We start from the raw sequence: 264,104 nt of genomic DNA on the forward strand, positions 1-264,104 counted from the left end.
TTGGGCAAATCAGTTAAGTTGTCCTTGGTCCTCAAGCTGTAACCTCCACTGAGAGCAGGGGTGTTAAATCTTTGACTCTACTCACCACTAACTCTCAAAACTCTTTACAGAGGTCTTCAGGATCATTCATTTCACTTTAAAAGAGGGGGAAACTGAGGCATGGTAGTAACATACCCACAGATATGCAACAGTAAGGAAAGGAGCACTGATCTCAGTTAGTCTTCAGCACACTGCGCAAGACCTGCTCAAGAAGATGAGCTCAGAGCGCCAGGTATTAATTCAGCCCTGCTGACTTTTCTGTTCTTATTCCTCTGCCCTCCTTGAATCCCTCAGCCAAGCCCTTATTACTCCTCCCTCAGCTCCCTCTTAGCCTGGAGCAGGTCAGAAAGAAAAAAGATGTATTCTTTTGCGTGGGAAAAAAGACGAGGAAAAAAATGAGGTCTTACTGAGTTTGGAACTGTTCAACTTCTCCTTATTTATTTGAAATGATTTTTTTCATCTGTTTCCAGTTTCTGAGGAAGTCAGCCCTCATGAGAATACCCTCAAGTGAATCAGCACAGGATGAAGTGTCACCCCCAGGACTGGGGTGGATACAAAAGGGTCCAACTCTCTGCACAGGGCAAGGCAGAGAGCTCAGGCTATCGAGAGGGGTAAAGGAGGAGCTGTGGTGTTAGAGACCAGCCAGCTTCCACCAGACCACCTAAAAGTTACAGAGCGATAGGAGATGGGTAACACCCTACACTGATTTGTCAAAACTGAACCATTCTAATTTCTTTTTAATGGAATAATAATAAGTCTTGTGGGTAAAGAAGCACAAATATTAATCAATCCTGACTTTCAGAGATGTCCGTCACTGTCCCATTGGTGTTGTCATAGACAAGCTATGGAAACACAAACAGGTAGAGCTGTGATGAGGCAGAAGAGGCTGGAAAAAGCAGACTCCAGGAGTCATTTCCAATGGCTTGCTGACAAATCGAAAGGCAGTATCTGCAGATGGCAGTCCTGCTCTGCTACCGTTGGAGATTTCCAGTACAGAAGGGGATAAAGAAGGGACAAATATGCTTACTACAATCTGCAGATACTGCTAGGCTGGGAAGAGCTGTGAGCGTGTTGTGGGACAGAAACAATTCAAAATAGTTGTGACAAACTACTGGAAGACTTAAACAATGTAATTCAATAAAGGACAAGTAAACAATGTCTGAATTTCATTGGGGATAATTCACTGGCATGAAGGCAAACTGGAGAGCCATGGGCCAGGCAGCAGAGCTGAAGCAGGTAGGATCATGAGTCAGGGAGGTTAGACAGCTGCTGTAAAGCCAAGAGGCAGACACTGTCCAGGGCTGCAGAAACCCCTGTGCTGCCCAGAAGACACAGTTAGAAAGTCTTCCTCTTTACCCAGCTCTGCCGGAGTCTTGTGTCCAGTTCTGAAACCACAGCTCAGAAATATGTGGATGAACTGCAGACAAAAATGATCAGAGGTATAGAAAATTCAGTGTGCTAGGAAAGGATGAAACAGGAGCTGTTCAGCTTAGAAAAAAGGGAGGGGAAGCACTTAATGCTCTGCAAATAAAAGGCTACTACAGAAAAGAAGTTATCGGTTCTTCTGTGGTGATCTGGGCAAGAAGCAATGGGCTTGGACTGCAGTAGAGGAAATTCAGAAACTATTCTTAATATTTCACCAAGGAAAATGGACAGAGAAGAACTGGAATTGCTCATGCACAAGAGATCTGGATTCTCCAGCCATAAAAATCTTCCAAGCACAGTTCAGAAAAGCATCTGTCAGGGGCACAGCAAGGTGAGTCAATCCTGCCTTTAACCAGGAAGACAGGCATAGACTCATGGCCTTTCCAACCTAATTTTCTGCAACTCCTGTGACTTCTATTGTTAGTACTTGCCTCACTAAAATGGAACAGTTTCTCATCTTCCTTGAACGTATTTTTGCCAAAGACAGAGCAAAGAAAAAAGGCATTTTAATTGGAATCTTCTCCATTCACCTCCCATCTACCTCCCACAAAACAGAAAAACAGTCAAGTCATCTCTTCCTAACCACATTCTCCCATGAGGTTTTTGCAGAGAGGAAAAAACCCAAATCCATTAAAAAGCAATATTGCTTTTTTTATTGAAATGAAAATAACTAAAAAGTTCTTTTCCCCACTGAAAAATAAAGAGGTGAAGGGAGGAGCAGCAGACAGGCTTTATGGAGGCATTTATCTCTGAATTCATCAAGATAGAGGTGATGCTAACTCTGGGTAAGGACGTGGTCCTGTGTGCTTAACAACCCAGAGCAACACTGCAAATTGGTGAAGGCTTTGAAGTATAGCAGACTCCTGTAACCAGCAGAAACTCTGGTGTGGATGTGGGGGTGGATTTAGGTAAGCAGAAAGTAGTTTCCTTCTCAGGTAAATTCAGCTCAGGTATTTCTGAAGGCTGCAAAATTGGCTTCAGGAAAATCTCATGAGTAGCAGCTTCAAATGGATTATTCAAACATTTTACATTTATACTACAGTTTGCGACAAGCAAGGGTTTTTAATAATGTATTTCTTTATTCCAAGAAGAGACTTGCCAAATTCAAATTGGGGGCCAGATTTTCCTAAAGGAAGCCGAGAGCTGAGGCTTTTCTTTGGGACCACACTGAATTAATTCTGAAATCTAATCATGCAAACTCTTCGCAGACATTGACTTCGTGTCTCCATTCTGCAGCTGGTGAAGAAGAATGATCTTAAACTTTTATATACGCACATACACACAAAACAGTTGTGCATTTGTTTCTAGCTGATTCCACACAAAATCCTTTTTGGAAATATTGATCTGAGAATTCTGGCAAGAACCAAAAACACTAAATGGGGCAAACTGAACTATAACAGAAAAAAATAGGAATAGGGCTGGAACCAAAGCCACATGAAAGTTTGTCTGCCATAACTCTTCTAGACTGCTCCCAACAAAATTCATGAGTCTGGAGGATATTGAAAACTCACATGCAAGCACAGTCCACAGTCATCGATCACATTACTTTCTGGGCTAGGCAGAGACTTGGGCTGAAACGCTTTTCTCCTCCCAATCATGTTTTGGATGACTGATGAAGCTATCAGACTTCACCTGGTCTTCTCACTGCTTGGCAAAGCCCAGAAAACAGCTCCAGCTATCAGGGAAGTCAACCACAAAATAGAATCTGCCTTTGTGCAGACAAATCTGAGGATTTTGCATCACACCTCACTCACCAAGTCCCTCTTTCAAGAGGTTATTGGTACAAGGGATAAATAGGCCTTTACACTGGTGCTTTATGAGACACATGCACACGTAGCCCTTACTAGTGCAGTCAGGATCTCACAGCACCTCAGAGAGCAGAACTGAGGAGAACTCCAAAGACCAGAGCACACTAATTACTGCTCTGTTTCCCCCTCATTATTTTCTAATAAAGACCACAGGAAAAAAAGTGCTGCCACTTAAGAAATAAGTTATTAAGAGCCAAGACCCCAAGAAATGCATTTGCAGGTTCTCCTGAGGACTCTGCTATTGTAGCTGTTCAAGATGAATGACATCCTGCAGAAAGAGACGAGAGTCCTCAAGACAGCACTAGAGTAGCTTTATTCAAGAGAATTGAATAATCTGTCTGACACAGTAAATTTTGTAACTACCTGATGGATCAGAAGGAAGGAGTCTGAAATATTACAGGAGAAAGAGAGAGGCAGCAGCTGACTTACAGCTGGCCAATGTGCATCTTCTCAGGCAATGTTTATTCTGTTTGCAACTGTCTCAAAAGGTTTTCAATCCAACTTTTTATCCTTTTCATTAGACACGTTCCCAGCTGGAGCAAAATGAATTATCCTTAGCTATCAAAGTGAAAATTAAAAAGCACCAGCAAGACTTGCCTAACATCTTAACGTGTTCCACATCTCTTCCAAACCCATATTATCATCCTGAACAGAACAGCATATCAATCCTTCTACATTCTTTTCAGTGCTCCAAGAAGTAGCCTTTTTGTTTACTTCTCATAGCTGTGACGTTGCATGCTTGCAATCTACCAGAAAGATCTTAAATAAAACAGGAAAAAGCTTTTGACTCTTTTTCCCCATACTCATCTATCACAAAAACAGCATCCAAAAAATCCTACAAAGTCACCGTATTCACATGCCCTCAGACTGGTCTGAATACCAGTTACCCAAAGCTCCATTTTCTGAAGATGGCACCGATTTCAGTAAACCCGTTCCCACAAGTTATGGACAAGCCAGTAAGTTTATTTGAATGGCAGTTCCGCATACTCATATCTTCATCCTGAGACAGCTGTCAAAGATAGTTGAAATGGTTCCAGTCTAAATAGATTAGGTTTCTTCAGTCCTGCAAAGAGACAGCTAAGGAAAGTATAAAAATATCCATAAAATCAGGAGTGGCGTGGAGAAAGGGAACAGGTACAGACTGCATATGCACTCTCTCCAAACCAGAACTAAGGGCTATCAGATGAAACCATAAAAACAGGTTCAAAATAATCTAAAGGAGGTGGTTCTTCATAAATGTGTACGGCAGCCAAGGAAATTCTTGTTCTGGGTGTTGTGGATGACAGAAGTTGAGACAGGCTAGGAACTGGAAAATTTCACTGAAGAAAAATGTACAAAGACAGACACTGCCTTTGTTTTATGAAAGCCCTGCACCACAAACTGCTGGAAGCAAGAATATTTGGAAAGCTACCACTATGCTTGCCTGTATGCTGCTGTAAATGAGACACTGGGCTAGATCCAGCGTATTTATTCTTCTAAGATTTTTTTGGACAAGACAAAAGATTGCTGGGAGGAAAAACAAGGTCAGGAAATAAAGTTAACTGAATGCTTTCAGTATTCTGATAAAATGGAAGAGAAAGAAGTACTACTGTTCCAAAAACTTCAATTGAAAGCAGTGTTTACAATGTCCTTCCCAAAATGTAGTCATACTTCTTGTTCCAGTAGTTACTTTGGTGTTATGCCATGTACTCCTCATTACACTTTTGAGTGATGCTTGCTCTGAAGTGTTATTATGCCATACAGTACGTGCATGTTCTTTATGTGTGTCCTCAAACAAATCTGCTGGCTTGAGCAACAGAACACATTTCTGCTCCTTTTAACTCCTGCTTGCCCTGAAAAATTAAGAACTTTGCCCTCTCCTGTGTGTCACCAAGAAAACTGATTGCAAAGACTCAATCAAGTATCTGAGGAAAGCCTTCCTGAAGGCATCGGTGGTTGCATGAGGAGTTTGTACTCAGCTTGCAAGAATTTTCTTGGTAAAGATAAGTCAAGGGAAGGAGGAGACCCAGAACGGCTCTCAAAGCCCTGATACCTCTTCAGGATAACAAGCTAACACATAGCTTGTAAGGAAACATATTTCTAGTTAAAAGATCAGGAATCACTAAGAGCTTGTTTGTGCATGGAAAGCTCTTACTAATTTAAAAGCACAGCAATCAAAGGAATATACATTCAGACTTACAATGGCATGTACAAACCCTATTGAAACTGAAGTGCGCCTGCTGCTATTGTTGCTACAACAACTGGTCTCTGTGGGATGAGCAGGAACTACCACCTTTCCATCCCTCACCGTTCAGCACTGGCGAATTACTCATTGTCTCTTTTGCACAAAGAGTGAGCTATTCACAGGACAGTCAAAACAAAGGGAAATAAAACACATCTGACTTTTGGGAACAAAACTTAGGAGAAATATCTCTCAATTTCATATGGAGGAAAGGATCAGTTACGTTTGGAGCTGTCTCTTGGCAACAAGTCAGAATTCTGGCCCACTATTTCTCCAAGGTATGGGAAGATGGAAAAGGTGAAATAATCCACATGACTTCAAACAATAATAATTTTCTATAAATGCAATGGGATTTGGAGGGCTTAACCCAAATCTAAGGTGGCCACATTTCTGCAACGTAAATGACACTCACAACCCTGTAAAAACTCTCTCAACTCTTCATCTTCTGATTTACAAATTTATTCCTAGGAAAACACTTCAGTCATCACTAAGCTGTGATTGCCTCTTGGGTGTCAGGCAGCACTTGTTTAACTGCTTAGTGCTTGAAGATGCAACAAGAAGAGACACAGCCAAGAGAATTATACCTGGGCAAAACAGCCCAAATCCTCAGGGGTACTTTGGCTCTAACTCTCACTGACACCCATGACAGTTTGGCCCTAAATAACTGCAGGGAGCTGTGACAATGCAGTTAATCCAGACAGAGTTTGGTCAGCATATGGCAGTAAATGCTCTGTCCTCACCAGGAGTGACGGTCTGTAATGGGAAGTTGAGACACACTCAGTTTTACCCCTCCTGCCAATGACAGCCTCCAGACAGAGCTATCGAGACCACCATAACACAGTTACTAGTCTCATCGCTCCTTTGCTGGGTGGATTATAATGCAGAAGGCTACCCAATGTCCATAGCAAGTCTAAGTGTTTAGCATTTACATGTCTGTATCAGCACGCTCCAGATTTGAGTAATTCACAGCAAGCTGCCAGCCCACAGAGTACTGTGCTTCTGCAAGTCTGAAAAATTCAACTAACAGAACAAAGTTTATAGACTGACATTATGGGAAGCAAATTATCAGGATTACTATGGTAACAATGTGGAGTGAATGATGACTTCAAGGCCATGACAACATATGCATTTTATAGGAACAGCTAATTGTCTGACTCTGCTCACTGACACCACAACATATTTTTCACTAAATACCTTGGTATTTGAATTTTGCTGCCTCCAGCTACTATTAACATATTTTGCATTCATGCTTTGTATAAATCCCCAGTAACGTTTCTAGTTAAAGTTCCCAAACATACATTCAATTTATGTTTAATGAGACAGTGTGAGTTAAGTAAATGAGTGCTAATTAATTAAAACATATGTATAGTGGGCTGTGAGGATTAATTAGTTAATGTTTGCAGAGAGCTTTGAAAAATGTAAAGAACCATATAAACATGAATGGTGTTCTGGGAAAAAGAAGGAGAGTGAGGAGATGAAGAGATACAGTACATTATATCTAACCTTTAATGAACACCTGTTTAATATCACGCATGGTTTGTCATACAGTGTTAACTGCAACAAGAAAGCAACTGTACATTAGTTAAAATCTGGTTTATCAGCTGTTACTCTTCTGTTAAATGTAAATGGGCCAAATTCTCTAGTTCTGTCTCTATTGGGACACTGTCATGTAACATGACTAGCCAAAGTTATCCAGAGTTACTGGATAAGCACCAAGAGGTGACAGCATGAGCCAAGTGGAGGAACAGTGTTTGAAGAGCCCCCAGCGCTGGCTTGCTGAGTCCCAGTGGTCTCCAGCTGGATGCAGAAGCCAAACTTTTTTAATGCTCCCACCCATTTCAAGCAGCTCCATCCCCAGCTTCAGCACCCAGTGTCTCACAGCCAGAGCTGCTGAGTCCTCAAGGGCTGTGTGGACAAGGACAAGCCCACGCTGGCACAGCCTGGCCAGGGCCAGTAGCACGCACAGCTTGACACAGGCTGAGTATTCACCAGAGTCTCCCATGGGGTTCGTAGTCACCACAAGTGTCACTGCTGCCATAGCTGGGGGCTGGCAGTACCTGAACATGGCTGAGAGGGTGACTGCATGGTTCGCCTGCCCTGGGAGAGGGATGTCTGTGTGCATGGGGACATCTAGCAAAGCAGCCACTGTATAAAGGGCCTTAGCAGCTCTGTGCCTCTGCTCCTCTCTCCTATCATTTCTGTAGGGGACAGGGGTATTTCTCTCTGCTCAGCTCTGTGGTGGAGCTTTACCAGTTTCCTTCAAACAGAAAAATTTCATTAACTGATGTTCTAGCTTTGTTAATGTATAGAGGAAGAAAAAACAATAATAATAAAAAAATCAGACTGGAAGAAGCTACTTGGGTTACCGAGTCCTGCCTGCTGCACTCAGACAGCAACACAGCAGATGTTTAACCCAGGGCACCTGCAGAGCACCTACTGCAGCCCAGGCCACTTCCCTCCTCCTGTGGGGAACTGCAGTTTGCCACGCAGCGGTTCTCTCAGGCAGCTGCACACCAGAAACATTTGACTACTCACAAGACCTCAGCTTGTCCCCACCTGACAAGGGTACCCAACTCTTACATGCCCAGTCCCAGTACTCCCAGAGCTAATCAACTTTTCCTACCACTTATGTTCTCTGTTTGCTTTGAGCAAAGATCAGCATGGCCTGAAGAATAAATTCACACACGGACTTGAGGGCAAAGGCCAGCAGAAGAACAGCATAACTTCCAACCTCAGGGCAGCAGCACTGGAGGAGGTGAGATGTCTCAGATGCTTTAAGACACAGGTAGCTTTGGTCTGGGATTTGTCTTCTGAACACATCACTGCATGAAAACAGAGAGACACATAGGCATCGAGCCCTCTCTTGTGGCTCCCATTTCCCATGGCATCCAGCAAGTCCCTGAGCTCAGCATGGAGACTGTCAGCTCCTCTCTGGCCTCGGGGTAGAAATCTCCAACACACACACACACATCTTGTTGCTGCAACCCATAAACACAGCTTCCCTCTCCTCCCTCCTTCTCTTAATTATTTCAATTCTTCTTGGGCCCTGTCTGTGTACTTGGAGACCTGCCTGGCAGTGTGAAAGAACAACAAGAGCACTAAGAGCTTTCTAGCACAGTCTGACACTGGCAATGAGAAGCCAGCTTGGTCGGTGCTAACTCCATTGCTCCCTGGGCTGCCTGCTGTGACAGCTAACCCCCCGCAGCCTGGGAAACCACCATCCACACAACCCCACGGCTGAGAGCACTGCTCTGCAGGCAGCATCTCAGGGGAGTGCTGGACCCTTGAGCCAGACACAGCCAAAGGTACCCCACGTGCTTTCACTAGCCTCCTTAACACTCAAGGGATAACTAGGGAGTATTTGTGGGCAGGCAGCCAGGAAGATTTCAGTGTGTTTCTTTGATTCTGCCAAGGTAGTTTGTTTTATACAGAGCTGGAGAGAAGGGGCAGAACAAAATAAGCCACCCAGGGAAGACTTCTTTAGACAGTATCATTGATGTAGGCTGCATATTAGCAGAGCTTTCCAGGACAACATACTGGTAAACCTTATGCTCCTGCAAAACAGCCCTAGAAATAAATTTGGCTATCTGCAAACGTAGAGTGAGACAGCCTGCCTGACCTCAGGGTGAATCTTTCAGCCAAAAAGGGATAAGGAATGTGCTTCCACCTTCACCTCCTGAAGACCTAATAAATAGGCCGAAGCAAATGAGCCTACATGTGATAGGCTGCACACCACCTTGGCTGTGCTGTGTCCTCAGCAGAGCCAAGGACTGAATGTGCAGGAGACAAAAGTTCTTCCCACCTCCATGTGAGGCACTGAATAAGGGGGAAAAACAGCACAGCATCCACGAGAGCTCCTGCCGTGGTGGGTGCTGCTGGGGCTTGGGTGGCACTCCTGGTGCCATGGGAGGTTTAGGGACATTCTAGGCTGACCAACAAGGGGTTGTATCTGGATCCTGCCCTACATCCTTAGGACACAGTACCAGCTGCTAGGATGTTCCCATTCTCATTACGTTCTGGTGAGAAATATGGCCAAGGAGTAACAACACGCCTTTGCAAAATGAGATGTGAAGGGACTGTCAGTAGGTACGAGTCCAAGCAGAGAAGTGCTGGGATTTTGTTCGTGACAATAAGGTCTGCTGCCCTTGTGCCCAGGGCTGGATGAGAGGACACAGATGACTGAGTGGACCCTAGCCTCATCTGAGCCCCAAAACTCTCCCAAGTCCCCTTCAAACAGCTCCTAAAACTGCAGCTGAATGCCAGAACTGGGGGGAGGCACCACATCAGTGAAACATTTAAGGCTGTATTCAGGGAGCTTTCTTGTGGGTTTCCTAGAGCCTGGTGGGTGGAGGGGTGGAGGATACCCATGCTGGTGTCCCGTGTCCTCACTCACTGGCTGTGCTGGGTGTTGTGCAGTACCAGTGTTGCAGTGCCACCGGGCAGCCCAGCATCCCACCAGCCCTCTGCTACCCCTTCCTCTCCTGCCTGACGCTCAGCCAGCCTGTGTCAGTCCCCAACAGAAAGTGACTGAAAACCCATCTGATAACCTGTGCTCTGAGCCACCAGAGCAGTCATCACCCACTCCATTTTCAGCCAGTTTCCTGACAGAGATGAAGGGTTATCAGTGACAGGGCCAATGCCAGGTATGGATGGGTTTCCGTGGCTGCCAGTAGCTTGGACAGAGATATCTGTCCCAGCAGTCAGTGGCTGCAGCCTGCACGTGTTCCCTGCACGGTGAGCTCCATGACCAGCACCCAAAATCCTGAACCAAAGACAATCATGTACCTATTTACCCCCAAAGTCAGTGGGAACCTCCCAGCTCTAACCCCCATAAGAGGGGACAGTCTATTTAAACAGGCTCTGGGCTGCTGGGATCCACCTTGAAAGCCCAGATACAAAGTAACACATCCCTGAAAGGATTTGGTTAATTATAAACTCCAACTTATCACAGCCCTGTGGCTGAAGACCGCTTGCATTTAAATCCCATTTCCATAGCTGCTACCTGGCTGCTGCAGAGAAAGGCAGCTTATTGCAGTCCTCTTAGGGAGAGGTCCTGGCTGCTGCCCCAGGCACAGCTCCCCGCAGGTTAGGAGGTGCTTCTGCACTTTGTCTGGATACTGTTCTGCAGCAGTGCCAAGAAAGAGGAAAGCCCTTGGGTGGCAGGGGCAGAGAAAGCAGAAAGCCCAATAGCCAGATGCAAGGATGCATGCAGAGCAAACCAGCACAGGACAGCTCAGTTTCCAGAAGTGTCTGCCACTGGGCTTCATTATCCCCCAAAGGGGACAGTGACCTGCTTGCACAATGTTTCTGTTAGCCCAACAGCCACACTGCTAACCTGCAGGGCTATCTGGGCAGCCTTCCCTGAGAAAAACCTCAGCTGCTCACATGCCTCTGAGCAGCTGCTGCCAGCATGCATGGTGTGCTGCTCGGAGGAGAAGCACCTCTCCTTTCAGGAAAATAATCTTCATTTGTACAATATATTTAGCAAGGTCCCGTTGGTAAGGAATACTTGATGATTTATTCAGCAGTGCCTTTCTCCTTGAAGGACATAACCCATTCCCTTAGGAGACCTACAAAAATCACATTAACACTAACATGTTCTTTGATGATTAGAGACTTTCCCTGGCAACACTCCATCAGTGCAGGCTGGCAAAATATATTACCATAATTGGAGATAGACTTTTCCCCCTTTTGCATTACAAAGTAATCCAGCCAAAGGGCTCCAAGTGGATTCTTTCACATATGGTGCCATGGTATCAATTAAAACTATCTCCTTTGAGATGATGGAAGGAGCATGTTTTCAGGAATTTTCCCATAATGGCAATTGTGTGCTCGTGGTTTCGTCTAACACAAAGTAAGAACTGGATCCCCCATCTGTTGCTCAGCAGTTGATGCAACTTTTAGCTGAGTGTTTTGTATTAATGATGGTCACCATTAATAAAACAGTTTGTAGATTAGGAATTTATCCCACCTTTTATGCTTAATAGGCAGCTCTTACTAATCTCCTCTATCGTACTTCCTGTCCTAAGCTCTCAAAGCACTTTTCCTTCCTATCTAGATCTCACTGCCAGGCCATAACCTACCATAGACAACTGCCTTAGTTCCTAATTGGGGAAAAATGGAGACATGGCAGGGCACCAGCTGGTTCAGCTATTGCAAGAAATCACAACTATCAGACTTACTGAGAGAGACCACAGCAACTATTAGAGTAGCTGTTGCATCAAACATCAGTCAAACTTCTTCATTCTTCAGTCGATAAGTACAGTCAAGACCTCTAACATTTGCTAGAAGTATTGCTTAAGTTTGCAAGTACCAACACCCACTTGGGGAAGCCAACCTGGCCATACTTCTCTGTAACTAAGGCTCAAACAAACACTTCCCCAGGAAAAGATAAGAGGCTTTAGGAATTGATACCTGCCAAGACCTGTTCCATATTCCCAGTCTGGCTCCTGAGAAAATTCAAGCAGCTTCTAGCCTCAAAGTTAACTCTTGAAGCAATCACTGGTGAAAAGACAAAACCTTGATCTCTCCTCAGAAGTTGGACTCGAAGTCTAATAAAGGGTCCTGAAGAAACACGAAGCATAAATTATTTCTGTTAAAAGTACAGGATTAAAGTTATGTTAATAGAAGTCATTTGGCCATCTGAGCAGTCTCCTAGCAATTGCATAAATTACTGACTGAACAAGGAGTTTCAACCAGAACATCATTTCATGGCCAGACCCTTACTGATTTCCAGGCAAGCAATAACAAGCACTCCAGAGGGAGCTGCTCTATCCTCAGATGAATGGAATTAATAAGTCACAGAAAGCTGTTTAATAAACAAATTCCCCCTTTTTGTCTTGTGAACTGTACAGGAACAGAGTATGTGAACACAGAAGCCTTTGCTATTTCTGTGTATTTCCCAGATCATTTCCTCATCAAGCCCTTGCCCTTCACTTTAAGCCCATCACTTCTGAGCCCCAAGCTGCTTTGATCTGCAGCGCAGACCCCATGGCACTGCTGCCATTTCCTGAGAGGGCTTGTTGTCACCTCTATAAAACCATACGCTCCAGTCAAATGCAGTTAGTTTTTCCACTAGTCTCTGCCTCCAGAGGCAGAGTTTTGGTTCAAATCTGTTATTCCCCTCTAAGACTCAGCCATTTGTAGCTCATAAATTGCAGCTTAGCAGATAGATTGAGATGTTTTAAGTTTATCTTCCCACACAAGTAACAGCAAATTGTAGCATGAGCCTTGTGTGCAATTTTGCTCAAGTGCCCTGAGGCTGGGAAGCTGCTCAGGGCAGCTGTTTGGCTGGAGATGCACACTTCCCCTGTCACCATCTTCCCAACACAAAGCTCTCCTCCCTCTGAAGTGGCTCTGGGAAAGGTGATTGATACACTGCAGGCAGAAGCTTTATAAAAGGTCCAAACTGAAAACCCATGCAGTGAGCTAAAACTGCTTGTTTTAGCAGAACTTTTTATTGGGTTGGAAAAAAGGTCATTCAACTTCTTTTAATTGTACCTGATTTATATATGGCTCTGTACATTCCTAGGGAACAGCAACAGTCCTGCTGAATCACCATGAGAAAAAGCCTGTATCCAGGCAGATCTGGGTTTGCAGAAGGAAGATTTCAAATTCTTTAGGACTAGAAGGACTGGAAAGAAAATCTAACTGTGCACATGCACAGCATTTAACACAGGAGAGCTGGGTCCTCCAGCTACTATTGCAGTGAAGTTTAGCACCACCAGCAGAAATGTCTATGGGAAACTTCTTTTCCTGAGGCATTTCCATGTGCAACTGTGGCTGTAATCACATCCAGTTTATCTACACTGTGCCCAAAGTAATCTCAGCTCCAGCCATCTCTCCACAACCTAAGGCACAGAGATATCAGTGTCTGGCTCCAGCAAAAGCTAATCTAGATTTTCACCATGCATAAACCAAAGACTTGTGGCAAATACTCTCTTTAGGACTGTGACGGCATCAGGCTGGAAAGAGCATCTCTGTCCCACCTAAACCCTCAGTCTGTGTCTGGGTGTCACAGGGTGATGAGTCTCAGAGGACAGCCTGGCCGACCTGCAAAGCCATGGGAATACCCCAGGTCTCCTTATGACCCACCCCCACACAGAGCTGGGGTTTGTGTTTTTGGCAGCACATGGCAATTCCCCTGTGCAACACCCCAGCAGGCAATGGTGAGGATTTTGGTCTGATATTTGCTAAGCCTCATCTTCCCCTGCATGGAGAAACTGCAACAGCCTGGCAGCCTGGCCCCTTTCTGCCATTGGATTTTGCCTAGTGGGGAAGCAGGCAGGGCTGTGGACTGGCCAGGACCCCTCGTCTCACATTTCTATGGCATGTTTTATACCTGCAGCACTGATGGGTGCAGATCCTCGGCACCTCCCTTTGGAAACTGGTTACCCAAATCTTCCTGGCTTTCCAGTTCGTTTGAAAATCTGAAGCTTATTAAAGAAACAAGCAGGGACGGGGGACCGGGATGCTGTTCTATCAAGCCTCATCTCTGAGGAGCAAGCCTATCGCCAGTGCTGCTTCCACGCAGCTCCAGTTCCAGCTTGACCTCTATTTACCCACTGCTCTCCACAACCCACAGAGACATCAAGTGGCCAAATAGTCTAATTGCATATATACAGAGTGCAGCGTTTGCTGAGGAAGGTTTGAGAGGACAGTGGGGCATCTCAGCTTAAGCAAAGTTCAGCCATTCACAGCCCAGCAAGAAGTTTTCTCTCCGTGTCTTTACTGAATGTTATTTCATTTTATTCTTCCTTTCCCTCTTTTGATTATAAGCCTAGCAAAAACAAGACAAAAAATACAAAAAGAAAAGAAACTAGATGATCCCTGAAGACTGAATGGTTTGTACATACCCCGTCACTCCACACAGATACTGCCCCTGGAGAGGAGTGTGTGACAAAGCCCCTCAACACCACAATCTGCTAAAGGAGACCCAGGCACTAGAGCCTGTGTTCAGGCAAGAGAGACCTCAAAGTAAAAGTTGCACAACCTGTTTATTTATTTCCTTGATTTTGCCCTTTCTGTCCTTCTCCCTGTATAAAGTAAATCAGCATATTTTTTTTCCTCCCCTGAATCCCTGCTGTAAGGTTATCAGCTACACAAAGCAGAATGGAAGAGAGCCTGGAAAAGCTGAAAATCATTTGCTATTTTCAGTACCATGGGGAGAAGTCTTTCTCTTAAAGAGCTGAAAAAAACATTTCAAAGCTAATCTTAGCCCAAAGCTCCCATCAGTTGCTCCTTCTTCCCCCACCTTCCCCTCTGATAATGGGGGACTGTGGCTGGGGAGCTCAGCAGCAAGCTCAGGAGCCCTAGAGCTGCTGGTAGGTACCTTCCCCAGCTGATAATGCTGTCAGGAGACTGGCAGTACCTTATGGGAATCAACTTACTAAATCTTGTATTAAATAAGTTGATTCAGAGGGAGTTTCTCTCACACCAGAAGCTAAGAAGGTGAGGAATTATGAGACAATTGTTGTGTGCAGGTGTAAGAGGTGAAGGACAGTTACAGCTTTTGCAAGCCAGACTTACACGTTTCCTGTGATTCAACTGTTAAACACTGCAATCCCAAACCTCACTGCTCCCTGCAGTGCTATTCCAGAAGAGACCTTTGCTTCCCCACTTCCAAGCACTTCCCATCATGGTCTGCACAAGAGCAGAGAGCGTGCCCAGAGGTCAACAGGTAGGCGTGAAGACAAGACCCCATGCCTCCAGGTCTGCAGTATCCCCAGGTATCATCTTAATTAGACACATGATCAGCCCCTCCTGCTTGGAGCAAATAACTCTCTTCAAGTTTTCCATTCCCTAGAAGGAACAAGAAGGAAGAGTCCTGGGACAGAGACTATGGGCACCGGAATGGAGAGGCCAGGCTGAAGGCATGAAGAAATCTTGCCCCAGCCACAGAGTAGAGTACAGGCTGGGCACCAGGAGACACCAAGCACATGGCTAATTCAGCTCTCAGTCACCCTGCTCTAAGTTTGCCACTACAAAAGGAAAGCACATGTGATGGGATACAGACAGGGATTGTTACAGAGAACCTGTATTAAACCTGCCAAGAGACCAACGTTTCACATTGAGGTTCAGGCACCCACTTGAACCAGCAGCCCTTGCACTCCTGAACCATTGGATCATGCCAAATTTCCTCCTGACACCCAACTTCTCCTCTTCTCCTTCTCCCAGCATCCCACTGCTGCCTGTGGAGGTTCAATACCCAACTCAAATTCAGCATGCTTCATTCAGCACCTTGGGAGATCAGCTGCCTGGTTCCTGGGGAGAATCAAATATGAGTTGCTTCCTAAGCAGCAGAACATGCAAAGCCCATTTTCCTTCAGCAACCACCAGTGTGGATTCTCTAGTGGCTAATTAGTTGAGCACCCACTGCAATACCTAGGATGCCTCTGGCCAATTTCACTGAAACTCACCTGTAGGTTCAAAGGTTAGAGAAGCACTGATAAGAGTTTCAGCTCAAACCACAGGAAGCTGGGCAAGGAAAAAGGTATATCCCAAAAGAATTTCCACCCAGAAGATTTTTCCCAGCTCAAATCAACACTTCCTCAGTAGCTAGACAGTAACTGTGTATTAGAGAGAGCAAAGCTTGTTTTACTACACTTCAGAAGTCCTCTCTGGGGAGAGCTGAGCTCCCCAGGGCTCTGAGCAATGCCCTTTCATACACATTTGAAAATAACATCAAGATAAACTCTTCCAGCTAGCTTTGTCTTTCCAATGCAGGTTTAAAAGCTATGCAGACTACACAGCATTGACACTGCTGCAGTTACAGCTGCATGACGAAATTCCACTTTTTAAATCCAAAGTTTGTTTGCTGTTACCCTTGGTCCACCACAGGAACCAGGAGTGCAGCTAGGATAGACGTCACCCATGGTTGTTCCCTTTCTGACAGCAGCACCTCTCTGAAACTGCCTTCCTCATATCAGCTTTAAGTCAGGACAAAAAAACACATATAGCTGCTCTAGCTCTGTGAATATCAAAGAGACAGCTCTATTAAACTCAAAGGACAATTGTCCTCTCTGTATTTCAGATTGGACTAAAACTGTGCTACAGGGGACAATTAATCTTCAAAATCAATTTTTGTCAGGAGGCTAAATTTCAATTGTCTCAGGAATGGTGGTGCTGGGCTGGTAATTACTGTCTGATGAGGCAACCTCTGAATTCACTGCCCAAGAGAACACTTTTTATTAATAACTTTTGTCACAAACCCCAGGTCCTTTTTTGACTTTGACAAAACGTGTTGCCTTATTTACTGTGTTAAAAACCTCAAGCTGTCAGGAGTCAGATGATTTGCTTCGGGTTTTAGTTGCATTGTGAGACAGGGAATAGATACTCCCTTTTCTCCAGGAAGGCAAAGCAAAAATCCCAGTTTGTTCTAGAAGAAACACAATAAAAATGCTAATTTGCTTTCCTCTGCATTTGTGTCCTTTTTCCCTACGCCCCACTCCACAATAGTCCTGACTCCCCTATGTCTCCCTCCAATTATTTTCCACACAGTTGCTTGTTGTCTGGCTGCTGCATACACCTTAGCCATTTGGCTCCCAGGCTTGCTGCTTGCCATCAGCCGGAGGGACACAGCACCCAGAAGAGCCTTGGAAGCCACAGAAACACCAACTCCATCCACCTACTCAAGGTGAGGCTGCCCCAGGACTGTGCACCCTGCAAGTGCCAAGCTTGGCTCGCTACAGCAAGAATATTTCAGGGTTTAATCCAATGACAGCGTCAACTGCCTAAGTCACGGCAGAAGCAGGACTGATCCAGGGCTCCCCTCTTTCTGAGGGACACCCACAGCTCCCCCTTGCGCGGTTCACTTAGCCATGGGAGCTCAGTTCATCACAGAGCAGCAGAGCTTGAGCACCAGGGCCTGGAGAGCACAGTCTTATCAGACTAAACTTGTGTAGCCAGCACACTCTCCTGGCACAGTGGAGACATGGCTTTGTACCTCAGTGAGCAGACGGAGTAAAACCCAGGCTTTCAACTTGCTAACCACCTACATTTTGGATGCAGAAAACTGATACGCTAGTGCAGTGGATGCTGCCTGGACGGTATCTAAGTCTCCTCAAGACATGAAAGCAGATGTCAGCCTGAGCCAGGCACATCCCTCCACACATCGCATTTCCTGGTGAACATCCCAAAGTGTGTCAATATACTGATCTTCTAAATCATAATTCCAAAATACCAGATTTCCCCAGGAGCGGTCTAGGTGCTGGCAAGGCATTTCATATTCCTTGCTGGGCACCAGGCCCCTCCGCTGCAGAGCTCAAGTACTTTGCTGGTACCCTCAACCCTGCCAATACTGTACTGGGAGTTTGCATTGAACTGGAAGATGGACCCAGCTCTCCTGACTCCTGGTCTTGCATTTTCTGCCACAACTGTCCCTCGCAGTGGAGGAATCCCCAGCATTTCAGGAAATCAGGCTCTGCAGGAGCTACTTTTTACTAGCAAAGGGATTTTACTGAATTGAATCGCCTTTAAGTCCCTGCATGCTCTTTATTTTCCAGCTTACCCAGCTAAAGCTCATTTGATTTTAAAGATAATCCAATAAGCATCAATTGATAAAATTAACTTTGCAAGGATTGGATTTCCCTAGTGCATGAGACAGTGAGATTAAGGGACAGGCCAAAAGGGAAACAGAGCTGACATTTCTGTTTGTTACAAAAATGCATTTCTGTTAAATCCTGGGCATTTTCCTTTGTACAAATGAAGGTTCAAAGAACTCCTGCTCTGCAAAAGGCCAGGCCGACACTGTATGTAGGTGACTAGATCCCTCCCAGGCATTGAAACAGGTACTGCCCAGGTCTTGGAAAATAAGCTTTGTCCAGGCTGGTCCTACAGGCCGTGAGAAGCAGGAATGCTGCTGCAAGAGTGTTACAAGCAACACAGACATGCCAGGTCCCAGTTCGCTATTGCATGCTCTGCTGCCCCCAGGTTCACTCTGAGCCCTGTCCAGTCTACACAGGCTGGAGCTTCTCCATCATGGAAGCACATAGTGATTTTCCTGGGGAATGAAACGAATAGAAGGAAGACTCCAGAAGAGAAAGAAATATGCACCACATGCTTGGAAGCAAGGACAGCAGTGTCTAAAAGACCTATTGCAGTATTCCTTTGCATCCTGTAATGTTTGTATTAATATTTGCATTAGCTGGTCACAGCTGGAGGAATTCATTGTGTTACTGAAGACCAAATTAAGCTTGCTAAAAGCCCTGAAAACTAAAAAGTTTGGTAAAAGCTCTCTGCTGTCTAAATATTCTGTTGAGTGGTTAGCACCAAATTAAGCTTTTTCAGTCTTAACCACAGAATCATTCTCTTACCACAGGCCAGTATCCTTGTGAGACAGCTTATGCGTACGTGGCTAGAGGCAAAACACATCACAAGGACTCTCCTGAGCTGCAGGTGTATTTGCTGAACAGGTTTCCTTCCTAGCACTGTTATGGGAGTGATCCGTTTAGTGACCTCAATTAATTACATTCTCAAGCACAAAACATACTTTGACACCTCGATTCATATATCATGAAAACACCACGTATATCAAGGAAAAAAAAAGGAAAGATACTCTTTGTTACAAGGAAATGCCACTAACCAACAGGCTGGGGTTGCTGTAAGACATGCTTCAGCCCATGAAAAATTAAAGGCAACATAGACCTCTAATGCATCATGTATCAGGAGAACCATTAAGTAATCAGTCAGCATTCAGTTTTATAGGGCATTTTGGGCATAATTCAATTTCCATTCATTTTAGATCATTTCCTTAATGAAGTAATGCACTGGACATAAATATTTCAATGCAACTCTCTAATGCCCTTTAAGTAGCAAGCAGCCTTCAGTAACCCAGAACCCAATGAAGCTGTAAAGGATAAATACCGCAAAAAGGAAGAAGGACCAAATACAAGAATAGTGATGTGCTTAAGTCCATGGGATTTAGGCAAATAGATACAGCTGTGCTTCTGAAGCCATAAAAAAAATTAAAAGAGACAAGAACAGCAGAAAAAGCTGGTATTAGTAAGGTGCTATTCCTCTAGCTAGACTGCCTCTCCCTTACATCCTTACATGTGCACTTCAGCAGCTTGGGGTAAGGATTTTTTTTTCTGTTTCAGGTTTGTATAGCAGCAACATAGTGGGATGTGGTTAACTCCTGCAATGGAAGTTCCTAATATTCTGCACGGCAGTAATGCTTTTTCTGCCTTCATGCACAGCAAAAAGGGGAATGGTTTCGCAGGAAGGTTTCCTTAAGTGCTTTTTCCCCTCTTTCACAGCACTAAGTGGTAGTTTTGCTACAGAACATCTCTCTTCCACAGGTCATGGTGGCTCGATATGAGGTTTAAAATAGTTACTGGCAGTTTACTACAGCAGCTTGGCTGTGGAGCCTGGGGCAGTGCTCAGTACCAGCCCATACCACAGAAGCCACCCATGCCAGTTCCCTTTGGAGGGGAGGCTGCAAGGCCAAGCTTTCAGACAGATTGCTTGACACACGGGTATCCAGTATAGCTTCCTAAAAGCGCTACACATCAAAAAGTCACTGCAAGCTTCTTTGCAAAGCAGCAGCCACAGTGTCCTGATTTCAGCTGGGATAGAGTTAATTTTCATTAATTAATGAAATTTTTGCCAACCGATACCCAGTCAGTTCCTGAGCAGCCCCTCCTGGCCAACTCCCCCCCAGTTTATATACTGGGCATGACATCATATGGTACGGAATATTCCTTTGGCCAGTTTGGGTCAGCTGTCCTGGCTGTGTCCCCTCCCAACTTCTTGTGTCCCTCCAGCCTTCTTGCTGACTGGGCATGAGAAGCTGAAAAATCCTTGACTTTTAGTATAAACACTGTTTAGCAACAACTAAAAACATCCGCGTGTTATCAACATTATTCTTATACTAAATCCAAAACATAACACTATACCAGCTACTAGGAAGAAAATTAACTCTGTCCCAGCTGAAAACAGGACACACAGGTTTCACTGGGACTGTGCTCACACCACAATAAGAAGAGATTCTCTAAAACACAACAAAGCACTGCAAACCAGAGAAAACCATTTACTCCCTTTGAACCAGAGGCTGAAGTACTTCACACCGGATAGCTAAAACAAACATGGTGGGGGGTAAGGTAAGGAGTTAATTTTAGCACATGAGTGTTAATTTTTAATACTCTAAGGAGAAAAAAGTAAACAAAAATACTTACAACAAAAGCAGAGAAAAGTTTAAATCTGTCAGCAGGATGAGAAAAAGCATCTTTCCAAGTGTGAAAGGACCTGTTCCCAGAAGAGCAAACTGGGAAAGGCTGGCTATAAAAGGGAGGAGCCACTTGCTTCAGGGCATTAAGAGCTTATAAGAGAAGGTGGTGGAGCTGTGGGTGGGTGGTTATGTTATTTGTCAAGAAGTAGGACTCCCTGCTCTTTGGGGTGTTTTGGCTTTATTGAATGCTTTAAAACTTGTCTGGCTTTTTTTGTTTGTTTGTTTTTTAAAATGTCCTTGTAGCTGGTGTGTTGTTTTATTCCTAGTGAACAGCATTCCTGTGGCTGCTACCCAAATTTGGAGGCGATGGCAGTAAGCAGCACTAGTCACAGCTCATCACCCAGCAAGCTTGTCCTGGGGCTGAGGTAAGAGTCCAGGGAAAAATAGTGACCCTGTTCTTATCTGGCTTACACTGTGTACTGACAAAGGGCTAAATTAATATTATCTCCACTGTTTCAATTCTGCTATTTCCTAAATTTTTGAGTGTTTGTCTTTGCCACATAATTGACATTATTTAAATCCATGGTTTGGCACAAATTTCTATAATGACATGAATAAAAGATGTGCAATGCTGTCAATAAGAAAATTGCCTGACTATTACCCTGCAAGCGATCAATAGTTTAGGTGCCCATGGTTATTACCAACCATACTGCCAAATGATGGGGGGGGGGAAGAGGCCTCCAACGACCACTGGCCAACCACCTGGAGAAGGAATCCTCTCTGCTATCAGTTCCCAGCTGCAGTGTGCTGAAAGGAGCAAGGCAAGGTTACAGCTCTCAAACTGTGAGAATCTGTCTGTAACTGATGTGATACAGCTATATTGTGAATAACTGACCCCATCTAGTTGTGTAAAGTGATGCTCAATCCATCAGGTGTTTTCACTTCTGGAGGGCTTCAAATGGCTTCATCCAACACAGCCCACTTGCACTTTTTCACCCCGAGGGCTTTGCAGGACTGAAGCGCCATCAATACATCTGTCTCAGATTTGATTCCTCCATCGGCACACCTCGCGGGTAGGATTAGAGACTGCGTTTGCCTGTTGCTCCTGTGGCCTGATCAGTCCATGCAGGAGGCACATCTGCGAGAGGGGAAGCCAACAGCTTCGCTGCTCTCTGCTGTGGGGTGTCAGCACCCCAAACCCAGCTCCCTTGGTGCAGTTACACGTGTCCGTCTTGAGATGCAGCTGTAGGTCTGCCACCGAGCAGCCGGACAGCCTTTTTCTTTTCTGTGATCCGGCCACTAGAGAGAGCCATGGTATAAAATGTGCTGCTCTGGAGCATCCCTGGGCCCCGGACACAACACTCAAAACTGTCATTGGGGCAAAAACCCCTCACTTAAAAGGAAAATAAAGCATTTTTCCATCTTCATTGTTTTTTTCAAGATTATTATAATTTATCTTTATTAATCCAAGTTTATTTTCAAGCCTTTGCTTTTAATTTGCTCTTCATTTCTCAAGGGAGAGCTGGGTTAGGAGGAAAAAGGGTAGGCAAACTGACAAGTATTTTTCCCATCCCTGTTAAGAATATTTGGGGGAAAAGATTTCTCACCAGAAAGGATTGGATTGCACACCATGGCTGGCACCAAAACTGAGTTAAGTCCACTCATGCGAGGAACGTGATGAAACTTGATAATACACCCAGTAAATGTGGGGTAGAGGTATCAAAACACTTCCATGGGAGCTGGGGGCCCTTTTTCATAGTGCAGAGGTATTGGCGTTAGCTGCGATGGAGTTTTATCTGAAAGTAAAAACCGTTTAGCGCAACACGATATTTGAACATATTTGCCTTGCTGACAGGCTGGGTTGCATTGCTCCAGCCCTGAGCCATGCTCACGCAGCTGAACTGCTTTGGGGACTGATTCAAAATCTGCACACAGCGATGCTTTGCACACATTAAGGTCATAGGGTGATCAGCGCTAACTTCAGCCTTTGTGCTGTCTGGTACCCAGGTGTCCTTGTTTCGGCTGGGACAGAGTTAACTTTCTTTTTAGTAGCTGGTACAGTGCTGTGTTTTGGATTTAGTGTGAGAATGATGTTGATAACATGCTGATGTTTTAGTTGTTGCTAAGTAGCGTGTATCTTAAGCCAAGGACTTTTCAGTTTCCCATGCTCTGCCAGCAAGCAGGTGTGCAAGAAGCTGGGAGGGAGCAGAGCCGGGGCAGCTGACCTGAACTAGCCAAAGGGGTATTCCATACCATGGAACGTCATGCCCAGTATATAAACAGGGGGGAGTTGGCTGGGAGGCGCAGATCGCGGCTTGGGAACTAACTGGGCATTGGTCGGCGGGTGGTGAGCAATTGCATTGTGCATCACTGTTTTTTTTTCTCCTCCCCCCCCTCCTTTTTTTTGTTATATTTCTTTTCATTACTATTATTATAATATTTCATTATTACTATTGTTAGTATTATATTTTACTTTAGTTATTAAACTGTTCTTATCTCAACCCACAAGTTTTACTACTTTTTTTTTTCCTTTCCTCCTCCTCACCCCACTGGGAGGGGGAAATGGCTGCGTGGTGCTTAGTTGCTGACTGGGGTCAAACCACGACATCAGGGAATAAGATTTAAGGAATAAGCCCCCTCCAATGCTCCCCTTCTTGCCCGGGTTTATGCTGCCTTCATAAATATCCCAGTAACCAACTAAAAAGGTGATCATTTGTATTTAAATTATTTGTTGTTTTATTTCTGCAAGAACTTCCAATCCTCTGATTTTTAGGTTTAGTAGCTCATTTTGACTGTTTTCTGTTCAAAATTCAGGTGGGTTGGACTGGGTCACAGGGTTTGGTAGCCCAGATGGTGAAATCTTCCCTTGTTCCTGGGGATTTTATCTCATTCTCTCCCAGCGAATACGTGCTCTATTTGCACACCTCCAATTCAGCAAATTGGAAGACTATTTAGCGAAAACAAGAAGTTTTCAGCTGAGCAGAAAGTGACTTCCAAATTACAGTGACTGGTCCTGGGGTCCTGTCAAGCAGCACATCCTGATTTCAAGCAATCTTTCTAAAACCAGCTAGCAGTGTCTGTCCCACAGAGAAGAAAAGCCATCCCTTCTTGGCCCACTTGCTTCTGACGGGAGCTGTTGCTGTCAGCCAGGACCCATGAGGGCACTGGTCTCTTCCCAGCTAAAAGTGTAGAAGACCAAGAACAGCAGGGCTAGGAGGGATCTGCTTTGGTCGGCTGTTTCAGCATCCTTAGGGATGAGGCAATCTGGCATTAATTTGCACCTCCTGGCATCAGTAGAGATGGCTTAGGTTCCCAGAGGAGTAAGCACCAGTAGGACCTGGTCTGCTGCTGCTGTTGGGACATCACAGTTCTCCCTGGCAAACAGAGACCTGCCCATCCCAGTTGCATGTACTGCTGCTCTTGGTCCCTTGTACCCCATGGGGATGTCAACAGGACACAGCTGCTGTCAGATCTGCAGTCATGGCCTTACTTGGAGCAGCTGTGGGTCCTCTCTGCCTCAGGTGCTGCAATGATGCATCCCCTTCTCCTGTGGGATGCTCTGCACTGACTCTCCCAGGCTCCTTGTGGCAACAGGGGCAGTCCTGTCTGTGCACAGGACTAATTTCCTACAGTTGAGGACTTTTCCAGTAGGATGAGCTGGCTGGATTTGCTAGCAGACTAGAAAATTCACTGAGAAGCCCTTGTTCCTGATGCCTCCCTTTGCCTTTGGAGAGGAGACTGCAAGCAATCTCTTCCTCCAGGCCTGCCTGCATGCTTTATGGTAGGGATGTTCCTGGACATTAACATGCACCCTCAGACTGGCCTTCAGTGGTTCATCAGTTGTGAGTAATGAACAAGTAAATAAAAAACGTAAGTGAAGTGCTCAAGTGGGGTTTGCGTGTCCCTTGACAGGCTGAGCACAACTTCTCAAGACAGTGTGCGGTGTGGCAGCTGGCAGCCAGTGCCAGTGGTGGGAATAAACCTTGTGTAGCCAGACATCTCATCCTCTCCCCAAACACCACCTTCCCCTGGTAAACCTCCAACTGTTCTATCAGTAACTGTTAAAACTACAAATCGGCTCTTTTCCAGCCTCGCTGGGACAAAGCTCACCCTCCCCAAGTACCCTCTGGTGACATGCACATGCATGGCTATGTCATCGCCCTCAGGACACTGCCTGTACCTGGGGAAGATGGCAGCAGTGTGGAGCACACTGTGGGTAACTGCCCATCCCAGCTCCATGCTCAGCCCAGGGAAGGCGATGCTGGTGTGCTTCTGCACTGCCCAGCTGGGCATAAACCCTATTAGTGAGACACGCACATGTTCCTCTGGCTCAATTAGGTGCTGCCTATGTCAACCATGTTTTAATAAAAATGAGACACCATCCAAACCTAAAATAGCCAGGAAAAAAATTGTCCTGTGACATGACATTATGCTGTTTATACATGAACAGAAATCATGTGGTGGTCCGGGAACCCCAGCACCAGCTAGGGGTTAGCTGTGTCTGTGTTTGAAGCCTGGCCTCAAAAGGCCATGTGGTGAGTCACCAAGGTGGAGTTAGGATGTCCATTTTGGGGGAAAAGGGCAGGACAGGGGAGCTATTACTAAGGCAAAAGCAGTGCCGGGGAAAGGAGACTGTGAAAACTGAGGTGTCAGTGCTCAGAGCTGCTGCTCACCATCAACAACATGAAACAGGAGCAGGTTTTGGCACAGCCACTTGGGTGCTTGTCTTGGGCTCTCTGGGGTCGGAGAAGCACAGACATTCAACAAATTCCCAGCTGCCAGACTCAAGTTCTGTACTTGTTTTAAACTTGGTTTGCAGTCTGATCCTAGGTCTCATTTACTAAATCTCTGTTTTGCCATTAACTGTGTCAGGAATTCTGGCCAGGGTGAAGCAGGATAAAACTGATGGACTCCTCAGGGTGCTGTTCAAGGATCACTGTCTCTGAAAGAACAAATCATGGTGACGGACGTGTCTACCTCTGACCTGAGATAACTGATTGGTGCCAGGAGCTCACTTGTTTGCTAGCAGGATGGTGCAAAGAATTAGGACGTAGGGGCTGGTTTTGCTCAATATTGAGAAGAAATAGTTTCAGGCATAAGCCAGGGTTTCACATGGCAGAGGGGATGTTCTCCACCTCCAGGCAAGCTGTAACCCACCAGGTCTCTGGGAAACAAATTGAGAATGGTACATACATACCACGTGTACTACACCAAGCCATTTGTATCTCAGATACCCCAGCTTGTTTAGGCTTTGGGTTGCCCTGCAGCCATGGTTTGCCTTGTGAACAAGAGGAGCATCAGTTCCAGATGAGTCACCCACCAGCATCTGCTCCCAATGCAAAGCATGAGCCAGCACACAACAGCTCAGTTTAGCCCTGGATGTCCACCTGGACATGAAAAGCCATTGACCTGCTGTGTGTAAGCACCCCCAGCTCTGCAGTTCCTTCCACAGGCAACCTGTAAGCAGGGCTCAGGCCTCCCAAGCCATGAGCAGCACGCACCGAAGTCTTTGTGGGCAAGAGCCCCCAGTTACACAGCACGGACCTGGGCGGAAGATGAGCATGTAGGCATGTGCACAGGTGGGACATGGCAGCTGCCACCTGCAATTCCTACCTTGCAGTGCAGGATGGAGCTGCCAAGGGGGCAGAGTTAGGCTCCTGGGTACCCAGCAAGTGACTTTAAGCAGTCTCCGCTGGCTTACCTTCTCTCCCAGGTGGAAGACACCTGGGGAACCTCGATCCATCACCAATGGCACAATGGCTCGCCATCCACATCCATACAGTTTGAAAGCTGCATGTGACTTGGAAACCCAGAGATCAGCAATTCCTCCGATACAGCAAAAAGAGAAGAAAAAAAAAGGTCCCCAAGGGCTCTTCAGTGTTCCTTTTGTGGTTCCCACATACAGTCCTCTGTGTGCACATCCCTGCAGCAGGTGAAAGATGCTACTCAGCGCTCCAGCTGGCCTTCCTCCCACCACAGCCTAATGCTTCAACAAGTGCCAAGGCTGGCATGAAAGAAGCCTTTCAAAGAAAACAGACCAACCCAGTCACTTCAGACAAGAGGCTGCAGTAAGTTGTAAGTTGGCAGAGCTCTTGGCACTTCCGAGTGCCCTGTTTTTATAACCAGGCTCTTCCACTGCTAGCCATGTCCTAGTATTTTTAATTTTCTAACTGTTTTGCTGGTCCCTACCTCCACTCACTGCTAATACCTAAGGAACTCTGAGATGGAGTTAGCAGGAAGTAGAGATGATGTAAAGGCATTTGAAAGCACTGGGGTAGTGCTGTGAGACAGCCCCTAATCAAGCCCAAAACTGAACTCAGTTGGAGTCAGAGCACTCACTCCTGCACAGACCCAAGCCCCTGGGGAAGGAAAGCCCCTGGCCCATGGAGGGACAGCCTGGTGCACCCTGCAGTGAGGTGTGAAAGGGCTCTCTGCTCCCCTGTGCAATGGTTATACTTGGCAAGCAGAGGGAAATGGAGAAATAAACATTTAAGAAAGGTTTACAGTTTGGACTCAGGAGCCAGAGTTTATATTTAGTAACCTCCCCTTTATTTTAGCATGTTCAGTCACAAACCAAATTCGTGACATGGAAATGGCTTTCTGTCCGCTCATGTTTGAGCTGCATGTGGCTGCATCCTCAGCTGATGCCTTTCAAGGCATCAGTCAGTCACAGGGCATTTGCCACGTTTCCTTCTTGCCTTCCGTCCCACCACTGTAGGTGTGAGCTGTTCTTGGGAAGCTTGAAGCTGGCTTTCTGCAAACTAAAAAGCTATGATAACAAAAAAGAAAAAGAAGTATCCTACCCTTGCAAATAATTACACTGCTTTATTTTTCAGTATCACAGTCTCAGGAAATGAAACAGTCCAGATCCTTTCCAAGATATTACACAGCCTTTTTTCCATCTGTCTGGCCACAAAAATAATCAAATTAAATATGCATTTGTTGTTTTGCTACATCTATTACATTGGAAGAACATAATTATTGGTAGAAGCAGCTGAGCTCCAGGAACCAAGGGTGGAACGAAGTGTTGTTTTCTCCTGCTCTTGTGTAACCCACTTCAGTGTTTCCAGAAAAGCACACAGAAGGACAGAAGGATGTGGCGGATAACAAAATACAGCGGTTTATTGAACGAAATGGGGCAAGGCAATGTTCCCGTTACATTCAATGAGAATTCAGGAGTATGAAGCAAAACATGCTATACACACATGGACATGATACTTTGGTTAAATGTCATTCAGAAGTTCTATGCCAAACCTGGTAAAATTATAGAGTGAACAGTCAAAAATAAGAAAAAAAATAGGCTTGCATAGACGGATTATTGTCAGTGCGCAATTTATATTTAAGGATTAGCTGTTGCAACACAGGGTACACTTGCAGCTCTGAGGAATTTAAGTCTTCTGACTAATCCATCTCCTCGCATGGCTAATATTTAGATTCAACAGGCTGAAAGTTTACCCTGAAGAGCTAAATGAGACAACTGCAGTTATTTCTCTGAGGGAATTAACTATATTGCAGTGCACAGATGCAGCTGGAGACACACCGTGGAGTCTACTTAGAATGAACACTGATACAGTGGAACTTGTTTACTGTGAAGTAGAAAGTACTCGTTTTTTTGTGCCACTGTCCTCTCTGGGACTCTCCTGGCAGAGCCCAAACTGCACAGCTAAGCCTTGCCCTGTGCTACTCACAGGGAGGAGGCGGCTGATGATATCTCCAGCCCAGAAGCTGAGGGCAGTGCAGCTTCTCAACACAAAACCTGTGTCCTGCAGCCTGTCCTGGGTGTAACAGTCCAAGTGGCACTTGTTTGCAGCACAGCCAGAGCCTCCACAGCAGTATCACACAGCCAGAAATGTGCTACGGCACATGTTTTAAAAAGAGTACAGTAAACTGGGATCTCTGTAGGTTTATGCCTGTCCTCTGCAACAAAAAAGACAAGCTACCTGTGGTATACTTCACGCGAGGGATGCCGCTGTGCCTCAGTGCTATATCCCACACCCACCTCCCAAAGCTACTGCGAAACTAAGCACTGAACGTCTTGAGAGAGTGGGGCAAAACCAACTGTCCATCGGCTGGGGACAGATATAGGGCAGAGTAAACCTCAAAGTCACCCCCAGATGGGAATTCCTGCTGCAGCACCCTCCCTGGCATCACTGCCAGGAGCAGGACAGCAGAGAGCTCAGTTGCCCGTCAGTCCATGCTATAAGCTATGCTTCGTTTCCTATTGCATCTAACATAGCCTTGCAGTGCCAGTGCTGCCGTGAGGAACAGCAGCAGCAATCTGCTCAGGGTGACAGACACCCAGGAAATCATTCTGTGTAAGAAGCAATGAGTTTCATGGACTGGCTGTGCTAGATTACAAGAGTGTAAACTAAGTAGGGGAATCCTCACACTGTCTCCAAGTGCTCCCCTTCATATATAAATTAGCAATCCACAGTTAGTTTGCATACAGGTTAACATGAATTAAAACAAAAACCTTGATAATAAAAATATATATAATATACACATTGATCAATAGCAATAAACTGAATGAAAACACTAGAATGTAACAGTGGCTGTGATTTGGCACAAAATAAAAATGCACAAAGGTCTAGCACTGTAAAAATAAAAATCCATTTTTTTCTTCCCTAAGAGAATGTTATTAATCCTGATTCAAATCCTGACAGGTGGGAATGCAGAGATATAAAAATACTGTACATACAAGATCCCTTTTACAGAGTGAAGCAGACTGCAGCATTTGTAACTTCTATCCTTCCACCCCAAGAGGAGAAATTCAATGATGAGACTTCATCTATCCCCTAACAGCTGATATTTTCCTACTCCACTAAGTTCAAAACCATGAAGTTCTTTAAAAAACAGATGAGATTAAGCTGTTGGATCTATCCACGTGATGACAACTGCTTCTCGCCGCAGGAAGCTGTACAGTCCACGTTAAGACAGTGTTTCATAGCAAGGTGACTCAGATCAGCCTGCTGAAGACATCGAGTATCCCTGCATGTAAGGCACGATCACTCTGGTTCGCCCGACCTCTCTTCTGCAGACCATTGTGCTTCGGACGGAGGCACGGAGGTGGCGAGAGCTCTTGCTGGTGAGATGTGCCTATTATGGAGATTAGGAAGCGCCAGGATTTCACGGTGATGAATTTTCCACATGGTGCCTGTTGCCTTGTTAATGCAGAGTCAGAAAGGGATGCAAGACCTGAATGACCTGGGCAGGGGTCCCAGCAAGGGCTCCAACATGCTACTAAATCCAGAGCAAAACCATAGGCAAAGCTACTAAAACTTGGCGAGACAAAACAAGGAGAAAATAGTTACTTAAACATTTTTCTGTCATAGAAAGGAAATATTGCTCTGATTGTTTCTTTTTAAAAGATCAACTTTCTTATGCCTCTTTCCAGGGACACAGGTGCAAGGTGCTGATTTTGTATCTTGCCTACACAAGCTGCATCTTCGTGACTCTAAGGAGCATCGTGGCTGCTGAGCCCCAAGATAAGTTGGCTCCTTGTTCATCCATAATCTTAACTCAACTCTTGTTGACTTCAATGGGACCATGGAATCTCCTTCCAAAAGTGGTTACTAAACATGCAAGTCCAGTTGCAACCTTTGCCTCAGGAAGTCTCTAACCTGCATGACTGCATGAGGCCCACAAGGTATGTTAGATGAACAATTGCTCTGTTTATACCCCATTTACTACATGCTTTCCTCAGCTACCATTCCTACCATTTCTCTCTCTCGATAAGTGTCAGCCCCTTCTAACAAAAACCTTAGGGCCCCCCTTTTCACAAGGGCTATGGAAAAATAAAACAGGAGAAACACTTATAAGGGACAGCAAATGAATAAAGGTAGGGAGTAGGAATAAAAAGGTAAGGACTAAGGGAGGATATAGAGCAAAGCAGCCCATAAAACACTCAGTACTCCCTGAAGGCATCCAAGGAAGCAGCAGATGCTCCTGGGAACCTTCCCTTGGGCTCTTGTCTCTTGGTGCCATGGCTGGAAAGCTTGGCTGGCCCAAGGAGGCCATTAAGGAGATCCTACAGCTCCACAGAGTAGGCACCGAGGTGTTCTTCAGACTTTACCCAGCTTCCAAATAAAATCAACCAGAGTTCTCTCTCATATCATTTCCACTCACTCCCACTGAAGTCAACAACTTGGATACTCCCAAGCATCCCTCCTGAATTAATAGGTTCTTCAAATGTCAGCGGGCTCAGGGCCTTCATGACTTTTCTGATTAGGGTAAGACAGAAGTTACATCAGCCAACTGCAGTGCAAGAAAGCCCGTCACAGCCAGCTACGGAGGCCCAGGGAGGGCTGAATTCCTAGTTGGCGATTTCCCCTTGCCTTTTGCAGAGGGTCACCATTTTTCCCCACGCAGAGCAAGTACAAAGCACAACCACTTTCTGATTTGGCAGGAGTTTTCCCCATCCAGTTTTCACAAGTGCACCAGATGATACAAGCAGCAGGGCCTGGACTGGGGTGTTTGTAGAGAGTATTAAGTTCATAAAACCCCACCAGGCATCCATTTCACAACAATAAACACTCTGATGGCAATGGAGGGGAAAAACCCACAGAAAAGAAAAATAATGGCATTTTCAGCAGTAGAAATTTTGACTGTTACATGAAATACAAAAATAAATTTTTACAAAATAAAATCTTTGCAGATGAGGTTGCCACATTGGCCCAAGTTATCAAATAAAAAAGAAAAAAACAGGGTCTATGTTGTTCTTTTTCCAGATCCTTTAAAACAACGTTAACACTTCTGAATGGACAGAGATGGAACAAGAAGAGGGAACAAGGCAAGGACAATAAAATCTAGCCACTGGCTGGGATATTTCCTGAGAAGAAGCAGCAAGCAAGCAAGACCTTGCAAGTCACTTAAGGGTTCATGCAGGTGAGGAAGCTCACAATCTGGAAGCAAGGGTACGCAGCTAGCAGGATGCTGGCAACGCACAAAGTCCTACGTTACAAGATTTTTGGCTAGCGTATGCCTGGAGCAGAGGTCTATCGGGGTTACCTGGTTCTTCACAGGTAGTGAACTGCTGCTACCAGGCCAGTGGGGGTAGGAGATGGAAGTTTCTTGAGTTGTTGGTCAAAGCAAGGCATGGGCTTGTGCTGTGGTATTAAACTTGCCCCTGCAACTTATGTGAAAAAGGAGTTGCTATCTTCCTAGTGATTTGCCTCGGTAACCATCCTGACCAAGGACAACGGCCAAGGTTAAAGCCTTAAAGCTGCCTTGGGGCTTGAATTGTGCACTAGTGAAAGAGCAGAGCGCCATGATCTCTTCCGATTTCTTATCGGTAGTCCACGCCAGCACGTGCTCTCCACAAAGCTCTACAGAGCTGTCAAGACTCCTTTCCCAGGCAGATCGGTGGTGAGGGCAAGTACAGTCACAGCTCTGCCTCCCTCCTCCGCAAAGCCAGCAGCAGAATTGCAGCTGCCAGCAGCAGACAAAGAGCGTGGTGGGACAGACTCAGTGCTGGGCATTAAGGAAGCTGGGCTGCAGGGGCAAGGCAGCCAGGCTTGCTGCCATGAATTGGACTGGCAAATGAATAACTACATTGTACTAGCTGAATAGACTCCAAGCCAGCATCCAGATGCTCAGCTTTGTAGTTTAAAAATGCACCTGGAAAAGTGGCAAAAAAAAAAGATTATTAAAAAGACAAAAGAATTGAAATGAGAGGATGTCAAGGGGAAAGGCTACTTGTTTGTGCAAGAGAAGCACGATTTTCAAAGAGTGGAGGGAAAATGAGCCATCCAAAGGAAAAAAAAAATAAAAAACACACCTGCATGGGCAAATCTATACAGACAACTTAAACTTGCAGACCCTGCTATATCCTAGAGAGCAATAGTTTTATCCTGACTGGAGTCTGCCCAGGGTGCTGGATGGAGCAGTGTAGAGGGGAAGCAGTCAGCACAGACATTGTGTGGACTGTTCGGCACTCTGTGTCTAGCTCAAAGTTGCCTGTAACTGTAGATTTTGGATTCAAAGCTCAATGCCCATATAGCCCTCCTTCAGCCCCATGTTTCCAAGACATATGCAGGTTCAGACACAAGTTACTGTACTCAAGTGCATCAGCAACTGAGCTAGGAGTTACAGTAGTTCCTACTTGGCTTCAGTGAAATTCCTTGGCTTCCAGCACACTGAAGCTCAAAGCAGGTGACCACAGAGGTCCCTTCAGGCATTTAAATCTGTTTGTATGATTCTGCCCAATCCACAACTCACAGCTTCATCAACTCCCTGGCATGTCTTAAAAGTCATGCACACAAGGTCTAATTTCAGTTGAAATTGTCTTTCCTTTTAACTGTTCTATCCTACATCCTGGAGCTAAATGCCTGGTTACACACTCTACCCAGATTCCTGGAAACCCTAGAAAGAAATACAGCAGTGCAGAAATTTTGTTCTATAGGCAATTTCTCTCTCACCAGTCCCAGGTTCTGGCTTTTGCTGGTGTACATTATGAAGATGCTCTCTCTTTCCTGCAAGCTAGTATGACTGTCAGGTTGGCTCAGCTGTCTTACCCAGCACAGGAAGAAACGTGTTTCCTCTTATAACTCTCTTTGCTAAGTCATCCTAATGGAAAGGACTTGTACTTCTAACGTTCTGCTGCATTGCCATAACCCAACTCATTTCTTGGATTCTCCTCCCTGTTGTACATGCATCTGTATTTGTCAAAGCTCCAGCCAAAGCTTAAAAATAAAAAGAAAAAGAAAGCTTCAAAAGAATGTAAGAGGGAGCTGTTAAGTCAGCTAGTTGATTCACACAGCTCAGTGGCGGCTAGATTATACTGCACTGCTTAAGTGATCACATATGAGTAAGAAATTGAAATGAACAATGTTCCTTATTAATATGATGACACTTAAAAAGAGGAGATCCTGGGAGTGGAGGGTGGACATCCCATTGGGTAAGGAATTGAAAGTTGCCTGGCAATTCCAGTAATGTTTGCTACAGAATAGTCGGTACCAAAGCAAAGGCAGCACAGTTTACTGCTTCCTACGGGAACCTGGAAAGCCAAACAGAAAGAAAAAAAAAAATCTATAAGGATAGATCCTGGTGAAGAAACTACTACCCGCAGTCATCTTTTACTTGTCCTACCCTCTTCGATGTCTGTGTGACTTCCAGGGTACTGGTAAAGTCAAATAACAAAATAAGAACCGTATGTTACATTACTCAAGCAAAAGGAAGGATAGGTCCACAGATAGGCAGGCATTCGCATTTCTTCTAGGCTGTGAATGGCACTGCATCCACATTGCACAGTCTCACTAAAGAAAACGGAATGAACACTGGGCTTACAGACTCTATGAAGTGCCACCAACTTTCCAGCTTGTTTGATGAAGACAAAATGCAAAAGTTTCCCAAACTTCAAATTTTGAGAAGTAAACTGTCCACATTTAAGCCACAATCAGTGAAGCTGGAAGAAATCTGAGTGACTGAGTCGAACTCTGGCTTCCCCTTCTCCTCCCCAGGGACTCTACAGGTAACTCAGACAATTGGCATTCAGATTTAAAAAACTGGGGGGGGGGGGGGGGGGGGGGGGGGCGGGGCGGTGACCCTAACCACACTGCTCTTGTGCCAACTGATTTCAGGAAACAAGCCAACAAAGCAGTGCTGAGATGCTATAGGAACAAAACAAGCCTGTTCTCAGGACAAGCTTCAGTCTGATCATCCCATCCACCCACGAGACAGGTGATACTGCAAGGTTTTGTCTTGTATTGGATTGTTTGATACTAGTGAGTCACCTAAAGTCCATCATGTCATTGTCTTCATGTTATTTCTCCTTCATTTGCTGCCTGAATTTACAGTCATTCATCAGTAAGAGATCACGGAAGACAAGCAGAGAGCAGTTTGACAAACTCAAGGCAAACCAATTCAGCTTCTCAGTCTCCCAGTCTGCAACGTGCTCAGCAAGTACAACTTGAACAGTGATTAGCATCACCTGCCTGCTGGGGTAATAATATCCATTCCTTCTCTCTATTAGCATCCCTCTTTCAAAGGTCCTGTCCTTCAGGCTGGTTATTTGAGGAAAACAGCCCACAATAACCCAACTGCTGGGGCAGCCATGGGCTTGATCCTACCTTTAGGAGAGTGCTCAGGTTTGGGGATCTGGCGTAACGGGCTGGGCTGGCTTGTGTAATACCGGGCGTGTTCAAAGTCATCAAGAAGAGGCTGTGACCTGCCAAGCGCAGGGGGCGGGGGGGAAAAAGTGTTGGGAGAAAACCTGAGAGGTGTAACAGCATGGCAAAAGCAACATCTCGGCTGCCTGGTCTGTCCCTGTCAGTTCGATGCAAACTGTGTCTGGCTGAGACTTTCCACCTGCAGACCAGCTCCTCTGTGCACAGCCTGTTACTGTTTCTGCGGTGAGAAACGCACAGTATTCACTACGTCTCATGGACCGCTTTAATTTAATAATGGTTTCAAGTTGTCAGGAAACAAAGAATTTCCATTATGAAGTTTGACGCAAACCTCACTCAAAAGGAGAGAAACATTTCAAAGCATTCAATGCTTGCCCAGTTTTAAGCCCAGAGTATTTTAATAAGATCTCTCAGTCTCCACCTGCACGCCTTGTTTGTTGTTTCTTTTGCAATTCAACAAGAATTTCTAGGCTTATATCAGAATTGGAAATCAAAGCCACCAGGGTCATGTTCAGGGTTCAGTCCCCCATCAGGAGCACCAGGCCAGAGTACTGAGTGATTCAGAAGGGCTACAGCACGTTCCCATCAGCTCTGGGATGAGGTACCCCAAAGCACAACATACTTGCTTGCAGTGGGGTGTCCACACATGGCAGCGGGAACAGTGTACAGGGCTTAACTGGGGAGCAGGGACCCAAGGGATCAGCTGTGCAAATGCATCGTGATTACTCCTTCCTGCCCAGAGACGACATTTGGTTTCACATCCCCAGAAGCTCTTTAACCCTCTCAATGTTTCTCTGCCATTTAACAAATGTCACTGCACAAGCTCATCAATCTCCGTCAGCGCCAGGCAGGGAGACCAATATGGACAAATGCCATGAGCACAGCGAGTGACGCATGTCACCGAACACCTCACAGGCTCTGCACCCTCCATCTCTTTTCAGTGCTAAAACCTCTGCTTGCTACCAAGCCCCTTGTGGGTGGGTCAGGCTGGTCACCCCACAACTTCTCCCTAGGACTCAGCTTCCGAGCAGCTTCCCAACTGCATTTCCCCATTTTCACCAGCCAGTTCAAGCTCACCTTGAAGACCTGTCACCTTTGTGTCGCTGAGTTTCAGGCCCTTCTTTTGACCTTGAGCGCGTGGACTCACTTGCATCATGCTGATGGGAAGAAGAAGGGAAAGCAGCTTATCTGTGTGCCTTGCAAGACACCAGCCAGTGCATTGAGGCTGCCACAGCTCCATGCAGTCCTTTCGTGCTCAGTTTACACACACAACTAACTACAGCCAGACCTGTACAAATGGCAGCATCAGGACCACTTTCCAGCAAATGAAACTCAGCCTTGCCGAGCCAAACTCAGTTTTTCCTCTACATATGAGGCAGTGCTGGGGGACCCGTCTCCAACTGGCCCAAGACTAACACAACACCCCCTTTACCACCTTACCACTACAGACCATGAAATCTGTTTCCTATCACCTTCCACATCGGCTAGCCAAGCCTCTGTAGTATTACTTATACAAAAACGTAGGCTTGATACACTCAATACTTTCATTATAGAGCCAATTTTATTATGAAGCAGAGTGACAACTGGAGCAGCTGTGTTGTCCTTATACCTGTGGTGCACAAACAGAACCAACTACTGCTTTTATTGCTACAGTCAGGATTTCAGCAGAAGGAAGGTCCTGCACCAGGAGAACTGACAGGGTGCTGTGGCATCCAGTGCCAACCTCCAAGGCCAGAGCCCAAGGCTTACCTTGCTTGAGGCCGAAGCCAAAGAGCATCTAACCAAGGAGGTGGCTCCAAAAGGCTTGGGAAGCAGCTGAATAGCAGGCAGCAAGACCCTTTGGGTGCAAGAGTCTGCATCACTCCTCTTGCTCTCGCCACACACCCTCACCTCCCTCTGGAAATAGGAATAACATCGTAGCACTTCATTTGTGGCACCTCCTGAAGCTTGACATACCTTCCAGTCTTGATCATGCCTCCTCTTTTCAAAGGAAGGCTTTTCTCTCTCCTTCCCTTTCCTGAAAGCCTTTTTCTCCTCGGCCATCAAGAGTCGGGCAATTTCCTAGGAGGGAAAATACAGAGAGTGTGTCAGACAGTTTTACTGCTCTTGTGGGTTTGAGTTATTTAAACCCTTTCCTATGGACAGCTGCTGAATGGGAAGGGTGCAAAGCCGGGATTTCACTCATCTGTGATCAGAAATCAAGTGACAGAGCAGAATTAAGACTGACTACATGCAGCATGCCCAGTGGATCTCTGATTTGCCGGAACTGCATTTGCAGAGCCTTTCTGCCCTTTATCCCTTTTCCTTCAATGGGAGGACTCATCTCGCAGCATCTCTGATAATCTCCCTTGGGGCTCAGTTACAAGAGATGCTCTTACACAGTCATAAACTTCCTTCCTCTGCCACGGTTGCAACAGGCAGCACAATGCCTTGCTTAGCCAGTATGAGCATATACATGAAAACCAGCTACAAGCAAACCCCACTGGAGCCCTGAGCTTCCCCTACAAGGAAGGAAACAAACAACTAGAGGGTCAGAGGGGACAAGTGGGGTTTAGCAGTTTCCACAAGTAAAGGAATACCACAAGCATTTGACTTCTTGCTCACCTCATCTTGGGCTACTTGAGCTGCCTTCTGATCTGCCTCATTAGCCTGGGGGGGGGGGGGGGGGGGGCGGGGAAGGGAAGAAAAAACAGAGACAAAAGAGTAACACCTCTGAATTATTCATACCCATTAACCTACTGGGCAAGGCAAGTAGGTGCCCATACAAATACGCTACCATTCCCTCCAAATATACTTAGCTACCTCAATACTTACCTCACAACCCAACACCAAACTGTCATTTCAGCTTTCCAGCTGAGTTTTGCCCTCATCTATCTGCCAGGCCACACTACAAAGCATTGCCCACCCTGCTGCCCTCTCTCTCAAAGATGGGCACTGGCCTGTCTCACTTCTGGGCTGACCACACTGACTACAGGCCATCTTCACCTGCCTGAAAATGTTCACATAATATCACTCTGCTTCGATCATTTGATTTTGGGGTGTTCATTTCAGAAAACAGGGCTCTACTGGCTGGACACCAGCTGTCACTCCATATATGTGTGTATGGGAGACAAACATAATTACCAGAATGCACAACAGCAAGACCTTAGGTCTTAAAGTCACTATCATATATAAAAGGTTTACAAATTAAAGTTGTCATCACTGGCTACCTTAGTTCCTTCGAGTTGACTAATGCATCCTCTCTACTTACCAGGAGCTCCTCTTCCTGCAGCTTCCGAGCAATCTCTGCGTCAGACAACTCCTGTTCCCTTCGGGGTGTGTCATACATGGCTTGCTTCGTCCCCCTCAATTTAGTGCCTACAGAATTGTGAGAGAAAACAATCAACTCAACCATCTTCCAAATGCTTTGGTAAGGAAATCCTCAGTATCTCCTCAGCCACCTGTGAAAGTCCCACTCAAGGGAACCAGAGACCAGAACAGCATACCTGCCAGACAGCTAGTTTGAGAGTACCTTTAGCTGAGGTGCAGCACGCACCTTAGGGACGTTTCTCTATGCATATAGAAATATCTGATACACTATCCCTTAAATGACAAATGCAACTACATGGCAGAAGAGGCCATGTCCCTTGAGGCAGTCTTTGCTGACACAGTGATGCTAGCAAAGGAATTGTAACTTTTCACACTCTGCATTGATACAGATACACTGGCAAAACTGGGCAGCAGAGAGCAGCCCAACATCTGTTACGAGCTCAGCAGAGTCTGTGAACACACCGCTGGAGCACCACGGGCTGCAAAAGTTGCCTGGGACACACTCACATGAGGTTTCAGACAATTTATTCCTTGGGCTGACCCATGAATTTTACAATTCACAATGAGAAAACAGCCAAGTAAACATTTTTGAAGTTCATATGAGGTTCAGTTCTTCCTTTGAGTACAGAGTTTTATTTGTTTATTTTAAAGTTAAACCATCTCCAAGTAATTTAAAATGTTGCATTTTGAGAGTCTCTCCATAGTCCACTTGCACCAGGCCATCAAAGGAGTCTCATTGTATCCCTGTTATAAAATGCATGACTTCACTCACATACAATGAATGCCTTCTCCTTCCATCTGCAGTCTGAACTGTATTGTTCAGACATCTCAGACATGTAAATGAGCTTTCTGCTTTATGTCCAAAGTATACAAACACTCCAGATGTCTGTCTCTCTTCCACCTCAAACCCAGAAAGTTTCACTCAAAACTTTCATGCCTCCAGCTACACCATTTACACATTTATTATAAATACCTGTTACATCTTCCTGGGCCACCTATCAGTTTCCTTCCATCTCATAAGACCAAGGGAAAAACATGAAGTAACCAACTGACCTTGAAAAACTTCCTCTGCATCTACCAACAAACTACCAAGCATCCCGAAGACTTCTAACTGCAGAGGGCCAGAGACCTCATGCATCAACCCAGAACAAAACCATGGAATAGGAAACCACCTCTTCTACAGGTATTAAAGGAGGCGTGTGGGGTTTTCTGCTTTTTGTTTTGTCTGAATCAACTGATCAATGATCTTAAGCAGTTAACACCCCTCTTACAAACCATCTTAGCATAAGAAGAAAACTTCAGCTCTGGCATGTTATGGTTAAGCGTATGACCTGACCCTTCCCAGCACACTTTGATCAATCCAAGCTGTGAAGAGCTGTAATCTCTGGCCAGCACCGAAACTCTGGCAAAAAGCACCAGCTTGGTCAGAGTTAAATTATTCAGAGTGCTTCCAAGGTCAAGGTAAACACAGTTTTACCATGCTGGAATGAACAACAGCATGGCCAACAGGCTCCTGTACAGCATTAGCTCTATAAAGAATAAAAGTAAATTTCCAGGAATTGTTTGCTGGCCAGCCCGAGGCTGAGCTTTCTTCACACACTGATCAGTGCCAGGCTCCATTTCCTCAGAAGACAACAATAAACATTACTTCCACATCACTTCTGCCCACACTCAGGGAAGCATGAAGCCCACCATGACCATGGCCCACAGGAAGAGGATGTGAGCTTCTGGCTATTTTGACTCAATGTGATGGGATATTGAGTCACTTGGGCCCACGTTGTATCAGGGCAAATCACGACCTACTGATTATATATAAAGACCTGATTGACACCCTCTACTTCCCCAAAGAAAACTTTTGCATGGTGAAGATGAAGAATAATTCTCCCAGCATCCCAGAGACAGACATGCATTATCATCCCCACCTTATCCACGTGAAGACCAGTCAGATGGCTTAAAGCACACGTTTCCGACACAGATCCAAGTCTCTAAACTCCTACTTTCACTAAGAGACAGGTCACCCCTACCCTCAGTGTGGTTTTAAAAGCAGAAAGATGGATCTGGATCTTTAAAGCCTGCCAGTCCCCAAGTATTACTGAACAACAAGAACTACACAGGTACATGTTTCCCAGAAAAACCCACTTGTACAGAATTTGATAAGAACCTCATCTTACAAATAGAGCCCAGTCAGACACCTAGTGCCACTACCGAACCTTGCCCGCTGAATTGATTATGTTGCCAGCTGAGTTTTCAATAAGAAGTGGATGGAAATTGCCGGCTTGTTAGTGCTTAAGCAAACTGACCTCACTTACAGCCCTGCATCCCAAATCAACAAAATACAAGTGTAATCATAACATTTGGGGTTTTGTTAGTTTTTTTTTTTCTCCTGTGCAAGAAGACCACAACACACAATCTATCATGAAAACAAAAGCTGGTTGTCGGTTGTTTGTTTTTTGTGTTTGTTTTTTTTCTTAAATGCAGGATACCAAGGGCACCATTTCCGACAATACTTTCTTACTCATCCTCTCTGATACCATGGAACATGTCAGGAAATAAACAGAGCAAGAACATTAATGGATAAGAAGAATCTCACTAAGTAAGGGAGAAACCTGGGCAGGATTCACCATGTACACGTTGCAGGTAGGTATTGGAGATAAGCATCTCCAAAGGAAACAACACTGATTTCAGACACCAGGATGGGGCGCACAAAGGTCCATCCCCACACATATGTACACTTTCCCCATCACTTGGTTACCTGAGTCTCGCTGGCAGTCTCCAACCTTCCCCTGGGTCACAGCGTGTGGGGAGGGGGAATGTCTCCTGTGTCCCACCCTTTTGCAGTCTCTCTCCTCACCCCTCCTATGATCATCTCTAGATTCAGCATCATGGAGCTTCTCGTCATGCACCATCCTGTGTGACAAGTGGCCCTGATGACGAGATTTGTGTTTTTCAGGGTGCATCAGCTGGCTGCCGCCCCGATGCCAGGTCTCCTGCTCAGCCTCCAGTTCCATCTCAAGAAGAGGAAGGTGCTTTTCTCTGTCTTGCCTTATTGGCTTTCTGCTGCGCTGTGCCTGGTCTGCGAGTCCATGCTCTGACTCCAGGTCAAGACTGGGAGGTCTCCAAGGCTTCTCCCTGCCGGCTGCTCTCCTCTCCCACAGCTCCCAGCTATTGCTGCGGTCATAGGCGCCATGCTCAGCCTCTCTTTCCAGGTGAAGGCTGGGATGTCTCCTGGACCTTCCCTGGCTGGCTGATTTCCACTCCTGCCAATGGCCATTGCTGGCCTCACTCGGCTGAGGAGACCTCCGACGAACCTCCAAGGTGGAATGCTTGTGTTCGGAGGCACCGTCCGACAAAGGCGAGGGTGCTTCTCGGTGCTCTCTCTGCCGGTGCGTGCGCCTGTCACCACTGCGTGCCCTGCGAGGCTCAGAAGCCTGCTCTCTGGGGTCACCCCAGGGGTGCTCTGAGCAACGGGGGGACAAACAACGAGCAGGTTAGTGGTGCGGGGTTAATGGTGGTTCAGCAAGGCCAGACTCACAGCATGCAGATGAGGGAGCTTGATGCAAGGAGAAGCTGGAAGTGCAGGCAAAGCATGATGGCGTCAGGAAGAAGAATAACGGGGATGTAATGCTTGCAGGATATAACGGGGGACAGAGTGAAATGGCAGCCTGGCTAGCAGCAGGGCAGCACAAGAGGCAACGGGGCTGGAGCAGAAAGCACAGGTCCAGCCCTAAAGTGTGTCCAAGTACCTCCTAAGACAAGGACAAGCCAATATGGAGATGAAGGACTTTTAATGATGCCATTGGGGCTGAAAAACAGCCAGCAGAGCAGCTCATCTCCTGGTGACATGTCACTGCTGCAGGATACTGAAACCACCAGAGAAAGGCTTGCAATGGAGGGCACAAGATGCAGGCGAGGCTGGGAGGCAACGGGGCGGGGGCGTAAGGCCAGGAGGGGCCAAGCAGAGGGTCAGGTTGGATCCTGGTTTGTGAGCACTGGTGCCTTGCCCTGGCTTCAGGCACAAGGTTTTTCACCAGAAAAAACAGCCTCAGCTAACAGCGGGGAAGACCCACATAAAGCAGAAGGAAAAAAGACACGTGGGATGGGATTTGGGTTTTTTTTTTTTTTTTAAATGCAAGAATGAGGTGATGGATAGCTGCAGCATCCAAATATCTTCCACCACAGACTGTCACGTATCTCTTGCAGACCCAGAAGTTTCAGGGCCCGCACTTAATCATTGCCTAAATAAAAGTGTAGGCTCTGACTGCAGAGAGGGCTATGGAAATTTAACGGCAGGATAAGACTTCACAAAACCCAGGCTCCTGACCTCAGCAATGTAGCTGGAAAAGCCACATACTAGGCAGCTTGGCAGGGTTGTTTCCTCCGTGCTTTCCAGAAAGCAGGTGGAAATTTTCTTTGCTTTTAGTTTCAGTAATAAACCTGACACAGCTACGAGGATGCAGCAGTCTGCCTGTATACAATCTGATCGATTTATATTCCAATCGACCTATTTACTAAGAAAAATCCTTGCACTGAGTGAACTATTATCTCTCTACAGCAGCTTTTCAGAATGAAGGTGTATTTCTGAAGAAAAAAATTGCCTTGAAGCAGAGGCTGATTTGAAACAGAACTATACACAAAAAAACCCCCACCAAAAACCAGCAGCGCAAGACCTTCCTTCTCCACTGCTGAGAGTTTTTTTTAATAGTAGCTAAAATTATTTAAAATAGATTTCACTGCACATGAACTGCATTCTGTTTTAATAAATAGTTCTGCCTTCCTTACAATCATCTAGATTTTGGGGGGGGAGGGGGACAGGCAGGGGGACCACACCAAAATGGAACGTTCCCTTCAAGTCGTTCTATTCAGAAAAAACTTTTTCTTCAGAGCCAGCAAAAATACAGCTTACAGAAAATCCACCTTGAAAACAAATCTGTGTGACTTTTATCCAGAACAGGTATATTTTTAAAAATCCAAGAACTGTAAGAGTAACCACAGCAGTTCCTGTTAACTGGTTGGTTTTTCTGTTCAGTTTTAGATCATTCACAGGTTTTACAGAAAAAAAAGTATCCAATAAAACAATCTAAGTGACTTACTGAACAACAGAGACCAGAGCCTGAAAGCAAGAGTCAGTTTTTTAACAATACTAACAACGGTCTAAGAATTAATTCAATTTTGTCGTTAAGGAAAGTTCAGTAAATACAGCAGCAGAGAGCAGGAGATCACGAAAGAGCAAAGCGTGGCCGCGCTGGGAAAGGATTGCTGCAGGTAACGCAACCATGCCAGACAGCCCGAGCAGAAGATTTGCTTTTGAGGTATCTCAGGGCGATTAACTCCTCAGCAGGCACCGGTTCCTGCGGCACCTTCTGTAGGGGCTATGTAAACATTCTTTAAGTCCTGGTGTTACTCTCTCAAGCAGCAAGCCACTGAGCAAATACAGAAGTGTTTTTCATGGCACAGACACTTCTGGGAGGAACTCTGCCTTTTTTCACGTTTATTTTTCCACTTTTTAAGAGCTCAGATTGCTTTGGAGCAATAGCCCTAATCCACATTCCTCCTGGATGTGGACAAATTTTTATTCAGTCTCAAGACAGACTAAAACCAAAACAAGGGCTTTTTTTTGTTTAAGTTCACAAGCAATGAGGACAATACAAACCGAGGATGCTGAAGTCTAATCAAATGGTGCCCGAGTATTTAAGAGGTTCCAGATCAATGGACTAGATGATCCAGGCATCAAAATCCACTCCAGTCCTTTCTAGTTTTTAAGCAGTGTGGATCAAGAACAGCACTACTATGAATGGTGAGGCAAAACACCTTCTACCTCACCTCCAAGACCACAAATTATTGCAGGAAGAAAAATTAGACCCACAAGATATCCTGCTCTCCAAATCCACACCACAGTCTCAGTTTAGAGTCACAGGCTTTTGTCAGCCGATTTGTTATAAAAATCCATCCTGTCCTACCATCTCTTCATGGCAACTCTATTACCTATATTCTATTTTTTCAGGGACTTGTCCAACTTAATTCTGAAAAACTGAAGTGTGGGTTGGCCATAAGACTCCAAGATCAAAGTGTTTCCCAGCTCTGTACACGTAGCAGGACTTGTGGTCATGAAGTTTCCACTTGGTTACTGTTTTGCATTTTGTGCTTTGTGTTTCCTTGGCCATCCTTGAACTTCTTCCCAATTGCAACTAAAATACTTTGTGTAAGTTCAAATAAAAGACATTTAAAATCGCCAATGGCATTGATGTTAAAATGAGAAATAAGAGGTTTGATCTTCGTCTTCACAATCTGTTAAACAAAAGCAGCCCATCTCTTCACCACCACATTTTTTTTTTTTTTGAAGAAAGAACACAAGAACCACCACCAGTGCACAGCAAAGCCACCCCCAGATTGCTCCATAATTAAACACACCCTGATTCTCTCCTCCCAATTTAAAGAAGGTCTGTATTCAATCATGAAAGCCGACCAAGAGAAAGCAATACAGCACTGTGGGTCATATCTTTTCCACAACATACAGTCCCAGATGATAATGAGAGCAGAGACATTCTGTGGAGATGACCTTGTTATTCAGTAAGTCATTCAAAGCGGTTGTGCTAATTTTAATGCTTGGATACATACCTGCAAGGAGTTATTTTTGAAAGGCTGTTCCATGCAGCATTTATTCCTTTATGCACGTAGCCGTGCCAGCATCGCAGACGAGCACATGGAACTGTTTCTCTTCGAATGCAAGCATGGAATTGCATCTGCATTTCTCCCCCGCACGCTTGCAGTGTTACACAGAACTCACTATGGCTTATCAGTACCATCAGCTACTGTCTTTCCCCACAAGCCCTTTTAAAACATGCATGCATGGGCGTGCTTGCACATACACACACCACACACCCTATCCCTGTCCTTCAGGCCATCACCTAGGCCATCAAAAATTATAAAATTGTCGTTTGTTTTTTTTTTTTCAAAATATTTCCTGATTCTAGAATGAAGTCTGATCCTGACCCTGGAAACTGATGCAATGCTACAGTGCTGAATGCAGGACTGTAGGATAAGGGAATTCTCCTAAATGGAGTTGCCAGATCACCAGGTTCACCTATACTGCCATGATCTTGATCCTTTCTCTAGCAGAAACGTACCTCCATTTTCTGCATAATAGCTATCTTCATAGACTGTGTGTCCCTGGGATTCTGGGTGGTGCTTCTTGCGCTTTTTTTCTTCCTGCAGTTCTTTCTGTTGTAGGAGACGGGCAATGTCCTGCAGAGATGGAAGAAAACAGACATTACTTTTCCCCCCTAAAAAATATCTCCAGATTCTTTTATTCAAATTCTTTATTCAATTATGAAAATCTTGATAGTTTAATTTTTCAGACACGGCCACAACAGGGTTACTCTCAAATTCAACCCCTGGGCTGGACAGGGCTTCCAACTTCGTGGCTGACACAAGGGACCATCTCACCAACCAGTATCCAACCTCACCCAGACCCACCGCTAAACTTCCAACCCAATGGCAGACTTGCAGGTTCTTGTTCCACCTGCACACAAGCCTGCAAAGCCCTAATGGCCAAAGCATGGCAGAAGCGACTGCATGTGCAATCTTGGGCTTTCAGCAAGGATTTGGAAGTCACACAAGCGCACAGCCACTCACACGAGTGGGCTGGACCTCCCCCCTAGTCTCCACCACGGAAAGCAAAACACAGAGGTAAAGACTGTCTCCAGCTGAAGGCACTTCTGACTGGAAGAAGTTCCCGAGCAAGTCATGAACTCGTTTCAAACTAGCTGTAATTTACAGGGACTTATTGTGGTTTGAACCCAGCCAGCAAGTAAGCACCACGCAGCCGCTCCCTGCTCCCAGTGGGATGGGAAGGAGAATCGGGGGGGGGGGGAAAAGTAAAACTCGTGGGTTGAGGTAATAACAGTTTAATAACTAAAGTAAAATACTAACAATAATAAAAATATAATAATTGTAATGAAAAGGAATATAACAAAAGAAAGAGAGAGAAATAAAACCCAAGAAAAGACAAGTGATGCACAATGCAATCGCTCACCACCTGCTGACCGATGCCCAGGCAGCAATCTGCCCCTCCTGGCCAACTCCCCCCAGTTTATATACTGAGCATTATGTTCTACAGTATGGAATATCCCTTTGACTAGTTCGGGTCAGCTGCCCTGGCTGTGCCCCCTCCCAGCTTCTTGCACACCTGCTTGCTGGCAGAGCATGGGAAACTGAAAAATCCTTGGCTTAGGATAAGCGCTACTTAGCAACAACTAAAACATCAGCATGTTATCAACATTATTGTCACACTAAATCCAAAACACGCTGTACCAGCTACTAAGAAGAAAATTAACTCTATCCTGGCTGAAACCAGGACAGGACTGTAGGACGTCAGGCAGGGAAATGCATCAATTTGACAGGCAGAGGCTGAAGGAAAAGAAAAATCGAAAGGGACATTAGGAAGAGAGGACTAGGCACAAGGCAGGAGCGCTGCAGGGACTGCAGCTGTTTATCTTCTGTCACAATTTTGGTAGATATGCCATGAAAGAGAACAGCACTCCATTTTCCTAATTGGTTTTCCTTCGAGATGACTAATGGATCAACAAGGCCTAGCAACAACAAACAGCTCCCTGGGGCTTGCTCATTTGAGGCCCAGAAGCTTGCGAGTCAGTGGAGCTAGTCTGAAGCTAGGAAGAGAAGCTGGAAGATACCAGCAGGGCATGCTAGCCCTTTGGATGCTATTCATTTAAGCCTCCCTAATCCTCAGAACCTTTACAGAGCCACACATGTAAAGCGTACATTGCGGGCAGGAAAGGCATCACTGAAATGCAAACTAAAAGCCAACACCCTCCAGAGCAAAGCCAGCACTGGAGGACATTGGATGGGTGTTCAAGTACAAACCATTATTTCAGGATTCAGATCAGATCTGCTCAGTAACCAGCTCTGTGGAGGACCTGGGGATGTACCAGGCTCTTTACAAAATAAATAAATAAATAAATAAATAAAAATTCCTTCCCCTGACAAGGTTAACCTTTTCTAGCAAGAACAGTACGTCTATAAATATATGGGCTTAAGCACATTATCTCCAGGACTGAGACAGCTCAGGACTTGCAAATCCACACAACTATTTCTTACAAACTGGACTTGTAAGCAGGCAGGCTTAGCGCTTCATTTAAAATCCCTGTGCACCAGACTGGATCTGCCTCATGCAAAGCACTGACATAACAATGCCAGCCAGTACTGATATCAGAGAGCTATCACATACACCAGGCAGCTACTACACCCTTACATGTGACAAACACAAGATTAGCCCAGCATGTGGCCAGTACCAGTGTAATACAGAATGTCCTGCAGGGTACGTGCATAGATGCTGTGCCGAGGGCTACAGAAGGGGCTCTGATGTTTGTCACTCTGCCAGCTGACAAACCTCTGGGGCACTGCGCAGCCTCACTCACGTTGCTCAGGCTCTGCCTTAGCACAGGAGCCCACCCAAAACAAATAACGCTGCGAGGAACCCTGGAAGGAAAGCAGGATCAATTCAAGCTCTCCAGAAGTCCTGTTGCAAGGATGGGCGGTAGTCCCACACCCTGGTACCCAGCTGCAGCCTAACTCAGTCCACAGTTACATTCTAGCCACACTTAGGAACTTCCCATGTACCAGCAGGAAGAGAAAGAATATTTATGACTTCTTCTCATTGCTTTGAGCCACGTTCATTTGAAGGTTGCTCCCAACAGCACAAGATGGTCAGCATACTGGTTTGACAGGTTGCAGGGACCTGCTGTCAGACTGCTGACATCCCAGCAGCTCTATGTAAAACAGGAGGAAAGGTGCAATTCCCACAGCCAACATAAGTAGTATTGCATCCTCTTCGCCTTCCCAATAAAAAATGAGATAGATGGTCACATTTACAGCACAAATCCTTCAGCCAGAGTGTTGCTCCCACCCTTGTTGCTACAACCTCCTCTTGGAAGCCCTTCCATGTCTGCCTGGGCAGCCTTTCAGCACTTGCTTGGACTTAATGGTGTAAGAAGGAAATGAGGACTTGCACGAGCTAACTGATGCATCTGTCAGGTAAGGACACATTCTTATTTCAGGCTCTTCCAGGAAACACAGCCTTGTCTTCAAGCTCTTCCTATGGAGAAAATGCCACCAGGTGCCTTTTGAGCATCTTAAGACTACTCTGACTTCTCAGGAAGCTATCTATAATCAAAAATGGGGCCACACTCCAGGCTCACACAGGTGTTTCTCCACTCTGTGGCTTTCTTGAATACCCAAGCTGACAAGCTGACACAATAAAGTGATCAACAAGCCAAATCCTTTGAATACCATGGACAAACCACACTGCCCACTCTCAAGCAACAGCAGCAGAGCAATATTCTGAAATCACAAAAGGAATCTCCTAGCAAGAAACTGCAACAGAGTGTTCAGTCTGTGAAAGACTAAATTGAAGGTGAAGGAAGGTAATGGAGAAGCCAGAGATGGATGGCTGGGCTGAGGGTCCTACTGAAGTCTTTGCAGCAAAGACCAAGAAATCATGACCCAGGATTCTCCCAAAAGTAGTACCTGTCTTCTTGTACTTGAGAAAGAAAGCAGATCTCCAACTGCATAAGCAATGACACTTTCCTACACCAGGGCAATGAACACCTCAACAAGACCCGACCTATTACTTGCCCTCTTCGTTAGCAAGGCCACTGGCATCAACAATCCTTGTGACCCTTGAGCATGAGGACTATGACTATATCTTATTCCTGTAACAGGACTCCCCGAAATCTCTGTGCATACCAAGATCTGTGAGGACCAGGACTGACACCATGCAAGCCAACTCCTGCGGCTAGTGACCGAGAAATGCCTGCACTGAAAGGGCTGCTACAAATAGCCCTGCCATCCCTGCAGCTTTAAAGGTTACCTCATCTTTTTCCTCTTGCCTGCGGCGCTGCTCTGCTTCAAATACCAGCTTCACTTGGATTTCCTGAGCGATCTCGCAGTCCTGTCGTTCTCTAGAAGGCAAGGAGACAAGGATTATAGGCAGCTAGTCACAGGCATCAGTCACCCTGGAAAAAGGGATAAAAAAGCTAAAGAACCATCTGATTTACACGGAAGAATTATTACTCAGTATTAGCGCAGAGTCTATGAATCCTCATCAGGGACCAGGACTCCCTGTACTTACTGCTGGCCAAGTTTAGAAAACAGGCCAAGTTTAGAAAACAGGTACCAAAACATTCACAATCAGAGTATAAAGCAAGAGAAAACAGATTCATAGGCAGTTTGCTACGAAAGGAGGTAGGTACCATAGGATAGTGCAGGCCAAGGTAGCGCACAGGAGTCTCTGCAGACAGTCTAATTCTGCTGAGGAGGTTTTGTACACATGGTGCCAAAGGAGAGGTTTAGGGGTGAGGTTAATGCAGGCATTTCTGGGAAGTGGTTTTCACATGAAAGCCAAGAAGGAGAAAGTGCAGAAGTGCTGATAGCAAAATGCGGTACGTAGGCCAAGCAGAGGCTGGGGGTGGCAGTTCAGTAATGAATGAGAAATGCTGCTGAGATGGGATGAGACACAAAAGCAGAACCAGCGCCAAGAGGCAAAAGAGCAATATGCGTCAAAACGAGGGGTGAGGGAGCAATCATCCATTGCGGATGCAGGAGCAACACCATATTGCATTAACTGCAGACAGAAAGAGAGATATCAGAGTAATTGAGACATGAAATGAGAGTTTTGTCTGTGTGAATAGACCAGGAAGGCCGTATTTCAGGGACGTCATACAGAAAGCACCTGCAAGAACTGTGCCATACTCAGCCACGGGCTCTGATGCCTGGCAAACAGGCTGGAACGATGGCCAGGGGTTCCTTAGGGCAACCCAGAAAAGGGCTGGGGGATTTGAGAAGAAGGATTAAGAGCTCTCTCTTCAGCACTGTTGAAATTGAGCCAAAGACTAGCTCTAAACAGGTCAGAAAAATCAATCTAAGCTATCTCTGCAATTGAAACTACTGAAAGGCGAGACATAGAAGGAGATGAGAATGGGAACAGCAACAGGCAGAGCTTGCTTTATTAGAATACAATCTTTTGAAGAATATGCTGGCAATGATCAGATAGGTGATGGGAGGACTACCAAGAGTGTAGTCAAGCAAATATTTCAAGAGAAGCAGGTTCAGCTATGTCAAAGTTGGGCCCTGTGGGCTGGAGCAACTAGTTCTAGGCTTGAGCAAGGATCAGGGCATAAGTGACCTAGCAAACTTGGAGGCAAGGGACAGGAAGGGAGTCTAGGATGTGAGCGGAGGAAATTAAAGTAGTATTTGTAGACAAGCACTTTTGGTAGCAAAACAGAGAGAAGTGGCATGGCTGAAGCAGTCAGTGGCACCACAGAGCCTGCTTTTATAGAAAGTGAAGAAGAATGAGAAAAGCAGAAAGAGTGCATATGTGGCTTAGGGTGGGGAGGAAGGACACTGCAACAAGAAGAGGGTTTAGAGGACAAATGCCACCAAGAAACAACTGATCTGTCATAGGGAAGGAAAAGGACCACGCAGCAGGAGGGAAAAGAAGCTTCTTTATTTCTGGCAACTGCTCCTTGGAAGCAGACCTGCAATTGGGTACTGCATGTTATTTATATCCCCTTCCCCAAACACATATGAACCCCAAGTCAGTGTTACAACATGACATTTCCTTCCCTTTCCCAGACCACCACACTCGCGAACACTTGTACGTGTCCATAAACGGGCCCACACCTAGAGACACCCTGGAAGGCACTCATGAATTTCAGTGTTTGTAGAGCTGGAGTTATCAATAGGTCAAACATCTTCAGACATCAGTTTCTTTCATCCAGGCAATAAAACTGGCATTTTGAGTGTGTGCCTTTCACTTGACTCTTGGACGAGACCTGTTCAAAGGCACACGAGCTCACACGGCAGCAAGTCTAGTTCTTGAACCTGCCATATAAAAAGGGACCTTGGCAAACCTGGCACCAGCAGGGAACCACAGTCCCCAGCAAAACAATAGCTGAATATGCAAATCCTGGGCAGCAGGCTGTCAGCGGGCCTAAGACAGTGGATCCCTTATGACCCCAGTCTCAGAGGACATGAATCCAGGTAGAAAATAAGTTAGAAAGGTCAGACATATCAAGGCATTGCACGTCTCCAGTTCCCCTGGCACCTGTGAACAGAGCTAAGGTGCCAGGTTCATCAGCACCAACTGACTTGCTAAATGCTTAAAATACATCTTACTGCAGACAAACAGGAGACAGAAACAGCTAATCGTCTTTCAGAGCCGAGGCAACAAGGTCATTGCCTCTCCATTCGCAGCAAAGAACACTAGAAGTAATGCAAAAGCAGAAGCGTTTTCTTGTTCCTGGTGACACGCATCTTGGAATACACTGTATCAATCTCCAGGAACCACTGAACAGCAACAGAGGATTAGATTTTGAGTTTTATTGCTCAGCGGTAATTAAATACTGAGACTTGATTAGTTAATCAACATAAGCTAGTGTTTCAACTTGACTGAGCATAAGAAAATAGGTTAAAGAACTTTGACAGTTCTTTTTGTCCTTCAGTTTCTTTAGTGAGTTCAAATGCCCATCAGTCCCCAGAAATCAGCCAGAGCAACATAAATGTCACCATCCCTGAACATCACACCTATGTATCCTTCGCTCCTGGGTAGCCACGAGTGTTAAGAGTGTCACAGAAACTCTACATTAGTTTAGGAAAAAAAGAGAAAAAAAAAAAAGTCAGTGTGATCAGAAAGCTCCCATTCACGTTGGCTGTAGCAAGTAATCGTTGCCAGATGAGGAGAAAAAAAAAATAAAAGGGTTTAAGGGAACTATTCAAAGGAACTGTTCACATTAGCGTAACAGAACCATCACAGCACTGGGAGCAAAACAAGGAAAGAGCATATTTTCACGGTATTTCTGACAGTTATTTTAGCAACCTTGCTACTATGCTTGGCAGTGTGCAGGCTGCTCAGCTAGATGCGAGAGATGCTTTTAAACAAGCATGAAAATAAGGTTTGATGCTTCCCTGAGCTCTGAAAAAGAAAAGAACAGTTACTTCTATTCTCTCATTTATCTTCACAAAGTCTTTCTGAGAGAATCTAAGATTTGAAAGACAGAAGAAAGCCCATAAATTTGAAGAGCTGTTTTATGTTCCCTGTTTCTAAAGATCACCTAGTTCTGCCCCTTTACTCCTCCCATCACCTTGCAGTGTCAAAGTGTCCTAGATGATACAGAAAGCAACAGCAGCGAGGATCATTTTGTTGCCAGAACACACTGATCTTAAACAAGGAGACAGTGGGAACGTACAAAGAATTAAGGAAGAAAAAGATCCAATTACAAAAGGATGCCTCCAACTTTTTTTACTATTCTTGCAGAAGAGCTCATGCTTTCAGGAGCAGAACAGCTGCTGACACAACATTTTGCATCAGCAGTTCTGCCTGTAACTTGGCTCACAAAGTTCGTAAATCCCATTTTACATAGTCCTACAACAAGAAAATTGTTTGCAGTTCCCAGCAAGTAACAAAAAGGAATCATCTCTGCCATACAAAATTAATTTTTATGTTGTCATTTACATGCTCACATCTCTAATTGGTAATGAAGACAAAACTACTGAAAGAAAGCACAGACTTGAGAGACACATGTATCCACCCAGTGCTGCCTGAGTATGCTGGGAACATTGAAAACAGTGGCTGATTTGTCACGCCTCAGCTTCAAATCTTCTATGAGCAGCTCCTTTGAAGCCAGTCCTATATCTCACACATCTGCAATACAGAGCTCTTCTACTCCATCACTGTCTCTGCCAGATGAGCCACCCAGCATCTGTGAGCCACCACCAACTGTACCTGGTGGGTGGCATCACACAGCACAACACAAACCGGGAGGCAGCACAGCCACTGGGAGATGCATCCTGCCTTGCAGACCCTGCATTTGCAGGGAGCTCCATCCTGCCATCTCTCATCATTGGGATCTGACTGAGCCCTGTCACACGACCCATTTGTTACATCTCATGCATTGCAAGAGACCGGTGGGTGCGGGCGGGGAACAAAAGAAAAAAAAAAAAAACAACCAAAGACAACAAAAAAGAAAAGCACCAATGTCAACTCTGGATTGGAAAGAACAGTTTGTTTTTCCCTGCACTGCCATGTTTAATTTCTACACCAGCTCCACGGCCTAAGAGCCATGGCACACAGAAAGCCAAATCACAGGCCACAGGGTTAGATCTGGCGTGTGGGTCCTGAGCAAATGTGCAGAGCAAACTGGATCGCTCCTTAAACATCCTCCCACAGCTGCTGCAGAAGTCAGTGACTGCGAGAGAAGGCCTGTCCCCCAACACCCATCTCCACCAATTGCCCCTGGGGCAGCAGCTCCTCTTCCCAGGTCACTTCACACTGGAGTATCTGCAAGTGCAAGCAGGGGCTTTCAGCTGTTCAGTGCAGCAGGACACTAAAAAGCACTGAGCCCAGCTCCTCAAAAGCACTCATCAGGCACAATGCAAACATGTCAATATCTGCAATTTCCACAAGAGAGAGAATTCACTGTAACACTGTGTATTTCTGTGGTGCGGTTTCTTCTTTCTCAGACTTTAGTCAGGGACAAGGTCAACACAAGTGGCCAAGTTACCCCACTTTGCCAGCAGGCAGCAGAACAGGAAGGCTCCTTCCCATGGTCAGGCAACAGAATCTAAGCCAGGACGGGGCCCCAGGACCACTTACTCCCACCCTGTTCTCTTTACTCTGTGCCAGAGCCTAGTATCAATACTTTCACGGCAACAGATAGCCAAAGGAAAAAGGAAACAAAAGCAAAAGGCTGATCAACCTGAACCCCACGTACTGTCAATCAACTCAAAGCAGCTGATTTCAGCGCTCTGACCAAATGGGACTAGCATTTCAACAGCTCCATCCAAACTCACAAGTCTTTTCGGTGTTTTTGGATTTGAGCACGTGCTTTCAGATCCTCCTCTTCTTGCAGTTGCTTGGCCACCTGCAAGTCATGCTGCACCAGACGATTACGTTGAACATTTGTTGCCAAGTGATGCTCAACTGGAAATAAACACAGATAAGAACCCCCAAATCAGCCTGCAGAACTTCACAGTGTGAACAAGACAAAGCAAGTGGGAGGGAGATTCCAGGCCAGAAAGGAAGACAGTTCTTGGCAGGGAAACATCATGTAATATGTCTAAAGGTGGGGAAGTCCTGAACTGAAATTACGCTAGCAGCTTCAGATTGCCTCGTTTCAGCACTGAGGGGGCTGTGTATGTGTGTGTTACCAAAACAAGATCTGCATATCTTAATCACATCCAAGTTTATAGAGAATGCTTTTTAGGCTTTGGATTTCATTTTCTGGCCATGGGAAATTACCCTAGATTAATAAAGTGGGTCTGGAAGGGACCACCAGAGGCCAGTGAGGATGAGCTGTACCTAAACCACTTCTTATGGATGCTTCCCTAATTTGTTCTCAAGAACCTCTAGAGGAGGAAACTCCTCTCTCTCTCTCAACGTAATCGGTTCCATAATCTCACTACCTTTATATTTAGCAACAGAGCAACTGAGTACTACAGTGAGTCCTTCACCATACATGGATACTGTCTGCAAGAAAAGACTGCTACGTGAGCTGCAGCTGACAGCCATCTTTAATTCAGTGGTCTCAGGTTCCAGCAGCAAAGGCACAGCTTCAGTGCAAGCTGCACGCTTGGCGGAGTAGCTGGAACGGTATTAGCACCTAGTACTGGTAGATACCAATGGTCTTGGCACCCAGCAAAGCAGATTAGAGGCCGCCATGCCTGAAACTGCAATGCAAACATACCTGAACTAACAGATGAGCATGTAAAAGAAAAAAAAAATTCACCAGTCACTTTGAAGTTCCTGGCTGTACTTTTTTTCTCCTTTTTAAACCCTTGTAGTGTACAGCTGCCCTACCTCAAAATGTCTTAAAAGGAAGCCTCCTTTCAAAAGGCAGGCACTAGCAATTCTGAAATAAGTAAATAAACAGACCTCTCCTGGTTGCACCTCAGGTCAGCCTATAAAACTTGAAGCTTCCAAAATTGCTAGTCATTTCTAAAAACCTTGCACAGCAACAAAACCTCAAGTGCACTCATACATGCAATTTTATCATAAATGGCATCAACAAACTCAACTCCAAAGGAAAGCGCAAAATTGAAACATGAAATGCAACTATCTCTAGGGTACAATGTGAGCTGGGGCAGAACGCAGAGTAGCGTTACAGGACAGTGAAGACAGTACTAATAATCTGTATTCCATTAAAAAGAATAAAAAAAGAAATAAAAGCAGGGAGGATTTTTCTTAGCAAAACCAAACAAAGCCAGATACCCATTGGGACAAATTTGCTTCAGTTTGTTGCAAAGATCATCGTTACTTACTCTCTTGCTCCTGTAAGTTATGGGCCAAGGTATGATCTTCCAGAACAGCAAAGTCTCGACACACTGGACAGGGAAACAAAGCCAAGAGAATTAGCATCAGGAACAACAACAACAAAAAAACCAAAACAACAACAACAAAAAAGCATCAAAAGAGCTATGGGGATCGGGGAAGCATACATACACAGAGACTTCTAACATACCTTCTACCAGCCAAGGTCTGGACTTGTGTTTTTTTCCCTCTCCTGCACTTGTGGCTATTTTTGCACGCACTTACTTCTTTGTCCCTGTTTGCATAAAAAGCCTTCTCCACTCTCCCCTCCACTTCTTTAGTTTAAGACCAGAATTGCCCATGCCACCACTGGATCAGACCTCATGTACAAAACCCTGTGTTCCACCCAGATTTATACCAATGCCCATGCTGACTGTGTTCAACTAAAAACAAGGGCAAGTGTTTGTGCTTACTATGACTTTCTTTGCCAGGTTAAAGAGTCTGAGAATAGTATTTTCTCCACACAAAGGCACATGCACACTGGCACCTCTGCAGAGCTGAGCAGACTGAGCTCCATGGCTCTTGCTGCAAGGCATTTCTACCAGCTCAGGCATCATTTTACAGTTGTCTCTTGTAAGCTTCATTGACTTTTTCAAGTCCAGATGCTGGATTTGTACCTAGAACCCAGATATGGGATCAACCACAGTTTTACTGGCAGGGATAAGCACAGCTTCTTAAAAAAGATGCTGAAAACAACCCAGAGACAAGCTAAATGGGAAGGGGACGAGCTCCCTTTGGCACCAGTCTGAAAGCAGCAGATTTTTGCCAATGCCTATCACTTTCACACTTGAACTTTCAAAGGAACACTCTACCCACACTGTAGAAAAACACCAGTGTTTATTTTTAACTTGCTATGATAGGCAGTAGGGCAACAAAACACAAGTCACATACATATTGGGACAGGGACACACACACAGAGCATTCGGTTCAGCCTTTTGCTGCTAGATGCACATCAGCTTCTCAGTGAACCAAGGACAAACTGTGACCTGTGCCCCCAAACTGCAGGATGCGGCCTCGCTCCGCACATCTGCCATACATGGGGTTCCCGTCTGCTTCAAGGGGAGTTTAAGGCAGGGGCACTGAAACATTTACACCGGAGAGGCCTGCCACTCGTTTTTCCCTCAATGTAACAAGCTAAGCAGCTTAGCAGGACCCAAAAGGGGAATATCTCCCATTTGAAACATAAGGCACAATCCAAAGAACTACAGGGTGCTTCCGAAGCTGCAGAGGGAGGTACAAACCACTGCCGCTGCGCTCCACAGGCGAAACCTCTGGGGAAGACCAAGGTTTCTCTTTAGCAGAGCACAGTGACAGCCTAGAAGAGAAAGTGAAAATAACCCCAAAACCCCCAGAACGTACCAAAACTATAAGGGGAATTTATGAGGAACCCATTTATGAAAGGGTTCAGAGTCAGAGAAGATAAAACATTTCCATCACCGTAAAGGGTAGAAAATACAAGGAAATGAGAAGGTAGCTGCATCTTCCGGAGCCACAGTCTCACAAGCCTTCCCTCTTCTCACACTGATGCACATGCTGCACTGGAGAAGCATCGAGATGCTCCTCTGCACCCAGGTATCTCCACAAAATATCTAGAAAAGTTTCGAGCTGTGTGTACTAAGACGTCAGATAAATGCTTTATCCTTTATCGTATTCAACAGAATTTTTGGTTGAGTCTTTCTGCATTGGAGGGTGTTTTACAGATGACAAAAGCTCCTAACAGCTAGAGCAGCGCTTCAGGGCAGGAGAGTGACAAGCAGCAGGGTGGAGATGAGGACAAAGATTACGGTTATACGATCCCATAGTGACTCACTTTAAGCATGTACAATTCTGAATGGTGCAATTAAGGTTTTGTTGTTGCCTTTTTTTAATTGCAACTTCTTTTAAAAAAGGAAAGAGGATGCAAAACACCAAATAGCACTGAAACACTTCCAGTGGGCATTTGTGTATAAATAAAGAAACGCTGCCTTCAGCCACAGATCTGGAAAAGCCACAGCTGAGTTGCAAGCAGCAGTGCTGTTCACAAGTGACATACCTAGGGTGCTTGGTGGTCATGAACATATGTTTTTATGGGATAGGGCAAGAGGATCTTGCCCATAGAGACTTTATTTCTGTGGTCCCTAATACTACTTCAGCTTCATAGCGTGATTGTGGAACAACCGCCTTCTGCTTACAACATGCATCATCTGGCCTCCTGGAAGGGTACACGCAACTCAGAGGTTTGAGCCCTACTATCAGTTCAGAGCTAAGCAAAGACACCTCAATACAGAGCCACAAAACAGTCTGCCCAAATCCAGGGCTGTGCTTTTACCACCACATATTCAAGAAGCAGCACTTGCTCCTGACAGTTAAAAAAAAAAAAAGGGGGGGGCGGGGAGGGAAGTGTTATTTTTAACTGCAATAGGTCTCTGAGCAAGTCCACTGCACAGCTGCCTGAACAGCTGCACTAGCAAGACAAGGCGCGCAGCACAGGAGCAAGGACAAACATTTCAGAGCTGCGTATTTTTTGCATAAAGACTGCTGCTGTAAGAAATGCTTATGAAACTGCATCCCAGCCTTCCTAACTCCTTTCTGCACAGGCTCATACACTGCTCTGATCCTCATGGTATTCGAGCTCTGCCTTGTCGGTCATGGTGCTGGCAGACCTTTGCTCCATCCTCCCCAGAGAGGCACAGGTGCAGAGGAGGACTTTAGGTTTTTTACTCCATTCTACCCACACCCAGACACACTTCTCTGTTTGGGAAAAAAAACATGTTGACAGAAACATGCTTGGCATACAGGCAAGAAAGTGGGAGGGCCGTGGTAGAACACTGCTGCTCTTCTCTTGACAGTCTTGCACCAACCCCAAAAAAGTCTCATCTCCTCCAGCGAGCTTCGTTCCTACACTACAGCAATGACTGTTTAACCCTTTTAAGATTGATGGGCCATTAAAAACTTTCTAAAGAAAGCATGGCCTCAAAAAGGCCAAGTGCATATACTGTTGTGTTGTACAGATGGACCTGCTTCTTCTAGCTGCTCCTCCAGAGAGCTGTTGGAAGTAGTCTTTGGGTCTCCAAAATCAAACAAACAAGCATAAACAAAGAAAACAAAACAAACTCCTCTGGTCCTCACTTCCCACAGGCCACAGCTGAAAGCTGCTGGATGCCAGAGACATAAAGCAGGGACTCCTGTCTGGTTGTTTTGGCTCTTCAGGACAGGTCTGTGCCACTTGGAGCTCAGTGCCTGGGCCAGGAAGCACACACAGCCCGGGGTACCACCACATGCACTTCCCAGCTCACAACCCGAAGCAGTCTAGCTCAGATCCAGTGCCACCCCTAACACGGCCATGCAGCACCCAGACCTGAGGTTGTGCCCAGCCACCGCCTGCCCTGTCTCTGCACACAGGGACAAAGCAAGTGGGGACAACGCCCTGGGACGAGCCACTGAGTTGCAGGGCCTAGACATGAATACAGGGGCTGGGTCTTACAACAGTGATGATTAATAACCATCCAGCTTCCCTCTCTCTGTACTGGATCTTGATGGGATAATGATATGCACACTGGAAGCTCCCAAGTGTCTGGGCTCCACGGTGCCCCCATCTCACAGAGGACACAGCACAGAGCAGGCTGGTGGGCCAGCAGCAAGCCTTGGGTTTGCTCACACGTTTGGATTCATTTGTGCACTGCTGAAGAAGCCGCCTGGCTGCGTATACACTCCTGTTAAGCTGCTCTTACAAACCCACGGACGGATGGCTTGAGCATACAGCCCTCGCTTTGTGCTGCTGAAGCTGCTGGCAGGGCAGACGGCACAAGAAGACCTTTCGTCACTGTCAGAAACTTGGCTGGGCTGGCCACCTCCAACTCATCTGAGCACATTATTCCCAAGTCCCATCAGCCTGAGAACAACATGCAAAGGAAGATGAGAACATCCCATTACGAACACAATGAAGCACTGTCAGCCAGCCAGGTGGCAAGAGATGGGGACACCTGCAACTCCCTTGCAAGTCTGGGGGCGATGGCAAGTGCAGAGCACTCCCTCAAGACAAGACCCAGTGCCCATGGCACTGTGTCAAGCATGACCGCAGCTGCAAGTGAGGCCAAGGAAACCAACCCTCCGTCCTTGAAGACATGTATCCAACGAGGCAACTATGCAATAACTGGAGATGTGGACCAGCCAGGCATGGTCTGAAACGAAGCTTCATCGGCGCTAGTCCTCATCCCCTGCCCAGTCTCAGCGTGGCCCCAGCACACTCATTACTAGGTATTACATGCACTGGGTTTGTGCTGAGAAACAGGATGGCCCCAATGACAACGCAGGGACTCACAATTCCTCCTCTCCAAGAGGCTTTGTATTTAAGGGGAAAGAAATGTATTTCCTTATTCCCTAGCTGTATGCCTAAAAAAATGAAAGGTAAGATTAATGTTACATTCACTGCTGTGAATTAACTTGACTTCCCATCCCTGGGCCCTGGCTTCGAGCCATCAGACAGTCAAACAAACAGCAGGGGTGCAATCAGAGCAGCTACAATTGGCAAGTCCAGTGAAGCGTGAAACATTAACACCAGGTTTACCATAGTCTGATTAAGCCAATCTGCCTTGGCACAGCAGGGAGCAGGCCTGGGATATGCGCTTCTGGCACAGCTGTCAATGAAAGAAATGCCAGCCCAGGAATCCCAGCCGCTGCCACAGCCAGCAGAGGTGCCAGCAGAGGAGGATGAGGGCAGAAGCATGGCTGGAAGCATCATCCTCTGCAGCAGTGGTGGGCTGCAAAATCTATGCAACGGCACGAAAGAGGGAGCTCACTTGCTTGAGGGATCCTGAAGAGCCTCTCTACAAGTTCCAAGCACAGGTCTTCTCCACTGGTAGGAGTTCACCTCAAAAATAGGCCTTTCTAAGCATCGCTGAAGCAGTGCATCTGAGGCTCCTGCAGCACGGTTGCAAGCCTTGCCTTTATGGCTGACATAAGAATGTTTCCAGGTACAACTTGGCAAAATTTCACAAAATAACCTTTTCCTTTTTATATTCTGCCGCTTGCCTCACTAGCTTTCTCCACCTTTACCTCAGCTCCATAGCTCAGCATTTCTAACACCAAACTGCTTCAAAGAGAGTGGGGTAACCACAACAGAGGAGCAAAGACAGCCTTAGATGTTGCTAGCGATATTTAGGTGTGCAACAAAGAAGTAGGTAACATCCAGGAACAGGCGGTGTGAATGTGCGCTGTCTCTACAAGAGGTCAAACCCCACTGGCTTCTCCAGCAAGGCTTGGAGCAAAACATACACACCACACCCCCCGCCTGAAGTCTTAGACTGTGTTTTGACATCCGCTGAAGGGCCCAAGGGCCCCCTTGGTTCATGTGGCCCATATGACATGCTCTGGGACACTAGCCAATTCAATGACCCAGGGACCACACAAGCACGCTCCAAGCATTTCCTTTTGTGTCTTAAAAAACATCTCTTGCTCCCCACCCCCTCCACTCGCAACATTTTCCCGTCAGCATCATGTGCTGGATAATTCACAAAATAAACTAGAAGGTGTGAGTCATGCTTAGTTTAGAGCATCTGCAGTTTTTGCATCGTGAACTGAAGGACAGGAGGGAGAGGAAAGACAAAAGTGACACAGGAAAAAACAGTTTCATCAGCTAAAAATCACTTTTTAGGGCCTACAGAGCTGACAAATTAAGTGGCAAGCAGCAAGTGCAGCCTGTCTCAGTGCAGCAGTCTCAGGAACATGCTGAGTTATGAAGATCCCTGCAGATTAGAAAGCAAGCTGGGACCTCATAGAGACTCTTACCAGCAGGGACTGGCCAGGCCATTCCAAGCAAGGTAAGCCCTCCAAAATCTGCAGATCGTTTCCTTAAAACAAAGCCAATGTGACCAAGCAGCCACCTAACTGGAGATGAGGGGCTACCCAGAGTGCAGTTTCCAGAGGAAACATGCAACTGGGACGTTTCCTTCTCACCCGCAGCAGCAAAGCTGCTCTGCGAGATACATGGCCTGACCTCAGCATTTCTCATTTCTGTTCTGCCTCTCCCATTGCACCAGGAGATTCCTGAGCTCAATGGAGGCTGGCCAGGACACGTCTCGGCTGCTGCAGCTGCAGTTACACAGACGGCATTCCTAGGACCTTGTTCACCAGGCACCATCAGTGCCAAGGACATCAGAAAACTCGCGCAGGAGAAGGTGGCTCCCAGGCAGAGGGCAGGGCTGGGCAGCCTGGGGAAGGGAACGATTTCTGCTTCTCAGCCACAGCACCAGACCATCTCACGTAGCCAGGAGCTACGAGGCAGCACAAGGAGACTGGGCAGCCCCATGGGGAACTAAACCGAGGGGTCTCGGCCTAATTCTTAAAAGCGTAAACGTGCAAAGTAAAAAAATATTGCCACTGAACCACGTTTTTTTTTATTGGCAGTCTTGGCCTGGAAGCTAAGAACAGCTTGGGATTTGGGAAGGAGGTTATTCTCTCTGCTCTAAGCTAATGCCTTGAGGTCAAGGCCAGAGAGGTTTGTGCTCCGCCTGCACCGTTCTCCAACAATAAGCTCTCACCTGCCCAAACAATGCTTTAAAAAGGAAGACTATATATATTTTGGAACCAAATCCTGAGAACGTGAGTCTATTTTTTAACCTGCCTTGAAATAGAAATCAGCAGCATTCACAAAATGCCTTCTCTGAGGCTACTAATTTGGCATTCTTACTTCTGCAGACCTGCCTGCAAACTGTACTGTAAAGCAGTCTCAAGCTGAGAGAGCATCTGCTGAACACCCCAAAGCAGAAGGTGATGTGCTTGTGCAGTATAAACAGGGAGCTGGAGATACACAAGATCGCAAAAAACCAGCACCACAAGGGAGCTCGAAAGGTCATCCTAGAGCATGCCCCAGCCACAAAATTTGATAAAATTTATCATTCTGCCTTTATTACAGAAGGCTGCCATCTTTTTCATCATTGGATAATTGCAGCCTACATCACTTCATCTGCAATCTTTCTAAATAAGAGCAACTCTTCTTATCCCCCAAGCTTAAAACACAACCCATAGGTCAAGAATGTTACAAACCATGTCTTTGACTTCCAGAAGAAAACATTGAGTCGAAGCACTTCAAGCTTGGACATACAGACATACTTGAAAATGGCGTTGAACCTTAAGGAGTACTGGCACCCATGCTTTGAAAATTCAGCCTTTTCAGCCAGGTCCAACTGGGTCCCCAGATACAAAGTACTCCAAGTCACAAGAACTTTCCAAAACCCCTCAGTCCTACAGCCAACATTTCTGCTACAGCTGCTGCCTCCTATTTCAGAAATGTCTCTGCATTGAGGGGCTTAATACATACAGTATTTTGCCACTTTAAAGCAGAGAGCAGATATGTAAGCCATGATATGTTAATGTTTGCATGCCATTACCTGCCAGGCTCAGAACACTATTATCTCCGTAGCTCTTTCTTGAGTGCCCCAGCGTCCACCAGCCTGTACAGGACTGCCTAGACCCAAAAGGTCACTGGTGAGCTCAGCCATCACGCTGTGGACGCATCAGTAACATTCAGGTGGATGGGTATAAAAACCTCAAGGTAGATATATTGGCCAGGGATGGCTTGGCTAGTTTGACACCACAGCCAAGTAGTAGACCCCAGGCAGCCAAACACCCACTTCACTGACAATATTTGAGGCATAACTGGGTCTCTGTGTGGAGGAAGTTAATCTTAATCATCGATGAGAACAAAAGTTGCTTCTCTAGTCGTCCTCTCCAGCATCTGACACAGCTTCAGTTGACTCAGCTAATACCACATGTGCAAAATTAACAATCAACAATAAAGACAGGGAGTTTTCCTAGCAGTCAACCTTCACCACTGCCTCCCAACCATGGATCACAAACCAAGCAGCACTGCCTCCAACAGCTGTGTTTTACCCTCACTTTGCCCAAGGGCAAACCACCACACGTGTCAGTGGAGAGCGGGGCAGGAGTTACCTTCACTAGGAGAGGTCAAAATCTCTGGCTCACACAGATGTCCACATGAGCACTACTGTAGCTGTAAAATATGCCTTCAGCAGTGTCCCATGGATCATATGACACTGTCCCTTTCTGGAGGCTTTTTTGTCTCTTTTGCAGACAGGATGTCATGGCAGTTTTAGTTTTAAGCCCAACACCACTCATTTAAACTGGTGTAAGGGAGGGGGGAAAAGAAAAACAGTCTCCTTTCATGCACAACTCAAAACAGCCACCCACTCAGAAAACTGCTCAGGCATGGAGCTTGCACCTCAAGAGATTTGCACTATATACGCTCCCTTCCCCCAGACCTGTCTCAGCGGTAATCACCATATTTTGCTTTGATCTGTTTATTTCAGTTTTTATTTCAGCATTTTAGGCAATTTTATACTATACAAAACTCTTGGAAGGACACACTGAATTTCCCAGATAGGCAAAACTTCTGTTCTCTGCTAAATGCAAGCCTAAATCCCTTGTTCAGTTCAGTAGTTTCTCTGCACAGAGCTGGCAGGTCTACTTTGTGGTTCAGGGTGCCTCTCAGGAACCATGGCACCCTGGACCTCAGATGCTTCACTAGCACTTCTAAGCCCTCAGTTTTAGGCTGTGGTGAATAAGCTCACGGAGCAGCTCCAGAAAGGCAGGCAGGCAGCTGGAAGCAGAGATAATTCAAAGTGTCAGCTCTCCCGGGCTTCTCTTCCAGCTTAATCCTAAAAGATAATGTAGCAAAATACAAGGGACACAGGATTCAGAAAGGGAGCTCTCAATGCCCCTCTGGTCCAAGTTCATGCACTGACTCAGTCCGGTGACTGTTGACACAAGGCTGACTTCTGAAAGCCGGACGCCCATGCAGAAGGTGCCAAGTGCCAAAAAAAAGGTTCTAGTTCCTCTCAAAACCCCACGGTGTGGTTTTACACCACAGCGACCCACAGTTATTTGGAGGAACAAGCACCTTTGGAGAGAACAAGCAGAAGAAAGACTCCCTCAGAGATGCCACTTGCTTTTCAGCCTTTGGGTGACTAGAGCCAAGCCTGAGACTGCTCCAAGGCTTGTAGCTAAACGGGAGCTGCAGCTGGAAGGGTGGACCGCAGTGTCAGTGCACATGCGAACAAGCCAGGTTTTATTCATCCAGATCAGATACCAAGAGAAGCAAAGCTCCAGCAGGATGGGCCTTAGGGCAGCCTCCCAGACTTGCTGGAAACCTGGACAGCTGCTGCATTTGAAGCTGGAGGTGTCTGAACTGATCTTGCCATCGGCCAATTCTTGCACAGATTCCTATCAGCTTCCTTTTTCCTAGAAAGGTGGCTGCTAGGACTCCTGTCTGCCACCCATTCAGCTGCTGCCAGCACTGCAAATCTGCTCCACAAGAACAACCTTCCTCTACCTAACCAACCGAGGATGCTCTGCTTTGTTTCAAAACCCCTTTTCTTTGCTCCACCAGCTCCTCATGGGTACTCTCTCCTCTCCCCCCTTGCTTCCCACGTTTCAGTTCTCCAGGTTTATTAGTCAGCTCTGGAGAACACAAAGTACCAAAGCTGGCCTCAGATCAGTCAAACCTTCACATCCATTTACAAAAGTCACAAATCAGTAAAGTTGCAGCACTAACATAACACGTCCCCCTTCCTGTCACAGCCTTGTGTTGGCACACTGCCCTTAGAGCGACTACAGATTTAAAACAGTGGCATAAGAGGGTAAGAATAAGTTCGTGGCCTCTGGGGCCAGATGGGCAGGGAGGCAGACCTCCCAGCATCAACCTGGAGCAAACCACTTTGTGGCATCTGTGCCTACAGCTCACGTGCATTGCAACGCACGAGGAAGAAGCGGGCTGGCAGCCTTTTAAATGCTTCTTCTCTGAGAGCACAAAATGAGCTCCAAGTCAGTCGGAAGTAAAATTTTTGCTTTGGGAGCTAAAACACCTTTAGGTGATATTGTATACTCACAGCTTCTTAAAAAAAAAATAAAAGGACAATTAAAATCAAGACCTATCAAGTTCACCTGTTACGTGGCCAGAGCTCATGCTCTGGGCAATGCCAACTGCCTGGAGTACCATGTAACCGAGTACTGTAACCAGAGCTGGAGGCAAACCTACCTTTTCCACCTTGTATCAGGGATGTGAGGAACGCAGGCAGGGCTGGGCAGCCCTAGCCAAGGACCCAGTCCCTCCAGCGCTGCAAATAAGGTCAGGAGAGCCCAGCCTCTTCCTAACACCAACTTCCTTCGGAAACCTGGCGCCGACCGAATCGCCTGCAGGAGAGCGCAGCCCTGTGAACAGCAGTGCTCTCTGCGTGCCACGAAAACAGCCAACACCCTTGTGGCTTGGAAAACTCCCAGGTCTTTCTCTGCTGTCCTCCACCTCTTCACCCCAGCCCCCAGCAGCACTGCCAAAGGCTCCAGGAGGCGCTGGTGAATTTAGGACCTAAATCCTCCCCATCCCACCAGCCAGCACCCCAATAACAAAACTTCAGAACAGAGGGAGAAAACATTTCTTCCCACCAGAATCCCACAAGTAATGTTTGCCATATCCATAACAGACATGTATGGTAAGTTCAGGTGCTTTCGCAGTGCAAAGCCGATCTGCCATACAGAGGGGGAGAAGCTTTCCACCCACACCGGGGAAGGCTGCCCCGAGCCAGGCCAGCACTTCCCCAGCCCACATGCCAGGTCGGTGGTGACAGTCCCTCTGTGAGGAACATTCCCTGCTGGGGCACGCTCCAGCCTCTTGTCCTGTCTGGCTGTAAAGAGCCAAAGCTATACGCACTGTGTCTTTTGGAGAGGTTTCTGCAGGGGGGAAAAAAAAAAAACAAACAACCCCAACAAAATCAAAACCACCTCCTGCTGCCAGGAAATATTCCCATTTGCATAAACTTCCTTCCTCCCTTTTGTCCCATTACATCTCAGGTCAGCCCTGTCAGTGTCCTTAAGGTATGCCTGTCTCTCAGTGCCTTCAAATATTTGCTTATTTATGTCCTCTTCCCCTTTGTCATCACTTACCGAACACCACGTATTGAGCCCACAAAACATTTCCTCTTAAGCCGATGCCTCCAGCAACTGAGTCCTGGTTCAGCAGGAGGGCTGGGAAAAGAACGAACCATACCCATATGCACACAGGAACTCAAAGTTTTACCGCACACAGCTTCTTACACCTCCTTTGAAAAGAGAAGTGAAGAAGAGTGACTCACTTGCAAACCCACTTCGACTTTCTGTCCTGAACAGCACTCACCGCAGGCAGGGCTGTCAAGAGTGCACAGACCAAACCCCCACCAACCCAGACCTGAGTCAAACAGATCTCACTTTTTTTATTTGGCTGACACAGCATCGTGGCGGTGGCACAGTGGGTTGGCATGCAGTTAAAATAATAATCAGTTGAGCTTCTGGAGCCTGACACAAAATCCTTGGGCAGGGGCAGAAGGGCTGTGCCAGGCTTCTGAGCAGGCTTTCATCCACACCTGCCTCCCCAGGGAAAAGTAACACTTCTGGCAAGCTTAATTCACAAGGTGCCCGAGGTTACAGGGTAGATTTTATGAGCACCCAGGCCTAACTGGTCTCCTTTGCTCAATGCAAGGTTCACGACAGCCCTGCCTTGCATCTCTTACGCACACAGTGTGATGCTGCACTCTCCTGCTCTCTTTCCAGCCCTGCTAAAAGTCTCTCCCAGCTGCCACACAGTGCCAAGACCATATAGCACTCACTCAATGAGCTGTGTGGTATCTTTTCATGTACTGAGAAAGAACAGTGGGAAGGCTCCAATTTCTATTTTTAAAAAGGAAGTACAAATGAAGTGTCAAGGGACTTCCACAAGGTCCCATCATGTGTCCCGTGGAAAAGCCAGTGCTGTAACGTTAACACAGAGCATCCCTGACACACAGCAGCCTCCGAGGAGACGGCAGCCCTGCTTTCCCGGTGGAAATGCCCAGCAAATGCCCTTTGCTCCCTGCAATGCAAGCCACCAGTAGCAGAATGGCAAATATCTTCATCACCTTTTCAGAGAAAGACAGAAGGACAAGCCAGCAGCAAGTGCCATGCCAGAAACTGGACCTAAGCTTCTCAAGTTTTAAGGCAGTTTTACCAACAGACCAGTCTCCTTTCTCAGTCCTTCAGCCTTCAAACCAGCACTATGCAGAGGAGCAGCAGCAAGCGAGCGGGAAGCCAGCCAGCTGGGGACACTCTGGGAAGCGGACGAGGAAGCAGGGAGGGAACATGTCACTTCATCCTATAAATCACTACATTCATGTGAACTGGATGTCTCTGAGCAAGAAAAAGAAAGCTTATTCCAGCAAAACAGAGAAGTTTCACACAGCCGCAAGGCACGTCCCATTGCTTCTCCAAGCAGGGTTTTCCTTGTGCCCAGAGAGCGTACAACTGGCCTCTCCTGCTCCTTGCAGCAGCCGTCTCCAGCTCCCGCCTGGCATGTGTGCACCCTCTGATGTTGCTCATGGCCATAGGAAAGTAAAGATTAAACAGAGGCCTGTGGTCACAGCAAACACAATGCCGTCTGCAACACACCGCTCAGCTGGGATCATCACTCAGAGAGCAGCAATGGGTGATGGCCAATGTCCTAGCATCACAAATGGGGGAAGGCCCTCCCCCACCTCCTTGCATCCCCAGGAATCAGGGCAAAACAGACTGTGCCCCCTCTTATCCCAGTCCAAAAATTTGCCAGTAACTAAGGAAACATCTCTGCAGAAGGCATCAACGCGAGTCTTGAAGCTCCTCTCTGACAAAGACTGCTTTTTGAGCAATCTTTTTGCCTCGGTACAACCTCCACGGCAGCTCACAGAGGACAAGTGCTAAGGATTTAAGGGATGGGAGGAGGCAGACCTGCTCGCTCAGTTGCGTTTTGGAGCCAAGAGCATGAAATATGCTAATCCTGCCCATCTCCTCCGCCAAGTGCTGCAGACCCGGAACAACTGAATGCATAATAAAACTTTCACCCAGCTTTAACCAAAAGTGAAATGAGTACCACAGCCTCAGCTACTGAATTCATGCATGCTGGAAAAACAGACCTCCTATTACTCAGAAGAGCTGGACATGAACCAGTGACCTAGAAAGAAAAGCCTGTGTCTATGTCCCATCACTCTCCACCTCCTCCTTGCCCTCGAGCCATCCAGCTTGCCTGAATTTTTCCGAGCCCTTCTCCAAGGAAGTCACAAAGCAGAAAACCATGACACTGCACATCATGCTGCAAGGAAAAATCTCAGCTGGAGCCAAAGGGCATGGGGCAGGTGGCTTCACAGTGACCCGGCTGACCCTCAGCTGCTCTCAAAATTGTTGCCCTGATTATACTAACCCAGTTAAAGGCCAACCCCTCCTTCACATGAGTACAGCTGACATCTCATCCCTCAACACCAGCCCCCTGAAAAATCCCAAAGCAGAATCCCTCCTCACCGGACACCATGCCAGCCATCAACACTTTCTGAACGCACTTCCACCTTTGACAGACATCAAGTTTTTCTTGTCCACTGTCATGTTGCTGAGCACACACAGGTACCAAAAGCCCCGATATAAGCCAGTAACATCAGTTTGTTCCATGGGAGCCTGAGACACTGCACCTCAGAGCTGACCCGCTTCCCTGGTCACTTGGAAAGTCAGCAGCCAGGAGGTTTTTATTGCAGGAGGTTCAGCGAAGGTCACATTAAGCTGCAGAGGTCAGAGGGAAGGTGCTGTGGTTGGGAGGAAGAGGAAGACTGACGCTTACAGCAAACTTTTATTCAATTCATGTTAAGGCAAAAGAGAGCCAGCCAGGCTGCCTGCCCCAGAGAATGCCTTGCCAAGACAGAAAATAAAGATTCAAGCCCTTCCTGTTTCCCCAAGGCCACAGTCAGAGGTGTATCTTTTACTACCACATTTGGGAAATTCGCCTCTCTGGCAGCAGACTACAACTAGCAGCATTTGAACGTACAGCTCAGGAGCTTCAGAAAGTCAAATTAGACACTTAATGAAGAGTAGAAACCATAGTGCGAGCATTGTTGCCACGTCTCTCCGAGCATGGGTGGCACAAGCCTTTGTCAAGGCTGGAGCTCAAGAGACAGCAGCATGGCAGGGTTGGTTCTAATGACTGGCACAGACGTACTGCCCTTATACTTATTTATAGTACTACTAAAAATAAAATTAAATAAAAACACTTAAGCCACTGCAATTTTCCACAGTTCCAAATAGCTGTACACTGCTGGGGCAGAGTTCAGGGTCCCTCTCTTCCTCCTTCTCCCCGCCCCCCCTCAATTTTCTCTTCTCACAGAGGATTCAAACTGGAAAGAAGATCAGGAGCCCCCAGCAAGGAAGCCTGTACCTGGGTTTTACCTGCTGCCACTAACAACTGATGGCTCTCACAGACTGCACTGGACGAGGGACTGAGCCTCAGTCTTAGCAGACAGGCATCGCCTTCGCAAAGCTGTTGCCACAGACCTCAGCCCTTTGGCAAAGGCAGCAACAGCAGACGGGACCACAGGCACATCCTCCAGAGAGGGGCAAGGTCTGCACAGCTCCAAAATACCTCCCCAGGAACACCCCCCGTGCAGCTCGGCCTGCCTGCAGAGGCAGAGATGCCTCCCAAGTCCAAGAGGCAATACACAGCGCTCTGAGATGGCATGGAGAGCTGCACTGAAAAGCTCATTTAAAACAAGCAGCCAAAGAGAGGGTGTAGCCCTTCCCAATTTTAGCTGCTAGTAATGCATCAGATCACAAGAGATAGGAGACAAACAGTTAGAGATCAAGCAGAGCACAAGCCAGTTTCCTTTATTTGCTTTATAAGTAACTAATTAAAATAGTATTTCCAGGATGCTTTTATCCCCAAAAAGCTCACAAATGAGACCTCTAGTAAAAAAGATCTACACAAACAGAGCTGAGCAATCCCCTGGGGTGGGTCAAAAGAGCACACAGCAAAAGCTACTTTGTGAAAAGAGAAAATGTCAGAGACACTTGAAAGGCGAACAGAAATACAGGCAGAGAAACACAGCCCACAGATTGCAACTAACACCAAAACCTTCAGCAAATAACTTACAAGAGCTTTACTGACCACAGTGGTCAGAACATCCACTTTACTGTCCATGGAAAAATGGCTGTGTAGCACCAGGCTGCAGCACTAAGGTCTGGTTTATACTAGAAAAAGAGTGTTTTGAGGGTGTATTTTACACCAGTAAACCCCTGCCCACAAAATAAACTGGACTGGCTGAAGCAGTTTTTACCGGCAAAATGTCATCTATATCAGGCCTTCAGCTAATACAAATGCTTTTAAAGATAAAAAAGAAAGTAAACACAAGAAGCAAGGCTTCCTGCAGCACTTAGCTAGTTATCAGATTTTCACTGCGATCATTGCACAGAAATGACGTCGCTTGTAGAAGAGTTTTTGAGACCACACCACAGGAGGAGGATGACACTGTCTCGCAGCAGTCCCAGCTACCTGCAGCCAGGGAGAATCTGGACACACCACCTCCCCTCCAGAATGAGGGCTGGTGAAGAACAAAGTACTCAAACCAAAACAATGTTCATTGTTAATGAACAACTAAGCTGACCTTTGCCCGAAATAAAGAAAGAGAATGTTTTTCCAGAAGGATCAACAGTGATTTCTGTATCAGGAACAATAAATAGTTCCCTAGGTATGGAAGGCGATGCATTTCTTTCCTTGGTTGGCATTAACATCGAGCATGAAAAGATCTAATCCAAAGCATAGCTCGGTTTCAACACTTTCCACAATAAAAACAAATGATGCCACTAAACTAAAAGCGTGAAACATGCCTGAGGCTTTGCAGAACATGGCTCAGGCCTCATCTATTTTGCACGCTGGAGCTGCTCTGGGACACTATTTTAATCCAACTGCTATCAGGTAACAACAGATCATCGTATCAGGACACTCTTGAAACTTAATCCATGCTAACCATAGGTGCAAATTTACCAAGGACTGGTTGAGCTACATTGCAACGCCGTAAACATACTTTCATTCAGCATGTAAGCAACCTTAATTCAGTCCAGTTAGTTCACTTCAAAAATGAATCAAACTAAATCAAATCAAGACTGTCTACACATGGATTTAATTCACTTTAATCAACCCACTGGAACGGTTAATTGGATTAATTTTCTTGAGTAACCATGTGTGGACAGACTCTGAGGATGAGATCTTGGCCACAGTAAAATGACCAATAACAATTCTGCTAATGACTTAACAGGACCAACACTAACCCCTAAAACTTCAGCACATGGATATTAATTTTCTTCCAGTAGCAATAAGAAGTGAAGCATTAAAGGATGACAAGAGGTCAGAAGGAACCTCCAGCTCCCTGCACAGACATACGCCTTCTACTTTTGACTAGCTGAATCATCAAATTCACACTTGCTATTTTGTAAGAATTGAAATTTAAAAAAAGAAAAAGAAATGGCCAGGGGCAAGGAAAACAAGTTTAAGGAATTTTGGTTGTATTTAGACAGGCATGCAGTGCTCTCCATTACTACAGTGTAAATCTAAAATAACCTGATTTTGACAGAGCTTCTATAGGTTTGTATCACTGTCAGAAAGAACGGACTCTGCCTCGTACAAAGCTTTTTAAACCCAAAGCAGCTCCAGGGCACCTTTAATGAAGCTTAAAGGCGCACATGTGAAGCAGCTACTCTGCTAACAGGGAAGCTGAGGCCAATCTGGCCCAACTGAAGGTGAATCTGTGTCCTGAGCACAGGCTAAACCAGCAGCCACACGCAGCCGCTGCAGCTGGACACCCAGAAAGCGAGTGGGGGCCCCTTACAGCCCACCCTTCCCCTGCCCTCTTGGGGTGCACAGGGATTTTGCAGGAGGAGGCTGCTTGGTGCTCCAAAGGTCAACGCAGGACAAAGTCTTCACAAAAACCCCGTAGGCTCAAGTATTTTTAACGGGGACCTCAACATCGCCAGTCCCCCTCAAATCACCAAATTTGTGGATAGCCACAGTTCTACTCCCGTTTTTCAATGCCGCGAGCGGAGCCTCCAAACCCAGCCAAGCCGTAAGTGCGAGGAGCATATTTGCACGTCAATATGTTGGAGCCGAAGGGTCTCCCGGCTATTTCACAGCAAGGCTCGTCTCCCGTGGGAGCGCACTCCGGCCACGCTCGCAGCCCTGCCCCGGCCCCGCTGGCCGGGCGGGGAGCGGAGCAGAAGCGCCGGCGGCGGCCTCGGCCCCGGCGCAGACAAAGGGCTGGCCCCCTCCCCCAGCGCCGCTCCTCGCCTTCTCCCGGGGAGAAGCGGCACTTCCCCGCCGGCCCCCCGCCCCGGGGAGGGGAGCCGTGAGCCGGGCTAGCGGGGCGGCCGCGGCTCTCCGTCAAGCTAACGCTGCTTCTTCCCCGCTGGCCCCGCCGGCCCTCCGCCTTCCCTTCCCTCCCTCCGACCCCCACAACCGCTGAAGATAACGCACGGGAAAGCAGGACGGCTCCCGCAAACCCCGAAGGGCCCCACGCAGCCCGCCCGCCCCGCGCGTCCGTGGCGCGGCCGGGCCACGGAGCCCCCCCCCCCCCGCTGACCCGGCTCCACGGGGAGCGCCGCGAACCGCCCCCACGGCCGGAAAATTTAAAATAATACTATTTCTTTCAAAAAAATACTTCCTCCCCTTCCTTCCCCCAATTCCCCCCAAACCGCCCCGTCCCGTCCAGCTCCCCCCGCCGGGGCCGGACTCCGCGCCCCCCCCACACACACAGCCGGTCTGCTTCCCCCCCACCCCCCCGGGGTGACCCCTACCTTCTTTCACTCCGGGCAGCTTGGAGTGGTCGATGCCGATCCCGGCCATGGCGGGGTGGGCTCGCCGGCCCGGGGCCGGCAGGGGTCGGCCCTCGGCCCCCGGGTGAGGGCAGAGCCGCGGCGGCGCCGCCCGCGCCCCGCGCTACAAAGTTGCCAGCGGATGGAGACGGTGCGCCCGGCCGTACGGCGCGGGAGAGGGGACAGAAAGCGCCGGGGCGGGGCGGGGCTGCGGCTCGCCGCCCCTCTCTCCCCCCCGGGGAGGTGGGCGGGGGGGGGCCGGGGTTTTTTCCCCCCCTCCCCTTCCCTAGCGGTGTTGAAGCAAGGCGCTCAGCGGGACGGGCCGCCTCCGAGCGCGTTGATTTATAGTTAATTTTACTTTTCTTTTTTTTTTTTTTTTTTTTTGGCGAGGGGCTGTTGATGCCCTCCTACCGCCGGAGCGGCTTTTCAAACCTCTCGGACAGCTCGGGTGCCCCCGCGCTTTCCCGTGCCGGATCCGGGTGCCTCTGCCCCTGCTGCCCCGTCCCGAGCCATCCGACCCCAGCACCTCCATGTGTCCCGCCGGCCTGGGAAATGAAAACATGCCCAGGTCGAGCCCCAAACGCGTCAACTGCTCAGCGGCTGCCACAGCCACTGCACGGTGCGCCTCGCCCTTCATGGAGGGGAAGTAAGGGGGATGTGATGAGTTTGTCTGTTGGGACGGGCACATCTCGAGGAGGGCTGTGCAGACAAGAGATTTCTGGCCAAGGAGCAGCCTGAGAGGCCTTTGAACCCCTGTGCCACTCTGCCACCTACCAGTTAGAGCCAGCCTTCAGCAGAGATGGGGAGGACTTAACCGCTGCGGTCCACCTTTGTTTTCCAGCAGCAAAGAAACGGCATGAGATGATGTCCTCTGGGCAAAGGGGAGGAGATAAGAGGAAAAGGACTTGGGGTTTAGGGATGTCTGAGATTCTCTGGGCTGTGCTCAGCACAACCAATCACTCATGTTGACTGTTTAGTGTTTTGATCATAAATAAGCATGTATCTCAGGGGTATGCAAGGATCAGATGAAGTCAATATTACCACATTTTAAATGAGTGTCCTCCAGCTTGTATTCTAATGTCCCATAGCCCCTGTGCCATTGGCGAGTATGGGGATGCAGGGGCGAGAGGGGGGCTGAGCCCATCTCCTGCTCCCCCTCTCCAGCAGGCTCCAGGGAGCTCTGTGCCCTGGGCGACTGGGATGGGAGCTGAGAGGGAGACATAGTGGGATGTCAGATCTCAGAAAAAACAGCAAAGAGAATAATATCTCAATTTTATTAAAAAGTAAAAACATTGAAGATACTGACTACAAAAAAAGAATCCATTTCCAGAGGGTTAGCCTTGTGCTACTCCAGAATTTTCCAGTCCTGTGTTCTGAAACTCAGGAACTGTCTGTCCTTAATTCTGCCCTTTCGAATGACGCTTCATCATCCCCAAAGCAGGTATGCATAGACTTTGTCTTTAATCCGACTGCCTTTACCTTTCCATCAACTTCCAACCACTCAGCCTTCTCCACAGAAAAAGTCACTGAATTGTCTATAGTTATGATTCCTTCTCACTTACATGCACCTAGCACACCTCTCCTGTGTGCTGACATATGCTGAGAGCTGATGAGCTTTCTGCCTAGCAGGCCATTGTACCCGTTTACTGAGAGGTGAGTGGTGCACAGGATGACCCCTGCTACACAGGTACTCCATATGATCATACAGATGGGGATTAGTCACAGGGTCCTGTCCCTCCAAGGGGCAGCTCACACAGATTATCTCCTGTCATAGTCCCAGCTCTGCCCAGCTCCTCCCTCTAATCCCCCTGCCATTCACACAACAGGAGTCCAGATACAACTGGACTGCCTGCAAATAATCCCCGTGGTTACAGCCAGCTCCATGCTAAGGAAGGGTCTAAAAGTCCATTTCTAGTTTCTCCTAAATTTGAGGTTTTCTGAACTCAGTATATTCCTCTGGACATCCTTCACCTTTTACTAATCAAGCTTTTTGATCGCTGAATAAGCATTTATTATTGGACAAAAGTGAGGACAAAAGAAGAAGCCAAGCAACCAGGAATATACAGAAGTGGCACAGAACGTACTGATCTGACACAGGTCACAGCTTTCCAAAACTGGAATATGGTTTTCTCCTGTCCTTCTCTCAGTATAAGGTATTCAACTCAAAGCAGCAGAAGCTGAAAGCCTGAAGCATTCACATTTACACAGCAGCTTTAATGCAACAGAGCCACCTTTATGACCCTACGTTTATGAACGCAATTTTTAAGCTGTCCATCCCAGTGATTGTGCGTTTTACTCCATGCACACAGCTCTTTGCTCTAGTCTTCAGTAATGAATTTGTGTCATATTAAGTTGTCTGGCTAGGGCCAAAACCAGCAACATAAATTAGTCATAATCTGCACTGCACTCAAGAGATACCATGTTGGACTGATGTGACTTCGGCTGCTGTTAAGAGAGAGCTGTGTTCCTGGCTATGTGTAGCTTCGCTAAAGCAAGATCTGGTACCTGATGCTCAGGGTCACAGCAGAGCAGTTCCTGAGGTTCCTGCGTTCAGGTTTCCACTACACAAATTACACAGCTCCTCGTGCCTTCCTGTGGCTCCCTTAATCAAGCATATTTATTTGTTCTTGCAAGATCTGCTGAAATGAAGCTCAGTGATACCAGTTGGATGGTTAGCTCTGCTAGGACCCAAGGAAAGTACAAGGAGACAACATAAGTGACATTATTTTCTTGGTGCTGGAAATGAGGGGAACATCTCTAGCTGTCAGAGCACAGAAAGGCTGGAACAGGCACCTGGAAGGGGTAACACAAGCAAAACCAGTGAACAGCACTTGTCAACACTGTTCCCTAAGGCAGAGTCCTACACACCAAAGTATTTTCTTTGCATTCTTGATATTGGACTTCCCTCTCATCCTAGCTTGATTTTTGAGATGTATTCAGATGAAATCTCTGAGATTGGAAGATGGCATGAATCACTTGAAGATTACAGAAGGTTTCAAAGACAGCTACAAAACCCAAAAATGACCACAGGGGAACTGAGGATGAGAGGGAATTAAACAGGATCCAGGGAATGAGTTACTGATGTAATGCTAGCACTGCAGCAGCATCACATCTTATGTTCCCAAAGGGCTCCTCATTGTGGTGGATCTCAAATCATCCTCCCAACTCTCACTTGTGTCTAAAAGCTGCTGCTTCCAGGCAAAAAGCATGTTTGCTAGACCAACATCAGCTTTTCCTGTACAGCATCTAGCTTGACAAATGGTATATGTTGCAGTGGGTAGATGAATCCCAATAAAGCTGGGAAGACTAACCACTTTCTTTTATTTAAGACAATAAGACGATGACACTTCAGTCTTTTATAAAAACAGATACTTAATCTCACAAGAGCTTCTGTTGGAAGACAAGCCCATCTCATTTCCCAGGACAAAAGCAACCAGGAAGCTGATGCAGAATTTGAGCTGAAGTGCACGGCACACACCTTTAACTCTTCTCTCACAGAATAACTTCACTCAGGAGGGAATTTGCAGGGCTCTAGTCCAACCCCCTGGCTCAAAGCAGGACTGGCTTCAAAATCTGATGAGGTTGCTCAGTGCCTTGTCCAGGTGAGTTTTGAAAATCCCCAAGGCTAGAGATCACACGACCTCTCTGAGCTCCTCTTCCATTCTTTGCTCATTGTGATTTTTCTCATTATATCCAGGTGGACTTCTCCTTGCTGCAACCTGTGACCCTGGACCCTTGTCTTTGCGCTGTGTGCCTTGTTTGGCTCTGTGCTTTCCAGCAGCTACTCTCCATGGCAGACCCCATGTACCAGGCACACCATGGTCAGGGAGGAGTGTGCTCCAGCAGACAGCTGTGGGCAGGGGCTCAGAGATGGCACTGCAGCTGGGACTGTGCCATCACACAAGTCTTAAACCCTAGGCAGCTCCAGGACTGGGCGCTTACCCTACCTGCACCCAGGCATCTGATCCTGCCCCCAAACACATCACTCCTGGAGTCTACCCAGATTGTCATAGTGGTGCATCACACAACATTTTCCCAGCTCTCACAGCACTGAAAACACTCCTGAAGGGATGTGGAAAGCAGAGGCTGGAACTGTTAAAAACAGATAAAAGCAACGCGATCTGGACTAGCCCTCAGAAAAGCCACAGTGAGCTTTTAGTGGCAGGAGCTGCCGGGCAGAGCATTGGGACCAGGAGCTAGGAATGCCTTACGCGGCTAAGCTCTTTCTGCAGGCAGGGAGAGACAATTTTGTGCTTGCTTCTTAAATAAACTGGGCACCTCTCCAAGTGTCCTGCTGTCATTTTGGGTCAACAGGATAACAACAACTGTGAAATAAATTAGGCCTCATCAAGATGTTCACTTTCAACAGAACAGTCTTTGTTAAAGTTTCCTTAATGATGGCAAGGCTAACTGCCAACTGATGAGGCTGCTGTGGGAACAGACACAGAGGATAACGATCCTACAGGCAGGAATGTGTGCATCAGTTAATGGTCAATGGAAAAAAATGGTTCTAGGTGTCTCATGATAGCAGGTGCTGCACAAACCCATGTCCAAAACCTGTGCGTCAGTGGTGACTGATGCCAGGGGACTGACCTTCCTTCTCACCTGAGCTGGGGACACATGCTTTTGTTTTTCTCCTCTTTGACCCACTTCAGTCATTAACCTCCCTGCATTTCTAAGCTAAGACACTTCAAGAGAGGTTTGAAGTCCTGTGCCAGAAGGGGCTGACGAGAGGAAGCAAACATTACAGCATTGGCAAGGAGCACCAAGCAGCAGGTGTGTAGCTGAACGGTGCCTGTGGGAATTCAGGCTCCCTGAAGAACAAGGAGAGCAGGAGCCTGCAAGGATTAAGGTATTATAAAGCACACCAGGGGTAATGAATGGGGTGATAGCAAAGAATGAACAAAGAGGAAACTAAACTTGTGCTGACATGTAACATAATGAGGGGCACTAGGAAAATCATGAGCCGTGCATTACAGCACAAGGGCTTTTGTTGACTTTCAAGTTGGAGAGAGAACCCATATAATCTGAAGTCAGGTATGATGCTGCTCACAGCTCAGTTACATGCACAGATCAGATGTTTGTACAGGCTACCGTGAAAACTGCAAGGTGCAAATTAGCTCTGCATCTCTGCCCATAATTTTACATATACATTTGCAAGGGTTGTAGTTTTGGTGATTTTTTTTTTTTCCAAGTGAAACAGTGTTAAGTTTCACATCAGCAAAAGAGACCAAATGCCTTCCAAAAAAATCTCCTTTACCAATGAAAGTGAGAAGTAATACTAAAAGTGGTACATTTGCTACTTTCTTCCCTCATTCACTGTGCATCTTTCCTTAGTCTTACGGGTCAGAAGAACAGAACCCACCAGAACATTATGTTATTCACTTAGTGCTCCACAGGGAACTGCCTGCAAGCCCACACAATGGAGGCATAAGAAGCCTAATAAATGTGGAAGGTAGTGGTGAAGCACCTTGGCTAGTTCTCAGCTATTCACAGTCACTACTGCCTGGATGAAACTTCAACACACTGATGTTGTTAGAGGGCGTTTGGTGGGGGCTGAAGTCAGTGCAGTTCTTGCCTAGCAGCAAGTTTGCTATATTCCACTCTGAAAAATTTCTAGATCTACCTAAAAATCACCTCTTTTTATTTCCACCTCCCCATCCTTTTCTGGATTAAAAAAAAAAAAGTAAAAGTCCTGTGTTATCACTTCTGCCATCCTTGTTTCCCAAGCTGCAGGGTGGCAAGCAGGCCAAAAGGTGAGGGATGGATATGTCCTACAGTCTCAGTTGGATCCCTCATTTCAAGTCATGATTTTGTATATGCAAGTTTACATCCACAAAGTATTGGCATTCACTCAACAAAACACTATTTTGCATGTGCAGAAGCTATCATGGAGTCTCAGCAGCCCTGGGTGCAAATGAAAAGCTAGGCAAGAAGACAGGCTCTCCGAAATGCGAGGATTAGGGTTGTCTGCACAAGTTTCCTCAAAACAGATCTGTGTACCCTCTAAGCCCTCCCTTGGGTGACATGTAGTGAGAGTTTTCCAGAAAATAGGTAACATTTCTTAATAAACCAAAAGGCTAGATGATGAGAACTGAGAGGAGGAAGAGCAAGAAAGGGGAACGACAATGTGAAAGTTGGCACTGTTAGCAGACAGGGTTGACCTCCACAACCTTAAAGTGCCTCAACCAGCATTTTTAGCAGGAAATCACCCAGCCTTGTCTATATGACCTTGTTATCCAAAGTAGTACATGTACAAACTACATTCAATTTAGACTTACTGAGGGTGGCTGATTGAAATAGAGGGAAGCATGCAAAATTCAGGGGAAACATTCAGAGACAGATTGATGCACACACTCATTCCCATACGATGGTTGCTGACCACACCAAAGGATCCTTGCAGAGGTCCTTGATGCAGGTAGCATTGAGCATATTCAGCCCAACATCTGCAAGAAGAAAAATCAAGAGGCAGCTCATTCCTCTGCGGTCACACTGGGAGCTGCCAAGTCCACATCAGCCTGTACAGCAGCCAGTGAATTTTACCAGCTGGTGGCTGCAGCATGGTCTGGAGGACACAGTGCCTCACCAACAGCAGCCTTGGAACTGCTGAGGGACTAGGGCTTTCTGAATGTATAACTCCATGCAGGCAGGCTATCCCAGAACCAACCCAGCTACTCTGCCAATTTCACCCAGAAGCCAGGCTAGTTAGTCCATCCCAAGTCCCACACTAAGATGCACATATGGCTTTTCGGTGGCCAAGCTAGGGTCTCCACCTCATTGGTGAGATGCATCAGCTCCCTGGGGACAAGCTCAGGCAGCCTAGCAGAGCCTGCTGCTACTCAGTAGAGGTAACACATCTCATGCTTGGTTCCCCTTACTTGCCCCTCCATCCAGATAGTGGCAAGCTGCATCAGAAACCACATGCCAGACCACTACTTTGGGTCCTCCTGGCTTTGTGTGCTTACAGGATAAGTGATAAAGACCACTGATATCCATCTTCTAGAAAGAATAAATGAGCTGAGGTCTGCCACTGTTGGCAGGGTGATGGGCTTGTAATCGCATTTGTGGAGGGCAAGTCCTGGCCCTAGAATTACCTCTTGCTGGCCATGTACTGCTTTGTTACCTCAGTTGCCATTTCCACAAGTGGCTGTTCTCTAATGTCTTATAAATGATGGAGATGGAAGAGGTTCTCCAGAAAACCAGGCAGGCTCCTGCTCCGAATCACTCTCAGCCTTCCGACTTCCACTGCCTTTACTGGGGGACTAGCTTTGTAGGTGACACTACTCTTGCAAAGACACCTCACAGCATCACTTACGCAGCACTCTGTCTCTGCCAAGTTCAGGGGTACTGCTCACACTTATCATCCAGGATGGACTCAGGGCTTGCAGAAGGTGAGTCAGAACAGAGGGGGATCAAGCTCAGGGTAAATCTGATTGGGTATAACCAGGTCATTCCACATCATGCCTCTTCAGGACACTGTCCTGGCACAGGGGTCAGATTAGTCCCTACACATCCACACCAATATTTACCATTCAGGAGCATCACTGGAAATTACTTTGAGACCAGCAGGTCACAGCACATTTCAAAGCAGAAAAGGTTTCTATATTGCCTTCATCTCCTCACCAGGAACCTCAGCCAAGTAACCCCAGTCAGGAGGGATGGGAGACTGAGTCTGGAGGAGGTGCTCCAGCTCAGGATTAAGAGGCAGAGGTGAGAATGGTACCACAACTGCCTCTGCTCCCTGCTTTCTTTCCATGGGCTGCCTCCTCCCACATCCAATGCTTTCACATTCCTGCATTACTCTTTCAGCCCCTCACTCCAGGAGGATACTTTGGAGCCAGCTTGTTCTCTGAGAAGTTGAATGGTTTTCTGACAGCCCCCAGCGTGGATGTGAAAGCCAGGCAGGTAGCCCAGCTGCACTTCTTGCCCTCTGCTGCCTTAACCACGAGGAATTGCTTCTCTTTAGTACAATGCCCATCTGATAGGAGCTGGTGGTGCTTCCCTCTGTGTGCTCCCTTGGTTGCTTGCAGTGAGGTGGCAACTTGAGCTTCTTTGCACTCTGCCTTGGACCTTTCCCTTTTCTTTCTCTAAGCAAGGATACTGTTAAACCATAGCATCTAATTTTATGGCAGTAACAGGCCAAGCAACAGCTGAGTCCCAAAGACAAGCACATAGAAGGGGGAGCAAATTGCATGAGTCAGACTAAAAGCTTCATAAATATTGACTGGTTTTAACAGTCCCCTAAGGAACAGAGAATCTCATTTTATAACTACATCTCCCTCCCCATTATGCACTCCCTCCTCTCAGGGAGCTGCAAGGGGGGCTGCTCTCCTGGCTTACGTGCACAATATTTGAATTCCTTTCTGCAGTCAAGCTGCTCTGTCAGGGACTTTGCACCACACATCAGCAGAGTATCTGAGCGCCTTCCAGTGGTGCTTTAAATAACAGGACTGGCGTGGGGTTTGTTCTCTCAAGTTCACCCCAGGATAGGAGTGACACAAGCAGAGAATAAATCAGATATTAAATGTGTCAAGGATGAAGAGGACAGGGTAGTTTTCAGTACCTTCTACTCCGATTCCTACCAGGTGAAGCACAGTTGGAGACAGAGGAGCAGATAGATGCAACAGGAACGTATACAGAAGAGACAAATGGTGTCTACACTGGTGATACAGGCAAGAAAGGCAGACACTATGGAGGAGAGAAAGGACTTGGCTACAGAAGATGGAAACAGTTTGTTGGGCATCTGAATAGACAGAGGTGATAGAAGCACAGGGTGGGACAGGGAGGTACACTAAGTCACTGCCCAGGATGGGGAGCAAGATGACTTCTGCCTTTCTGACATTGTGTATGAAGCTCACTTCACCCCTGCTGTGAGGGCACCTCCCCTTTCTTGCCTGCTAAAAGCTCACCAACTTCTCCCTGCTTTGTTGGGGCTGTCAAGCCCCCACCCTGCCTTTCCCTCTACAAGGCATGTTCCCTCCTAATTTCCAAATTTTTACGTCATTCCCCACCCTCATCTTATTCTTAGAAACACTCTAGGCAAGAAAACAGTGATATACATGAGTCTCCCCGTGTGTACAGCACAATATAAAAATCCTGTCTCTACCAGCTGAGACTACCTGGTTGCAGCCAAGTCCCATCCTTGGTGCAGAGGTTGCAGGACAGTTCATATGCCCTTTCTCCTAACCTTAAGTAAAGCCTCTTCCCTGACAGGTCCTCTCACAGCAGGTTGCTTCCTTTGGGACCAAGCAAACAATGGTTAAGCGGAGACCATAAGACCATGGCAAAGCCCATGGATGCTGTTGAGGCTCACCTGAAATACATGATGCATGTGATGTCTTCATGTGTTCTCAGGAAGCCCTGGAAAAGAAAAGAATATCCTCTCTCTCTCCAAACCCCAAATGCACAGCATACAAAGTGGTCTGGAAACCTGCCACTCCAAGCTGGCTCTGGAAAGTAGCCCTTTCATGTTCTCCTGCTTTCAGCAGCTCAGCACTGCCTCCTGCATCTTATAAGTCACTCAAAACCCACACTGAATTCCCCTTGTCTGAGGCTTACTCTGAAACAGTAAGGGTTACTGCTTTGGGGTTAAACTAAGGTTAGGTTATTTGGGGACTACATCTCTTCTAGAGGCAGTCCTAGCTTCATTAGAGCTAACAGCAAAGCCCAAAGTGACTTCAGAGAAACTGGGATTTTATATAACATACCTGAAAGCCTTCACAGCTCCAAGATCTACTAGTCTACCTGGCAGAGAAAAGGAGTCTATGCACAGAAAGAAGCTGAACATTTTGAGGAAGATAACGTCAGAGAGCAGCAAGGGCCAGCCACTCCCTTGGCAACAGGGAGCCAAGCGCATTGATGCTGCCAGCAGGACAGAGACCCATCCCAAGTTGTGCAAGCAGGGCAGGCCCAGAGACAGCAGCCAGATTCAGTCAAGAGTCCCAGTGGTCAGGGAAGCCCATGGTGATGAGGCAGATCCAGGGTCAAGCTGGAAGTCAATCCACTAGTCAGAATCAGGCCTGATGATAGCAACCAGGGTCAAACACAGCCCAGCGAACACCAGACAGGTCCACACTGATGGAACACATCTGAGGTCAAGCAGGGAAGTCAGCCTGCAGGTCTGGGTCCAGATCAGTAAGGGGCCAAAAGCAAGCAAAGACAGAGCTGAGCTACAGACCAGCATTCCTCCAACACAGGTTATGCAAAAACAAAAGGAACCCAGGGCTGAGCTTAAATGGGGCTCCTCAGCCTATGGGCAGAGAGGGTGGTGGAGGCCCCAGCTGAGGCTGCTCAGGACTGTTAACACCCTCAGAGCCCTGGCACAGCTGGTGCAGCTGAGTGTAGTGGCATCTGCTTGGGCCAAGTCTTCTCCATTCCTGCCCTCTGGACTGGTTGGCTTTGTCCACCCTTGTCAATTTTCCAGTTTGATTATGTTTGATTACCTGAAGTCTGCATAGCTTTATGAAAAGAGAAACTTCTACATGAAGAGGCTTAGACAGACTAGGACCATGGGAGGTAGAGATGGAGCTCGCATCTTCATGTTCTCACTATCTTTGAGCTCTAGACACAAGTGCTCAGTGGATGATGTAGAAGACATTATCACTGAGTGAAGTAATAGGGAGAATATGGAGACTATGTTGTTTTCCTATTGAGAATAAAATACGTAAGAACAATAAAATGTAGTAGTACTTCCAGCACCTGGACAAATGGGCTAAAAGCAAAGGAATTTTCCAGGTGAGAGTCTTACAGAAGCCCAACACTGCAAATCAATCATCTCATAACTGCAACAAATGCAAAAAGTCCACTAGCGTCTGGCAGCAGCTGTCAGGCATCTATCCACCCACCCACACGCTGAGAGCATCCACCCCTCACGGCATCCAGTAATCTCCCTTCTAGTGTGTAAATGTAGAATGGCAGTCCCTCGCCTTCACCAGGACCCTCACTTGAAAGGACTGGCACACTCTATACGTGAGTTGCTTTGGGGGCTGAGCAGTTGCAGTGATCCAGAACTGAAGTTTCTCTGCAGTGAAAGAGGAAATCCCAGGGAATAGCTCATCTTCCTGAAAAAGCCTGCCAATAGCCCATGATACCTTATAGCAAAGAGCAGGAAAAAACAGTCAGAGATCTGTGGATTCTGCATAAACTTAGATGAGATGGGGAAACCCACCTTCTATATCAAGGCAAAGCCAATTTCACAGCAGATCTCAAGACAGACTGGTAGAGACCTGGTAAGCCATTTAATACCAAGTAAAAATGGACCTGACCTTCCCTTAAGAATATAGGTTTGAGTCAGAACTACTGTTGTCCACCCTGGACTCCTGTGCAAGGTGGTGCTCATCAAGTTATGGCCTCTGCTTCGTGGGGGCTGCTCACTTCCAACCAGTTTGAAACAGGCAGCTTAGGGAGACAGAGGCGGATGGAAAAGTGTTCCCAGTAGGACATAGGTGTCCTTCAGTCCAAACAGAACTTTGTGAAGAAGGAATACTTCAACTGGTTGATCACTGGTTCACAAGACTGAGGGAAAAGACAAGTTTTGTTTATTTGTACATATTATATCTGCAGGGAAAATTTGGGAATATTTCCTCAGTAGAGAAGTATTCCTTAATGGAAGCATCACATTCATTTTCATAGGCAATTCTTGCAAAAAATCTGAGCCTCTCCCCCTCCATTTTTTAGTAAACAGTAAATATTAAAAGGGATATTAAAAGGTTAGTCATTCTATAACTATCCAAGGTGCACAGCAAGTTGTAGGGAGAGCTGGGGACCAGAAGCCAAAAGTCCAAAGATGGAAATGATAATGTCTTTTAGTTAAGATGAAGTGCAGGTACCATCAGATGAAGCTATGTTGGGTAATCTGGCATGATGTGGTGTCAAAAAAGCACACTGAGTCACTAGGAGTGTATGTACAAGTCAGAGCTTGCCCAAAGTGTAGTACAGATGACTCAGTTCTGCAGAAGAAGCAGAAGTGAAGAACAAAGTTTAGTGCTGTTAACTATTACAATATTTTTCTTGTTAAGGTTGTAACAGAAAACTAGTAGCAGGTCCCTGATCAATAGTAATGGACAGGCAACAAATAGAAGCCAAACCAGGATGTAGTCATGACCGGAGAAGACATGGAATATGTGCGATGTGCCTCAATACTTTGCTCTAAACTAATAAAATACGGCTGTGCAGCCAGAACCAGCATCTGACCTTCCACTTCTTTTTTTCCCCAAGAAAAAACTGAAGACAGTTGCCCATCCTTGATGTATTCCATATCTGCTGCCAAATCTGCACTCCCCCACTCAGACATAATCCCAAAATAGGGTGTGATGCCTTTCCCATTGACAAAGCTGTAAGTCACAGTGAGTGAGACACACTCAACATCCTCCAATCAGTTAAATGAAAAGAGCTCTCCCCCTCTGTTTCCCACCACTTCAGCACTCATTATATCTCACATTAATTAATATAGGCACTAGGAGGTGAGATGATAAATTACAAAAACCCATTAACCTGATTCTGTCCAAACTGGTGACGTACGGCAACTTGTACATTAGACAAATCTTCCTTGCTAACGTGGGAGTCCTCATGTCTGAACTCCATTAAAGCAGCAGCCCCCCAAAAATATTTTAATGTATGTACGTATGGAATGTATATCAACGTGCGTGGATAGCGCATGCCTGTGGGAACATCAGAATTCATTAGATCAGTCTGATATGAGATATATTGAACAGGTTCCATCTGACATCTGTTACTGGGTTGTTCTGTCCACTCCCAAAGGAGTGAATCATATTGACAGGTTGAATTATATCTCAAGAGATATTTTTCTCCCCTCCTCCAAAGGCCATTTGCAATCACAGCACATCCACTGCCTCTTAAAAGTGAGCTCATCTGGCACTGGGTTGCATTGAAGTCCTCCACCGTGCCTGAAGGAAGAATGCTTTTGGGTGGTGGGAACGTGGAGAAGATGTGGTCTGTCCAGCTGTTCCTTGGAGTGCTAACCATCTTGACCATGACTCTGTACGTCCCATTTACACATGGAGAGCCTTTTTTACTACAAGGTAAGCTGGAATACAGACTAGATGACACAGGTAGGTGGTTATCTTTTTGCTTTGCTTTGCTGCTTGTCATGGCCAATGCAACACTCGCTTATCTGTGAACGAAAATAAAATGAACCTTGAGCTATACTAAACAATCAATTAACATGGGTGCTACCCAGAAACTTGTTGATATTAGCATGAGCTAAAGCTGTCCTTCTGGTCTGCAGCTGGTCGTATGACACATTCTGCTAATCAGTAAAAATATCAGATTTGGTGAAATCTGGTAAGGGTAGCTCTTTCTCTCCCAAAAGAAAATTTCCAAAGAAAAACATTAAAATATCAGAGATTAGCAATTCCAGTATGTACCATATGAGATTTGACAGCTCATAAATGTCAGTAGTAGGGTGCTGCTGAACTTTTTTTATTCACAAAACTTCTTTTTATATGTTCTTCTCCCATAATTTAAATTAATCTTAGCTTGAACTTATTCTGCAGGGAAATGTCAATCATTAATCTTCTTTCTTAAAGAGACTTGGCAGTGGAAAAAAAAAAGAGCAGCTAAATATAGACTTGAAAATAACATTGCTTTTCAAATTATTTTTCCTCTTATATCACCTATTTATTTTTGTAATGACAACCAAAACATTCCTGAGGCCACTCTGTCTAAATACTGCTTCTATTTAGTTTTTACTAGAGTGTTTATAGGGTTTTTTTCTGTAGCAAATCCCCCAAATGACTAAAAGTAGCTATTTTAAAATCATAACTGTCTTTCAGACTTAGGAATGAGGTTTATAGCACTCCACACTAACTGCAAGTTTTACGCAGCATGTAGCTCTGCTAACTCCCTCGGGTTTATTTCTAGAGATCACAATCAGGACCAGCGGCTTCAGCCACAGCGTGAGGCAGGGTTGAGTCTGGCCAAATACTTGGAGCATCACTTTGGCCAGGGCTTCTCTGCTTCTGCAGATTTATGTGGCTTTAGCTAATGGAGCTGATTCCCACATACTCTTGAGCATCCTTAAGGCTCATCTGGTACAATGTTTTGTCTCGTGTATCAAAAATAATTGCATTCATCCCATCACAGCTATGTACGGGTGATGGCTATATGAGACCATTTTCTCCTTTCTCACCTCCCTGAAGGGAGTGAGCGGAAGTCCTAAAGATCCCGGAAGAAGAGAAAATAAACCTTTCTGCATAATTTCTTAGTATTTCCCATGGATTCTGTAGGCATATTCTAGGGCTTTGTAGGGTCTGGGTGTGGGGCAGGGGTTTTTAGACCAAGGATTTTGGGGAATGGCCATTCTCCCTGTAAAGTCTGGCTCCCATTCTATCATTCTCAAAAATTAATGCAACATTCAAGTTTCAGATGATTCTGGAAATCTGTTCAGCAGAGCTGGGAGGGTCTCAGAGCCTTCAGGGCTCTGATTAGTCCCATCTCCTGTGTCCGCTGGTTTCTTCTGAACCCTTGCCCTTCACAACCATTCATTTGAGGGCATAGCCACAACCACTAAAGCAAAACCACTGAGAAAGCTCCTTAAAGGGGCCTCATAGAGAGGTCCAAATTGCTTTAGGACAGCAGCTTGGGGAGGTTTTTCCTGGAAAACAGAAAAATCCTGCGTGGCCTACAGCTACTGTAAGAGGCTTCCTTGGGGATAAAGAGGCTTGCTTTAAACTCCTCCACCCTTTGGCTCTGTTCAGGAAGAATCCTTTAATACCACTGGCAATCAGATAGAGCAGCCCCAAGGCTGAGTGAGCGCAAGAATAGACTGCGGGGTTGCAGGGCTTTTCAGCTGTGGTACCCACACGTCAGCCCTCATGAGGAGCAAGTTCCCACCTCTATTGGCCCTGCGAAGGTGGATGATGTGAGTGGGGGGAACACCTGCCGTTTTGAGAAGAGAGGATCTTGTGGGTTGCTGTCTGGCTTTGCAGAGGCATCTGCTACATCCGCCTTGCAGAAGAGGTCGGGACTGTCTAAATCAATGTGATGTCTCCGGCTCTCTGCAGCCAGCCATGCTGATGAGGCTGCAGTGAGACTGGCCAGCAGCCCGGAGCTGGCAGGGAGGGCTCCCCCATCCTCCACCCTTTCACTGCACAGCCCTCACTGCCTGAACATTTTATTCTGTGCTCACACATCTTCCTCTTCCCCCGAGCTCCTTCCACCCTGATGAAGTGCTGACAGGAGACATTTTTCTTCCACTTCTTAGCCTTCTTAATTTTTGTTTTAATTTTGGGGGCTGGAGGGTCCATCCTTTTTGTCATTAGAGATGGAGAAAGGTATGTTTTATGTGCTGCAGAGAACCGAGCGCTTCCGGAGAGAGAAGACACAAATCATGAGGACACACTGCTGACTCTGCTTCTTAATAAGAAACTTGCATGGCGGAGACCAGAAAATATTGGTAAGTGAAGGGGATGGGAGATCTCAGCTTCTTGAACCTATGTTTGCATGAATGCAAGGAACCTGCTCCTCAGGTTCCTCAGAAATACCAACTGCTCAGAAAGTAGAAGCACCCAGTATGGTGCCTACATGTAATTAATGTCAGATGTTCTCCGTCACGGGGCTCCTGGACCTGCTTTTGCAATGTGATGTAAAGCTGCCCAAAACCACGCACCCTAGATCCTCAGACACTCAACACTGAGCTGGCAAGGGAGCATGTGTGTGTACAGAAGTAATAACAAGAAGAGATGCTGCTGAGTCCCTGTGCCCTGCTGTCCCTGAGACGTTGTGTACTATGCCTGGGGTATGAGCCAGCCTTGGGAGTCACCTCTCCACCCACACCCCATACAGCCTCATGTGCTTTTGAGAGACAGCTCAGTGTCTTGCTGGCATGCTAAAACCAGCAGCATCTCGTGAGTGCATGGGGCAGTGGGGCAGCGTCAAGATTTTGCAGAAAGCATATGGCTGAGATCCCTTGGGGTCAGGTGTAGGTTGGGACAAGGGTAGCTCCTGTCCGAGCCTAAGCCCCTGCTACTGCTGGAAGAGGTTGAGACAACGGGCCCTTCCCACGCAGTGGAGAGGCCAAAGGTGGGCCACGTGGAGGCTTGTCTTGTCTGTGCTCTGTGAACAGACATCAAATTTAAAGCCATCTGCGTGTGGCTAAACTCACACCCACTGAAGAGAAACTTGGGCTTTCCATGACACTACGCACAGCGATCACAAGCACCATATGGATTACAGGGGTCAGCTATTCCCACGGCCACCACAGCCAGGGGAGGGTTTGGGCTCAAAGTGTTGGTCTCAGAGCAGGAAGCCGCCCTTCCCTGTGAAAACAGCTGAGAACGGGGCCCAGCAAAAATTTTGTTATGAAAATCCATTCATCAAAATCACTCAGTGCTCTTCCCCATCCCCTTGTTAATGCAGTGAGGCAGTGGTTAAACAATCCTGGGACAAATAAATAAACACAAATAAATCAAGTCCTTATACTAACAATGGCATTCTTCTTGCAAAGGGGATGCATTCAAGAAATAACATTTTTATGATTGGTTTATGGATTATTGCACTTATTACTCCTAGAGGAAAGGCTGCATTTTATGCCAGACAATTGAATATAATGAATCTCTGAGCACAGCCCAGACAGAGGATTTACAGCAGGCAGTTTCTCAAGGCTTCATCCATAAATTAACTTCCTTCCCCCTGCCTGAGATAATCTGTTCCAAATTTCGACCGCTGTTCATTTTCTATTCATAGCAGTCATTGGCCAAGCTTATGGTTTGCGGAAAGTCGAGCCAAAATAGGCACTTGGAACTCTGAAAGAGGTAAAAATGTGTAGAATAATAATAATAATAATAATAATAATAATAATCTCTTAAGTGGCACTTTTGACTTGCAGATATGCAGGCCTGGCTGTCTCTACCTTATGGATATGTAAAGACACACTTAAGAGGAATCTGCCTGAGGTCATTGCTGGCAGTGCCAGGAACAGAGCCCCCACCTCCTGACTCCCAGCTCATCCCCATCCCCAGACTGTCTCTCAAACTGAGCCCTGATGTAATGGATTTGCTTAGGAACCACTGCTTTTTCTGTTGGATGAATATCTGTCAGAAAATATTCAGGACTTTTCAACTGAATTGTTTCCTTCGTGAAGAAGAAACTGAGAAGGCAGTCAGCTCTTTCTTGGCACCATCCTGCTCAGTTTCAAACATTTTAAAAAAAAGCTTAAGTCTGGCGATGTGTCTGTGTGCTGAAGTCTTATCTGAAATGAGGAGGAATTATCCTAAATCCCCTTGGAGATGCAGACCAACGCCTGCTGCCATGTTAGGAGCACACAAAGGAGGCAGCTCCAGGGCTGGTTTTTGGCTTCCTTGTGGGGCCCAGCAGAGACATTCTTTAGCTCTTTCCTTGCTCTTCTGCTTATTTTAGTGCATTTTTTCCCAAACTGGCACTTAAAACCAGCTGATCACTTTGCGTTCCCCTCCCAGGAGAACTGCTGTGGTCCCGTCACTCAGCTTTGACAGAGCTCATTTTGTCGTGGTGCTTTCCATTGTTTCAGCTATCTTATTAAAAAAATTAACTGTTTTTGACATGAGTGTGAGTCTGGAATAAGGTACCTCAGTCCTCAAGAGGAGTGAGACTGAAATCCCCCATCCCTTCCTGCAGCTTTCCCTATTGCTAGTCCAGGCCCTTTCGAATTCAGCTGGAGGTTTTAGATCCCGTTCATAGGCACCTAATTCTCCCTTTGTCCTGGATGGGATATGTCAGGGCAGTTCATTCATCCATCTGCATAGTTTTTTGACAGTCTAGTACAGTACTGCTCAGCCTTGAGATCTCTAAGTCTGATCTATGAAGCTGGTCCCCAGGTCCCTGTGCTCCCCTAACATTTAGAAGTGTGGAATCCATGCACTCACTGCTATGTTACTTTTCCTGTTGCTCCACTCTGCCAACCCTGATGTTTGCTGACTTATAAAGCAATAAGTTATGCTAGGCTAAATCTGTGTCTTCTGACTTCTGCCTGCATGGGTGATGTGAGGGTAAACAAGTCTTAAAGGAAGCAATGGGAGTTCATATAAAAGGCCAGGGACAGAAAAGCCAGTATTAAAGATTTGCTGTTATCAGGATAAAAATTAAAAAGCAGCAAAGAGGTTCACCTGAGCTGGTATCACACAGTATGTGACCTTGTTGGGCCAATTCCCCTAGAGCCTGGTGAACGATAAAGAAGCCTCCCTCGTAATGGAGAACTAGGGTTAAGTCCCATAGAGTTCAGCAGAGAAAGCCTGTTTTTCTGTCTCTGTTTCTGCTACCATAGATTTGGAGATCACTAACAGGAATTAAATGATAAGTAGGTCTTTTCTTGTCAACCCTTGAAGAGGTTAAATGAAGAAACTTTTTGATTTGAGCTTTGGGAAGCAATGCAGATACTGATGTTACTCTCTCCTTTCTTGCAGACTGGGAGCTGGCAAAGAAATTTGAAGAGCTTGAACAGGTGAGAGGAGCAAATGCACAGACACATATATGCATACTATTGTATGAACAGCTGAACAATTGTGCATACTGTCTTTATGCCCTATTCCTCTATCTTTGCATCCTGCTACTCTTCACTCTGCTGCTACCATGTAAGCATATATCGCACAAAGAGGAAAGCAGAACCTGGGCTAAATAGCTGCACAAGCTGGAAAAGACAAAACGAGAACAAGGCTATAGACTAGTGCAATAAAAGCTGAGGCAGCTCTTGCCTCTGCCACCAGTGAAAGGCCAGCAAAGGCCAAGCCAGGAAAAAAATAAATGCCAAAGGAAATCTCCATGGAAGAAAAGGGAGGAAGAAGAGGAGGTCATGCTGCCTTCCTAGGCATTTGTATCAGCTGGCTGCATTAGATAACGAGTTGAAGTTAGAGGGATAGCCACTGCACACCTCATCCAGAATGATTTTTGTCTCGGCTCTTTACTAGTAAGGGAGGCCCTACCCAGGGTCAGAGCCCTGCTGTGCAGAGCAGAGTGCACGCACACACACACAGACAGCAAGAGGAAGCCTCATCCTACACCCAGGAACAGGGAAAGGTGTGCAGCAACCTTGACATGGCTCCCACTGTGCCCCAAACCCCGCAAGCAATGGAAGCCCTTTTTCCTCTTTCTCAGGCCAGGTCCAGCGGTTCGTGTGGATCCTGGAGGTCCTGCTGGGTACCACTTGGCACTTTTCACTTCAGACTGAAAAATCACAGTGCAGCATGCCAGATGGGAGGCTGCCAGCTCCTATCCTAGCCCCTCGCTCCAGTGCTGAGGGACACTAAGCTCTGGCTTCCTGAGAGCAACACTGTCAGAGCAGAAGGCTAGATGATGGCCGTAGATGTTCCCAGTCTACTAGAAAAGAGTAGCTACAGATGGAGGAGAAATACCGTGGACTTTCCACATCATAACCAAGGGATGTTAGCAAGAACTGGGGGGAAGGGAAGGGAGGGACAACCCAGAGCAATGGAGAAGCGATGCTCTCTGCTGCAGTGGGTGGATGCCTGGAGACCTCCTGCCCCAGCACTGACTTGAATCTTAGTGGTGCAATATCCTTCTACACAGCCTCCTGTCCACAGGGGTTTGCACCCTGGGGTGGGATGGAAGAGCAGAGGGTGCCTACACTGCTGCCACCAAACAAGCAGCTTAATGGAGGAGGACATGAGGAGGTGTGAGTGCTCTGAAGGCAAACCCTTCTGGAACGGTCTTGCTCCAGAGAAGACCCTGTCCTCCTCAGTGATGCTGTCAGCCAGGCTGCCTGTACTTCCTGCCTCTAAGCCACCCTGTGCTTGCCAGCACGCTGTGGAGCTCCTCGTGATGGGGCATTTGTTTACTGCTGTGTTTGTTTTTAAACAGCTGGAGAAGTTGAAGGATCAGCTCTCAACTGAGGAAGGGTCAGAGGTGGCCTATGCCTTGGAAAGTCTCTCAGCATCCCAGCCCAAAAAACGCGGTAGGTCTTGGGTTAGAGCCCTGCAGCTATCCTGTCCAGCTCCAGGGCTTCCTTTCTGCAACAAAGACAGCGACAGTAAACATGCCCCAAATATGCTGAAAAACAGGTTGGCAGCTTTTCTAGCGGTTCTGGCCCTCTCTTGTTAATGGCTGGCTGGTTTAGCAGCTGGTGAGAAGGACTGTGTACCCAACCCCGCCTGCTGTCAGGGCAGATACACCAGGTCTGCACACCCAGGACCTCACTGGAGGTAGTCAGTGTTGCATCCCTCTTTTCACAGAGGAACATGGGGTTATATGAGCAATGAGTGCCTGTCCTGGAGGGGGCGAGTTCTGTACAAACACATCCCTGCAGTGCACCCATCACTTTGCTCTGGACACAAAGCTAGTGCTGAAGGCATAATGAGGCATGTGGACTGCATGCATTCCCCTCTGCCAAGGTCACTGCCTCCCTACAGAGAAAAAAGGAGCACTTGTTTGTGCTGTTGAACAGCAGCTAAAAAGGATGTGGAAATCAACCAGGAATGCAGGGAACTAAGATCTGGTAGGTCTCCCAGTTGGCCTCCAAGCTTTGCCTAGTCTGTATCTACTGACTTAAGAGCATATTGCACCAGTGCTCCTGCAAGGCTGGCCCTGACAAGTACATGGACAATGCCATTCACACTGGCTTCCAGTGGATTCCTCCACAAAGCAGTGGCAGCTGTAAACCAGAAGTCACTGATGACAGATCTGGCCTAAAAACAAAAGAGCTAGTTCTGCCTTACCCCACATGCTCTGTGCACGTGCAAGCTGACAACCTGCCAGACAGCCAAGAGAAAATCCTGTCGTGCAAGGCTTGCTTAAGTGCTTAAGTGATCCTTAGACAATCTGCAATTTATAAGCAACCCTGGAGGCTGTCATTAATTTGGCTAATCTAATTCATGCCCCCACCAGTCTGGAAGGTTCAAATGTAGATAAAACTACTTCCCTTGGCAGGTTTAAATCAGATTCTGCTAGAAATTAAAGCAGAGAATCTTTGCCTTCATCTAAAGTCCTTCCAGTCTGGGAGGAGCTCATGTCTCAGCATGAGCACTGCTGATTCAGTAGAAGCTTTCTCCCAAGATCCTGCTTTCAAAAACCAGGTAGAAATCTCTTCTCATACTTGACAATAGGAGACCCACACAGGATTCAAAGAACAGGGCATGCTGGTGATACAGCTATTTTTTCGAACACCAAAATGTGCATCCTTCCCTAATCTAGTCTTCTTAGAAGATCCCACAGAGATCAATGTTGTCTGGAGGACGGTTAGCAGCAGAGTGATAGAGTGCCTGGGTTTTAAAAAAAAAACTGTAAGGACCAGATCCGGTCTCTCCAAGTCAGTATCCTGCTCTTCCAGTCAGCTACAGGTGAAAAACCCTGCACACACCTCTAAGGCAGCAAAACTGCTGGCCAGTAGACAGGAAAGAAAAAGCTGATTCCTGATATTGCTGAAGTAGAGCAGAAGGAAAAGCAAACCCTTATAAATCTAGCAACACGGAAACAACTTTTAGACCTCTTATTTACACTATAAGCAGCTAAAAGAAACACGTTCTAAAAGTGAAGTCAAAGCTGGTTATTGAGATGTGCCCAGAAACCATGATGCTGGGCTTCACACCCCAACTCTCTCAAGACATGGGGCTTCTGAAATCCACTCCAGGGCTAGAGCGGGAAGCTGGAAAAAGCCCCTTGGATGCTAACATCTTTCTCTTGTATCCCTTCCCAGCCTGCTTTTGGAAATACTGCATCTGAAGGCTTGCCAGGACTGGAGCATGAAGATGAGCCCTTCCCCAAACTGCCTTGCTGGGTATAAATGTGTTAAGAGTTTGTTCTGTTCTCTCATCATGCTGCTACTCTGGATGCCACCTGCCATGACTGCGCCACAGCCAAGTCTAACAGGGACTGTGACAGGAGCTCGTAGCCCACTACCACTCTCCACTGTTCTTTCCTTCCAGGTTTAATCTACCGCGATCTTCTACTTGGAAGATGCTTCCCAACTTTCCTTGCTGTCCTGTGTGTGCCATTCAGTCTGCTGCCACTGTACACTCTTCCCATTCTCACCAGTTCCCCTGAGCTTGGGCCTCTGCCCACATCTGCAGACGTTGCTCACAGTGGTGTCTGGGTTTTCCGTCACCTCCTACGAGCAGGTCTGTGATGACCTAACACCCGCTGTTGGGACAGGAAGGCAGACTGGGTGTAATGTGAAGGGCCCAGGGCTGCCTGCCTCGGCTTGCTGAGCCAGAGCAGCTCCTCATCATGTCCTGTCAGCATACACAGTAGGTTTGGGGGAGGACAGGCACAGAAGTCTGGATCCTTTGGATATCATTCCAATAAAGATTTTCTGTTGCACAGAAGCACGTGCTGTTTTCTTTCTCACCCCCTGCAGAGGCCCAAGGGGCAGCACATTTCCCTTGATGTAGGCTCTTGTTACCTTAATGGTTCATGTGAAGTTTACAATGGAAAAAAGGCTCCCATTAAACACCTAGGTATAGCAACACTGGCCCGTTTTAACGTGCCTGAGGAAGAGGCCCTTCCTTTTGACCAGAATCAGGAATGAGAGTTGGGTCTTCCTCATGGATATATGTGGGCTGCTGTCCTCATAGGACTGGACCAGACCCACTGATTTCTACCTACTCACCCCAAAGAGATGTTCTGAGAAGAGATTTTTGCCTCATCTGGCTGGTCAGTGCAGATGCTAGCTGGCTTTTTCTACTGCAAAATTAAGTCTGCCGCTGTCCAAAAGGAAGAGATCACAATCCATCAGTGGTTCCTACATATATTCATCTTAAGTCACGTTATCCACGTTTCTTTGCAAAAACAAAGGACCATGTTCCCAAAGGTGTAAATTCAGAATAAATCCTGATGTTAACTTTGAGGTTTCCAATAGTGTAAACGAGAGCAGAACCTGGTAGCCACTGTGAATGTGTGGACTGATTTTGACTAGAATTGAACTGTCTCTCCAGCCCTGTTGAGCCATGCTATTTAACTGTTGCTTGCATACTACATATTCTTCAAAACTTTACCTCTCCCAAAGCTGTAATTACCGTGCTACATTCATTGCCTTGGGCCCTGGCAAGCAGCGCACGCTTACCACAGCAGTACCTTGTATGTACTTCGTTAACAGGAGATCTATTCATCCTATTACAGGCCAAAGCTGGCATCTATGGAATAAAACCAGCTTGATTATATCAGTGAGGTCTAACGACATGCAAAATACAGTTTGCTGTTAACATTAATTCTTTGTTATTTCCTTGGTAGTGATTCAGAACACATTTCCCATTTTCTGTTGCTTTTGTGCAAGTGAAAATGTATGTGGGAACATCCTTTCACATATCCTCGCAACAGCACCAAATCTAGGAAAAAAATATAGCCTATTGCCAAGAGAAGGGTCTCTCTTTCTTTAAGAGTTTGGTGCTCCAGCTGAAAGGGAGGTGTATTACAAGAGCTGCACTGAGTGCCCCAAGATGGTGTTCAGCTCAGATGCTTTCAGCTTGCAGGAAATCCCAGTGCAATGAAAGGCTGGAGCAGCAGGCTCCATCTGTTACCTGCTAGCTATAGCCATGCCTTCCTGACCCGGTGTGACAACTCATCAGCAAGTCAGGAAAAGGAATACAGTGTCTGTGGCTATTTAACAGCTTGCTCTGATCCTAGACACAGGAATTCCCTGGAGTGCAATGCACCATGCTGCTTAGCAGTGATTTTTAGCCCACATGGTGCGCTACATCCTATCAGTGCAGTTATTTAAGTGCTCATGGTACCCAAACTACCCCATTATTTCCACACAGGCACTATATGCTGCTGTGTCAGCTGCTTCTGCTGGAGTGATGAATAAGTGTTGAATGCAATTAATTTACTAATTCAAAGCAAAGGCAGTGATGCTCTCCCTAGGCTCACCCTCAACATGTCACTGTGGGGGTCCTGTCCTTTCTCCTAAACATGCAGAACAGAAACTCAACTCTTCCTTAGGTGCCACCTCCACATCGTGGTTGCTCACACCTTACCCATGCTTGGGCAGTCACTCTTGCTAAAGTTAATGACCCACAGGCAATAATTAAAGGGATTTCCCTTAGACATTCTAGTAGACCATGTTGATTTATTAGCAGAAAATCCTCACAGGCATCTGAATGGATTTGCAAACAGGCAGCACAGGGCAAATCTAGCGTGCAACGGATGCTGCAGTATATCCTCATTTCACATTTGTTGACCTCCATGCTATGCACAATGACTGAAGCTATCCCATATTGTCTACGAAAACAAATTGCGGTGTTCAGCCTTTCAGACATCATCATATTTTAAACAGCACCTGCCAATTTATGGATTTTAAAGAGTGCTTTTTGAGCCACAGGAGGTCTCAGTGTGCTCTGTGGTGGATGGGGCAGAGGAACAGAAAGGCTGTTGCTTTCTCCCAAGTAATCCACGCAGTGAGGTGGGAGCCAAGAGCAGGACTGAAGCTTCCATCTCCCAGTTCCAAGTAACACCACCACAGATACCTCTGTCCTGCTTTGCTTTCACATCACCCTTCAGACGGAGGGCATTTCTGCACACAATTTACAGGCTTTAAAACCTCTCTTTATTTGGAAGCCCAGGCTAATACCTGCCAACTGCTAAATACTTTTATGATCCAGCAGTGTCTTTGCAAAGCTGCTGTGTTAGCATTGGATTCCTCTGATCTGAGTCTTACAAAATATGTCACGCAATGACTCTGTCCATGCTGCTTTTGACAAGACAGCTGTATGAATGGTTAGGTCATCACTTCTATAATCTGCCAGTGCCCCATACATATGGCTACCTTGCAAGCAGATTATCTGCAGACTGTCTGGATGAGCTCAGTGCAAGAAGATAACTGTTTACTAAACCGCAGGGTGGGCTCAGGATAGGTGGTGGCAGTGCACTGCAGAGGACAGCATCTGGGCTTGTCTGGGACAGCATTTGCAGACTTCCTTCTAGCACGGACAGAAAATCTTGTCTCGAGTCAGCCAATCTACACGCACCCACTCAATCCAGCTCTCAGAGCCTTCACTTGCAAGCTTAAAGGCAGAAAATGAGCAGTGGGACCGGGGGAAAAGCAGGGAGCAAAAACCCAAGATGACCACATATGGCCTTACAACCCTTCTTTCTTTCTATGACTTTCAAGAGCTTGGTCTGGAAAGCATCTGTGGTGCTTCACCTCACACACAAGTACTGACAACTCAGCCACCGAAGGAGGAATGACCACCTAACTCGGCTAGAGAGTGCTCTGCTTGATGGGAACGGTGGGGGCACCTCTTGATGTGGTTCCCTCGTTCGTGCAGCTGCTCTCAGCAGCATTAGCCTATGTTGCAGATGTCAAGAAAAGCAAAGTTCCTTGCAAACTTTCTGTGGCTGGGCCAGTCCTGATCTCAGGGCAGGGCTGTAAGCAAGAAGGAAAATGGGAAAGGCCCCTGCTATGGCTGAGCACTGCCCCCTCTCAGACATGGATTGGATGCTACCTGCCCTTCTGAGTAGGAGCCTCATCTCCCACCATGGCGTGAACCAGGGAATTTGCCCCAAAGTCCCAATCCTCACAATAGCTTTAACTTCAAAGACTCATTGACTTCCCAACTCCTTTCCTGTAGCTGACTGAGAAGCTGACTGTATTTTTCCCCATTTTGCTAGATGATGGCCAGGTGCTTTGTGCCTCATATAAGATTAGGAAATTAACACGTAATTCCTGTCTCCAGCCTTACTCTCTGCCTAACACAGGGTGTTTGGCAAGAATAATTTTTTTTCTTAGTCCTGCATAATCCCTTTCTCAATGGATCTTCTTTTGCAATGCTAAGGATGATTTATACCCAAGAACAGCAATCCAAGGAATTTAGCTGACATGGACCAAAGTCCAAGAAGGAGTATGTGAGGTTTAGAAAACATCAGCTAGGAATCTGAGCATTGAGATGTCAGCAAACAGCTCTTTTCAACTATATTTTATAACCTGGAAAGAAGTGAAAAGCATGAAACAGGATTTAAGATAACCTGTTTTACTCTGAAATGAAGTGGAGAGGACATGTTTATGTTTTACCAGAGTGAGAAATACTTGCACTTTTAGAGTTCGATATCTGATTATGCCCCGTGCACACGTCAAGAGGCTAAAATAAAGCATATGATGCAGATGGCCTGGGAAGTAGATGACTTCATATTTGGACGCTATCCTATATTATGCATAGGAAGGAGTGAAATGTATTCATCAGCTTAGAGGAGGAAACTAGGAGTCACACCACATTTCAGGATCTGCCATACGATGAAAACATGTCTAAATATGGTGCAGAGATAAGAGAAAGACTACTAAAAACATCAAGACAAATACTAAGGTATTGTCACAGTTCTTATTAAGACTAGCTCCTAGTGAAATCAGTAGACATCTTCTCCCAAACAGCAGTTCAAATAAATTCTAGATTTGTCCCATAACTGTTAAATCCTCCCTTCATCTACCAAACAAACACCCTCTTGAAAGAAATGTGCAAAGCAAACTGTCTGCTTTTCATGGACTGCTGTTGGCATCTCTGGAAGTTTTATTTTCAGTCCAAAAAATCTAACAGTCCTTGCTAGGATAATGAGCTTCTGCAAGTTTAACAATTAAATGCCATGCAATTAAACTATATACATATCTTCTGTTCCCTCCTATCAGTGACACTGTGCACAACTGTGAGAGCATTCTGACCTGATGGATTAAATTTGTTATTATATGTAAATGCAACATTTGTAAAATGCAATGTGAAACAGATTTTGCAGGAGGTCAGTTCCTTGAGTGTTGTATCATTAATCAATGACAAAACTGCATCTGATGCATCTTCCGTATTTTTGTAATATTTCCAATACAGCATCAATCATTCAGAACAGAAGGACCTGTAGGCAGAAAAGCAGTAAACATTACATTTTCCAATATCAGAAATGCAAGGTGCGGACAAACACACTGTAAGGTGGTCTACAGGAGATGAAAATATTAGGCATACTTGTTTTCTCGTAGGGGGGTACTAAGTTGTAATTTAGGGCATTCAAGCTAAATTGACAGTCACAATCCACGTTATAAGAAGCCATCATTCCCCAAGCCGCTCTTTCCAAGCCTACTGGCATGACTTGAGCTCCTCCATGTAACTGAGAAGAGGTGGGGTTCTCCGAGCCTGCCCACACCCGGAGTACTTTGGCTTACTTGCAGGAACTGCTAACCCTTGGTGTTGCTGAGACGGCTCACTCCGATCCGGTCAAGAGGAAGTCCAAACCGTCTCTTAGGCAGCTCAACCACTTTCCTGCATGGGGAAAAAAAGCAAAGAAGGAGGGAAAGAATTGGGGAAAGACATCATAGGCGTAATCAAAATATTACTACATCTTTGATTCCTCCATTCACCCCACTAACAACTTACTGTTCAGACAGAACAGCTGTGCAGGAGCAGCCAAAGATGTGAGTGTTTAAAAATAAGATGCTTCACTTGTCTTACAAAAGAATAGGCAGGAGTTGCACCTGTTTTACAGACTGGCTGATGTTGATCCGCTAGCCCTGTTTTTATTTGGCAGCAAACGAATGACTTCACAGGTTAACTGCTATTCATAAAAGAAAGGAGATACACTGCATGTATAAAAGGTAATTGTTTCATGCATAGTATCATATACTTCAGGTGACCCATTAGCCTGGATCTTTGAAATCTCCAGGGCCAACTGGGGCTAAGATAAGCAAGGAGGTAGAAAGTATTGCACAGTAACAGAGGGGACAAGTCAGAGGGGCCCTAGCAGGATTTTTCTATGGGGTCTCCTGTAATGCACTGTTCTCAAAATTGTATAGTTGCAACCCTTTGATGAGATTGAAAATGGCAGTTTTTTGGTTTTGTTTTTTTCCTGCATATGGTACATTTCCTGATGATTTGATGAATGAGGGCATGAGGAAAGTGTGAAAGAAGTTCTATGCAGGAATATTTTATTATGGTTTTTTTAATATAAAAAAGTTTTCCTATTGTCTTGGTTTCGGCTGGTATAGTGTTATGTTTTGGATTTAGTATGAGCATAATGTTGATAACACACTGACGTTTTTAGTTGTTTCTAAATAGCGTTTATACCAAGTCAAGGATTTTTCAGCTTCTCATACCCAGCCAGCAAGAAGGCTGGAGGGGCACAAGAAGATGGGAGGGGACACAGCCAGGACAGCTGACCCAAACTGGCCAAAGGAATATTCCATACCATATGACATCATGCCCAGTATATAAACTGGGGGGAGTTGGCCAGGAGGGGGGAATCGCTGCTCGGGAACTAATTGGGCATCGGTCGGTGAGTGGTGAGCAATTGCATTGTGCATCACTTGTTTTGTATATTCTAACTCTTTTAGTATTATTATTGTCATTTTATTATTATTATTATTTTCTTCCTTTCTGTCCTATTAAACTGCCGTTATCTCAACCCACGAGTTTTTTTTTTTTTTGATTCTCTCCCCCATCCCACTGTGTGGGGCAAGTGAGCGAGCAGTTGCGTGGTGCTTAGTTGCCAGCTGGGGTTAAACCATCTTAATTCAGCATTTTTGAGCATTTTTTCCACCAGCAGAAGTTTCATTTTAATTAATTGTGGAAATGGTGAGATTTTCTGCAGCTGAGAATAACCTCAACTTTTGCCCTTGGAAATACTTGCCCGTGAAATGCAGGTCCAAGAGAAGCCCTGGAAGATGAACTCTTTTCTCTATCCGTCCTTGTCAAGGAACAGAAATAAAAAGAAATTTTGTTCTGTAAGTTGGCAAATGCAAAGTAACCAGCAGGAGAGCATGCTATGGTGCACTCGAGTCTAACTACGTGCTAGCACTGCCACGCTCACACAGCCTGTGGCTTTGGGGGTTCTGCACACCCTGCCCAGGACTATCTGTCTCATCTGAGCAGTCTCCTTTCCTCACACTTCTTGGGCATGGGCTGAAGCCCAAAGGCATCATTCCAGCATCAGCAGCCCATTTCACACTGCCTCTTTTCTAGCTACTTTTCAGACGAGGTCAAGAAACGGGAATTGACAGTGCATCACGTGTGTAGGGAGCACCACATCAGTCACACTGGAGCGGCTACAGAACATGGCAAATGAAGGGGAGCTGTTCGTACAGCCCTCACTGTCCCTTCCTCAAACACCTGCCTACCCAGCGCTGTTGCACTAAGCCACAGGGAAAGCAAGCCAAGGGCTGATCCTCAGTGTGTTGCCTCAAGGGCAGCGCACTTTTCCCCCCCGGTGTAGGCACAAGCTGGTGGGGGGCAGGTGGGAGACTTGGGCTGCTGGAGTCATGCTGAGCCTGACTTGATAAAAAGGGGAATTAATTTCCCAGATTGGATTATGGGGAGGGGAGTTCTGCGTCATGAGTTGTAACACCGTCATGCTCTGTAGTTAAACAGAGAAGGAAATTGTAAAGCGATGCCCACGGGAAAGGCTGAGCAGGCAGGCAGGCAGGGCGGCAGGCAGGCAGGCAGGGCGGCAGGCAGGCAGGCAGGCAGGCAGCGCAGCGGAGCTTCCCCTCTTGTGGCCATCCCGAGCCACAACAGGACAGCCACCGCTCCCTCCCCAGCCTCCCGCACCGTTTCCCTCTTCCAGACCAGACTGTGCCCATTTCAGCACTTACTAGGGACGATGTGATGTTTTCTATTTAAAGTGGCCTTTCCTAAAATTCCCGGAGTCTCTTTTTCTCCGTCTGTCTGTGGATCTTTCTACCTCTTCTGAAGACTCATGTCTTCTTGCATGCTTTTCCCATGCTTTCAAAGCTTTAGAAATTGATGTTGATGAGCAAGATTAGGATCTGGGCCCTCCTGTAACTGGTGGGTGCCACAACAATCTGTTAAGTGGACTTACATTTGATCTGCTCTTTTCCAAAAGTTTCTGTTGTGTTGCCAGGCACTACACACATTGTATTAATTCAGGGGGCTGAATCTATTTAACAGCTTTCACACTTTGGAAGTCATTATCTGGTCTCTAAAGGCAACCATCTCAGCTGGTACAGGAATGGGCTGTTATCTACTGTGTGCACAACAGTGATGGGGTGCTCAGCCCTCTGTTTTACTCCTCTAAGTGCAGCAGCCTCTGCCTGTTTCCACCTAAAGGTACAGCCTTACTACTGTTTCGTAGCACTCATCTGATCTGCAGTCTATGCTCACAGTAGTATCTGACTACCGATGCAATGATCAAGGCAGCTTAGATGGTTCTAATAAATGAGTCAATCCCAAACTTAAAAGCTAATCAGCTCCCCCAAAGTGATAATCTCAACGCAAAACTGCAAACTGTGCTGATGATGCTGGGAAAGGAGGAATTTTGTGCAGTGTGTCACTCATTTGCATGAGCTCATTATTCAGAGACAAGCTGTTAGAAAACTTGAACAATTTTCACCACAATTTCCCTTTTTTGTGTTTTTTTTTTCCTTGTACTGCACGTAGAATGAAACAAGATTTCCACCCAAAAAGCATGAGACAAATTGGGAGTACCATGTACCTTTGCAAAAAAGGCACTGCGGTTTCAAAAATGACTTCGTATTTCTTCCCCTGGAAAGGGAAAACATGCTAAAAAGCAAACAAAGAATGAGCTGATTTTGATCTCTTGAAAAGATATACAGAACAGAACGGTTCTACTCAAGGTTTTAAGAATTTCGTATTTTATCACTTTTGGCTGCAGTCAAAAAGTCCTAGTAGTGGACTGGGTGGATAAATGGAAAAACAAGAAATATTGCAAAACTCTTTAAAAAAAATACTTGTGATGTTGACTGGCTCTTGTGAATACTTTCCACTTCCAGATTAAGCTTTAAGCATGTTATTAAATACTTTGTGGCATTGGGGATTCCATCCAAAAGAAGACAGTTACCAGAAGGGAACAAGACAGTTAAGCTCACTCAGATATAGCTAACAGCCCCTTGAGCTTTGCCCCAAACTCACTGGCTCTCCCTAGCCATATCAAGCATCATTGCTTCGCCCTGTTATAAGCACACTTATCTTCAAACATGTAGTGTGAAGGTATTGCTGTACTGCTGTATTGATTAAACCCTGGCTTACCATAAGTTGATTGAGGTCTTGAAGCTCATTCTACTAACTGTCTGCCCATTTTCACAATGTGTTCTTCAGCTTGCTATTCAAGATGTGCACACCACCATACCTTCTTTTCACCCCAGCCTTGGGAACACCTAGCCCTGCCCCTCTGTGCTTTAGAACCTCAGGCATATTTTTGCTTTAAATAATCTCATGATCAGAAAGGTAGTTTTAAACTGAATGTTAGTTCACATCAGTGGAAAGAAGTGTACTAAAAAAATGCATATGCTTGAATGTTCTTTGTTAGCTGTATGGCACTGTAGGGATAAATGAACTAGTGCATGTATTATTCATCGCAGCTGAAGGATTACATACCATGCAACCAGAATGGCTTCTGAAGAGATTCTGGTACTCTGATCAGAGGCACCTCACAACTGACCAGTAAAACTGCTGGTGGCTAAAGCTAATCCATCTGTACCCAGGACACCTACCAAAAGCCTTCTTCCAACTTTATCACTGGCAGGAGCATCTATGAATTTACCTCTGTTTGCCTTTAGCATCCACAGAGGTTGAAGAAATTCTGTCAATTGGGGAGCCAAATCCTGGGAAACTTCTTTTCTTCTTGGTCTCTGTCACCTCATTCTCCAGAGACACCAGCTCATCAAGAAGGAACAGTTTGGCTGCCAGGTTGGTGGCTGACTTCTCGTCGCTGGCAATGGGATGTGCTCCCATGCCCAGAGCAGCAGAAGGCTCCAAAGACTGCAAAAGAAAGTGGGGATGTTTGCTTGCTGCTCAAGTTCCAGAAAAACCATTTCAACAAGTGTCACAGCAGCAGTCCTACAAATACATAATCACTAGGATACTGAACCTGGGACAATGTTTTACAACAAAGTTCCTTCTCTGAAACGTGGCCATTTTCCACCCACAAGAGTTTGCCATAAAAGGTCGTGATTTTTTTTTATAGAATTGAACTCACCTTCATTATTATTGCAAGAATTATCAAAATTTATTACTTCACAAAGCCTGCTTTTGTAGGCCAGCCCACTATCCCTATCTTAGCAGTGTGATTAGTATCACTTATAGCATGAGCCGAGTAATTTAATCCTTTTTAAAAATGCAATCACCATTACCAGACTCCAATATCCATCCTGATATTTTTCAGGAAACTGATTTTCATTTTTTAAATGAATGCTAATAAACAGTAATGAAAACTTATACAGAATTTTCCATCCAAAGCTAACAAATTAATTAATTGTTATGCAAAAAATATCCCAAGATAAACTTGCTCAGCACTGATATTCAAAGAATTTATGCAGTAACACTATGTGGGGACGAGGAAAGGAAAGAACAGTATGTTGAATCAACACAGCATTTTGAACCTTAGTTATGACATTAGTCTTAACACCTTTTCAAAACCAAACTACTTTGCTATCCAGAATAGCTGAGAATATTGGTGTCTATCAAGAGAGAAATGAAACAAATCAAAGTGAAACAGTTGCTTTGCAAATAACAGAAAAATATAGGGCACCTGCTGCTTATGAAAGCAGGTGTTAAGCTGAAAACATTCTCTTTTCAGATTAAATGTTTGCCTTCTTGCTTCACTTGATCTTCACAGAATTAGATAAGAATTTCTAACCAAAACTTTTATTATATGCCTTGAAGCAAGTTTTCCTCTATCTTTAGAAGCACACCACTATCTTTCTTACTCATACACAATGGGTTTAGTACAAATGTAAAGGAAGCCATCACATGGATGACGTAATATGCTTGTCTCTACTGTGGTCCACACCATAGTTGTGGTGGTGATGTTTCCCACTACTGATGGGTAGCATAACTGGTGATGGAGAGTATAAAACTGTGGTCTTTATATAAGGGGGAGCACAGGACCACAATGATCACACAAATGATGTAGCACTCTTAATACTTTTGTAAAGGATCTCATATTGTCCTCTGATGTTACTTCTTATAAGGCTCAAGTGCACTGAGCAATCCTTTCTGTTCCCTTTCAGGGTTATAAAACTTTCCTAGAGGTTTGCAACAAAATCATGCCTTTAAAAAAGACTGAACTCTCCCTTCTTCTTAATGGGGATAAATATCTACAATAATGCTTGAAACCAGAAGGTCAAAAATAGCCTCTGCTCTTAAGTACTTTGTGCAGTCCCACTTACTTTGTCTTGAAAAGGATATAATAGAATTGTAAGACGTAAAAAGACAGCTGAAATGATAGTCAGAAGTAGACAACAGTTTTCCAATGGTGAACCACTGAACAAAATACAACTTCACAGATAAGCAGAGGTAACTGTGGGGTACAGGAGGTACAGTGGAAGGTTTACAAACTTATGAACAGCAAAGAGGTGAATAAAGACTAGTAATTTTTTCCTCAAGAAAAAGAGCTCCTCAGTCCACCCAGTGAAGTCACCAGATGGTAGATTTAAAATAAATATAAGGAGCTACGTTTTAAACACAACACATAGATGAAGTGGAATACATTGCCAAAGGACGTTGCGGATACCAAGATTTTAAACTGTTTCAAAGACAAATTCAGGCCTATCAGCAGCTAAAACACGCCCTGGTGCAGTGCAAGTGTCTGGTTCAGAAAGTCTCTGAAGATGTTCTGTTCTTACATTCTTTTCACAAAAAACTGTCATTGATACAGATAGGATACCAGGTCTCTGTGGCATCAGAACAGCAGCTGCTGCAGCACTGATGTGGGGAGTTGTTCCCCCAAGCCCTATTTTCTATAACAAATATTATTTTGTATAATCAGGGTATGCTCATTTGAAGACAGAGAGCAAGGTAGAAGAATCCATCAGTATTCTTCAGTATGCATCTAACTTCTAAGCTGATCTTAAAAACCTATGTAAAGACCCTACAGCCGAACAGTGCTACTTTGATTAAACTTTTAGATCCTTGATTTTTTTTATGGCTTGAAACCGTTACACAAATACCTTTCCTGCCAAATCTGGTTTATGTCAAGATGACATAAAAAAAAGAGAATGCAGTAGAAGTATTTTCAGGTGCAACCTCTGCATACCATCCTGGATGAAACATGAGACAATTCTCCCATTCATCTGCTGCTTTCCTTCACAAGCTTAGGCAAGTTACTCCGCTCCTTCCCTCTCCTGGTCTATTCTGTCTCCTTTAATTTGTAACTTTTGTGCAGGTGGTCTTCTCTCAGGGATCTGCTTATGGCTTCTGAAAGCTGCGCACTTCTCATGCTGTTATTTGTCTTTAAGAAGAATGAAACTTTCCCTTCAGTGTTAGAGGAGTCTGCTTTCCCCCCTGCCATCACCTCCTTCCCTCTTCAGGAAGTTCTCTATCCAAAGTCACCGGACAATGTTTTAACACACAGAAAATTGCATGGTGTTTCAGGAGAGGTTGCGTGAATCTGGGTGAGACTTCATTCTGTCTGTCCTCCCAGAGCCATACAATTTGCATCCCTCTTTTCACTAGGCTCCTCCTTTGCCCTTGCAGAGTCAATACTGATTGTTCACCTTCCAACACTGTTTGGATACCATGGTGTCTTCCACACTCTGTGACCAAGAACAACCCAAGGAAGAGCAGGGTTACGTGGCAACCACCAGAAACGTTCACCTACCTCTGGAGCTGCCTCCGCAAGGAGCACTGAGCTCGAGTGCCACTGCAGCAGGGTAATCACAAGGGCCAAATGCACCACAACAACCTGGAACTGCAGCATCTGCAAAGGAGAACAATCTGTTAATGACTTCACAGCTGCGTTCCCAGAGGAACCTTGCTCCAAAGGTCTTAAAGAAGTGACAGCAAAGGGAGATTCTGTTCCCATGGCTGTTAATATGTTTTATCTTACAGAGTCACTGCATAAAACCCAGTGACCAGATAGTGCCAGCTGAATGCTCTTCACCATTGGGTGCAGAATTAGCTCCCTCCTCTTTGCTCCTTGACAGCCCTGAAATCTTTTAATTCCTTTCTGCACAATGGCCCAGTCCTTGCAGTGGCAGCAGCAGTGAATGCAAACTTGTGTTAAAACCAGATGAACTAGACACTCACTTGTAAGCAGGGAGACTTTGGCTCATAGCCACCCAGGCTGACCCTGACCTCCCCACATGCTGGATAGGTGCTTAAAGCTGTTACAGAAATCACATAGCTCTCCAGCAGCATTTTGAAAGCAAGGCTGCATTTCACCAGTCCTCAACATGCGTTAATGGTAGCCACAACTTCCAGGATCTTCTTGGGATCCTAGAATAAAGTTAACCAGCTCCCACACCTAGGAAAAGCTTACATGGGAATACATTGCTCAGACTGGTGGTGTTCTGACTTCGTGCCACAGCTGCAGAACTGCAGATGCCTGCAGAGCCTTTAAATAATGCAGGGCAGGTCAAGTTTTGGGAGGCTCGGGATCAGGAAGCTGCTTGCTGCAGGGGTTATGTTTGGCCATGGGTTTAGGCTACAATGTTTAAGCCCTTGTTTGGATCTAGCTCTTAAAACCTGACGTGCCTCCAACTCACCCAGGTGGGAATATTTCAGCTGATGTTAGTAAGAACTAGGCTGGGGTCTCTAGTGCCAAAGGTATCAGCTAATTTGCTGATTACTTTGTCTCCAGGTCCTGCCCCAGAGTATAATTCAAGCCTGATTCTGCCATTCTTTGCTGACACTCTGCTTGGAAAAAGCAGAAATAGAAAGGATGTATAAATACATTTCTATGATGTACGATAGTTGTTTTATCCTCTGTGTAGAAAATTTCCCATTAGATTAGGCAGAAAACACATGGTAAAAAACATTTGGCTTTGTACTTTTCCCCCACACTACAAAGGAGAAAAGCCACAAAAGTGGAGTCCAGTTTTAAAAAGTAAAGATATAACGTTTGTAGTGTTGTTTCTTGAAACTCTGTTTCTTGCTTGGCTTTTTCAATACATTTTACATGTGCTTCAGTTATTTGGTTACCCCATTATATATATATTTTTTTTTTTTTTTTAATATATTGTCCATGAGCGATGAGTAGTGAGGAAGAAAACTGCTGGTTATTCTGTAGGGGTGACACAGACTTAGTTCACTGGAATCAAAGGACAAAGTCAAAGCAGTAAGCCAGGTAGTACCACTGTCTCTCAGTCCGATGGCAACAGCCATTAAAGTCAGACAAGGGTCTGTCTGGGTGTTTTTGAAGCTGTAACCCTCTACAATGTATATTTTTGTATGTGGGTGTGCATTGAAATTTGAAGTAGTAGTCTACTACCTTCACAGGTAACCACATCCTGATTATTTGGATACAGAGACATAAAAATAAATGGCAAGGTTAAAAACACATGTTTATTATGGTTTAAGGTCTGTGCTGGTATTCATTCAACCCCAAGACCAAAGACCTAAAAATAGCAACTGGTACACTAATCAAAATAAACATTAAGGCACCTGCAACACAAAAGACATTTGATTAACTGGTCAGAACTCGACGCCAGTGAAATTAAAAGCAGAGGAAATTGTATGACTTAAAGCTTGGCTCTAGTTCCCATGGAAATGAGTAGCTAAGGAGCAATGTCACTGGTTTAAAAGGGAGCAAAACTTAAGTCCAGCAAGATCCTGTTGCGCTGATTTTCATGTGGTGATGGGACCAAGGCTGGAGAAAGAGGCAGGGTTGTTCTAGCAGAGCAGTTTAGCTCTAGAAAAGCATTTGCAAAACAAAGGGTGCAATGACGACTGTGTAAACATAATTAAAATCACACTGTCTTCTGCCAGTCTGGGACTTAGCTTTCCACCTTCAGCCATGTCGTAAAATCTTAGTTGTTAAAAGCAGTTGTTGCTTTTTCTCCTTGAGCTCATCTGTTGCAATTGGGTAAGCAGAGCCCTCCTGCCAAAAGGGGCTTTCCCAGCCATGCGCTGGTTATTGCTTCACCCCATCCACATTTTACCTTGACCCATTCCAAGAAAGACCTAAAGTGAGGCTTGACAGTATTTGTTACTGAGGGAGAATAAGCAAAGCTCTGACAACCACACAGGCCTTTGCAAGACACACCCTCACCACTTTTTCTGGATTCCACCCTTCTTCTGGAAAACTCTTCACCACCTATTTCAGAGAGATAGGTCAAAGGATTGGGGTGTAATTCCATGTCTTTAGTATCTCAGGGTCTGGTGTTAGCTGACATAAAATACGGTTTACCCTTCACTAAATGTAATTGCAAGTCTGAAATTCAGATGTATTTATGTGTTTTAGTGATATTTTAGCTTGAAATGTGTCAAAACTAAAATTCCTCATAGAATTATGTATCTTTGTTGCAGGTCCAGTTAAAATAAAATTAAAGATAACAGAGAGAACATTATTTTACCTTATCAAAGCAGGATAAACATTCAAAACTTTTTCTTAGGAATCTGTGCAGAGCCATTTTCCAAGAAAAGATCACAAGAAAGCAAAATTCTTTACCAAACAGAAACTGTTAAGTCTCCAACATCAAACCAAAGGACTTAAAAGATGTTTTTCTTTTAAAGAAAAAAAACAAAAAACAAAATGACATCCTGAAGATAAGTGGGCTGAACAAACCCCAGACAGCATGCAATTCATCACCAAGCTCCAAACCCATTGCCTGTCAAAAATGGTAACAGCTGTCATTGTTCTTACCATTTGAACTATCATATTTCACATTACTGTGGAGATTACTCCACAAGTATAAATCGCAAGAGCTTTATTTTTCTTGCTGGCCTGTTAGCAAGAGAACTGAGGCAAGACATCACGCCTTGCACTGTAATCTTTCATTGCGGCTGCCACTATATATTGATGACTATGCTCTGCTTGTTGTTGCAACACCAACACGGGACATGCCCAAGCTCACCTGCAAATAAGGACCTTGCTCTTGCAATGAGCACGTTGTGGCTGAGCCCAGAAGCCCTTGAGGTTTTGTGGTGTATGCTCCCAAGCTGACCTGATGCAGAGCCAAGGCATGACTGTGCCATAGGCACTAGGAAGCTCCTGGCAGTGCCTATTAGGACTCCAGTCCTTCTGCTATACAAGCACTGGGATGGTACTGGTGAGCCTCCATCACCTGTTAGCCATGAAGATCTCTCATATCATGCAGATTCCAACCAGCTGGGGGAAATCACAGCTGTGTCTGCAAGCCAGTGACTGAGGTATTTTGTTTCTGCTCCAGTGCCACAAAATAAAATATTAACTGCTGCTACCTATCTTAATCAAAGGTACTATTGAGTCCTAACATTGGCCTCACTAGCCTCGGATTAGACACCTGATGGGAATCTACCTTGGCTAAAAAAATTGTGCTGGATGAGTATCTTACCAAAAGAACAACTTATAAATGGCTTGTATGAAGTTCTGAGAATGTCTGCTCCTGCTGAAACAAATTTGCCCTACTTTTAAAAGTTGTAGGATGGATCCTCTGAGCATATTCATTACTACAAAGCCAAAAATATGCCCATACCAGCAGTCCTAGTGATTTCAGAAACTCCTAAGGGACTGTGTATATATCAAGTGTAATTTTCTAGTCATGTAAATATCAAAGGGAGAAAAATCTAAACAAATCCCACCCTCAGAAAAAAAAGCAGAGTCCAAAAATAGGTTAGAGTGGTGTTTTTGTTCTCATCCCACAGATGAGATATGGAGCACTTCTTACATACTGCTCTCTAAAAAGATACTGAAGTAAGACATTGAAGCATGGGACTTTGTGGCAAAATGAGATGCAAGCAGTCAGTGGCAGGCACTTTATGTTATTAATAATGTGTTTCCTGGAGTAGGTGTAGATTTTTAAACAATGCCATCTATTTTATTAGATATATGGTACAGACACTGTCAACTTCTACAATGGACATTTCCCTGTATTTTCAGTTTCCCGACTATGTAGATAAATAGATGCAGGTAGGTTTCATCTGATGTAACCAGAGAGAACTTACAATTCATGAACTTGTGCAAGAGGCGTATGACTAGTGATTTTGAGATAATGCCTAGGTATTTCTGTGTCCCAAATGAAACATTTCGTCAGACAGTATTTCAAGGCCAAGGATGTTCCACTTTCTGAAAATGAAGTTCCTTAAAGGTTTCTCAAGAAGGCACTTCAGATTAGTCATTGCTTTTCAAAGTCTTCATTTCAATAATTGCATTCACTGTAACAATATGATTTCCAGTGTTTGGCCCTGATGTGTTTTCATATCACCATGATAGTCATTTTTGCCTGTATTTTACTGAAGTATCTATTGTAAATGCTGACTTAGCTATTGATAGCTGTGCTTTTGGTAGATGCAGATGCGGTCAGAGGATGCTCAAGTATACAACTGTTCCTACCATCTGTACTCAGATAAAACAGATTCAGTGATGGCTTAGTCCCTGCAGGGCTTGACTAGACTCTGCACTGACCCTGCCCACGGAAGACGCAATGTTTGTGGAGGCAGCACACGAATCACACGGCTCATATGAAGAAAGGCTGAAAATGTGGCCCTGTAGTTCCCATGCAGAATTCGGAAAGTGTACAAATGAACGCAGCCTTGCTGGGGTACATTTGCTTAACAGACACAATCATAATTCACAAAAAAATTAACTGACAAAGGTGGACAAACACTTGTGGAAGACCAGTCAGTCATGGTCCTCATCTCTTCATTTGAATAAAGAGCATGAAACCAAATGGCCATGCAGAACAAATGAGGACACTTTTCCTTAGAATGGGAAGGAGACAAGTTGGACATCTTGCAAAACTGACTACGCTGTGTAATAAATCCATTTTCAGTAACAGATTTTAGAAATTAAAAACCCCAAACTCACATCAATACCATAAAAGTAGGAGACCATGAAGCAGGAGGCACAAACAGAAGTGATAAAACCCATCTAGAAGCCTAGGGACTATGAAATAAGAAGGATGCTATGAAGTGTAAGAAAATATCTCTTAATGGGAAGAACCTATTTGCACCCTTCCTAAGTAAGATAATTGAGCGAGCTGCAGTATTCCTGGTATGCACAATGGAAAACAAAACATTATTAGACTATTCTTCATTGCCAACGAACTCTCAACCCTACACTATTTATATATGTACTGACTGAACATGCCAACTTTTCTTAATGTTTCTAACAACTTTACATTTAGCTTTCTTCCTTCATCTTTAGCATGAGAACTAAAAACTGTTCATTGTTAGAGTGCCATCTTCAGCATTTAAAGTAAAAACAATAAACCTTTCTATCAATGAAAATCAAGAAATATATTGTTTTTCTATATTAGAAAAATCATCTCCTTTCCTAACAACATTGGAGTGATAAGTGGAAGTTCTTCATACCTGATATGAAGAGTATATTAGCAGAATACGTTATCAATATAAAAACAGATCATTTAAAGTCTAGTAAAAATATCCTTCAAGATATGCCTTCAAAATAAGCTCTTAAGAGACAAGAATGGCATTGGAATTTGTTAACGAGACTCAAACACTGGTGCTGATTTACTGGATAAACACTTAAATGTTCTGATCAAGGATATTACTTGAAGAAGAAAAGTCTTGGTGAAGATACATTGCAAATGGAAATTAGAGAGTAATCTGTTTCTCTGGGTTGACTAAGAAGAAAAGGAAAGCTGCAATCATTTGCAATCTTTGTCAGGGTCAATCAAGAGAGCTCTTACAACTGTTGTATGGTTCAAATTTTTTAATTTGCTGTTTAAGAAGCCCGGAGAGGCACACTGGTCATTCATTCAAAGAGTGAAAACAAAGCCCTAATCTGCTGAAATCAATGTGGCAGGTATTTATAAATACTGAAGAACACTTGGTCCAGCCAGATATATTTTGCAGTTTTCCCATCATTTACACCATAGATTTACTAGGTTTGTTTGGGTTTGTTGGGGGTTTTTTGCCTGTTATTTCTCATGATATTCAAGTATTTTACAAGAAAAGTAGGTTGAGTTGCATTTTGAATACAGGTGAGCAGAGACGGATAAATGTAATAATTTGCCCCAGGCTTCCTGAGTGAATCGGTGGGCAGGGGCACAAAACGTTGCTGCAGCTCTTCAGCTTTCAGCTCTGCACTCCCCATGAGAGGACGGTCATTCCAAATTGAAAAGCCAAGTAAGGAAAGCTAAAGGCACTGTGTGCTTGTGCTTCAAAAATTAGTGGATTCTGAACTTTACTGTAGCCTCTGGACATCTAAACCAAAGGTTATTCACATGTATTTACTTGTACAACTCCAGTCTGGGAGGCAAAAAGAAACAGTGAAATAGTTTTGAACTCAGAATGGAGAAATTACAATGACTATCACTGAATCGCAGTCTGCCTTCATTTACAGTGGTACAAAGCTGAAGTAGTCCGATCACTGGATAATGATAATTACTCTGTTAGTGCAGGAATGTTTTTGCAGGGTTATTCTATTATTGCAGGAATGTGGCAGAATCTGGATCAACATTTATCTAATATGGGATATAATAAAACCCTTTTGCACATCCATAAATTAAAGACTTTCCCTAAATCATTTATCTTGTGTTTTACAATATATTACATGCAGCAAACTTGTTCACCATGTATGGTATTTAGTAATGCGAAGGAACTATTCTGTCATAGCTCTTCAGCTTATTTTAAGAAGTAATATGCATTTGACAATAACATATACAGAGGAAAATCCATAACAATATAAACAGACAGCAGTTTACTGCAAAAGCATGAAAGTAACTAGTCACTGTTGTAAAATGCACTGACACATCTTGTTTAAATATTGGCTGATTAACTGAAGGAAATAAGTTTCCACTGAATATTATTAGTTCAATTTTAGTACCAAAAATACTAGGTGATAGGCATTTTATAATCTTAATCCCAAACTGCAAAAAGAAGCTGTGCTTTTCCCATCAGACATGGGCATGTGTATACCTTGTGCATGCCTGTTAATACAAAACACTTGAATAAATTAAAAGGAAGAAAGCATAGAAGGGAAGAAAGCTTCTGTAAACAGAGTAGAAGACACAAAACGTCCCCAACCCATGTCTGTCCTCACTCCTCTTACCTTGCATTGGACGCAAGCAATTCCAACCTTAATGGTCCTGCTATGTTCTTCCCCCTAACTTATCCCTAATGTTCAGCTTTCTTTCAGAGTTTTTATAGTCTCTGCTGTAGGCTACAAACTCCAATCCCTGCCTTTGCTTTCTCTTACATCATTTCTAAAGATTTTCCACTGATCCTTGCCCTAAACCTTTCTCTGTCCTGCACTTTCACACACATATTTGCCTCACATTTGTTATATTTATTGCTCTGATCAAGATGATTAGGTTATAATTAAAGGTCTAGGTATTTGTTGTTGTTTTTTTTCTTTTTTTCTTTCAAGATTCAGACAGCCATGGGAGTGGAAAGATTTTCAGCAGCATCACCATTCCTCTAACCTCTCACTTTTGCAAACTGCAGTACAGAAACCTGATGTTCTGAATTATTATTTTTTTAAACTTTATTTCTTGGGGACAACAGGAATAACTTTAGAAGGACTGCATTAACTTCAGGAAGAAATTAATTAGTGCATTTTTAGTAGACCAACACTATTGTAAGATAAGCTTTAGAAAAGGAGTGTGTTTTGTAAAGCAAGTCACAAGAACTTAAGTCTTTCAGACACTTCATTTCAGTTATTGAAATGACTGTGAAGTGTGAGCTATGAAGCTGCCTATCTTTCCTAGGCAATACCAGAGGACCTATTTCTTTCCCTGTTTGCCTCACTAAAATAAGTCTATCTTCTCTTGTGCCCCTTTTTTTAAATCTTAGTTTTTAATTGATTCACACAGCAATTGTAGACCTGTTTTGGGGTCTAAAATTCCAACCTGTGCAGACTCCTTAACAGTTAATTCATAGTGACTTTATTCTCTAAACAGATAGGCACAGTACTTTCAAAATACTTTTTACTCTAACTTGCCAAAAGCTCTTCCTACAAGTAACGGACAGCAAAAGGAAATTTCAAATGCAGCTTTGCAATAGGTGGGAAAAATTTGCCAGTCAGGGAGCAAAAGCTTTGATTTCATCATCTGTCTTGGTCAGAGTGATTAGAGAAAGACAAGAGTTTAATCATATTGTAACACAGCTCATTTCCCAGATGAAGATGGCCGCAGAATTTTACAGAGCTGACATAAAGTGCCCAATCAGGGTAGTTCATTGCAAAGCATGTTTTTGCCACACTCCCTGACTGAGGTATCGGGGGGGGGAGGAAAAGTCAATGGAGAATGAGAAGCTGGTTTTGATCATGAGCACAACACAAATGTACCGCCCCAGAGAACAAGGAGAGGCAAAGCAAGTATTTCTATAGCATCTCTCAGTACAGGCAGATATGGGAGTATGGCCTAGTGTAGTGCTGCAGAAATACACATTAGCCACATGAGCACCCACACCACCGTCAGGCTGGACCAGGCAGGTTGGGACTGTTTTCCACTGTAGGGCATAACAGAACAGTGATGGCAGCTGCAGAGGTCCAAATGGGCTCTGTGGATCCTAGAGCAGCAGCAGAATCTAAAGGGCAGAGCCAAACAACGCCAGACTAATGAAACACAGCTAAAAACACTGCCGCTGGAAGAGAACTGGACTATGCTCTGTTTTACAGTGCTACCTGCATTTAGATGGTGGCTTGTTGCTGGAAGTCCAAGGACACAGCAGTACTTGACTGATGTGTACAAAACATGTGAACAGGATCTCAGGAAAAAAAGATGATCATGATCTAACCACATGATATTATTAGATTTATGGGGTACCTTTGCTACATATGACCATGAGGTGTTGCTGACCAGATACTGCAGTTCTAGGCACTCAGTTTCTTTCTCTTTTTTCTGTTGGAAAGACACAAGGCGGCACTCACAGGCTTTACTCCTCTTGGGAGTTTTTACAGGTCCTATCTCAAGCTTTTTAAGCAGGATCTCTGTAGGGCTCCATTCTGTCACCACGTTTGGTGTTGATGAGGCTGGTAGGAGACACGGGTTGTGCCACTGTGAGTAAGCTGACGACCGACAAATGAATGCTGGTAACGTAGGCATTTCAGCATATTTCACAACACAGAGTGAAGCCTGGAGGATGGCCTAGACTCAGCCAGCTGAAGCTTAGCACCTCACAAGAGTGAGTGGGACAGTGGGCTGCAGAAAAAACAGGACAAATGCAGCCATATTGTCATCTCCTTTGACTCCAAGAGGATGTCTAAGACCTGGTACTAAAATTTGCTTTTAGGGTCTCCACTGATCGGTGATCCTATAACAAAGCTCCAGCCACTTTTGTGCCACCTGGACTTACTGTGAGGTTGTGGCTCTTCCTTTTATATAATATGCACTTTTTCTATTTCAAAATAAATTTATCACTGTGCTCTTCCTACAAAAGCATACAATCTGAAAGATTTCAGACGTGGATGCTGATACACACAACTATCACCGTCTCTGACTGGGAGGTGTGAAACACTCAGATCTGAGTAATTAGCCATCTTCATGGGCTGCTACTGACCCTAGAATAGGACGTATGTTACCAGCACACAGTGTTTTATTCTGGATAAAAAAAAAAAACAAACCATGAAACAAAAAAAAACAAAAGAAGAAAGAAAAAAAAGAACAGAGTGTTAGAGTGTTAACACTTAATTTCCTGCTCTAAATTGACTTGGATTTAGCAACAACTTACAGATACCTTTTTGACACCTTCTGGATAAGGCTGATAAGGAAGCTTGCCAGATAATGAAAAAGGTATATGATGGTATATGGTTACTTAGCTGGCAGAGTGCCCAAGGAACAGACATCCTCAACACTACTGTGGCTTAATTATACTTACAGTATAATTAAGTTAGGGCAACCAAGAGTTTGGAAAGAATCTTTATTGTCTTAACCATAAATGAATAAACAAATCTAACGTGATTTTCTCAACTATGAAGACAAAAAAAAGGAAATTGGAGGAGGTAAGGACGTGTCAACAAGATACAAAGCTCTTTTTGTTACCATCCAAGAGAAAGACAAACTTGCCTCCCTGCTGCCCTCATGCTCTTGCAAGTAATTTTTGTAATTCTTTCAACACTAGTTTGCAAATCAATTGAGCTGGCTCAATGTTTTCCTTAATTCCTTTAGTAGACAAGTTCTTATTCAGAGAGCAGGAGTTAGCAAGGGTACACTTGTGTAAGCATTGAGCAATCTCACTCTTCATCAGCCTTGCCTGTGGAAACTATATTTGGGTTTGTCAGGCCTCATCTTTAATATCTTAGGAATGACACGTGAATACACATGCTTACTAGTTTTGTTGTATTGTACTTTTAATCTTTTTCTTCTCCCACTAAAACATGTACTGTTACATCCCTGTGGTCTAAGTCACAGAAGTCTCCCCCTTCTGTCATAAAGTTGTCCCATGGGAACTCTACCTTCCAGCCTCTTCAAATCATGTGACCCTTTCCATTGACCACTGATTCCTCACACAAGGTCACACATTTGTCACTTACAAATCTACGTGAATAGTGCGAGGTCCAGAAGGTGTTATGGCCAAAGCAGTATACCTGTCCTCAGGAATTTTTGATTGAGCTGGCATGGAGTAAAGGCATGTGACTCGATACATTCTGATTGCTAGGATTATTCACAGTTTCACTAAACAGTGAGTGTCACATTAGAAATAGCCTAGTTCTGGGTTTAGTATGGAAAATAAAGATAACATTGAAATTAGAAAAAATGGAAATTTTTTTCCAGTTTTGAAAGGTTTGCCGCAAAATTCTAAGAAATAATCCAAGAACTTTTTTCTTTTCAAATGAAAACTATATTTTTTTTTTTTATAAAGAGCTGATCTCCACAAGTCAGGTGCTCAGCTGATACTGATTCATATGGCTCTGAGACAAACAACTGAGATACTCCAAATTATGGTGCCTTCAATTTATTTTTATTTCTTCAGACAAAAACTCTTCTGATAAAATTGGCCTAATTCTGACACCAGACTGGTGGATTAGTGTTCCACCAGATTAACTGACACCCAGCATTTTATACCTACAACACTGGTTCAGGGAGAACATCCAACATTACTTTTGTTGCACTATGTTCATATCTTGTCTAGAGAAGGGGAAGCATTTTAAAATAACCACCACAGATTTTCAGTCAATATATGATGGAATTTCAGAAACCAAGCTGATTCCCACCTATTTTCATGTAGATATAGAGAGCCAGAGAGCAGATGACTCACTGTAAGATGGAACTATGGAAAAGAGACCCTGCATTAACAATGTGCATGCATGTTTTCCAATTGAAGGTACATTCTACCTTGGAAGGAAAAACTATGTTAAGACAGCTAATTTTAAATCTGCAAGCTATCAAAGTAGCTTTTGTTGTGTCACTTCCATTTAAGATGACTCCTTGCAGCTAGATAGATTTTGAGAAGCAAAACCCACAAAGTGAAGGTAGCATATAAAACTGAAGACAGTAACATTCTTCAGGAATGTCAGGCTTCCTACTAGCAGTTTCTATATATGTACTTTTTAGAAGTCCTTTGTGCTAGAATTAAGTGCTTGTAATAGGTACTGGGTCATGACATATAAGAATCCATAAAAAGCACAAAGCAAAAATCCCAAACAAGGACAGTTTATTGAAATGCAAGCTTTTTCTGTAACAGTCATACTATGATGCAGAAGGATGTGTTTGGAAATAAAAAAGACAGTTTATGTTTTGTACCCATGCCATTGGCTCCCAGCCCAAGAAGGCCGTGAGGAGTGAAGATGGCCAAGAAGAGTGACAGGGCCTTTTGTGCTACTGGCACTGTGGTCCAGAAGCTAATGGATGAGAGGCAACAAAACGATACAAAGAGGTCTCAAAGTACTAAGCAAATAGTAATAATTCTGGGCCAATATCAGCCTGGTCCTAATTCCAACCGGCAACACAGAAATGAAAATTAGTAGATTGTGTTTCTATCCCCTCTAGCTACGCTACTTGGAGTCAATGCTAAATATAAAGATGATAAACTGAGAACCAGCCCCATCTTTCTGTGCTAAGAGGGAAGAGAGGGAATGGTGCTGATGTCTTCACACTGCCTCCCTTGTCAAAGACATGTGTGCTGATGTCACCTGTCACTGAAATAAACTCTTGTTGATGCATGAACCCTCATGGCATGGTACACAAAGCACAGAGCAGCAAAGTGTGTATCTTGACTGCAGAACACATATTTCAGCTCCAGAGCTAATTACAAATGTAGCAATGTAGCACAGCACTGAATGCATAGCAGCACTTAACTCAAAGACATGCTCATGAGCAGAAAAAATGTCGTCCTGACCTCACACTTCTTTTCACACAACTGATCACCATTTTCTGTGCAGACCTGAGAAGTAAAGTGGAGTTTGGTTCATTGGCAGCAGGAGAAAGGATACAGAAGAATTAAAGAAAGCAGCTAAGCAGCAAAATGATGACAACGGTCTGGGGGAAAAGGGGAAGGTGAGTGATATCCTTTAGACAGAAACCAGTGGTGTGGGAGCTGGGCAGGGCCACATGTGGACCACTCACAACATCACAGGATGCTGCAGGAAATGTTGCCGCTAGTTTCTTGCCTGACATGCAGGTAGAGGAAGATGAAGTCATGTGAAAGGTGGGGCTGGGCAGCTGTTTCTCCCTGGAAGAAATTCCTGCACCAAATGATGTTAAAAAGGAAGGTACTGTCCCCACATTGCTGGTAAGTCCATCCCTGGGATGGTGGCTTGCACAGCAGGACCCTTCAGTGCCGGAAGCCAACCAGAACAAACTGTTAGTGTAAACCTGAAAGTTTAGAGCAATTGACACTGACTGATTCGACTTCCTTCCCTGCTTTGCTCTGGTTTAAATGTATGGATTGGTTCCTGCAAGGGACAGCACAAACAAATGCTGTTCTAGAAATGAAGCTCTCTGGTATTTCTAAGAACTAAAGATGTCACAACAGTTTGTAAATTCATCCTAATGCTTGGGTCAAATTCTGCTACATTACTTGGCCACATTTCCTCTATCACTACAAATGGACAGAGACCTTTCCTTGTCAAACTCTGCAACTTTCTGCAGTGAAGCTGTAATTTGCTAAACAGCTGCAGCATCGCAACTGGATTAATCTAGGATAATCCAGTAATCATCTTCAATTACAGCACAAACATTAATCAGTCAATCACCGCCCTCTAGAGGTGGCCACATTGCGGGTAGAGCTGATTTGGGTTTGCTGCAAATGAATTATCTAACAGATGGAGCACTTCTGTATGCAGCAGGAGGAAGGTATTTGCTGATTAGAGTAGATCCATGTACCGCTACAGGAACAAATTACTGAGCGCTGATTGTCAGCTCCTCGATTATTCCTTCCCTCTCTTGCCTGGGAGGTCACCCAACTTGCAGCATTTTGCATTCATGTATTTTGCAGTCATGGTGCTGCGGAGAGGAGCGAAACACATAGACAGATAGATAACTATATGACACAGCTATAATAAAAAGCAGTAAAAATAACCCCCAGACTAAACTCTCTTTTGTTACAGCTTATTTTTCTCAAGCAATGTGCATAAACTAAACCAGTGGCACAACTGCACAAATTGATTGTGCCCACACAAGCTGGATGCGTTGGTGTGACAGAAGCAGCAAGCTTTTATGTATAAACACAACTATGCACTCTCATTTTTTTCCCTGGACTGGAATAGCTAAGAAGTTTTAAAGGGAAGAATATAAAGAGTGATGAATAGCAAGTAACCCACTATATAATCAAGTGATGAATATACTGTTTCTGGTATGCAAAGACCTTGTTTGAATAGGTAAGTATTTATTTAAGGAGAAACTGTTCTGTGCAGAGACTTAGCGCAAGATCCTGGAGGCAGGAATAGCTCATGGCCAGGTTTCCCCAGACACGTCCTCTTTTTTCCAGCTGGAAATTCTGTCTAGGTGGAATTCAGCAATTTTTCACATTTTCTTCTGGCAGGCTGGCCGGATGCGCTGGCTTGCCTGCACATGGAGGGATTCTCCAGGTATCCACACATATGCACAGACCATCTGCGCATGTGCAGCCCTATACCTGAACATACACTTCTGTTGGCAACACTTAATCAAAAAAGAGCAGATGTCCACTATCCCAGTAACCATTTCATTGTGAACATTACCCTAGGATCCAGGAGAGCTGTGTTCTGTTACAGAGTCACAGCATGGTGGAGGTTGGAAGGGACCTCTGGAGATTGCCTAGTCCAACACTCCTGCTCAAAGCAGGGTCAACTAAAGCAACTTGGTCAGGGCTGTGTCCAGTCAGGCTTTGAATACTTCCAAGGATGGAGACTCCACAACCTCTCTAGGCAGCCTGTTCATTGTTCAGCTACTGCCACAGTACACAAAAAAAAAAAAAAAAAAAAAAAAAAAAAAAAGTTTTTTCTGATGTTTAAATGGAATTTCCTGTGTTCAGTTTGTGCCCATTGCCTCTTGTACTTTTACTGGGCACCACTGAAAAGAGTCTGGCTCTGTCTTCTTTACTCCCCCATCAGGTAATTATATCCATTGATAAGATCACCCCTGCTATACAACCCCAGCTTTCTTACCCTCTCCTCACATATGCCAGATGCTCCAAGATGTGGGCCTTCCAGTATGTCCACACCTCTCTTGTACTGGGAAGCCCAGCACTCCAGATGTGTGCGCACACTTACACAGCCTGAGATGCTGTTGGCCTTCTGTGCTGCAAGGGTACTACTGGTTCATGGTCAACTTGTCCACCAGGACCCTCAGGTCTTTTCTAAAAGCTGCTTTCCAGATGTTCAGCCTGTGTAGGTGCATGGGGTTAGTCTCAGCTTCACTTCTGCCTCGACTAGATAACCTTGGATTCAGCTCTCTGGGCCTTACTGTCCACAGTGTTGATGCTACTGGCCTCCTTTGTAAAGAGATTTCAAACTGGTTGTCTGAGGTAGGTGTCATTTTCATTTGTCCTTCATAGGTAACTATCTTATCATCCTCTGTCAACGTGTGGCCGCTCATATTGGCAACATTCAGTTCCATGTGGGCTTTTATAGCAGTCACCGTCCTGCTGCCCAGGTGCCTCAGATTTTATTTAATTTACCTTCTCTGCTGCAGTGTCCTTTCTTTAGGAGCTTACACACACATTATTCTACTACACTACACGTCTGGAAACAGACAGGATACTGAGCGCTGTATAGTATCCTACGGCCAGGGGCTATAAAGTCCTGTTCAGAACATTATGACATGGAAAATGCCCTTTAATCTTACCAGCTTTTTTCCCTCTGTGGCTGCTGTATCCTAGCCTAGCCAAGAAGCCAGGGAGAACCCGTGCTTTTGTTCCCATAGGGAGTACAGGACAGTGAACATTGTCCAGTCCCTTCTGCATGGAACTGAACAATTTGTGCTTGATTAAAGCTGAGAGATTGCCAACTTCAGAAAACTCAAGGTCCTAACATTGTCTGCTTATTCTTGCTGTGTGTTTCCTTGTTCTTCTCTGCATCATGCCAGCCACACAGCCAGATCCTTCCCCTCTGCAGGCCAAGGTTTGTCTTTCATGAGGATCTCTGCTCTGAAGCAATCTGGATTCCTTCGTGGGTTTTTCTATCCCATTTGAAGTTATAGTGTCCAAGCACTTTGGAAAAAAACAATGATTCATATATTTTCACAACACCTTCAGGGGCAAAGAAGTACAATTATCCCCTGCCAAATTTCAAAGCCTAGCTCTAAAAGTGCAGGTTTGTCACAGCTTCGCAACATAACTCTTTCCCTAGTCATATGCAGCAGAAAGCAGGCTTGTACTATGCTCAGCATTAAGTCACTATAACTATAGGCATTGCTGCTGGTATATTAATGAAGCTGTATAAATCATTATTGATTCATGTGAGCAATGTAATCCTCTGGGCTTCAGTTACTCACACCAAGCTGGGCTATGTCCAAAACCCACATGCTGCCCTCCCTGAAACGTGGCTGCTCTCCGGAGCCTGTTCAGTGCCTCTCCCTACCTGTCCCCTTGTCTTCACCTCCGCAGAGGGCCTCCACATCTTACACGAGGCCCTTAGAAGAAGGGACAAAACCACCTTCCTTCCACTTGGTTGGCCCATTTATCCCAGGTGCGAATCAACTGGATCGCATGTGGGAGGAGGCTGGCCCTCTACCTCTGTAAGGGCAGACATACTGGATTTGTGCTTACTTTACAATTAGACTTGGAACCCAGGAGCAAGAACGTAATACAGTTTCTTATGTAACCATATATTTATTTTGGTTACGTGCGGCTTCAAGACAAATCTAAAATGGTGCTGGACCGTGCTGCTGCCCTCAAAAGAAGTTTGTCAGCAGAGTAACAATAATGTTCTGCTTCTGAAAATGATGTGCTGGGCTTTATGGTCAGCTTTTAGGTTTCAATGCTTTTTTTCCACTTTGATATTTGAGCCCTCCCCTCAAATCAAATCCTTCGAGTGTGTACATGGCTCTCCAAGCAATGGTCACGGGAGGACATAGACAAGCACAAAAAAAAGATGCTGACGGCATCTGAAAATGATTTGCAATCTCTTAGCCGCATGAGCTCAGTCGCATTAACATAGTGATTTAAATACTGCGGATGGCTTTTCTGATGTTCTTTTAGAAATTTCTTATTGGAATCATTAGGCATCCAAAACATATTTAAAACCAACCAACCAACCAGTGGAATGAAACAGAGCAGATAATACTGACTAAGCACTCCAAGCCCTATCTTGCAGCCCCAGATCAAGCACATTGCCACCAAGCACACAACTCCAGTGACCAGATGGGAGAGGATCTGGAACTGGGCTACTGAACTGCATCATGTCACAAGAAGATCCTTCATGGGTCTGAAGCATCTACACTCCCCACAGCCCAGCCTTGCCATAGCAAAGCCTAGTTGTCTTTGAGAAAAAATGACATTGTGAGATTTTTGGTGCCTCGCACATCAGATGTGCTTAAGGTAAACACAGAAGGAGTGGCTGACTTTTTTGAAATACTGCAATAAAATTACAAATCATAACAGTACATGATAAATAACACAAGGAGCGTTCCGAACACAAAAAAGAGGTGGGCTACTAAGGCTGCTACTAAAAAAGGAACAGACCCTGCACACTGCCATGGATACCTCGGCTCTGCTCACCCAGCAGGGCAGAACCCCTGCCCTCGGTGGTGCCATGCCATGGCTCCATCGGGCTGGGGGATGCCAGGCTGCTGAGCAGTATGGGACTGGTTGCACACAGACATTACTGGGCACATAGCGATGCCACTGGTGTAAGTCCTGCTCCTACAAAATGCTCAGAGACCTCCAATGCTGTCAGGAGCAGGGAGTGCCCATTTCATTGAGAGATGGACTGGGTTCTCACTAGACCAAACAAAGAGCCAACAACCAGAAAACACAGCCAGCTACCAGCCAGTCCTGGTCTTCCCATCCCAGATACAGGACTGGTTTCTGTTCAGCCAGGTTATAAGTGGAATAACTGCTCTCAAGTCAATAGCCCTGATAGCAGAGAGTGCTGTCATTGGACTGAAGTCAGCAGGGCTATCTGTGATTTACACCAGTACAAATGAAACCAAGCCTGCCCGCATAGACTGAATGGGGAGAAAAATGAGACCCTTCTTCAAGGCATTTATCAAGCACAACCACTACCTGAAGCACCTCAATCCTGCCCTTCTTCCATTCCTTTTTTCCATCTGGTCCTGTAAGTTCCTCACACCAAAGGCTTTCATTATTCAGTGATTTTTTTGCCCCCTCCCCTCCATCTCAAGCAGGTCCCTCGCTCTACTGCCACACAAATAACGCAATGTAACCAGCATTGCCCTCGGGGAGCAGCCAGGGTTAATGAACAGCTTTTGACACTGAACTGCAAACCTCTCCCTTCGCCTGTTGTCTGCACAGGCTCTCGAGGCTTCAGGCAGCTGGACACACCAACCAGAGACTCTCCAGGTTGTTTTCCAGGGGCTAGGGGAAATACCCAGTGTCAGAAAAAGGAGTTTAAGCTAAGCGTACAGCCACATGGTTAGAAAGCAGAGAAACCTCAGCCCGGAGCTGACAGTGACTGATGACTGTAGGTGCTGCGAGTATTCGCTGCTCCTCACGTTACCCAAATGTCAGGGTTTTAAAATGGTGTTATTAAAGCACCACAGGAGTGCAAAGATCTGTGTAAACTGAGAGGATAATCACCATGCAAGCAGAGCACGAGCTGTTTGACTGTGTTGAAATTATGTTATTTGGTATCCCTCTAATTTGTCACACGACTTGATACACTAAAAAAAAAACATATCGTGTTTTTATGCTCTGGGTCCATGACAATTGCTTTTCCTGCAGCAGACAATGATTTGTAAAGTGACTTTTCTTATTCCCAAACCACCCAAAATTTTGCAAATTGGTTTCCACGAATTAGAAGTGGTTTAGAAATAACCTTGGCTCGGGGACTGGCTCTGTTATGGGGCTTTTGCTGCCATGACAGCTAGCTGGGGGAAGATAGTTATTTCTAAATTACTCTATTTTTACATTAATATTTCGTTTAGAGCAAAACAGCAGTAGAAGTATTATTTCTGTTGCTTGCTCTGAAACAGGACTGGTTCCTAGGAACCACAACTTTTTATCATCTGATCATAGGCATCCCTGGTCATTTCATATGAAAGTATATCCACTGCCTCCCCAGTCCCAAGCCCTGGGCTCACTGTGGGGGTGCAGGGAGCAACCCCTTTTCTCCTCTGTGCTAGGAACTGCCAGCAGAAATGTATCACACTTTATGACAGACAGCCAGACATGGCCAAAACCCTACAGCCCAATATCATAGAATCATAGTATGGTTGGGTTGGAAGGGATCTTAAAGATCATCTAGTTCCGACCCCCTTGCCATAGCCAGAGGAAAGGGGAGAACCTGTCCCTGGGTGGGCTCGAACCATCAAGCTTTCGGTTAACAGCTGAACGTGCTAACCGATTGTGCCACAGAGACTCCCTAGTTATAATTCTCTTCATAATAAAAAATAATTTTCCTTCCTAAAATAAAATTACCTTCCTAAAAATATTGATTCCAAGTAGCAGAGATATCACATAGATCAAGGTGGCCTTTTTCACAACACTAACAATGGTTCAAAAAGATAAGGCTAGGAGTTCTCATTTCCCAGGAACCCATCAGCTGGCTATGAAATGGTGATCACTGCTGTTCACCGTAGCTTGGGGCTAGATTTGAATCCACAATGCAGAATTTCAAATTGCAATACTTGACTCACATACCTAAGTCAGGAGCACTGATACTCAAAACCACAGGTGTTCAAGCTCAGAGGGGTTGAAGAGCATCTTTATGTGAAGCTCTACAATACAGATCGATCCAGAGCTGTCCTGTCCCTGTCCAGTTCTGTTCAGCCACATTCTGTTTTAACGGGTACAGAAACCCTGAACAGAAATGACTGAAGGCAGGTGCTCTCAGCCACTATCATGGTCCCTTTGCTCCTCTTTTTACATTTGGACTGCTCATTGCCTCCCACAACCAGGGCTTGATTTTGCAGCACACTAGAGATAGCAGCAACAGAGAAAGCAGGGAGGTGCTACCCATCCTATATTGATACAGGGCGTGACATCATACTATATGCTGAGCATTTCCCCATCTGCAAACAGACCAGTTTAGACTGACAGCTATGACACCTCTGGATTAAGGATTATATCCGACATTTTCAAAGCTCCTGTTCTAGTAGCAAGGACCCAAATTTGCTGTCTTCTGAGTGCTCTGAGGACCCAAGCACGAATATGTCTTGGTCATTTCACTGGGCTCTTCACACTTCAGGAGATCAAATGTGCAATTTTAAGGTTTTCAAAGAAATTGCAAAAGTAATTTTTTGCTCACTTAAAAATTTTAAAATATTTCCAGTGAAAAGAGGAGTCCAACAGCTTACTGGGGGGGAGCAGGAAGAGGGTACAGGAAAAGGTAAACAAATCAGGAGAGGCACAAGACCAAACTGTATTCCAAGCACACACAGTGGAAAATGCAGGCCAGTGCCAGCAGCCTGATAATCCAAATTCTCTTTCTATGCACCAACCTCTTCTGAGAAAAAGAAAGAATTTAAAGGAGCATAAATGATAACTGTACACATTCTGGAAGCAAACCTGAAAGCGCTGCCAGGAAAAATCACCCTTCTGATTGCAGAGCCATTAACACATTCCCTTGCCCTTCCACCCAGGCAGCGGAGCTCACACCTACAGAGAAAGGGGAGAGAGGGAACGCTTCTTGCCTGCAACGCACAGTCAGCCCTCAGCACAGCAGAAGGATGGACATCAAATCCGAGTGGCAAACATGGGTTACAGGATTGGCAGGATAGATGTGCATTACTGAGAAAAGCCACTGTAACACACTGAACACTGGCGCCCAGGGAGGCACAGCAGCTTTCCAGAAAGCACGTGAACAGAGCAAGCATTACACCCATGGGAGCTCCCAGGAGACAAGGTGCAGGTCACTTGCTCCTTCCCCTCCCGCAATGCATGACAAGCACTGCTTTAGGTGCTGCCCTCCAAAGAACTAGGAACTAAGGAAATTGTCCTAAATGCTTTTTTAAAAATCCCAAGCTTCACCCCTTTTGCATGCTCCAGATGGCTGTAGTAGCAACAACAGATTCACCAAAATACCAGCAGCTAGATCCACAAATAATGTAAATCTGTGCAGGGTTTATTTTTCCTTGTTCTTAATACAGCTATGTCCCCACACACGTACTCTGCATTATACTTCTCCTTTCATGCTGTTCAATACCTCCCCTTGGCCTCAGTGAAATGGAAGTCACGTTCATTTTGCACACCCACTTTACACCACTTTTGTTTAGACACTTTTTCTGGCCAGCTTACACACTGATTAGGTCTGATTTGCACAGATAAACAGGATTGCAAAATCTGTCCCCAAAATTTCCAATGGAGGATATTCTTGCCTACCCCAACTTTGTATTTGGCTCATTTGCCATAGTTGTTGCAGGGTTGAGGTAGTGTCAGTATTACAAGCAATGAACTAAATGTTCTTTAGCGCTGATGAAAATCCTGAGAAATTCGCTAAAATCAATGGAGATATTCCAGATGAGGGAGGTATATGGCTCAACAAAAATAATGGAACAAAACACACCAACAGATGCAGAAAAGGATGTTGTCCAGATGGTTAAGCTAGTCTGGTGTCTGTCATGAACACATCCCTTAACACCCATGCAAAAACCTTTTGCACTGCAGCTTTAGCCCATGACACTTATCTCCCTGTCACTGGCCCAAAACTGCTGACTTTGTTGGCACATGCTGACTTTCACTGGGTGAAAGCTTAACCACTGACATTACCTAGAAAACATGTTCGGGGGGATGTTCAGCAGAGGTACCCTGAGTACCACTGCTAGTGAGCTCCAGAGCGAACCCCGCCAGCAGGCTCAGAGGGCTGACTGCAGAGGGGAGGCTCGGGGCAGGAAAACTGGGGCTGATCCTGCTGCAACGGGACGGGGTGAAGGACACACGAGGACACATAAGCACAGGGTGAAGGATAAACTAGCAAAATAAGTAAAAGGTTTCTTTTATCTCACAGTATTATTTTGGTGTTATAGCTTCTCTGTCCTCAGTAGCATTTACTTTGGTGTAACTGAAATGAAGATGTGGTCCAGGAGAATTAGAGGACTCTGAGACCAGCTGAAATCAGAGGAAACACCGCTTTACTCCACCAGCTTAAGCAAGTTTCCAGTGGGGCCAGTCAGCACAAATACCCTGAAAGTGGAAACTAATCACTGTACAGATCACTGTACAGAGCTGCACAGATTTTCACAATGACTTCAAATCAACTAAACTTTCCAGCAGCTGAGAATTTGGCCAACAACCTTGGCTGGAGCTGAGCCAACCTATGTCAGGCTGGGATCCTGCCTTACAACAAGTCCTCTGCAAGTCCTGAACACAGTGCTAGACCCACCTGTGCTGTGACAGGTAAACTGCTGATGGGATGGAGTCTGAAGTCAAGCCAATAGCTCCAAACAGAAAACAGACTTGGCTGCAGCTGCAAAAAAAAGGATACACCGATTTGGGCATTTAACTATCAGCCCTCTTTGGACAAGTGCACCTGGACTAGAGAGGTTAGCTGGTGGGCTCTCACATTTCCTCAGGGAACAGACATGTGTGTTTAATCTGCACGCTTTGCTCAGATTCGTCTATCAGAACATTAATCCAGCACAACAGAAAAATGAAAAGCTCAAGTCACCAGCCACGGGGCTGCTGAAATCAGGCCCTTTGGCTACTTCAGAGAGTTTACTAGGTGTGTAATAAACATGGAAGACTCCAATACTGCAGCAGTTTAACAAGTGCTAGAATCCCTTCTGAAATGTTTATGAGGTGAAAATAAGTAAGCAATCTCTGCAAAACCAACTGACATTTTTCAATTTATGAGGCTTCCCATCTTGAAACGTCTATTATTTTACATGAAGAATTCAATTTAAAAACTGCCTTTCTGAGCTATGCTGAGATGGGAAGGCTGCTGGGATTCTGGGCTGACATCCCAGGAACCGCAGTAGATTGCCTGGTATTCACAGTCGAGTTTTCTAATAAGGCAGTGCACATTTCCAAAATGTCACTGCACAAGTGGCCATTGGTGGAGTTATTTTAAGGCAGTGGTTCAGGAAGGTGCTTAGACTTGTTGTGCCTGTTCCTGAATCGACAGACATGCATTCCTTGAACTTTCTTAAGACCCTGCTGTGAAGAGAGACTTTAATGGCAAAGACAGCTCCCAGCTCACTTACCGGAAGAGATTTTTATCACTTGATTTTCTCCTCTTTGTACTGGTGTCAATTAGAAAAAAAATAATTGAAATTCAAGGAGTTAGTCTTGGATAAAAGCAGACTGAAGCCTGAACTGCACCATATAAAGCAGCTTCTGCCTTACAGCAGTAGTATTTTCCACTGATAATCTGCACTAGAATAGAGGGAAACTAGAGGGAAACAACCAGGTGTACCACCCCTATCTGCGAAAGCTCCTTCATCTCCCTTTCAAACATCACGTAGTCAGGGACAGCTTTGACGCAGATGCATTATAAGTACAGCCAGCCAGGTTGGTGGGTGTTGTGAACAGTGTTTATACTGTCAGGCAGTGATCTGAAAGGCATTTCCAAAGAATCTCTTCTGCTCCTTACTTCGAGGTTCTGAAAGGCACATAGCTTCATTCCACCATGCCTCAGCTCCTCTCTCTGGCAATCTGACTCATTTCCTTGTGTTTTGCCTTCATTTCTCTTCCCTGAGCACTTTGAAAGTTAGACTTAATGGTCGTGGAAATTGCTACTGTGGGGGATTGATCTCCTTTTCCCTACTGGAGCTGTGCAAGATCCTTCACCCACTGCTGCTAAGTCTTTGACAAAGATGCTCATGAAATGTTTATATTCCCTATGTGTGAGGTAGAAAATCTGAGGAACCTCCTTTTATCTCCACATCTCTGGCTAAATAGATGGTCACACTGCTGCTGCCTGCACTTCTTTATGCCCAAAATGGATAGCAATGCTGAGCAACCCAGGGCAGAAATGAGAATGGTATGTCCTTGGTCACACGTAGCTTTGTGATTTTGGGGGGCAGCTAAAGCCACAGGTGTAATGAAAGCATCACCCAGGTCCTGGAGTTTGCAGGCAGAAGTCACAAGCACCGAGGCATGGAAGAAAGCAAAATACCCTAATGATCATAACCAAGGGATGTTCAGAGCGTACTGCACTGCAAAGGCAAAAACCAACCAAAGAAAGAATGTTTCTGTGGAACGTGTCCACAACTTTCACTGGCAGAAGGTTAATTCACTTCGGACAGTTATGTGAGCATGCTGTGAACCTGGGCTGGTGGTGTTTCAAATGACAGTGCTGCCTCTCCTGAACCTCCACCTGAGTGTCACCAGTGACACCACAGCTCCTACACATGGGGTGGCTGCGCAAGGAATGTGCACGGTGCCAGCATGGATCTGGCTGTCAGGAACATTATAGTCCCTGCAAAAGGGATTTCTTGGGATCCAGAGGGCTCTACGAAGAAAGTCTAATCTTCCGAGACTCGCTACTAAGCGACTTAAGAGAACAGAGCTTAGAACAACATGGCCCAGCAAAGATCCTGTGCATGTTGGTACGTCGTGAGTAACTACCGACACAAGGCTGAGGAATTTCTTTTTTCTCACAACTAAATCTTCTCCAATTATTTCTACTGCCTATTTTTTGCATTACCTTGGTACTTCAGAACCTTGTCCCTGAATTGAGACCCCATTGAGTTGGACCCCTCTGAAATTAGTCATCGTTTTCCCCAGCCATGACTAACCCAAATAAAATAAAGTTAAATCTGCAAAACTCTGCAAGCTTCCTATTTGTCCAATCTTCCAAGAACTTGATACGTTAAATTTTAGTACTGAACCTTGAGGTATCTGCTGTTGTACCTTAAGACACATTGAAAATAAAGTTATTTCTTTTTTTGTCCATTATTCAGTATTTTATCTTTCCTTCCTGACTACTCAACTTCTGTAAGAACATTCTATGACTGACTTTGTCATAGGACTAAGGGTGCTGCAAACAAATCAGATCAGCTAGGCCTCCTTTAGTTATTGTTTTCCAACAAAGAAAAGGCAATTCTTTGTCATTTATGGAAGAAAGTGCTTTAAAATTTGCTCTGGTGCCTTTCTCATCTGCGTAAGTGTAAACCTTGACTGTCCTCTACTACAGAAAACAAAGTCAGAAACGGTGAAATTGTAACTTTTTACATATTCTTCATACTCATGGAAATGACTACAGGAGACGTGTGCTTTGGAGAATGAAGACCTATGTCCCACCTACACTCAAATACTACGTGTGCAGTGTCGCAATTGGTACTGAAAGGATGCAGCAGCAACAGAGGAGCAGAACTCCTTCAGGATCTCCCTCACACGCCCTGCCTGTGCCTTGCCACCCTACACGTTTCTTCTTGGCTAATTTATATTCTACTTTTTTTATCCCATGTAAAACGAGCTTCCTGTCTCCCCTTATCCTTGTTTCTACTGCACTTCAGTGAAATTTGTCTTTCTTCTATTCTTCCAAGAAATTTAACAGAAAGAGACTGGAGAGCGGACAGCAAAAATGACACACTGAAAGGCAAAACAATAGCTGCAGCGACTGCGTAGAGGGAGACATTAGGACTATTTGCATTCCTTTTCTACTAACTGGAATCTCTTACTTCTGTTACTATTTTTTTTTCTTTTATGTTGGGGAAAAATTATGATCTGAAGGAACAATGCCTCCTGGCACACTTCAAAATTCCCTCTTACTAGCAGGCTAGGATTGAAATGTCCCAGTGAAAGCTGCTGAGAGCTGACAGCTGCCTCTTAGGAACTTCTGAGAATCCCATCTCTAACAAAGATATCCACTACCGTTGCAGCTGGAAAGGTTAAACTGACTCAGCAAAGGAGCTATTATTCCGGGACAGATTTAACAAAGGATTGGAGAAGACGAGGCTCAGTTATCGCTGGGGCAGAGGGTGCTTTACCTCATGGCAAGGTGGTGGGTGTGCTGCTGTACAGGCCCTCCTCCTCCATCCAGGTGTTGCTACCTCTGCCTGACAATCCTACGCAGGCAAGCCATGTGCTACAGAAACCACTGGGTCCCTTTCATGTAGAGCTATCTGGAAAAAGGAATTTCTGATCTGCGAGAAATTCCAACATTTTGAAATCTGTTTTTCTTCCAAATATAAATGAGAAGCCAAAATTCCATGGGCCATGTGGAATGGATCTCCTGGAGAGGAACAGGGGGAAGGAATGGAGAAGATTAAGAAACTTTATTTTGAAAGAAAAAAAAGAAAAAAATCCCTGCTGATACTTTTTTGATGAACTTTGCCACTTATTAACTTCAGTGGGGACCAAACCAGACCCCAGAGAAGACCCACAAAGTCTGCAGCTCACTGGGAATCTGGGAGAGATGTATGAAAAAGAAGCAAAAAACTAACGATCAGTCAAGGTTGACAGTCAGGAGTGCACTGATAAATATGTTATTTTCAAATTGGTCATACGTTTCAAACAATTCACATATATGCAATATTTGCAGACAGCTATACAACTCCTCAAGGGGTCCAGCGAAGCATTTAAGTATGGTTTTCAATTTCAGAATATGTATCCCCACTGAAAATATTTACTCAAGCATGTACAGTTAGACAATTGCTTTCCTGGACTAGTTCCTATTCATTCTTAACCCAGGAACATTATTTTTACATCTAATACAACACCCTACTGATTACTAAGCAAGTCTCACTCTCAATTTCAGTAAGCGTTGGGTCTGCTGTTTAATTCTTTAGATACCAAGGGTCAGCAGATTTTGGCTAAAGTCAGCCCTTCAAAGTTACATAAATAAAAGTTACTTATCTTTTAGTGAAACTGAACATCCCCGGTTTCCTTAATCATTGCTGTTGAGCATTTGCTGCATTCCCTTTTACATGACCCATGAAATTTTGGGATGCCCATGGGCATAGCAATATGCATGTTCCTGACAATCCTGACTCCCACTTCCTCTTTTTTATCACATGAAGTGGCTAGAGCTGCTCAAAGAAAACTGTTAAAATTTTTAACTTGAGAAAAATAAGCTTTATGCAGTGATGCAAGAAAGACATTGAGGTGCTGAAGCATGTCCAAAGAAGGGCAACGAAGCCGGTGAAGGGTCTAGAGCACAAGTCCGATGAGGAGCGGCTGAGGGAACTGGGGTTGTTTAGCTTGGACAAAAGGAAGCTCAGGGGAGACCCTATCGCTCTCTACAACTACCTGGAAGGAGGTTGTAGCAAGGTGGCTGTCGGTCTCTTCTCCCAAGTAACAAGCAATAGGACAAGAGGAAATGGCCTCAAGTTGCGCCAGGGGAGGTTTAGATTGGATATCAGGAAAAATTTCTTCACTGAAAGGGTTATCAAGCATTGGAACAGGCTGCCCAGGGAAGTGGTTGAGTCACCATCCCTGGAGGTATTTAAAAGACGTGTAGATGTGGTGCTGAGGAACATGGTTTAGTGGTGGACTTGACAGTGCTAGGTTAACAGTTGGACTTGATGATCTTAAAGGTCTTTTCCAACCTAAACGATTCTACGATTCTCTGATCTAGAAAAGAAAGACAATAGTGAAAAGACAGTTTGCTACTGATAATGGGATATTCAAGGTATTAAGGAATGATTATGGAAAATTTCAGATGAAGGCGACAAGAGGGAGTGTCTGGCCAGAAAAAGGGCAGATGACATTGAGTGTCAATAAACACGAAGTGATGCACATAGGAAGAAACAATCTTAAATACTTCTACTTTGCCTACATAGCAAAGGGCTCTGAGCTTACTGTTTCTATTCCAAAATGAGGACCAAGAAGGGGTTTGGCAGAAGCTGGCCTTCCAAATGATTGCTTCCAATATAACAGCTTGGGATCTTCAACTGAAAATGACAGGAAATAGGCTCAAAAAACAGAAAGGACCTCTTTTCAACCAGTGTATATTTAAACAGTGGAACTCCTCACCAAATTATATTCTAGACGCCAAAAGCTTACACAGATTCAAAAACAAAGTCACCAAAGGAAAATCCCTCAAGGACTATTAAGTACAAAATATTGTGTCTGGTTCTAAAATCCCTCAGCCACAAATTGTTGGAGGCTGGGAGAATATTTGAAGGAAGTGTCAAATATGCTTGCTGTACTGGCCACTGTCAGAGTGAGTATCCTGAGCTAGACAGACGGCTGGTCTGACCTGGTATGACTGTTCTTGCACTTTTATATCACATTTTCCTGTTTCCTTGTTCTCAGAAAAGCCTAAAAAAAATCACTGAAATGATCACAACATTTACATGCACATACTATATTGTGCCCAACAAGACAAAGTTAGCATAGAAAATTTCAACCCAAAGACTTAAAGCTTAGTAAATTTATAAGCAATCAAAGATAGGTAAATGCTAAATGTTTACAACTTTAATAAAAGACAGAGCTATCACCCCTACCTTTAATGCAAAAAATATATTTGGAGTTCAAGTACATATCAGCAATTTAGGGTAATATACAATACAGTGATTATATAACTATCCCTGAAGTGAGCTTTGTGTACTCAAGAAATTCAGAGCTAATCTTAAAGTTCAAAGAAACCCAAATATGCTGAGATACAAAAACACATACATATTACGCATCCAGACATAGTGTGGTAACATTTGCAACGTTTCCCACAGTCTAAAAGACTCTAGTGGTTTTAGAGATATTCTTTACAGTTAAAATACAGAATCCTAGTAAACCTGATAATATTAATCAGTTTGGTTGGAATTTCTCGTGTTGCACATACACGCAATATCTTTGTTTGAGAGGTTGGCATCAATTAAATTTAACTGCTTCCCCTGTGGACTTAAATCAAGGCTGGATACTAAACTAATATATTACTATATATAGTCCGTTTATAAGTCATTCTTGTTTAGCAGTTGCACCTTTTCCACGTAGTTCAGAATAGAAGCTGCCCTTGTTCTCTAGCACAACCTCTACCATGAAAGCATCAGAAGAAAGTAATTACATTTAACAGGCGCCACCCTGGTTTAATGGTGTATAAATATCCTGGTGCCAGTCCTATGCTTGGCATACAAGGAAAGGTTGAATACATTAAACATCTGCAGCTCAACTAAACACCAGTGAAATGCTGGAGGGGATGTGATAACCATAGACAAGTACAGAAGAAATGGAAACACTAATGATGGAAGAGCATTGTTCAGGATAATATCTAGTCATAGAACGATGCTTTAAAAGTAAGCACAGGGAAAATGATGTCGGAAACATTTCCTAATGGGAAGACCTAATAGGCTGTGGAATAATCACCCAAGGGAGATGGAGGAAGTCCTTTTGACTGAGTCATTCCTTTCTGGGCTGGGCAAAGTGTTAAGCACACTACAGGGAAAAAACGTACTGGCAGACGGAAAGACTACCAGGTCTACTGCCCAGAAGCCTAAGACATTTCTGTTCTCAACAGTAGCCGTTTTGTTCAAAATAAAACCAAACTCATCAAAAGCCTTTTTAATTGTGCGTGAAGAGATGAGTGACTGCTGTAGTCTCCCCCATCTCTTTCTCAAATTTAATATATTTACATGTATTTATGACTCCTTCTTAAACTGTGTTTCCAGAACAGAGTTTTCCCCCTGCGTGTTCCCAGATCTGCAGTCACATATCGCCTTTGTCCATCTGATGCTGTGTGGCAAGAACGGATGCAGCTTTATTGGAAACTTGTCCTGATCAGGCTCTTGCCAAGCGTGACTAGTTTAATGTGACAGATTATAAAATGAAAGGAGAGTGAAAAGGGAGGAATAACAAGTGCCAGGGAAAGATTAGATTCTCCACACATTTCTGCATTTATTGACCTTTTCTTCTTCGATATACCATTAGTTACCCAGATTTACAGCTCGAGATGGCAGGCAAGCTGTCAGGTGCACCGTTTAGGTCATTGATGATGTTATGAACTCTACTGGAAACTGATTTCATTAAACGAAAGTATGTGACTTGACATTTGACATAGCAAACATCTAACTGACATTTTTAATTGCTCCTTGTACAATTCCTTTGTAATTCAGATCTTTTTAATAACTTCTTAGGGACTTAAAAATTAAAACATCTCTGAGAAAATTGCATATGGGGTACCAACAGCCAGTATATAGCATCCATGCTGAGAAGTCATTAACGAGAGTGCAGTTTGGCATCAGTGTACATAAATCTATAGATCAATCTGCAGAGAAGCAATGTTTTATCCTGAAGTTTCTTGAAGGCTCATTTGGATGGTTTTCTTTCAACAATCTCTACATCAAGTTTTTAGTCATAAATTGGACTTAAGTTGCAATTTATTCATGAATAAAATACCACCTCTTGGACTTGATCCAGAGAGAAAGTAAAGAACCTAACTACTGCTGGCCAGCAAAAACACAATTCGACACGCAGGACACTGGTCTGAGCAAAGCTCTGTTTTGGGTTCTGATCAGTTCATAAACAGTATGAACTGATGCAATTGTCTACAATAGTGCAAGCAAGATTTGATAACCTTCAGACATACATTTCTGAAGGCAAAAGCTATACTATACTTAAAGTAACGGAGCAATGGAGGTCTGTATCTTTATTCTAAGGTCTGAACCCAGGTTCTCACTGTGCATTCCCTTTACTCATTACATTAGTTGAAGCAATGTAATTCCAATTATACACAAGATCCCCGCCATTGGAACTGGGGTAAGAGATTGATCATAGCTCAACTGTAGCATGTTGGAGCCATCAAAACATTTATCTTGTTAAAACACTTTCAGGCTAGAGCAGCTGTCTCCTAAGAAACTCCTCTTACCACCTGCTAATGCTTTACAAACACAAGCACTTGGAGGAAAATAATTGTCATGCCTGTTCATGACATAAATCCAGCATGCAGTGTCCTGACCTCAGTGCAAACAGGGAATAACATCATGAGAGTCAATACAGCAAGTTTGACTGAGGTAAAGCTGATCTGAATTAGATCAGGCTGGCCTGGTTTATCTCCATTCTGTCAGCTAGGCATAAAATCCAGCCTGGTCCCTGATTCCACAGGAACAGGGACTCATCCCAAGAGAAAGTGGGTTATGGAAGGCTGCCCCTCTTTGCACTGAGTTAGCGGCTCAGTGCAGCTACAGCTGTAGAGGAACCTCATCCATCAGGGATGGATGGATCCTCTGCACCAGCCACACCTGCCCCTGGAAGGGATTCCTTATTGGTGTCTTCCAGACTCTAGCAAGAAGGGTGCAAGTGTCATTTATGATCTTCAAAGAGTGGAACGCAACGACCAGCCACTAGCTCTGCACTCAAGTCTTTTGAACTTTAATCTCTGCGGCTGTGTAATGTGGCCTGTCATCTGTTTTAGGGCAGTGAGAAGAGCTGAGTCTAAATTCTAGCACTCTTGTTGCTGATGACAGTTCCATGCAGCTCTTGTTTTCCTCACGCTGCAAGACCTGGCTGGCTTTGGCACATCCTGCCTAACTGCTGCTGAGTGATGAGGAAATATTTGCCTTCAGCTGGAGCACTAAACACCTCCTCTGTGGTTAGGAGAGATGTAGCTTTCTCCACGGTGGGGTGGTGATCAGATTGAACCGTTACCTCCATTTTCCACCTTTGCCGCAGTAATTGCTTTCCCTTGTGCCCCTCACTGGACAAACGAGCTAAGGAAATATTCTGGGAACAGCGAGGACTTCTGAACACTGTGTAACGTGAGCACACTGGCTTTTGGAAAAGGGGTTGGCTCTGCATACGTGTGAGTGGAGGAAGTCTGCTATTCCACCCTGAGGCAAGAAATTAATTGCTATGACTGTGCCCCCTCTTTGCCATGTATTCAGCTGGCAAGCCCTCGCCCACGGCCACCGTGTGGGGTCAACATCCAATTCTGGGCTTGTGTATACCCTATACTTCACACTAGTGCTCCTGTACTTCATAGGACTATTACTTGCAGGGCAGAATAGGTCCCTCTGCCTCCACTAAAGGACAAGGGCTTTAATGGGCAGCATAGATTTTACTTCTCTGTGCAGAAAGCTGAAGGTGACAAGCCAATCCTGCTTGCATGACAGATGCAGAACAAGAGCAAGGTGCTCATTAGAAGCTAAGCTCTGTTCCACCCCCACGGCAGGGGAATGAAGATGGTTTGTTGCACCTGTTTGTTGGTCTGTGTTTGTGCATGGCCATGTGCACCTTGGGAAAGCCTTAATACCTGAAGTGATGTACCAGCAAGGTAGGAAGCCCCACGTAACCACTCTTGCAGGGACTCATGAAATCCAAGGAAGCTGGACCATGAGATATTTTATTATCCCTAGTTTCTGAGCCTCAGAGAATTACTGCACCTGAGCTGAGATGGGCTGCAGTTTTAAGCAAAACACAGGATTAGATTATCACTCACTGTGGTCCCACACACAGGTCACAGCCCTGCCATGTCAGAAGTTGTGTAAACAGAACAGAAAGACCCTCTCCCGTCCCACAGCCTTACAGTCAAAGGATTTGGGCATAGTCAAGTTAACTTCACTGTACATTAAGCTGATTATGGTATTTCTTGTTTGTGCACTCTTAGTTTACAACAGGATAACCTGATTCAGTGTAACCTTCCTCCATCACAGACCAAGCTGAGCTGTGTTACACCCCCGCAGCCCCAGGCTTGGAGCGTACTGGGAAGACAGCATGTGGGAACGTGTTAAATTCTGGAAGGCAAATGCACGTCTGGGTACCTACGCGTACAGACAGACAATAATACATACAGGATGTGAGTGTTACATTAGAGACATCGCCCATGTGGCAGAAAGCAAGCAGAAAGCCAGGGAAGTGTCTGAAACTGGCATGCTGGCTGCCACCTCGTTCAGGAGCAGCGAAGGCATGACTTATGCTTCCTGGTTTACCAGAGCCTGAGTCTCACCAGTTCCAGGACTGGTTCCAGGCTGAATAGCTGATGTGGTGACTTGCCTTTTCTGGCTGGCAAAGGGACAGTATTTCTTTGCTGATGATGAAGGCGACAAGGCCCCTGAAGAAAGGAAGGAAACACTGCATTCCCTTTCTTTAGGGACAGAAGCAGCCAGTCTGCATGACTCATCTGGATCCAGAAGACATAGCATGGCATTCGAGTTAGGAGTTCTGCTAACTACAGCACCCACAAGGCAGAGGAACTGAGCTGCACTTATCTTTTTACGATACCGCGTGTGCCTTCCAACGGATAACCCTCTTGCCATACCCACATATTACAGATGGAAAAGACCGCTGATTTAACGTTCCTGCTCCAACTCTGAATGCCACACAGCTTTGAATTTGCTCAGCTCTTCAGCCAGTGTGAATCAGCATAGGTCTACTGAAGCCTGACTCATCAACACTGGGTCTGTTACCTTCACAGAAGAAAGTTGATACTTAGTCCATAATGATGCCAGCGGCAGAAAAAAACATACTTTTTTATGTTTTGAACAAAGGTAAACAAATTAAAGAGTTACTACATATCTTAGTTGGCACAAATCCTTCAAGCATGGCACTCCCTCAGCGATGCACTCCAAAGTGTTTAACTGAAGTGATGTTATATAAAGAAATGCTGCAATCTCGGGATAAACTGGGGTTGATACAAAAGTAAAGTCTGAGAGAATGAGTCCAAGAATGAAAGAATGCTTAAACCAACTAAAGGGAAAAAGCAAATTGGAAGTTAAAGTTGGAATCTGCTGCGGCAGACAAATATCCCTATCATTGAAAAGGCTCACAGGATTTTTAATAGCCTAATAATTTTGATAACTTCCTCAAAATGTGATTATTTTTGACAGAAAAGGAACACAAGTTCCAAATTTTGGAAATAGTGCAAAGTTTTCTGCAATGATTTAAAATACTCTTTCCCTTCCTCTGTGAAAAAAAACTTAGTTGTTTTCACATTAATCAGCTTTAAGATTTGAAAAATTTAACCCAGCTCTTACTATATTTAATTTTCATATACCACCCAAAGAAAGAACCAAACTAAACCCAACAAGTTATGTCTATGGAAACCTTACAATGGCGTCTGCTTGGATGTCATTAAGAAACTGCTTGTACATTACTTAGGGTGGAAAGAAACTTCTGAAGACTTAATAGACTCCTAGAGCATCAGACCATCACATCCACAGATAATGTTTACATTTTGCTAAGTCAGCATCTGTTAACATGTGTTAGGGTAAAGCAGAGGCATCCATTTTGAATATGTAAACATAAATAGAGAGAATCCAGCACTTCTCTTGCTAGGAAACCAGGGAAATGACACAAAAAAAAAAATCTACTTTGTGCAGCTGCAATATCAATCTCACATAGGAGTCGATTATTCTGTGATTTACACGACTTGCACATTTGCCTTTTTATAACCAGATAGCAAGAAAGAGCTCATTTTCCAGCAACCTGCAGTGGAAGACAGAAGTTTTAGTTTCTGGTTTTCAGTGTTCCTTCCTTCCCTGTGAGGAGTCTGACCCAAGGACCTAACCAAGAGAGGATTTGTGCTGGACTCTCCGTGGCTTCAGATGGCCCATGGATGGAAAAACTTTCATCTCAATTAACGTTAGCTCTCTAGTCTAAGCTTGTCCAGGTTCTGAGGGCAGCTCACTCCAGGTGGACACTGGAGTGCACATTGTGCATCACTGATGACAAGCAACATTTTCAGGGTGGGGGGGCGGAATAGGAGAGAGGCAGGCAACAAATCCACACTGTGGAAAATTCTCACCCTTTTTTGAAGCAGATGGGGAAAAGACAGCAGAAGGCAGCACATAACATTTACAGAGGGAGTTAATATAGTCAAGAGGGGGTGTAAACTGCCCTAGACTTGACCAACAACATCAGACAGCTGCCTGCTTATGTGAAGAAAGAGAGCTGCTGCCAGCTGAGAGAGAAGAAAGTGTAGATGGCAGAAACTGCAGAGATACTAGGAAGCAGAGAAAGAGGGGACTTTTCAATCTCAAGGCTGGGCAGAGGCAGTGGTTAATAGCCGTGGTACCATGCTCCATAGTTTTGTTAGCCTCTATCATATCACCACATTCAGTGTCTCTTTCCCAGGCTGAGGAGTCTCAGTCTGTCCCATCAGCCCTTTTAAAGGAACCATTCTGTTCATCTGGTCATCTTTAGTACTCTTCTCTAAAGCTTACGGTGCCTGTGAGCAGGGCCCATACATGCCGGACTCTGGAATCACAGGGGTGCCTGTAGCAGGCCACTGAAGAGCTACACAACTATTTTACTGCTTCAGTGTTGCTGTCAGGCAGGTTGGAAGGGTCTGTGGGAGAGGTGGTATCCACAAGTACGCACTGTGAATGCAATGGAGGCACCATAAAGAATTCCAGCACAGAGGCGGATGGAGTGCACTACCCCACATGGTAGCTGAGCTATGAGTACAGTACCTTGGGTGCCTTTGGAGATCTTTGGAGCAGGAATATCTCCTTACTAAAACAGCCACAGCATGCTTCTTGAACGGAGGTGGAGGAGAGAAATGTAACACCTCCTGCCACACACACACACACACTCTCACAAAAACCCTTCAATCATCAAAACATTCCGTTAGAATTACAGGCAGGAAGCTCCAAACATAGGTAACATCAAGATTCCTTTCTAGGCAGAGTCCAGGTTTGCTTAAGATTGTTTTTGTCTGGATATCACTGAACTTTCAAGAAATCTGCCAGAGCTGTAAAGGGAAAATATAACTTAGAGTACCAGAGGAGTATCATTCTCTGTGTTGTCTTCCAAAAGTTGAAGGGCTGTGATTTTATTAGAATACTGCTGTTGCAAGACCACAGAGTAATATGCTGACATTTTGAGCTGCATTTAAACCCAATATGTATTTTTAAAACTACATTTATGTTCCATCATAAGCTGACACTGGACAGAACAAGTCACTATTGCCACCGTGACTGCACTTGAACTTAAAATGGAAAAGGCTCTACCACGCGGAGTGTTGCAAAAAGCCATTTTTCTGCGTCAGGGTCTATCTAGGGTTTTGCGACAGTGCCAGTCTCTCTAGTTTCTGATCACGTCCCTCTTAATTAGACTACAAAGCAAGTTGCCAGTAGGGCTTCTGGAAGATTCAGCTTCTTTCCTTTCTCCAATTACAGGGACTAGGGAATTATCTAGTTACAGAGAGAGGACACACAACATTAGGGACTGCAGTGTGGGGAGAAACCCAGCCCTTGTTCAGATTCCTTGTCAAAAAAAGGAAGCTCCTGCTGCATTTCATAAGGATGATCAGACTCTCTATTGGCCTTGTATAGCAGTTCTCCTGCCCTGGGAGTACTTTAACTCTGTTTTCTTTGCTCTGTCTCATCTGCCCCGTCTACAGCTGCCAGGGCAGTCTGGGGGTGTGGTACCCAATGGGAGCTCACATGGTCAGAATAGGAAGAAAGAACAGGAAAAAAGTTTGTTAGAAATGAGATTGTGCAGAACTGAGAAGACTTTGTATTTCTGGTACTGAACAGCCAGACACACATCTTTTTTCTTTGCTGTATATTTCAGCATGCCCTCTACATGCTTCCTCACACATGGATTTCACGGTGCATATTCTTAGAGATATTACTTATTTATCCTGCATTAAAAGCATGAGAACTAAGCGAGGAATCACACTCACTCTCCTAAGTTCTCTACAGATAAATACCAAAAAATTGGTTGATGCTCAAAGCAGCCTGCACTGTTGCACGCACTCACTTTGGGGAACTACACAGTTCAGGCTGGTATGAGTGCTCCCCTCCCTTTGTGTAGAGTCAAGCAGGTACATGATGTCCTGGATCAGAAACTGTCTTCTGGTTGTGCAACTATACAATGAGATGTTGACTGACAAGTAGGGTGCTGGGACAATACAGCAATTTAAGTACAACGATAAATACATACTAGATGCTTAAGCCACTGTAACAATTATGTATACAATTAAAAAAAAAAAAGAGCTAATAATCTTGTAAATGCCTTATTGCTTAATCATTCATCCTGAAATAATAAAGTAGATGTTCCTAACTGAGACATAAAAGTAATATAAAATGCAATATCATGGCCACTTTCATCATATGCAGAAAGGAACAACACCACAAACTTAGAAGAGGGCTGAAAACCAGATCCAAGTACTATTTCTAAAGAAATCTGAGATGTTCTTAGGACCGCTGTCATTCCTATTAATATTTTCTGACATTCATATTTCAGTACTCCCAAGAATTTCAGCCAGGGAACAGGACTGTACTGAACAATGTGTACACACACCTATCAGAGCAAGATAGTCCCCGGACATCAATTTTATCCTCTTGACAGAGTATTTATTGCTGCTAATTGCTTCCTCACTTTACCTGCCAAATGAGACAAATAATCATACTGTCTATCACAAAGCCAAAAAGATGACAGGAAAAATGCTTTTAAAAAATATATATCTTATAGCCTAAGCTTGGAAAAGGAAGAAACTTCACAAGGGACAAAAGAACCATACAGCAGATACATGACCTAACAGAAGAACAGATTTGTCACATGAATAAATGTGGTGTGTTCCAAAAAACCCCCAATCTCATACTTCAGAAAAGAGCAATATCCTTTTCATGGCTCACTGGTACTCCCTGAGGAATTTTGGAAAACATTCTAGTAAGACATGCTTTGGCTGATAATATCATCGGTTTGCTGGGATTTGATTTGATGTTTTCATTCTTTTTTCTTTTTGGTTTCTTGTTTTGATTTGTGAGAATGAACACTTGTCTCAAAAACAGGATCTTGGTTACTGAGGAATCTGTTTATTTCGGGCCCTTTTTCCTAACTTGGTATCAGTTGGAACCACTCACCACTCTTGGTATTTTAGGGGCCTAATTTTAGGCCCCGCTTTTTCAGATGTTGGCCAGAGGCCCCACTCAGTGTCTCTACGTAGAAAAAGTTTATTGGAAGATTTGCTTTTGTCTCTGGTGAGGATCCAAAGCTTCCGAAGACATAGGATTTTGTTCTATTGAGTTCAATAGCTCTAGGTCTGGCCTCCTGCTTGTGACACCAGTTAGTCTGAGCATCTGTGAAGGACATGAGATGGACATCTGACCCTGGATTCACGTCACTTGGGGCACTTGTTAAGTGAAGAGCTGCCTCTGATCAGCTGCAACAAATCTAGTGTCCACGGCTGCAGAAGCTGGGATAAGGCAATTCCATTGCCATCAGGACCCAGCATCTACACCATGCAAAGAAGACCCAACACAACACAAAGACAAGAGACTGAACCCAATCCTCTTCTGACAGACTTGGCACAAAGTCCATGCGGGTTCTCTGCATCCTGATTTAGCTCCGTACCACCACTGGTACAAGTGTAGCGAGAAATTTCCTAGGGATTAGCTTTGCATAAAAGGGTCTGCTTTTTGACAAGAACAAAACTTTCCCATAATAAACAGACGTCATCTTAGATATCAGTGGCAAGTCTTACTCTCAGGAAAAAGATATCAGGGCCGGCTTCTCATCCAAAATCCAGATCTTTAAACAACCATATCTCCCAAAGGCACTGATATTCTGCTGGGACTTCTCTACTGCTTCATCCTCCACACTGTCTCTCAAGCTACATAGCAGCACGGGTCAGACCCCTCACGACATGGCTATGCTTTCTCCTCTCACCAGAACCACCCAACATGTCACAAGATTGAAGATCTCCGGGGGCAAGTCATGAGTCTCTGGGGGCTTTCCCCATGTACTAGCAGCACTCACTGGGGAGGGTTGGGCTTGGTTTGTGTTTGCCACACAAAAGCTGAGAGCTGTTGACAAGCATAATAGCCTCCTCACTCAGGGGCCTGCATATGCTAAATATGGGATTACACTAAGGCAGGAAGAAAAGACACGTGTGGAGTGCAACTGTGTTTTACCTAATTTACCTGCTGCTATTTTCCTTTGGTATCGCAACCATCATATCTCTGAGACATTGTCTGTCTCATTGTCTGTCTCTGGCTTATATGTCACAACTATCTTTTTTCCCCCCAAACAAGAGGCATATGGACCACTGATAACTAACAAGTGCTGGGAAGCAAAACACTGAAGGCCCCACTTATAACCAGAGGAGAAGGGGTGGTAGAGAGGATTATTTGCACAGAATTCAGCTTGGGTTTTCAAACCAGTATTTATAGGTTTGGAAAGAGACAAGAACAAAAAATTTAAAATAGTTATTAGGGGTTTTATGGAAACTGGATGAATGGATGGTTTCAATGGGAAGCCAAATAAATATAAAAAAGGTAATTTAAGCCTGGCAGGAGACCTTAGGATCTTGAAATAATAAAGCTAAAAAAATAAGAAAGCTTTTGAAAAGTGACACAAAGCCTCTGGAGTCCAGAACAAACCCTTCTGTCTTAACAGTAGAGATGCTATGCTTGAATCAAGGGACAACAATTGCTACTGTACTGCCCTCTTATTAATTATTATTATTAACACAAACTATGCTGTCCTATGCATTGCACTCTAACCACAGCAACAGTCAGATAAACCATCTACTAAGCACAAAGATGGCATTTGAGAGAGAAGCTGAAATCATCCAAAAATAACACCAAGTTATATCCACCGAGTGGCTTCTCCCACTTTGCTTTATCTAGTAAGCCATGCATATGCATTTAAATCCTTAGATGGTCACAACGGTGCCTGTACTAACCACAGTAATATCCCTGCAGTGGTGACCTCGTCTTATTTGGAGCTGTGTCTGCAGAGCTTCTGTAGCTGGACACCTCTCAAAACCAACCTACAATCCATGGGGTAAATGGAAAGCTCCTCGCTCTCATCTGTTTTCTAGAAAATCAGACACTTATTCAAAGTAGTGACTGTGGCTTCTTTGTACCTGAACACCTACAGTATAAATGATGCCATAGTCTTTTTGTAGGCACAACTGTTGGGAACGAGCAGAGCGCGCCAGACTTACAGATAGAGCTGATAATCCTTATGATACAAACAGGTTTTATGCCAGCAAAAGTGCACCTCTAGTGGAGTTTCAAAAGCCTCTTACAAAAACAGTAGTAGATGTAAGGTGAGTTTTATTAATTTAATTAACTTAGTAATTAGGTGAGACATCCTCAGTCTATTATGCACTGATAAATAGGGGAAACTGAGGCAGAGATCAGTGAAGAAATCAGTCAAATGGTGGGAACAGCAGGAATCAACCCAGAACTTCTGACTCATGTGCTTGTGCTCATTTGGCTAATGCTTGTTTCGCGTAAGCCAAATCCTGGTTCTGGTCTCATTGAAGCCAGTGGTAAAACTTCCATATATGTGAATGGAGCAAAGATTTGAGACTTCAGTCTGTCATCTGCACTTTATAGGTTTGTGCCTTTATAGATGGGGCAGAGATATTTCATTCTGCTCTGTGGTTCAGCCAGCTGGACAGTGCTATGTATATTTAGGGCACAATGAGAAAAATAAATAGTAATTAAAAACAAAAAAACCCCAACCTTTCTTCCATATGGAAGATTTTAGTATTTTTAATAGTAAAATTACTCTTCTTCATTTATGGCACTTCCACAGAGAGATCAGTTGCTTGTAACCATTAGCAGCAACAAAGGCTGAACTCGTTCTCCCAGAGGTCTGCTACAGCAGCCTGGCAGCTCCCCACGGCCACGGGAGACAATGGCTGGTGCCCATCTGTACCACCCACGAGAGACACTGCTGTGCTCAGTTATCTCTTCTGTCATCTTCCGGCTGACAGATGTGCTGTCGAATCCTGTCAGCTCGCAGCAGCTAAGCTGGGCTCAGGTCAGGAGGCAGAGCGAGTTTTTCAGCAGTAAAATGGCTGCCACAGGAGGCAGATTAAGGACCTGGTCACCTTGCCCTCATATGATGCTGAAGCAAGCATCACAAGGGAAATACTCTTTGTGCAAGACACAAAACTCTAATCCTGACCATTTGGTAGGATGCTGACTGACTTCCAGTCTGTACACTGGAGTTCCCAGTGTGGATCTTCACTGCCTGTTTCACAACCTGCTCTGAGGTTGATCCAGATGTCAACGTGCCAGCGCTACGTAACATCTAAAGCAATGGTCTGTGAGCTATACCTCACTGGAGCAGGGAGCGCGGCCTCTCTGCAGGAAAGGTTCCGGCTACTCACTCTCCTCCCTGCCCTTTGACGTCTGAGGATTGCTCCCGGAAAATGAGACTGCAGCTTTGGCCGTCTCCCCTTCAGGGAGCAGAGAAACAGGGAGCTTAGACTCAGGCTGTATTCTCTGAGACCTAGCCTTACTTAGGCTTTTGTCAGTATTATGTGCTGTAAAGGCTTTCTTAAACTGTCAGCAGGTGACTACCATTGCTATTATCCTTAAAAAGAAAGCAGCAAGAAAGTTTTAAAGCTCATACAAGCAAAAGATGAAAGAATTGAAGATCTGGTCCCATCTATACATTGCCTGCAATGGAGGAAAGAAAGAGGAACCGCATATTCCATAAAACTTGCCTCTTCTCCAGTCCCCTCACTCCATCAGTGCAGAAACACTGACGGTTCAGTCAAGGGTTAGCTGCAAAAGGCTCTACCTTCCCAATGAATGCCCAGCTATTTTATTCCAGCATATACATCAGTGAACACCACCACCACTTGGCCATGGAACATGGAGAATAAAGAGTTTATTGTGAGCAAACCCTGGTAAAAGCAAAAAGCAATGTCCGTTGTAATAATCCTGCTTCGTGATGCTCATTTCTGAAACTTTCCTTTTTAGGGTAGAAATTTTATATACCTTGTCCCTTCTCAAAGATGGTTTCTGTCTCCTTTCTTTTGAAAAGACTCCTTTGAAAATTCTCCTTAGTCAGTTTTGGGAGGATGAGCAAGGCATGAGGCTTCATCCAGTGATAAGAAAGCAATTGTTACAAAATTGGGAGAAAACTATCATAAATGATACATTTTAAGAAAACTGAACTGTCTTAGCTGATACTTCTTAATTAGCTAGTTATAAATTGTCAGATACACTGAATCCACATCAGTCAGCATCTACATCAGCTGAATTGCTTCAAAAGAATTAGCTGTATCTGCTCTATTCTCAAGTACCTTTCCAAAGAAGCCAAAGGGATAACTGCTGAACTAGACACATTCTTCCTGAATAAGGTATGCAGAGGAGGGCTGACAGGCTGCTGCCACGGAAGACCAGGTTTTGAATACTTTGTCTGAAATCAACATTAGAGAAGTCTGTAACCACACAAAAGAGCGGAATTACCTCCCTGACATGGGAATGAGGGGAAGTATGTTTTTGTCCTGTATCATCATTTTAATATCTGCATACTTAACTTGCACCATTCTAAACTCTAATCAGCTACGGTTATAATGAGCAGCCTTCAACTCAACCACTTTGGAGTCAACCCTTCTTGAAATAAATACAACAATCACAACAGCACACAGAGCCAAAAGCATCACATTTTACTGTGTTGGGCAGTCCTGCACCTCCCAGACAAAGAGAAGGGATGCATCTGCTACTTGCTTGGCAGTCCATTCTAGGCACCTTCTGGAAACCCAAAAGTGAGGGCAAATCCAGTGTAACTGCTTGCCCCAACCAATTTGGAAAGAAAAAGTTGGAGGGACAAGACTGCTTTGTCTGTAATGGATGCCAATAGAACTGAGAGGGGAACCGATCCCTACTGCAGCCGAGACTCAGTCACCGATAGATCAGATGAACGATCCTGTTGAATGTGCTCTCTCCTGTTTTCATAGGTGAGGCTCCAGTAAGCGTATTGCCTAGGTTCAGTCCAAAAATTAAGATACATACAAACACAACTCTCCTCATTACCCCTCTGCTCCTATGTAGAGAACATTTGAGGCAACAACAAGCAACTTCACTTGGGTCAAACCGACGGTCTCACCACATGAAGCTGAATATAGTACATGTTTTATTCATCTCTTCAAAAAACCCACAACCCTGCAGGTCAGCAGGGTGGAGCTGGCACAAAGCAAGGGGAGGGACTTGCCACCTTAAAGGTTCTTCCACAAAAAGCGCCATTTCATCCCACCAATTCCCAGATTCTCAAGAGTGAGGAGATGTAGGTGGGAATACCCTTCCTCTGCCCCAGGGTAGATGGTTTCAGTCATTGAACAGTTCAGACTTCAACAAAACAGGGTGCATATGTGCAAACACACTCACACAACACTAACCTCCAAATACTCCCAAACCCAAATGACATCAAGATTTTCTTTAATTATTGTATTTTTAAACCCTTGATTTTCTTGTGGTAGGGGACTCAGAACCATTGGAGACCTTGGGGGGTGGAGGGGTGCCAAAGACAATTGTGGCCTGGGAATATTTGCCAGTTGGACTATGAGATTTATTTTTGGTTCTCAATTCTTTTTTTTTTCTGTTCTCCTTGCAGATCCTGCTTTCTGGCTTGCTGGGATCTGCAAATGCCCAGCCTTACGAACTGCAAACCCAGACTACACTGGGGTGTCAGTCCCTGAAACTGAGAGGGCTAATGCAACAGTGAGCAGCAATTTGATGTATCAGGAAGCCTGCCTTTTCACAAACGGCACTCACTAGCCACAATTCCTATTGAACTTTGAAGGCCCAGTTTTGCTCCTGTTTACACCCGTTCAGCTTTAACGGCTACTGCTGATTTATATGAGGAATACGGTTTGGAATCTGGCATTCATTTCCTATTCTAAAGAAAGAAAAAAAGAAAAACACACTTTGAATCCAGCTATCTTGCAGGCTGAAATTCTGTTCTGCATTTTTTTCCTTTCAATGCCGCAACCTCCTCTGCTCTTTCTGCCTACTTCCAATTTTCAGATGAACTGCTGAGATGCTGAAATTCAAACTACATGAATACACATCATATAAAACAATCACAAAGACTGTGTTGGTTCAATAACTTCCTACCTACCCTTCCTACATCAAAGCAAAATCCTCTGGTTGCCTGACACAGCAAAGACTATCTTGCAAGTACGACTGGAATTCTGCCCAAAAGCGCGTAAGAGCTGCAGGAGCCAGTCCTCAAGGCTGCTGCCCACCATGAAGTTGTGTGAGAGTGTCTTGAACTCAATGCCCAGCTGACGTGCCAGCACAAAGCACCAAGAACCATCCTTTGAAAACAGCTGAGAATACAGGGTGTGGTGTGAAAGGTGTTGATCTGCTCCAGCTGTCAAAGAGGCAGCACTGTCTACAAGCTGCATACAGAAAGGGGAGCTGGGAGAGTATTTTGGATCACACAGGCCTCCACCATGGAAAAGGGTAGAGAACAAAACCCTTTTACATAATAATCATGAGGCACTGTCAGCAGCAGAGGTCTGAGAGGAAGGGCTAAAGCAAGAGGAGGACATTACAGATGCTAATAGGTAGTAATCATACAAAGGTTTGGGAGAAACTGCGGCTGAAGGAGATGAGCTCCTACGTGGAATCTCATTAACGTGAGCTACCTTGCAAGGAACTGAAAGGAAACATGCAGCCCTCATGCTCTCAGAACAAGACATAAGATAGCATAGGTGGACAGTCTGAAAATTCCCATAGCCTGCAACTCTTGCAAAAGACTCTCTGTGGCCACTTCGTAATCAGTTACCTGCCATGTCCTTTCTTAACTCTTTCATCTTTTCCTCATGAGTCAGCTCCTGCAGTACCTGAAGCAAAATAGATCCACCATTCAGATAAGACAAATCTTGTCCTATACATTGGTTTTATCTTTAGTAACCAGAGCCGGCAAGATAGCTAAAAGCCAGATGGGTTTTCACAACCCTGTTAGAGAGCAGGAAGTTAAAGACTTACTGGAAGGCAAAGTCTAGATGAGCATTGCATAGCACAGTATGTGCATCCTTCCCCCACCCCTCATTGTCCCCAGTGACTTTTCTGGGCTTGATCTATTAACAGGACACAGCATGCAAAACACTTGGAACCTGTGGTCTTCTTTGGAGACTTTGTCTCATTCTTCATCCAAATTAATGTGTTCTTCTGTAAGCCTTACTGATAGTGCCCCAGTTTCACAACGCTTCAGTCACTCCTTTCAGAAAGAGGGAAAATACTCTATCATCTGGATATGCCACAAACATCAAACAAGGAACAGCTTGCACGAACAAAAGCAGAAGCATGCTACATCTGTGCTTGTCCAAATTATTTGGCAAACAACAAGTATACTAGGAAAGAACAGATAGATGAGGAAAACATAGAGAAGTTATTTCCTCACGAACATTATTCTTAATAAATAACTTGACTCACTTTGCTAAGAATAATTTGACTGGAACATGGTACTTAAACTGTTTAAAGCTTTTATTTTTTAGTTGCTCTTCATGCACAGTGTCTGTCAGAATTTAATTTGTTTTACTGGATTGGGGGACCAGAATTACACCCTAGCATTGCACTATTAAGCAGCAAACTTCCCATTTGCTCACTGTTCCTCTTGTGTGCCTCCTCTTTGTTTTAGACTTCTTCACCGGTATGTAACGTGTTTCTGTCCACACTGAAATCCTAAACTGCAGCTCTAGGGTAAGATACAAAATGCCCTACATGGATGATCAGGACATAAACAACCATAGCAGAAGTTGCTCGCTAACCTCCTACCACTCAACGTGAGAACTAAATTCAAAAGAAGGCACTTCCTTCCCCGCCTCCCATCCCCTCATTTTTCCTTTTCCTCCACTGTATACAGCTTCAACGTACACAGACTGATTTGCAGAAGGTTTTAGCGCATCCATCTGGGTCACATATCTGTGGATGATACCAGTACAGGATTAAATACCCTAGCAAGAATCAGAGGGGTTGCACTGCATGCCTCTTCAGAGCGAAGCACCTAATGGTAAGCCTAGGCTTAAGCATATGGGCAGAATTTGGACATGCAGGCTCCATCAGCAGCCAATACACCCTATGTACTGCTGCTGCTTGGAAAGCAGACTTCCCTACCATCTTCTGGGTCTTTTTCTTTTCCTCCCCCGAGATCTGTTGTCAGAGGAAGGGAGTTCAGAGCTTCTTCCTCTCTACCAGCGGGTCGGTTTCACTCTGTTACGTTAATGGGAATTGCAGGTGTACTTCGGCCCAAATGTTAATTTCTTCAAACAGCAGAGAAAAGGCTACATGCACTTGGGGAGGAAGAATATACATCCGTTTGTGCAATCTTAGCTTTCAAGGGGAAATGTGCAGTGGAAAAAGAAGGAATGATAGGGGAAATTAAATTAAAATGCAGGAAAAAGAATATTAGTAACAGAAGGGAACTTTTACCTGTGGTGCTGGCCAAAATGCTTTCAAGATGCTCAGTGAGAATACACGGGTGTACAGGAAGCCCAGCAGACTGTCCAAATACGATGCTGAGTTGGAGGGTTCTGGGGAAATTGTCCTGTTTCTACAGTCTAAGAGAACTTAGCAGCTCAGTCCAGCTCTGATCTCGGTGGCTTTCTTGTCCCTTGTTCCTCTGGGTTGGCAGGAGCTCATCACAGAGCCTGGCAGGACAGCCCTTCAGGCATTCCTGCAGTATCTCTCGGCTCTCCTGCCAAATGGTCTGGAGCATGTTCAACGGCACCACAAGTGAAGAGGGGAAGTAGGGCAGCACTCTGAACGACATGGCATGAGTGTGTTCTGGTAAGATTTTCCTGGGTACTGTGTGACAAAGAACACGGGAGGTTGTTTCCACTTACAGTCCAAGCTGTTTGCTTAGACCTACAGAACTGACCTCCCTGAGCCCAACAGACCTCCACCAGCCTCACAGAGGACAGTCACTCTGTACAGCCTGTCATCTCTAGAGCAGGCTGGCTGAGAACTGCACATCTCCTATTTTTGTTCTCATCTTCTCATGCTTCTTGCCCCATCCAGGCTGAATTCCCACTTCGGTCAAGGCAATGGTATTTTTCATAGCACCATACAGAACACAGGATGGAGAGGCCCAACCTGGCAAATGCCTTTTGGCACTAACAGAGTTATTGATCATCAATGATTTACACCACAGGGATCTCAAACATGCTTCCACTCCTCCTGCTGCTGTAATGACACTCTTCTACACCCTCTCAGAGTCTTGCCTTTACCTTGGCTCTGGCCCAATCCCTGTTCCTCAAGCTCTTCACCACAGGGTCAGTCTTCTCACCCAGCCTGCTCTGTCCTGCTCTCCACTCTGCCTAGTCAGTCTCTCAAGAAGATGGATTAGATCATGTGGAAGGAGCTAATCACTGTTGTCCCAACTGGCTCTTCACCCCAGTGTACCTGGCCAGCATCAGTTCTTGCTCTGCCCCGGGTTCCTTTTGAGATTTATCTTCCTTCGTTATCCTTTCCCGTCCCACTGATTCTCCATCCCAGACACTGCCAGCCTGCACTCAAATAATTTCCAGAGCCTTTCTACCATGCACTCCAGCTCCACTTCCAGATATCTTACCAGTACCTTGTACAGTGGCATTAAAACATCCCTATCTCCACAGGTCACCTGCCTAATACACCTGGATTGTACTTACATTAGCAGAGTAGAGCCACCCTATGACCACCAATGTTTGAACATCGAAGGCTACACCGCTGATATTTCAGTTCATTTAAAAAATGAGAATTTGCTAAAAACCCAACCACACATAAATGATTGTATAAAAATTCTTTTCCCACTCCTTTTTCAGTCCTTCCCATAAGTTCACTGAGGTGGCAAGGTTTCTGATAGGGACACCAGCCCTTTGAATAAAACTTGGCAGGTTTCACACCACTCATTTCTCTTAGGCCAGCACAGTGCTGCATGACATTAACAGCTTCCAGCCATACCATTGACAAGAGGAAAATAATTCCTTCTGTTAGCAATGACCTTCCAAGGTAGTGTGCTTGCAAAGCATACTAAGTGCTAACAGCCTTTCTTTACTCCATTGATTTTCCCAAATCATTGTCAGAATTTCTGGTAATAGGTTCATTAGTCTCACAACAAAGAGATTAAGAACATATCCACCAAGAAGAAACCACGAGGAACTGCAAAGAACTCACAGGACATGAGAATGGTGTGATGTAAATGGTAGATCAGCTGGGGGCACAGGTGGTGCTGCACAGCAGTGCTCTCCCCTCTGTGCTGTTATAAACTGGGATGCAATCAGGCTCACTCTAATCTGACATAACTGACCAGACCCCAGTCTGATCATGGACACTGCCCATTTTTGGGCTCCGTGCACAGAATCTGTTCTTGAAGATCTCACAGTTTTATCCCTTAGCTCTACATAGTTCAGCTCACCACATGCTGTTGACTTTCACTCAAACAAGCTCAGTTACTTTAATTGTCCACATTCATCTCTGCGGATCAGTACTATCTTTACCACCACTTATTCATATCAGAGGCAAAAATGGTCTAGCATGATGAGGGCATGTCCACGTGGGGCTAACACAGTCCCACAGTAGATGCCCCTGAAGCCGGAATAACACATCAGTGCTTTATTCCACTTGGCAAGTTAGTACTGCTGAAAGACATGGAGAAGCAGCCCACTGCAGGGCCAGGCTCATGTGGCAGAGCTACAGGCTCCATGTGATACTGTGCTGTGTGATACAGGAGCAATAGTTTGTTCAGAGCTAGCTCAGGTCTCTAACTTGGCACTACTCCACGTGGTACACACTAGCCCATCCAGGTGTTTGGTCGTATCCTCCAATACTGGGGGTGTTTTAACAAGTATGTTCTATAGGAGTGATCTGTTTTGTCCCAAATTCCCCAGCTGGCTAAGTTCTCTCTCTCTTTTTCTTTCTCTTTCTGGGTAATCATCATGAAATGGACATAAGGCAACTGAAAACTTGCCAGCCTTTGCATTATCTGAAGTCACTATTTCACCATTTTTGTCAACTCCGTGTCATTCCCCCCATCTCTAAGTGGCTATACTAGCAGAAGAGAAATGTCTCTTGATCAAGATACTTCTTTATAATGCAAAATAGTAAAAGCATGTGTTGATAGAAACTATGTCTTGCATTCTCAAGTAAAGAGAGGAAACTTGGACTACAGTTTACTGTCAACAAAAAACAATAAAAATAGTATCATAATAACAATTGCTCATATCACTGTATCGTAATCTCTCTAAGACCTAGATTGTTTAATACATGGAATTTGTATGGCACCAACCCCATCTAGCCATGCTTTATTTCTTGCATATTTCATGTTTCACTCCCCCATATCTACATCCTACTGGAAAGTTTCAAAAGTATTATTTATCTGTTTCTCTTATGTGATAGTAGCAAACACAAATCACAACAAACCCCACTTTTTATCTCAAAATCCAAAAGAGACAGTAGTGCGTCTAGAGTAAGAGGCCCCAGGTTCAGGGGATTCAGCAGTAGCTAGACCATCTGTGCGACTCTCTTCTGATGGTCATGTTTAATGCTTTTCTGAAACTACACCTGCATGCCAAACTGGACAGATTCACATCCTCGTGACCGGAGAGAAGCACAGTTTTAACACTCTCGTGCAATCTTCTCTGGCTTGCTTTTGCTATTTGTAGTATCACTAAGGAAACCAAACGTGAGACTGGTGATCTTTATTCAACATGTGCCTTCCCCAGACGTGATCTCAGCTAACTTATGTATCACTTAACTCCAGCCCATTCTTTCCTATACAAATACCCATGAAATCAGGTTGAACTGGAAGGTAAGCGATGATAGCTGTGACTGAGTAGATTTTTATGTCCAGTACGTGAAGAGCTACAGTGACCTCTAATGGCAGGCTGCCAAGCCTTTGGAACTACAGTACCTGTGATGCTAAGCAGAGTGCATTGTATATTTGCTATAAAGATAATGAATCACACCTAGCACTCGCTGGAAGGTCTCACAGCACTTTACAACAGTGGGATGTAATTACCTCCTGGACATGGAGGCAGAGGGATGTGATGTGACTCACCTAAGGTCATGCACCTGGTCTGGAAAAGCCACCAAGGATACAGTTCAGGGCTTCTGTGTCCCAATCCAATGCTTTCTCCAAGTGAACCTGACAATAAAACACATTGGACTAGATACAAATACAGCCAATTCTGTCTTAAATCCAGGTTCTGCTCTACCCTTCCGTGGCAGCCAGCACTCTCTTTTCAAAGCATTCACCTTCATTTCTGAATAAAATGGTCACTGTGTGCCAGTGCATGGTGTTGGTTAGTGTCTGTGGAATGGCTGACTTTTAGTTATGGAAAAATCAGGGAAAAAAAACAAAACTCTTTACTTTTGATCCAAATTCCTCCAGGAGTGACTCTGGCCTGCTCCTTAGCCTATGAGCCAAGATGGGTATGGGATGAATTTTTCATGGCCATATCAACAGAGTACAATTAGCATTTCTCTGATCTTGACTTTTTATGCACTTATCCTCACAGTTCAGCTGTTTGCTGGGGATATGTGACCTTCCCCAATTTAGAGGTGGAAAATTGATGCAAGGATTTATACTCAAGGCCAAACTTTGTGATCACTCACACAGCTAAAACTCACATTCTGGATGCAGTTTGAAGTTCAACTTATTCACATAGGCAGAGAAACACAAGGCATGCACGGCACAACCTTGACTTATATTCAGGCTGGCCCTCCACTGCATCTGGCTCCAGCCATATGGTGTAGCAAATGTGAACTTATGCTCAAAGCACATTTCACACAGAGAGACCAGAAGCACCAGTAAGCTACCATGCACCACCTGATTTGGGTGAGCCACCTCTGTGAAGGCTCTCACCTCTCAGCAAATGCAAAGTAGTAAGACTTAGGTTAGCATGCAATAAAGGAAGTTTCACTAGGGCAGCATGACCTTATATGAAGAGAGCGCTGAGCACCTGCATTGAGACAATGACCATGACTCAGATGACATGCAGTAATTTGTTGAGCCACAGCAATGTGAGCATTTATCCAAATCCAAGCAATTTTCCCATAGTCACAAAAGAAGCCCAAAGCACAACAGACTGCAGAGCTTGGCAGTTTCCCAGATCCTCAGATACTAAGCCCATGTTCCCCTCTCTCACATGATAATGAAAAATAACATTGGTGTGTATCCTTTTATCAGAAAACCGGTATTTCTCTAATTGCTCCAACATGAGAGTTTTTAAAGTATCATTCACTTAAACAGCTCCTGAAAGCATTGAATCTGTACTAATGCAGATTAATAGATTTGCAATAACAAAGCTTGGAAGGATACTTTTTAGAAATTAACATCTTAACAAAAATAAATTTTCAGCTGTGCATAGCTAATTCCACGGGTGTTCACTGCATGGTTTCTTGGACTTCAGAAGTAAACGTATTGCAGGCCATGGTGTACAGGACTAGATGGGACCTCGGTTTGGCAATTCCTATGCAAGGCAAAACTTCCCTGTCATAGGATTTTCCATTGTATCAAAGTACTTGTGCAATTTCTTGAAAGGGAAATATAGAAGAGCTTCACACAACTGAGAATCATTATTCCACCTTGCAGCATAAAGCTATTCTGCACAGGTAAGTAATCAATGGGAAGAAAGCAAGCCTGAGATTTCTGGTGACATTTGGGTTCATAATGCTCATTCCGTAGCATATGCACAAGGAGATTGTGAGTCTGAGCTCTGTGTCAAGCATTAAGAGAACTGTGATTTATATCAGTCAGAAGTCAGATGCTTTCATCACAACACAAAGTTATGTGAGGCCATGAATTGTCTGGTGCCAGCATTCAGAGCATACTCTAAATGGTATGCTACACCTCATTATTTACATATATTCCTTAGTGTTTGCAGGAACTTAGCACCTAAGAGCTCCCAGTGAAATCCAGCCCTACTGCACAGAGTGTGCCTGCCCTTCCTATGAGTCAATTCCCTGGTCAAAGGTGAATTTTAGACAATGTTTTCTCAACCAAAACATAGCCATCGCTGTTGAATCTTCCAGAAATCTGAACCTGGAAGTTTCCACAGATCTTGCAGAAAGTAAAAAGAGTGATGGGTCCAGCATCCATCCATACTGCTCTCCAGTTTGCTCTAGTCCAGCAAATGCATGTACAGTGCAGTCTGGTTTGAGTCAGTCCTCAGCCTTTGCTAGGAAGGGGCAGCAATACTGTCAAAATAGCATTCTGCAGGCAACATCAGAACATGCTTTAGTTAAAGACTCACTATTACTTTGACCATATGCAAAGCTGGTGGGTCTTGTAGCAAACTGTTACCCTGAGCAGTAGGTAGTGACTGGCTGGCAGGACAGAATGGAATTAGGGTAAGTTTCTATACGCTATGTCTCTGTCGATACAGTTTTCTGTGTGCCTAGACACAGCATAATTTAATCCCCAGGAAGCTCTGCCACACAGTTTCAGGTAGTGAACCCTGCATTGCTGAGAAAGGACCCGTGATGGTAAAAGCACAGGAACACTAGCTTTAAAGAAAAGAGATAAGCAACTTTAGTTCAACAGCAACACAAGGGAATGGGGCAACTTGGACAAGTACCTATTCCACTTTACACTGCATGCCCAGAGCAGCTACTGCATGTGATCATGTGGCCACATAGTGAAAGACAACACTCAGAGAAGCCTACCTCTGTGTTTCAAGTGTGCTCTAACTGCAGAGATCCTACACAAAGCAACACCCGCCCAGTTGACGTTTACCCTTTCAGGTAGTCTGCCCAAGAAATCCAGGTACAATTTATGGGACACTGCCTGCAAAAAAACCCGAACCTCAGATATTAAAGGTGGAAGGTGATTTCCTTCTGTTTCTCTTGTTACAGAGGACAGCTCCACCTGATTACTCCCACGTCTTGTTCTTTGTCTGGCTGACACTTGCATCACTTGGCAGGTACCTGCAGCCAAAGAGGTGCATCAAATTTGTATTCTTCCATGGCTATCACTAGGCATACAACCATTTTCACAACAGTGAGGTTGACTGAATGCCCTTGGTAACTTCTGGTTTACATGTGAGTTGACGGCACTCTGACACTTTCAGGCGGTATTAAATACCTCATAGAATTGGGCCACTAGCCAGGGCACAGATCTGGCACGTGGAAAATAATAAGTGGAATATCTCCTTGTTACCACAGCAACTTGATAAACACAGTGAAAACAGTGCATATCCCTGCAGAATTACTGAGGATGAACAGACATACACTTTTGAAATACTGAAACAAATATTATAGTGATGCTCCTGAATTGCAGAATAAATCCTACTTCATGTAGATGTGAATGTCAGAAAGCCAGATGTTGTCTATTGATACTGAAACTTCCTATAATCCCCTAAAATCTGTTGGATAACATACAGGGAACTGATTGTACCAAAGCTTAAAGGAACAAGAACAGCACGGACAGTTACACAACTAAACATGGGGAAATACTGATCATATTTCGCAACTTATTCTTCATCAAGCTTTGCGCTTTTTATAATAGGCATTTATTTACTTCTGTGGATTGTGTGGTACACATCTCATCTTACCATCTTAGTGGGCTTGATTCAAAGATCATTAAAGTCAAGAGAAAGAACTCCATTAGCTTTGGTGAGCTTTGGCTCTAAGCTTCAGGCAAGACCACGGTTGAGCCAAGGGAGTCAATGAATCACTTCTAGCTGAAGTCAAAGGAGGATCAAAGACAGTAGTTTGATAACCTCTTTGACTGCAATCTTCATGATTCAGACTTAAGAGACACCACTCTTGACGGAAGACCAGAGTCTTGCAGCCTCTGCATTGATATGAGATGTTACACAAACTCACATAGGATCTAGTGGGTTTTCTGATGTTGATATCTGTCTTCTCTTTTACTATAAGATATTCCAGAAGTAATTTGTTTATATATAAAATTATTTTTCCCCCAAATAAAAATGATTTTTATACCTATTGAAACTTTATGGTAAAACAAACATTCCTGGCTAGTATCATGGGCCTCCTTCTGATACCTACCATGGGAAACCAAGGATTCAGACTCTTAATTAAGGACACTTCTTATTTTTCCCTTTGGTCTTGCAGTACCAGCCCTAATCCCCGGAATTTAGCAACAATCAGAAAAGGCTATTTAACAAGGAATCACATTCCTCAGTTTAAAAATAAAATAAGGATAATTACTTACAGAGAAAACCTCTTAAAACTAGAGACGCATTTTATTAATATTGACACAGCATCAGATTAGATTTCCCTGCATTACAGAGGCACTACAAGAAAATATCTGAAGACTATAAACAAGAACAGGCTAAGTTCATACAGCTCCATATTATTATGTATGAAACAAAAAGGTCCTAATTTTTTGGTGCGAAGACATTATTATCCACCCTCCAAACATGTTATCCCCCTTATTCACATTACTAGGGTTTGCATCAAGATAGACATGGCTTTGTAATGTAATGCCAAGACAGAAAGGTAGTTGAGTGTCTTGAGATAGAAGCTCTGATGCAGAAAATCTGAAATTAATATGCACTCCAGCAAGTTCATCACAATGACTGCAAAGCAGAAACTATACACTAACTCTTGGAGATAAAAAATGTAATCATAGTAAAAAATACAGTAAGAACAAGAGTGCCTATGGTGAGAACCAAAGTGACGATGGATAGTGCAAGACCCTCTTGGGTCTTGCTGAGTTACAGCCTTCTCGTGTTGTCTGCACCCAGTGATGAGGCCAACTTTAATTATTTTCTGGATCAATCAGATACTACAGCAATAATGAATTTAGTCTACCAAAAATTCTCCACTGAGACTATCTGATTTTTACGTCACAGTCAGGGTGGGGGCACGTTCAATTAGAAAGAGGACAGAGCTGAATCGTTATCCAAAACTTGAACCAAAGCTTTGGGAGTTCATGGACTGTTCATTAATTTCTTTATTATTTTCATTAACATTTTCTTCCCCAATAGCTAAAACTGCTGTTTGCATTTCACTGACTTCAGGTATTGTTGTTATCAAAGGTAGATATTACCCAAAATCCAGGATATGAATACTATCAAGCTGTGAAGAAGTTTGTAGCAGTACAGAGTTCTTAAATCTGTGGCTATCCCTGGTGATTAAAAGGAGGAGCCTCAAATAAGCATAAAAAACTGATGATGGTAAATAATGTGTGATGGGTTCAGTTTAGAAGAAGAAAAGCCAGTATTTCAAGGCAACCCATTTATGAACTGTTTCATGGTAATGGTAAGAGAACCTGAGGGCATGGCATCATTGTGCTTACCACTATTTGTCTTGGTTTCACAGAATCCAAGATTAAACAAGGGCCAGGAGGAATCCTAGGAGGTCAACCCCATCCAGACAAACACCTCCAGTGCTGCAGATCCCAGACCCTTCTTGATTAATCCATACCTCAGCTTTGCTGCCTTTCGGTAAGAAATCTTTGCTGGGAATTGCAGTTAGACACAAGACAGCTATTTGCACATACTCTTTGCTGTTTCACACTGGTGAACTCACTCCAACCTCCCCAGATCCTTTCCAGAGGCTAACAAAAGAGGACGGAGATCCCTGCTTTATGGGAAGTGGATCACTGAGAGATCAAGTGAGATGCCCAAAAGCAAACACACAGTCTGCAGCAGAGTGAGAAAAAGTCATTGAAACTAAGCATTGTCAGGTGCATATGGAAAACTGCAGTTGTGTTTCCCGATGGAGAGCTTCTGATCATAAACCAATGATCTAAGAGGAACATAAATGCCATATGCTGTTAACAAGGTCTGTTCCCATCATAAACATGCATTTATCTAATCACCTTCACTCTCAGACCTGGATTTTTTCACTGTAAGTCACTAACATGTCACACAATTACCTGAATTGATGCCAAAGAAAGTGTTGCTTGTGATTGCTTTGAATAGCTCAAAGCTCTGCCTTGCTTTCTTTTTTTGTTGTTTTTTTAAAAATATCCTTTATCTGGTAGCTTTTGCCTTAGACTTAGCAGTTCAGTAAGAAAATACACTCAAAAGAGTTTCTTCTAAGATATGAAATGCAAGTCCTTTTTAATTTAAATATAGTGATTCTTTAAGCAAAATAGCTGAGAAAAAAAGAATCTTTCATTTGTTTTTGTGATAGATGAAAACTGTGGTGACAGTCACACATCTCAGGGGAATAACTCTGAGACAGGTCTTGTTTTCTGCAGAAATGCCTGTGCTGGGAACGGGGAGTGCCTGGTACACAGCATCCTTTTTCCACCTCCATGGGAAGAAAGCCAGGATGGGGTTTCACTCTGGACTTCCAACAAGACTCCACTTCTTCCCATTGGTGTTGAAGAAAGTTCTGGGCCTCCAAAACACTGACCCTGCTGCATCCAAGGATCTCAGGAGCACAGCGTCACCCCCGCCTCAGATCATCAGAGCCTCCTCACCAGCAGGGATCTGCCAGTAAAGCTCACTGTCATGAGTTAACCTGAGAGTATAACAGCATGGGAAATGCTCAACACGTCAGTCTTTCTTACAGCAAAAGAAAATAAAACAGATGGAGAACAAGGACAGATTACTGTGACCAACAGAAAGAGTTCAAGTTGGCAAAATAGGCACAAGGAGCAGCTTCATGCGATGGAGAATAACAGCTTTTCCCAAAGTAGTGATAAGTGAGCAGCCCCTGGAGCCAGACCTAGCCAAGCCACAGTCTCAAAGTGAAGTCCCCGAACCTCTTGCTCAGAAAGAGGACATCTAACTTTGGGCTGCACATCACAGCGATAAGACCAGCTAACTGGTCATGGACCAGCTCAAGCCAGCACTAACTCCAGCTCCTGAGCTCCACCATACAGTGCAGAAATGTGCAAACTGAAGAAAGGGACTCAGTGAACGCAGTAAATAGAATCAGAGCCAAGAACTGAATCCCACGGAGCTATAGCCAAATGGAGTCAGAGGAAATTGTACAGCGCTTTACATCCACGGATCTCGCAATGTTTTGCAAACATTCACTAACGCTCCACGCTGCTGGGCTATTCACTTGCAGGTACTTATTCCCTATGAAATTCAGGGCTAAGGAGCCTGCTGTGTGGTGCAGAACAAATTGCTGGCAGAGCCTAGGAGACAAAACAGCAGCTCAGCTCCGTGCTGACCAGACACATTGACACATTTTACCTTTTATCATAATATCATGAGGAAGAACGCAGCTTACTGTCAGCCTGGAAAAGAAGCGAGAAAGGTTTCCAGTGCCTCTGCTGTCAAAAGAAGTGAATGCAAAGGGCTGGTAGATGCAAGATGCACCAGGCAGCGAGCAGGTGTAGTTAACAGCAAAAAACATCCCTCCATATGGAGACAGGCCTGAGTGTGCTCCTTCCTGAGAAAAGGCCAAGAACTGCCCTTAAACATTTAAGGAACAGTTAACAGAGTTTCTGTTTCCACTTGCTTTTTATTACTTTTTTTCTGGCTTATCTTCTTTTAGACTGTACATTTGTGAGGCAAGAACCAAATTAAGGCCAACTGAGGAATTCAATTTATTGGGGGAAAATAAGACAATGAATAAGATTGTCCCACACAACAGCTCATTTATATTTAGACAAAAATGATACTACAGATTAAGCAATAACTACCCAGTAACTTAGAATAAAATACATCAGAGACACACGGTAATGGTCACCTAACCAGGTGCTAAAACAACAGAAAAAGAGCACTGTAGTGATTCAACTGAAAAAAAACTCCTAACGCACAGAAGCTGAAAATGTGCAGGTTAGGGGAAAATGCCCCTAAACATACCTCTGGTCCCACATTAGATTAAATGGCAATAGAATTGTCATTTTTCCTTTTACTGATGCTGTCATTAAAAAGGCTTGTGGAGTGAAGGGGAACCGATTAGTCAAATTTTGGAAACAAAATTGGGTTGAGGCAAATAGACCACAGAGATGGCAAACACTCAGTGAGGCTTAAAGAAAAAAGCAAAAAGGGTTTATTTTAGTAATACAGGTTAGGAATGTTAATATAGATATATATCTCCAAACTAATGTATATAATGATTTTTCATGTTGACAGCATCTATTTAAAGATGACTTCATGGCTGTTAGCCAAAGGTTTGGAAAAGTGTTATTTGGCTCTGGAAGTCACTATTACGGCAACAAACCACACTTTTGGGTTATTTGGTGTACATGACAGCCCAGATGTGATTTTTGCAAGGCTGGCTCTGTCTTTCTAATTAACTCTACTCTCTCCAGTGCAAAGCTGACATCTGCCAGTGCCAGTCCTCCTTCGTTTTGGTCAAATCCCTCTCAGAGCTGATGTTGGCAAGCAGCAAATTCTCATCTTGCTGCTCCCCCCTTAAAGCGTTTCTTTCCTCTGCCTTGCCTTTCACCTATGAGCAAAGGGGGAAACCTAAACCTTTCAGCTGCCTTAATCTTGCTGAGCTGGTGAAGTGCTCCATCACTCTCAAGCACTAGCAGATCTAATAAGCAAAGCAATGCCAGCCCTCTGGTATGATAGTAACCCTTTCCACACAAACATTTTCCAAGACTGATTTTTCCATTAGATTCTTGATCCCTTTGGCATGAATTGTTCCAACTCATATGAAATGAAATCTGAAGCACACTGCCTCTTAAGGAAGAAAAAGATTTTACACGCAACACAAAGTATTATTGTTGCAAAGTGGTGGTGTCCATATGCGTGTACCTGTATGCATACATGTGCACCATTTCCCTCTGCCAGATGGTAGCAGGAGCACCCAGGATGAAGCTGTATGTCAGCGATCCCAAAGTAGCAAAGAGAAATATCCAAGCTATCTAGACACTTTCTGCAGCTGAGGAATGTGTATTTTACTTTCACTATCCCCTTGAAGTTTTAGGTGTTATAACCGCATGCACAGATGTGCAGAAGCAAAGGTACCTTTTGGAGCCCGAGTAGCAGCTTTGGGAGGAAGATCATGGACCGTCCCAGCTTTCTGCAGGGTGGGACAGGGTGGTGATGTGGGAACTCTGAAGTGCATTCCTGCTGTCTGGATATGGTGGGGAAGGAGTTGCAACCAGAGCTGAGAGCACAAGGGCAAATAATTACTTTGTGTTGGCACCTTCTGGTAAGGAAAGCCAGAATTGCCAGATCTGATCAGTTCAATGGCTAATTTCAAAAACGACTCGCAGGCTGGGTCAGGGGCCTCCGTTGTGGACAGTGAATCACCAACCAGCCCAGAGATATTTCCTTCCATTAATCAGAGGAAAGCCTGAAGAACAAGAGTTTATTCCCCTTCTGTTTTTCATTTTCTCTTTGTGGTTAGCCTTGAAAAACTAATAAACACTTAGTGCGTCTACCGCATAATTCTATGTTTGCCTGTGTGTATAGTAGCTGTAGGGAGCAAACACTATCACTCACAACAGCAGACCTTAAATCAAACAGACAGTCCTTTGTCTGCACCGAAGAAATCATTTTTTTTCTCCGGTGACAGTTTTCAATCCCTAATAAATTAGAAATCAATCATATAAACCTGAAAACAGAACAGAAAAATACATTTGCTAAAATATATGCGTGCTTATATGTGCAGATTCAATACAGGGTGAAGATCTTCCCACAATTAATTCATTCTAGACATTTTCCAGTTTTTAGGAATGCCCCACATCCTCTCCTCCTGCAGCGAGTCCAGCCACACAGCAGAAGGCTCTTGGAATTACCAGCCTATTTCTGATCACTTCACATGTATTGATACTGATAAGCTCTTAAATTATTAAGATGCTGCTATTTTTAAGTAGTCTATAGCTCTAATGTCAGCCTAACAGCCTGCCATTCAAATGATTTATGCTTAAGCCCATTACCAGCAAAAGCCCAGGACATGGTTTCCCTTGGCTTAATACCCTTTCTCATTTCCAGAACTTCTCTTCCTCCATCAGTCATGAGCCTAAATAATACACGACAGTTCACATTAAGCTGCCTTTGTGTGACAGTCCTGAGATGATTTGTCAAAGAGCTGCAACTCCCTTTGTGCAGTAGGTTCTTAATGAGCTTTAGGAAGGGCTTTATAACCTCTCAGGATCAATCTGAGCCCTTATAAACACTCCTCAGTGACCTGCTTTTCAAATAAATGCTTGTGCTTTTTCGGCTAGGAAGATACAGGGCTGTGTCAGTTATCTAAGCAGTTGTTACGGAGAGGAGGGCATATAAACACTGCCCCAGCCTGAGCCGGCAGCTGTGCTTCCTGAAAGGAGCACCAGGCAAACCACAGAGCGTGGTACAGAGGGCTCTGTAGGATACAGAAGCCTGAACAAGGACAGAGCCAGCCCACAAGCTCACGAAGGGATGTCATTCGGCCAAGATGTTGCCATCATCTCCAGTTTCTAGAGAAGATGTGCTGCATGTGCACGGGTTGCTGAATATCCCGAGGTTCTGCCATGTGCTGTGCGGGGAGAAGGGCTGGCGCAGGAGGCAAGTAATGGGATACAGAACAGTTTGTTCTAGAGTCCTGGTTTGTGTCCATCGCATCTCAGTAGGGGCCTTGGGTGAAATTACTGCTTTGCTGACGTCAATGGCAAAACTCCCACTGTTGTTAGCCTGGGCCAGGATTCCCCCACAAGTGTTTCTGGCACATGAGAAAAACTTCATAACCACACAGGTGGGTCTCCCCTCTGATTTGCAGCAGACAGTTCACTGTCATACCCAGTGTGACATAACCCTTTGCTAACTGCTGTATGTGTGAGCGGCTGAGGTGTGAGGCTAAACTACACGACGGTGCATCAGAGGAGACAGACCTTGGTAAAGTGCATACACACAAAAAAATTGCACTGTTGCTGCTATTGGGGGGGTGGCATTCTCTAGAGCTGGTTAGGGTAGAAATCTGAACGAAGTCCAGTTCCAGCTGAAAGAAAAATCACACCAAAAGCAGCTTGGTTGAATAAACATTGAATAAGCATCAGAATTACACTAAGCACATAGGAAAGATTTTTTTTTTTTTAATAAACAAACCAAACCACCCCCCAAAAAAACCAAAACCCAAACCCAGTATTCTCTGTGTTTTATGCACTCAGAAGAACTAGCATCCAAACATTTCCCCAATAAATGAGCTGCTCCCCGCTCTGCTGAGCAATGCTAATCCTCTAAAGCACCTAAGCACGTATGTGCTTTCATCTGATTTTAGGCACTCCTGCAAACATCACAGACACAGGTGCCAACAAATGAACCTGCATGGTCCTACACTGTGCAGTGCTGCACTGCTGTTTTTCCTTGCTCTTGTGGAAGGGAGAGGCGTCCAGTGGAAAATTGACTGATTCCTGGCCAGATAAGAAGTACTGAACCTAAATATCCATGCTTTAATATCTTAGGTCTTGGCTTACTTAAAGAGCACTACGAGAAAAACACCAAACTATTAGACCAAGTTCCTCTTCTTTCTGTAGCAAGCGGCACAGGGATGCCACACAGAAACCAGGGCATGGAGCTGAGATGGCCAAGCTAAGAGAGTTTCCACCACCACCGCAAGCAAAAGCAGAAGTGTGTCAGCAGAGATGCACCAGGGTTTATTTGCCTGGGCACAGCACTGTGACAGCACGGCCGTTCTTCTTTCAGACTTCGGCTGTATCTCCGCACATTGCTGGGCACGCATGGGTTTGGGTGGCTGAAGACGCTAATCTGGGTGTTTCTGTTCTGTGAGCCATGGTAGAGTGTAGACATCTTCCTTTTGAAAGTGAGATTGACAAACCAAAACTGCTCAAGCAATTTTGAAAACAAACCTGTTGTGCTTCAGTTTCCCCCACTGTAACTTTAACAGCATTTGTCCAGTACTATGTGTTTTGAAATCTAAGGTATTGATCAAAAAAGCAACGTGAATGTTAACACCCATTTGCAATACTTGACCAGGCTTATAGTAAGTCACTGTAACAACCTGAATATAATTAACAGCAATAGAAGACAATGGTTGCAAATAGTGTTGTGCATTCATCAACTAAGCATGCAATAAAGCATCTGCACCCAGTCCCAGTGCTCATACTTCATTATTCACTGGAGTTGGACAGAGGCAAAATCTAAATTACTGTGTCAGATTAGAAGGTCTGTAGGTGCCTAACTTGCCAAGAAAGCATTACGCTTTGTGTTACCAAGACTGATACAAGCAACACACGTTGCAATAGACTATTGCCACACAGAGAAAAGGCCAAGTTACTCGCAGCTGTAACTACTATTCCATTCTGGAGTAGACTGTCTAGCAAGGCAGCAGGAAAATAGGGCTGGATATTTAACCCGTCCCCAATTGGATGTATTTACAAAAATATCCAAAATGTTGCTTGCAGTGTTAAAGCCAGTGTCCTTCCCACAGCTCTAATGCTGACTGTTGCTCTGCCTTAACGCATAATGGATGTATGCCCCTGCCTCAATTTCCCTCATGTGAGATGGCTAATAATAATGAAGCTTGTTATAGACAAAATAACAGTGCATGTATTAAGTTATTGCCTGATTTTTATGCAGGATTTAACACTGACTATGTATAAAGGCTGCATCTGAAATCAGTCCCCAAAACAAACCTGTGTGTTTATGCTGCATGCAATTCCTCACTGCCTGGAATTTTGCTTTAGCAGCAATATGGATGCAAAATGAGGACAAGTCAAGCACATAGTTTGGGAAGGGTTGTAAAACTCCGATAAAGTTTGATCCATATTTTACATAACTGCAAAACTAACTAATGTTAAATGTAAAGCAAAATGATCCCTGAAGTATGTTTTTCCTACAGAAGATAGTTACAGAACAATGATTCAGGTCTGAGTACGAATCACATCTTACACAATTTAAACCTACATTTACCCTAGGCAGCTCTCAGTGGACAGCTGAGCAGTGAAAGCTGCATAGGATTCTCTCTCCACCCCTTTCACGCACACATACTCTTTACCATGGAACTGCACAACAGATTTCACCCCCTGGATTTCCACTTCCAGAGTTATAATCTGAGATCTCTTTAGAAAAATATACAGAGGAATTAAACTCTAGACTTGGTGGGCTGCTCCAGGAATATTTCTTTCCTGACAGCTTCCTGTGAAGTAATTGAAAACCCAGGATTACTGTGTCTGTATTGTCATGCTGGGATGTGCCAGATCTAAGTGTTACTGCACATGGTCCCATCGGCGGGGGGATGGTGAATCCCAGGACTCTCGGTTTGGATTCTGATGCGCAAGTGCACCTGAACTTGTTTGCTAGCAGCAAAGTCTCTACAACCTCTTTGGGATTACACTGCTCCTGCACTCCCGATTCCCAAATGACATCAATTGGCAATACATGGACCTCGGTACTCTGCTGCCAGTGAAGAGTAAGCATCAGAAGGAACACAGCAAGGGCTATCAGCAGGGGCTGGGCAGAGCAGGGAGGTCTTCCCCTTCCATCAGACAGTTCTCCCACTAAACAGATATCTTATTCCACTGCAGCTCTGCCACTCGCAGAGAGACGTGGTGATGCATTAAAAAGTAGTCAAAAGTAATTTAAAAGAACAGGCAAAAATTAATGCAATAAGCATGTTTGATAGATAGCACACTGAGGTGAGAACAGCAGAAAACAGGGCCTACATCAATTAGACTTCCAACTTCCAAATACATTTATTACGCCCTACTAGATTAAACAATTACATTTTGTAGCACTCCAGCAAGAAGACTTCAGTTTTCCACAATTGTTAGCATGTCCACTAGCACTCACATGTGGTATTTCAGTCATTTCTGTTGATACTTAATGATCCAGCATCACACAGACTGCTTCCAGGAAACACGTGTTTCTCTCTCTCTAACTGTCCGCAAATTAAAATGGGCTCCCAGAACAAAAGAAACCTGATCTGTGAGGAAATTCAGATCCGGATTTGGATTCAGGTCCAAACATCACATCTGGTTTAAAAAAAAAAATCCAAAAAACACCACTCACACATTACACACACAGAGATCTGCGCTCCCCTGGGGTTCCACACCAGTGGCTACAATCTGTTTTACCTTTACCTGATAGTCTTCCTGGATAATACATTTTCTATTCATTTCTTTACTCACAATGTTTTCAAAGAAAATGGGATGTGTGTTACTGGGGGAAACGGGAAAAAGCCATGGGAGAGTTTATACGCTATGGAGAGGACTCCCTCCCTCCACGTGCTGCTGCAGGGCTCCAAGGCTGTCCCTTCATAGCTCTTAAAGGGGTTTCTTTCCCCAGGACTGCCAGGCTTGATCATTCCTCCTAAGGCCACGTAAGATAAAAACGTTGTCCCCTGGAAACCCACTCGCTCCTGGAAATAACCTCAGGACGGCTGTGGCTGACGGGCTCCGTGCGGGGCGAGCCCATGTCGTGCCGCAAGATGGGGCTCTCGGCGCACTGACAGGGAAGCCACAGGGAAGGCAAGACGCCTTCCCAAGGGACACGCTGATGCTGGTGACAAGACATAACAGCACTGAGGCTCACATCCCACGTACACAGACAGGCTGCCCTGAGCACCTTTAAAACTGCCTGAGGAAGCAAAGAGAAGGCATTGCTTTCTGCATGCCGACTGTGTGGTCTCGCTGCCCAAGAAATAGGACTCCAGGGTCAGTGCTGCAAGCTGGGAGACCGGCAAATGCCAGTTTTTCTTCTGCAGTCATAACCAGGAAGGCAAGATTCACCTAGGAGGAGAGGTAGATGGGAGCTGGCTACTGATACTAAGACTTTCCAGCTGAATCCCTAGCAGAAGATGTGATGTTGAGCAGGCAGAGGTGTCCGAGGCATGTGCTTTAGTCAGTGAGCCACAGCATAAAGCGGCAGATTAACCTTGCCTGGGTGTGTTTTGAAACAAAGGAGAGCATCTCACTTTAGAAACAGAAAAGCACATTCACCTGTAGCAAGCCCTGGAGACAGAACCTCTGGCTGGGTCAGCCACAGTGGAGAGAGATGGGACTCCAGACCTGCTCGGCAAAGGGGAACTGTGGGCCTTGCCTGGCCGGGGTTCTACATTGATGCATGCCAGGGAAAGCAGTCTGATCTAAAAAGCTGCTTTTTGCATAAAGTAGGGAGCAGGATATACATAATGCTCTTTCCTATTTTAAAAGGACTCGGAATGGCTGGAAGGATACATAAAGAGGAAAAATAAAATGCTGTTAAGCCTGGAAGGCTACAGATGCACTTTCTTTGGGTGTCCCTGGGGGCTTGTGTACAGGACACTCCTCAGTTGTCCTGCAGAAAAGAAATACGAGTAAAATGCACGGTAAATAGCTCCACAAGAGAGGTAAGACTAGAGGAGATTCTCCTGGCCCTTAAACAGACTCCTATGGCAGAGGCAGTGCCACGAGCAGCCCCCTTGTAAAGCAGCCGCTTAAACTCCCTCCAAAGTCTGCTGTGGATAGCACCTGCACCCTGCAACCTGCTTCCTCCTGGGTGCACCACTGGCTCTTCTCTTGATGATTGCTCACATTCAAGGTATCTGCAGAGGAAGGAAGAGCTGAGCTCAGATGATCTGCTACCAGACTGAGCCATGGTGCACGCAGCCCAGCACGTGTCCCTGGCCTGCTGGAGCAAGAGTGGGTCTTCCAGACAGTGCTCAGCCCAAGTGTTTGCAGGTACACAATGCAGGCTCCTGGTTTACCAACCACATAGACATCCAAACAGCCCAGGCATCCAGGACTGCTCACAGAATGTGGAGTCCCACCTGGATTTGGATCCTACGCATTGGTGATTTCATGTGAGGGGTCTGGTCTACATGGAACAGCTCCACATTGACAGCAATGCACAGGTGAGGCATCAGAAGGCATCCTCCTACCTACTGTGATTCTGAACTGCTAAGCAGACTGGAGAAACTGTCCTTAGTGATCTCAGAGTTGCCTACAGATGTATGCATCCACCTTCGATAGCCAATGAGGGTGCGGTTGGAGTAAAAGGAGATAGAGACCAAAGAGCCCTGCAAGAAACAGGAGCACAAAAGAAGATTCAGCAGGGGAGAGACAGTATTTTCTCTCGCACCAAGGTTGAGCCAGTAGGTGCCTCCCAAGGAGAGAGGGGAGGACTGTTCAGGGTACTCCTTTTCCCTTGGCAGCAGAGCAAGTGCATCTGCTAATGAATAGGACCCTTAGAAAAGGCAAGGAATTTTTTTCCTCCCTACACACATTCAGAGAAGCAGAGAAGTGTTTTTGTTGTTTTTTCTTCTCCCTCCTCTTTGGGATTCTTTCATTTGTGATTTCTAATCATCATTCCGCTCTTCTTTCCCCCCTTTTCTTCACTCCCCATTCGTGAGCCGCCCCCTGGGCTTGGCACCACTCCAGACCCAATGAACTCCAGGAACATTTTTTTCTCTCCTTTCCCCACCACCACCACCTTCTCCTCCCTATTCAAACTGAACTTGTGGACAAAATAAACGCTGGCACTAGGTCATTGTCTTTCCCCTCTCCATCAGAGGATTCCGAGAGAGGATTAAACTAATCTCATACATTGACTCGCTCCCGGGTGCTGGCCTGGACTCCTGCCATGCAATGAGATGGCATAAAGTGCAATGTCCTGGCAACATGTTTCTGCAGTAACTTCCTATGCAAAGGCAGCAAAAGGACCCAATACAGGAGCGGGTGGTTCTATATTGTGCAATGTCACCACAGTCACCACGTTGCCTTGATTTAAAAGGAAAAAAGAAAAAAAAAAGAAAAAAGAAAAAAAAAGAGCCTAGAAGCCTCAAGGGAATGGACAGTCCACCCAAGCCAATCATTTAAGCACTTCTGGATTGGCTCATTTGTTAATTAATACTTAAGCAAAGAGTACCGGAAGTTGTACCGTGATGGAAGGGAGGCTACTGGGAGCAGGGCTGCCTGGGATTTCTTGGACTCTCCTCCCGTCTCCGATGTATGCAGATGATCGGTACCCACAGCGACCTCCTGGGAGCTGGCAGTGCCTGCCTGTAGCAACCCTAGCATCAGTGGTTTCCAAGTGCTTCACAAAGGAAGACAACCACCACTGCTGCCATTTGGCAGGTGGGGAAACTGAGGCACTGAAAGATACAGTGACTCCCACGAGCCCACACTAGTAAACAAATGGGTTACTTTGGTGCTTTAGTTGCTGAAAATACCAGCTCACTGCTGACACCTCTGAAAAGATACTGCTAAGGCTCATCTGTTTGGATAGCTCTAATGAAATAAAGCTGCTGAGCTGCATGTGCAACTCCATCATCCTTCACTGACTTGCACAAAGCTGCTCCTGTCCAAGGATGTCAAAACATTCAGCAGACATCAAGGTCCCAACTCAGCAGAGTGCTGAAACATGCCTTTGAGTCCTATGAGACAACATGACTTGACTGTGATGCAGTACATTTTTTTAAGTGCTTGTGGTTTTCAATTGGTAAAATTACCTCAACCTCAAGACTTCCGAAGAGGCAGGTAAGAATTAAAGACAGAAATGCACAGACGATCGAGGATCACACTTTGCCATCGATGGGGAGTATACGTAACATATTTCTGGCATGCAGTGACATTCATTCAATGCTTGGAACACCAAGGTGTATGGATATACATGAGCTATCATCAAATAGCTACAGTGGATGTGGTAACAGCATAATCCATAGGGACACAGACGGAGAGCAAGCTGTAGAGCTCCGGCAGGTAGGCTGTGCTGTGGCTGTGCTGCTGCAAAGCTAGCTAGCATAAAGCTCATCTGCACGGCCAAGTCATCCTGGTGGCTCTGAGTCAGGAACTGTGGCTATTCCTTGTTCTGTCACAGATTCTCTCTGCATCCTTCAGCAAGACGTTTAACCTCTCCGTGCTACAGCTTCTCATTTCTAGGTGAAGCTAATACAGCCAAGTACATCTTCATATCCCATTCACCACCACCCTTTTTAAGCAAGCTGGCAGAAGGGGAAAGGTTGCTGGGAAGAAATAACCGGAGAAAAATGGAATAGACAAGACACGACCAGAGGGTAAAACCCTTCCTGACCCATCTCAGACAGCAAGTGCTAAGGGAACAAATTCTCATTCCTGCCTCAGACTCTCAGTTGACGACTGAACAGCTCTGAAACAATACAAAGATAGCAAACAATTCCAGTCACAAACACCCAGGCACAAACGTCTAGGTGGTTTGTCAGTGAGCAATTAAATGCTGTGCTGAATAAAAATGTTAAAAATGCATCACATTGTGGCTTTAAATAGCCTTTTGTTGGAGAGATTGGTCTCATTGCCAACTCGCACTTGGGTAAACTCTGTTTTTGCCGCTGCTGGGATTCTCTGAATGTCCATCAGGCAGTTGCATCACACACTGAATAGTTTGGCATTACCTCATGCCTTAAGGGAAAGGCAGAAGAAAATGAACTAGCAGCCTGTTTTCTCTGTCTACTTATTTATTTACTTTGGTGAGCAGCTTTTTTATTTGCTTTTGTTTGGGGGGTATTTTTTTGTCCTTTTTCCTCCTGAGCTAAGGGTAACTTGAGTGCACGGTAATAAAAAAAGGTGGTGAGGAAAGTACTTTGGGAAGTGTAAGTGGGGATGTGGAAGGCAGGGGAGAGAAGGAAAAACGTGAGTCAAAGGATTAAATCCAAATTCCAGTCTGGGACTTTTTAACGAAGATGGAATACTGACTAGTTGAGCAAATTAAGCTTTTTCAAGGGGGTCTGGGGAAGCGATTGGTTTCTATCCAAGCAGAAAATGTCATTCTTCCCCATCCGCACCAGTGAAAATAAGAAAATAGAGACAAAACACCCCAACCCTGCTCTGAGAAATCTGAAAGGATAGGAGAGTAGACAAGGACAAACAAGCAATTAAAAGGAAATCGCTTCTCCCTCGCCCCCAACCTTTTTCTTCCCAAATGAAAGTGGAAAAAATTGATTAGGGGGTCAAAAAAAGGAAGGACCAAAGAACTGCATCACGTGCAGCGCCACGTGAAACAGCCACTCTGCTCCACCAGGGTGTGGGCAAAAATATGCTGCAGCGATGGGGCCAAAGACCTGCAGGAAGGGACAAAAACTCACTTTTTGACCTGTTTTTGTTGAACCTTCTTCCTGCCTCTGAACCTTACTTCGATAATTACAGTTTCTCTACCTAAAATCAACCACGTGAAGTCACTGAAAATTTAAAATATTTTCATATAAGTTGTTACTGTCTCATCAAGACACCAGGCCAGCATTTTATTCTTCCTCCTCTACCATCTTTCTCACTGTGGTTTCCCAGAGGACAGCTGCTGTCCCAGCAGAGCTAGCACACGCCGACCAGCAGCTACTCAGATCTTCTGCTGGAAGTCACTGCCTGCATAGCAGGTAAGCAAAGAGGAAACTTGCCCTCATCTCTGTCACTGCAATAGGTAGTCAGGTATCCGACTCAAATCTGGCTTAGTCAGTGGATTAATTAACGTTAGGCTGGCAAAGTGGCTAAAAGAAATGCTCAACATTCGTTATCTGCTGCCCTTCTAGGGCACAGAGCTGTGGACAGTAGCTTTGTTAACTGTTGCTGTAGGATTCACACAGGGACTTCCCTTGGAGTCCAAAGCATAGCAGCCACACAGGAGAGGGGGCATAATTCATGGGACACTAAGTACAAACATTATTTTCTGCACTAGTACAGTACTTTTTCAGGAAGTAAAAACTTCGCATCAAACCTAGATTCACTTGTATGCCCAATGGTCTGCAGCTTCAAAGGATTCATTCAGCTCTGGATGGAAATATCTCAAGCCATACCCAAATCATCTGAGAATTCAGTATTCACTAAAACTAGAATATAAGGTTATGAGAAAAATAGGTTAATAGAAAGAAGTTTTATATAAAAACATAATAATGCTTGTTGCATTGGATCAGAGTGAATACCTACCTAAGTAAGCACCCCAGCCTCAACAGTGACCACAGCAGTTGCTAGACAGAGCACACAGATGTATGATACTTCTCCCTTAAATTCTTCTGGTCTCCAACTATTTTCAGCCCAGGAACTTCCCAAGTCAGAGGGGCGTTTTCTATGGTTAGTAACCCTGGCTGGATTTCTCTTTCCTGAACTTCTCCAGTCTTCCCTTGAACACATGTAAAAGTTTAGCCTCTACAACATCTTTTGGCAAGGAGACCCTCAGTCTCTAATATGTAAGGTCTTTCAAGTGCTATTTATAATACCATGTAGCGATGTACATAATCATTTGGCGGTTTGTAGGGCCAGCAAAATTCTCAGCTCATCTCTGTTGAAAACAGTCCTTAACATTTTACATGTGGGGAAATTGGAACCATCTCTCCTGCATATCCAAGCTGTCTCATACAATAAACTGTGGCAACGCATATTAGGCAGCTCAGCTAAGCAAAACACAATACCAGAGCTCACAGAGCGTATTTTGCCGGAGGAGCTAGAAACCCTCTCCAGACACCCACTGATTCCACCTTACAGTAAAATATATACCTATGCAGAGCTTGGATGATGATATCCATACAACCAAGACAACTGTGAAACCTTCAGCAAAACACTATGAGAAATCATATCAAACCCACCAGACTTCTTGAGAAGCTTGAAGTCAGCACATTTGTAAGCGTTTGCTAGAGGTCGGCACGTTTCCAAGGAAACCTGAGAGAAAGTATCGTTGATTTGAAATACCACCACTCAGAATTTTGATGAAAGTGAGAAATTTAAGGCATTTTGTCAAGCTCCACTTCAATATTTCAAACCCATGTGTGAATCCAAAAATGAAGTGACAAATTCGTTGTGAGAAACACATGGGTAACGCAGAGAGAAAAGCCAGATGAATTTCTACAAAGTGTGAAGGATGTTTCCAGCATTTCTCCTGTTTGACACACATAACCAGAAAAGCTTTCTATGGTAATTTAAACTGAGCCAGAAGACCTACGGCCAACAGCAGGGCCCCATCCTTCTGACCTTGTTTCACCACGCTCTCTCTACACACTCTGGTGCTGGGAGATTTATCCTGGGAAATTCCTCAGACAGAAGACATTACTGACACCAAATGTTTAGAGCAGTTCTTGCACATAGTAAAATGAGAAAGTATTTTTACATTAAAGAAACAAAAAGACCTAACCGCCTGCGTATCAGAGAACAGGCTGAGCACTCATTACCTCCAACTGAAACTTCCCTTGAGGATGTTTGAGGCGGTATTATTTTTTCTCACATTCTTAACTAAAGCATTTGTTATTGATCTTTGCTGGAGGTAATGCATTTATCCACCTAGGATATTCGCCCGGTACATTATTGATTTATATAATTAAGTGATGTCATTATATACAAGTGGCTTCATAATCCATTTACAACTGCCATGCAGATGTTCCTGGGCAGGTTTGAGGAGAGGTAGGGCTGTCAGTCTGCACTTGGCTTTCATTTTGCCCTGTAAGCCTTCCGCTCAGAAGGACCAGTTTCAGTAACCCCGAGGTCCTGGGTAACCCAGAACAACGATGCCTCACTCGTATGTCCCAGGCTTTGACTGGTACTACGGCAACAGCTAAGCCTGGCTGGGACATTTTCATTATACTCTCAGTGCTTGAAAACAAACAAATTTGTACAACGCACACAAACAGCCTTTTCTAATCTCTTTTAATGGCACTCTGAAGACCAGACCGTCAATTGTCCACTGTGTTCTCAACAATTTGCTAATGATAATTAAAGATGCCCAAAGTTTGCCAACTATTTCGGCACTCTATTTAACCAAGAAGATAAGGGTTCAGGAGGAAAGCAAACAAAATGAACTTGATCCAAGAAGGAGCTGTTACCTACAGAGGAGCCCATGAGTGCATAAAGATAGCAAAGGCAGAGTAAAATGTTCTCTAAACTACACAACAGATAGACAGAGAGATGATGCCAAAACCCTGGAACGAGATTACAAAAGCGGGAGAGTGAGTGGATTCTTTTTTCCTTTCTCTCTATAGGATTCCATCCCAAAGAAGTTGCTTAGACAACAGCAACCCCCTACCATGCAATCTGTGTACGAGGAAAAACAAATCCATGCTGTAGTAAAACTGGAAGATCAAAACCTGTTTTTCTTCCACCAGCTGAGAGAAATGAAATACTCCTTGAGTGCCCATTTCTGCCGTAAAATACCATATTTCCTCCATGGGCTGTGAGATATCAGGCATGCAGCACCCAGGAAACAGAGAGGAAGAGAAAAGGAAGAGCAGGCAACTGTAACTGGAAGCACAACTCCTGCTGCTCCGAAGTTCTGCTGAATTAAGAGTCCTGTATAAAGTCTTGATTCCAAAAGAATCATGCAAGATTATTCAGTTGACCACTAAAGCTATGATTTTGCATAGTTATTTTTAATAAGTTCTACTGTGGCAATATAAAAAAGTTGACTGATACCAATCTATGGTGCATTTTCCCTATGTTGACACACGTAGCAGGTAACAGAGTGCACGGCTGTTCCATTGTGAGACTGAACTCGTTGTCTTACAGAAAACATATCTTTCCTTTCTGAAGATCACCATCCCTTGCAGAAGTTCCTCTGCCATGATCCAGTGCGATCACATGCCTGCTCCCAGAAGTTTCATGGAGTTTCATCAAATTCATACTTTCTGCAAGCTCCATACGTGCAAAATTGTAGCTGTGACCTCTTGGTACCCTTCAGTATTATGCAACAAGACAACAGAAATACAAAAAGCCTTATTTTTTAAACCTGTTTATTATCTGAGCGTGCCTGAGGTTGTTTAGAGCAGCATACCAACATCCCTAACAGAACATGAATAATATGGAGAACCACCTTTGTACCAAAGGTGATCAAGTCTTTATTGGGAAGAATAGTCTTGCCTCATACTTTAAGGAGCTTTATCTGTCCATCCATTTTCTGAGCACATCACGTTCAACTTCTGCTTATTTCAGTAAGTTCCAATGACTTCAGCACCACCCACTTGGCAGGTTTATGTGCCCTTTCTGCGAGCAAAACAGTAACTGGTCTTTCAGCAGATTGCCCTCCACATCATTCTCAAGTAGAAACTCAGGGAAAACACTGTGTTGATTCACTGTCATTTTTCACCCAGCGAATGGTCAACATCAGCCAAACAAACAGCTGCATCTGAAAAGTTTCCCAAGATTGTAACAAAACAACATGCAAGCAGAAAGGCTTCTCCATACAGCAAGAACGAATAAAGCAAAACTGTTCTCACAAGTTACAAAGTCCCTCCTATATAAGTAGGTGTATTTTTTGCATATATTACGTTTCACTTGTGCTCAGAACTTTAAGATTGATTGCTCGATAAGGAAAGAGAAGGTCAAATAAACTCACATCTGAGTGTGCATCTATACACACTACCAGGGACACATTAGAAAACTGAAACAAACATGCCGGTCAGTTGTGATTCTGCACAAAAAAGGTGGGAAGGGGGAAAAAAATGATCCTTGAGAAGAAAAAAAACAAAACAAAACAACAAACAAACAAACATACATACAAAAAACCCCCAAAACTTTCCTGGCTGTCGAACAGACGGGTGAATGTCTGCAGCTGGCTCCCTGGGGGACCTGGAAGAGGAACGGTATGCCTACCCTCAATCCTTGTCATTGGTAAAGTCAGATCCAAAGCCTATTTGAGTTAGGTGGTGTTTCCACCTCTTTGACGGGTATGGATGGAGCTATAGACCAATTTGGCACCCACACATCTCCAAATCCTTTTCACACAGGCAAAAGCACCACATCTTTAGAGAAATACTACAAAAGTGTATTCCAGTCTTAGAAGAAAGCAGCCACTAAGATCACATACTGACTGCATGTTTGTAACCCCAAGCTTAGATAGATATGTTTACCTAAATTACATTAATTTACAATGTAATCACTTCTTTATTCTAATGAAAAAGTCTAGTAAATCCAGAATATTTACCGATTTCCTTTAATGCTTCACTTCAGAGCCAGATAAATGGGCACCTGATCTGTGTTTAGGAAAAAGGACTAACTGCCATGCTGGCAGAATAAAGTAATGAAATGTGATGTGCATGTAGAAGTGCACACACAAAAACCTGAATTGTATTCCTTAATTCTTAAATCACACTATTTTCCCTCCAAATGATTGGGACTATAAACCAATAATCAGACACCCTTTTTAAGTGTTAATTTTAAACCTGGCCATATTAATGCTCAATTAGCTCCTACTACTTGAACTACTTCTACAAAATACATTCCTACTAAATTTCAGATAATAACTATATTTTCTAAAAAATTCAAATTTTTGTAGAAAACCCTAATCAAATAGCAGAAATACAAAGCAACAGTCAAAAGCAAAGGGAAGTCTACTGCCTGTAAATGTACATTTCCAATGCAGTTCCACTTTTAGTGTCATTTATTTTAAAAATCTTTTAAATTTGGTGTGCAAATTTTCAAATCAGCAACACTTGCCTAAGCTGTTTTGCATTTATAAACTTTGTCTCATCTACTAATAACCCAGGAAGTGTTTCATGTAAATATTCACAAGTTTGAAGACTTGCAATATCACATTCGCAGGGTTTGATGTTAGCGCTTCGGGGCTGAAACGTCCTTTTTTTTTTTTCTTCACTTTTATGCTGCCAAATTCATCCAAAGTAGGAGCCAAATCTCTACCAACACACCAAGCATTTCACATTCACCTCATATTCTTTCTGATCAAGTGGAAATAACTCCAGAAAGCAGGGGGAACTCAGTCCACAGCACTCCTTGCTCGTAATGCATTTGACTTGAACCAAGTATCAGGCTCAGCAGTGACAAATCAGGACATAAGGTGGCATTATTTCCCTTCCTTAACTGTCTGCAGGGCCAGAGTCCAGATCTGCATGTCAATAGTGCTACAACTTTGCTACAAACAAGCTGTTTGGTATTCCAGAAACACACACAAAAAAAAAGAAAAAAAAAAAAAGAAAAAAAAAAGAGAAAATCAAGTCAGTACCAAGATGCATTCAGAATACTACACAAAGCCAAATCCTGACTCCTCCCCAACTTAACATTTTCCCTGAATACTGTGTGTTTAAAGTGGTCTGACTGAAAGCATCACTATTAGGCTTATAGTGCATTAACTGTAGAGGACTTCTAAAATAACATATTGAAAATCTGGACTTCATTTGTATCCTTGACTCAGTGTTCAGCTGTGATTGCCCACAGCAGGAACTCCTATCAGATTTATACAGATGCTTGGAAGAAGAAATGAGAAAACAGTTGCAAAGGATACAGAAACTTGGTTTGCATGTTCATCTACTTTCAGTTCACACAGAGGATTTGAAACTTCTTTTTTTTTTTAAGAGAGTATATAGCTGTACATTTCAGGTATAGGCTTGAAACTACAAAACAGGGAACCAACTTTTCCCTCGTCTTGCCCAACATTTGTGGTGTATTTGGATTGAGAACTATCTTTTTTGTCTAATATCAGATTTTTAGTATGACCTGACTTAGTTCAAACCTAGAAACTAGAGGAATAAGCCTAGAAGAGACATAAGAAGGCAAAAGGCAGTTCAAGTGCTGACTGCTGGGTCTGCAAAGAATGCACCATCCCAAGAGCTGGCAATGCACACTTACTTACTCGAGAATATCCTAGCATCCTGCAGAGCTCAGTATTGCTCCAATACTTCTCAGCATTTTTATCAATAACCTCGTAATAAACGTAAGAGCTCTGATAATAAAACGTACAGATCTCTTTAAGTAATAAACATTAGAAAGTGGTCTAAACCGCTCTGGGAGCTGGACCCATTCAAACAAAATTCATTTTACTACCTGCATATGCAAAATTGAGGGAAAGTACAATACTCTGGACAGCAGCGGTGCTTAGAAGGAACTGGAGAACACAGTGGGCAAGAAACTCAACATAAATTCCTCCTACACTGTTGGGACAAAAGGGAAAAAAGTTAAAGTTAAGGATGTGTGGAGAGAAGGAGGGTGCTCTGTGTAAAAACAGGGGGGCTGTGGTTTGGGGAGACACTGGTGGGTTAAGTATAAAAATAATACCAACTGGTTATAGACACAGGGGACTGCAATCTGGCAGAGGCGGAGAGAGATCAGTCTGTTCAGTTTACCAAAAAAGACAACTGGGATGAGACCAACAGCCACGTGTGAGCAAGTTTCCAGTTCCAGGTACATACAGGATCTTTCATTCAACAGTTGGAAGCTACTGCTCACACAATGGAAAGAAGGTGAAAACTTTTAATAACAACATTGGTTAAACACTGGAACTGTCTCTCACACAGCGACCCCCTCCCCTAGTAACTCAAAATCAGGGCAAGCGCCTTTTGGGAGAGGATGTTTTAATCACGTACAAAACCTCAATGTCGAGAGAACTAAGACAAAAACTGACAAAGCTATATGGTGTCAGAGGCAAGGCGGTCCCTTTTGGGTTTAAAGCTCTGTAAACACGTGATTCTACAAAACACAAAGTTCACTGCAATATCCCCAAATATCCAGATGCATTCATTCATTTCTCCTGATAAAATACTCTCATGTTTTATTTTTTTATTATGCATTTGGCATGAAACTCACATATGTAAGGTCCGCATCTGTATCAATACAGGCTTACAGAGGAAAAGCTTGCCAGGTGTAACACAATCAGTGTTCTCATCTGCAAATCTTGTGCCACTTGAACACTGAGCCATGGGGTCCAGAAATAAGCAAAAGTGGGAAGCACCTATTTAAAAACCATCAGAAATTCAAGACAGCTCTGAAAAGGGTTTGTTTGTGTTTGGTTACCGTGGTGGTGGCAGCTGGGGTAAGCTCTAATTGCATCTGATCCATTTCACTACTTTTCAGTAAAGGGGCTCATCACAGTCCAAGAGATGCCAAGTACAAAGGCAAATTTAAATAAACACTTATCTCTGGTTCCATTAATCATGAGCTCCTGACGACTTTTGGAACCCACTCTCTTCTTCCCCTATCTTGCTGCAGCTCTGAAGGGCCTCTTTTATCAGGTCCATTCAGCCAGGACCACCATCTCCATGAAAGCACCCTGCGTGGCACCAGCTCACTGTTAGACATGGCTCGATTTCATTTCATTCCATCACCAAGAGTCCCCTGACATGGTTATTAATCATGGCCTCACTGACAGGGCGCTGAACTGTCTGGAGATGAAACTTCACATTCCCATCCAGGGCTCCCCAGGTAGGACGTGGAATTTGTTTCATCTTTGTATAACCAAGAAATGGAGCATATTAGGGGAGTGAATTAACCCCAACTTCAGGTTCATAAAGGTGTCCCTGCTCTGTTTAATTAAATCTGTCTTAAAACCTCCTAATCCCAAACTAAAGACTTAATAATGTTCAGGAACCTCTTTTTCCTTACAATATATTGCTATAATCTGCTGACAGCTTAATATTGAAATAAACATGCTGCTCCTCTACCTGACCTGGCCAGTACAAAGACCAAAAACCACATGACTAAGACCAGCTTCTCCTAAAATGGCAAGCACACAGTGCACCACGGACGCTGTATGCCATTAGTCTAAAAACCTTTTAATTTAATGCCACAAAGTAAGTGTCAAAGATTGGCCAAAACATAAAATAAAAAATAAAAATCAGGCGTGGAAACAAAAACAGGGTGTGAAGGTTTGATTCTTTCTCTGAACATGTCCTTTTAGACTGAAGACGGCAAACCCTTAGCCATGGGTTTTGAGTATTAGACATTCCTTTGAGAGATTCTTGAGGCACCGAATATCAACCCAGGTCTGTGTTTCATAGTGGCCAGAGAGAAGCTCTGCTCAGGCTCTTCAAATTTGGTGGGAAATCCAATTTTGCAATTCCTTCTTAAAAAAGTGAAGGCGGCTTGTTTCAGATTATGATTAGCAAAATTCAGACTTAGATCAGAGCATCCTTCCCTCCATTAAAACACAAGTGGCTGGATTCGGGATTTTGGTACCAGAACTGAAGTATCCTGGAATATTGATCTCAGCATTCGTTTAGTCCCAAGAGGTACGAAACCATCATCAGAACTTTAGAAGACAGCTTGTGGAAAGCAGAGTGACTCCACATGAGAACTTTAAGGAGGCAACCATATCAAGAGAAAAACAGTGTGATCCAGCATTGGAGAAGAAAGACAGGAGGAATAAAGCACAGACGTACAAAGGCAGCAAGGCAGGCTGTAAGGACTCCCAGTCCATACTTAAAGTGACTCATGGGAGGCAGACCAATTCCTGTTGTTCTCCTTCCCATATCCATGCTTACATCCAGATCCAAATGAGGAAGGCTACAACTTTCAGTGCCTCTCCCTTCCTAAGATCTCCTGCTATGCCTCAGAGACAGAAGACAGGGAGAAATGTAGAAGACTTGGACACGGCAAATGCTGCATCCAAAGAGAACATGCAGCAGATGGAAACGCTTTCTACTCTTTCTTTCCCTAAGAGGATTATTTCAGCAGGGCCTGGCTGGCGTCTGCACCCGAGCTAAGCACCAGTGACCACGCCAGCCAGCCTTACCCTCCTGTCAAAGGGTTTCATTAAGGCTTTGGTTCCCTGTTGCTTTCATGGCGGCTTGCACGTGCTCACTAAATATCCTGCATCCACTTCCAAGGTATTTGCTGATACAGAAATCTCTTCCTCCCCCCTTGCCCCTCCTCCCAAGGACCTGGGGCCACAGCACAAGTCACCATCCTGCTGAGAAATTTTCATTACACAAGGATGGGACAGAGGACTCAAGCTGAATGTGTATTATCAGAGAAGGAAAGACCTTACAACTGTACATCGTGTCTACTCCTCTGACCATGCCATCAGTCAGTTAAGAGTGCATGTAAGGCATGCAGAGCACAGCAAACAGTAACAAACCGCTTCTCCTCATGCACTGCTCGTGTTGTGGAATAACCAGATGAATTGCTGCTCGACCAGCTCTGGGCGCTACTGCACCGGCTGCAGAGCCACACCACAGGTTGGCACCTTGGGGCCACTGTCTGGGTTTCCCTCCTTGCTGAAGAGATATTTCAAACCTTAGAACTAAATAAAAATTCCCATATCCCAAAGACTGAAGACAGACATCTGTATTCCCTCTTTCCCAACCTATCTTGCCCTCAGGCCTGCCTCTGCCCTGCTTCCTCAGACAGCCAGAACAGCCGTGCAGGCCCAAGGGGGTGAGATCCGTTTGGCTCAATACAGGGAAGTCAAAGGACAGTCCCACCCATTTTAAATAACACCACAAATGTTTCATCTAGTTTTGAGACAAAGTGAGGGATTTTCATCATTAAGCTCAGAGGGAGAAAAGTCAAAATCCTTCTCTTCAGTCACACAAGTAAATCCATCCAGCTGCAGAGAATGACATACTGTGGTCCCAGAGTCTGCAAGTAGGGAGGATGGATGTCCCCAGATATTTAGCTCCCCAGCATCCCAGGAATGAGGGATAGCTCTACCCATCTCTATTCAGGTAAGACTAAGCATCAATACTTCCAGGAGAATCATTCAATGAATCTACCTGGGAACCAGCTCATTCCTTTAATCCCATTTCTCTGTTACCAGCTCGCATAAAACCAGGAGAAAGGCTTGTCTCTGACTGTACAGATAACTTAAAGGCACTTACAAAATGTAGCATATAAAAATGCATGTACTCTTTCAGAACAATCATCACTTTTTAAAAATCACTTATAAATCCCATTCAATTAAAAGCACGGATTCTGGCTTCAATTTTATGTTACTGTAGTAGCAACTACAGCTCAAGGCAGGAACCAAAGCATCAGACAAGTTGAATACATCATCTGATGTGAAACTCCCAATGTTTTTTTCAGTATTTCTCACACGTGATGCCTGCCTCTTCTACAGATGTTCAATAAGAGAGCTCAAAATGTAATCATAAGTTGTGATATTTGGAAAGAATATTTTTTTTTCGAAACACTAGAAATCTTTTGATGAAAACCCCTCAGTCATTTGGAAAATAAGAACTATCGATACTTGAGTGTCTTCCTTTTCTTTTATTCTACCCCAATTTCCATTCTGTCACTGGAGAAGCCATACTTTGTTGCTTTTTATTTTGAAGACTTTTTTTTTTCTTCCCTCTTTCCAAAGATTGAAAAATTCGGAGAACCCAAAAAATGTTAGCAAAACTGTTAATTTTGGGGACGAACGAGGAAAAGTGGTAGCCTGTAAAGTGCTGGATCAGATCCAATAAGATAGCTTTGAATTTCTATGGTGCGCCACACATGGGAAAGTCAAAGAGACTGTAAAAATATTTATATTTCCTATTTAAAAGTCAGAGAATATTAAAAAAAAAACCCTATTTCCATTTTAAACAGTTTATATTACATTGTGTTTTTCACTTGATTCTTCCTAAAGCTTTAAATTTCTTATTTGCCAAAATGTTCAAAGAATAAACCCCTCCAGAAGCACTTAGGAAAGTATACATTTGTAAACCCAGCACTGCTGGAACTGTCACAGCAGTTACGCCAATTATATTGTTGCATATCAATGGGCTAACTTAAGTACTCTGCGTTTCCATAACCATTTAGTCCTTTACAAGAGGAACATAAAGACTATATAAGCTAATGCTTGCAAGCTAGGATGCAAAGTAAGTCTTAACTCTAGGGTTAAATTAAGGATCCAACTTTTAGCAAAAACAAATATCCAAGCAACAGTAATAAATATGATAATCTGACATATTTATAGGTATCAGATTACCTGTACGTGAATGCACATACTGCAGATAAACATATGCTACAAACTGCCGATATAAACTGTAATTCACAAGTGACTGGATGCGGTGTGTCTGTAATCTAAGTCTTAAATACAAGACTACCTCAGTGATAGAAGGGTATTTCATGACTAGTGGTTGCCTGAGGTGGCTTAAGGCACATTTCACTTGCGTCTCAGACAGTATGGCACATTTCTGAGAGCACAGACGAACGCTATCATCTCTTTTGGATGCCCTCATCTGCCCCAGAGGGCAAGAAGCCCAAGCAGAGTCAATCAGGACTCAGTCCTGACGCTCACTCAGTCTGGACAGGATCCATAAGCACAACAGGTCCAGCCACAGGGTAGGAGCAGAGCACACCACTAACATTTGCTAGTGCTGGCCCTGAGCACTTCTGAGACACAGCCCAGTAATTCCTGAGCATCCTGGCTCCCCACCTCTAAAACGCAGACAGTAAACAATATTTAGAAAGGGCACCCTAAAGTCAGCACTTGGCATTAAAGTGCAGTTTTCTGATAAAATCTTGAGATGCAACACTAGCAATGTAACACAGACCTTCTTCTAGCCCTCTCCTTATTTATGTCACAGCATCTTAACTTCCTGAAAAATCTCTGGGTTTTTGGCCTCACATCCACCCCTCCCAATATGGATCTTGTAAACTCACTGTGAAAATCACCTTGAAACATGGTCTGCCAGACTAATAATGTTTAAGAAACAACCACAAGAGTCACTACTGATTAAAGCCCAACCCCACAATGGGGATGTTTTTAAGAATATGAAGTTATATATGGTTACATGTGTGCAATATATGCATAACGCCTTTGTCCAATTCCATTGTATTGTAAACAAGTACCTATGCCATAAGGGAAAGTCACCAGTATGAACCCGCATTGCACACAGCACCACATTCTGCTTTATATGCACAAATCCCAGCATAAAGGCAGATGGAGGGGCCAGTTGTGCTAAGCCCAGGTGATTATGTCACAGGTTTAGGGTTTTGTTTTACATTTTCTTTACCAGCAAACTGTCCATTAACTTTTCTGAGAGCAGAAAGCAAAAGGAGAGGAATTTGTGAAGTCGGTAGTCCATATGGCTGGTAGCGAGTTAATCTGCGTCTAAGCAGCAGGTAGCATGAGCCAGGCTGTCTGTTGGAGTTGTTAGTAACCTAGGGGCAGATCATGGAACAGCAGGGAAGAGGATAAACTCAGCCTACAAATACAGTCAGGAATGTGGCAGGAAATTATTTTTTAAAACATACTCTGAAGCATAATAGCAACAATCAGACGGTCAGACCGTGTGTATGAAATCTATCTGGGCGCAGGGCACACAACAGCAGTGCACACAAGTGTGTGACAAAACTGATTGGGCATATACGCCTGTGTCCATATATACAGATATTAAAAAACATACACTGTTCAAATAAAAAATACATGCCCAGAGTATATCTAGACAAACATTGCTTTCCCCTACAATTCTAAGCAAAACAAGAATAATTTATTTGCTTATGCTTCATGCAAACCATCTGCCAAATAGCCTTATAAAATTATTAATTATGTCAACACCAAAGAACAAAAGGCAGAATTAGCAGAAACTGAGAAACTGAGGTCATAAGAACAGCACAGGAGAAAGCCTTTGCACCCCCAGTACAGGCTGTGACACTGGGCAGGGAGTAACATGTGACAGATAGCCAAGAACCAGGTGGCACAGAGGGACACAGCCTAAGACAACCCGAAGCAGATTTGTAGGGTAGACCAAAATAAGAAGCAAATCATAATTAGATTTTCTAATTTAATTTTGAAAATGTCACTCAATAAGAGTTTTGATGTTTTAAGTTTTTTCACCTTTCAAGATGACAATATGACAGCAAACAATTGTCTATGCTGGCACATTTTCTTTTAGTCATCTTTTCTAACTCGTCACTGGCAAAACCCCAGATAACATTAACCCTCCAGCTATCACCACCTTTAGGATGAGATGGGGCAAACATTGGACAAATTAAGCAACACGACACCACACAGCTGGATAATCTGCCCTTATTTTGAGCAGAAGGGGTGAAAGTTAATCAGTTAATCTTTACGACTTTGTAGATACAACAGTACCAATGGACCATCTAGCTCTACAATCTGTCGTCTTCTGCAGCCAGTAGAGGATGCCCAGAAAAGAATGCAAGAGCAGGGCGATACTTCAGCCATATACTTTTCTAGTCGCAAGGAATTTGCAGCTCAGGAACTTCTAGAAGCGTTGCCTTTGTATTTAGTACTAGCAATTAGTGCATTAGTAGGACTTCTATTTTAGCCTCAGCAAAGAGCAGCCCTCTTTACTGACCATAACAAATTGCAGGACAGTTCAACACAGAGGGAGACATTCGAAACTTCCCATCACAAGTGAGAGCTATTCTTCGCCAAACTTAAGCACCAGAACAAATCAAACATGACAGATGTCATTTGTATAACATATTAGTGCACTACAGGAAAGCCAGAGCCACTAGTAATGCGTGCTTTATAAAAAGCTCCAGCACAGACTGCATAGTTAATAGAAAAGAAAGGAAGCAATAAGGAACTATTTTCATCCAATGATTCTGATCTTCTGTGCAGCCACTTGGAAATACAGAATTTTTTTGCAAGTGGCAAAATTTTGAAACCTGGGGCAAAAGAAGGCTGCCCTTTTAAATAGGAAAAGTAGTGTCATCTTATCTACAAGGTACCCAACCCCTGAAAAACAGATGCTTCTGTCTCATGTGAGTACTAGAACGCTGTTCAGGTCCACACACAAAGCCACGCAGCAGAGAAGTTTTGACAGAAATAACATTCCTTGGGACTAATGCCTGTCCCCCAAATTGCAGGATGACAGCAAAAAGGGACAGAGAAGAGCTTCCCTTGAGAACACAGATGGGCTTTGGAGGGGCATTAGGCATAAGCCAAATCTTAAGGGGGAAAACACGTCAACCTAAGCGTGAAATAATCTCAAAAGAGGTTCTCCCATGAAGGACCTGCAGTTAGGAATTGACTATATTTTAATTCCAGCAAATAGGAGGAATAAAGAGTCAGTGGTTGGGCGGAAGTACTGTGTGCTACTCTGTAGATGATCTCTGTATCTGACTACCAAGATTCAGAGGTGCTTGTCCTAGCACAGAAAGACCCTGTCAGGCATTTTACTGCATCTTAGCCATCTCTCCTCTCTTAAGAAAGGACGTTCTCCTTAGTGGGAAGGAATCTTATCACAGGTATCCTAGTGAAATGCAGGAGGAGAAATCAGTCTTTAGTGGATGAAGGGAGTAGATCTGAGGTCTGTATACCTTAAACCCTAGCAACTACAGGGCATTGCCATGTCCTTCACTGCCACAGGTCTGCATGCACTGCCAGCCCTGTCCCAGAGATCAGCGGCACTAGTGATGCAAGTCTCATGAGTGGAGTACCTCAGTAGCTAATTAGCACAGCTACACACTGTCTGAGCTGAAGATGAACACAAATCTGTTTCCTCACCCTTAACCATCAGACTCCACCTTAGTCACATAGATAACGTGCCCCCAAAAGACTACATGTTAAGTCTCATCTGAATTTTAAGCTGCATGTGGGACTCAAAGCAAGTAAACTGCTGCTGAACATTCTTTGCCTCCAAAGGGCTTTCCATTAGTCCTCAAGTTCTGCTTTTCTCCCCTTCTTCAGGTTCAGATGTCCTACATAGATCTGTTCCTTCACACAACCTCTGCAGCTTGTTACCTTTAATTTGTACAAGCTTTCTCTAGCACTATCCTAGACCTGCAGAGCGATCTCAAAGATGCCAGCCCTCACAGATCACAAATACTGCCATCTTGGTCTTAAATTCAATGCAAGATTTCTTCTAATACTTTAGCTCATGCATGAGAAAATTCCTTCCCTCCTTCTGCATTTGCTCCTCTCCCTTAACTCTCAGGTCCTGCAACAGGTCAAAATATTTCTTTGCACTGAGATCCACTTGTTTCAGGTGAGTAAGGAGGAGAAAAAGGAGAAGTAGCTCTTCAGAGGGCTGGTTGCAATTCTGTGTGCCTGTCCTGGTATCACTCAGGCATGCACAGGCAGTGTAGGGGCAGAGTTTGACCTTGTAGGTAAATGATTTTGTCAGGTATCTCAGCTGACACTGCCCAAGCTACCCAAAGGGAGACAACATTGAGATCCCTGACACTTCCATACTGACTGCACAGCTCCCATCTCTGATGGGCCAAGAGTGCTTTGCACTGCTCAGTTCTTTAAAGAACAAATGGAAAACTGTCAAGTTAATGGGGAGGTTTTGTGCATGCTAATTATAACACACAAAACCCCATTGTTTGTGTCCAAGGCTGGGTCACACTCTGTTGTTACAAAGCTTTTGTAACTCTACTAATGCCTTTAATATAAGCTCCTATTAATTGTATATTCAACTTAATTCCTAAGCTCAGTGCTACTGGATTGCACTAGCCAGGCAGCTGACTGTAATTACAGTGTGCTTATAGTGTGCTTAACCCGCATTTATAAAGCACGTTAATTCTCATGATTCTGTTTTAATTTGGTGCAGGATTGACAGCCTTTTGATTCTGCTCCACAGATCAGCTCTAGCATGAGCAGCAGCCAGGTAAATACACTGTGCTATCCAGCTAACGTGACTCTCTCTTGCTCTGGAAGAAGGTGACACGGTGCTTCATCCTCCCTTGGCTAACTGGAACTACACTATCCCTCCAGCTCTCTGCAAGCTGTCTTTTTTCTTGTACATACTGGCTCATTAGAAATCTTTATCTCCAAAGCAACCACCTCGTTAGAAGGCATAAACAGGAGTCCAGAGCAAACAGGAGTTCCTATGATTGCCACAGCCACTGAGGGATCTACAGCCTTCTAAACAGACTTCCCCTGTCCATGAAGTCCCATAGTTCCAGGTCACTATGCAATATTTCAGCCATTCTAGAAACTAGACAAAGTATTTCCTCAGCTGTTTCAGAACAGTTTTGAACTGTATCTACAGATGACTGTAGATCAAGGGAAACACCACTTTGCCTATTTGCTTTTTTGTCTATACTGAAAACCTCAGAGAAGCACTGATAAAATCCAGCACGTTGCATAAATCTGGAGAGAAGCCAATACCTCATTTACTCAGTTGGCTGTCAGCCCGTATGAATTGCCATTTTTGAATGACTTAAGAGCACTGAGGCATACAAGTCTTCCTGGTGCTATTGCCATGAGTTATAATAGGATCACGGTGCACACTACTTATGTGCTCTAGAGGACAAGATGAGGGTAGGCCACACAGAACAGAGACATGTTGAAACTTTAGGATGACAATTGTGGCTTGGCTGTATCCAGCACCATCTCCACCTCCCTGACACTCCAATTAGCAGGTAGCTCCTACCTACAAAAGTTCTCCTGGCTAACAAAGTCTCTTCACAGCAGGTCCTGTTTTACCTTCCCTCCCCCTCACCCCCCTTGGTTGTTCAGGAAATAATAAATAGCAAATAGAGAAAGTCCTACGGGGAGACACTAGAAAGATCAGGGATCTGGATACCATGAAAGAAGAAGAAAATAATGTGGTGTTTGCTCTGAAGAAGATTTCAGGAAGGTATCAAATATGGAAAAAGTTGCTGAAAGAGGAAAGGGAATTAATTTTATGTTCAACGAGCACAGGACATGAAGCAATAGACTTAAATTGCAACAAGGATGGTTTAAATTAAACATCAAGAAAAATCTCTGCAGGTAAGAACAGTGGCATGCTAGAACTGGTTGGCACGAGATCTTCCATTCTTCTCTTTTTTAAGAGCTGGCTAGGCAAACACCCATCAGGCACAGCTTAGGTAAAGAGCAGCTCATTTTAGGGCATACAGACATGCCTACTGGCTTCCCAGGATTTCTTACAGCCATCTTTTCTATGATCCTTTTAACCTTTATATTACCTTTCTGTGTGTGTCTGACTATTTCTCTCTTATTAGCTTTTCCTTTGGCAAAAACAGTTTTAAGTGGTAACCTATGCTCTTATTATACAACTTAATGCCAATATCCAATCTTTCTCTCATTCATGTTTCCCCTCTTGAAAAAGATATAAATAAAAATCCCTTTATTTATTCATGCAACTACGCTGAAATATTTTCAGTCAAAATGTTCTTTGAAATAAAATGAACTTACGTACGAAATGCTAACTTCCAAAAAACTTCACTTTTTTTTCAACTTATCATTTTAGAAGACAGTTTTCAGCAAAAAGGACTTAACCTTTGACTTATCTTTTCACAAGAAAAAAAGTAACTTCCTAACTTGAAGTAGTGATTGCAATGTTCCTTTTATTATTCCTTTTTGGCATTTCCTGCATTAAACTCTCTGTTAACATATCATTTTGATTTCTTTACTTTTAAAAGATGATTATGTATTTTTTCAGAAAACAAAGGCAACCAAAATATATGGACTGAAAGTGTTTACGTTGTATACTAGACCATTGCCCATGCATATGAGCACGTTTAAACACACGCACCAGTAATAATATCGCAACTTTACACATTGAGAACCTGCTTAATCTCTGTTTAACGAAATCCAAACAGGGAAGCCCTCTGTCCCCAAATGCTGCTCTGCCTTTATCCCAACAGGCAGGCTCTGGGCTTCTCCGTAGACGTGATTACTGCTGTCCAATTCTTTGCCTTTCTCGCAGGGCCATTCTCTTTAGGCAGGATGACTCATTAGCCTCCATCCCCGGCAGGGAGCTGACATCCAAGTAATGAGCTGACAGTCCTCCAGTGGCTCCCACTACTCCTCCAAGGCTCTGTTTACAAACACAGGCTGTTGCGCCCATAAGGGAGGGGAAGTTGAAAGTCCCCCTGCCAGGCCAGTTTGTTCAAAATCTTCGGAGCCCTTTAAACAATACCTTTGTAGGGCAAAGATCGGACATATTGCTTGCAGCAGGACGCAAGTCATCCTAATGGCTACATCTGCATTTGGTGGGAAAGGGAGCAGCAACTGGTATCGAAACAAGAGCGTTGTGACACGGATCCAAGTTTCAGCTGGGAAGCCAAAGGAAATTAGCAGACGGGGAAATATTGTTGAATTCTATATGGGAACACACCTAAAGAGTTTGTCCATAGTGATGTAAAGCTTTCTCAGACAAAGAAATAGGCTTTTGAGTATAAAATTACAGGTGTAGCAACGTTTGTGCAACATCTGCACCAGGAGACAAGTCATTTTATTAAGTCACATAGTAAAGAAGCTCCAAGTCCCCCACACGCTCCAGCAGGAACACAGTGTTACTTGCAGAGAACACAAGTTTTCACTTTGCAGGGACTCACTACAGAGTGTCTCTGCCTTTGATCCGTACATGCTGGTCTCATTCGCTGGCACTACGAGTTCTGCTTAGATTTTTTTCCCCTTTCGGCCAACTCCAGAGAAAATACGGTGCCCAGAAAACCACGATCACTGCTACCCAATTTCCATTTGGCACCAGCTAAACTAAATAACTGTTTGTACTCAGATACAGGTCTGCCCTCGAGCAACAACTTCAAACTAAAGTCAGAAAAGCTCCTCCTAAATTGGCAGCTATGAGATCTCCCTGGCAGCAAGTCTGAAATTGGACTTCAAATTTGCATGTTCCTGAGTATTTACAGGACTTCTGGATCATGATCTAAATCCTAATCTTCATCCCCAGCTCCCTTTCTGAGTTAGGTACAAAACCACTGACTGATCCAGACACTTTCAAATCTGAGCCCAATTCCTTTGAATTTTCATGAACATGGTCTCATCTTTTGAAATAACCTGCACTTGCTACAAACCAAAGCAGTCACTGTTTTTCGCAGTGAGGAATGATGACACTGCCTTGAGAAGGTGTCCACTGTCCCACACTGCTTCGCTGGGTAAAGAACAGAGCAGAGCTGGATCTTGAAACAGGGAAGCACTAAATCCTGGTTCTTATTTCCTCCAAAGCTGTTTTGCACCATGCAGACACACTTATAAGGTGTTATGCTGGGCTTAAGTGCTGCTTCCTTCAGATGTCTCTCTCGCACTATTAGAGTGATACAAATGAGAATTTATTGAGAATTTAAGCCTGAACGTTTAGTTTCAGTTCTTTATCTAATGTATATATCACAACAGAGATGCTGACATAGGGATCTCAATAAAATCCTATTCCTATTTGGTTAAATAGCATGCAAAGCTTTCAGCCAGAGAAGGTCCCCACAGCCAAATACAAAGCAAGGCTTTGGTCAGAAATCCACTGTAAGAGCAGCTTTAATAGCCTGAGAATTTATCCCTCCACCTCCTCTAGATGACTTAACTAGAGATTAACATCTCAATACCCTGAATCTGAATCAGCGCTTCCAACCTGCAGCAGTGCAGTCAGCCAGGTGAGCTCAAACCACCTTCAGCAGCAGCGTGAGGTCTCACGGGGGCCTCTCACATTCTGGTCCCCAACTCACCTGGAGCTGCAGCATCCTCTCACAGGAGGTGATAAGAAATAGCTGAGGTACGAGCACTTATTTAGCCTCAAAAGTCATTTCTGCTCTAACCAGCTAACTACAGCTTAAAGCACAGCCTCTGCTAAGAAAAGCTATTGCTGTATCAGTGAATTATATTCCACGCTGTTGTGTACAGATTGACTTTACCCACTAATTAACTGTTCTAACTCATTATACTATAGGAGCGACAATGATAATTGCCATGTGCATCGTGGTATGACACCGGAGCCACGAGCCAGCCAGCACAGCAGCGCATGACAGAATGTGAGCCATGTCTCACTGTTCCAGGCCCTGGGCCATGCTCCAGCTGCAGCCTGGTCATAGAAAAATTAAGAGTCCTTTTCAAATTTAGATCGTGCTGCCCAGGATCTGGCCCAGGCAAGTTATGAAAACCTCCAGGAACGGTGATTCTATAGCCTCTCTAGCTTATCATGTTTGGGTTTTTTTTTTTTCCCTCCCCTCATATCTAGCTGGAATATAACTTGTCCCAGCTTTTGACCACTCTGAGTCCTTTCACTATGCATGTCTGAGAAGAGTTGGCCTGTCTTCTCTGTACTCCCCCATGGCAGTGGAAGACTGCCAGACTCCCTTAGCCCTCTCCTCCAAGCTAAGCAAACCCAGCTCCCTCACCCTCGTGTGCTCCAGCCTCCTGACCAGCTTAGTGGCTCTCCTGCTAGATTCTCCAGTTTGTCAACAACTTTCTTGCACTGTGAAGACCAAAACTAGATGCAGTACTTCAGACGCAGCTTTGCTAGTGCCTAGTAGAGGTCACTAACCATCTCTCTCAACCTGCTGACTGTGGCCTTGCTAATGCACCCCAGTATACAGATTGCCTTCTCTGCCCACTTTTGCTTTGCCTAGATAGTCATAAAATAACCCATTTGTTGGCTGTGTGAAATCATTAATCTCTGGAGTTCTTTCTGCTGGCTATTATTAAAATTGCTATCTTTCTATGCTCAGCATTTCCAGTTAAGCAAACTGTAAGAACCCTAAAATTGTTTTAAAAGTCTGGACAGCAATAAGCCCACTCTTCCTTGAGACCATGTAAGTCCATGAAAAAAAATAGCTTCTAACTACACTGTTCTGAATCCTGCGGCATAGCCCAATTCACTTACGAAAGACCAACAGATGGACAGAAAGAGACACCCTCCTCCCCCCTTTAGCTGGTATCAATTCCCATTAAATACTCTCCTGTGTCCAGACTATGCATGCTGACCACTCAATGCAGACAAAATTGCAATCCACCTTGATGAACTTCCTAACAAGTTGTGCACGTCTCCCTCCTTGTTCCTCTACCATTCACACTCTCTCTCTAAATGTCCCTCTAATTAATTCCATATTAAGCACTGAAAATCTGCAGGGACCTCTCAGACATCCCTTGTCCCTTTCTGTACGGACCCTCCGGGTCCCCAGTGGTAAGCCCACTGGTAAAAAGCTGACATCTGTGCGGCAGCTCACAGGCTGCAATTTCAGGTATAGCATGTGTTGCACCTTGAACTACCGTCTCATTTCAGACCCCACCATTGAGACCAATTAAGTACAGAGCATGCAAGGAGCCGACCGAGTGTCGCGTGCTAACTATAACCACAAGGACTTAGAGGCCACAAATCCGTTATTACCAAGCTGTTCCCGACAGCAGCATGCTGCCTCCTAACAAAAAGAATAGATTAGGATCAAGCAAGTCTCCCTCTGGCTTGTCAGTGGGACTTTGGACCACACCTTCCACCCAAAACTTTCCTCTTCTCCTGCTTCTGAACACCTAGGCAGCTCCAGGCTAGCAAGGTGGCTGCTGAGTCAAGCATGAGCTGAACCATATGTTCATAATTAGTAAACTTCTTGCTTTGTCGCTAGAGGCACTATCAATAAATCAGCGACAGCCCGTAGTGGCCTTAGGAGATGCAACGAGCCACCCCCAGCCAGCACGGAGCCCTCCCCTCCGCACAGGCGACTGGCCGTATTTCATTCCAGCTGCGGCATTGTGCGGTGAATTAACTTTATCCTCAATTTAAAAAGCCAGCATGAAATCAAAAGAGACTTGAGAAAAAGAATAAAGAGAAATAAAGAAAGAGAAGAGGAAGGGGTGGGAGGAGAGGGAAAAATCCTAGCAGGTCAACTCAAAAAAAAAAAAAAAGTCTGGTGAGTGACAGTCTATAGTGATGGCCCCGCTTAACCCATTGCTGCAAGGCTGGTTGTTGGCAGCACATTAACTTTCAAAGCCATTCTGCCTCTTATTCCCCGGCGCTGTGGTCGAAGGTTTCTTGTTACACGCTGAAGGGGGGAACCAGTGATATAATTGTTTTTAAACCAGTCAAACATAGTGTTAAGTAACAGCCTAGACAGTGGGTAAAGCGGAGCAAGAGCCAACAGCGGCAGGGTGAGACAGGCTGGCTGGAAACACCGTCTCGAGGCAAGCGTGCCGCACAAAGCACTGCGTACTTGAGCAAATAGTGGCATGACTAGGGTATATCTTGCGAATAACCCAATCTCCAGCAGAGTACATGGCAGTCATCTGTGCTCACTGCTCCACTTTGAACCTCAGGAGATGCCGTTATTAAAAAAAAACAAAAACAAAAAAAACACCAAAAAAACCCACCACAAACACACCCAAAACAACAACATTTGGGGTTTTTTTTGGTGTGTGGTGTGTTAGGTTTTGTTTTTTTTTTTTAAAACATGAGTGAAAAGAGCAAGTTAGAATAGGTTCAGTGATGGTCCAGACCTAGGTATGCCACACTATAAAAGTTCTTGTGTTTTCAGTTTGTTGATACCAGATTGAGATCAGATATTCCCCCTGATTTGGGAAAGCACATGGCAATAGTCACACTGCCTGGTGTAAGCCAGGCTCCCTACAGGCAATGGAGAGTGCTGGAGACTTCTAGAAAAGTGACCCACAACACTTGAATCTGGAGCCTGCCTATCCTAAGGTCCTCTCACCTCCACGGACTACAGAGTTACTCAGGCAATCTGAATATCACCCACAACTAAATGCTTAAACGCTTGTAGTTAACTGCTAGTGCAATCATCCTGCCTGCCTGGAGGTTTAACTGAAACAAAGCCTATGCTTGCAGTGCTCCCATTGGCAACTTTTATTTGGTTAGAGATGCACTTGAAGAGTTTGGTGCTGTAAGGCGGAGGAAGTGCTACCGCCCTCCCGGGGCTGATGGAGCCTGTGAAGATGCAGCCGTGAAAGAATTCCTTTCCCCTGTTTCTGCTCTTTTTGCACCAGCCTCTCGTCTCCAACAGCCCTGGCCCTTCAGCAGCCTTCTCGGGCTGCTTCGCTGCTGTGCTTATCCCACCTGCTTCCTTGCTGCCTCCTGGCCCCTCCAGTCTCCTTTGCAGGAGAAACTGGCTGCTCTTGCTAGCAGGCTTCTCTCCCCTTCTCAGCCTACTCTCTATCACCAAGGGAGGCATTTTGCCTCCTTGTCTGCAATGGAGCTGCTCGGATTTGTCAGTTCACTTCTCTACTGTGTATGTGCACACACAAATCCTATGAAATCAAAACATCCCTGAGGGGCAACTGAGGCTCAGGCAAACCCCAGAGAAGTCTGTATACAGGATGGGATGACATGTCCAGGCTGTAGTTCTGAAAAGTCTTGGAAGCTTCTGCCTAATCTTGGAAAGACTCAACTCCACAACCACTTTTCCCCTCTCCCCTTTTTCTTTCTTTCTTTAGAAAGTCCCTGGAAGTTCCCCAGGTGCCTGTGCATACCCAGAAACACCTCCCCTCCCCACACCCCAGCGCTTCTGCCCCATTCAGATCCAGGACCTGGCACTGTCTCTCAGGCAATCTCAGAGCAAACCTGACATCACCCAGCTGGACAGGTCTCCTCACTGACATGTGATTCCGGTGTCTTCTTCCCTTTGAACACCTGTGGGGAGCACTAACTGAATCCCCAGCCCCAATCCTACTCCTAACTCCTTACTTTCAAAGATTGCAGCAGGACTGACTCCGGTCTTCTGAAATGCCAGATAAGAAATGGTTACAGCGCTGCTACCTCCTGATCTTCCTGATTTATTCTGCTATAGAAGCTGCCTGGCTGGTTACCTAGGCTCATCCCTTCTAGATTGATGGATTCGGGAGAGCTCCTAGCCACAAAGCCACAGGCACACCTCAAGTCTCTTGCAGAGGAATTCAAGACTCTTCACCGCAAAAAGAAAGCAAGAATAACTTCATAGTCCAGTGGTTAGGATACAACTCCCAGAAAAAAAAAACAACAACAAAAAAAGTGCTTCCAGCACTGCTTTGGATTTTACAGTAAACATTTACTGGATAAAACCCACGAACTGCTGCTAGTGCAGAAATGAGAGCCCAGTCCCTCTCTTCCACACAGGTGCTTTAACTGATAGGCTGGAGCCCTGGTCTTGTTTGAGTATTCCCTCTTTACTAGGAGGCTCTTCTACTTCATTTTGATGCATCAAAAAAGCAAAAGAAACCCCCAAACCTATGGATGTGTCCCATATAATTTTAGCAGAACACTTCTAAATTTTAGATCACTTGTCAAACCTATTAACTGAAATTTCCGGTTTAGTCCAAGAAAGGGGAAACCAATTATTTTAGATTTTTTTTTCCTCACTGCTTCCCATTGCCATGTCACCAACACTGATTCTCCCTCTAACACGATCTCTTCTGTCACTGACACACCTGAATTCAAACTAAACAAAACAACATTGTTCTGAAAGAAGTTGAATTTTAAAAACCTGGACATAATTAAAAATCAGACTTCTAAAAACCACAAAAAGGTAAAGAGGCACCACTGATTTTAACAGAGTTCCTTGATCTTTTTGTTTCACATTAAGTAGTTTTGTCACAGGCCCCTAACCTCTTCAGGGGAAAAAAAGCACCACAAAAACAAAACCCCAAACGAAACAAACAACCAAGAAGGATGTTAAACCTGATTATCACAGCCAAACTCCCATGCTCAGGAAATTGCACCCAGCTTGCACACATGCACATTTCAAATGCAAATGTTCTGCTTTCCTGTCTTGCGGTACAGTGCCTGGTTGCTTGTCGGTGATAAACACAACTTTACTCTTCCCCAGAGAAAAATGAAAGTCATCTAGTCTGCAGAGTTTGGAAAGCATGTGGAAATATGGATGCTAGTACCTCAAGAGTACCTGACCACTGACGAACTCCTTTCAGGAAGGGACAGCTTGGCATCTCCATCCTACTCAGTCTGAGCGATAGCTCAGCAGGTCTAGCAGGGGTAACATGGCCAAATGACTGTATTAATACAACAGCTGTATGAGCAATATTAACACCACACTCGCAAAGAAAGAGTAATCACTAATTGCAGACCCTAAGAAATCAATGTTTAAATGAAAGCTGAGATCCTGATATAAAACTGCAAAATCTATCACTCTATTCCTTTATTTTTTCAATGGCATTTATAAATGAACTGTTAGATGAAGGCTTTAATAGTAACTGCTAGTAGCTTAGGAAGACCATTCAGTGAAAAGCAGAAACAGACTTTCATGAAGTTTTTCTTCAGAACATGACTGAAAGGAAGCTCCTAAATCTTTAATTATTATCAAAATATACACTTCAGAACCTAATTTTAGAAATCCAGTCTGCAGAATCTGAGTACACAGCTCTGTGCTACCTCCATGCTATGTTGTTTTTCTATAGTAGAGATATTCCAGAATATTAAAGAGTTGTCTTAAGGCTCAAGTTTCTGGGACTATATTTACAGAATTACCTAAGAATGTCACCTTAAAAGATCTCAGAGATGCAAAAAAAGCCCAACCCTTTAAAATTTGAACTTTGGTAAATCTAACAATAAGAGGCAAAAATGTAAAAAAAAAAAAATTATTCTATAGTTTGTCTCAAGACTCGAGGAGTATGATTTATGCTATTTTAACTCTTTACACTGACAATACTGATTTCAGTATCAAAAAAAGCTTTTTTCATTTTGATTCAAAAAACAGGATGACAGCAATATTGCTCCAGTGAGGGCAAATACACAGATTTACGTCATTAGACAAAATTAACCAATTCTTTCAGATTTAGAAAATGCTGGTGAAAGAATATAAGCTGTGGGGAGGTAAAAAAAAAAAAAAAACAAAAACCACACACAAACAAACTATGGACCTAGACTTATTAAGGGAAGTAACCTGGTGAATAACTGTGCTCAGTGAATAAGTGGAAGACAATTGCTGGCTGCTCGCAGGCTGTCCCAAAAACAAGTTAGCCTTTCTCCCAGCTTTAGTATTTGGGAATATCAGAATTTTCTTACACAACACCATCTGAGACGGAGGTTGAGCAGAGCCTTATGCTTCTATATTGCTCAGTTCCCCCCTGCCTCAAAACTTAAATCCATTTATAAGAACCTGAGTGAAGGCTCCCTGATTTACCGCACTGAACAGATCAACTTCTTGATCTGCACAGATGGGACCAGAGGGAAGGATGCTAGCAAGCCCTCTAGTGTCCACCTACTGCATGCTTCTATAAAACACACTGACATCCAGGAATGCATGAAAACCAAAACACTTTCAGCAATAAGCTATCCGTCTGAATTCATGGTACCAAACCACATCTTTGAAACAATAAAGTCTATAATTGGTGTTACTCTTGAAAATAAAACTGCCAGCATTACAGAGGGCTATTCCTCAGTAAGAACATATAATGTAGTATCTTCCTCATCACACATTTGGGGTAAACAAAGAGATAAAAGTGAATTATTGAAGGCCACTTTGCAGGCCAGCAGCCAACCCAGAAATGAGCACTGTAGAGCCTTTCAGTTTCCCAATGAAGTATTTTGTTCCGTGGGGCCACATGTCCTTTGTGCCTGAGGCACCAGGTGTGCTTGCCCAGACCCTTCCTCATAGATTAGTATCTCCTGGGCACTGGAGATTACAGCTAGGTCTAAGCCCTATCACCGATTCCCCCCTTGAAATTTGAGGAATCACAAAACAACATCCAACAGCTAACAGTAGCATCCTAGATTAAATTAGGTCACTTCAGATGAACCTGTTTCTTTTCAAACAACAGTACACCTTTCCCCCTCTACAAGGGAAGTCAGTGAACGTCGACCTGAGCCAACAAGGGTCCCAATGTGCATGTCAGGAGGCTGCTGAGCTTCAGTGCTAGCCATGGATGACAGACCAGTCGTTGGGGGTTCTGTGGATGGCAAGAGGTCTCATTTCTGTCTGACTAGAAAAAGAAAGATGAAACAGAACCCACAGGAGCTTCCGGGCAGCTCAACAGCTGCCATTTAAGTCTCTGTTCCTTCCAGTCATGTCAGGAGGCTAGGACACAAGAACCTTGAGCCAAGAGAAAAAGTCTCCTCTCCAAAGCCTGCTCCGTTGCACTGTACTAACCTCCTCTTTCTTTCTCTGCTGCACTATTACAGTTTGCAATGGAATCGTAAAATTACAGTAAGGCATCGATGAATCCTGCTCTCTCATCAAGGGGCAGTTAAAAACCAAAGATTTCTCATTTCTTATTCACTCCGAGGCCTTTTTACACTGTTTTGGCACAGTACAAGGCTGCCAAGTGGATGCAAACCTTTCCCCCCCACCCCTTTCACCTCCAGGATAGCATAAACTGTAACTGGACAAAAAAAATCCTGTTTGCAGTTATTCTCCACTGCACATCATTGCTGCAAGGGAACCCACACTGCCATTGAAGTGTGTAAACTTTTGCTTAAAATTAAATTTCAGCAAAAATTCAGGGGAGAAAACAGCTCTGATGTGTTTTGAATGGAATTCTTCTTTTTAAAAGGCTTTGGGATTTGGAAGACATTTACTCTTTTAATCCATTATATCAAAATCATTGACAAAATCACAATGAAACATTTTGTTCCTTCCTAAAAACAAAAACCAAAGAGGGAAAAAAAAATCTCTCACAGAGAATTAAAAAGCATTCAGGTTTCATTCCAACGAGCTGGGCGTCAGGACCTCAGCATTCTTCAAGAAAAGAGATTATTGTCTCCAGCCAGCTCTGGTGTAAGCCTGTAAAATCCTCTGCCAATCTTTTAGATGAATTACCAGCCAACTAATTCCTTTTCATCACCAGTTCATCGAACACTACCTGCATGGACTAGGGGCTGGAAATTTTATGTATACAGACAGAGCTGTTTTACTAGAATATCTCCCTAGTGACTTACTGTTTTAACTCAGCCTTTGAATAGTGTGCACAAAAACCCCGACATCTTTCTCGGCTCGTGACAACAACATCCTTCACCTTCTGACCCCCGACACATTTCCACACGTCCTAGGATCTTTCTTTCATTATTGATTAGGGAAGGCAATGCCATACAGCTCTGCAACGAAGAGATGCCCTCACATATATTTACTCAGATCAGAGACCTCTGCCAAACCTCCCAACTGCCAGCCAAGAATGGAAAGTGCCCAGCTCTACACCCAAGGAGAGATGGAGGGGAGCCAGACTGCCAACTCCTGAGCACCAGCCAAGAGGAAAAGCACTATTAAATAGGTGAAGCCCAGTACATAGGTATTGGCAGCACGGTGCACATCGGAGGAGCTCACAGGCCAGGTTATGAAGCAGGCAGATGCACGCATCAGTGGCTGATTAGACACAGGGCCCCATTCAGCTCTGCATCTGGTCCCATGAAAATTCATCCTAATTTGGATGAAACCTGTGAGCTAAGCTTTTCTGGCAGGTCTCCCTGCAAAATAGTTTGACTTCAATAGAAAACACCATGGAGAAAAACATGGCTTTTCAGCACACTGGTCTTTCTCTCATAGACTCAGCAATTTGCCCCAAACCATGATGGTCAACACTCATAACATAGTCAAGAGAAACTGTTTCTATCATCTGGTATTTAACCATGGGACTACCTCAGTGCATTTGTTTACCCCACTGAATCACTCTTCTGTGATGAAAAGGTTACCTAGCTGCAGCATGGCAACTCAGTTCAGTGGTAACCTGGATGGAGGAACATCAACACAAAAGTAGCATGCTGCTGATGCCAGACCAAGAATAGGCTTCTGTTCCAAAACTACATCAAGGTTTATGTTAAAACTCCCATCCAATTCGCCCCCAAAACTCATGAAAGGTTTTCTGTTCACAATTAATATTGCTCTTCTGGAGCCCAGTGGTCACAGCCAAGAACAAAGGGACTCTTTTGGCCAGGGGCTATGCGAGTACATTTTTGATTACAGAAATGTAAAATCTAAGCAGACACACCACTCCTGATTGATAGATGAGGAGCTGAAACACAAAGACGCAGAGACTGACTTGGGTCTACACAGTAAATGGGTGACGTTCTGAGGTTTCAGACCTCACGTTTTAGGTGCTGCTATAAAACTGTGTAACATCAGACCCAGGAGTAGGGTCTGATTCTCTTCCATACACCAATTAGATTGGCAAGAGTAACAGATTCCCACCTGTAGTTTTCAGGAGAACCCATCAGCTTGTCGAAAGCCAGACCCGAGATCTGTATCTCTTTAGGACCTCATTTTTATGATACAACTCCAGCCACTCAAAATGAAAGGGCAAGACGTATGCAATACATAGGGACTGGGATGCATTCTGAGATAACATGCCCATAGGACACTAAACCAGTGCAATTAGTGTCCTCTTCAGACAGAAGATCAATATACCCAGTAGAATTAATGAAAATATTCAAAAGAAAACTCCAGAATGATAAAAAGCATTATTCTATTTATTTTAATACCACAACGCTCTCCCTCTCAATGACATTCTGTAGTAGTGAATTCTGTAAACATACTCTGTGCTACATAAACCCAGCACTTTTTCCATTTGTCCTTCCATTTCAGGAGATGCTTCCTCATTCCTGTACCTGGGGCTGTAATGAACTGCAATCTAGAGGGCTGTGAAAAAATAAATGGTCAACCACACTGATGAAAGACAAGGTCTATCTACTAGAGGTGCGTTAAGTGCTTCTCAGATGGTCAGGAAAACAGAAAAACGATCACACAAAATCAGACAAAACCTGCATAGATTTTTGTTTATAAGCACATCAAAATGGCAAGCACATGGGATAGAAAAGAAAAGCTAAAGTCCAGAAATGGCACAAAAGCCACAAATCTCCATGAATAAATTTAGATCAGAAATTAGAATAACATTTTGAACAGTCAAGGATTAACAAGCAGTACCAGTGTCACAAGAGAAAGTACTGGAGGGCTGGCATTGAAGTTTTATGAACTGACTGCCTAACTAAAGCTGGAGATAGGACAAGACAACCCAAGAAGTCCCTTCTAGTCCTAGATCTTCATGAGGAGTTATCTGTGCTTTACCTAACAGCTCTCTCTTCGAAGCAGGGATTTTCTGTACCTTGTGAAACAATGGTTACATCCACAGCAGAGAACCAAGATTAGCTGTTAACAGAACAGGGGTGATGACAGATGGGTGAGCACTTGTGCACACAACACATGGCACACATACATGCCACACATGTTCTTCAAACATACTCCTTGTGTATTTCATCTGCAAGTATATTCTATACCTAAAAAGGTCACTACTTATGTATAAGAACTTCAACATTTTCAGATAAATCTGAAGCATGGCTGCAAATCCATGGAACTCCATTTTTACAAGAAAATGTGATGTGATTGTAATGTGATTTTCTAGTTCAAAATTAATCATGTCCAATAAAGAATATCCCTTCAAAATCCTAATGTCTGCATAGGGAGATAATGAGTTCCTCGCACAGTTGCTACCCAGAGGATAAATGTGGAAGATGACTGCAAATCTGGAGGAATATAATTTCTCAGCACCTTAAGACACTTTCTAAAAGTCCACAAATAGTTTCAAAGCAATTCAAGATTAACTGACTGTGATAGACATTCATTCGTATTCTCTTTATTTAATTTGAGCCTACATAGTACCACACACATACAAATCCATCAGATAATATCCATTACTCAAATTAAGTTTCTAGATGACTATATAATGTTATCCTTTTCCATACTGCTGCTAAAATACAATTTATTTCCTTGAAAAAAACAATCCTTTTCTGAACACAGACAACCAAGCACTAGTAATACCAAATTCCCTTCTAGGCATCTATCAGGGATAAATCTCATCCAGTATGTACCAGAAAACACAGAAACAAAACCACATATACCTAAATACACAGCATGCCTTCAATTCAAACCAGAAGCAAGCATTGAAGCCACCATGAGAATCGTGCCCAGGTAGGATAGCCTCTATCCATTGACTCACCACTCTGGCTGTGAGAAACTGCAGGTAAACCCAGAAAGATCTATTACAGGTTTTCCATCTTGAAGTTATCTTTTTAATTTGTTTGCTCCTAAATACTTGTGAAACTCCACAGTCCTAGACAGTATCAGCACAGGACAGCTGAAGCCCAACAGCACTGAAGACTCTGACTAACTGCATTTTACAGCAAATGAAGTCCACAGGTGTATTTACTGCCAGCTGACAATGATTTCAAAACTAGTAACTGGTGTGAGAGAGTGATGGAAAAGGTAAACATTACCCTAAAATGTACCAGGAAGAGATAAGAGAGATAAAGATTTGCCAATGCTTTTCTCTAAAACATTGGTGCATTACACAGCAGACTGAGTAATTTTGGTCATCCATCTGAAAAACAGGTTAACGTCAGCTGGAATATGCTCTGAGATGGGTTCCTGCAGTGTTTATGTTAGGGAAGATTGTAAAAGAACCTGCCTTCTTTGACCTAAAAAGCAAAGGAAAAGACAATATGTGACAGCGCTCTGCAAAGACATCAAGGCTAAACACTACAGAGGGAGAAGTGTCTAAACTAAAGCAAGAGTTTGGCACAAGGACAAAAGGGATTATACCTGCTATGAATACATTCAGACTGGAAACTAGAAAGTGTCTAGCCATCAGAGCTCAGAGTATGGTGTAGCCTCACAGTGGGAATAACATAAGGAAAATAACCTAATTAGTTTTAAGAGGGAGATTGAAAAGTTTAAGAATGTCTCAACAGCAGGGGACTGGATTTGGGAAGTGCCTTTTAGTCCTGTGTTCAAGGAGGAAGACTGATCAGAGGACAACCAGAACCTGTATCTGCATAAATTTCCATTCAGAAGCATTCTTGCAAATTAGTCTCATCAGGTTTAACTAACCACACCTTTAGTTCACAAACATCATCAGAGATTCATGCAAGTGCCAGACACCTGCGTGTACCTGACTATAGGCTAATATCTGGAGTTAATAAGTGAGCCTCTATTTTGCCACTGACATACTAACCATTCTTACGAGGGATAAGAAGCACTGTAGCAGCCATATGGCAGAGTAAGTGAAGAAGATTTGGGGTGGGTCTGGACACCCGTAGAGGTGTTAGCACGAAAAGTAACACACACTGTAGTAAGTCCAGTATAAAAGTTGAATTAAACTATTTGTAAATATTATTATTTTTCTTCTCTGTACCATCTCTTCTGAGAGCCAGTTCACAATGGTCCAAATGCAATTTTAGGGCCGTTTCTACATAAAAATGAGTTAAACCAGAAAAATCAAAATTTGTTGTTTGGTTTTTTTAATCTGAAGGATGAGCTTCATCACTGTCATTTAAACAAGAAAAATCATAGAATTTACAGAAGAAATCATAGGTACAAACAACACATGGTAATTAACACACCACAATACGTTAGTGTGTTCTCAAAACTTCAGAAAAGAGCTGCTGTGACACTTAAAGTGAAATCCTATCTCCACTGAAGCAATACTATAGTCTTGATAAACATTTCATCCCTGAACTTTATTTCCAATTAAAGAGGTGCATCATTAACTACACCAAGTAAGAGCTCTGAGAGGGGCTGCCTCACATGAACAGGAAAAGAATTAGCAGATGATTGTTACTTGGTTTTGGTTTACACTACACATCAATGTGTAATTTAAGCTCTTCTGTCATCGTGTGTGACATCCATGTACAATTTTGCAAAATTCACTCCCTCTCTTTCACCAACAGCATTTCTTTCCTTGACAGTCACCCTAAAGTTATCTCCCCAAACCTACGAGGCTCTTGGGCTCTGATTTGATGGTCTTTTACCCATATACCACATTTCACTCCCCAACATAGAAACAGTGGTACTGTGAGTTGACATGAATTCCTTGAGCTTAGAAAGCAAAGCACTGTCAAAAACCCAAACCAACACGATACCAGCTGTGCAGAAGCAACAATGGAGCGACCACAGGTTTTCTTCATACCTGCTTTTCACTCCAAGAGCGTGCCCATACTCCTCCCACCACTTCTCAGAGGCAAAGAGCATGCCTGAGCATACAGAGCTCTGCCAAGAGGAAGCGGAGACAGAGCCACCAGCATTGTGCCAGGCAAAGGGCCCTGTCTAGGAGCAGCTGTGAGCCAGCAATGCTTCTCCCCACACCCACATCCACACAAATGGGAAGGAAACTTTGCCCACTCGTCGTCCCTCCCTAGACGTGCTGTTTAGACACTCAGCTCTCCTCTCTCTGCAGCTGCCCTCTGTCCCCCGAGAGACGAGCTATGAGGTGACCCAAGGGCGCTACAAGGGGCAGCCTGGCACCCCCTGCGGAGGGGATCCCTTCCCTTCACCCGCCAGGCCTCCCCACTGCAGGCTCCTCTGCACCTGCTCCACCCCACCCGGGGCCAGACAGGCACCTCCCGAGGAGAGGGGCCATGTGGCCAGGAAAGAAGGCAGAAGGCAGCCTCGGCCCACGCAGGAAGCAGAGACGAAGCTTCCCCCCCGCAGCCACCATTCCCCCCCTACAGCGGGTGCGGGCGCGGGGTGATGACGTCACCGGGACCGCTCGCCTCCCCCAATGGCCGAGCCCGGCTCTCCCGCGCCTCTGAGGGAGCCCCAAGATGGCCGCTGTCTCAGGGCGTCCCAAGGCCGAGGTCGCGGCGTCCGGAGGGGCTGCCGGGGCTGGGCGGGTTCCGTGGGGCCCTTGCGCCTCGCACGGGGTTGCTGCGGGCCCTGAGGGCTCCTCTAGTCTGCGCCGGGGTTGCCTGCCTTGCCACCCGGCCCTGCGGAGACTGCCCGGCCGCCTGCCTGGCCCAGAGCCTCTCCTGCCAGGCGCCGGTGGCCTCGGGGCTGCGGCCTGTCCCGGCCTTACCAGCCTCCCCCGGGCCCTTCCCTGGCGTGTTACTGACCCGCCGGGTCCCAGGGTAGCAGTCCTTGCCTGGGGTGCATGCCTGGGGTGAGGGAGCCACTGCTGCCACAGCACCCTGGGAAGCACCCTGAGGCAGCCCAGCAGAGTGCAAAGGGACTAAACCAAACCAAGGAGGGCTGCGCTGGGCCTTGGCACTTGTTGGAAGTGTTTCGTAGAGCTTGTGTTTCTTGTTAGCCAACAGATGCCCCCTACACACACTCCACACAGCCACGCAGTAGAGGTGTTGGCACCCGAAGAGTGTGGGCTATCAGAGCAGTTACCAAACTACTGCGCAGAGCTGGGGTTTAGGAAAGCTAAAGGGTGACCAAGGCTGGGTATGGTGTGGATTTAGAGCATGAGCCCTCTTTAAAATATCTCTGTTGGAAAAAACATAATCAAGGCAGGAGATGGCAGTGATTTAATTTGGCATAGCTGCTGGTTTACCTTGGGCAGCAACCTAGAAAAATATGCCAGTAATAAAAGAATGGAAGGCAAATGACCCCCTTGGTTTGTATTGTCCCTGAGCCTTGCTAATGGGGTAACAGCACTGAGCATCCTCCAGGGGAGAAATGAAAGACCATCCCATATGCCAGCCTGGCCTGCCTCGGCCCAGCCTCACCCTTGGCTGGCTCCAGATTGTGTCCACAGGCAGGTCGGGTTACCTCCTTGAATAGCCCTTGCCATGGCAGGAGGCAGGATCCTGACTGAACAACTGCTCTGCTATTAGCTTTATTCCCACCATCCCCTACGCTATTCAAAGACAGATCCTGAGTGAAAAGTTGTTTGTTTGGATTGTTTTTTTTTTTCCCGGGAAAAACTCAAGCCTATCTATGGATTTTAATTGCTGTGGAAATCTGATGTGAGGTAGAGGTGACTATATGCAGACAATCTGTCTTTAACACACCTGCGTATGGCTTTTGCAACATTACCCTTTATGACAGTAAATCTTATACCACTGTCACAGCATTTGTATCCTGAGATCTTCTGGAAGCCTGGGGCTTGACAGAAAACTAATTCCCAATGTAGTGAGACATTTGCAGGAGCTTGCCATTGCAGACCATATTGTTCTGAAATCTGCAGTTTCTTCCTGAGAACTGTCCACAGAAGTGCTCTGAATCATATTTGCTTCTACACACCCCTAGGAAGCCATGGAAAACCCGCTCCCTCAACCAGGCATGTTGGACAAACTTGTGTCTTCCTGCTGGATTTTACAACTGCAAACAAGGCTTGAAAACAAAGCAAAACAAAACAAAACAAAAAACTCACCAGCAACACCAGCAGCCCTGCTCTGAACATGTGGGATGCTTCCCTGGATCCCTGCTCATTTCCTGGAGTGAAACTCAGACACACCAGTTCAGTGCTGTCCTGAAGTGTGTGGAGGCTTTTTTTTCCTCTCTCCTTCTTTTCTTTTCCCTCCTTCCTTGTGTTGATTTGTGGGGCCAGAATGACTTTGATTTCAGCAAGTTTGCTGTTTATTCACGTCACAAGTTTGACAGCTTTACACCAAATCAGATTGCTGGGTTTCAGGAGAGCTCTGAGGCGTCACTGGGAGCTCCTTTAGATTAAACTCGCCTCCCCGGTCTCCCCCCTCTCCCCCTCCTTCAGAGCCATTTAAACCTCTCTGGGGCTTTAACAGAAACGTGCTCCCAAGACCTGCATTTCATCCTGCCACTAACATGGTAAGTGCTCTTTGCATTTCTGTCGACCTGGAGGCAGAAAAGGAGAAGCTGGTCTCTTTGCCTTGGGGGCTTGCAGTAGGTTTTGTGCCCTCTTTAAGACGGGGAAGGAAGAGGGCTCTCTACCTGCAAGAGCAGTGTCTGCTGCTGTGCCTTCCCATGGGTGAGCAGATTCCCTGCTGGAGGCTCCAAGCTCTGCCGTTGCCTTGCAGAGATTTAGAGCTGCTGCAGATGGGGCTTATTTGGAGGAGGGAAAAGGGGTGTATTCAGAGACAACCCCAGGCTTTGCTACTGTGCGGTCTGGGACTTCTGCAGGGGCAGAAGAGAGTGCGAGCAGCCTGGAGGTGACTTTGCTGGCTTTGTGCTGCTTTAGATCTGAATCAAGCCCCCAAGGTGGGAGGAACGGACTGGCCAAGGACAGCCTAGGTCCTCCTTAAACCCACTCAGGACCGTAGTATTTCCCAAGGGATTGCAGGAAACTTAGCCACCTTCCTGGCATACCTCTGCTCGGAGCCCCTCTGCTGCGGGGGGCTGCGGCGGGGGCGGCACTGCCCAGCGCTCAGCGGAGGTGGCAGGGTGGTGCGGTGCCACCGGGTGGCGGGGGGGGGGGGGGGGGGGAGAGAGCCGGGCACCCGGGTCAGGGCTGGGAGCTCCCACGGGGGCAGGCGGCGCTTGGCAGGGGCGGCCGGGGCTGCGGGGCTCCCCTGCGACGGGTACCTGAGCAAACCCCGGCTGGGACAGGAGCGGGAGGGGAACGCTTCCCCGCGGAGCAGGGACCAGCCCGCAGCGCTGGGATGCTTCTCGCTGGGATGCGGCGGGGCCGGAGCAGGGCTGACACCGCCTCCCCTCGGGGCCCGCCGCAACCCGGGGCGGGGGACACCATCCGCCAAGCGCCACATCGCCACGGCCCCTTCCCTCCGCAGAGCACCGGCCGGCCGTGCCCGGAGCCGGAGTTCGCCGGGGGCCCGGGCTGCGCCTGCCCCTGGTCCGCCCCCGCCGGGGTTTCCAAGGAGACTTGGGCTGCCGTCTGCGCCGCGGAGCCGCCGCAGCACGGCCAGGGCCGGCGGGAGGCCGGGCCGCCGGGTAAGTGCGCTCCCACCGCCGCTGCCGGGGGCCCGGCCGCGGTCACGCAGCTGGGCTGGGCGAGGAAACGGGAGCGGGCTAACCCCTCGGGTCTGCTCCCCCCAGGCCAGTTCTGCAGCCCGCAGCTCGGTGCCCAGGACGCGGCGTGGCGGGGAGACCAGCTGTCCTCCCAGCTTTACAGAAACAAGCAGGTAAAGGCTCCACGCCCCCCCCCCAACCTCGGTTTCTCCCCCCGCCCCCCCCCCCGCCCGGTACCTGAACTTTGTATCACGTCTCGTACTTTCTGGGTTGGTTTATGGCACGTCTCTGTCTCACTGCCACGAATGTGGGAAACTGTGGCAAACCACTGTATTTGGGTGGTTTTTTTCTTTGCTTGAAGTATATGTCTCCCCCATGTTGTCCCGTGAAGCTGGAACAACTGTTCTGGGGTTCCCTATTCATCTCTCCCCTCTTACAGCGTGTTGCACCAGCTGCCTTGGCGCTAGAGAACACCAGGGGCATGACCAGGAAGTCAGAGCCTCACGCTGTTGACTAAAAATACATAGTGTGTGTCCTCCTGAGTCCCCCAGGATTAACTTCATGAGAAATGATTCCACCAGAATTACCTACTTCTATGGAGGATCAACCATTCTGACCAATAAGCATTTCCTTGTTACTTTATTTTCTCTTCTTTCCTTTTTCGTAAATCTCATCAAGGCGCGGGAGAAACTCTGAACATTCCTAGATGGAGGAACCCCGGACAGATCACTCTGAACAAATACTTGGAATGATATTTTGACACAGTGAAGTCGATGGAAATTCATTTACTAACTTCAAGGTCCCTGGACTCAAACCCTAATTCCAGACATCAGTGCACTTCTTTCTTTGGCTCTACCTCAATCATTTAAATCTGTGCTTTTCAGCCCATGGTCAGCAGATGCCCAGGGTCCTTGGCAGAAGATTCTTTGTCCTCCCTAAAGGAGTCTCCAGAGCTATGTTCAGGAGGCAAAAATCTCTCTGCAAATACATAGACTTTCCATGAAAAAGTGTTAGGTGTCTGCAAATCAAAACATACCTGTTCAGCTCTTGGGACCAGGGATTATCTCAGCTCTGTATATGTACTGGGACTGGCACAGTAGGGTCCAGGATTGAAGAGATCACTGAGTACTACTGTATCATAAAGAATGGCAGCTGCATCTTCCTTCTACACTCTACCCCCATAAATTGTTAGTCTGCAGCTCCTCCTCCTCTTTTTCCCCACAAGCCAACTATAAATGGGAATGAGAGGGGTGCAAAGGGATGCTTACTGCCACTCAGGAGGAGATCTGGCAGCTGCTGTCATGCACCCATGACGGTTTCTGGCTGTTCACAAGACTACCTGTAATTGTTTTCTGTTATTATTCCGTGGTTACAATTTTTTTCAGAGTAATCTTCTCAAACACTGGCTAAAGAATAAAGGAAGTGAAAACTGAACAGTCATGCCACTTGGATTTAGAGTCAAGAGGCTGGAGGGGGTGGGTTGAGTTCGCAAAGCAAACACCCAGATCATCAAATCCAAGCAGCCTGTACCATAGGGCAATTGCTATTAAGTTACAGAGTCAACATCTATTCATCAATATTTCTATTCCACAGCTTCAAGATACTTTGCTTCAGAAGGAAGAGGAACTTGCTAGGTTACATGAAGAAAATAATAACCTCCGACAATACCTGAATTCTGCCCTGATTAAGTGTTTAGAAGAAAAAGCCAAGGTATTGTGTTCAAACCTGTTGTATAGACATGTGCGGGAGAAACGGGTTGAATAGGTACATGCCATTAAAATATATGGAAAGTCTGAGAGTGTAGACAACCTCCAGTGTGAGATCTATTTAACTTCACAGAGCTGCCAAATTGCCATTGCCAGTCATGGATCTAAGGTGACGGTTTCTCCCAGGAATACCATCCTATCAAGGTTCTGACTGTGGAGACAGTATAGCCCATGGCATAATTAAGTTTAGTTTATAACTAAGTTAAGTTTATAAGCAAGGTAAAATTATTCCATCTAACTCTTTTTTTCAGTGAAAAGTTCAAATTTGAACATATATTTCTTGAATGTGTCTGTTTTGTCAATTATCCCTTTTGATAAGGATTAATTTTTCCTTTTTTTATGTTTTGGGTGCTTTCTGTTTTATGTTTTGTTTTGTCATCTTCCAATGATGTGTTTTATTAATTTACGTTAGAATAATGATCTAATTTTTTTCAAATTTATTAATTAAAAAGTTGTGGGGAGGGGGTTTAAAGGTGAAATACAAAATTAAACACTTCAGGTTGGATGAAACGTTCTGTTAAACTAAGTGTGAAGGGTCCTTTTTAATTAAATATTTTGATTTTCTGTCTCTCATCCAAAAGAAAGTAAAGATAATTGTTTCTCATCAGCTTAAAGACATTTTTTACTATTCCAGCCTTGCCCATGAAACTGAACTATTAATTATTTCCTCAGCTCTGTGGATTGAGCACGAGGTAAAAAAGCCTGTAAAAAAATAGCAGACTTTCCTTTTACATCCTATTCTGAGTTGACAGTGCGGCATGTCCCCCTTCCCATGCCAAGACCTGGGTCCTGGCAGTAGAAAAGGTCTCCTTCATTGGGCACAGCAGGGAGACATGGCCACCCCTCCATGTCATGTAGAGGAGGGTCCAGTGTGAAACCATCACAGGAGGTGTCTGAGCAATGAATTCATGACGTGGTGGGGAGCTTCCTTGTTATTCCTGCCTTCCTTTGACCATCCCTGGATGCCTGAAGGGCCCTTATCCTGGGATAATGACAACTGAGGTGGATTAATGAGCTCAAAGCCAGTCAGTCTGCTGCTCTGAGCACCCTCTAGCCAGGATCACACCTGCCCCAGTATGACTTACCTTTGCATCCTCCCTCTTTGTCAGGCTGCCCCGTTCCCCTCCGTACCCCGCTCACCTGCCAAATGCTGCTGGCAGCAACAGCACAGAGGAGTGCCGTACAGCCAGGCGGGAGCTCTCATTTCATGCTGTACTAAGTGAGAATGCGGTCAAAGCACAGGCCTTATTTACATTGTCAAATTCTTCTCTTTCAGGGACTGGGTTGTTGCAGAGACTGTAAAGACACAAAATAGTCATATCCATGTGTTTAAACACAGGGTGGAAGAAAAAGTATCTTTTACAAGGATAGTAGTAACCATCTTGCCCATCTAAAATCTGAGATCAGAAACATGTTGCTTCCAGGTAACTAGAAATTCAGATTTTAATCTTCTCTCTCCACCTCTTTTTTTTTTAATAGAAACTGCTATCCTGCCATGGCCAAAAAACGTGTGCTATTCTCAAAAGCACCAAGAGGAGATTAAAAGAGGACCACTGCTTTGTTCCTCAAGAAACTCCTCATGCTTCCAAAGCTAGAAGGAACCTCTTTAATGAATTCACTGCCTGTGAAGAGCAAGCCAGCCCTGCTGTGGACAGCTGGGTCTTGCAGACTTTAGGATTAAAAGATGTCAACACCATTGATGAAACTTCAGCTAACTACAGTGCCCTGTCCTCAGACCTTGGAAAAGACACATACTGCCTGAGCCCTGGTGAAGCAATAGACTATGACCACAGTGAAGGAGCAGCTGCAGTGTATAGCTGCAGCCACGTGCCTCCAGCTAACAGCAGTATGCATCCATGCAGTGAGGACTCTCCCTTCCTTCCTCAGTTTTCTTCAGCACCATGTGTCTCCTCATCAGTACCAAGTGTTTCCTCCCTCCCAGCGTATGGGTTGCCTTATTTGACTGGTGATTTGTCACCCAACAAAACAGAAGTGGCCTTCACAACATCTCTAAGTCCTCACCGCAACGTGAGAACGCACACCTTCCACCAAGGACAAGCCTTCGTGCGCAGGGATGATGATGGAGGATGGAGATTCACCTGGGTGCCCAAGCAGGCTGAATAATGCACCTGCATCGAGGGTCAGCCATAGGGGATGTAGGAGACAGACACTTCATCTTGTGCTTGAGACAGGTTCAGGCATCAAAAATGAGCCCTTCTGGGCTGTGTTCAGTGCTACTCTGTCACCTACCCACTCCTCATTCCCTCCCAGATTTTCACACGTGTGGCTCCAGATTGCACTTGGACAATTATCTGCCCCAGGCCAGATGTACAAACTGGATCCACTTCTCTTGTGCCTGTGTTGAGATACCTGCTTTTACTTGCTTCATGGTTTTTCTATCATCAGCTATTCCTTGTTGATTGGTAGTTTCCAGGCTGGAGTGCTTTCAGCTTTGATGATCACTCCCACGTGCACCAAACTGGAAAGCATTTTGGGAATACAGTTTGGAAATAGCACCTCTCTCACAGATATCCACAGATGACAAAGGAGGCATAGGTTGGAGGCTGAGGATCAGCAGTTTCTAAGTGATTTGTGTCTCTCTTGGCTACACAGATTGCCTTGGATTAAGGCAACCATGGGTATTTGTTAATGTGCTACACTAGGCTGACCTACCTGCAGTCGCATGGTGCTGTCATATTCTTTGATGATGCCTCAAAATAAACAGGATTTGCTTCTGTTGCCTGGAGGCTACTTAATTACAAGTGATTCAGCAAGTTCAGGGGATTTTCTTAAGGTGTGATTAAGAGGCTAATGTGTTTACTGCATTGTCTTTTAAAGGTATTTTATCTATCAGATAAAAGGAGTTCAAAAAGTTTGAGCCCTGGAACAGGAACTAGAATTGGAGATGCTGTAGCGCAATGACACTGCCATCACCAGCCAAGGCCCTGGCCCAGTATATTAGTGGCAGAAATTTTCTCATCTGTGGGTCATGTACACTCAGAGCACTTCTTTCTTTTGCAAAGGATGCATTCCCCTTGCTTGCAGCATCCCACTAGTCTTTTGCTGGATTTTATTCCATGTTTACCTGCCTGATTTTGGAAGCCCTCATAAAAGGGAGCCGCTCCTGGCTTCATAAGCAATTTCTGTGGCTCCAGTGGGGCTTTTCTGCAACATCAAGACCTGCACTTGTGAAACTGGGGATTTTCTTTCTAGCGAACAACTTCTTGACCTCTTTGTCCTGATCTCTGAAATCACACAGAGATTTATCTGCAATCAACATCAGCCCAGAGTCAGGGCTGCTTCCTCCTCCTCCCATAACCCCATGCTTCCTATGGGAAATGTTTCTCCTAGTTTGGGGAAGCAGTATCACTTAGTGGTTAGAGTGAGTCTTTGGGAACCACAGCCTTCAACACCAGCTCTTGCCTCTCCATGTCTCTGCCAGGCAGTGATGGGCTGAAGCTAAGACCATCACTACCTTGAGAATACTTTAAAAATCTCTGGAGAGAAGGTGTTCTAGCACTGCACAGGACTTGACTTTTAGTAACACTACTAATGATATGAAGTCAACTGACATGAAGTAAGCTCATCAGTAATGTTTTGTGTTACCTTTGTTTTCTGCTTTACAGTAGTTTGATACCTAAGTATTGAAAATAGAGTTATTTTCTTATTCTTGCTTTCAGAATGGTCCCAGTGACATTGAGGAAGTACTTAAGTAAAAATAACCATAACTGAGGATTTCCTTCCAGTGGCTTATTTTCCTATAGAAGGCTGGATATTCCTTTATTTTTAGAGGATAAAAATATCTCCTAAATAGCCTCTTGTGCCTTAGAATTACAATATTTGGGATTCTCCATCAGGAGCAGTAGTGATTTCCCAAAAGACTTTTAAATAAACAAACTCTGTATTTCTAGGTAGTTAATTTAAAGTCAGTCATGGGGCAGACTTCCAGAATAGGCAATTTGAAAGCATTGATTGTAGGCATTATTGCACTGGATTTAAAAAACAAAAACAAAACCACCCAAAAAACCAAAAAATCAAAAACAACAACAACAGCAAACCAACAACCCCAAAACAAACAATGCACATGGAATAAATGCAAGTATTTTGGGGGGGATTTTTTTGTAGTCAGTAAAAACGTGGCCAGCTGATGAAGACTAGTCAGACAAGACCACTGTTTCTATAGCACTTTTCTGCTTTTCAATGAAAGCAGAAGAAAAATTCTGTCCGACAGACAACTCATTTCTTTCTCAAGGCATTTCTTTTCTATTAATCTCCTCTTGCCCTACTATATAAGGTAGCATTGAAGAAAATACTGCTGTCACTGGAGTTTTTATTGGTGTGTGTGGTAGCGTAGAAAGGTCAGGTGAGTGCCTGACCTTAACATGAATATGTGATGGGAGACCCTGGTATGTGTGGTGTGGGGGATGAACAGCATGCCAGGAATAGACAGTGTGGCCAGAGGATTACACCCAACACAGCTGTAGATGCCACATCTTTCAAAGCGGCTGCAAAACATAAGTAGAGAAAGATCTGTCTATGTTTTCTAATACTAATGAATGCTATTACTTATGTATTTCAATGCTATGGAGTCAGCAGCAGTAATAAGTACATTTGTCCTCTCAGCAAATATTAAATCAGGGTTTTTTTCTCTAAAGAGAGAGAAGCTTTCCACCTGTTTGATATTTCCTTTCCACATTTTTATATCACTGCATGTGAGAACTTCTCCTGCAGAGAGCCAGAACAAAAGTGTCAGATCTTTGGTACAATCACCAAGTAGGACTTCAGTAGGAACGAACTGATGGTTGAACCTTTGCCAGCCTTTTGTAAAGGGGTGACTTGCCTCTTGTCTCATAGCAAATAAATTATACATGTAAGTGAATAGCTCAATGAATAATTTACTTGAATGAATCCTCGTCTTTTCCTCTGGATTCCTGAATTTTACTCAGCGTGAAGGTGTTGAGTCCTGTGGCAGGGATTTCTGTCTGAGCCTGGCTTACTGGAGTTCATTTGGGTAGAGGGCCCCATGGTGCTGCTCCTGTCAGCTGATGGGTACTTCTGACCTGCACATGCAAACTTAAAGTTCTGGTTTAGACAACTGCTTGAGCAAAGGTCTCTGTGTTAATAATGCTGCTGATCACTGTAGCAGAAGGAGCACGCTGCAAAGGAAAAGGAAAAATCTCCAAAGCATTTTAGCAAATAACTAAGGGTGATTTATTTTTCCCTGACAGCATCATTTGAGCTAGTATTTCCTGAGTTATCATGAAGAACAACAGAAACAAGTTACTCTAACACCAACCCACAGCAAGCAAGTCAGCCCCAAGGTGAGGAATGAGACTTTCCTGCTTTTTTGTTTCTCTATAATACTCCCACTGAGTTCAGTGGTGCAATTCTCATTGAGGACAAGTCTCAGTGACCAAACCGTTCCTTTAGATAAATGTCGCTCCTATTGCCAAAAGAAAGCCTTTATTCAGCATACCTCACTCTAAACTGCCTGGTTCCTCTGAAAATCCTGCATTCATACAGGTATAATAGATGTGGAAAATGAATACGGGATTGAAGACATCTTACAGCAGATTACTGTCAAATGGTGGGATATGGAGGACAGTTACTGACTGGGCTGGTGCTGGTTTGACATGTTGATTTGCCCTGCTGTGTCCCCATGACTTCCTTGGGCCTGAAAGCAGTAAAGCTGCATTAGTGTGGTGCTGCTTCCAGCTTATTTGCTTTTACCTCTTGGTAGGGCTCATGACCTTAGGTGCAGGCTGGGGCTGCAGCAGCAACACTGCCACTAACTTGATACTATAGTGAGTCTGAATCTAGCTCGTCAGTGTGTAGGCACACAGTGTAGATGCACCCTAGATTGAACTTGTAAAAATCAGCCATAGAAATGGAGCCTAACACACCATCTTTTTCTTCATGAGATAAAATTCTGGAAATGCTTATTTGCTTTTAATTACTGTCCAGTTTTCATCACAGTTCTTTGGCCTGCAAAGACATGGGAGAGAAGGTCTTGCCTGTACAAAACCTAGACTGAGCTTTGAGATGGGGGTTCAGGCCCGGTTTGTGCCCGATGCTGCCTGTTTGTCCTTTTGTATCCATTCCCAGTGAGTGAAACAGAGCCAAAGCCACCCTGCTACTCATGAAAAGCGTGAGGTAAAGCCCAGGGAAGCCTGTGACACTTTCCTATTCCACAGAGGTAGCTAGAGATCAATAGGAATGAAAGCAAGAAGTGGAAACAAAATTCACACAGCCATCACAACTAGGTAGCCAGGAGATAGCAGAGATGAAGAGTTTCAGCTTAGTACTGTACTTCTAACTTAAAAAACCAAATCAGGCAGCTGGAATAGAGGAGCAGGAGGCAGTTCTGGGTTCTGATGTTGCACTTTGTTTCCATGCTTCGGTTTCTACAGAATCCACCACTGGACCAGTTCATAGCATTTTAACAAGAAAACATGATTCTTGCTGCTGCAAACTGTGAGAAGTTCCCTCTTGCCCAGGATCAGTACCAGGCCCATATACCTCCGGGATGGGGAAGTGTGACTTGAGTGGCCCAGGATCCCAGGAGGTTTTTTGAGCAGTGGTGAACTTCGTTGTCTGTAAATATCCATCTTGTATTAACATATTTGGTTTATTTTTTTATTTGAAGTTTGTTTGCTTTATTATGTGAATGTAACATGTGCAGCTGCACACTTTAAAACAATCCACGTTTTTAGAAAGGTATGCTAATAGAAATTGAAGTTAATTTAACACTTAATATGTTGATGTTCATGATTTTTGTGATTGAAAAAGGCCATGATTTGTAAATGTCAATTTTACCAGTGTCATTAAGTTATGTCTAATAAAACTTAACATCTAATTGATGCAATTCTTTCTGCCCACTTCAGCATCTATTAAACAATGCAGCTGTTGCTCACACTGCACAGCACCACACCTGGCACCTACACACCCCCCTCCAAGGGACCTTTATTTCCTGCAAGCACAAGTGTCCACACAAGGAGGTGCAATTTTTGATCATAACGTAACAGAGGTAAAGATGTAACAGCCACAGGTATGCTCATGTCAGTCTGGGCTTGCACAGCATATTGCAGTGATCCATTATTGTTTTGACTCAGAAATAAATTCCATGCCAGAAAATGATTAGGACAGCCCTCTGAAGCATTGTGCTTCTCTTCTATTATTTTTGCAGCATCAGTCTCTCTCACTTAATAGAGTTACCCCTTCTTTCTTAGGCAGCTGAGCGTCCTGATCCAGGGCAACCTGATTCATCATAGTGCTCTGAGTACTCCAGATTTTGACTCTGAACTGATGAATTGTAAAATGGCACTGAGGTGTCGTATAAAGAGGCTGGAGAGAGAAAAAGCATGAGTAAAGAATTCAAACCTCTATTTAGTCAGCTATACTTGACAACAAAAGTAAAGTGTGTTACTTATTAACTTTCCTTTCTGATCATGGGCAGGTTTATTAGTAACCATGCACCAGCTGGGACCAGAGAGATCTATTTTTCATTGGAATGTGAGTTTCTTTATTGATTATGAAAAGATACGAAGTGAGCCTTCCTTAATCTCTTTTGCTCTCCTCTAGAAGCCACAATAAGTCTATTAGATGATTCATAAACACTCTGGCTTGTTGCCAGGTAGCTGACATCCCATCATAAAGAGAGCAGTCTATATTTGTGGAGTGAGGAGGTGTGATTCACCTAAAATGCCATCTCTCCAGTCATTCCTCTGCTTCATTAGTTGTGCATCATTGAATTATTTCAAGGCTAAATATTTACATGCAGTGCAGCCCAAGGAAATCAGTATAATAATGGTGCACAAGCAACAGATTATAAAAATCAGTAGAGGCATGAAGATCTGGGAGGTCTGAGGTCCCTATTTTCCCCAATTTATTCAAAAATCCCACTCAAACTGTAGCTGTAATACTGGTATGGTTAGCTGAAACTCCCAACGACTGCCTCAGAAGCTGTTATTAGTCCAAGAACACTCTAAATATTCATTTACTAAACAACGTTTGCATGTCTAACATCTTCCACCACCACATTATTCCCTGTTAACGATCACAGAACACAGGGCCAGGAATTGGGAGTGTGGGAGCTATATGACACTTTCAGGGGCACAAAATATGTCATCAGATGAGCTGGAATGCAGGCCAGGAATCCTAGCCTCTAGCCGTGCTGACTGAAGGCCTAACGGCACATTAGAGAGCCCACACGTGCAGTCAACGTCCCAGATGTGCCACCAAAGCCCCCCCTGTGCAGATGACAGCAGCCAGGCAGCTGAGGCCCCAGTGGGGCAGTTGCACACCCGGACGTGCAACTGGGGGCTGTTGGTTCCCCCTTGCGTGGCTGAGGCCCCAAGCTTTCACAGCTGTGGACTTCAGCTGAGGGTGTTTCATTCCACGGCTGCGCAGCTTCGGTGCCAGCCGGGCACCCGACAGCCCAGCCCTGCGCCCCGAGCCCCCGCTGTGCCGGCGAGGCCCGGCCCGCGGCCCCGGCGGCTCTGGCCAGGGTGCTGAAACGGGCGCGCCGCTCCCGCGGCCGCTGCGCCCTCCCTCATCGGCGCCGTGGGGGTGCGGAGGTTGCGAGAGAATCAGGGCGAGCAAGCAAGCGTCCCCCGCCGGAGAGAGATCCCGCAGTATCAGGCCCAAACGTTGTGCAATCCACGCGAGCTGAGGCGGGGGGAAGACCCCTGTCCAGTTGCCAGCAGGTACCGGTGCTCGAAGGAGCCTGTCACAGGCGATGGCCTTTGGTTAGAAGAATGATCTTTCATTAGTCTCTTGAGGTAATCTCTGCCTGATGAAGTAGACTGGGGTTAAGGAACCAGAAAGAAATACTGCATGCACAGGGCTGCGTTCCTTGGTAAACTACTGGCACAGTTTACAGGTATAAGCATTGCTGGGCTCCTCTGCCCAGACTGTGAGGTAGCTGGGTAACAGGCAGGCTCATTCCATAGGCTGCATGCATGGCCAAGTATCCTACTACATATCCCTGCACTTAGAGAAAGTGTCAACTGGAAAGCTTCCCTTACCAGTGTTATGAACTGCAGTTTATTCCAGATACAGAAGGAAGAAATTATCAACTGCCTCCCAGCTAGGACAGAGAAACCAAGAAATCCCTGTGACCTTTGAGAAGTAGCACGCTTTGTAACATTTGAAGCATTTCATGTTTTATTGAGTATTGAGCTCCAGGTATTAAGCTTGATACTACAGAAACACTTGTTACTAGAGGATTAATCGTATAACAGAGTAATGATTATTTTATGTAGACTATCCAGATAGGAAAATGGGCTCCATTATATTGGAGATTGTATTCAAAACCTTAACCGCTCTGTAGTGAATTCTGTTCACATTTCCACTGGCTCGGATCCCAAAATAGCATCCCTCTTTGCTAAAAGGTTTTTCCAAGTTACACTATTATAAGTGGGACCTGAAATATATAAAGTGTTTCTGCACTCTTTTCCCAACATTTACTCTGGAATTACATGACAGACAGCTGCTAAAAGGATTCAGTAATCAAGAGACAGAAAGTAAGAACTACCTTGCCACTGCTCTCCTATTCTTTGCCTGTTTAGTCCCATTTGAAATCCAGCAGCACAAAATTATCTGACAATTTCAATCAATGGTAAAAAGAAAAGGAAAAAAGGAAAATCTATGTAAATAGAAAGCTTCTATGCAGATCTGGATTTTAAAAAAAGTTGACATCTCTTTCGGTTATAAAACCGCACAGTTCCAAGACACAAGTAACTCCTCTTCCTAAGAAATACACACTCCTGGCCAGCCCTAGACAAAATCCTAACCTGACAATAGTGTAACCCAGGTCAGCTCAGTTACAAGCTCTGAATATTACTATAAAAGAAGTAAGAATTCAGCTCAGCAGTAGTCACTACTCTGTTATAACTGTTGTGCCTACTTTGAATTCCAGTTACCTCACTTGGACATAGAATTAAACAAGTAGGAATGACAGGATCCCTTCTTGCTTCAGGAAACAGAGCTAATTTTGATTACCTATGGGTCATGAAATATTTAATGATACCTTTCTGCAAGTGAATTGAGAAGTCCTGATTTAATACTGGTATGTATTGTTTAAACCTGCCAGCTTCAGTTTCCTTCAAAGATTGATATTAGCCTGGTATTTCTTGCCTTCTTACCTGAAGCAATCAACAATACTGCTGTGTGAAAGATGCTGTGTTCCTCCACAATAATTCCTTCATTTCAACAGAAGTATTTTTCTGAAATAAGTGGGTCATTTTTTTGCAATCTGTAAAAATTGAACTAACCCACTGAAATCAGCATGAGTTAGTACTACCCCTGGAGCTGAAAGACCTTTAAGTTTCTTCTTACTAAAAGACCTTTTATCAGAATGAAATATCATTACCTCAATGGCCCTGTGGCCATTTCAGAGGTGTATAAACATTTGCTACCTATCTGTTAGCCATTCAATTACTAAGATCTTGATACTGTGTAAATATTTAACTACAATAGAGGATATAAATCAGAAAAAGTGATTCTGTTTCATTTCACTGGTGGCAGTAAATCACAGCCTATTCAGACTACTGGGCTACGCCCAAAGAACTGAGCTGTGAACACAGGCGGACATTATCTAAAATTTCCTGTAAAGCAAATCCTAATTTAATTCAGAATTCACAGGGGGGAAACTAGCAGTATACCACAACTCCAGAAACCAGGAGCACTTCCAGACATTTTTACTGTATCAACCAGGAAGGGAGAAGTTACCAGTACGCAACTTTTGGACTAGTTCTCTGGAAGATGTGACCAGAACACACGAAAGACCTAGGAGAGCAGGTGTAATGGAGTGAGCCCCTGGATACTAATGACATAGGCAGCAGAGAAAAGAAGTGGCCAGTGAATTCTAGTCTCATTCGTTTTCTGGAATAGGCAATCAGATAGGTCTGAGTATAATTAGAGACAGCAGCATGATGGGACACAAGACCCATCAGCTCTTGTGATCCAGGTTTGTGCACTCTGTGCTGTAGCAAAGGTCCAGAAGCTGCCACAGGAGCAGCCATTCTGTGTGTTACTACTGCAGGGATGTGATGCTGTGCTCCCCATCACAACAGGGACAGGAGTTTTGTTGCACCTCATTCCCTAAAAGCACTGCAAATTGGAAGTCAAAGTATCCAAGGAGATAGCTTTTTCTATGAGAATAACAACTGCAAATGCATGGGCTCACATTCAGCTTTAGCAACAGCCACCAGGGACTGAGTCACTGTCACCATTCTGCAGTGAACTGCCCCTGCAATACCCTCTCTTTGGCTGATATACAAGTCTTGGTGCCAGCCCTGGGGCCAGGATGATGGGTCACACTTCCCCATTTCTAAGAGGTAGCTAATACTACTGCTGGCTGGTGTTCTCTGTCAGGACTTGTTTATTCTCACATCCTTGTTTCTGCCTGTGCCATCCTCTGCCATCAAAACACTTCAGCCAGAGGAGCAATTAGTGTCACCCCAGTAGCTTACAGAGCCCTGCTGCAGGCTCAAAGGGGACACCAAGGAGCCAGTGGACTAGCCATCTTCAGAAAACAGAGGAGTGGGATACTCCTACCAGAAAAGGATGTCCAACCCTACCAGCAACATATCAATGCCCCGGGGCACCTCACTCAGGGCCTCTGCTTACCCTTTGCTTTGCTCTGGAATGGGCACTTTAGCAGCAAGGAAAACAAGGCTTGCTTACAAAAAATGAGAAACGGGTTTATTTCCATCCTTTTATGGCCTGGGGTTCACCCTCCCTGCTTGCAGGTTACTTCGTCTCGCCAGTGCCACCTGGCGGGCCCCAGCTCTACAGGCCTGCTCCCATGGGGAGGAAGAGGAGGGCGCAGCCAGAGGGCCTCCTGGAACAGTCGAAATCTTCTGCAAGAGAGCGTGACTGCGGAGAAGGCAGGCATAACCCTTGCACTCTTTTCTCAAAAACTTTTCCAAGCTGCATGGCCTCACTTGGGGCTGCTGACAGTGGAAGTTCATCTGCCTCTGCAAGGGCAGATTAGAAAGAAGATTCCCTTTGCCTGCCCTCCCTTTCCACTTGGCCCACATGCAGGTACAAGTTTAGCAAGTGTCTGCAAGCCCCAGTGCATACAAACAAGCCTCGTGCAGCATTATATTTTGGTTTTCTCTACCCCCCCTTATGGCCTCCCCTGGCTAAAGTCAAAGAAACACTGAAAGCATCCAAGTAAATCAGCCTATTGCATTTTCTCATCAGCTTAAAATGCTCTCCTTGGTGCCAAAAAAATGACAATTCTCTGCAGAACCAGGCTTGCAGGATGGTTGTATTGAAGCTATTTCTTTTTACCTTGCCTTCTTGAAAGGCATGTTGGCAGGGGAACACGTCTCCAGACTCTCAAGTCCAGTGCGCCATACTGCGCACACAAAAACATATGCGTGGCTCTGACAGAGTGCAGAGGGTGTCCCAGCATGAATCTGCTCCATGACCACTTGCCTCCTGCCATGGTCATCCTAAGACAGGTCAAATTAATTGCACTATAACTGACAGCTGCTAAATAAAACCCTGTCAGAAGACAGGAGCCCAAATGTGCTTGTGTATTAGCCACCCTGAGGGACAGGGCTGAACACTGTTAACCACCATGAGCTGAAGACCTTTAGGGCTGAATCACAGCAGCCAGAGCCCTAGGCTGACAGTGGTGACTTAGCCCTTGTGTGGCTTGAGCAGAGGGAAGAGGTGAACAGAGAGGCTGGGGGTGGCTGCAGGATGGCTGGGGCAGGGGGAGTTCCCAGGATGGCACAGCTGCTCCTTAGCACATGATGCAGGTGATTTATTAATAAAGAAGCAAAAACAGTATCCCCAGTCACGCTCTGCAACACTACACTCCTCTGTCCTGCATCTGAGCAGTTAAAACCTTCACAACTACTTCTGTCACTAGAAAAGCTCAGCCTATGACTAACAGCAGCACTTCACCCTGATCTCCTCTTCCACAGCAACATGCACACACGCAGCAACAGGGAGGAGAGGCACAGAACCCCAAAGAAAAAAGGAGGGCGAGAAAAATGGGTTATCCAGTGATGGAAACAACCAACATTTACCATAATCATTATTTGTGATCTATTATTTGAACAGGTCAAACCCTGCTGTAAAAAGCAAAAGAGGATAAACATCAGCTCAGAGGAAGGAATTAATTGTTAAGTTGCTTGGGAATAGTTCAGAAACATCCGTTTTATAGCAGTTTGGGGAAGTTTTAGAAGGATAGGACAAATAAAAATATAAATTTGTTTTGGCTGTTGCCTGAGTGCAAGTCGGCAAAGATAACATGTGCAAAGGGAAGCAGCAAAGCTGGAGTAAGGGGTAGCAATATTTGTATGTATTTCTTTCTTATTGATTTAATTTTCAGCCCACTCTGGAATTGGCTGTTCATTTCAGCATGGATGCACTCACCAGTTTGTGACACACTGTGCTGTTTTGCTCTGCCGGCTGTGTTGTGCCTGCCAACATTTGTTGAGAAATAACAGGAGGTCACACATGGTGTCAAAAAAAAATACCCCTGGCACAGTACATAGAAAAAGGCATTGTATTAGTGGCAATGAATTCAGACCTACTGATGGTGGAATTAATGAAATCTGTGGCTGGCACTCTCTTCGCATCCCAACAGAGGCTACAATGAACAAAGCAAATGTACTGGCCACTAGCCCATAGGACCAGCAAACCATGCTTGTCCAAGGCAGCTGGAAGCCCATTGCCTTCCCTGGCAGGCCCTGAAGTGGAGAAGGGAATTGCAGTGCTTACCCAAGACCTCTTCTCTGACTCTAAGGCAAGAAGAAACCTAAGGGAAGCAAGGAGGTAAGTAATGCTCATGGAGGAAAAGTGGCAATGAATGGTGAGGAGCATTTGATAGTTAATTTACTCTGGCTTTCTTGATTTCTTAAGCTCTTTTTGATCTAGCTACAAGGGAGGAACATCTTTCTCTTTGGTGCTTATTTGCCCTGAAGCTAAAGCCTATCTCCTGAGCACCAGCATTCACTCATCAGTCTTCTTTCCTCTCCCGAGTGGTTTCCAGTTCCTTTTAGGAAACCCTCAGAGATATTTATGTTGGCCTTCATCCTTCCATTATCTTTATGTTAAGCAGAGACAACTAAGGATACACATATTTTTAGATAAGGACAAAATTCCTCACAGTAAAAGCAAACACTGCAGCAAGGACTCAGGTAGGTGATGTCCATCTTTGGAAATAATCAGAAGGTGGCTGGACAAGGCCCTGAGCAACCCGATTCAACTTTGAAGTTACCCCTGCTTTGAGCTGGAAGTTGGACCAGAAAACCTCTGTAGGTCTCTTTCTACCTCAGATTTTCAATATTTCAGTGATTCTAAATCCACATGTGATCAGCCATCTCTTCATGTACTATCTACCTGCAGGTAAAAATCAGTCAGCGCTTACCTGCCTTGGACTAGCCATCATTAGCTAGAGCATGATCCATCACTTCCCTTTTTTTCCCCTATAATATAGGGTTATGGATTTTTCCTTATAACCTCACACTTTCTTCCTTCTGTCCAAATGCATCTGGGAGCAGAATTCAGAAATTGCAGCTATCCACTCTAACCCTTCCCCCTAGGCATCTCAAAGGACAGCCATTTGTGGCGGTTTCTGTATTAACCCCAGCTGCATGTTCATTCCCTTTCAAAAGGATAATTCAACCCCTATTGTTTAAAATGTAACTGGGTGCACCAAGTCAGACACATGCCAGGGTCAAATCTTCTAGAAGAAATACCCACAGATCAAAAAGACTCAATTAATTCCTTTCTCCTAGGGCATTTTAATGCAATTCTTTCATGTTTAATGTTTAATATGAGTGGAATAATTGTTTGTCTCTTGCTATCCCCCATTAACACAGATCAGAGGCACCAGCTGCTTAGATTCCACTTAATACTTCCCAGTTGGTCACCCAACCAATAGGTCCAACACTGGAAAAAGCCTGTACAAGTGGAAGCTTCTCCTCTCACACTGTTTCTAATAGGCCACTAGCTAAGCATAGATACAAGCCCCTCTTGAGATTGCATCATGGTTCAGAGTCCCAGCGCAGGAGTTTGCTCTCTTCTGGGCAGCGGTCATCCTTGTGTAAAAAGTTTGTATAAAGACTCTACATTGCAACAACTTTTACAACAATGTGGGATGTCATTTGGCCCAGACTACATGCTGGGTTTTTGCTCTGGAACAGAAGTCCCCTCAGGATGTTATGCCCATGCTTGCCTTCTGCAAAGTAGGCTAAGTCCATCATGAACACACAACATTGCATTTCAGAGGAGAAATTCCAAGTAAAAACCTAAGTAGAGAAACAGCTTGGCACTGGGGCTCAGCTGCATGGTCACAAGCACTGCTTTGGACACAAGCATCCATCCTTCCCAGAGCTGCACACTCGAGGAGACGGTGCTCAGATTGCTGCTGCAGCAGAGGTGGTAAGTTTGCCTTAGCAGGGGATGAAGTGAGAGGAAGACAGGTCACAACCAGCATTTCTGACACCACCTTTCATTCATTACACTTATTAATACAATCAAGCTGTTATTAATATTGGCAAATAATTCCAACAACATTCCCATTAGTCACTCCCACCCTCACACTCCCTCATAGTTGCATGACCAGAACAAGAGCTGGGAGACCAAGTCCAGTTCTTTACTCAGAAATAGAGAGTTGTGTTCAGGCTGACTAAAAGCAGTTTTACATCTTAACTTGAAATCTGATTTAAAAAATCAGCTGTAAGAAATTGCTGTGCAATTCCACTGTAATTCATCCCTTATATCAACCTGAGAAGTCTAATAATAACAATCTTTACAACTAGTTTGACTGATTCTCCCTAAAGCTAAGCTGAAAACTGGTAATTCCATTTTGTTGAGCACTGACATTATAGCCTTTGTTTTCATTTTGAAAAAACACTGGACAAGGAAAATTAAGAAGTTTTATGTCAAAGACTTTGAAGTAGAACATTTGGGATGCATTTTCTGCCTGAAGTGGAAGTCTCCTCAAAATCAGTAGTATTTCTTGAAGTATTTTAATTTGAGAACTGCATTTTCTGATGGAAAACAGTTCTGCTGAAATTTTTCTAGAAAGCCTTCCTCAGCTTTGAAGTCCAAGATGGAACAGGGAAAACAGAACCAACGATTGCGAATTCTCTCATGCAGGAGATCAAGCTGCCCACAGACAGAGGCCCTGGCAGAATCAGTTTTGCACCAAAACTATGTTTAAGCTGAACAAGGAGGTAGACAGGGTGACAATAATTAGTGATTTATTGATGTTCAGCTATTCCTTTATGCTTATAACCAGCTTGCATCAGGGAAGCATTACTCATCAGCTTCAAGCAAGCCAGTTATCTATGACTGGCAAATGAGGAGGGATTTGCCAGATAGTACCAATGATCTGGTCTTGGGGTTGCAACAGCTTTTGGAAGATGGAGGAGGCAACCATAATGTGTGCTGATAAAGCCAACAAACCTGGGACCAAGGTCTTTCATTTTCTTTCCTCTGATGCCAAGGAGAGGAGCATGCCTGGGTCTGCACAGAGTGTTCCTGCTGAACAATGTCAGACACACGCCAATTTGGAGGTCTGCCAGTCCAGGGCCACCTCAGTGAACTCGTACTGCAAGGCAGAAGGAACACACAGAGACCAGACCTAGGTTATCACAGTCTTCCCAGAGAAGGCCAAAGCAATCATTTGTCACCATTATGTTCATTCTCTATTCTTATTTCTGTGCTCTCTAGAAAATAAAGTAATGCTTACTAAGAAATAAAAGGAGGGAAAGAACAATTTGAATACCTGAGACTGACTACACTGATGGAGATGATGATGAATAACCAGCATGGCTGGCATAACTCCTATTCTTCCTTTATGTTGTACAACCTACTGCTTAAAATATCACAGCCTTAATTTATTACTTGCCATGGTGTAAAAAGGTTTTGATTGCTTGGCACCGCTCTTCTGTCAAAAAAACTGAAGAGAGCATCCACCCGTGATGCTTCTCTGTGCACGTCTTGTACAGCTGAATCCCCAGACATTCACTTTTGCAGACTCAGCTTTAAGCAGCCCAGCAGTCCCAGCAAGTGCCTTGCTAGACTGAGACTAATGTCAAATTGGAGTCTCCGTGCCTACTGCCAAAACACATTTTGCATGTGAAAGGCTGGAATGAAGGATATAAGCAGAAGAGAAGCAGAAACTAGATAAAAAGACAAAAACAGTGAAAAATAAGAAGATAAGGCAGAATCAATATTACTTTACTTTTCTATGGTATTTTCCTATCAAAGAACCTTTGGGTGCTGCATTCTGCACTTGTCTCTGGTTTTGCTCACTTCTCTTTAGCAAAGAAATTCCGTGATCAGATTTGCCTCCTCACTGCAGCCTCAAATACACTAGGAAAGTAACAGCCTACAGCTAAAATGTGCTAACAAGGTCCAAGATCAGGGACAATCCTTGTCTGCACAGAAGGACACAGGATCTTCAGAAGGATACAGGATCTTGAACGCACGCATTAAAACACACAAGACCCTCATTTTACATTCTCATCCAACTGTTACCCCCACTCCCATTGCAGAGCTCTGTGGGGCCTGAGGGTTGATGGTCATCCTTGCCTCTGACACAGAGGGCCCAGGTATTGCAGAAAATGTTCAGCTTCTGCCCCGCATCCGTCAACCTGCTGGCTGAGCCCTCACCACAATCAATGATTGTTGGCTTCACAGTTCTAGTCCTGTAATCCTAGCACACACTGAGCAATCACTGAGTGACAGAATAATTAAAGAAAATCAGGATTCAACCTGGAGCAACAGAGGAGAATGAACCCGTTCACGCTGCATCCTGCCACATGCCACTGCAGTCAAACCCAGCTGAGCATGAATCAGGATGTCAGAATATGTCCCATAAAAGAAACAAACCAACTTGGGCTATTCAACCAAAGTTTTCTTGCTGGGCATGTAGCCTCTACAGGCTGTCCCTAAAGAAAGCGGATTCACAGCTCTGGCAAACGACAAGAGCAGGTAGAGAAAATGATGCACCTGGATACTTCCATGGATGCAGTCCCATAAAGTGATAGAGTTGTGATCATCAGCCCATAGAGAAGGTGGATGGCAGTGCCAGGTTAATGCAAAACCATAGAAAGACAAACAGAGCGGGCAAGGGGCACTTGTGGAGGCATGTGCATTAGTTGTGTTATCTTGGATCTGATCATTTACGCTAGCAGCCTTTGATTAGCTGCTTCCTTGTTGACACTAGGTCTGGTTGAGTTGTTAAAGAACAGCAGAGTATACTAGAGATTCTTCATTATAACAGCTGAAATAAGTACAAACAAGGAAGCTAGAATAAATCACTGGCACACAAATTGCCATCACTATGCACAACATACACTGCAGACTTGCCCCCTCACTCTGCAGGGAGAGCCTCAAATGCTGTCCTCCCCCAAAAGAAGATGCAGAATAGCAGGTCCAGGAGCTACAGTCAGCATGTGTAGGTAAGGAAGAACCAAAGAACAGCCTCAGCAGGACTGTGAAATGGTGGAGTATGAGCTTCTTATCTCAAGAGACATCACCTGAAGGAATCAGCATGGGTTAGGCAATAAGTCAGGCTCTCAGCCTGGCTCTGACACTAACTTCTGACCTGCTCCCCTTGGTGGCATTACTTCTCTTCCACTCTCTGATCTCTTCAGTGTTCAAGCTGCCTCCTGCTGTCTGTTCTTCTGCTGGAAACAGACCTCACTTTCCAGGGATTGGCAAAGATGACTTTGCAAACATTCCAAGCACTTTATTTTTTTATCATTTTTGTTTCCTGTTTGAGGGGAAGTTTGAAAGAACTGATAATTCACTCTGGTCAAAGAAACTGCTCAGTTTTAAGTTACTCCCCAGTAGTAAAACCCATACAGCATATCTGTGTATAGGACACACACTGTGTTTGTGGTCAAGCATAGAAATACTAAAGGAAGAGAGAGATTTCCTCGTCTACCACTGTGTGTGTGAGTATGCCTGTGCCAACTCCACTGTGCTACTCCTGATGTATATTAGGAATCACTGTGATAAAAACAATAGCAAGAGCTTAGTGGGAAACAGTTTTGAAGATTTCCAGAAGTTTCCCATCCTGTGCCAAGAATCAAAGGCTTTCCAGAGGTGAGTAAAAACAAAAGAACGGCAGCACAAAGTGATCTGGAGGTTACATCTAGTGATGGAGTCAGAGCTGCCACACCAGGTTCAGAGCCACACAGGGAACACCACCCTCATGTCCCTGGGGCAGGTGAGCAATAGGTCTCCCATGCATACAGCTCCTGAAGGGTGAGCACACAGCTTTGTTTTCAGTTGTACTGAGGAACCTGACAATGAATCTTGTGTTAGAACTGCTACATTCCTACTGAATGTGAGAAACTTAAGAAATCAAAAGTTTCTAACAAATCCCCCCTGCACTATTAAAAACTCCAAGTAAACACCTGGGTAACTAGTCAGCTGAAGCCCTGAGGGGGCAGGTACACTGGGACCCCAGTGCTCAGGTGGAGCTTCACCTGTCAGGTCTTCCTAAGGTCCTTAACACTCAGCTGCTGAACATTTCTGGGCTTTTCAACTACTGTGCAGTCCATGGAAACCAGCTATGAAAAAGCAATTATAGGAAAATTTATTTTAAACTGCCACCTACATTCCCTACTGCTGGATGTCCTCAGACACAGCCCACTGATAGCTCATCTGTGTAGAGGTGAAGTTGCTTTTTTTTAATTATTCAAAAAAAATCTGTCTGGAAGGCTTTGACATAGAAACTGTGACAAGCTTGAAGCATCACTGTACAATGCTTGATAAAGAAATAAAGTTAAGTATAAAGTTTAAAACCTCATTTCTCATTGCCATCTTCTGGTCAGAATGGTGTAGTGTATTTTCTTGCTAAAACAAGCTGCAATATACAGCACAGAGATGCAAGATAGGTCACAAGTACAACTCTGGTTTGGCTGCAGTGACGTGCTAGTGTGCAGGAAGGGTATGACAGCAGCTATACGGGATTCACCATCCGTCTGTGACAGCTGCTCAAAAAGCAATTCTGTGAAAAATTATAAATTTGAAAGCAAAGCTCACTGAAACCTCTTAAATGGAATTTATACTCCAAGTTCTTTCCTATACTTTAGTTATATTAAAATGGTTATCAATCATTTCATCACCCTCATCATGCTTAATAAAGCAAAAACAGCCTTTAAAAATAACTCTGCAGTTACAGTCTGATCTCTTCCAGAGCAGTATCCTCACGCAAACTTTAATCTTTGGGGCCAGGCTAATACATGCTGAAAATCAGTATTCAATGAACAATACTTGCATTAACACACCATATACTTCTGATCCAGATGCAATAGGCTTGGCATATATGTACTGCACAGCTTGTGGTGATCTGATTGTGTACCTATTGCCACAATATTCAGAGTTGCAGCTCTGGTCAACCTGGAAATTTATGTTTATGCACCAAATAGGCACAGATAGGAGAAGCTGTATTCACTATCAATCTGATGCTGACACCTGGATGGTAAGTGACTCTCCATCTCCCTGATCCTTTCTGCTTTTGGAGTCATCTGCACAAAGTAAGGCTCCTTTGCCTAAGCTGAGAACAATTTTCTCTGCATCATTGTGGAAGAGCATTGCTCAAAATCAGTTTTCCCAGTATTTTCCCATCTTGAATACAGCATCCCAAGCAGCTTCACCTGCAGCTCATTTAAACACACACAAAAAATCCTCCAGATTTCCAGAAAATGAGTCAGTCCACAGAGCTTTTGCCCAGCTCTCCCTGCAGACTGGAGGACAAAGAAGTCTGGATGCCCTACACTTGCCTACACCTTTGCTGGGGAGCATCTGCCCTGTGGCCATGAGTCACACCACAACGGGGAAGCAGTTGAATATTTACACATCACACCTCTTGAATCTATAATAATTTTGACAATTTTTGGCCAATTCCCAAGCTCTGCTCTCTTTAGCCTTTAGTTAAACAAGCTGGTGGGTTTAACTGTGACTTTAAAACAGAACAACAAGAAAAGAGCAATGAACATAAATAAGTTTAAAGAGAGAGAATAAAATATAGTAGGATAAAGGAGGAAAACCACAAGCATCATAGCAGTAGGTATTTGCAATAATCAAGTTCCCTGCTCCTCTTGCAGAAATACCTGAGTCAAGGAGTGGGACAGTGCCAGAGAGCTGCTCCAGGTGCACTGGGATGGTCTGTAATTCCTCCCTAGAGCAGCACAACATGGGCATTTTGCTCATGCTTTCCCAGACACTCTTCGCACTGCCCCATTTTCCCTGTGCTCTCTGGCAATGGTTCAAGAGAGTCCTTCCTCTGAAGCACCACCACATGCAGGCAGTGAGAGCGCACTCATGCAGGTCTTCTCCAACCCCTGGGTTATTCACCATGTGTTACTGCGACAGTGCTGAGAGTCTTTGATAGTCTCAGCCTGGCTGCTCTTTTCCCAGTTCTGTTGGTAATCTGAACTGCAGACTGTTTCTCTTCACCTCTTGTCTGTAATAGCTTCAGCATGTAACTTGGTTAAAACCAGGATCACAAGGTCTTTTACCGTGACATATTTTCAAAGAGTCATTTATTTTCTGAGCCTTGGATTTGAGTGATATCCAATTGTATATTCCTGCTTTACAAGCAAGCAGTTTGATAAAGCCCTACTCCCTTTGGATTCCCTCTTAATTGTTTAAACTGTTTAGTAGACAAAGAGGTGGATTATCCAAATATATAGCTATATTTGTTTATAGATTCTATCTATTTTACTCAATAACTATTTCAGAATACCATTAGGGTGCTGAAACCAGTTTGCATCCACAATCAGATTAGGCCTGTCTTTGTATATGTTTGTACAGACATCAGTCTTCAATTAAACCTCTTTTTACCCACTAGTGGCCCTGCTTTTCTGGATAAGCATTGGTATCCAAGTTCCATAAAACAAATACTTGTGATGAGATCCACGCTGTTACAACTCACTTATTCGGAGGGTGGAAACATGCAGCAGTTCCTTCACGAGTATCTCAAGAAAAGGCTGTGTCCAGATTTGATTGGAAGCAACTCCACCTTCCAAGTGGATCAGATCTGTTATGATTGATGCCATTGTTTAAGTCTCAGAGCCAGTGTTACTGGTTAAAGCATTCAAACCACATCTTAGCTGTCACTGTAATATGCTTTTACATCTAGCAAAAGCTAGGGTTTTTTTTTAATAAAAACTTGGACCTTGAATCACTTGCACTAAAGACAAGGAACAGATCATACCACCTATGTGCTCCTTTTACGAGCTATACAGCCCACTGAGCCCGAAAGCCAATAAACAGCGATAAGAAACGTGTCTGAAGAGACCAAGTAGCAGTGAGGGACCCAGCCAAGAGTTATTCTGGCTTTTTTTTACTTATTCCCTGAGCAAGTGAAATATTTTTTTCTTGTTCAACTCTGCCATGGTAAGCTAGATAATGGAACATTCACAATGAAAACATAGTTCGCAACAATTAATAAAGGGAAAATGGCTTGTATAATGGCATACACAGGAGGACATCTTGCCAGAAGACTGCTTATGAAAGGCCACTTATTAGCACTATGACTATCTGCTGCTTCCATGGCATTTGCAGGTTTAGGCTCCACTGCCTAAATTGTGTACAAAATTGCCGTAAGACCAAATTCCAAGCACTTAATAAATAGGTCTAAAATTTTTGGATCTGTCCCACTAGTAACATTTCGCACCATTGGGTGCTACCGCATGTGCTAGGTGAAGAACAACATATGGAACCAAAGAGCTGTGCCCTACAGAGAGCAGTGGGTGCTGGCAAAATTGCAGCACAAAACAGAGCAAGTTGAGGTAGTTGAGATTAATCCAGCGCAACAGCTGCAACTTTGAGGAAGTCCAGGAGGCTCTTCTGAATTCATGCAAATAAACAACATTTACAGCAAGGAAAGGAATCACACACAACAATTTAGGGTTTTCATCACATCTTAGCAGCAGCCTGACCCTCATATCTGCAGTTTGTGATCACAGAGCATTTTACACCGAGGTTGGCAAGCAAACAATTCATGGACTGTGTAGAGGCCACTGGATGTGTGCAGGTGGCCTGCATTAAATACCCATATGTTGCACAGTTTCAGCTTTCATGTAGTAAAAAAGTTTAAGGAAAAAATAAGGGTTAAGGCAAGGAGGGTGGAGGGAAAGAAAAACAAGAGTCAAAGGAAGAGGCAACAGGAGGAAATCAGGAAAGGAAGAGAGAGGTAAGGCAGCAGCTCATAAAAAAGGTGGCTTCCCTTACAAAGCAACTTGGTCAGACACTACAGATTTAGCTAGTAGGCTGTTTGATGCTGAATCAAAGACTGGAATCCCTGAGATGTCTGTGCAAACACTGCCTGAAGGAGCATACTGAAGAGTGCTATGATCCCCACATGTGAACTGTTACCAAAGCCAACAGGACACACTGAAACCCAGCATTCATCCTTCTCCCTTGGGGACTGTAGTCCTCAGCCTTGTTCTCTGATCTCAGACCATTTTAACCAGCTTATTCTGAACACTCAAACATGAGGGTTCAGATTCCAGTCGAGCAGCATAAGAAGTGCATGGACTGTTGTAGCTGAGGCAACAGAGATGCTGGCACTGCAGCCTCTATTGTTTGCACAACAAAGGCTCTGGTTTTGTCTCAAAACACAATAGGTTGATTTGAAGGAATTTTCCCTTGACATAACTCATCTAAATCATATGACAAAATAGATTTTGAAACAAAAACTAGTTTTTCAAACCCCACAGCTCTTCCAAGAACTAGAAACTCGGACAACATGTCCTGCAATCACTGGGTTCTGTTCCTACTCTGCCATTATATTTTTCCCACTGGAATTAATGCAAATGCTAAAAACATCTTCAAATAAGACATAAAGTGCAATTCTGCTGGAGTTTCTGGAGGAAGGCTTGCTTGGGGTGGTTTAGAAGTGTCATAGGTAGGTTTTGAGTCAGAATTCCTTATAGCATTCATTGCTCAAGCACAGTTCCTAATACTGGGAGGCTGTGATCAAGACCGTGACAGCTTCACTTCTCTTCCCCATACCACATGAGTTGCTCTTATCAGAGGAAGTTCTTGGTACCTATATTTCTGATTGTGACCGATAGCAAAAACTCATGCATACATGTACTTTTGTACATATATACACATGCACATATAGTATTTGATCTTGCAAACGCTTATTCAACCAAACAGTGCCATTTACATCAATAAGAAAACATCTGTAACGAAGAGTAAGCACATTTGCAGTGTCATATCTAGGTATATATTGTGGTGAGTATATATAGAATACAAATGCATTATTTTTAATCTATTAAGAAGTGAAAGATATTTCACAGCATGTATGTAAACAGAGCTGGAAGTCCCTTCTGCATGATAACATATTGAGCACTATTAAACAGCACAGGTACTTGTGCTACTACAAAATACCTATTACTTTATCTGCTTACACATCAAATTGATCTGAGGCTTTTCCTCATGAAGAGTAGTCAAGGAACAGATTTCCACTTCAAAATCCAAATGCCAGAGCTGTCCATTTTCAGATGCACCAGTGATACATTACTAATGCTGAACAGCCTCAAAAGACTGTGTGCCATGTTGAAGAGTTGGAGAGAAATTGTACTAGAAAGAGGTAGGAAGCAAAGAACACTGCTTTTCCTCCAAAACCAGGTAAGTTTCTAGGTCTGAGATGAAAACTGGAAGTTGCAAAGAAAAACAAAGTCATCTGGGGAGCACATCATTTCTTGTCTCAGAGCTTGCTGTTAGAACAGCTTGCAACACAGAAGCGATGACATTTTAGTGCTGGATACAGGCAGCTCCTGAAAGACTGCTAATATTGCCTGTGGTCAGGCCTAAAGCCATGTCAGGCAAGATCATGGCCCTACTGTCCCAGGTGCTCTACAAGCCTTTCATCAAGGATGGTGGCTATCATGGTCCCTACTGGCAGCCTTGCCCAGTATCATTTCACTGAATTTGATAGTCCTGAAATTATTTGGGGGGGATTGTAGTTTGTTTCAAATTCACCAGCTCCCTTACCTCCCCAACACTAGTCACAAAAACAGATTCCCAAAACCTACCAAATAGTTTAACCTATCACCAACATTAGTTAGCTCAATCTAGCCAGATAAAGGCTAGGTTTGAAAAATATTAATAGTAACAGTGAAGAGAGCAAGTTCCTCCTGAACTAATGAATAGTTCTAAGTATTTTCAACAAGCAGGACAGGTACTGTGGGTTAAACAATTCTCAAGGCATTCACAGAAGCAACCCTAGCTATTTATTCCCAAGAGCAACCATGTCTGCTATCTGCCAACATACCTCACCCACCTTTACACTGCCAGTGACAACAACATCACCTTTAGAATAGGGTCTATTATTGGTAACTCCTGAATTCCAGCCCCCTCTGGTATGTGGGCTTATGAAAAGCAAAACAAAGGCATCTGGAGCTTGGATATTACTCTAGTATTTACATTACAGCAGCACCTGGAAATGTGACCAAGACCACACAAAGGTAGGTGCTCCATACACACTAAAAAGACAGTCCTTGCCAAAAAGGGTTTACAATCTTGGCATAGTATGGGGTCTTGATTAAGCCTATTCATGTACTACTAACATCTCCAAGGGTCACAGACCTGATCCTCCCTCTGCCAAGGCTGGTTTCAGTGAATACAGAGTCCTGTCAAGAGCCAGATTCCTGCACTACACCCAGCTAAGGAACATGTGGAGGAGGTAGTAGCTGAGAACAGGCTGCTGCAACTATTCCTTCTCAAAGCAAGGTCTGCATGGGGTGCAGGAGTGGTATATGACTTAACCCACTTCTGTCACAATATAGAGGAAACCTTGAAAGTAAAGGCACATCTTTAACACACTTACCCACTTTGAAGACTGCCTGGACAATTCCATGGCTAAACCAGTAGATGCAAGAACTTCAGCTACTGTATAGAGATCTTCTGCACCAAGGTATCAAGCACATTTGCAAGGTCTGACTGGCAGCACAGGGTCCTCACAACCAGGACCCCATCCACAACACCCAAGCAAGGCAGGCCACAGAAAGCAGCCAGGTTCAGCTCAGAATCCAGATCACTAGAGAAAGCCATGGTGATGAGGCAGGTTTGAAGTCAAACCAGGAAGCCAATCCACAGGTCAGATCCAGTGACAGCCAGACAGGTCCACAGTGGCAAGGCATATGCAGGGGCAGGCCAGGAAGTCAGTCGATGCATTGGGGTCTGGATCAATGGGGTTCATTGCCAGGAAAGAGCATAGCCAAGCTACAGACCAGCACTCTCCTACAGCATAGCACAAACCAGAGCTCAGAGGCCCAGACTGAGCTTAAATAAGATCCCTGGGCCAATGATCAAGGGCTGTGGGTGGAGGTCCCAGGTGAGGTTGGTCAGGGCAATTAGGAGCTATTCATGCTGTCTGGGCCCCAACCCATGTGTAGAAGCACCATCTTAAAGGCTGTGATTGCACATTTATCAGCAGTGCCATTAGCTACTAGAAGAAAGTGATGAAATTATTCTGGGATCCTTGAGAGTTTCTGCAGCCTCCTGCTTGCTTGTTGCCCATCCCTTAGCATATTAATCCATCCTAGAGAGAGGCTTATGCAGCTGTGGCTTGAACAAGTAAGCAGCTGCCTCTGTAAGACAAGTAGAAAGCTCAAAGAAATTAATAGAAAGCTCCTTTCCCGTGGTTTGAGTGGACTTTGAATCATCATGCAACAGCACATCAGCACCTATTGTGCTGGGAGCCACAGGGACACTGTATGCTGAAGAAATCATTCCCACCACTCATCTGGCTGCTGGGTTAAAGGTTTATTTTGCCACTGCTTTCCTCTCCAGAGTCCCCGTTTCAGTAGTTACACCCACGTTGCCCGTTAGCCCCATCACTAGCGCTGCTCCAGCTGTCTCTCGCTTGGTGACATATGGGAAAACAGCTCTGATTAATTTTATTTCCAAATCATTTACCCAAAATGGTATATATTTTTCTGGTTGATTTCAACTGGAATTTGTTCATACTTTTCAATGCAAAATGAGATCAGAGGCCAATATTCTGATTTGTTGATGAAGTACCATGTGGAGATGCACTGGGTACAAAGGTCACTCTGTCTATGCTCCAGTTAGATAATGTTTGAGCAGTGAAATTTGAGTTCAGGTAAAGGCAAGACAAGTTTGTTTTGAAACAAAACAGTGCTCTTGATTCTTGAAATTAAAAGAAATGTTGGAACCTGAGGGAATAATTTTCATGATGGCACTGCCAGAGCAAAGCAAAATTGACTCTGCAAGCCAAGAAGAAAAGTTCAGCAACACCCTCAGCTTTTGGGGAATCCACTCCATAGGTCTTGCTTTCAAGTGGGGCAGGTTCTGTACCTCCAGTAGGTTGGTACATACAGAGACAGCAATGACACACTGCTGGTGTGCTGGCATGGATATCTTAGTGCGTGTGTGTATGTGTGTACACAACAATTCAGATTTCCATGATATTCTGATTTTGCTCCCTTTTCTTCCAGTGAAACATCTCTCTCTGACATATCCCAAAAGAACTTCAAAAGTGGAAAAAGGAGGAAGAAATGCCTGGCAAAGCAACCAAAAGCCATTTCACCTCAAAGATGCAGGGCAGAATATGGACCTGGCTTGCAGAAGATGATTTCCATTGTTTAGTTTTTATTTTCATATTAAAAGAATCACTGAGAATTTTTAGTCCAGTGTTTCTTGTTTCCCCTTGGCGTAAGAGTTTCTCTGCTTCTTCAGTATACTTATATCACTAATTTTTTTAATGCTCTACAGCCCAGGATGATGACTTTCACTTGACATCCTATTTTACCAGCCAAAAAGCCAAGTCAGAACCCTGTTGTATTTGATGCAATATAAACAGCGAACACACTCCAAGAGCTGTAAAAGCTAAAAGAGGTGAACCACATAAAGAAATGGCTTATAGGAGAAGTCAGAGGGAAGATGCTGTACAGTGTATTTCCTATTGGTAAATATGAGTGTGGTATCCAGCAGCCTGAGGGCTGACAGCTGAACTGCTGGGACCATCAGAGATCCTATTTAATTATATTCCTTTTGCTTGTTGTTTGGTCTGTGTTCATCTTCCCAGGGCTTCTCCAGTGTGTGTTTTTTTGTTATGCGTACAGAGAGCTTTTAACAGAGTGGGACTGAGTTTCTCAGAAAGGCTCCAGTCTGCTTGACTAACCACATCACCACGCTCATAGCAGTAGTCTCCATTCTTGCTCATTAGCAAGAGAAAATGTGTGGGAGAAATGCCATGGAGGGCCTGGGTCAGAGAAGGAAAGCGATACTAGAAGCATTTGGAGAACGAGGACATGGAAAATAGCCATGAACAATTTCCAGAAACGTCCCAGGAGATCATTGCCTTATTCAATGCCTCTCATTTCTGCCAGCCTATTTTTGTCTCAGCCCTGAATGTATCCATCTCAGTATATGCAGCTAACTTGGTAATTTTTAACTCATGGCACTAATTGAATTGTTATTGAATGTGATTCATTAGAACTGGAACAAGCCTTTAACAAATAATTTATCAGATCCTTTTCTGCTCCCTCCGCTGACTCCCTGCTTCCCAATGGCTTCTGAACTTGCAACTTGGACATGCTCATACAATCCTTGGCAGGTCCCAGGTACCTGAACTCCACTGGAACCTGCTGCCTTATGGGCATGATGCCAGCCTGGCCCTCCTCCATCCAAATATGAGCCACTGGGTGGGCCAGTTTTTTTGCTTACACATTTTCATCTCCAAGAGCACCAAGACTGGCTCAGCAGACCATTGCTTGGAGCTACAGCACTCAGGTCAGATTACTTGAGCTGGAATAATGCACACACCATAGCAGGACAACAGAAGGATTTGGAAACCAGCCTATCTAGGCTCCTAGATTTCAATGGGAACTTAGATCCTAAGTACAGATTAGGGTCTAAATATCTTTGTGGCACAAACACAGTGGCAGAAGGTTTAATATTACATGCAAATATATTAGAATGACTTAGGACAACTCTGGAGATATGTGTGTATGTACATGCAGAAATAAATATACATTCATCTCAAGTCCAAGACTTTTTATGCATCTTGTGATATTCTTGACCACAATGACATTCAATAACACTGAATTCCCAGCCTGATTGTACCTGGAATGGAAAACGTAGTTTTAATTGGTTTTGAACTTGGCATTTTTTATTTCTTTGGCCATCTCTTCCTCTATTTATTCCCCATGGAAGCAAGCAATGAATACCTTACCTCAGAGGTCCCTGGGCAGGAAAACTGCTATCCTTGTGTCAGCTGGCAGCTCTTGGTAATGGGTGCCAAAGAAAGCAGCAATTTGATGCCAGGAGCTGCACATCTTTCAGAGTATGGACCCAGGATACAGGCTCTGCCTGCCCAGATCAAGATGATGGTTTTGATCTTGTTCCTGTAACTTCTGCTGAGCATGTCTTGTACAGGAGAGGAGCACGAAGACGGCTAGAAGGAAGATTTTAACTGAACTACTTGTCAACCAAAACATTGTTTTCATCTAAATGAGAAAGCACTGTAGTAAAGCCAAAAATAGAATGTTTTTCTAAAGCATTAAAACGCTTTTTAAATTCAATGCTTCCATTTTTTATTTCCAAGTGATCTTTCAAAATGAAATAATAATTGGGTTTTTTACTTGTTTCAAGGGAAGTCACATTTGTTTTTAGTCTGGAATTCAAAATACGCTGAAATTATGACTTCTCCTGAAATGTTCAGTTCTGCTGTGGGACAGCTTCAGGCCAAAATCAGCCAAAAACCAGAGAACTTTCAGACTGTTCTATGCTGAAAGTCACGCAAATAATGAGAAATTAGCATTCCTTAGAATTTATTTCAAGCATTAACTGAGGTACCTCTTCTGCCTGTATAAAATTGCGCTTCTTTTAGGGGGTTGCATGAAACTGAGGCTTCAAATAAACTTAGTTAGGGAAATTCTTCTTCTGAATGTAGATGGAAGAATTCAAGTCGTGGCTCAAGCAAAACCACATTTATTAAGCTAATTCCAAAATATGCCCAGGCAATTGCTAACTCACAGAGAATTATGGCAGTTTGGAAATTAAAAAAAAAAAAAACCACCACAAAAGCATGGCAAAGCTTTACTGTTGGTTTGTTTAGTGCCCAAGCAAGACACTAAATCCAGATGCATTTCACCCCTGGCCCAGCCATAAAGTGGCAGAGTGCTGGGTGAGTGGCGCATCGAAGCTTTGGACAACACCAGACTTAAGCACCCGTCCTGTTCTCCTTGGCTGAGTACGTGCTGTTTAGGTGTCTTGAAAGAAGAGAGATGCAGCCTGGCATCAGCTCAGTCATTTTAAAACACGAGGCATAGCACACTTAGACAATTGGACTGAAAAACAAACAGAAGTAGGTTGATAGCTATTTACACTAGAATTAGAGTTCCCTTTTATATGATGTCTCAACTTACAAAAAATACACATATTTAATTCTAATTTTCCAAGACCTTCGTATATTCATCATCATGGTAACGTGCTTTGGCACCTGAGACCAAATGAAAAGAAATGAGGACAGAACAAATATATACTAAGAAAGTTCAGTCCTACCCACTTATTTGAGCATCTGTATACTGCTCAGCAAACAAAAGGCAATCCAAATCGGCTGTCCTCCCTGATTTGCCTGGGGAATGTAGAGCAGGTAGAGCATGTCACCTGGGGGGTGAGTTCATTATTTCTCCTGCCAGCTCACCAGAAGTCCTATTTAGGAAGCATTGGGCTCAAGTGTGGAACCAAAAAAGCAAAAAAGTGACTTAATATCAAGTTGCCAAGTTTGGAATGAAAAAAACCCTCTCGTTCTTTCATCAGTGGTAACTTCAGTGGATGTTGTGGAGCAACTTGTAACACAAACTGGCAGCAATATTTCAGCAGTCTCCAATTCTCTCTTTCTGGGCCTTGGGTCCCCATCTGTACACATGGGATACTAGCATTTTTCTGACTCACAGAGGTTTTGAGAGGATAAAGAGGTCAAAACAGGGGAAACAGGAAGCGGATGTTATCAGATAACGTAAGGTATTTTCGCTGCTGCTCCACATGTAGATACAGCACACTCCAAACCAGCTAGTAATGGCCCTGCCAGCGGTACAGCTGTGCCAGAGGGAGCTCAGGACCCTACCCAGGACTGGGGACAGATGCTGAGGCAACCAGTCCTCACCATCATCTCCGTGGCATTATCACAAATGTGAACTTACCCATCTCTGGATGTGTGTCTAACAGGTTTTGGGGGTGTTTGATTTTGCAATGCCCTGTCAAGAGCTCCAGCTCTCTTCTAAGGTCACAAGATGCAATTCCTGTCCAGCATGGCAGAGACCTGTCCTTACTTTCAATGTGTTTTGACTAGTCAGTGGTGGAACGTTTGCTTACTACCAGCTACTTAAATTCCTTTTTCCTTTCCACCCAACAAATATTTCTCCAAGCCAAACACAAAGAGTTATATTGTACACAGTCTTTGAAATGTACACTTAATTTTCAAGGAGGCTGCTTCAAGGAGGGCAGCATACTTGTAGGTATTTTGAACTAGCAAAAGAAAAGGAAAAAGAGAATGCAACGGTGGAGAACTGAAGCATGACTTTTCTGATGTTTGTTTTTTTCTGTGCCAGCAAAGATTCAATAGTGTGGAGGATTTGTCTGCAAAGTCATTCTTTGCCCTTCCTCCCTTTCTTTCCATTTCACGCCCCCTCAGCTGTAGTAGTTCTTTATTCTCATGATAGTTCATGAAATGCCTCATTTGCAAAATAAAGTATCACCAGCACCTGTTAGGTAAAGGAAATCATGGCCAGCATGGTGCTGTAACCTCTCCACAGGATAAAAACAGATCAACGAGGCGCTCAGGTGGGAAACCCCATTTGGAAAGTACCCAGGCTGCAGAAGTTGGTGGGTGTTGCAAGATGTATTTCTCCTTTCAGTAAATTATAAACCACTGTGTTTGCAGAAGCAGTACATAAACTGCAAAACAGAGGCTGTGACTATTCATATTCACTGAGTCGCTTATTTTTGCTAAGTTCAAATATGCCCTTAAATCCCAAAGCTGTACATTGAGTTTCAAGGTCTGTGTTTGTCAGGAATTTCCACATGAAGATCTTATGTCTGTAAGGAAGGTTGGCTGATTAATTCTCTCTGTATCAATTTTCCTTCCATGAAATCTGTATCCACAAAGACCTGGGAAAATGATGGGCAAGAAGAGGGCAAGTCTTCTACCGAGATTGTCTGGAAAAAGTTAGATCCCCAAAGTCCGATGTCTGCCAAAAAGCAACTGCAGTTACACGCATCGACCTCTGCAGATTACACCAGAGAGGGTAGAGCACGGGTTTCTTGGGTGCTGATGGCACAGCACTTCAGTGTCTCAGGCCTCACAGATTTAAAAATTAAACAGAACAAGGTAGATCCAGTAGGTTATTATTTTGTCAGAGTTGTTAATAATCCTTTACATTTTAATTGCCGTAATTTCCTTAAAAGTCTTAAGGTCTTAAAAGTCTAAAAGTCTTAAAAAGAACATTTAAAACTTTGGGTTATTGAAGAAGTAACATCTTCATCTTAGAAGTAATATCTTAATTGAAAGCAAACTTTCAGCCAAAGAGGTTTTTGGCAAAAGAGCAGAACTATTGACCTTTTCCAGAACTTACTTAATTTTTTTTAATTATAAAATATTTTAACAAAAAATGTATAGCAGAGCTAGACATCAAATTTTGTTCTGATTTTCAGCACCATCATGAACCTCCTTCTAAGTATTCATGGTGACTGGGTTACTTATGGGTAAAAAATTGAGGATAAAGTGATTCTTTCATTACTGAAATGGTGGTTGACATCAGGTGGGGTGTTAGCACCTGTGTGCATGTGTTCGAGAGAGAGAGAAAGAAGTTTGCATTCAGTAGTTTTATGGAAAGTCCCAAGGAATAAAGCAAGAAACCTTTCGCAATCTGCCACTGTAAACTCAGAGATCTTGCCAACACTTGAACAAAATGATCCCCCAGCTCACCTCGGGAGGATATTTAATCCTTGGGGGTAGTGAGGTGGCAGAGGTAGTGTCTGCTTTTTTACCTCCGCATCCTCTGACTCAGCTCGGAGCAGGACACGCTGCTTGGCAGTTGCTACCTGTCCACCAGCCTACACAGCAGCTTTGTGAGGATCAGACATGTGTCAGCCCATCTCACTCGCTTCCTCTTCTCTCTCTCTCAAAAGAATCAGTCTCAGTTGATTTGACTTGATTTCTTTGTCACCAGAAAAAAGCAAAATGTGCACACTCAGGTCAGAGCGTGGGGCTGGTGCACAGACATCCAGGTGCAATGGTGAGGAACACTTAATCCCACTCGCAACAGCACTGCCTCCCTCACGCTGCACCCCTCTGCCCCTGTAACACTACAGTTACTGTACCTTAGGCAGCTCTGATGAATGAAGGATTTAATTACAGTCATCTGAATGGGCAGCAGGGATCTGAAGGGACATGGAGATTTGCACTCGTGTGATGCTTAGTGGGTTGTTGTCCCCAAGGCTGAAGGACAAGCCACCGGCAGTGCTGGGATACCGGTGCTGCAGGTGGGCAGGATCACACCCCAAAGGATAAATACCTTTATGATAAATGGTTTTCTGGATGTGTGGAAAATGTTTTGGCATGAGATTTCTTCCCAGTGGAAAATGTTTTGGCACGAAATTTCGTACAATGCAAAGCTGCTCTTGAAGTCCTATGGCATATACAGGTCCATCAGAGGAAATCCAGGTTTGCTCCCTTTCCAAGGAGGGTTTCCCAGCCCTAACAATTCAGCATATTGTACAAAGAAGAATTTTATTTACATGGAAATAAAAAAAAAGACCGTTCATATTTTAAACAATTCCTATCTGTCACAACAGAAATAGTTGCATTTCACATGGCTTGCAGGCAGACAGGTGGCACAACACACATGGCCTCTGACTCATTTATTTCTTACTGTTACTTTGTGGTTTATGCTGGAATTGCTTAGCCATGAAGCCTTCAAAATCCACTGAGGATCATCGGTGGATTTTCTAAGACTATGTCTGCATTAGCAAGTAGGATGGACTAAAAGGAGGACAGCCATAGACCACGAAAATTTTTGCTGAGGACCTGACATCCACAATGAATGCATTTCATGGTTGGATTGTTTGGGGTTTTGGTTAGGTTTTTTTTTTTTTTCTCTTTTTAATTCATGCCATGCCCAGTCTGGTCCTAGGGATTGATTTCCCAGTAGTGACTGGAATGGATTAGAGGAGCACGTATTCCAGATAAGTTCCCTCCAAAGGGACACTAATTCAAGCATCCTTAAGATGGCACCACAATGCAAACCAATCTGCTTCCAAAGTGAGCTCCTGATCTGAACTGAAACACTAATGCAGACACACACTCAGGTCTTCACAATGGTTTTAATTAATGGATCTGTAATCTCAATTCATATTTGGGAAGAAAATCACAGTTAGCAGTGCCAAGAGAAAAAAATAAGGACTCAGTATTCTTCGAGTATTTGTATTCTCTGGGATCACACCAGATGAGGCATTATAGTTACTAAGGATATGAGACAAATAAGGTTTGCTCTGCCTTGATCTCCAAGGTTGTTGATTTATGAGTTTTATCAACCCTCCAGATGCACATAAAGCAAATGTAAGAAACTTCCTATCTTGTTGAATAAGGGATGGGCCTATTTCTCTTTCTGTAAATCTCACCTGACCTTGGAGGGAGTGGGGAAAAAAAAAAAAAGGAGGGAGGAGGGGAGAGGGACTGAGAAAAGAAAAACATAAACAAGAAATTAAGCATGGGATAAGATCAACACTACCATTCATTTGTCCTAAGTGTGTGAGATAAATTAAAGAATAGAGATCTCTATCTGGGCAAAATGTGCATCCAGTACCCGTCTTCCCCTCCACTGAAGTAGGAAATATGTAGTTTATGACCAGCTGGGACAATCTCTGCTGAATGGCTTTGAGGCAATAAATCACAGAAGCTGGTTTGTCCACATTTCTTTCTTTTCTTCAGACTGTTTGGCTAAATCTCCCACAGAGAAAGTTACGCCATGCAGGGGATTCAGCAAAATGCATGAAAAATGTACTCAGGTCACCTACAAATTCTTCAGCTCTGGCCAGGGTCCAGTTGCGGCTTTAATACAAGACAATGCCTTACTGCTCTCCTTCCCCAAATCCTATGAAGGCAGCTGTTTAAACATTTATCATTAAATGTTTCAAAAAAGAGAGCTCACCGTAGTACAATGATGCTATTTGAGCCCTCAGTTTTGTTTCCGGGACCTATAGAACACATGTGGGTTTGGGTGGGGTCATCCCATAGTCCCACAGTTGGATTATTTTGCTCACATTCATGCTAAATACCTCACTAATATTTTTTTCCATATGTTCCTGATTCTCCACAAACTGGTTCAGCAAATCCAAAGCTGTGGCAAAGACTCAGCATGTTGGGAAAAGGCCTCCTTACAGCTGCATCAAGGAGAAATTGAGCCAGAAGAGAGCTGGCTTGCTTTCTCGTGCCACTTCCAACTGTTCCTCATATCCATTCCCTCTAATTCACTTCTCAGATTCATTCAGCTCATCCCCGTCTAAGGATGCTATGCATACTACAAGTCTACGTGAGACCAAGGAGGACAAAGAAACTTCCTGAAAGAGAAATGCATTGAGTTACTAAAGACAGAGAAACTCCTTCTGGGTCTGGTAGTTCCTGAGCAGCAAATAGTTGCATTTGGGAGAGTCATGTGTCCTTGCCAAGTTCTTACATGTTTTCCTATGGATTGCTTTTGTCACTGCTGGAGACAGCACATTGGGATAGATGGACCTTTGCACTGAGGCAGTACAGCCACTCTCATGTTCACAGGAGACCGCTTACATGAGGAACCAGGGTCCTTCTCCTGTGGACAGGCAGGCTCCAAAAGGGACAGCAGTCAGCTCATTTCACAGCAGGATACCAAGAGCCACTGTTTGAATGACCTTCCAACCTGAACCAGTAACGAGCCAGTGATCTAAAAATGTAAAAAAACTCTGATTGCCACTTTAAGAGGTCCCATGGGGCTGTGGATCTCCTCTGTGTTCTGGAAACATGGTTTCAGGAAAGGTTTGATTCCCTCTGAGAAGGTGGATTATTTAATGCCAGCGTGGTCTTCATGGCATGTGTTTGAAAGCTCCCAGGTTGCCTGTGCTGTTGCGGTGCAGCAGGAAACAACAATGTGGCCAGCCAGTCTGCACCCAGCACTAGTCTGAGCCTCTGTTTGCCTTTCAACAGCCAAATTTCTTCAGCCTGGGTGGCTGAAATGAGGCAGCTAATGCTATATTTAATGACCTAATTAATGGCCCATTTTCCAGAAGTGATGAGAACTTACAATTATCCCTGTGCTCAGTGTGAGCTGTGGCTGCTTAGCAATCAAGAAGTCCGGACTAGGCATTCAGATACCTCATTTTAAACAGGTAAAAGTAAAAAAAATGTAGCCTTAGATCCTTGTCCTTCCTGCAGTAAGGTCAAATGTAGATACATCAAAATAAAATACATCCTCCTATTGACTTTCATGGGACTCCCAGTGTGAGCTGGGAGAGTTGTTCTTTCCCAAAAGCAGAGTATCTCCAGCCAATGGCTCAACAACTGCTGCATGCTCTGGCCCCACATGTGCTGCCCACAGATAGTTCACCAGTCTCTGCTGAGAGTGCCAATTGGAACTGGATGCCCGCTGGTGCAAATCTGTGATCCCATTGACTGGAAAGTCCTGGCCTTTCCCACCTTCTTCAGGTTGTCAGACCTCCCTGACCATTACATGCACCCTGCTCATTTCAGGGATTTCAAGGTAATAAAAGATCTTAGCTAAATGGCTATGTGGGACATTTGCACAACTCAAAAAGCAATTATCATTTCTCCGCAGCAAGGCCTGAGCACAGGCTTTGTTGATTTTGGCTCAGGGCTGGGTGTACTGACTTCTCCTGAGGTGCTATTTATGAGCTGACTTGCCATCTCAGGGTAAAGCCCTACAGACTGAAAAGCCTTTTCCAGGCAGGAAAAAATACGCTGGCACTCTGGAACGGGAGACCCTGCTGCTCATATGAAATCCCTTGTCAGCCCAGTGCAGGCTCTTTCTATCTGGAGCTCAATCCACCTCCATGGCACCAGGTAGACCTGCCAACAGCCAAACTGTTTCTGCCATGTAAGCTGGCCCACAGTGACCTCCACTCTCCACATAAGCAGGACTTAGCAAGTGGCAGAGTATGGAGTGATGGAGGCTGACTGCAGACATTGATTTGAATCTTGGTACTCAAAAACTTCTAGCCAAATTGGTTGAAAAATAGGTTTTCAGGTCTGTGAAGAAGAGTGGAAGATTTTTTTTTTTTTTTAAGTGTTTCACCCAAAGTTGGAACACTTTGGATTGAAGTCTGTTTTAGTCAGCAGATCTTGAAGTCCGCCATTTATTTTAGAAACACCAAAACATTTCTACTCTTAATTTCAGGAGCCTTGATATTCACCAAGATCCTGAGAATCAGGAAGTTCAACAGCACAAATCTCAGATTTAGAGTCGGGGCTTCTTGCTGCATATGCACTCTCCAAATGCATTTTAGTGCACACCACCATGAAAACAGCTTACTTTTGGGACAGTATCAACAGATTTTACCCCTACACGAGATATTTAAGGTTTCATTGGCACCTTTTATTATCCTGGCTTAGGTGGGTTTTCTCACTATGTTGAGGATGCAGCCATGCCAAGAAAAATGTTCTGTTGCCCTGGAGCTATCATCTCTAGGTCTTACTTTCCCAGTGTCTTCCTCTGCCTTCTCAGTCAACTTTTCCCTGGTTAGCTTCACACTGATTTCAAGGAGTGGTTCCTGATCTGCCATGCAGGATGAATGAGTTGGTGAATGTCCAAACCACTGCATACATTAGGGATTTTCACCCCAGAAGAGAAAAATATAGGTGAGAAAATGGCACAGCTACTTTAACTCACCATGGGCTTGCTGAGGATGAAAAGGTGGCTTCAGCTTGCTGCCTCTAATCTCAACATGGGGGCACATGGTATGAAGCAACCAGGCAGCACATTCAAGAGACAAAAAGAGGTTGGTTTTTTTCATGCAATACCCAAGTAAACTCTGGGCCTTCTGTGCAAGAGCACTGTAGATCCCTAAGGGCTACTGGGGTGCAAAAAGCAATCAGAAATTCAAGAAAACTACGTGTTATCTACAAATGTCCAAGCTCTGCACCCTGAATTATCTGAGCCACAGTTGGCTGGGAGGATATTCTGGGAAAAACAGCTCAATGTATTTTTCCCTTGGCATCTCCTAGTAGCAAGATGAATGACTGGATGGACACTGGACTACAAGAACCCTTGCCCTAACCTTATAAGATGGTCTTATATAAGCAAAACAAGATGAAAGATGCCAACATTGTGTTCTAAAACCAGAAACACACGAGAATTGCTGTCTCTGGGCAAACTTGACCATGTCCCAAACTAGGTAAATCAGCAGTCAGGCTGGGATTGTCCAGCTCTATCCCTGCAGACAGGACCCCATACCGGAGCCTCATGAGCCAGAGGGAAGAGCCAGGTAACCTCCCTTTGAGCTGCAGGATTGCCTTATGGAGACCTGCTTTGCCCTCTAGTGACTATTAAGCATAAAACAGGGAATTTTGCACCATCTATTCCAATTTAAAAAAAAAAATTAGGTCCTGCTACATCTGCTGGCTGGCAAACAAGCAGTGGTGGTGTTCTGACTTTGTTTGGCCTAATTGAGAATACCCCTCTCCTGAGGCAGCCTGGTCACTGCTGTCTGGGAGGCGTGCAGGATGGAACAAGGGAAGGAGATGCTATCTGAAAAGTTGAGAACAGACACCCTAAATTGGGGAATGAATGTCCGAGTGAATTGTAAAGGAAAATCCTCCAGGGCTGATGCTATTTCTAGTCTGCACATGCCTTGCAACTGAAAAGAGGCTATTTGGGGGAAAAAGGAATGGATGAATAATGGAAGCAAAAATAGTTGCTCCACATTCCTTTCCAAAGCTGTGTTGTCTACAAACTCTTTGGAAACAATCAACGATTCATCAGAATATGAGCTCATATTTTGTGATCTATGGGGCCATAGACTTTGTGATCTATGGTCTGTGTAAGTGACTATTAAAAGAGCTCTTAGTTGGAAAAATAACACTGATCTTTGTTTAAACAGTAGCAAGGGAAGAGAGGAATTAGAGTAGATATCTAGATATTTGCAATTGCTGAGCTGTATGGAAAGCAAACTCTTTGAAAATACTGTATAGAAAACTCTTTTCCTTTAAACTTAAGAATAGATACTAATATTTTAGAATTTGAAAATGCTAGTCTGTCTTCGCTAAATTAGAGAGACTTTTGCTACAATCCAAGCAAGCAAATGGAGTTAGATTCCTTAGTATCACAGAAATTAAAAGAAATCAAAATTACTTTTGGAAACTCTCATTCAGTCAACTCTTGTGGTCAGAAAACAGGGTTATGATCATGTGATGGAAAGATACTTTTTTGTGGTTTTATATATAAACTACCTATTTTACAGAAACTCAGACTCAATGTAGATGTTTTGATGAGTAAATTTTAGTGTTTTCTCAAATACTTGTATGAGAACATTAAGAAAGGCACTTTGAGTATTAATGTTCACTAAACAAAAAAAAAATTGGGGACCATAAATGAATTTTAATGGAAAACTTAAGCCCAGAAATAGTCTTGAACTTTTGTGCAAAGATTAACAGGAATATTCCAGGCAGGCTGGAAGTCATTCTCTCACACCACTGACCAGAGAAAGTAAAAAAAAACCCAACACACAAAACACAACAACAACAAAAAAACCAAAACAAAACCACCAAAGTCCATCCCAACTAATTTGTGAATGAAAGAGGAGAGGCTGCATTAGATGACTTACTCAGTTGCTGATTTCAAAACATATTTCATTTGGGTATTACGATACCTACAATTGCACCTAGGGACTCAGTCTTAATTAGGATTTTCTGCAAATCAGTGTCATCAGCTGGGATGCTGTTGGTAGGAGAGAAATGTTTGGCTCCGGTTGTTGAATCACTTAGACCTACTGCAGAAGGATTTGGAAGAAACTGGGAAAGACGCACATGAAGTCTGTAATGACATTTGAAACCACTGTCTGGCTGTCAGCTCGATGTCCATGCTGGATACCCAGAGCTTCACATTAGCACCCGTTTTTTTAAGGATGCTCCTTTTCTGTACAGAATTCCCTTTCACAAATTCTTTCCTGCTGGGCTTTTCTAGGCTACAGCTGGCCAAACTCTGCTGAGCCATGTCTGTGCTGGGCTCTGCCATGGATTCAGTGGCTTGATTAATGCCAGCAGATGATTAGGAGCGGGCTCATCTGATTTTTAACTCTCTGACTCCAAGAAGAATTATTACTTGCAGTGCTCACTTCCCAAAAATGGGTTGTTTTGCAAATTCTGTGCTCTTGTCTGAGAGCTCCCGGCCCCCAGCAGCCACTAGATGGCATCAAGCAAGGCGAGTCGGAAGGGCTCGGTTTGAGCACGGCCCTGCTCTTGCTAAGTCCGTTTTAAGAAAGGGTAGGTACACCCAAGAAGGTATCTTTAAGATATGGGCTGCTCTTACACGGGCAAACTCTGTTTACCTGCATTCACTGTCAACTACAGTGCATGCGGATGCCTATCCACACTTAGCTTCACCATCCCCGAGGACTATAAACTAATGCAGACAGTCCTTCCAAAAAATCAGATCAGCCTGAAAATACTGATTGGCTAAAACTATGATTTTGAAGCTTTTAAAACTTTCTTCCTGTTTTTTTGACCCTTTAGAGACATAGGAGTGTCCCTTCCATAACCCATAACCAAGTGCTCAAGATCTTGCTTCTGATAATAACCAAGTGTTTCACAGGAAGGAAAACCACAGCAGCAGACGTTTGATAGTCTCTTGCACATTAGTTTGTTATTGCACATTAGTTTGCTACTGATCTTAGTAGCTCATAGCTGATTTAGACCTGGAAAACTAGAACTGAATCATTTTATTTTCATGGATCATGTTCCTTAGCTCTTCTTGACAGCTGCAAGAGGTAGAAAAGTATCAGAAAAAGAAATACGTAGTTCTTTTCTGAACAGCGGCAGCTGATAGCTGTCCTGCAGAACAACTGAGGAATGCCAGAAAGCAATAGAAAGGGTTAATCAGAAGCAGTTCTCCGAGTTCCCATATATGTATCTAAATGAGCCGGTTCCATGCCCATTTCATGTAGAGATGTGTCCTCAGTGGCAAAAACATGGGTATTGCTGAGCAGTTCCAGCTCTGCAGAGCAGACTTGGACACAGCTGAGGCAGCATGAGGCTCCTCTGCCTCCTTGGTGGGAGCTCCGAGGATGCCGTTTCTCCTCAAGCTGGGGAACCCAGATAACACACACAGACAGGTTCGGTGAACACTGCTGAAATCTACCCAAGACAGAGCTAACGGCTCTAAAATTAGCAAATGCGTAAGAGGGCACAAACTGCCTTCAGAGTTGTCCACCTGCACCCAAGTGCTGCTGACAAAGTCCCACAGTCCCGTGAAGGTTTTCGCAAGAGGAGACAGGTGTTATCAGTGTGTACATCCCACCTGATTCTCCATCTCTGAAGGTTTCTGTGTATCTCTTTTTTCTGTGAAGAGTCCTGAGAAGGCAGCGCTTTGGCCTGGCCATCCACAGGAAGGGAGGTGGAGGTGCAAGGGAAAGAGGAACAGGCTGTGACAAAGATGCTACCGGCCCATTACTTAGTGGGAGAAAAGAGCAAACAGGGGGAAAAAAGCATGTCAAAGCTGAAGTACTCGAAATTAATTTTGTTCTATTTTTCACAAACAAGTAAATTCTAACCAAGCAATTAAGATGGTTAATTGTATTAAGGGAATAGGTTACTCTGAAGGAGCATAGTGGAAGAATGATTTAAAGAAATATCCAGACTTAAAACCCCCATGTATTCAAGCTGGCAAGGACTGCTGAATTCCCCCTAGAGTTCTTAAAGAATTAGCTGAACTAAACCTCTGAACCATTAGTGATTTCATTTGAGGAAGCAAAGATGACAGCACAGGTCCCAAAGGAGTGGAAAAGGGCAGGTGTAAGACTTATCTTAAAAAGAAGGCAGAGAGGGGCTCTGGGGATTAGCCTTTCCAGGAGCCAGGACATGTGAGTGATTACTGAGCATCCCATCATTAGTACCGAATGGACAATGAAATTATAAGGATCTGCCACCAGGGATTTGATGAAAACAAGTGTGTCAAACCAACCTGAATTCCTTGAGAAGGTGAATGACCTGATGGAGAAGGGGAAACAGATGTGTGCAATCCTGGCTTGAGAGCAGTAAGGCTTTCAATGCTTTTTCTCCTCTGCCATCTCATAAGTAAACTGAGGAATTATGCTCTAACCACCGCTGACTCACGGGCACTGGTACTAAGCAGTTGCGCAGGGAAGTGCTAATATTCCTGTCATTCCTCTAGTACATTTGCATCCCACCAGTGTCATTATATTGAGAGTATCTTCTCCTTTCTTACCTGTGTAAGCTCACTTCTCATGTCCTCACCATAATAGGTGAGGCTGGAAGTTTTAGTACAGACCTTTAAAGATCAGCACCTGTGAGGCCACTGCAGACCATAAATGTAATCAAAAAAACTATATGAAGGTGGAGATAGTCCAGAACAAAAGGCTGGATCTCCCTTGCACCAAATTTTGAGTAATTTAAAAAAGGTTTATAAACTCCCCATAGCTTTATTAAAGTTTGAGCCAGAAGCCACCTAGGCTAGATATGCACTCTAGCAGTGAAGCGCATTTGTGAGCCAGATGCGATTTCTGTGCCCAGAGTCAGCCGAGGGGTAAGTCTCTTTCCCCTTCCATAGGCTATTGCGATGCTTTCTACAATATGTAGAGAGAGAAAATAATTCTAATCTTGAACTAAATTCTAGCTAGGGAGACCTGCTTTGCCTAGCCCCAGCTTTTTGGGAGAAAGGTACCATGCCTTGGAGCAGTGCAGCGTTTTCTGATCCTCTCTACCAGAGCCCCCTTCAAATTGGGAGTCATGAGAAAGCAGCTTGGCAGAGCCTGCTTGACAAGACTTGACATCTAAATTGAATGTCCAGGCCTCAAATTCCTAGGGTTTGATTGAAAAGTCAGTAGCATTGCCTCTTGGTAACTTGTGGGCTATAAAACTGGCTGTGTGCTCCTCCAGATAAGGGCTTCTTTGTGCAGCATTGTGTAACGGCTGCCACAGGGTTGATGTGGGCCAGGCCATAAATAACTTCTGCATAAATATTTTTAGCAAATACTTTCCGCTCTCTTGAGATACACACACTTCAAGCTGTCCAGTGTATCTGCATGTGAAGTAGGTGGGGGAAGCTAGAAGAGCTCCCATCCTGAGCACAGAGCAAATATCACAGCACTCCTGATATGCACGTTAACGCAATAGGAGCTGACACCTCCATGCAAGAGCGTCCAGAGCAAGCAAGACGTCTCAAAAGAGCTGCCTTATCAGAGTGGCAAGGTGTATTTTCCTGTGGTAGAAATGTGGATGAACCCAGCGTCCATGAGAGATGGATGCCAGCAGAAGTGCTCTGAGCAGGACGATCCACGGCCGTGCCCTGTGCTGCCATCCTATCTGAAGGGCCCCCTGCCAGCCATCTACTGACCTTTCTGGTGGATGCTTAATGCAGAGGGAAGTGGAAACTGCTGGTTGCATTTCCTATGAGGATAGCCTGCCTTTTAGGCTGCACCTGAAGGGCACTGTCTGACTCCATCTACAGAAAACACCACTAATCTCTGTAGATGATCGTCCAGCCCTGGAAACATAGCAAGGGTTAACAGGGAAGCACAGATGCTAGAAGGCTCCAGCTACAAAGGATAAAAAAAGAACCCCTCACCCTCATATATAAAGCCATATATTAGGAGCCCAAACATCTCTGAAAATGCAGAATAGGACAAAATAACCTGCTCACATTTCCCCCACACACTCCACAGGCACTTCAGAAAGGTGTGATCCACTCCCAGTGTGTTAATCAGCCTGTCCTAGCTACAGCTGATGGCACAGTGGGAAAGATACAAACTGGTGATGGATTTCACATGTATTTATCATTACTGATTATCTGACTACTTCTATGGAGAGCAAGTCATGAACACAGTGTCAGGCTTTCACAAGATTCTGCATGTGTCTCTTCAAAACCAAATGGGCCAGCAGAGAAGGAGCAGTAAACAGTCACAAAAAAAAATTAAGAGAAAAAAAAGTGTGGTTTGGGTTGATCCAGACTGGGATTATCCAGAATAGCCTGTGCATTGCAACAGCTAGTCTAGAGGAGCTTCATAAAAAGGGCTAACTTCACAAAAACATGGAGAGGGAGAGAGAACACTGAAGACTATTAAGCTCACTAGTTAAAACATCCATTTGGCATGTAACAGGGCACAAAGATACACAGGAGAGAGCAATCTTGTCTATTCAGCTCTGCAAGTACTGGGAATCTGGACCCCCAAAACTCAAAGGAGCTCATTTTGAAAGTGGCAAGGAAGCACCAGCATGTTTGCCTTCAATTTTTCCTTAGAGACAATGCAGAAGCTGTATTTCAACTGAACAAACTAAGCTTAATAGATGCAACGCTTATCTCTCTGCTCTGCAATGAAGTCTCTATGTAACCAGAGGCAATTATCTAGAGTAAGGTACCTAGAAGTACTCAGATATCCACCTCTCAGTGTTTTTTCTTAAGGAAGGTAATAAGTCATACTTTACCATAGTGATCCATGGGAAAAGTGATCTCTGGTGACCTTCACTTCCACCTCCTGCTTCCAAAGCAGACATATGGCAACATGCCTCAACCCAACCCTGCTTCTCAGTGGTTCCTGTGAGGTCTTGCTTGCCTAGCTATATTCCTCAGACACAGCTGATGTAATTAATAAGCATTAACGGATTAGTGACCCTTAAGGGAGTTGCTTGAGGCAGTAAAGGAGTTGCTGCAGGTAGGACTTGTTGCAAGGATTTTCCCTGCCACCTGCTAGCAATGTTACTTAATTATTTGGTGCTTTCTATCTTTCAAAAATGAAGGAAAATATTAGTGTAACTAGTCTAGTATTAATCCTGTCTGCTCTGCTTTTGCAGCCAGGGATGAGAGGTAGCAAGAACTTCTAACTATTCTTAGTTATAAGGGGAGGGAGGTTACAGCATATGGTATTCAAAAAGAAAGGCCAAATGCCAACCTGAGAGGAAATCAATGAAAATCAAATAATGCAGTAGTTATTCCAATTGAGTGATAAAGGTGACAGCAGCTAATGGGGAGTGCTGCTAAGGTGTCAGCCAGGCAGCTGTGGATTCTCAACAATAGCCCTAGAGCTTGCTTTTGGGCAAGTTGCTCTTCTTATTCTAGTGTTTCTGTAAAAGCATTGGCTAAACAGAGAATAATAAGGATTACCTTTAGTCTGTGAAATGAGTGGTCACAGTTTCACTTTGTAGTACTACAATGGAGAGCTGCTATTTGCCTGCCAAGTACTGTATTTCCAAAAAAAGAAAAAAAAACTCTATCATAAATAAAAGTACAACTGAAAATGCTAGGATGAATACATTTCTTTAATTGGAATGATGTGATCTATTTTCTCTGCCACTTCTTTCCTTGTTCCATCTCCTTTCATAACATCACCTGCTAGAGACTAAATATAAGCTACCCACCAAACTGAAACAGCCAGTGACAGGAGGTGACACCCTGCAGGCTGCTCGGATCTGGATGCTCCAGCATTACGCTGGTAACTGGCAGACAGGCGTCTGCACACAGATTTGGGCCATGCTTGCTGATGAAGTCACTGTTCAAAAGCATCTGTTGTGTTGACCTCTTCACTGTATGCAGGGCCAAGCTGGGGAGACTTCGTGTACCTTCAGGAAGTTTACTGTCAGGATATGCATGGCAGCCGGGATTGCACAAAATAAGAGTAGAGCCTCTTTAGAGCAGAAGGTGCCTCCTGACATCTGTGTAGCACCTGGCACACACTTCCTTACCCATGGAGGATGGAGAGAAAGAATATGCTAGAGACTGGATTGTCCAGATACTGTTATAGCAGAGGGGTGTAAGGGCAGGAGGCAAGCTGTTATCTTTCAGTGAGGAGTACGTGAGAGAAAGAAAGCAAGCAGGTAGGCTGGAGTACAGCCAGATGGTGAGTCCCAATCACCTGCTAAGTCTGTCTCCCTCTAATAGTCAGGCTGGTGTGCAGAGCAGCTGGAAATATTAGGATGCTGCTTGTGTGCATGACAATGGTTATCAGGAAGCTTCAGATACAGAGAGGCAAGAAAGAGGGGTAGCTAAATTAGAAGTGAGGATGGGAAGCTAAATTAGCTTGATCTAGGTTACAAGGTGGTGACCTTGGATCCCCCCTTGGCATAAAATTCATGTAAGAGATGTTGCAAGCAGTTGAGCCGGACTGAGCAAAGCATTAGGTTTGGAGTGAGCTCTGGGCATCTTCCCAATGCTGTCTGTGTGTAGGAGCTTGGCAGGAGTGAGATGGGGCGTGTGGGAGAGGTCTGGCTCACTGGTAAGAACAAAGCAAAACAGAGGTGCAAGGTGTCCCCAGGGAAAAGGGTAACTTAGCCCGGTTACTTGGGTCTATTTCCATATGTCCCAAAAGAAGCAATAATAAATACTTAAAATTAGAGTGATATGAATGGATTCTGCTGACACTATTGCCATTTATTAAGATGTATCCTTGCAGACCTTAAGGGAAAAGGGAGAACAAAGCCAAGCAAGCAGAAAACTAGCATCCAGCATAAATAGCGCAGCCCTATATGGGATCTGATGGTTATTTGAGGAGCTGGGTAGTAACTAGGTGTTGACATAGCCCAGATGCCCTCACTTTTCTCCATTCAGGTCCAGCTTTGTGCCAAATGCTGGGCAAAAATAGACCAACTAAGCATTTACTGTTGTTTGGGTGAACCAAGACTCCGGCAGGATTGTGCTGCTGGAGTGGATGAAAGCAGCCAAAATAGATGCGGATATTAGGGGACAATAGCCAGATATTTGTTGGTTGGGTATTTTTTTTTTCATGTGTGCAAATCTGAAGGGTATAGTGAGTGAATTTGAAATGCTGTCTGACTCCATCAGGATGTTAAATGCAGGTAAATGAACATGTGCCAGTGAGGCTGATACCGAATGGGAGTGAGCAGCTGCTCTCTCGTGCATCACCACAAGTGGAGCAGATGCTTTTGAGGCAGAGATGTGAAACAAAATGATAGATGTTACTCTTGCCTGCCTCCAGAAAGGAGCATGCAATTAAAATATAAGCATGAATGGAGCAGAATTTTCTTTCACTGGCAACAGTGTGCATTGAAAGAGCGCGAGCAAAGCAGAAGGCATGGATTACTGTCTTCAGACACATCTCCATTTGTGTTGGCAATATATAGGAAGAAAGAGGTAGTAAGGCATTATCCACAGCCAAGTTCTTGGACCTGATACACAAACATGAGTGAGATTTGAGGAGCTGATACGATCTGATATGCAAACATGTTGATTTTTTCCAACTAGCTGTCAGAATACAGTTGGAGGCTTTTCAGTTGCTAGAGGGTTGGTTGAGGAGCTCATGGCATCACTGACCTAATTCTTTAATAAATCTTAGAAGACTGGGAAACTGCAGATACTGAAAACTGAGAATGCTGGGCCAATATGCAGAAAAGGGCAGGTTTGATAACCAATGCAGATCTGATGGTGTGTTTATAATGGAAGCTGTTTTTCAAAGGAAAAAGCTGTTTTCATTTAAGTTGAAATGTTTTAAATGTGACTAGTCTTAACAAAGCATGCTGTAAGCAAAACAGAAGTGAAGTACCAACATGTTTTTGACACTCTTGGTATAGCACATTTTGAGCTTTGTTTAAAAAACTTTTCAAAACATGTTTATGTTAAAGAAAATAGAAATTAAAATGGGAATCAAATATTTTCCATTTGCTATGGATATAGATTGCTAAGAAAATTTCATGGAAAATTTTGATGTCATCTTGTGCTATTTGTGTTCTGTTTGATGACAGGAGAGGAGAAAAAAAACCCAAACCAATGGGATTTCCTGTGAACAGGAAACTCAAGTTCTTTGTGAATCTGTATGGGTCACTGCAGGCTCATTCCCAGACTGGTCAATATGGAATTGCCCACATATGGAATTTCAAGGTGTCGGTGTAATTAATTAGTAGCCAGTGAACATGGCTCGATGGGAGCAGATATTCCCAAATGACCTTTTTCCATCAATAGTATTTCCAGCTTGGCTGGTAACTGTGGGTACATAGATGTGGCAGTGTTTTGTAAGCATCACCCTGTGCACATGAACAGAAGGTTTTTGGTTCTTCATTCATTAACCTATAGATCTCAAAAGATGAAAACTTGTCATTGATCATGTTTGTAATGGGAGTCAGTGTCTTCATGGCTGATCTGGAGATAAATAAAACATCATTTGCTAATAACTGTGGCAGATGGCACAAAGATTGTTTGTCATCGCTATTTCCCGCTTCACCAAGCATGCAATGTGATCTGGCTTGTCTGATGAACTGGCCCCAAGCAGATACAGTGCAGCGTAACAAAAAAATTCATCTAAGATCATGCCGGTGGAGTGCTGGGGGGCACCTCAGCCATAACACCTCCTTGGAAAAGGTGTTGGAGTGGATGAGCAATGAAGTCTGGTTTCCCACTGAGATGTGGTGGCATGAAGGAGAGAGTCAGTGAGAAGCAGTGGATGACAGCGGGTCAGAGACTTCATCTCCTTGCGCAGCCCAGGCAACAGGAGAGAGGTCTCTGCCACCCGCAGTCTGAAAATGATTAAACAGCAAAGAAAAGGAAGAAAACCTTTTGGAAAACTTGAGAACAAACCTTTCATGGGCAATGGATTGCCAGATGATTTGGCAACAGCGTGCAAATACCCCCATGAACAGAAAAATCCCTAAGAAGTCTCTTTGCTGCAGCAGAGGAAGGTAGAACAAGAACCCTGTCTGGAAGCAAAAACCAGGCAAAACAACAATCAGGCATGGTATTAAGGATGAGGCTGATTATTCACTTGAACAAATACTGATGAGTTGGAAAACTCTGTGATGTTTTCAAGCCAAATGACTTTGTGGCAGATATGTTTTAGTAAAGTACAAATCATTAGCCTGATTACAGGCATATCAATGTAAATGTTGTGTCCCCTGATGTCTGGCCATTACCATGTGTGGTATTATGAAGAATTAAAGTCATATTCTTCTACAAACGATTCTGCAACATTTATGTGTCTCATTAACATCTTTGCAAAAGGGGCCTGAGTGGTGCATTTATGTCTTTTTAGAGCTGCAGCCTCTCTCCAGAGTGACCAGTAATGGTATGTAGCATGAACATCCACGTGAACAAGAATCAAACCTTGCCTCTTTCACATGGATTTGGGCAGGCAGCTACAGGGTCATTCGTTAGTGTTTCTCTGTACTCCTGCCACCGTATTTTGACTCATGCATTTCCAGAACAGCACTGCATTTTCCTGGGTGCCAGGTGAGGCCAAGTGCCTGGGTGGTGAGCAGAGAGCACCTATGTCACCCCGGCTGCAGTTCTGTGATATGGGTGCACCCTCTTGCGTACCCTCATGTGGTGTCCCCTCACCTGCTTGACGTGGCTCTGGGTTATGGTCTTACACTGAGTATGTCACACTGGGCAGACACCATCCTAGAGGTGGTGTTGCCCTTCACAGATATTTGTGGTGAATTAACCATGGGAGAAAAAAATATAAATGTGGAGCAAGGATTAAAGGTTTGAAGCATTTTTTCCCTATTTCTGGCATCTGTTGGTTCCTTCACAATCTTGTCATCATTTGGGAAAATGTCTGCTATAAATA

General features: G+C 44.4%; 4 protein-coding genes and 2 long non-coding RNA genes across 12 annotated transcripts; 2 read left to right on the plus strand and 4 right to left on the minus strand.

The window, feature by feature from the left end:
- Positions 1-7,289: 7,289 nt before the first annotated feature.
- LOC127020331 (uncharacterized) lies at positions 7,290-20,708 on the minus strand. Its single transcript, XR_007767059.1, has 3 exons — positions 20,667-20,708; positions 11,908-12,057; positions 7,290-8,315 (listed from the first exon to the last, which is right to left on the minus strand). It is a non-coding gene; the product is annotated as an uncharacterized LOC127020331 (long non-coding RNA).
- A 7,046-nt stretch (positions 20,709-27,754) lies between these two features.
- CCDC50 (coiled-coil domain containing 50) lies at positions 27,755-73,202 on the minus strand. 5 transcript variants are annotated; one of them, XM_050902315.1, is made up of 11 exons: positions 73,106-73,202; positions 55,423-55,485; positions 53,956-54,085; positions 48,977-49,067; positions 45,216-45,333; positions 38,033-38,139; positions 37,387-37,431; positions 36,739-36,843; positions 35,860-35,939; positions 34,726-34,823; positions 27,755-29,755 (listed from the first exon to the last, which is right to left on the minus strand). In XM_050902315.1, exons 1-11 carry the CDS (start codon positions 73,152-73,154, stop codon positions 29,616-29,618), a joined length of 1,026 nt encoding a protein of 341 aa, XP_050758272.1. In that variant the 5' UTR covers positions 73,155-73,202; the 3' UTR covers positions 27,755-29,615. The 5 variants fall into 5 exon arrangements, with proteins under 5 accessions (XP_050758272.1, XP_050758274.1, XP_050758276.1 ...); XM_050902318.1 differs by having other exon boundaries at positions 29,690-33,653; XM_050902317.1 differs by lacking the exon at positions 37,387-37,431.
- A 12,837-nt stretch (positions 73,203-86,039) lies between these two features.
- Positions 86,040-94,789, plus strand: UTS2B (urotensin 2B). The gene is made up of 5 exons (XM_050902842.1): positions 86,040-86,193; positions 88,437-88,538; positions 91,522-91,559; positions 92,933-93,026; positions 94,764-94,789. The coding sequence occupies exons 1-5, from the start codon at positions 86,040-86,042 to the stop codon at positions 94,787-94,789; spliced, it is 414 nt and encodes a 137-aa protein (XP_050758799.1).
- A 2,336-nt stretch (positions 94,790-97,125) lies between these two features.
- OSTN (osteocrin) lies at positions 97,126-207,017 on the minus strand. 3 transcript variants are annotated; one of them, XM_050902490.1, is made up of 6 exons: positions 206,903-207,017; positions 156,982-157,068; positions 107,606-107,704; positions 104,549-104,766; positions 100,217-100,296; positions 97,126-99,895 (listed from the first exon to the last, which is right to left on the minus strand). In XM_050902490.1, exons 3-6 carry the CDS (start codon positions 107,702-107,704, stop codon positions 99,873-99,875), a joined length of 420 nt encoding a protein of 139 aa, XP_050758447.1. In that variant the 5' UTR covers positions 156,982-157,068; positions 206,903-207,017; the 3' UTR covers positions 97,126-99,872. The 3 variants fall into 3 exon arrangements, with proteins under 3 accessions (XP_050758447.1, XP_050758448.1, XP_050758449.1); XM_050902491.1 differs by lacking the exon at positions 156,982-157,068; XM_050902492.1 differs by lacking the exons at positions 156,982-157,068; positions 206,903-207,017 and adding an exon at positions 114,941-114,963.
- A 5,259-nt stretch (positions 207,018-212,276) lies between these two features.
- Positions 212,277-216,458, plus strand: GMNC (geminin coiled-coil domain containing). Its single transcript, XM_050902656.1, has 4 exons — positions 212,277-212,550; positions 212,656-212,741; positions 214,162-214,278; positions 215,814-216,458. The coding sequence occupies exons 1-4, from the start codon at positions 212,277-212,279 to the stop codon at positions 216,456-216,458; spliced, it is 1,122 nt and encodes a 373-aa protein (XP_050758613.1).
- Positions 216,459-253,730: 37,272 nt separating this feature from the next.
- On the minus strand, positions 253,731-259,078 carry LOC127020367 (uncharacterized). Its single transcript, XR_007767066.1, has 3 exons — positions 259,021-259,078; positions 256,541-256,566; positions 253,731-256,029 (listed from the first exon to the last, which is right to left on the minus strand). It is a non-coding gene; the product is annotated as an uncharacterized LOC127020367 (long non-coding RNA).
- Positions 259,079-264,104: the final 5,026 nt, after the last annotated feature.

The sequence above is a fragment of the Gymnogyps californianus genome, chromosome 10 (assembly GCF_018139145.2).
Source record: "Gymnogyps californianus isolate 813 chromosome 10, ASM1813914v2, whole genome shotgun sequence".
NCBI classification, from domain to species: domain Eukaryota; kingdom Metazoa; phylum Chordata; class Aves; order Accipitriformes; family Cathartidae; genus Gymnogyps; species Gymnogyps californianus.

What these genes read in the sequence shown, in the direction of transcription:
- CCDC50 (XM_050902315.1), bottom strand. Translation starts at nt 73,154, where the DNA reads ATGGCCGGGATCGGCATCGACCACTCCAAGCTGCCCGGAGTGAAAGAA. An exon ending in CTATTATGCAGAAAATGGAG is followed by an intron (nt 38,140 to 45,215) that starts GTACGTTTCTGC and finishes ACAATTCTGTAG; the next exon opens with GCACTAAATTGAGGGGGACG. An exon ending in CTCAAGTAGCCCAAGATGAG is followed by an intron (nt 36,844 to 37,386) that starts GTGAGCAAGAAG and finishes TTTCCCTCCTAG; the next exon opens with GAAATTGCCCGACTCTTGAT.
- UTS2B (XM_050902842.1), top strand. Translation starts at nt 86,040, where the DNA reads ATGCTTTTGGGTGGTGGGAACGTGGAGAAGATGTGGTCTGTCCAGCTG. An exon ending in GCGGAGACCAGAAAATATTG is followed by an intron (nt 88,539 to 91,521) that starts GTAAGTGAAGGG and finishes CCTTTCTTGCAG; the next exon opens with ACTGGGAGCTGGCAAAGAAA. An exon ending in ATCCCAGCCCAAAAAACGCG is followed by an intron (nt 93,027 to 94,763) that starts GTAGGTCTTGGG and finishes ATCCCTTCCCAG; the next exon opens with CCTGCTTTTGGAAATACTGC.
- OSTN (XM_050902491.1), bottom strand. Translation starts at nt 107,704, where the DNA reads ATGCTGCAGTTCCAGGTTGTTGTGGTGCATTTGGCCCTTGTGATTACC. An exon ending in TTGCGGAGGCAGCTCCAGAG is followed by an intron (nt 104,767 to 107,605) that starts GTAGGTGAACGT and finishes TTTCTTTTGCAG; the next exon opens with TCTTTGGAGCCTTCTGCTGC. An exon ending in GATGCTAAAGGCAAACAGAG is followed by an intron (nt 100,297 to 104,548) that starts GTAAATTCATAG and finishes TTCCCCATGCAG; the next exon opens with GAAAGTGGTTGAGCTGCCTA.
- GMNC (XM_050902656.1), top strand. Translation starts at nt 212,277, where the DNA reads ATGCGGCGGGGCCGGAGCAGGGCTGACACCGCCTCCCCTCGGGGCCCG. An exon ending in GCGGGAGGCCGGGCCGCCGG is followed by an intron (nt 212,551 to 212,655) that starts GTAAGTGCGCTC and finishes TGCTCCCCCCAG; the next exon opens with GCCAGTTCTGCAGCCCGCAG. An exon ending in GTTTAGAAGAAAAAGCCAAG is followed by an intron (nt 214,279 to 215,813) that starts GTATTGTGTTCA and finishes TTTTTTTAATAG; the next exon opens with AAACTGCTATCCTGCCATGG.